General features: G+C 45.6%; 1 protein-coding gene across 1 annotated transcript; it reads right to left on the minus strand.

Annotated features, from left to right (window-relative positions):
• Positions 1 to 608: 608 nt before the first annotated feature.
• MYT1 (myelin transcription factor 1) lies at positions 609 to 124,743 on the minus strand. The gene is made up of 23 exons (XM_054980464.1): positions 124,710 to 124,743; positions 123,455 to 123,555; positions 100,568 to 100,622; positions 94,474 to 94,504; positions 82,635 to 82,697; positions 79,831 to 80,081; positions 76,214 to 76,942; positions 71,007 to 71,141; positions 66,054 to 66,144; positions 62,745 to 62,858; positions 61,369 to 61,583; positions 56,092 to 56,297; positions 51,338 to 51,607; positions 48,361 to 48,515; positions 40,435 to 40,497; positions 40,189 to 40,257; positions 34,705 to 34,767; positions 28,515 to 28,598; positions 14,630 to 14,851; positions 10,123 to 10,214; positions 9,418 to 9,521; positions 6,412 to 6,555; positions 609 to 749 (listed from the first exon to the last, which is right to left on the minus strand). Exons 1-23 carry the CDS (start codon positions 124,741 to 124,743, stop codon positions 609 to 611), a joined length of 3,432 nt encoding a protein of 1,143 aa, XP_054836439.1.
• Positions 124,744 to 288,358: the final 163,615 nt, after the last annotated feature.

Consider the following 288,358-nt stretch of genomic DNA (forward strand, 5'->3'; position numbering starts at 1 on the left):
TCCAGAGCTGCTCTTTCGGGAAAATAAAAAATAATGCTACTTGATAATACTTGTGAGAGTTCTCATGTCCGGCAGCTGTGGGAATCCTTGCTGGGGTCAGAATGCCAACCCAGATTCAGATAGACGGGGAACCTGGAAGCACCAGCTTCTCACGAAGATAATTCACACGTGATCTGGGGACATGGCCGTAGGCGACGCCAGGTTTAATGTCGAGCCCGTGGTGGCACAGACACACAAGCCCTCTTTTAATGCTCTAGACCTTGCACTAACTCTACTATGGAGCCTTCTGTGTCAGCCAAGGAGCCTAGCAGTTTGTGAAGATCCTTTATCTCCACCTGTTACCAAGCCCATTTTTGACCCCCATCGCTTTGGGGTATTAAAAAAAACCCAAAACATAACAAAGCTCTCACTGAGTGAACAAAAACACCGAGTTCAGTTCTGCTTCTTGTGAACGGCCTCCTGGGTTACGTTTTGGTCCTTTTATTCATTCGTTCAATGAGTTTCTCAACTTCTAAACCTGAATATGCAGAGCGAAGGTCCTCTATAATCTTCCAGTTACTTTAACATATTTTTAATGGTTTTTTTTAAAAAAAGTTGTCCTATTGTAATTAGACCTGAATTCCTTTAATAGCCTGTTTGATGCTTTCCAAAAGGTCCTTGTTTTCAGGATTCTGGTAGCACTCTTGATTGGTGTACATGTCAGTAAGGGTGTTGACGTAGGCGTCAAAGTTCTGCTCACTGATTGGTTCCTAGATCCAAGAAGAAACAAAACGATTAAGCACAAACATGAAATCCTAACTTTAAGTAGAGAGAAAAGCCTCTGGGAATGGCTTATCAAAGAGGAGAACAGTTAGGGATGCCAGTCCCCCACCTGGGGTGGGGGATCCCCTGCTCCCACCCTCCACCCCTGCGTACCTGGCTGGTGGGGGGGGACGCGCATCCCGGGGCATGCCCCTGGGTGGTGTGGCGCGCTCCCAGGTGTTGGGGCGTGTGCCTGAGCATCGCAGCAGCTTGATTCTGGCCGGATTCAGCTGGATTCAGCCCAAATCAGGCTCCTGCGGGGTGCAGGAGCACTCCTGCACTCCGCAGCAGCTGGATTCGGGCCAAATCAGGCCCGAAGCGGGCTGCTACGGAGTGCAGCAGCTCTCCTGTGCTCTGCAGTGACCTGATTCAGGCCTGAATTGGGCTGAATTGGCCCCCTGGGGAGCGCGGGAGTTCTCCCCGGGCGACCCAATACCCATGCAATGACGTTACTTCCCGGAAGTGACGTCATCACACAAGCCAGGCGCTCATGTGCAAAAAGGAAAAGGAGAAGGTAGGAGCCAGGCCCAGATCTCCTGCCAGGGGTGGGGGTTGGGAGACCTGGCAACCCTAAGAACAGTTCAGGGAAAAGGGTAATTTAACCTTTTCCTTCCCTGTCATTTTCATGCTGGGAAAAGTCATTTCTGATCTAATTTTATTCCTGATGGGGCAACTGTACAGGCACCCATACTTCTTTCCCATTGGGGGTAAAAACAGCACAGAGGTCGATTTTCCAGTGAAAAACAGCAGACGAGGAAAGGGTTAAACACCCCCCTCCGAGTTTGCCAAGCATCCTGCTATGGCAGGAGGATTCCCACCAGCAAGTTCCTTTGCCTGCCACCACTCAGAGCAGTGGTAGGAGAAAAAAATTAAATAAACCAGCAACATCACCAATGTGGCTACATCACTTCCGGGTATAACCTGGAACTAGCAAAGGGTAGTTATAGGAATCGCTGGAAAAACCATAGTTTCTAGGGATTCCTAGAGCTAACCATTTGTCATTTCCAGGTTGTTCTCGGATGTAATGTAGCAACATCAGAAATGTCCCCCCCTCCATGTTCCCACCCTCAGCCCTCCCACCGGTTGCTAGAACAGCCCAGCAACCCCAATTTTCCTTTCTCTTTCTCCTCATGCCATTCTCCTACTTGATAAAGCAATCACAGAAGCTGTCCTAGTTGGACCATAAGTTTCATGTATGAAAACACTCCCAAGCCACAGCCCTCCTAAGCATGCTTACTAGCAAGTAAGCATCTTTGGGACTTACTTCCGTGTAAGCATGTTTTGGATTAAGCTGTAAGGCTCTTCAACCCAGTCACTGTGTCATGCAACACATGAAAATGCATTTAACCAACGTTAACATGTCACACAGCACAATGAACTTCCTGAAAACAGAGAAAAGGTAATTAGTGCTTCCTTTCAGCTATTCCACTTGACTGCAGCCTTTATTATTATTATTATTATTATTTCACTGCAACGCTGAGGCAACATGCTGGTTACTGTCAGGCCTTGTTATGTTAAAAATAATACCCTCCCCTTACGGCTGTGATTGTTTTGCTGAGAGCGATTTGGAACGGAATCGAAGCTACCTGCTTTTTAACGGGAGCGGTAACATCTTCCCGATGTTGAAATCCAACCTTATCCTAATGCTGCCTTTGGATAAAAAGGTAACTTAAAATGCAACCTGTCCCCTTGATAAAGCTCCCCCGTGCTTGGTCTATGAGGTGTAACAGGAGAGAAAGGGAAGCGCCAAATGAGAGTTCAATGGGAAAAGGCAAATAAATAAAAGAGAAAGAGTAAAGATGCGGGGGAAGGAACGATGAGAATATCTGCAGAGGCAAGGCAAGGGGTGTCGCTACCACTGAACAATTAGTGCTAGGCAGAAAACTTGGCTGCATCAAGAAACTTCTATTTTTCTAAGAAACCAGTGGGAGAACACTTCAATCTATCAGGACATTCCATCAAGGACTTAAAAGTCACTGTAGTTCAACAGAAACCTTTCAAAAACAGAATCCAACGGGAAGCTGCTGAATTGGAATTCATATGCAAATTTGACTCAGTCAGGCTTGGATTGAATAGGGACTATGAAAGGTTATCTCATTATCAGAAGTAACTGATTTCATTATCAGAAGCAAACTGATCCCATTATCAGTAGCTACTGATTGCATCTACTCCCTCCTCCCCTCTCCACCTATATATCTGACCAGTTTCTTCTTACTCTCCATGCATCTGACGAAGAGACCTGTGGTTCTCGAAAGCTTATGCTACAGTAAAGTTGGTTAGTCTTAAAGGTGCTACTGGACTCTTTTCGATTTTGCTATTTTTCTAACATTTTCTTTAGATTATCCAACAGCTTAAAAATTACATAAAGGTAAAGGTAAAGGGAGTCCCCTCTGCAAGCACTGAGTCATTACTGACCCATGGAGGAATGTCGCATCACGACGTTTTCTTGGCAGACTTTTGTTACAGGGTGGTTTGCCATGGCCTTCCCCAGTCATCTACACTTTACCCCCAGGAAACGGGGTACTCATTTTACCGACCTGGGAAGGATGGAAGGCTGAGTCAACCTTGAGCTGGGTATCTGAACCCAGCTTCCGCCAGGATTGGACTCAGGTCATGAGCAGAGCTTGGGTTGCAGTACTGCGGCTTACCACTCTGCGCCACGGGGCTCTTAAACATTACACAGACAGCTAGAAATAGGACGGTGAGTTTCATTAGGCTTCCTTGTTACATACAACAGCCAATTTAAAGCGGGACGTCTTTACTCCTCTGTATTAAAATGTATTTTTTTTTAAATTTTTATTGGAATTAGAAATATTTTGTCATTTATAACAATCAAATTACTTTAATATTCCAGTTCTAACCCCCTCCCCCCCCGTTTGTTGACTTCCAACAGTTTTCCAACCCTTTGTCTATTCTTCCCCTACTCATTTCAACTTATTTTGTCAATTAAACATATACTTTCACACTCTTCTAAGCTAGTCTATTATAACACAGTACTAAGTCAATTTCCCTTCACTTATCAACTAACTAATACATTCCTGGCATGTTATTCAATAGTAATAATACTGGTAATATTCTCAATATCCTGTACTCTAACTTATTCATTCTAATGTCATCAATATGGGACAAACAATTTATCCCTCCCTATACATAACTTGAGTACTCATAAGTGATGAATACATTTATAAGTCAACCGATTTAACTTATACTCTATATGTTACTCTTTACTTCCTCTTATATCTCTTATATCTCTTATCTTTATAACATAAAGTCAATCAATTTGACTCATATTCTACACATTTCTAAATATACCTATAAACACAATATACATTCGACATAAGTCAATCAATTTGACCCATGTTCTGCACATTTCTAAATATCGCTATAACCAAAAATACCTTCAGCATAAGTCAATCAATTTAACCTATATTCTATATGCTACTTCTCATTCCCCCCCTTCTTGTATTCATGAATTTTAATTCTGTTAATTCTCAATTACACCCCTATCTGCCAGCAACATAATTAATTAATTAATTTCTATTCTTATATATCACATAATAACTATTACTTAATACTGTATAGAATAATCAAATAGAATAATTGCTTAGTAATTCTTCTTTAACTCTCCTCCCCCCCGGTATAGTCACTTCTCTCCTCTTTTGTTTTTCTTCAATAATTTTCAAACTGCCACAGTTCTCTGTATTAAAATGTATGACGGGTGTTAATACCTCTAGGCTTGCCAACTGGACAGGGGGAGAAATGTGTGGAAATGGGCAGTTGAAGCTTTTCATGGCCTGCAGGTAAAGAACATTGCTTGATCCTTGCTGCAGGTCAAATTGATATTAAAGGGACAGCTAAAAGGACCCGTTTAAAAACTGAAAATCCTAACATCAGCCCTTTTTAAATGATACATTCCTGAAGGAGTCCATTACAGCACACAGACCCGGAGATTTTGCACATCCTACTAAATAAGGAAGGCAGTCTTAAGCAAAGCTCCCTATGAAATGAATTTGTAGGCAGGCAAAGGAAAGAGGAAAGGGGCCTCTTTGTGAAAAGATGGAAGGGAAGGATCTAGTGAAGTTTCACATAATACTTTTCATTTCAAAACAGGCATTTGGAAAGGACCATTCGTGTATGTATAATACAGGACATTTGGTAGTGAAAAAGAACAGCCATAGCAGAGTTAAGGCTTAATGTATTTTAAATGCCAAAGGAAATACAAAACCATGCCGACCCTGCCTTCTCTGGCAAAGATGGTAGCTTTAATTCAACAGTGCTATATATGAGGAAGGAAAAGCAACCAGGAAATAAAGGGGAGTGACTTCTCTGCAACCATGAAAAGTACAGAGGGGTAGAAAAGAAGGTGCACACAGTTTGTTTTTTTTACTTAAGACCAGGGCTTTTTTTCAGCTGGAACTCGGTGGAATGGAGTTCCGGCTCCTCTTGAAAATGGTCACATGGCTGGTGGCCCCGCCCCCTGATCTCCAGACAGAGGGGAGTTTAGATTGCCTTCCGCGCCGGAGCGGAGGGCAATCTAAACTCCCCTCTGTCTGGAGATCAGGGGGTGGGGCCACCAGCCATGTGACCGTTTTCTCCAAGGGCAACCCACTGAGTTCCACCACCGCTTTTCCCAGAAAAAAAGCCCTGCTTAAGACCATGCAGTTAATATGTAGGAACTGAAATTAACATGTAGGCTTTCATGCTGGAGTTTTGTTTAGCCTTTTGAGAATCTTAATGTGGCGTCTAGTTAATGTCTCTTTTAGGACTATACATTGCAGGGCAGAGTTAAGACTATTTTACTAGCCAATGAACACAGGCCTTGTTTGATTTTGCACTTCCTTGCTTTCAAGCGTCTAACTTGTCCAAATTTTAGGCACTTACGTATAAAAGTGGGTGTTTTTTTTCTATTGAGATGTGATGAAAGGTAGAAAGAATTAATGGGGTAGGATCCATTCTGCTGATAGTGGCACTTTTCTCCAGTGTAAGGAGTCATCTGTGGATGCAAGAGGCTCAAAAATCTTTTGTGTCAATGTCCGGATTGCTTGAAAAACATTGGAAAGGGAACTGCAAAAGGCAAAGAGAAATACCCTTGCGCAGGACTCTTTTTCTGGGAAAAGAGCTGGTGGAACTCAGTGGGTTGCCAGCACAGGGGGCAACTCTTGGCGGGAGGTGGTGCCCCTGGTACCATGTGGTACCACGCTCCCAGGACCAATGACGTCACTTTGGGTCAGCTGGAAGGGGGGAGTTTTTAAAAGTATAAATTGCCCTCGGCGAAAATGGTCACATGGCTGGTGGCCTCACCTCCTGATCTCCAGACAGAGGGGAGTTTAGATTGCCCTCCGTGCCACTCAGCGGCGCAGAAGGCAATCTAAACTCCCCTCTGGCTAGAGATCAGGGGGCGGGGCCACCAGCCACGCAACCATTTTCAAGAGGTTCCGGAACTCCGTTCCACCGCATCCCCGCTGAAAAAAAGCCCTGCCATTGCACCAGAAAAAGACTCCTTGCATCAGTGGTGGAACAGACCTTCAGAATCCAACCCAGAGCCTTTCGGCTCTTTCTCTTCCATTCTTTAGTTATGTGCAAAACCGCTCACGCACGCGAGCTCCTCACCATGTGTGGAAGGCGGATATTGGCGAGACTTTGGATGAGAGTCTGGCTCAGCCCTGAGAGCTCAAGGAAGAGGGCTTCGTTCTGCTCCTCTATAATCTTGTTCTCCTCCTCAATGTTCTTGAGGTTCTTCTCCATGCTTGAGATCTGTAGGGGGGAAGCAACGTTGATCAGAAGGGAAAGGGCTGGTGCCCAAAGTATTCCAAATCAAAACAGAACTCTTAAGGTGGAGGGGTGTGGCTCAGCGGCAGAGCATCTGCTTGGCAAACAGAAAGTCCCGGGTTCAATCTCCAGTGAAAAGGACCAGGCAGCAGGTGATGAGAAAGACCTCGGCCTGCTTCATGTTTTCATGTATCAACAAAGGTTAATGATATAAGCAGGGGTCATTTCGTAGAAAAAGAGCTGGAGGAACTCATTAGCACAACTCATTAGCATATGCCATGCCCCTTGCCATCACCGGAAGTGTGTCATTAGCATAACTGATTTGCATATGCCACACCCCCTGACATCACCTATCCTGGCTGTTTTGGACCCAATCCTGGCCATTCAGGGCCGAAAGTGGGCCCAAAATGGCAAAAAGGGGCTGAAAATGGCCGCAAAGGGGCCCACTTACTTTTACTCCCACCCTCTACTCCCCCACCGCCACTCATCTGGCCAGTGGGAGGAAAGGTAGGGGAACAGGCCCACCAGGCATGCTCCCACGGTGGTGCAATGATGTCACTTACTGGAAGTGACACCATCATGCCACCTTGGGAGGGCTCCTGCTCTTTGCAGCAGGCTGATTTGGGTCCCAAACGGGCTGAACTGGGCCAATTCGGGGCCCCGACTGGCTCGCTGTGATGTGCAGGAGAGCTCCTGAGCCCTGTGTGATGACATCACTCCCCGGCAATGACATCACTATGCCGCCCAGGAGCGCTCTCATACTTTGTGTGCACATGAACACACCAAGAAAGGTGAGTGTCAGCCTACCCGCCCCGCCCCCCCCCCCCCCCCGCTGAGAGGATAAGGAGACCTGGCAACCCTATCAGGATAGGCTAACCTCTGCAGTGGGCGGGCTGCAAAAAAAACATTACATCAAATGTTGCCTTTTGTTCCTAGGGGGAAAAGTAAGCCAGTACACTAGGGGGACACTGATGTGGTATTGGCGGAATCTGATCTCAACCCTCACGGTTATTGGCTTGGTCCTCATGGACATGAGTTCCCTTCCCTCTGGTGTGCAGATGCACAGAGATATATCACACTCAGGGGTCCTTGCAATATCCTTCCTTCCATGCACACGCTAGAATGTTAAGTACTGCTTCTCATTCCTACACCAGCGCTTTGCATGTTTTACTGCAAATTGGGCCTCTAAGGATCTAACTAGATAAGATGTCAGGAGATATATGATCGGATCTTCCCAACATTTTTTAAAAGGTATTTTAATAACTGCTGCCTGAGGTCCCAATTTGAGATGTGCTACATGGTAGCAGTAGTGCGGAAGAGGGTTTAATTCTTCCTTCCCTACAGTTTTCCTGATCAAAACTGATCCCCTTGTGGTGTTATTAGACCTACAAGGGACAAAAAGACAGAAACAGAGGACGTTAAACTTCTGTACAAGGGGTAGGTGGGGCAGGAAGGTTGTCATTGGTGAAACTCCTTCAGCCCTCTGCATCGTGGCTCCAAAACAAACTGAGAGCCAAGCTACAAGTGACGCCTGACACAGGTTGGACACTTGTCAGCTTCCCTCAAGTTTTGATGGGAAATGTAGGCATCCTGGTCTTGCAGCTGTAATGGAGAGCCAAGCTGTAAAACCAGGACGCCTGCATTTCCCATCAAAACTTGAGGGAAGCTGACAAGTGTCCAACCTGTGTCAGGCATCACTTGTAGCTTGGCTCTGAGGCCCCGAGTGGCTAGCATTTCCATTCAAATATGCCAGGAAGATCTGTTCCTACAGCTCCCAGATCACTAAGCTGAAATCCGAAGTTCACTTACTTCACCATTATGTTGCCGTACGTACTATCTATTGCTTTAAGTATGTGCTCCTATGTACTACCTGTTGCTCTAAGTATGACCTTACTGGGTTGTTCTATGTTGTCTAATGCCAGTCCAAGAATTGCTTATGCTCTATTCCAACATTTCTTCAACGCCATATTGGTTTTTTTCTAATGTTTTGTCTTTGTAAACTTGCATTTATTTACCCTATGGCACTGTTTATTGAAATGTCCTTGTTACTGACTGTACTAATCTCACACTATGTAATCCGCCTTGAGTCTCAGTGAGAAGGTGGACTATAAATGACATAAGTGAAATAAAATAAATAAATAAGATGGGGGCTTGTTTGTGCCTGCTTGCAGAGAGCAGAGGAACTGGGTTTCTGGCGCCTGTGGCTACCCGTGCGCACGCACATCGCACCCGCGCCCGGGGACTGTGTGATGACATCATCACGTGATGACATCATCACGCAGTAAAGGCGGGGCCATTGGCTGGCGGGTGGCTGGGGTGGCGCGAGGAGGCTGCCCGCGCTCCACACGCTGCCCCGGCTGCCTGCTGTCCCTGGCCCGCAGTTGCTGCGCCTGCCCAGGGGCGTGTGGCGGCGGCAGCAGCAGCGGTGGTGTGGGGCTGGCTGGCGGTGGCGGTGGCGTGAGGCAGGCACGCCAGCTCCGTGGTGCGCCTCCACCCCCAGCACCCCCTCTGGCACCCCCTCCAGCCCCGCGGCGCCCATGGCCCCCGCCTCACCGCCTCAATGGTGGTGCCGGCCCTGAGGAGACCCAGCCACATTTTGTCCAACTAAGGCAGCGTACCAGTCTATTTCAATGACTTTATTTATTTATACCCTACTGTTTTCCCCAGTGGGGATCTAAGGAAGCTCGTAACTTAGCTTATAGAGTAGGCTGAGAGAGAGAGCAGATGGTCCAAGGTCATCCATCAGTCTTTCAATCTGATTCAAGCTTGGGTCTTCCAGATCCTAGTCTGACCCTCTAACCACTAGATTGCTCTAGAGGAGTAGTTCAAATGACCAAAAGCACGTACCTGCGACTGTAGCTTTACCATGGCCGCTTCCATCTCAGTGTTGGACTCATTAAGCTCACTAATTTCTTTGTTTAACTGCTTAATTTCTTCATCGTTCTCTAGAACTGCAAGAGTGAAAGGGAGCAGTGTTTCAGACACTTTCCTCCTCTGACACACAGAAAGAATCAGAACAGATGGAACTGTGTATCAGATTGGACCTAGCAGCTGGTTTTAAACGTTGCAGGCTTTCACGCTTCGACAATGTCATGTGCAGACGACTAAGGTGAAAGACAGCACATTTTAAACTGATCTTGCTACAAGTCTAGGCTGATGAATTTACAAACAGATCACCTATTAGAGCAAGGGACGCTGGGAAGAAGATGGAGTTAATCGAATCACAGAAAAATCAAGATCAACCACTTAATTTTATGCTTCGGTGAATAGAAACATTTTTGCCTGGCACCTAAAAGAGAGCAACGTAGGTGCCGTGTAAGCCTCGAGGGGAAAAGGCATTCCACAAATAAGGTGCCACTACTGAAAAGGCCCTGTCTCTGGTTGCTGCCTGCCACGTTCTGAAGGCCAGGGCCCGGAGAGCAGGGCTTGTGAGGCAGATCTTAGCTGGGAGGCAGGATCTTTACTGGAATATAGTCTTGGGCCAATGGTAAAGTTAACAGTATAATAGATACACACACTAAATATGCACAGCTACGAATCTAATTCTCTTACCATCGCTGGTCTTGAATTTAGTGTTGAGAATTTCATCCCCTGAGATTTTCCCCTTTTTTCCAGCAAAAGTAGCTCTGGGACACCCAGATAGGCTAAAAAATCAAGAAATGTAAGTTTCATTACACATTCTAGAATTAACTTAAACCAGACTGTAATTAAGGCTTAGCAGAAATCGGCCACCATTTTCCACAACTTCTTGTGTAACTTCTTCTTTTATAGAGCGTGTCTGTGAGAAAGGTGAACTACAAACGAAATTTTAAAAATAGTCTTCATTTTCCTTCCCTCTCAATAACCTTTATTTGCTCCTAGTGACATCATCACATAGCCAAATCTTATTAGTTGTGTTGATCCACATGGTTTTATATTGTGAGATGTTATCACATCACCTGTAGGATTGTGTGACACCAGCTGGTGTAGCATAGTGGTTAAGTGGTTGGGCTGCGAATCAGCACTTTGGTAGTTTTAATCCTGCTATTGCCAAAATTCAGCAGGTGGACTCAGGTAAGTCACTCCTCTCAATCCCACCTCCCCCTCTGTATTGGGGGAATAATGATAACAATGACTCTGTTCACTGCTCTGAGTGGGGCACCAATCTGTCTAGAAGAGCTGCTGTAGCATAGTAGTTAAGTGGTTGGGTTGCAAGTCAGCGCTCTGCTGGTTTGACTCCCACTCCTGCCATGAGCTCAGCAGGTGGCTTGGATAAGCCACTCTTCTCAGCCCCAACACTGACATTGTTCATTGCTTTGAGTGGGACGCTAATCTGCCAGAAGGGCAGTATATAAGTACAGTTGTTGTTGTTGTTGTGTGATTCCTGACTGAGTGGAATAATCCATATGACCAATTCAGGATGAAGCGGGAAGCATAATTTTGGAGGAAATAGCAACAAACAGAAGAAACGATAGTGCCAAACAAGATAAATGAATATGTGCACAATCTGAAGAAGTATCTGAAGAAGGGAGCTTTGTCTCTTGAGCTTAGACCCTGAAAATCTTGTTGGCTCTAAGATGCCACTGGACTCAAATCCTGCTGTTCTACAGCAGACCAGCACAGCTACCTGTGATGACCAATGTGATGGCTAAAACTGATAGAATCGAGACCACGGATCACCATTCGTCTGCAGACGGTAAATTGCATGCAGGCAGCCAGGGCCATTCTCACACTGCTTACCTTCCCTCGGAAAGACCTCGGAAGATTGCGTTTTCTTGTGCAAGATTTGAGTGACATTGTGCAAATTTCACACGAGAAAACATGAACTTCTGCGTTTTTTGCACAGTATTTCGGGTCGTTCCGAGGGAAGGTAAGCAGTGTGGAAACAGCCCATGTTTCAGATCCCTAACTCTACTCGTAATCTTTATCAGGGCTGTGTGTATGTACAATTTACTTTTCACAACTTGATAGAGATCTGTGATCTTCTATCACATCTGTTTTTAACTAAAGTTTTTGTTCTGGAGTTCAACTTTGCTGAAGACACACATTTCAACCCAAACAATTGAAACTAGGAGATATTTGGAGTTTTTCCCCCCTTTAAAATGTTTAATATTTCTTCCCCTCTCCATTTTAGTATTTAAAAGCATTTATGAAAGTTTACAAAACTATGCCTGACAATGCTTTGGGAAATGTTTGTCTGGGAGAAGGAAGAACTGTTTCTCTCTATTTTATTTCCCCTTTCTTTTTCAGTGGGGGGAAATTACCAAAAGAAAACAGCTATTTTATTTTCATCGTAAACTCATTTCCCAGAGACAATGGGTTTTTTCTTCTTCCAAGCTGACTCTATAAGCAGTATATTTTTATGCACCCATCAGGAATTCACCATCATTTGGACAAGCTTGTGTTTGAATAGTTCTTTAAAAAAATGATAGTTGTATATGAGAGAAGAAATTCCCTTGCAGGTTGCCCCATAAAAGATTCAGCTATAAAATGAGGATTTTAATCAAAGAGCACATTTTATGTCCCATAAACCTGAAGAGATCTTGATCCTAAAACCTGCATTTCTGGCAGATAACCCATTGTATTCTTCTGGACTAAATCAAAGCATTATATGTGATCCCCCTTTCTTGCTGTTCATTGTATCTAGTCTGTCACATCTTCTGAAATTTGATGCTTTGGCAGGTTTTATATTTGGCTTATATGACAAGATAATTTCTCCAAATTGTAGTTTAAACCAGGTGTCTGCAACCTACGGCTTTAGAGGTGGCTCAGTACAGAACTCACCATGACTCTTTAAAAAAAGATAATCTGGTCTTTAAGTTAAGGTATATTGTAAGAGTAGGTAGGATGCTAGAATAACCAGCAAGTGAACGGAACAGCAGGCGGAGATTTTATCGGGCTAAAGGGCTTCTCAGGGATGCTTCATGGAAAGACAAAGGACAAAAGTAAACAGCTGACAATAATCCAAATGCAGATCATGGACACATTTATGCCGGAGCACTAAAACAATCGAGCAGGGGTGCGCCTGTGTATATTTATGACTTACTGTGAATCCTCCCATGCCACTTCTTAATAAAAGACTTGTAACATCCAGTGTATGTGTTGTGAAAATAATACCAATCAACAAGTCATTTATCAGTAATGTAATTGTGTAGTCTCAGCTATGCAAGCAGACTTTCTTATATTGGTTCTTTGTTGATCTCTTGCTCTGACTTTACAAGTAGTTTGGGTAGTTAATGATAAAGTAGTTAATGACAAAAGGATGCTAACCCCTGGTTTAAAGATGGAGTAGAGCAGAGGTCTGGGTGGGGTTGGGGGGGACAGATACTTAGAGACAAGCTACAAGTGACAAATGACACTTGCCTGGAAAGCGAACAGACTCACGTGTATTCCTCCGTTCACTTGCTGTTCACTTGCGCTCCATTTGAGTCTGTTCACTTGCCAGGCAAGTGTCATTCGTCACTTGTAGCTTGGCTCCTAGACTGTACACACAGACGTATACAGGAACAAGCTAGCACATGTAGGGGGAAGCCAGCCTTGACTCCTAAACTTGCAACTGAGTGTACAAGGCCATACCTGTGTTTATAGGTTTTATTTGTTCTAAATATCTTTAAATGTTTTATATTTGTATTTTAAATGCTTTTTCAAGACCTGAAATGTTTTTATGCTTTAACGTTTTAACAGTTTAATGTTCACTGACTTGGGGACCATGAACTGGGTGGAAAGGTGGCAAAGAAATGTTTTAAATAAGTAAATAAATAAACACCTCCCGCCTGTGCACTTTTGCTGACATGTGGGTACTGCACTCCAGAAGCATACAAACTGTACATACATAGCCTTGGAACTAGAGATGGGCACGAACCGAAATACGAACCAAAGTTCGGCATGAACTAGGCCGGTTTGTGGTTCGCGAACTGGTGGTTTGTCAGAGCCCATTTCTGACGAACTGCTACGAATTTTAGGCTGGTTTGTTTGGATCATTTTTTGGCTCATCACTGCAGACAGCCTGGCGCCAATCAATCAGTTTCCTAGACAACAGGGAATGGACTTCCTGCAGACCTTCTACTGATCCGGAAGTGATGATTTGCTGACCTGGATGTGACGTTTTCATAAGCCAAATGAACCGGTTCGCAAACTAGGGCAGGTTCGTGAAAGTTCATGGTTCATGAAATGCAACGAACCACGAACCGCACAGTTCGGGTTTTTTCCGGTTCATGCCCATCTCTGCTTGGAACCTATGATCTAGATAGCCTCTGCTGCTGAGCATGTTTACTTTGGCATTAACACCTCCATTAGTGCAAAGACCCACTAAAACTATTGAGCTTGCACAAATGGAACCGCTAGCACAACCGGAAACATGCTATGTGGTAGAGGCTATCTAGTGCTCATGGAATATGTTCATAGGATCCAAGACAAGGGCTATCCCTATGTCTGAGAATATTAAACTGTGGACATTCCCGGCCTCTGAAACTGAACCCACAAACTGTACAAGTGTAGGAGGTGTGTGTGTGTGTGTGTGTGAAAAGCACGATTTGAATCCAGTAGCACCTTAAAGACCAACATGATTTCCTTGGTGTAAGCTTTCAAGAGTCAATGCTCCCTTTGTCAGATGTCTGACGAAGTATCTGATGAAGGCAGTTTTGACTCTTGAAGATTCATAGCTTGGAGATGTTGTTGAGCTTTATGGTGCTACTGGATTTGTATCTTGCTTTTCTACAGCAGGCCAACATGGCTACTCCCCTTTGTGTGTGATGTAAGCATGCTCTCTTGAGGTACTCTAGACCCGGTGATTTTTGCAGAAGCACATCATTTAGATGTGGCCTTTCTCTGTACTTCACAAGGGGCAGGTCATGGATGAAAAGTGCATAACTGGATCCAGCTATTTGGGACGGACCGACTCAGGATGGGTTCCTGCCCCCCTTCTGTCATCCCTTTACGCAAACTGGAGGACTGCACAGAAGGCCAAGAATGTTTTAGCATGGTCCAATGTGCTTCAGGTTGTTGCATAAACAGCAAGATAGTTTTGTGACACTGATCTCGCCACTACCTCTTGCCTGTGCTGGTGATGCTGCATGCATACCTTCTGTGGGTGAGGAAGCTTCCATTTGCATGACCTGAGCCATCACAACCTGGGGTTGGGCAGGTGGGTCCCTCATTCTTTAGTGACTTCCATGAAAAGGACGAGCCATTGAGAGACCCTTCTTTCTGCCTTCGGGCTGCAAGGGGACATCCCGAGGCACTGCGATGAGAGGCATATTTACCACTGATGTGTCCCAGCCCAACACAGCCAGGGACAGGACACCTAGAAAAACACAAAGAAATACAAAGAAGTGATTGGGAATGCGAGAATTACCGAATTCTGAGCAGAGTCTCACAATCATGGTGGAACACGGTTAACGTTGCCGTGTGATGAAATGGTCTGTCTCAAATATTCCATGAAGTCTTCAGATTAAACGCTTAGTCCACGTCCGCAGCCAAAAGATACCTAAAGACACACACAGTGTTTCCATTCCTCCCTGGATATCTTTTCCCTCTCCTTCACCTCCTTCTGTCCCTCATTTACAATGGTCAAACTTTAGTGTGTAAGTGTCTTGGGAAAGGGATCCGTCTTTGATTTTTGCTCTTCTGGCAAAATGGCATGCACACTGATGATGCTATATGTACGTAAAGGAATAATATGATGAGTCCATTGTGATTTTTTGAGAAAAAAAGCTAACATTACCTTTCTATGCAATATCTCACATCAGTCTTCCATCCATCCATCCACCCATCCATCCACCCATCCATCCAATACCGAGGTCCTTTCCTTCCCTAAAACCTGCTATCTCCAGGCTTCAACTTGGAGCTGGCAACCCTAATGGAAGTCCTGCTTTGCTGTATTTTCAACATTAAATTCTCCAAAAATGAAGTGCATTTTGGAGTGTTCGCTATGATTTTTTAAGCAACCCTATCAAGAGAGGTTAGACAATCACCCCAGCGATCCCACCTTGGCCTTTAGAAGCAAAGGGATTAATGACTCCGACATGTGAACCTATTTCATTGCTTATAACAAGAGGATTTCCTGTGTGCCAAATAAATGGGTTGTTCAGAAATGCAGATATTCCTGAAGAATAACCAAATACAGCATGACATGTGGGGTGGGAAATAGAAAGAAGCCTCCCTTCTTACTTGTGTCTGAAGAAAGTAGCTCTGACTCTCAAAAGCTCATACCCTGAAAATCTTGTTGGTCTCTAAGGTGCCACTGGACTCAAATCCTGCTCTTTGACTGCAGACCCACCTAAAACCAAACTAACCCAGGGCTTTTTTTAAGCGGGAATGCGGTGGAACGGAGTTCTGGAACCTCTTGAAAATGGTCACATGGCTGGTGGCCCCGCCCCCTGATCTCCAGACAGAGGGGAGTTTAGATTGCCCTCCGAGCAGCACGGAGGGCAATCTAAACTCTCCTCTGTCTGGAGATCAGGAGGCGGGGCCACCAGCCATGTGACCATTTTCTCTTAGGGCAACCCACTGAGTTTCACCACCTCTTTTCCCAGAAAAAAAGCCCTGAACTAACCTATGTTACAGGTCTGTCATTGGAAGCCAAATTTTATTAGGTTGATCGATGTTTTTCTGCTACTGTTTGCATTTGTTTGACTATGTGTCAATTATAAATGCATGCAGAAGTTTGTTACTAGTCATAGCTCAAAAAAGAGAGAGAAAGAGAGAGAGAGAAAAGAGTAGATAGCAAACAGCAGAGCGAGTCTTTTATGAAAGGCAGCAATTAGGAATGTCAAACACAACTGGCAAATCACCACCCGCCTGAAATCCACATCCTATGTTTCATTGTTATCATCATTATTTTTATTTTATTCCATAAAAAAAACAACAGAGGAGTTGACAGTTGAGAGCCGGGCTGCCATTATTTTGTCCCCCCTCCGAGATAATTTGAAAAACGCTGATTCTGTTTTTAATCATCTGAAAATGCGGCACAATTCACTTATTATATCGCTGCCAGCAGGATGGTTGCTAAATTCATAACGGCATCGCTGTTTATATGATCGCAAGCAAATTACTGAAACCTCAGGAGGAAAAGAGGGAGACCGGGGGAGCAAAGGAAAGGGAAAGGCAGCGATTAGTATGCAGCGTTTACGGCCCAGCCGTTACATATTTTACACTGTTAATTTAACTTTCATTACACTTTTATTGTCAAAAATAAACCAGAGCCTTATTGTGGCAAACAGCTGGCTTGGGATGTGCAGTGTGTATCCATATGTATGTATTTTTTAAAATTTAGTATTGCAATTTAATTGATGTGGTAGCAACGGTCTGTCAATTGAAGAGCTGCCCTCCCGGTCTGCCTTATTTTAAAGAGGAAAGGTAGAAAGTTGTGGAGCTACCAGGAAGGGGGTGATAATTTATTATCCAGGTGAACCAGCATGGCTGAGGCAGAAAGCACGGCCCTCGATCTAAACGGTGAGAGAAAAGAGCAACAAGGCACCAGGGACGATATTAGTTTCTTCTCGGTAGCGGCGGCGTGCAAATCTCGGACTGCAGCCAAGTGGCTTTCTGGCACACACAGATGGAGCAGCGGAATTACTGTCGAGCCTCTTTAAAGCAAACCTGCAGGGACCTTCCTGGGAGTGTACCTTGTTACAGAAGACAAAATGGACTGGAGAAATTTGGCAACAGAAGGGGAAGCTGGCTTCCTTGCTGACTCTTCTGCCGTCTGCTGCAAAGCGTTTCTCCCTCCCACCGTGAGTGTGGCCTATATGAAAGGTGGTGGGGTTTTGTTGGAGGGTGAGCATTGCTCAGCTAATTTATAATTACCCGCCACTCACATCGCTAGAAAGGGGCAACACAGTGCTGGTTATACTTTGTCTGTTTGTTTAGCTTACGTTTACTAAAATATTTCTTTTCCACCTTCCCATCTTATATGGGATGCCCAGGGTGGCTTAAACAGGGGCAGTCTTAGTAATTCTGAGTGGTGGTGGTGGTGGTGGAGTGCCCTTAAGTCATAGCTGACTTATGGCGACCCCTGGTGGAGATTTTTATGGCAAGAGACTAACAGAGGAGGTTTGCCATTGCCTGCCTCTGCAACCCTGGTCTTACTTGGAGGTCTCCCATCCAGTTACTAACCAAGGCCGACCTTATTATTTATTACTTTCGATTTTTATTCTGCCCTCCCCGCACAAGCAGGCTCAGGGCGGATTACATCAATAAAAATATTTTTTTAATAAAACTTACACCTTAAAACAGTTTAAACCATTTAACAAACTAGATGGTGAATGCCTCTAGTAGGGAGCGATCTGATTTTCCCTTCCCTTCCCTATTCAGGTCGGTGGAGGTCTAGCCTATCCCCAACCATATGCCTGGCGGAACATCTCTGTCTTACAGGCCTGGTGGAAGGATAGTAAATCCAGCTGGGCCCTGGTCTCACTAGACAGAAAGTTCCACCAGGTTGGAGCCAGGACCGAAAAGGCCCTGGCTCTGGTCGAGGCCAGGTGGGCCCCCCTGGGGCCAGGGACCACCAATAGTTGTTTATCACCTGATCGGAGCATCCTCTGGGGTACATATAGGGAGAGGCGGTCCCACAGATATGCTGGTCCCAGTCCTCATAGGGCTTTATAGGTTAGTACCAAAACCTTGATTTGGGTACTAATCTTAGCTTTTGAGATCTGATGAGTCCAGGATGGGGCTCTAGAATCGCTGCCAGCCCAGCACAGCTGGGACCAAGAGAAGGCCCTTGTCCTGTGTTCGGCAGGAGGTAGCCAGCACCATGGAGCTGGGTGCCTGAGGTCCAGATGGGGTGAGTGTGAGTGATGGCAGCAGTGGGAACCTGCTCTTCTTCTTCTCCTCCCCTTCCATTGAGTGGTCAAGCCATGGATTGTTTAAGCCCCCCAGCAGGGGACCCAGGGCAGCTGCTGCCCCAGTTTTCCACTGGGCTTAAATCATGGGCTTAAATCAAATCAAAGTTGGTTTTAATCAAAGCCCAAGGTGATCTTGAGTTGGAGAATGAAGTCAGGAAGGCATCTAAAAGAGAGGGCGTTGTAGTAATGGGTGGCTTTAACTAGCCTCATATTGACTGGATGAAGCAGTTTTCCAGTCATGCTAAAGAGGTAAAAATTCTAGATATCTTAAATGACTGTGCCCTAAAACAGCTGGTCACAAAGCTGACCAGAGGGGCAGTGACCCTTGACTTAATCTCTAGACTAGATGGGCCAGCATGGCTCTTCTTATGTTCTTAAAGTTATAGTAATATAACATTTATTGCAATGACGATGGAAACCAGAGAAAAGTAAAGCAATATGTACGAAACGCTGTCAACTCTCTGAGGATGCAAACTAAGCATAACCCAACCTCTTTCAGTACAAGGTAATCTTTTAGCTAAAAATCGAATGGCAGAAGGACTAAGGCTATTTTAGAGACAGGCATCAAAAATGAAACATAAAAGCTAAATATAAGTGGCATGTATTTTAAAGTTATTTAGGATGCAGTCTGCCAGCTGTTTAGGATAGGAATGACGCACCATACTTACGCAATGCAGCAATACACTAATGAGTGTATGGAGCAATGCTAGCATATTGTGTCACTGAGGTATAAACCCAGTGCTGGCATGAATGTGCCCCAGCCTACGTGCCAGGAAAGTATGCCACCAGGGATGTGCCAAGGGTAGATTTGCCAGCACTACCTTGGCAAATGCCAAGAGATTTTGAGGGTGGTGCCTGGGGAAAGTGGAGTTTGGGAGGGATGTGACATCACTTCTGGGCGACACTCTAGCAATTTCCCCTAATCTCTACAGTATAGACCATAGAGACACAGGGAAATTCCTAGAGTGTCACCATGGAGGCTATTTTCAGGCCATTTTTCTCCATTTCTCAAGGGTGAGAGATTGGTGCCAAGGGTGGGTGTTTACCTGTTGTGGGTGAACAAATGGCAAGTGTAGGTAGAGGAGGGGCAGGAATCAGCTTGTATCTTAAGCCCAGCCAGACCACATGTTGCTCTCACTGTGCTGGCTCCAGTCTGAACACTCCCACTGAATCCCATGGGAATAAAAACAAAGCCCCCCCCCCCACTTCCCTTCCACCAGCACACACAGCCTAAGCAAACTTTAAATGACCAATTAACTGTGTAGTGAATCACAGCACATCTTATACAAACCCCAGCCAGGCCATCCATGTATCCAATGAGACGATGCACACCACAAGGGTAATACCTCTTGGGCTTCATGTGAAGCAGCCATCAGGAGACTTTAGTGATGGGAACTACAGAGGATACGCATTTGCAGAGAAAAGAGAGCCTTTCGCACGAATAGCCAAGGAGCAGAACAAGTGTTGTGAGCGCATCTTGTAAATGGCAGGATTTGGGTCCAGCGGCACCTTAGAGACCAGGGGATAATCTTAAAGAGTCAGAGCTCCCTTCTTCAGATCTCTGGATCTTGAAAGCTTCTGCCTTGAAAATCTCATTGGTCTCTAAGGTGCCGCTGGACCCAAATCCTGCTGTTCTACTGCAGACCGACACGGCTACCTAGTTGAAACTATCTCATAAATACAGTTCTGCTCAGCCGGTGCTCAGCTTCAGGATATATTGACCTGAATAACTGGATAATTTCAGGTGAGTGGCTGTGGCGGTCTGCAGGAGAAGAGCAGATTCCGCACACATGGGATAATGCACTTCCAATCCTATTTAGAGATCATTTGGAACTAAATTTTTCTTGTGTGAAACAAAAAATCCACTTCCAAATGATTGCTAAAGTGCATTGAAAGTGCATTATCCACCGTGTGTGGAATCAGCTCAAGTTTCAAATCCAGTGGCATCTTAAAGACCCACAAGAGTTCTAGAGTATAAGCTTTCGAGAGTCAAAGTTGCCTACGGCTGATTCCGCACACGTTGGATAATGCACTTCCAATCCTCTTTATAGATCATTTGGAACGGATTTTTTTTGTGTGCGGAACAAAAAATCCACCTCAAATGATTGATAAAGTGCATTGAAAGTGCATTATCCAACATGTGCGGAATCAGCCTTCTTTGACTCTCGAAAGCTTATACTCAGAAAATTTTGTTGGTCTTTAAGATGCCGTTGGTCCTGAATCTTGCTCTGGGGATGCAAAGAGTAAGCAAGGAAAGGAGATTTCCTGCCTCTGAAGCAGACTGTTGCAAATGCAAACCTCTCTCCCTCTGCCCTCACCCTCCCAACATGTACCACCTGTATATTGGCTCAACAACTGTCCCTCCCTCAGCCGTTGCCAGCGGCATTTCTCACACGAAGGGGCATGTGAGAAGCACATGCAGTGTGCAAAGGGGAGACATCCCAACAGAAGAACATCATAATATCAGAAGAATATCACATCAGTGAAACCCTATGTGCAAGTGGAGGAGTCAGGGAGCACAATTGATGAGTGACTGTCAGTCAGTCAAACTGTTCTTATTGCTGGCCAGGCCATTGTGATGGCTTTTGACTTGCAAGATCAATGACCATTAGAGCATCCCAAAGAGAAACTGCAGAGAGCATTACCAATGCAGGTCCCTACGAGGGAGGAGTAAGTACTGGCCCAGTGACTATGCAATCTCCCCCAACACCTGAATCCTAAAAAGTTGGGTTCCCCAAAGGGGGAAGGTGTAGTTATAGGAGCTAGTAGAGCCCCTGGTGAGTACCACTGTCTTAAATCTATAGCTGACACCCTATCAGTATTTATAGATCCAGAGGAGTTAGCCGTGTTAGTCTGTACTTGCAAAATAGAAAAGAGTCCAGTAGCACCTTTAAGACTAACCGACTTTATTGTAGCATAAGCTTTCGAGAACCACAGCTCCATGCATCTGGCGAAGAGGGTTGTGGTTCTCGAAAGCTTATGCTACAATAAAGTTGGTTAGTCTTAAAGGTGCTACTGGACCCTCTACATATCAGTATTCATTACTGTCCCTCTGTGTCGTTTGGCTCTTTGCAGGCAGCCCTCTGACAGGGGCAGAGGCCAGGAGGTAGAGCATCCATCACCTGCTGAACTTACAACCCGATTGCTGTCTGCAGAGGGCATCTAGTGGCTGAGGTTGCTTCCTTTCTGGTTCCAGCTTGGCTCCTCCCCCATTACAGGCAGTGCTTTGACCGGCACAGCTTACCTGTCCTGGGCATGTAGTGACAGTGGTAGCTTTGCCTACGAATCTGCTGTCTGGCGTTGCAGCTTTCAAAGACACAGGAGCCTTACCACACCGAGAGAGTTGGCAACCTGATGCATGGCTTGCTTTCAGAACTCCATTCCTGATGTTGGTCAATACGTGTTTAGATTGTTCTACAGCCTGCTTCTTTGTTTTAATGGGATTGCCATATGCTCACTGTTGCCTATTATTATTCTCAGTAAGGAATTCAGATGGGAGGGGCAAACAGGGGTCCTCGAATGTCCACAAGGTTTTGCTCTTGCAGGAGGGAGGGGCTGCTGCCTCTGTCCACAGTCCCCCCCCCCCCGATCACTGTTGGTGTGTTATATACCAGCAAGCTACACGGTAGATATGGTTGGCAACTCCAGATTGGGAGATTAGGGGTGGGGCTGAGGGAGGGCGGAGTCTGAGGCAGGAGCTCAGCAGGGACGGGATGCTATAGAGTACACCCTCTGAAGTTGCCACTTCCTTCAGGAGAACAGATCTCTGTAGTCTGGAGATGAGTCGTAATTCCAGAACTCTGGGACACACCTCGAGGTTGGCAGCCCTAACAGAACAAGCGTGAGCGGAGTGAGCAGAAGCAAGCAGCAAGAACAACCACTTGTAATTTTGCTCAGATGCTACCCTGATGACAATGGAAAGATTTGGTACATAAGAGATGCCAATCAGCCAGTACTTTTACCGGTTCAGCCAGAATGCACAAGAGCCACTAAATGTAAGATTCTGCCATGATCCACCAACGATGCAACAGGCTTTGATAGGATATTTACGTAGTTCATTTTTATCTGGCCCTTTCAGTTGCTTCTGCTATTTTATCCTCACAACAACCCTGCAAGGTAGGGGACCTCAAGGTCACTGAGCAAGCTTCAGTAGAGTGGGAATTGGAACCTGTTTTCCCCCCTAGATCCTAGTTCTTTACCCTAACCACTTTAACCACTACACCATGCTGGTTACAACAACCCATACTCACCAGATTCCACCCTAGCTCTACACCAACCCACCAGATTCTCTCCTCCTCCTGTCCCTGACCAACTAGATCCCCCCTTACCCACCAAGTTCTGCGTTGGTTCTGCTCCCAGCCTCCCCTGGAATTTTCTGAAAATCAAAAGTTAGCAAACATGCAAAGACATCTACAAGCTGCATCGATCTTGCTGTAATTCCCCTGAAATGAAACAGAGAAAGCCAGCATGGAGGAGGGAACAGCTCATCCCTGCCAGTTGTGCTAATGGGCCATAAACTGCACATCACAGCACTTCACTTTGGCAGTGTGACCAGTTTCCATTCCCACTTCATGCTCAGCGCCACTGGACAGCAGAAGAATGATATTACGGAGGACGTGATCCAACTCTCCTCACCCCGCCAACCAATTTAGAACATTAAAAGTCAAAAAGTGAAGATCTTTTCTCTTTTTTTCCCCCTGCAGATTTTCTAATCTTGGGTTGCTCAATTTTTAATAAACTCTGCTTACTCTTGCTAATTGTGATATGGCTCATTTAACACAAATGCTCTCCTTCCTGTGGATAGAAGACAAAAATACAGAGCAGATGGCTCCAAATGTCATCTGGTTCTTACAAAGACCTTTGGATCGCTTACGGCATCGCTGCTCACAACAGACGCCTGTGTGTGCGGAATTTCTGCACCCTCGCCTGGCTGTTTTCATTGCTTGTAAGACAGGGTTGCAAAATCCGGTGGAAAGCAAAATGGGAGGAGGAAAGCGGGGCGGGGGGGGGGGGAGATAAACCAGAGTGGGAAGAACATGAATCGGAAGGAGCGAGGCCAGCGTTAGCATACCTGGAGGTGGGGCAGCTGCCAGGGCCTATGGCTTCGGGGGGGGGGCACTGTTGCTGACTCCTTACTCACACATTTTCTCCGATGCCTGCATTCATACCCTTCCACTGCCTGCTTGTGAGTGAATGCTTTGTCACCTCTGCTCCCAGCTGCCTAGTGCTGCTACAGAAGGGCATGTGGGCAGTGCACAACGCATCAGCATTCCTGGTGGCCATGGCGTGGCACTCCTAGCGGCACCCACCACCCAGCACCAAAGGGCATGCAGGCCGTGTCGGCAGCTGTGACTGCAGGTGGTGAGAGAGCATGCAAAGGGGCAAAGGAAAGATGCACAGGTAGGTGGGGGCACTTGGGGGGGAGGGCAAGAAGGGGAATCGCTGCCCAGCCCCCCCCCTCCCAAAACCTGGAATGGAACTTGCAACACTAAGGAGAAGTGTTGTGTCCATCTGGCCTATTCTCTTTCATCATGGCTGGTTCAAGGTTTGATCCAAATGAGGGACATCCAGTGCCACCTCCTGTGATGTCACCAGCCGGGGCCAAGCTGATCCCTTGCGGTAGTGATCAGGCGTGGCTGCTGCTGCTGCGGCTCCAGGAGGCGATGCCCCTTGCCTATGGTGCCCCTTATGACTAGGGGCTAGCTAAGCTCCTGCCACACACCGACACCCTACTCACTTTGCTGGTCCAAGCAGTGCCTTGGCCAGAAAGCCAATCCTTCTGAAATGCCTCTTCACCCTAGTGCACAGGGGTCCAAACTGCAGCAATGAACATCCGGGAGAGGAGAAGGAGGATCCACGCTGCCCTCTTGACTTGCAAGTATCGAAAGCAAGGAGCCAGAGTGGCGTAATGGTTAAAGTGTTGATCTAGGATCCAGGAGTCCCAGGTTCAAATCCTCACTCTGCCATGGAAGCTCGCTGGCTGACCATGGTCCAGTCATACTCTCAGCCTAACCTACCTTGCAAGGTTGTTGTGAGGATAAAATGGAGGAGGACAAAATGTTGCAAGCTACTTTGGGTCCCCGTTGCAGAGAAAGACAGGATATAAAAGAAGTATATAAATAATTGTGGTGGACATGTAAAAAGGCAAGAAAATATTGGATAAAAATACAGGAAGAGAAGCAAAAGATATTAAAGTTTCGCTTTGAGCTGAACTCTAAAAATATATTATTAAATATTTTACCTAGTAATATTATAAAAGCACACAATGGACTTTTTAAATATATGGTGATGGCAGCGAGAGCAGTATATGCAGCAAAATGGAAGACAGAATCTTGTCCAGATGTGACTGCGTGGATGAACAAATGATATGAATATGTGTCTATGGCCAAATTAACCTCTTCTATACATAGAAGACCGATCTTAGAATTTCAGAAAAAATGGAAAGGCTTACATAATTGAAAATTAAGAAGAACTAAGAATAGCTATTACTAAAGTTGATCAACCATAAAACTAACATTTTAAAATTTTGAATATAAAATGTTTCGTGTATGTAAGCAAGGGGATGGAGAAGAGAAATAGTTTGTAGTAGAATATGCTGCTATGTAGTCTGTTTCTACTGTCTTTATGGACTGTTATATATTTTGCTTATGCTATTTTATGCATTGTTTACTGTCTTTACTGTTTAGTGTTTGTTCTCTTTCAAATACAATTTAAAACTTATTTAAAATAAAGAAAGAAAGAAATGTCCAGCTCTTCCCTACAACTTATTACCTGTATCAGACCAGAAGGAAAGCCTCATATAAACTACAACAGGTGCTAGAGTGCTACCACCATATCTCACTGGGGGTTTGATTTATTGCATACTTTGTAATCAATTCAGGAACCCTCCTTTCTCTTTCGCACATTCTAACTGCCTTACTATGCATTCTACTAGTTGGGAATCCTCCATCTCCCCCCCCCCCCCGGAGGGCTGTTAAAAGAGGGGATCTGGCTACTCTCTGGCCGTGCAAAATTCTGGCCCAAAACTGAGATGATGTCAAAAGTGAGGCTCTTTACTGCCAGGCCTCCAGGGTAGAAGAAAGGTAGCGCCCCAGGAATGTTGTTATTTACCAAAAAGTATCCATGGAAATTAAGGCTGTCAATCAAATAAAGATGTTTTAATCAGTTTACTGTCTGACATTTGGCTGATTAATTAGTCAATTAAATTTAAACGCATCTGCTTATTGCAGAGCCTCAACAAAGGGACCCCCTTCGACGATCCTTAAGGAGAGGGGCAGGTTCTTTTGACCATTTTAAATGTAACACGCAAAAGATATGGATCTTTATTAGAAGGAAAAAGCCATCTTGTTATTTTTATTTTTCACTCAGTTTGGCAGGGGGAGGATGGAGCTACACAGGTTTGTAGTCAGCATACCAAACAACTTAAAAAATCCTTCACCCTGGAATTTTCTTTTTGAGAACCATACTGAGTAAACCAGGAAAGATTTAAATCTGAGGTTAAATGTTTCATCAAATAAAGCACACTGATAATGGGAAATGGGTTGTTGTAAGGAGTACTGTCTGAGCTTTTGCCAATTAAATGCATTGGTGGTTAGATATAGATTGAGGGAGGGGTATCTATCAGGTTGCCTGTCAGCCATCACACATACTGATGGCCAAAACACAATGCCTGCAACTGATTAACCAATTTCCAGTAAGAATGTAAGACTAATTTTTCTCCAAAGCCCAATAGGTGTGCGGTTGGTAGTAATGCTAAGGTGTTGTCCCAGTGGAAGGGTGCACATTGAGCAGGTAAAATAATATCACCTTTATGTGAGAATTCTATGCCAGGAATTTGTGGAAGAAATTGTATTTATTTTTTCTTTCCTTCATTTATACCCTGCCTTTCTCCTCAAAGAGGCTTACATCATTCTCCTCTCCTTCATTTTCACAACAACACTATGAGGCAGGTTAAGCTGAGAATGTCTTAAAGCCTGAGTTCCTTCAGCAAGCTTCCCTGGCAGAGTCGAAATTTCAACCTGGGTCTCCCAGATCCTGGTCACTCTAACCATTGCACCACACAAGCTCAGAGGGAAACTACACGAGACGTCTGGATGTATGTTGGGTCCTGCAAGGTTCCCTGGGTAGTGTAGTCTTACAAAGAACAGCCACTGGGGAATCTCTCTCTCTCTCTCTCTCTCTCTCTCTCTCTCTCTCTCTCTCTCTCTCTCTCTCTCCAAAAGTCTTAGGTTTTCCTTCGGGGGCAGGGGATGTAACAGGAGGCAGGAAATTCAGGGCAGTTTTTTACAAGAGAGAGAGAATCTGTGATGCATGGGAGTGGGAGGAATTCTCTCTTGAAAAAGCCGCTCAGAATTTCCTGCCTCATGTTATGCCCCCCCCCCCGGACTCCCAGAGGAAAACCCAAGCCGAGGCTTTTGGAGAGAGAGAGAGAGAGAGAGAGAGAGAGAGGAGAGAGAGAGAGAGAGAGAGAGAGAGAGAGAGAGAATCACATCAAGTGGCAGTTCTTTGTAAAACTACACTACCCAGGGTACCTTGTGGGACCTGACACGTGGAGAACACGTATTTGGCATCTTGTGTAGTTTAGCTCTCAGTGGGCCAACATGGGTAGCTAGGATTTCATTGAATGACATCAGCTCCTTTCAGTCTTAGCATGGTTTTTGTCTTCTATGTGTATCATAGAAACATAGGGTTAATAGACCCCTATGGCTCAGCTACTATTGGGTGCTAAGCAGAATCAGCATATCAACCTCACCCTGCTCCATTGGTAACAATCAGGCACTGGGCCCAATTCAAGGTTGTAACCAACCCTTACAAAGCCTTTCATGGCACAGGACTCACGTAACTGAAGGACTGCCTCTCCTGCTACACTCCACCATGACAGCTTCACTCATTGGAGCCAAGCCTTCTGAAGGTGCCACCCAGCAAACACGTAAAATTGATAACTGCCAACTCGTGGGCATTCTTCGTGGTGGCTCCCACATTATGGGACAGCCTGCCTGAGGCTATAAAGAAGCCCCCAATGCTTCTATCATTTCACAAAATGTGCAGAGGCCATTTAATTCAATTCCTATATCAGTGTAGGAAACCCAAAGCTAGAGCACCCCTCAACAGATGGCTCAAAGCCCTCCAGTGCTGAACAGCCCCCCCCCCCCAGATAATTGGTTTGATTGTCAAACAACTCTCAGCATTAGGAAGTTTCTGCTATTGAGCAGCTGAAATCTCTCTTCCTGTCACTTACACCTGTCAGATCATCTTACCACCCAGAGCAACAGAGACCAAGTCTTTCCCCTCTTTTATGTGACTTATGGGGATTGGCAGGGTTAGACCTTTGTAGGTAAACCGAAAATGATTTTTGTGTCTGCAACTAGCTGTGATGTATCTGCATGCTCTCAGTTTGCATAGGAAACATAAGTTAATCAAGGTGGTTACATTATGCATTGTACCTTTGCATCTTGACTAGAGATGGGCACGAACCAAAATACGAACCAAAATTTGTGACGAACCAGGCTGGTTTGTGGTTCGGGAACCAGCGGTTCGTCAGATCCCATTTCTGATGAACCGCCACAAACTTTAGGCTGGTTCGTTTGGTTCATTTTTTGGTTCATCACTGCAGACAGCTTGGTGTTGATCAATCAGTTTCCTAGGCAACAGGGGATGGACTTCCTGCAGACCTTCTGCTGACCCGGAAGTGACGATTTTCTGGCCTGGATGTGATGTTTTCACGAATCAAACGAACCGGTTTGCGAACTGGGGGGCGGGGGGCGGTTCATGAAAGTTTGTGGTTCATGAAATTTAACAAACCATGAACCACATGGTTCATTTTTTTCCTGATTCGTGCCCATCCAGCTGGCCCTTCTCTGTAATATCCCTCCCAACTTCTGACTCAGATAGAACTGATGAGCCTTCATTATCTTTTGTATTCAATGAAATGAGCTTTGACTCAGGGAAGCTTATACCATGGAAAATTTGTATTTTCCATGGTATAAGCTTCCCTGCTGTATTCACATTTCATTCTACAGCGACATACTAACATGGCTGCTCACCAAGAAGTATGCCACACATTAATTTAGAAGACACATTAATTTAGAAGACCTGATCAGAAATACTTGGTTTACTTACTTCATCAGCTCTGGGTCCTCTTTGTCATCCTTTGTGGGGGTGATCTTGATCCCACTTTTCTTGGCACGAGGGCACCCTGACAGACTGTGTGCAAAAGAAAAAAAGAAGGAGGAGTCATCTTATTTGCAGATCTGTCAGCTCTGACCTGCTTCTGGGTTCCATTTTCTTTCCTATGATTTGGCTGCATAGGCTGTCCTGTCTCAAAGACTCAAGGTAGGAAAGAGTCTGTCATGAAAGCATAAAAAGATAATATTCTTTTGTCCCAAACATATACCAGCTGTATTGGATGAACCATGCAGGGCAGGATAAAGTTTAAGGAGGATACTGGAAGAAAAGGTGAAATAAATAAAGACCTTGACAATAATTGACTCATTTAGTTCTCCTTCTCTTAGTTCACCAAAGCAATTCTCCTTTCCTGGGCCGTTTCCACATTACTTACCTTCATCTGGAACGATGTGGAACGTCATGAAAAAAATGTGGAAGATAGTGTCTTCTCGCGTGAGTTTTGCGAGACATCGCGCAAAACTCATGCGAGAAGACGCTATCTTCTGCGTTTTTTTCACAACATTCCGCAGCGTTCCGGATGAAGGTAAGTAGTGTGGAATCGGCCCTGGTGCTAGCACTGAGAAGCTGTATGTGTATGCACCGAAGTCTTAGGCTGTGATGAAGTAAAGAAATAAATTGAGGACGAGAAAGGAAACAATCGAAGATCACATCAACCATTTGTGTCCAGACGAGATAGAAGCAAGGAAGGAGAGCTTGGATGGAAAGACTATCCAAGCCCTCCTTCCTTGCCTTTATCCCCTCTGGACACAGATGGTTGATGTGATCTTCGATTGTTTCCTTTCTCTTCCTCAGTTTATTTCTGTACTTCACTTATACCTCCCCTTTCTTCCCAATGGGGACACAAAGTAACTTACATCATTCTCCCCTCTATTTTATTCAGACAACCCTGGGAGGTAGGTTAGGTTAAGAGGGGGTGACTGGCTCCAGCTCTCCTAGCAAGCTTCCATAGCAGAGCGGAGAATCAAACCTTCCAGGCCAGAGCAGGGGTTAGAACCTGGAGTCTATCTGCCATTTTCATTTTATCTTGCCATCCCTCTACAGTAATCAGGGTGGCATGCATGGTTCTTCCGTCCCTTGTTTTATCCTTACAACAATCCTGTGAGGTGGGTGAGGCTAAGAGAGTGACTGGCCCAAGATTACCTAGTGAGTTTCACGGCTGAGCGGGGATCGGAATCTAGGTTCCCCCAGATCCTAGTCTGGCACTGACAGCCATAACCACAATGGCTGTTATTTTCCCCCTTTTTGACATTGCAGAGCCCTGTTACTTCCACGGGCTGATTCTGCACACGTTGGATAATGCACTTTATCATTTGAGGTGGATTTTTTGTTCCGCACACAAAAAAATCCGTTCCAAATGATCTACAAAGAGGATTGGAATGTCCGTGGTCTGCTCATCTTTAATTTGGGCTACTGGGACTTTGCTAGCCTTTCCTCCTCCTATATGGCTGTTTTCACACATGTTGTGTGAGACTGGAAAATCCAGTAGCAAATGTTTGCTACAGTGCGCCGAAAGCGCACTGGGAGTGCATTATCCAATGTGTGTGAAAGCAGCTTACCTTTCCCTCTCCAAATAGTTCGGAATTCTTCTGCATTGCTGTGATCATATCTCCTCCCTCCTGATGCCCCTACACTGAAAACCCATTATTTTATGCATCCCCTTTAAGGTACTAGTCCACAGTTTCAAAGCTTTCCATTTCTCTATTCCAGATTATAGCTCTGTCAGGAAAGGAACTTGAGCCTGAAAGAATACATTGCCACGAGTTGACTTTAAGAGCTATTAAAAGTAGTGTTACAGGCTTGAGAGGGGTTTCAGCAGGCAAATTGCCTGCGCCTGCGTGAATTTGGCAGGACTTGTGTGCTATCATGCCTTATCTCCTCTCACAAGCTTCTCAGGGCAGTAATTTTTAAGTGGTGGTTTGCCCTGATTGGCTGGATTCACTTTAAGGCGGGACTGTTTCCAGCCATAGGGAGTGGTGCAGCTTTTCCTGCTATCGATGCTGCTGGACCACTACTTTGATCTGAACGGCACAAGACCTGTTATCATGCAATGGAGTCCGTGGGTGAGGCCGACCTGTGGGAGTATTAGTCAGCTAATCTAAGTGTTTCAGTTAAGGTACTTTAATTAGCCTTTCAGTAAGGCTTTGTTGTTTTATAGATGCTTGCAAAGTTTGAGTTTCTAAGAATAAAAAAAACATTTTTTTTGTTCTGTGCGCCTTGGTTCACTGTCTCTAAAGCTATAAACTGTGTTACACTGGGCGAACTCACCTCTAAGGATAAAAGGGGCCTTCCCCTGACAAGCTCCTCCCTGAGTTTTGCTCCTTGCGCAAGCTCATTTACTGTTGGTTATATTTAATCCCCCTCGCATGGCCTTCTCTGTACCTTTTGCCACACTTTTCCTCCTGTCTCTGCTGTAGCACAGTGGCTAAGTGGTTTGGCTGTGAATCAGCACTCTGTTGGTTCAAATCCTGCTACTGCCATGAGCTCAGGAGGTGGCTTTGGGCAAGCCACACCTCTCAACCCCAGCTCCCCAGCTGTATTGTGGGGATAATAACAACACTAACTTGTTCACTGCTCTGGGTGGGGCACTAACCTGTCTATAAGAGCGGTATATAAGCGCAGTTGTTATCATCACCATCATCATCCTGTTTTTTCCTCCTTTAGATCCTTTTTTAAGACCCCACCCTCACTTTACCGAAGCAGTCCTTGACCACCCACTTCCATTTTGCCATGTTTGCTCAGCCATCTTAGCAGGGTACAATTCCTTAGAAATCATCCTCCAAAGCACCCATTTTTTCCAGAGGAACCGATCTGGATATCAGTTGTAATTCTGGGAGAAATCCTAGAGTCTGACAACCCGATCTGTGCAGGAGTCATTTTGTAGAAAAAGAGCTGGAGGAACTCATTAGCATAACTCATTAGCATATGCCATGCCTCTTGCCATCACCGGAAGTGTGTCATTAGCATAGCTGATTTGCATATGCCACACCCCCTGACATCACCTGTTCTGACTGTTTAGGACCCAATCCTAGCCATTCAGGGCCAAAATTGGGTCCAAAATGGCAAAAAGGGGCTGAAAATGTCCCAAAATGGTCAGGATTGGGCTGCTGATGAACAGGAGAGTGATCCACCACCTAATCCTGGCCGAAACAGGCCCCAAATGGCCGAGAGTCAGGTGGGCTCCTATTTCCAAACAGTTAAAAGGAGCAATTTTGTCCCTTCATTTCCCTGTCTGTATTTTGATTCTAATCATTCTGTTTCCATTCCTTAACAAAAAGGGAAAGTGGTGGTGAAAACTAAGAAGAAAAAAGAGGGAGAAAAAAACGCCCGTTCGTTCTGAGGGGGGAGATGGAGAGCAATTAATAGCGTCTAGATAAGAAGATACTTGCAGAGCACAAAGCAGCTGTTAATGGACTCGTTCAAACGGGAGACTGTGAGTTCCCCATTAATGTTCGGGAAAGATAATAGGAGTCATAAATAGGTGATGTTATTAACAGGAATTTTGCGTCAGCTAGAATCTGAACCTTTTTGTCTTTTATTCTGCTGAGGAGAGAGCTTCTAATCTGATTCTGGGAACTTTTAAAAGAAAGAAATCAGATTAAAGAGATGAAAGGAGTGCATACTTGTTGCTAACATTTGTGAACACTTTGCAATTTGTCCATTGTACTGTGACAATTAAGTAGAAATCTCTGTGGAGTTGGAATGAAATTAAATTACATGTCTGCGAAACTTGTCTGTTTATCTATATTTTAGCAAATAGCCTCTCCAATCCCAAGGGCCCAAGGTAGGCAATGTGGAGAAAAGACAGTAAAAATATTATATGAGTCCATTTAGGAAATAGTCTGATTGGGTTGGAGAGGGAACCTGGGAAATTTCCTCTGCTAGGGTTAAAACTGAGTGTATACAATTGCATGTTATGGACACATGAACCCACTTTCTACATACCATTAGTCTCTCAAAGACAGTATTATCTATGCTGGCTGCAGAAGCTCTTCGAGGTCTCAGGTAGAGGCCTTTCTGTTAGTAAATTTTGGGGTAGCCCCGATTTCCAATTTAAAACTCATTGATCTGGGCTGCCCAAAGCCTGTGAGAAAATTCTTCTTACACCCTATGTTTTGCATTTCTGTTCCTGCCATGAAAATGAGCCCAGTGAGTTTGCTTCCACTATACACTGAAGGTTGACGTTCGTTTATATCTAAAGGCATTCAGCTCCGGCCTTGGGTATCTTTTTAAATTAATGGTGCCATCCAAGAGTGTTACTCTTACTGTGTTCCTTTTAATTCCTGGCTTTGACCTGTCAATCTATACTGTTCAGAAGATCATGGACCTTGACTTGATTGTTTATAAGAACTGGCTGTTTGGTTGTTGTGGGTTTTCCGGGCTGTATTGCCGTGGTCTTGGCATTGTAGTTCCTGATGTTTCGCCAGCAGCTGTGGCTGGCATCTTCAGAGGTGTAGCACCAAAAGACACACCTGGTGCTACACCTCTGAAGATGCCAGCCACAGCTGCTGGCGAAACATCAGGAACTACAATGCCAAGACCACGGCAATACAGCCCGGAAAACCCACAACAACCATCGTTCTCCGGCCGTGAAAGCCTTCGACAATACAACTGGCTGTTTGTTTACAGAACTGTACAGGAACTTATAAACTGAGAAAGGCAGAATATACATGACATAAATAAACAAATAAATAAATAAATTCAATAGTTTTCTGTGTTGAACGAAAGGTATAAAATACAGGTGCTGATGCTTTCAGTTATCTAATTGACTGCATCAGGTTTATTGCTAAATAAACCTTTTATTTCTATGATCACCAAGTTTGAAGCCTTGATTTATTATTTGACAAGGAGAGAAGGGGGACCTCAAACTGGCAAACAGAGGTGATAAAAGTTTCTCTCAAAGCTTTCACATCACAAGGTGCATAGAGCAGCAGAGCAGGGGAGAGGGCTACTTCGGGGGCATCCACCTGCTTTTGAGGGCTGCAAGGTGGATGCTGGCTAGAAATTGGGAGAGCTTTCCGTATCCATCCAATAGCAGAGGAAATATCCCAGGCTCCCTCTCTGACACTAGATGTCTTTCACATCACCTACAGGGATCAAATCTAGGACTAGAGGTGGGCATGGACTGGGAAAACCCCACAGACCGTCGGACTGTGGTCCTTCGCATTTCACAGACCACGGACCATGAACTTTTCACAGACTCACCCCATTCACAGACCAGTTCATCGGCCCATGGTCCATCACTTCCGGGGGCCCTAGAACCGTCCCCTTCATACTCAGAGATGTCAAACTTGCAGCGAGGCTTCAGAAGGCTCTCCTCCAGCCACCCTCCAAGTTTGGCCAAGATTGCATTTCAGAGGTCCGAGTTACAGACCCCCCAAAGCGGCCACTCCAGGAAACTTCCAGTAGATACTAGGAGTCGCAAATGCCAATTGACTTGCATAGGCTTGCAGCACCAAAAAGTTGCAATGAAGCAAAATCAAACAGAAAAGGGTGGGGGAAGAGCCCCCTCACTCACCACACAGACACCTTCCCAGCAGTTGCCTAGGGAATTAATTCTTGCTCCTTACTTGCATAGCGAAGAATAGGAGCTCTCTGGTTGGCTGCCAAAGCTGCTTATCAAGTTTTTAAGGGCTAGGATTGGTATGTTCCCAGGGCTGCAGAACGTCCATCCCCTCCATTGCCTAGGGAATTAATTCTTGCTCCTTGTGTGCATAGAGAAGAATGGGAGCTCTCTGGTTGGCAGGCAGAGCTGTCTATCAAGGTTTTGAGGACTACAATTGGTGTGTTCCAAGGGCTGCAGAAGGTCTGCAGACATCCCCTCTGTTGCCTAGGGAATTGATTGATTGACGCCAGGATGTCTGGACTCATGGACCATGGACCGATGGACCGGCCCAAATGAACCAAAGTTCATGAAAAATGTGGTCCCACATACAATGTGTTTGCAAACCACGAACTGGGCCGGTCCGTGTCAAATTTAGGTCCATTTTCCGGTCCATGCCCACTTCTGTCTAGGACCTTCTTTATGCAAAGCTTTTCATGTTCTCACTTCAACTTCTCTCCCAAGAAATTTCCATCTTTCTTACCTCTGTTTCCTCTTATTCCTCCACCCACCTGTCCAACTTACCTCCTATGTGATGCATAATTTCCTGTTATGTGGCCAGAGCCATCACAGCCGGGAGTTGGGCACCTGAGACAAAACAAGAGGGAGGAGAGGACAAAATGATTTTACCTTTCAGACAAATCTAACCTAAATGACATCAACTTGGCTTTGCTCCTCTTCTGACTTCAGATTCCATATTTTCCTCCTAGCAGCAGGAGGGCAAATCAGACTGCAATTTCACCCTCATTTGTTTGCTGCAGGTGTTCAGGGACCATTCTTCTTCCTTGAAGTGATATCATTGCAATTTGTCACTTAGAATGTTTCAGCCCTCACATGAATTTCCAAACAATACCCTGTTATACTCAGCTGATCAGTCAGGACTGTAGAAGCAAGCCCAAAGTGGGATGACATCACTATTGATTCCTCCTTGGTTGTGTGAGGTGTGTGACATTGGTTGAGGCAAAAGCACTTTCCCTTGGGACTTTTGGACTCACACAGTGTGCTGCTGCAACTGGGCTGTCACCCACACAGAGCAGTCCTGTCACGTAGCTGCTTTCCACACCTGAGTCCAAATCCAAGCAGGAATGCTCTTTTGCTTCAGTGAGTCACATTTAAACCAAGCCCCATAGAAGGGAAATGCGAGAAGGTGAATGAAAACAGGCGCTGGAATGCAAAAGTCGACAGTTTCCTACCGTTATCATGAATTGAATTCTAGCCGGAATGTGAGTGGACGGCTTTTACCGAACTGTACAAAACCCGCAAAAGGAAATGGTGATGGGATATTTCCCTCCTTTTTTGGGAAATGTAACGTGGCAACAACCGGAAGAGGTTCTTGCATTCAGCAAAGGTTATATTTTGTGATGAGAATTTTGAAATCTGTTTTCTTTCTAAATGCTTTCTTTCTAATTAGGAGGATTGCCTTTTCCCATTTTCTTCTCTGTTGCAATATATGTTTCTTAAAAAAAAAAAACGCCTTGCCACGAATGCTTAGTAGTTGCTAGAATATGTCAGCACTGCACAGATGCTAATAACACACTTCACAATGAAGTTCCATCTTCTCTCCCTTAAGAGTCATCACCAGCTATGTGGCAACATGACCTTGTCTCTCAAAGTAGCTGTGTGGGCACTTTCCCTGTTTAGGAAACATATCCAACCTGTACTGCACCAGCTGCACTGGCTCCCGGTTGAATTCTGGGTCAAGTTCAAGGTGTTGGTGTTAACCTTTAAGGCCCTTAACGGACTGGGACCTGCATATCTTTTGGACTATCTCTCCCTGTATGTTCCCTGGAGGGCATTACACTCTGCAGGTCAACATCTGCTGGTGGTCCCTGGCCCCAAGAACGTTTGCTTGGCCTCAACCAGGGCCAGAGCCTTTTCTGCTCTGGCTCTGGCCTGGTGGAATGCTCACCCAGTTAAGATCCGGGCCCTGTGGGACTTACTATTCCACTGGGCGTGTAAAACGGAGATGTTCCGCCAGGCCTATGAGAGTGGTTGAGGAACTGGAGAACTATCCTGCTGGTCCCTTGCCTGTTTTGCTTTGTTCCGCTCCACTTTTTAATGATATCAGTTGATATTATTTTATGATTTTGTTATTTATTGTATTTCAAATTCTGGTTTTTATAATGTGACTCACCCTGAGCCCACTTGTGGGGAGGGCAGGATATAAATCCAATTAAATAAATAAATAAATTTCCTCTACATCCCTCTCAGAAGTACAAATGCCTTATCACATCTTTTGCAGATGGATATGAACCCATTCTACAGTCTCATCACTGGTTACCCACCAGCCATCAGGTTCAATTCAAGGTTCTGGTTATTAACTACAAAGTCTTTAGTGGATATGGGCCCTCACACCTGTAGGACTGCCTCTTCTGCTATGCTCCACTGTGACAGCTTCGCTCATCTGAGCAAAGTCTCCTAAAGATGCCCAATATGCAAATGAGTAAGATTGGCAACTGCCTGCTCATGTTAGAGATGGGCATGAACTGAAATACGAACCAAAATTAAGCACGAACCAGGCTGGTTCATGGTTCGCGAACCAGCGGTTTGTCAGATTCCATTTCTGACAAACCGCCACAAACTTTCGACTGGTTCATTTGGTTCGTTTTTTGGTTTGTCACTGCAGACAGCCTGGTGCCAATCAATCAGTTTCCTAGGCAACAGGGGACGGACTTCCTGCAGACCTTCTGCTGACCCGGAAATGAAGTTCTGCTGGCCTGGAAGTGACCTTCTGCTGACCCGGAAGTGATGATTTTCTGACCTGAATGTGACGTTTTCATGAACCAAACAAACAGGTTCGCAAACCAGGGGCAGGTTCATGAAAGTTCGTGATTCGTGAAATTTGATGAACCACAAACCACATGGTTCGGGTTTTTTCCGGTTTGTGCCCATCTCTAGTTCATGTGTGTTCCCAGAGGTAGTTACCACTTTGGTGAATGGCCTATCTTGGAAAGTAAGGAAGGTCCCCACACTTCACAGACAAACGTGTTCAGGAGAGTATTTTTTAACAGAGAGAATAGAACTGATATATAACAGAACAGTTTAGGAGGTCACTTTTACAAGGGAATAGGATTGTAATCTATTGCAATGCTTATTGTATGTATCCTTTTGATTCTACTGCATTATCCTCTACCCTAGTAACACAGTTTCTGTATTATGGTATGCCGTACTTTAGACAGGCTTCTTTTTGTTTGTTTGCATTATTTTCCATTCTTTTATAAAGGGAATAGGATTGTATGATCTATTTAAAGGTAAAGGTAGTCCCCTGTGCAAGCACCAAGTCATTACTGACCCATGGGGGGGACGTCGCATCATGACGTTTTCCTGGCAGACTTTTTTTACAGGGTGGTTTGCCATTGCCTTCCCTAGTCATCTACACTTTACCCCCAGGAAACCGGGGTACTCATTTTACCGACCTCGGAAGGATGGAAGGCTGAATCAAACTTGAGTCAGCTACTTGAACCCGGCTTCCGCCAGGATCAAACTCAGGTCATGAACAGAGCTTGGGCTGCAGTACTGCAGTTTACCACTCTGCGCTACGGGGCTCTTATGATCAGTTTATTGTATGTATTATTCTGCTTTTACTGCATTGTTTTCTACTTTTTGTAATACCATTTTTCTGCATTGTTTGACATATCTAATACTTTTTTGCATCATTTCTAAGTTTTGTAATCCTAGCCCTATTGCTTTAGATGTCTCATGCTATTTGACTGTATTGACTTACACTGTGTAATCCACCTAGAACCTCAATAAGAAAGGCAAGCTATGATAGATAGATAGATAGATAGATAGATAGATAGATAGATAGATAGATAGATAGATAGATAGATAGATAGATAGATAGATAGATAGATAGATAGATAGATAGATAGATAGATAGATGCTCTGACCTAGATAGCCCAGGTGAGCAAGATCTCAGAAGCTAAGCAGGGTAGGCCTTGGTTAGAAATTGGATGGGAGATCTCCAATGAAGACCAGAGGCAGAGACAGAGGCAGGCAATGGTAAATCACCTCTGTTAGTCTCTTGTCATGAAACACCCGCCAGGGGGCACCGTAAGTCAGCTATGACTTGAGAGCACTCTTCACCACCAGATAGATATATAAATGATGATTGGATGTCTCGTGCAGTCTGATTGAACTATTTTTTTGTATTTTGTATTCAGCCTTGAGTCTCAGCAAGAAAGGCAGGCAATACATCAAGTAAATAAAAACAGTAAAAATAAATAGAAACCCGTCATTTACAAAATGGGTCTATTTACACAATCAGTTACTCTCACCATGAACCCCTGAATTCACCTTATGATCTCATCTCCGTACATCAAGCCTGTCACATGTAACCCTCTCAGGGGTTCAGCTGCACATTTGCTTTCTTTAAGTCTGTTTTAAACAAAAAAACTTTTCTTTTGCAAATGAAACATCATTAAAATCTTCCTTCTTCAAACCCAACTCCGCCTAAAAAGATGACACGTAGCTTGAATGCAATTAGCGTGATGCAGTCGGATAGCAACTTGCCATAATATTTAAAGGACAGTTTGAGGGTTCATTAATTTATCGTTAATGTGACAAGGAGAGGGAATCCCATGTAGATTGGACTACTTTTCGATGAGAGACGCAGGGCAAGTTTCACTCCTCAAAGCAATGGTTATTTATTATTTATTTAGGATATGTTCTCCTTTGAAAACGAGCTCTTCTCCTTTGGAAAATGAAAACGAACTTGAAAGCATGGATCCGATCTTCATCCCCGCCCGCCCACAGCTAGTCAGTTATCAAGCCATCGAACAAAAAACAAAGCTGTTTTGTTATGGAAGGGAAAAAGTATATTGGCAATGTTGTAATCGGAACTCCTGAAGATCAACCAAGAGATAAGTCAGAGGAGGTAGGAGTGGGTGGGGAAAGACAGCACGATTCCGTGACAGCCAATGAAAATCTGCCTGGGCGAAATGGAATCTATGAAGGTGCTCCAAGCCCGTGTTTCCTCCCCCCAAGATTACCCATTTGGAACAACAGTTATGCTGGGAATCTACATTCTCAGAGCTTGTGCAAGACATGCCTGGACAGGTGTGAAAACTCAGAGATAGTTGTTGTTAAGAACAATTGTCTTTATAACTACTCTGATGAAAACAACTTAAAATGGGCAGAACATTCTGGCTCTCCCGTCAAGTAGTTACTACAAGAAGAATTGTAAACAGTCACAAGCGGACTTGGACATTTACTTAGGAACTTTGATGAATTTGCACAGAATTTGTATTTACTTACGCACTCTTTACTCTGGCTGTTGGCAACACAGCACACACGACAAATGTACTAAGATATTTATTGGACTGATTGTATCAACTGTACGATTTTGCGCATATGTGCATACTCTGTTGAGAGTCCCTTTTTTGAAATCCTTTGAATAAGAGCATAACAAATTTACTCCTGGGCTGAATCCACATGTACCTGCATAGTGCTAAACTGTTGGAATGCTAGCATCTTCCTGGCACGATTTCTGACGTAATTGCGCCTCGAGAGCGGCATTGTGGTGCGATGACGTCAGAAATCGCGCTAGGAAGACGCTGGCGTTCCGACAGTTTAGAGCTATGCCGATACATGTGGATTCAGCCCTGTTTACATCCCATATTGTATATATAAGCATTTGCACATTGTTTATTTAGGATTCTTTCGTTAATCGTTATAAAATTAAGCCGTTCTCTGTCTTTTTCTGGGATTGATAGTTTGCCTTTATGTTTAACACAAGTATAGGAAATATGACTTGGTATTGTTATTACATTTGAAAATAAAATATGCTGAAGTTAGTTTGGAACTATTTCGGTTAGAATTGTATCACACCTTTTGCCTTAGTTTTCACGGCTTTTTCTGCTTGGTTGGGAATCTACAGTTGGCTTCCAGGCAGATTCCCAAATGGCTTTTCGAAAAGGAAAAGGGCAGAAGGGGGGGGGGAGGAAGGAGACTGAAGCCAGAGAGCAGTAGCGAAAAGGAGACAGAGATTCGAGTGTAGCGCAAACATACTTGAGGTCAGCGGAGTGAGCAGCCATAAGATTTCTGAGGCTCTTGTCAGCAAGAGGGCAACCAGAAAGGCTGAAAAAGAAGAGATGGAATATTTGGATAAGCTAAAAAAAAAAAAATAAGGTAAGGGAGGTCAAAGAAAAGGGAAGAGGGAATAGAACCAAAGTATCCACACCATTTAAAAAAAAAAAGATTTTTTTTAAAGAGATTGTCAGAGCCTGAAAGAGTAGGGTACGTAAGGTAACTAACCTGCGGTGAGAAGCATAGTTCCCAGTGATGTGTCCGCTGCCATCACAGCCTGGGGTAGGGCAACTGAACAAAAATAATTATGGGGGAAAAAAGTGAGTGGCAAAAAAGTAAAAGAAAGAACCCAGTAAGATTCATGCATATGTAAAAAAAGTTTTTTTTTTTGAAAATATATAAAAAAAAGGAGAAGAAAATCCTTCTTCTTTAAAACTGGGGGAAAAAATTACTAATGAGCTTGTCAGGGTTTTGAGAAGTACCGTCATGTTTGCTTATGTCATCAACAAACCCCTTTTATGAAGGTGGATAGTTTCCCCAAGATTAAGCATCTAGTTATATATTTTATAACTGTTTGTCAAGCAATATACACTTGCAGTTCTCAATACAGGCTCCGTTCAGACAGAATGGAAAATCTTTTGGCCCTTTCCAGACATCGCATTCTGTGTGCTGGGAGGTCAGCAACGGCTTGTGAGTCCTCCCAATATTTGTGGCTGCCATATGGTCCGAAAGGGGCAATGTGTGGATCCTCAGGTTCGGTACACGTGAACCACAAACCTGAAAAAACAGGGTTTCACGCAGCACATACCGCGGTTGTTTGTGCATGCAAAACTTGTGCATGCTCCTTTCAGTCAATATAGCAATCACATGCATTGGTAGGATTGCAGGTAGCACACACTCCCGATACGCATGGTTGTCAGGCTCGCGCACGATCGCAAACAAATCCTGGTTTGCCCTGAAAAACGCAGCTTTCGTTGCTTTTGCTTTGACCAGGAAATTCTGTAGCAAGGGAGCATCTCTAGAGAACAAGCCAGGATGAAGCTAGAATGCTTTCATTTTTACATCACATGAAACCATAGTTATTACTAACTATGGTTAATAAGCCAGCTTCAAGCCATGGTTTCCAATCCTGGTTTGACAGACCCCTAACTAGCCATGGTTAATGGAGTGGCCTGCATTCAGACAATCACACCAAGTTCAGTTTGTTTAATTCAACTGTGGTTTTGCAATTAGGCTTGAACCAATCCACTGTCATCTAAAGGTAATAATAAAAACAATAATAATAGTAATAATAATAATGCCCTGACCTGGATAGCCCAGGTGAGCCTGATCTCATCAGATCTCAGAAGATAAGTAGGGTCAACCTTGGTTAGTAATTGGATGGGAGACCTCCAACGAAGACCAGGGTTGCAGAGGCAGGCAATGGCAAACCACCTCTGATAGCGTCTTACCACGAACACCCCAGTGGGGTCGCCATATTGGTGGTGGGCACTCCCCACCACCAAGAGTAATAATAATCTGATAGGCATCTTAAAGGCATGCTCCCCAGTAAAATAAATATGCATTTATCTTACTTCTTTATCTGCAGACAGAAGGCAGAGGCTCTGAGCTGCCAGCAACGGGATGTGTCACTGCAGTTTACTGAGTTGGGACCCTGCCTGCTCCTACTGAAAATGCAGGAGTGTCCCCTGGATACTTGCATTACTGTGTCATCATCGGTCACGGGCACTGCAGAGGCAGGTTAGCCCACCCTACAGCTGACTAGAGAGGAGCTGCCATTTAAAAAAAATCATACCATTGTCCTCCTGCTTGTTTAAGCTGGAGGCGGGGCTAAGAGATCGGAAAAAGTTTGTTGCATTAGGCAAGGCCATGGGTTAAAAATGGGGAGATGGAATTGGATAAAGAGAAAAGGGGGGATTTTTGTTCTTTCAGGGAAGATTGGAGGGGAAAACGAGTTTGGGGAAGAATTCTGCGTGGGAAGAAAAGCAGAGAGGGAAATTAATCCCTGGGGAGGGAAATGCAGTTTAGGGATATGAACTTATTGGGTAGGGAATCTGGGAAGGAAACGGATCTGTAAAGAGAGAAAATATTTTCAATAGGCAGAGAAGCAGGAATGGGTTTGATGTGCGGGGCTCAGGTAGGGTTGCCAACTCTGGGTTAGGAAATATCTGGAGATTTGGCGGAGAGGGCAGGATTTGGGGAGGGCAGAGACCTCATCAGGGTATAGTGCCACAGAATCCACCCTCCAAAGCAGCTGTTTTCTCCAGGGGCACTGATCTCTGTAGTTTGGAGATCAGTTGTAGTTCTGAAGGATCTCCAGGCTCCACCTGGAAGCTGGCAACCCTAACTCAGAGTGAAGCTTTCAGAAGCTACTTAGTGCCATCTGGCCCAGCATCCTGTTTTCAAGAGTGGTCAGCCAAATCCCTCTGGAAAACTTGTAAGCCCAGCACAACCCGCTCAACAATGAGGCGAGGCGAGTTGGCATTGCTCTTGCCCCACAAGAGTTTATGAAGCTGCAGTGGCCATATGCTGCCTGCCGCACATGCCCAGTAGGACTTTTGAACTCTCGTGAGACATGTATGGCTTCCAGTGCTGTGCTCTATCAAGCAGGTTTGAAGGCAGAAATCTTAACAGAAATAGAGTGCCACTGAATATGAAGGCTCCATTCAACTAACATGGCTGCTAACAAGCACAGATGGGGCCTGGGAAGAGATGAGAGATGTTGTGGTGGGAATGAGTGGGCAGGATCGGAGTTGTATCCCCCTTCCTCACTTTGGTGGCAGCACCTGCTGCATTGTGCATGTATGCGGGTATATTTGTGTGAATGAAGTTATAAATGGCATGAGCTAACCCAGAAACATGGGCAAAATCGACTGCTTTAGGCCTGTAGTGGGATTTGGTACTTCGCGCTCATCTGATTGGATTTTGTCCCCTTCAAGCTGCCCCCCGATAGTAGTTTACACAAGTCAACCACCCTTCTGTTTCCAAATGCCACTTGGTGGTGGTGCCAGTTGGGCATTGCATTGTGTGCTACCACATGGGCTACTGAAATACTACATTTGGGCTCGCACAGCACTGGCACAAGATGGCAGAATATGACCAGCACTGGTGTTACGGCAAAAGGGTACTGCCAGGGTAGTGCAGAAATGTTGTTTGTCAATAACGGCATTGGAGGAACGTGTGTTTCTAATCCCCCCTGTACTTTTGCAATCTGTCAAAAGGGAGTTGCTCTTTTTCATTTTTGCATTTCCCAGCTGCTCCCAAATTTGTAATTTCAAATTTGTAAAATGTTGTTATCAGACTGTTTTCCAAACTTGCAAAAACTGTCTGGCACCATTGATTTTTAAAAACACAATGACCAATTCCAAGCAGCAGTAGCAACAGCTTGCTTTCATTTTTGCACACTAGAGTGTCCAGGTTCCATCACTGGGCATTGCCAGTTGCAGATTTCAGACAGCAGAGACTGGGAATCACCTCCCTGGCGGGGAGGGCACTGCCAGGCAGAGAAAACAGCCCTAAGCTAGAGGGCTGCATGGTCTGCCTCAGAAAATGGCAGTTTTGTGTGTTCATCCACAATGGAATGTGTCGCTTGGTTCAGTTTCAGGCTTCTGAAAGCATTTATTGAGGAAAGCAATAAATGTTACAAACTTCACAAAACAAGGGTTTGTGTAATTTTATATATAAAATTATATAAATTCAGGCTTCTGACATTATTTCTAAAGGTCAGTTAGTATGCCTGTCTGTCTCTATCTGTGTCTGTCTGTCTAATCTTAAATCCTTATACTACGACCCAGGAAGTGTCCGTTTCAAAGTCCATCCTAGTCTAGAGTTCATAAAATGGACTTGGCCACGTTGCTGTGTGTTTCAGAGGACCAGACAAGAATACAGGCAGAATAACAACAGAGGAAATCTTTGCTGTTCTTCCTTCTGCTGTTAGGGAACCTGGTGGACCACTGTGGAAAACAGGATGTTGGGTTGGATAGACTATTGGTCAGATGTCATGGACAATTGAGGGAGGGAATAAGGGAGGAAGGGGGGAACAATTGTCACACATGGGAGGAGGGAGTTTTAGGAGAGGGTAAAAAATGAGGTGTGATAGAATAAGCTACCTGCCCCTGGAGCCACAAGTCCCCCTCCCCCAAGTTAAAAAAAAAACAGCTATCAAGTCAAGACCAGAAAAATCAAAGAGCAATGGGAAGAAGCCGGCGGCCAGCAGGAGGAGCTAAGGTGAGACTGAGAAGCAAAGCAGACATGGGACCACGTCACAGCTGCTCCCCTCTCGATCCACTAGAGACTCGCACATAATTGGACATTGCTGCAGATTTCTTTGGATTCGGTAAGGTCAGGCTGCCCTTAGGCCTGCTGAGGAAGCCAATTTGGCAACTGAGACGGTCTTCCTTGGGGCCAGGCGCATTTTTGCAGCTCCTTTTTCCCCTCCTTCGACTGTGGCTATGCAGGAGGAGAGGCAATAGAGCGCGATTCTCTTGCACTCCTTTTAGTGCTGATAGGTCTTAAAGATGTGCAAAAAGTTTGGGGTTCGGATCCTGCCGGTACTAATTATGGGAGATTGCCCCAGATTATGGGGGACTATGGGGTTATGGGAGATTGCCCCAGAAGTCCCCATGATTCCTCACTGAGATCCTTTTGTGGCAATCTCTCACTTCTCAGCAGGAGGAGGTTGAATAGGACACAATTCTCTTAGCTCTGACCCCAGGCGCATCTTCCTTTGGGAAATGGGAGATCAGTCGAGCATCTCCGGGTGATTGCGAGTTCTGTGGTGGGCTGTGGGTTTTGGTGAGTGCTCAAACCTGCTGGCCCCCAATGCTTCCTGGCCCTGATCTCCCTAACAACCAGGTGAGCTTCCTTACGGAAAGAGAAGACCCTTTCCACTGCATGTGTCAAAAGGAAACACTTCTTTACTTAAAGAGCAATTTACAAGTGGAATTCAGAGGACGTAGTGTTGTCCACTGGTTGAGTTGACTTTTAAAGGGGACTAGATGAATTCAGCGGGCAGAGGTCCATCAATGGCCACTAGCTAGGAAGACTAAACGGAACCTCCATGTTCAGAGGCAGTACCTACGAACACGATTGCAACAGGAGAGGCCTTGACTTCCATGCTCTGCTTGAAGGCCTTTCGAGGGCATCTGCTTGGCCGTTGTGCAAAACAAGACGGACCAGTCGTCTGATCCAGCGTAAATGCCAAGTTCTTATGCATGGGATTGTGCACCAGTGCTCAAAATTAAAATCTCCTGTTCTCAAGGGTTACATTGAGAAAAGGGCAATCTTGAGGCAATGGCTCAGGGGTCGTGCATTTCTCTTCCAACCACTTCATCCTGAGGTTAAGTGCAATAACACAGAGCTAGTCCAACCACAGGACCTCCTGAGTGGGAAGGCCAGGAGACAACCCTAGGTCAGGGCAAATTCACATTACGCTTGAAATTAACTAAGCCCCAAATAACTCCCAAGCCAGCGTCCCCATTCAGCGGTTCACAGCCTCTTCGTGTCATTGAACGCAGAAGTATCAGTACCTTTTTCTTACTGAGTTTTAAAATGTGTTTATTTTGATATCATCATACATCACCTTGAGAATTTTTTCACTGCTGGCTTCTGTGTCCTCTATAACTTAAGGGGCAATCCAGATGTCATGGGGTGAAGTTTCACATTCATCTGTAAATTTGCGAGGCTTATTCTCAAATAGCGGGGGCAACTCTCCACGTTTATTACCTTTTGTTTACCTTCTGGGAATCTTAGAATTGGAGGCTCCAGGTGGTCTCCCATCTAGGCACTTGACCAGGTCCCAACCCCCTTAGCTTCACCAGTGCAACTGAATTAGGTTTTTCCAAATGATTTCATTAGGCCCTTTTCCCTCAACATACTAGGAGCTAAACTACAAGAGACGAATTACACGAGGACGTGTACGTGAAGGGAGTCGCAATGTTAGCCGGGAAGCCGAGTTTTCAAAGACAGATCAACTCTGTCAATTTCCCCTCTCTAAAGAGCCAGCAAAGATGCTGCTTAGAGGATGTGTTTGTTTCCTCTTTGCCTCCCAGAAGGGGAAGTAAAAACTAACAGAGCCTTCAGGGAGGTGAAGAGGAAATCAACAAAAACTCTGAGCAGCATTTTTGCTGGTGTGGGGCTCAGGCAGGCTGCATTCAGTACTTCTGCCACTGGGCTGGCCTGGCCCAGCTGGGGAGGAGTCCCTGGGACCACAGGAAAAGTCCAGGTGGTCATATGGCCAGCCTGCCCCTGTATCAGCATATATTTAAAGTTAAGGTTTTTTTTGTTCAAATGGGCATCATATTATACTTACCTAAACTGAACTTAATTTGCCCACCCACTCACCCCATGTAAAGAGACCCTCCTAGAGGTCTTTGCAATCAGCTTTGATTCTCACCATCCTGAATAATTGAATATCATCTGAAAACTCCCAATTCCACCTCATTTATAAACAAACTAGTAACAAAGCCTGTTGTGGGGAAAAAATACAACGGGGTCTAGAAGGAGGAGGGTGGGCAGACGGGAATTCCCTCCTCCTCTGTCGCTGATCCCGGCCGGATGAAGGCAGGTAGGGCAGGCATGGCCACCTCCTTGGCGCCTGATCCCGGCCAAGTGAAGGGGAGGGCGGGCATTGTCACCTGCTCCGTGCCTGATCGTGGCTGGGTGAAGCAAGGGTGGGTATTGCCAACTCCTTCAGATACGATCTGAAGAAATGAGCGGTGACTCACAAAAGCTCATACCCTACCACTAATTTTGTACGTCTTATAGGTGCTACTGGACTCTTGCTCTTTTCTACTGCTATGGGCAGACTAACACGGCTACTCGTCTCGATCTATCTCGGCTGAAGAAGGCATTTTATCTGCTCGATGGGCGAAGATCCTCCTAGGACTAGCTCACAATGACCCCAGAGTTATTCAAATAATTTGGATAGCATGTATTTGGACAAATTTGGACAAATAATTTGGACAGCTGGGGTTGTGGCTTTTGAGGACAAGTGAGAGGAGTTAAAATTAAAATTGGGAGAGGCAGGCTCGTGGATTTCATAAAGGGCCTTTCTACATGTGCCCCCTTCATTTGAGAACTGTTCCATTGTATCTCAGCGTTGAATCTTGTAGCAAGATTCCCTCCGATGAGGGCCCTGTAGTCAGTTGGGAGAGAGTTCATCGAGGCAGACTCCAGATTTTGAAACATCAGGTTGGATTTCAAGTTGAGTTTTAGATTCTGATTGAGCCCATCCATTTGGGAACGGCTTGCAGATTACAGAATGTGTGTGTGTGTGTGTGTGTGTGTGTGAGAGTGTGTGTGTGTGTGTATGAGTGTGAGTGTGTGTGAAAGAGTGAGCACATGTGTTGATGATCTCACTTGGAATTTCACATTTTAGTAACATTGGAGCAACTCCCCCAACCACATTTTAAAAATCCAACTCTCCAATTTCTCTATCGCCAAGCAGCCAATATTATCAGGAAACATTTTCAACATACGCCAATATTCTAACAAGAGCTACAATTAATTTGGGGGATGACATGCAGATTCCACGTGGAAAACCTACATCTTGAAATCTGAATTTGCTATTTTGCGTTGCTTACGCATGCAAAAAAGCTCCCTCAGACCCCACCCTATTATCCACTCCCATCAGCCACACAGTGCTCAGGGAAGAGTGATATTGCAGGTTATAGGATGTTTTGAACAAAGTGGAACATTTCCAAAATATAGCGCAGAGGAAAATAGCACGATACTTTGTAAACAAGGAAGCGATACATTTGGCAAAAGATCCTTCCATTTCAGCACAGCATTGGGAAGACTAGCCAGAGTTTGAAAATAAATAAACAGAAGCAAATTATGCTTTTTAAAGGAATCCTAAAATTCTGGGGAGCCCCACCCCCACCTTAATCACAGCACAGTTACAGGATACCATATGGAGCGGCATTTCCTCTCCGCAATCAGGAATAGCCAAAACGTGAGGTTTTTCTTTAAAGCATTCGATTGGAAGGGTTTGGATTAAATAAGACCTTTGCTGTTTGAAACATCATCGAACCACAATTCCATCCCCCCCTCCAAGAATCCCCTCTTCACCCACTGAGCAAATCCCCTCTCCATGTCCTGCCTCTTCCAAAACAGGTTGCTATCTGGTTTCCTCTCTTAAGCGGCCAGACTTACGTGAGCAGTTCTTTCTTGATCTCCTTGGAAAGAAACTTAAGCTTGAAGTTGGTTAAGGTGATCTCCCCAGGGTATTTCCTCTCTTCAAAATTCTCTTCGGGTGCTTCCTGGTCATCTGCTTCGGAAGAAGCAAAAGATCGGACTGCAGGCTCCGACTGCAAGAAAGCAGCAAAAGTTGTGTCTGGGTGACTCTCTTGTGGGTTCAGCTGGGCCCTGGAGCCTTTTCAAGGAGTCGCTATTAAACAGGAATTGAACCGGGCTCCCTACTATACACTGGCTCCCTAGTCTATGTATTCTCAGGACTCTCAGCTAGAGGAGAACTGAATCCAAGAGGCCCACTTGGCAATATGTGATCTTCCGGTCCCAAGAAATTGGGTGGTCTGCAAATGTCTAAAGAATACCAGAGGATGCCCCCTTGGTAAAAAAAAAATGCCACAACTTCACTCAATTGCAAAAATCAACAGCACTCCCTAAAAAAAGAACAAAAATCTTTCCCAGCTGTTGCCCTGCTGTTAGAACTGATGAGTTTCTCAATCAGAGCAACTAGTCCTCGACTAGAGCTAGAGCCTTCTTGGCCCTGGAGCCTTAAGACCAGGGGTCATTTCGTAGAAAAAGAGCTGAAGGAACTCATTAGCATAACTCATTAGCATATGCCACATCCCTCGACATCACCAGAAGTGTGTCATTAGCATAACTTATTTGCATATGCCACACCCCCTGGCGTCACCTATCCTGGCTGTTTTGGACCCGATCCTGGCCATTCAGGGCCGAAATTGGGCCCAAAATGGCAAAAAGGGGCTGAAAATGGCCGAAAAGGGGCCCAAAATGGTTAGGATTGGGCCACTTCTGAGCGAGAGAGTCATCCACCACCTGTCAGAGGCCCGATCTGAACGGTTCGGCCCCAATTCAGGCTGAAATGGGCCCCAAATGGCTGAGAGTCAGGTGGGCGGTGCCACCTGTCATGTGACCTCTTCAGGGAACTGCCGGAACTGTGTTCCGGCACATTCCCCCTCAAAATGGGCCCTGGTTAAGACAGAGCTGTTCTGCCGGGCTTATGGCTGAGGACAGCAACGCTTACCACCGTATCCATCCCCATTGTCCGTTCCCTGATAGAGGGAGAATGTACGTTGCTTTAATACCATCTATAGTGGCAGTTTGTATTATTTTAACGGTTTCTGCCTTGCTTAACTATTTTAATGGTAATTATTTCTATATCTAGTTATGTAATTTAACTATGCTGCTGGAATTGTTTTAGAATGTTGTACACCGCCTTGAGCCTCGTTACGGGAGAGGGCAGTTTAGAAATCTAATTAAATAAATAAATAAAATAGTTCTTGTAGGCAGGGGGAGATCATATGCCGGGGAGGGCAGGGGGAATACTGTATTATATGGTTTCCCTGATGGGCACCAGATTACTGATCTTTAGCCCATCACCCTTCTGCCAGAATAGAGCATTCTTCTGCCTTCAAGGTACCTGATCACCTAACAATGAATGAAAAGACCATAGGCTAGGTTGTTATTTTCTTTGACAAGGTGTGGAGAGTGATCCACCCTAAGCCGGTATCAGGCACTCCCAGCCACAGCTGCTACTCGACCCTCCAGAAGCCAGGTGAGTCCAAATAAAACCCAAAAGTACAAATCTGAGCTTTCGAGGGGCTATAGACTTACACGATACGCTTCCCTGCTGGATCAGAAGTATTCCAAATCAATGGTGTTTATTTATTTATTAAAACATTTCTATTTTGCCTTTTCACGAAGCTCAAGGTAGCTTACAATAATAGTTAAAAAGACATTTCCAATAATAACCAAAATAAAACAAAAAACCCAAAGTCTCTTCCTCCCTTTCCCCTCAAAAGATGCCTGCCAATCACACCTCCTCAATAGCCCTGGCAAACAAGCAAGGCTTGCAGGGCCTCCTGAATATCTCCAAGGATGGGCCCCCCCTCATGTCCTCAGGAGCCCATTCCACACAGCAGGAGCCATGATGGAGAAGGCCTGGGCTCTGGTCGATGCCCGGTAGGCCACCCCCTATGTGGTAGGGCAGCCAACAAATGGCTATTCGAGTAGCCAGGGCTTTTTTTCTGGGAAAAGAGGTGGTGGAACTCAGTGGGTTGCCAGCACAGGGGGCAACTCCTGGTGGGAGGTGGTGTGCCTGGTACCACGTGCGCATGCGCAAAGTGTGTGCGCACTTCTGGGACTGCGCAGTGATGTCACTTTAGGTCAGCTGGAACAAGGGGGGGGAGTTTTTTAAAGTTTAAATCGCCCTCTGAGAAAATGTTCACATGGCCAATGGCCCCGCCCCCTGATCTCCAGACAGAGGGGAGTTTAGATCGCCCTCCAACAGTGATCTAAACTCCCCTCTGTCTGGAGATCAGGGGCCGGGGTCACTGGCCATGTGAACATTTTCAAGAGGTGCCAGAACTCCATTCTACCGTGTTTTGGCTGAAAAAAAGCCCTGCGAGTAGCAGAGGTATCTCTCATGAACACGCCCCCAGTGACCCTTGCTTCATGCCCAGAAGATGGCAAAACACCTATAATACAAAGGGCTCTCAAGCCCCCAGCTGGGGTGGGAAATCCCCTGCCCCAAGCTCCCATCATCCATTAAAAAAAACTTGCTGGCGCTGTGAGCGTGATGACATCTTCTGATGAAAACCCCAGTAGTAGCTTTAGGAATTGTTGGCAACACTATGGTTTTACACTAGAGTTTCCAGCAATTCCTAGAGCTACTGCCATTGCTTCTCGGTTTCACCTGGAAGTGACATCATCACTCTCATGATGCCAGCCCCCTACCGTATCCCCACCCCCAACCCTCTCACTCATTGGTAGGCATCACCTAGCAACCCTAATAGTACTGCCATCTTGTCCTTTTGAGGAATGCCTTCCTGACAGATCTATGAGCTGCTGCTATAATTTAGGTAAATGAAACCGAACCTCAGATTTGCACTGGTCATCTTCCTCACCCCCCATAACAGGTTACCTCTTCTGGTTCCTCTTCCCGCTGCCGATTTGGTTTGGTGTAGTCAATGGGGCCGTCCCATTCATCCTGCCGGGACGTGTGGCTGGACTGGGGTGAGGTCATGGTGCTGCTTGTGGCACTGGTGCTGTTTTGGCGTTGGGAGACATCCGGGGATTTGATGCTGGGGCTACTGCTGCAGCTGCTGCTGCTGGGGAAGGCGCTCTCGCGTTTGCGGTGCTTGTTCATGCTTAAGTCCAAAGTCCCATTTTCATCCACTTCAATGTCCATTGACTGAAATGAATGAAGTTACAGCTTTGAGTACTTGTCTGACATCACTGTATTCAGTTTCCATGATGGAGTGACCGGATCTCTTGGCACAGCAATGTGGTACTCTTATCGCTCTCTGGCCATTTCCCCACATCCTTATAGGGATGTCCCACTCACGGAACGCTGGCGGCTTTCCCCCATGAATCCAGATGTCTCCTTTTGCGAAATGGTTGCAGTCTGTTAGTTTTATGTTTTTTCGGCACCTTTTCTGGGACCGCACTTTTTCCCGGTCCCAGAAAAGGCACCAAAACCCCAGAAACCTAGCAGCCTGCAACCGTTTAGCAAGCAGAGGTGGCGCAGCATTCTCTGAGTGGGACATCCTTATAAGGACGTGTGGAAATGGCCATTTTCCCTGTGGCATGCTGGACTGTGCAGATTTTCTTATTTTTACTGACTACTAAAGGGTGGCTGAGCAGACACACCAGCATGTTGCTCTTGCTTTTACTGTCTTTAAGGTAAGTGTCTGTGTTGAGCTTTGAACTTTGGTAAGTTACAGTTATTTTTACTTCATTTACAGTGTGCCTTTCTCCCCGAGACAGAAGGTGGATTTCAAAATGTAAAAATTCAATTCAAAGACCTCCAACAAACAATGCAGTAGGACTCGGATTACAGAACTGAAAGACAATGCAAACAAAAAAGAGTCTAAGCCAATAAAAACTGTCGAAGGCAGTGGTTCCCAGCCTTTTCGGTATAACGACCTACCAATCCAAATTTAGTTGTTCGGTGGTCCCACTTTTAAAAACAGAGCATGCACATATCAATAAAAACGCAGAAGCCTAGGACCCATGTTTGCAGACTTTGCAACCCATTTTTGGGTTGGGAGCCATAGGCTGGGGGATGCTGATTTAAGGACTGCAATGGCATAATGCAGAAGGCAGTCAGCAAAGGCAGAAGACAAGACAGTCAAAGGAAGGTGATACGTACTATAAACACTGCAATAGACTACCATCCTGCCCCTTATAAAAGCAACCACCTGAGCTATAGTTCAGTGTTGGGATGTACTCTCTCCTGCTTTGTGGTTGGAGACTTGATTCAGTGACTTTTTGGTATAGATATTTGCTGGACCCTTGCGTGATTGCCTGCAGGACTCTTCAGGGCCATTGGAGGCTCACAGACCTTGGAGGACGGAAGACACCAACTGTACAAACTAGGGCCACCATCCAAGACAGCGCACCGCATCAGATCCTCCCATATTTTCCTCCTCTGTGTTTCTCTGTTTGCGAAAACAGGCTAACCTGAAGGCCTTCCTCACATCCTCAGGGAAAGCATCCTAAAGGCCCAGAGCTGGTGCTAAGAAAGAATAAGTCCAAACAGTGGCCAACCAAATACTTTGAAAAAGGACTCCAACTAGGATTGCTAACCTCAGATTAAAGAGATCAGTTCCTGGGGCTGAAATGGCAGCTTTGGGGGGTGGACTCAATGGCATCCCATCTCTGCTGAGTTCCCTCCCCTCCATAAACTTCATCCTCTCCAGGCTCTGCCCCCAAGTCTCTAGGAATTTCCCAACCTGGAGTTGGTAACATGGTTATTATTTGCTTAAATGAGCCCTGGGAATCAACTAAGGTTCACAGAGGGCATTGGTGGCATGGGGAGTTCTTATTTATTTTATCATAGACTTCATTAATACTCTAGCTTTCTTGCAGTCTGAAGACAGATTCCACTTAAAAACAGGGCTTTTTTTCAGCTGGAATGCGGGGGAACGGAGTTCCGGAACCTCTTGAAAATGGTCACATGGCTGGTGGCCCCGCCCCCTGATCTCCAGACAGAGGGGAGTTTAGATTGACCTTTGCGCTGCTGAACAGCGCGGAGGGCAATCTAAACTCCCCTCTGTCTGGAGATCAGGGGGCGGGGGCAACAGCCATGTGACCATTTTCTCCGAGGGCAACCCACTGAGTTCCACCACCTCTTTCCCCAGAAAAAAAGCCCTGCCGAAAAACAATGCATAATGAATGTCAATGTATACTGAAAGATGGTATTGTTTGCAGAACTGGATGGCTTTGCTTTAATTATATTGTTCACCAGGTTGACCGGCTCTTGCAAACTGCTTTGAAATCACCAAGGGTGGTGGAGGAAAAATGGGCTATAAATATTTTAATAAATAAAATATATGTCCATATGGAGATACTGTAAAAAATGATGAAAGGATAAGACACAAATGCAGCAGAAGTATCCTTTAAAAAAATCCCCTAAGAGATGTTTTATCTTCTAGTCGAGGCTTGAATATGTTTATCTCCTAATTGGCTCTCCATAAACATGATTTTATTTTTAATTTTATAATAGTATCTGGCCAGGTCTGTTTGTCGCATACTTTTCTTGGCCAAAAGTCGATACCCACCTTTGCATGGAAACTTAAGTAAATATTAAAAATGTTTTGAACCCCCTTCCTCCACCAATACATCCTGTCACCCTATAATAACAGCAAATGACCTGGGGAATATTTGTTTTATTCTGCCTTCAAAATATCCAGTAATTTTAAGAATGATGATGATGGAGAGTGCCCTGAAGTCATAGCTGACGGCTGACCTGGTGGGGTTTTCATGGCAACAAACTAACCAAGGTGGTTTGCCATTGCCTGCAACCCTGGTCTTTGGTGGAGGTCTCCCATCCAGGGGTTTTTTTCTGGGAAAAGAGGTGGTGGACCTCAGTGGTGGAACTCAGGACCGCACAATGACGTCACTTTGGGTCAGCTGGAACAAGGAGGGAGTTTTTTAAAATTTAAATCACCCTTGGCAAAAATGGTCACATGGCCAGTGGCCCCGCCCCCTGATTTCCAGACAGAGAGGAGTTTAGATTGCCCTCTGCGCTGCACGGCGTGGAGGTCAATCTAAACTCCCCTCTGTCTGGAGATCAGGAGGCGGGGCCACTGGCCATGTGACCATTTTCAAGAGGTGCCGGAACTCCGTCCACCGTGTTCCTGCTGAAAAAAAGCCCTGCTCCCATCCAGTTACTAACCAAGGATGACCTTGATGTGATGAGATCAGGCTCACCTGGGCTATCCAGCCAGGGCAATTTTAAGGATAGGACCCTTAAAATTAGTGCTGGAGAAGTGCTTGAGGCATTTCCTAAAGGCCTGTGCATAACCAGTGGAATTGGTACCTTCTCCTTTTTGAATAGCAGTTAATCAAGTCATGTCACAAATTGCTTTTGACACGCTCCCCCTCCGCTAAAAAGCGCTTTGCCATGTAGAGTTGAGGCAGAGGTAGGGAGAAGGGGGGGGCACTCCTAAGCTGTCTTGGGTTAGCAGAAATAGTTGCCCAGTTTTTTGGATTTTGGTTCACTTTGCTGATCTTCACCAATAGATACTTTCTTGCTATGGCAATTCCAACCCAGCAACTTTCTGTGTGGAAGTCTCCTATTGTACATTAAAAAGGGTAGAGTTTTTCTCTCTCTTTAAATAAATGGTTGGCCTGGCCTGGATAGCCCAGGCAAGCTCAATATTGTCAGATCTCAGAAGCTAAGCAGGGTTGGCCTGGGTTAGTAATTGGATGCGAGATCTCCATCAGACATCAGAGTTGCAGAGGCAGGCCATGGCAAACCACCTGTTAGTTGCTTGCCCTGAAAACCCCAGTGTGTGTGTGTGGGGGGGGGGTCGCCATATGTCAGCTATGACCTGATGGCATTCTCCACCAAATGAATGGAAGGGAAGTCCTCTTGTTTGTGAAAGCACATACATTCCTATTGGAGGTGATGTTTGCGGGATAGCTGGAGGCAGGCAACAGTCCTTAAGAGATTTGAAAGTCCCTCATAAGATCTGAAAGTGCCTTGAAAGTTGCTCTGATTTTTATAGAGCACACACATTATCTTATGTCACAAGAGATTAATTAATGCTTGTTTTTTTTTTACAGTGCCACAAGACTCCTACTTTTTTGTCCCATTGTTAATACCAGTCAAATGGGTTTCGCTGGTTTATGAAACAATACAAAGAACCTGCCAAACCTGTTTACCTTATGCTATGATGCAAAGAACCTACCAAACTTGCTACAAGACATTAATTATTTTTTACAGTGCCACAAGACTCCTTTTGGTCCCACAGTTAGCACCCGTCAAATAGTTTTCACTGGTTTATGAAACAATGCAAAGAACCTCACAAATCTGTTTACCAGAAACAAAAATGAATGGAGCATACACACCACACAACCAATGATTTCAAACTGTCTTAAACACTCTGCGTAACGAGAGAGATAAATCAATTTCAGCCTTATAAAAACGGCAGAATTTTAACCTTCCATCGTCTGTCATGGTAGCAATCCAGTTCTGATACACACACCTGCTGTTGTCATATTTAGTGCGGCCCCAAGTGCTCCAATAGCAGTCAAAAGGATTGACAGAGATAGAAATGGCTATTTTCACCGCTGTGTTCTGTAATTTGTGTTTGGGGAGCATAGAAATCACGAAGCTGGTCACCTCCCCGCCCCAGTCTCAAATAAGATGACCCAGTTCATCCTGACCTTGCTGGGGAGATCTTGTTGCTTGGTGCTGAGATTTTCAGGCATTTCCCAGCAGCGAGTGGAGAGGTTCAAGATGGCAGTGGCCGCCATGTGCGCAGCCTCAGCATCGTGGGAGTAGTCGAAGCCTGTGGACGAAGACGAAGTGCTCTTCACGTAACTGCTCGAGGGACTGTGGCCGGGGGAAGAGGCCTTTGGAAAAGGTTTGGCTGCAAAAAGGGAGCAACACAGGCGGGTGACACATGGTGGTGGCACAAATGGACCATTTGCAAGTAACTCAAACCCCTTGAATTCGAACACAGAGCCAGGGGCATTGTTTCAGATTTCAATCTGAAGTGGGGGGTAGATAGGAAACAGGCCCAGCGAGGTCTAAAGGCCCCCTCTCACAGACATTCATGGTTAAATGGCAAAGAGAAGCCATAGGTTTGAGGAATGATTCCTATAGAATTGTAATTACATAGGACAAAGTTGCCACCACCCACACTCCTTTTCCTTTGAAGCAGGGCTCATTTCGAGGAAGAATGCACAGGAACGCAGTTCCGGCAGTTCCCCAAAGAGGTCACATGTCAGGTGGCCCCACCCACCTGACTCTCGGCCATTTTGGGCTCATTTCAGCCTGGATTGGGGCTGAAATGGCCCGGATCGGGCCTCTGACGGGTAGTGGATCACTCTCCCACTCAGCAGTGGCCCAATCCTGACCATTTTGGGCCCCTTTTCAGCCATTGGCAGCCCCTTTTTGCCATTTTGGGCCCAATTTTGGCCCTGAACGGCCAGGATTGGGTTAAAAACAGCCAGGATAGGTGATGTCAGGGGGTGTGGCATATGCAAATCAGTCATGACAATGAACCACTTCTGGTGATGGCAAGGAGCATGGCACATGCAAATGAGTTATGCTAATGAATTATGCTAATGAGTTCCTCCAGCTCTTTTTCTACAAAATGACCCCTGCTTTGAAGCAAACAGCTTTTGGGATGCAACCTGAACTAGATATTACATTTGGCCAAAGTCAGGTCAAGGTAGGGGCTGCCAGGTCTCCTGCATATGGGGAAGAGACTGATAAATGGCTATACATTCTAATGATTTGGGTTGAAATATATAAACCAAGAGTAAAGAGTGTAAGCAGTTAGATAGTTGCGGTGGTGTTTTTCTTTTCATCAGTCTCTCAATAGGCAGGCAAAGGGAAAATGTTATTACGACAGTGAGACCTCTCTCACTAGCCTTTCACACTCCTTGCCACAAAAGGCAGGTAAAGGCTGGGAGTCTACCTCCACCTGCCACCTGCCTAGCCTTCATTACAGCAGCAGAGGGCCCTGACCCAAATTCTTACAGGGTCCCCTTTCTCTTCTTCCAGAGGATCCATCAGACAGGCAGTTGGTTCCCTGTATGTACGTTCCCTTACCCAGCTACAGCCCAGGGAAAAGCAACTGAGAGGTACTTTCTTTATATGCTGCCACCCATTTAGCCCATTGAAAGTGACCAGAGAGTTTGTGTGTTGTGTTAGATATTTCCCTGCAGCTAACAAATAAATAAACTTTATTTAAAAGATGGAACATAGGAGGGGATGGATCTTAAACTAATAAACGAACAGAGAATCTTTCAAAGTTTGTAATCAGCTGTCTCTCTGCTACCTTCCCTCAGCAGCTCTTAAAAGTCTTCCCTCCTACAGACAACTCTGTTTGGCCCAGCATTTCACCCACTCCCATTGGCTATCTCTCAGGAGAGGTGGAGTTGGAGCCAGTCCTGTCTGCCACAAATGCCACCCTCCCACAAAAAAAATCACTGATATTAGAAGGCATGACATTTCTGGGACAAACCTGGATGTCACACCACTCTAGAATTCAGCGGAAATGCTATGGCAAAACCACAGAGTTTCTGCTGAATCCTAGAGCAGTGGGATGTCACTTCCAGGTTCAGACTCAAAATGATATCATGCCATTGAGCTCCTCTCATGTGTCCCCTGCTTCTCCCACCAGGTCCTAGCCGCTAGCTGACAACCCTAGGTCAGGGGAACCTGTGACATTTGCACAGCCAAATGTGACATCAGAGAACTGAAGTTCCCAAGTGTGCCAAGGCCCGATTTGGCTCAAGAATACAGTAGAGGGAGGGTCTTCAGCCTTCCTCCTTCTTCCTCCCCAAAAGGGCCCCAGGGGTCCTATTTGTCTAGCTACAGAGTTCTACAAGCATTGAATAGTTGTGGCCAGTGGGTTTTTTTCTAAAAGAGAAAGCTCGCTAGCGAAAAGAGGTGACAGTATTGTGGACAGAGGTGCCCGTACTGCATGATGGCATGAACTGCAGAAAAAAAGGCCCCGTGGGCCAGTTTGGGCTCAGTGAAAGTGAGGACTTCTCAGGAGGAGAGGAGCCTCATGTAGCCAGTCCCAACTCCTCAGGAGAATAGGAGCTCCACGTAGCCAGCCCAGCCGGTGATCAGGAAGAACAGCTGCAGCCTAATCAGAGTCCACAGTCAGCAGCTGGGGCAGAGCCACGGCACCTTTCAGCTCCAACACCACAGAGGAAACTCAGCCAGGGACTTACAGCACCACAGGTGAAGCCCAGCCAGGGGCTTCCACCCCCGCAGCTTCGCCCACACTCAAAGAGCACCGCAGATGAAGGCAGAGAGCGGAGCTGCAGGAGAGACGGCACAGTGCTCGCCTCCTGGGCCGACGCCAGCTGCTTGGGGATAGCGATGATGAGTAGCGTCAGGATAGAGCCCAAGCAGCTGAAAACCACATCTGGCTATAAAAGCCAGTCTAGAGGAACTGCCAGGCATGGAAGCACCGTGTTGGATTCCTGCTACTGCTGCGACTAGTCCCTTGAACTTTGCCTTGCTCCTGTAGCTTTCGGACCATGCCCTGTCTCTGCCTGCATCCAGACCTGACCTTACTGGCAACTTCCCTACGGACCTCCTGACTTGGCTTTTGAACTTTGGACTTACCCCTGGCTTTGGACTCATGCTGTGACTTTGGACCGGACTCTGACTACTCTGCTTGGGCTGGCCCAACCCATGGCGCCTGCTTATGTCCAAACATAATGTCTGGTTTCTTGCCCTCTCTAAACAATGCTTTGGATCAAAGCAACAACACTGTAAAGGTGCCACGATTTAGTGGCAGAACGTCTTGTTTGCATGCAGACGGTCCCAGGTTCAAACTCTGGCATCTCCAGTTAAACAACTTGAGTGGGAGGTGAGGTGAAAGACCTCTCTCTGCCCCAGACCTGGGAGAGTGGCCGCCAGTCAGAGGAGGCAACATTGATGCTTGACATCTGACGGCAGCTTGTGTGTAACACACAAGCCCAGCAAAAAGCCAACAGAGAACCATGTGAACTAACGAAATGCACCTAGAAAGGAGTGGGGAGACACTGGGCTGTCGAATGGGGAGAGGCGATGGGCTGTTTGAAAGAATTAGGAATGTTTGAGCTGGCATACTAAAATGAAAGGTTTGCCCACTAAATGAGTGCATCACCAGCGTCCCAGAAAACGGCAATCTTTTCCATTAAAATTGTCTTGCCGCACGCCACTAAGGGTCTGATTGCATGAGATGCTAAGCATGAGTCGAGTTGGGGGAAACACCACCACAGCTCCCATTTAATGTGTGACACTTACTTTCAAAATGAATGTGTCCTGGAGCACACAAGTGGAGGCAGGAGAAGGTTGGTTGGTCCCTGTTTTTCACCCAGCATGTGTTTGGGAAAGAAAACGAGTGTGCAGGGAGTACTGTCCATCTTACTGCTGGAGCTGTATGTCTTTGGCAGTAAGATGAGCAGTTAGCCTCCTGTGGCCCTCTTCCACCTGCAAAAGTGCACTGGGTGGACAGCAGGGACTGACCAATCTTCTCCTGCCAATGCGCACACACTCTGCCAACGCATGCGTACTCTGGGGCACATTCTCCTCCACACACCACTTTAAATGCAAATTGAGTTGGGATTTCTCCTAACTCAACTTGCGTCTAGTGTCTTGTGTAACCAGATTCTAAGGCATCCAGCAACGGTGGGGAAGAGAATGATACAACCATCCCCACTTGGTTCCACGTTATTTAAAGAAAGGGTTTAGCAGGATATTTCCCCAAGCAGCTGGAGGGAAACCAGGGTTGTTTCCACACGTCTTACCCTCACACACGACTCACGGAACGAGGGCGTCTTCAGGGTGCAATTTCTGATGTCATCGCACCACGAAACCGGGATCATGGTGCGATGACATCAGAAATTGGGCCATGAAGACGCCCTCATTCTTTGAGTCTTGCGCAACGGTAAGATGTCTGGAAACAACCCAGCATATTTCAAATAAATCTTGTAGTGGGAACAGAAAAGACCTCTCCCCACAAAAAGCTCCATTTCTTCCCCCAAGGGGAATACTATTCAGAAATACATATGAATCTTTCTCTAAAAAACCAAGTTCCCAACACTGGGTCACACTCCATTGTGACGAAGAAACGGAACAAAAGATAGCCTTGTGCAGAGGAAGGGATGGATCTATGCAGAAGGAAGCAAGTTTTAAGGTCACTGGATCACTACGAGCAAAGGGAATATGTGTCTTCACAGAGATGTTTTGGGGGGCAACAGTCTTTTGGGGGGGGGATCTGTAGTGGATAAACCATTCGCAGGGGAAAAGGTTAAGCATCCCTCGCCCTGCCAGCTATTGCCTGAACATTGCTTCCACTCATGAAAAAGGGGGTAAATGAAACAGATTTTATGTGATGTACATAGATCCAGAGGAGTTAGCTGTGTTAGTCTGTAGTAGCAAAATCAAAAAGAGTCCAGTAGCACCTTTAAGACTAACCAATTTTATTGTAGCATACGCTTTCGAGAATCACATGCATCTGACGAAGAGAACTGTGATTCTCGAAAGCTTATGCCACAGCATCTGACGAAGAGAACTGTGATTCTCGAAAGCTTATGCTACAGTAAAATTGGTTAGTCTTAAAGGTGCTACTGGACTCTTTTTGATTATGTGATGTACAGTTCAGCCGCCGTAATATTTGAGTTTGTGGTCACCCAATGAAATGGATTGGCAGAAAGTTTTGCACCGCACATAACTATCATATTGGATTCACCCGCCACAAGATGTGCCAGCGGACTAGACACATTCATGGAGGATCATGGAGGGGGCAGGGAAGCTGTTGCTCTTCTAAGGAACTTTTCATGGGCATTAGACCCACTGGCAAGCTAGGAAGCTGGGCCAGTGGGTCTAATCCAGCAAAGCAATCGCCATACAACAGCAGCAAGAACAAGAAGCAAAATGTGATTCAGGACATTCCAAAGCACTGTCCACAACCAGCCCCAACTTACATTTAAAGGCTTTAGGTGAGGTTTCGCTAGTCTGAATCTTTGGGGCAAGCATGCGTTTGCCAAAAACCTGAGCATCAAAACTTGCATAATCGAAGGTGACCTTGGAGTACTTCTCCAGTTCCTTGGCCAAGTTGGCCCTTGGCGTGGCGGGAACCATATTCGGCCGGTAGCTCCCGTACTGAGGCACCTCCAGTTGCTTCACAAAGCACATAGGCCTAAGGAAGAAGAGGAAATTTAAAAGAAAATCAGCAACGCTTTCCTAAAACGTTTCCATTCTAGATCAGTTGCAATTCTGGGAGAACTCCAAGGCCTACCCTGATGCTGGTAACTCTACTTGAACCTGGACGTCCCCAGTTCTACTCTTTTAACCATTACACCACCTTGGACCCTCTCCCTGAGACCCTCTCCTGGATCTCTGGGATTTAGTGCAAGGCTTCCTACTGGCAGGTCTCTTCTCTCACTGCTACTCTGTAGGCCGGTGGAAGGAAAAAGGGGGGCAGATTGCCTCTGTCAGGGTGACATCATTTCCGGCATGGCCTGGAAGTGTCACTGTATAGGAATGATGCTCTAGCATTCACCCAGAACTCTATGTCACTTTTGGGTCATCTCCCGGAAGTGATATCACAGCATTCTCGCTGTCACCACCCCCTACTTCCTCCCACTGGAAACTTGATCTAGCTCAGGCGAATGAGGGCAGGGGACAGGAGTCTGCCTGCCAGTAAGCCTAACTGGATTAATCCAATGCAAAATCTTTGTACTCCCAAGTGGCAGACCATACAAGGGTATTTGATGTCATGAATGCATCCCAAGAAAAATGCTAGAGGCGGTGTTCTAGTCTGGCGGACACAAACTGCAGGGGAGAGGGTCAGCAGCAGCACATTAAAACATCTGGTCTTTGCTAAGTTCATCGCAAAGCCTAATTTTCAGTTGCGCAGCACCAATGGCTGTAAGGATGTGTTAACATATTACAGGAAGTGAAAAACTGGATGGCAGCCTTCCCGTCACCTCCCCCGCATATAATGTTAACATAATGGCTGTAATTCACTGGCTGTTTGCATTGCAGCGTAATCAGTGCGGAAGCTGCTGGCTGCACTGTTAAAAACCCCTTTGGCTTGTTGGCTCAGCATTAATTGGTGCTACAAAAGCCATCCATTGTCCCGTGTGACCCGCCTGGGAGCATCAATTAAATTTCCACCATCGGAAAAGACATTTGACAGTAAAGGAAAGCATCAGCAGCAACAAGATATGCCCGATCTTGCAGCCGCGGTGGCAAGATGCTCTTCTCCCAGAGATATTACGATTATTACTGTGGGAGGGGGGGAGAGCGGGAGGGGAAACCATGCCATTTAGGACCTATTTTGTCAGATCTCCATTACCTGAGTATCCGATCAGAATTTGAGCTATTCTTTGAAGGGTCGCCCGTCGGCGGCTGCTGCTTCTCGTGAGATTTGGCTAGTTTTTCAGCAGCAGCAATGGGACACCCAGATAAACTGTTGGAGGGAAGGAGGGAAGGAACAGCAGACAAAGCAAGAGAGGAAGGAAGGGAAGATGGAGAAAAATGAGCACAATAATAATACATATTTATACCACACTTTTGAGAGTTTAAGGTACTGTACATGCATTGTTGCAACCTTAACCACAGCCCTCCAGAGTGGGTCAGTATTGTCTCAGTATTGCATTTGGGACCCCTGATCTGGTGGTTCAGGCTAGCTGATCTTGTCAGCTTTTGGATGCTAAGCAGGGTTGGCCATGGTTAGTACTTGGATGGGAGACCACCAAGGAAGGAAGCCCAGGGTTGCTAAGCAGGGGCAGACAGTGGCAAACCATCTCTGTTTGTCTCTTGCCTTGAAAACCTATTGCACTGCCAAAAGTTGCTGCAACTTGATGGCACTTTCCATCACCATTGCACTTGGGGGCGTTGAGTGGTTTGCCCAAGGCTGCTTAGAGTGTTCATGGCAGAGGTAAGATTCACCTGGACATATAATCCTTAAACATAAAAGGGGAGCCATGTTCCTGACAAATCACACTTTTATGCAGTGCAGGCGCAGTCTGCGGGCCTGCGGGAAGGATGGCCTGCCTCCCTTCCCTTTGTGGCCATGATAGGTGGGTGAAGGGAAGGGCCTGCCCACCTGTCAAGCTGCTGGTCCCAAATTGGTGGGGGCCTGACAGGCAGGTGAGCCTTCCTTCCCTTTGGCGCTGGCCGATCCTGGCAGCAGAAGGGAAGACCACCTCAAAGGGCTAGAAGGTGCACCCTCCTGCCCAGGGGTGGCGCAAGGGTTTTTGGTGCTCGCAGCCTGCCGGCCTGGCACCAGCCCCCGCGCATGCGCAAGTGCGCACGCACCGGCCTGCATGATGACGTCATTCATGACGTCATCACGGTAGTGCGTGCACCACTGCCGGCCTGATCGCTGCAGCGGTCAGCTGTGACGGTGTGTGGGTGGCCTCCGAGCTCTCCCGCTTGATTGCCTGCACCGCCGCAGATTCCTGCCTGTGGTGGCTGTGCCCGGCGGGGTGTGTGTGTGCTGGCAGTGGCGGTGGCGCAGGGCAGGAGGGATAGGAGGCTGCAGCTCTGTGGCACGCGCTCCCACCCCCCGCACCTCCTCCGGCACTCCCTCCGGCACCCCGTGCCTGAGGCCACCGCCTACCTGGCCTCAATGGACGTGCCGGCCCTGCTCCTGCCTTCCCAGCCTCCAGCCCCAGAGTGCAGGTGTCAAGATGGGTAGGCACACCTCCCAGCCCTTTGCCTCTGCAATTGCTCGGCCACCCTTCCCTTCCCCCACTGCGATCGGGGCGGTGAGGAGGGTGCAATGCCAGGTCCAACCACCCTGCTGTTTCTCGATCTCCCCCCCACAATGGTCTTTGTTGCTAATAACAATAATAACTGCACTTATATACCTCTCTTCTAGACAGATTTACAGAGCAGCAGAGAGGGAAGTGTGGGGGTCCTTGCAGCTTAAAGTCTCCCGGTGCAGCCAGGCGTCGCTCTGCAGGGCCAGGTCGGGTGAGGGGAAGGGAAAATGCTGTGATGCACCTTGAGAGTGGGAGGAAAGGCACCCCACACCTGCACTTCCCTCCCTGCTGCTCTGTACATGCTAAACTTTAAGCTGCAAGGACGCCTGCACTGTAAATGCTAAACTTTAAGCTGCAAGGACACCTGCACTTCTCTCCCTGCTGCTCTGTAAATGCTAAACTTTAAGCTGCAAGGATGCCTACAGTTCCCGACAAACCTTTAGGTAAGAGAACACGAGTTGAATCTAGGTATTTCGTTTCGTGTGTTTTGACTCTGTGATGCAGCCCAAGCGCACATCGGCAGCGGTAGGGAACTTAATTTTCCCTTTCCGTTGCTTGCTAGCTAGCATTTAAAGCCAAATTGGTCTTCTCAATTAACGGAGCAAATGTATCTGATTTTTCTTCCGGCTTCTAGTCTGAGTCTATGAAAAATGCCAGATCAATTTCTTTTCATGGGTTCTACACGAATAATGAATAAGAAATTAAGCAAATTTACTAATCGTGTACCAGTGAAAGGGTTTATAATACTTACAGCTCTCCCTACCAAGATCCAGTAAATTTACTTTGAAATTTGACTCTGTTAGCCTTAATATCTATTTTTTTAAAGCCACTGATATTTTGGGTTAGCAGCAGCAGCATCTTTTTTGCCTAAAAGCAAGTTCCTGCGTAGAAAATATGAGAAAATAGGACTTGCTCCAATTGGCTTTCAGGAAGGTTTGTAACCCACATACAAAACACAATGTTAAACCTCTGGGGTTTTTGCACTGTACTCAGGCATCTACATAAGATTTTTTGGTAGGTCAGCTTGCCAGCTGTGAAGTTTGCCACAGGCATGACCAGGCATGACTCTTTCTAGTCAAAAAGTTTTTTTTTATTTTCATATAATGGAAAGAACAGGAGAGGGGGCAGTTTGTAACCATTGGTTGCCTTTTAAGGTTAAGGAATTTGCTGTGCCGTGCCTTCAAGACCTTTGCGACGCTAGGCTTGCAGCCAATTTTAACTTTCATTTTCCACCCAGGTTTTTTCTGTGGTTCAAAAGCAGCTTCTCTAAACACTGCAGATGACTTTGACTATTTTTTCTGTTTTCCTTTCCCTCCTTCTACCTTCTCAGCAAGGGAGAGCGAGTGAGAGAGAGAGAGCATTTGGCACCTGTCCTTTAGCCACTAAGCTCTGTCCCTTGGGTGCACGCAGGCTTCTCTTCTGGGTCACCCTGGCCCCACAACTGGGTACATGGGCCCTGAGTCAGACTCCACCTCTTGCCAGATTTGAGCATTCCAAGAGCTGGCAAACAATGGTCACTTCCCCAGGTCCATTTAATTGAAAGAGAAATACGTGATCATCAAATATGAAGGTGACTATTGTTTGAAAATGCCTTTGGGGTATGATATTTTTAAATGTGTGAAACTTCCACGAAACTTGTAAATGTAAACTTTTTGTTGGATGGATGTGATGGATACCTAGTTTCATAGATCTGGATGCCTTTCTCTATGCCTTGCTTCTTGCGTCTAACCCTCACTTGTTGAGGGCAGCCCCCTAGACCATCACCACCCCCTAGACTTTTCCTGTTGATCTTAATTGCCAATCCGTCTCTGACTTGGAATAAGTGCCTACAAAGAAGCCACTATATCACTAGAATACAAGTAAGCCGTGTTTTGGACGGGATAAAAATCACATACCTTCGATGTGTATTACGGTTGCTGTTCACATGGCCCTGTCCGGTACATCCAGGTGTTGGGCATTTTAATACATTCTCGTGCATGGCCAAGACTTTATAACAAGGAGAAGAAGATGAAGGAGGATGGTGAGATTTTTTTTAAAAAATTAACTGGTTAAAAGAAACATCATATGAGAACAGACACGGTAGGGCCCCCATGGAATCGTGAAAGAAGATAATAATTTGGAAATCCATGCACCCCACATTCTCCCCTTAAGAATTCGATCAAATAAACAGAATCCTACTGGTGACTTAACAAGGTTTTATTCCAGCATAAATTTGTATGGACAAGAGTCCTCTTTGTCATAGGCTTTAGCCCATAGAAGCTTATGCTGAAATAAAATCTCAGTAGTCTTCAAGCAGTACCAGACTGTTTATTTTTGCTACCTCACCGGAATGCTTTAAACTCTATCTATGTATCTATCTGTCTGTCTGTCCGTCCGTCTACTCAAAAGTCATATTTTCCTGTATATCTGCAGAGTTCTCAAGGATGATGAACCTCTGCCTTATCTGTAGGTAGCATCATCTTGCTGTTGTTGTGACTGGTACCCCTCAGAGAGAGCTGTGACTGACCCAAGGTCACCCAGTTGGCTTCAAGCAGAGGAGTGGGAAATTAAGCCTGCTTCTCCAGATTAGAGTCCTGCTGCTCTTAACTATTACAACATTGACTGGAGATGCCATAATTTGAACTTGGGCCCTTCAGCTTAGAAAACTCATGCTATATCACCGAGCTAGAGTTCCCCACCCCATGAGGGAGTTTTAATGTCTAAAGCTCAGCAGGGCTGATTCCGCATGGCTTACCTGAAGCCGGGACGTTGCGGAACATGCTGGCAAAACCGTGGAAGATCGTGTTTTCTCGCGCAAGTTTTGCGTGACATCATGCAAAACTCGTGCAAGAAAACGCGAACTTTCACGTTTTTGCTGGCATGTTCTGCAACGTCCCGCAACGTTCCGGCTTCAGGTAAGCCGTGAGGAATTGGCCCAGATTTGTCCCTGAATATTATTTGGGTAGAGAAGTGGCTTTGTAAACCACTCAGAGCCCCTTGCAAGAAGAGAGTGATACAAAAGTTAATTTAAAGGAATGTATTTTTGTTCTTTGATATTTCATTACCATTCTCCTGTCTATCTCCTTCAGGTACTTTTAAGTGATTGGAATTTTATTTGCTTTTATCCACTGTCTCTGATTTTCTTTTCTTTAAAAAAAAATGATATTAATCTTCAGGATTACTGCCTCCTGCAGTGATGACCTTAAAATACAGGGAATAATTTGTTTTGCAGATCTCTGGAAATACATGGATCACTTTTTTATTTTAATTTTTAAAAAATTCATGCATACATGAAAATAACTGATGTTCTCTTAGCTCATTTCCCCCCTCCGTGTTTGCAACCTTTGAAATGACCGATAAGGTAGTTTTTCTTCCCTGATTATCATAAGCAGAGAGAGTGCTTCTTGTGATGCAGTTATAAAGGAACATTATATTTAAAGTGTCAAAAATAACAAATATTTACTCATTGGGAGGTGGAAAATATGTGAAACTTTTAGTATAATTTTATATACAGAAACGTGTTTTAAGCAGGGCTTTTTTTGAGGGGGAACACTCCAGAATGGCATTCTGGCAGCTCTAGAATCTGCCCACATGATTCCTTTGGCCCTGCGGGCTCTGCAGAGGAGGTTACTCTGCTTTGAGTTTATTCAGCTTCCTTGTGTGAGTGAGTGAGTGAGTGAGTGAGAGCACAAGCAGATGCTGTTCAGGCCTGGTGTGGGCTCTGCAGAGGAGGTTTAGCTGCTTTGAGTTCATTCTGCTTTTTTCATTTCTCAGTGAATGAGAGAGAGAGAGAGAGAGAGAGAGAGAGAAGCTGGGGCCCAACATGGGCTTTGCAGAGGAGGTTTAGCAGCTTTGAGTTTATTCTGTTCCCCCCCCCCCCACTCCTCTGTGAGTAAGAGAGAGAGAGAGAGAGTTGGGGCCCAGCACAGGCTCTTCAGAGGAGGTTTAGATGCTTTGAGTTCATTCTGCTTTTTTCATTCCTCAGTGAGTGAGAGAGAGGAAGAGAGAGAAAGAGAGAGAGAGTGCAAGCAGAGCTGCTGGGGCCAGCTCTCCAGAGGAGGCTAAGCTGCTTTGAGTTCATTCTGTTTTATTTTCATTTGGGGGTGGGTGGGTGGGGCTGTGTGTGTATGTGTGCTGCTTTGAGTTCATTCTGCTTTCTTTTCATGGGGGTGGGTGGGGCTGTGTGTGTGTGCTGCTTTGAGTTCATTCTGCTTTCTTTTCATGGGGGTGGGTGAGGCTGTGTGTGTGTGTGTGTGTGTTGCTTTCATTCTTTTGTTGACTGAAGTTGACATTGTTGTGGTTCTCACAGCTTTTGAATGCAGATTTCTTCTGTGTTAGTTAAATATATCAGTTATGGTTATTTGTATTAGTTAAAATATCAGTTATGTTTATTCCAATTTTATGCTAGGAATAGCTGTGTCCAAGTCACAGAAGGCTTTCATCAGTATATTCATCAGCATATAGGTGTTCTTATGTCTTAATAGCTGTAACTCAAATGGTTCTCCCCACCCTCAGCTGATTAACATCACTGAAATTGTAGTGGACATATGGGTGTTAAGGAAGTTTTTATGAATATTGTTTGTCTGGGACACTGGAATATTTATGAGCATTTCACAATGTCACAACAGCTTAGTCACTGGTAAGGTAGAGTTGGCAGGCAACAAAAAAAAGCCATTTTAAACTAAGTATAAATCTAATGCAGCTAAAGCTGAGTATCTAATTCTGAATTGCTCCAGTAAAGCAAAACCCTCCCTGAAAATTTGAAAATTCAATATTCATTAGAGGAGTTTCAGACTGTGGAATTTTGAGAAAGAATTTTGGAATTTTTTTTCCTACGCTGGCAGAGGGAATCTGTTAGAATTTAGATTTGTGAGATGGGTTTTGGATTTTTAGAGGCCCTCTCCTTCTTGCATATTTTAAAATATGATTCCAAAGAAATGAAATGTTTGGGAAAGGGAATGGAAGATTTCACTTTTTGTAGAGGATACAGGAAGGAAAAAACCCTTTCTCATAATAGTGTAATTTTCCAAGCTTACTAACATTTATCTCATTGTAATGCATTGTGCTGTGTTCTGGGAAGCGGCATCACTTCTGGGAGTGACATCACTTCCGGGAGTGCCATCATCATGCATTTCTGTGAGCACATGTGTGCTTCGCGCACATACATGTGATAATAGAGAGTTTCACCACCTCTTTTCCCAGAAAAAAAGCCCGGGTTTTAAGTATCAATAAAAGGAAGAAGAATTGGTGATTGATGACTCAAAATCCTTCCGGGGTTTGCTGCATCCCTTCCCCTCAGTCTCTGACTCTTAAGATGAACATCTCCCAATCTTTTTTCAATGAGATAATTCATGTTAGAAAAAATAATTTCATGGAAATCATTAAGTGATAGAGTCGTCGCTGGCGAGGTTGAATAACTGGCAAGTTAATATAGAAGTAAGTTCTTTTGTTCCTTTTACAAATAAAAAATTAACAAGGAGCTAGTCAAGTTGATCAAAAAGGCCTTTAAAGCCTATGAGCACAGTCTAGCAAAGTTTAGCATTCTGAAGTTCCATTGATTAGAATGTGAGACAGTAACAGAGCAATCCTAAAAGGAGTTACTCCAGTCAAAGCTCACTGATTTCAATGGGCTTAGACTAGAGTAACTCCTCTTGGGATTGCACTGTAAGGGTCAAACTAGACAGTACAGGTTTTTTTAGGTTCAGTTTTCTGAGTGCACATGTTACTGTAAAAAGGAGAAAGCAACTCCCCTCAGCTCAATTTCAGCTTGGGAAAACATGCTTCCCCCTGCTATGCCATAATCCTGAGCCAAAATGGGGTGTCCCTAATTTTTAAAGAGATGTTCCTCACAGCTGCATGCACGCACTTCTCATGGCATCGTGAAAACAGAAACAAAACTGCCTGCATCTGCTTTGGAAATGGAGATGTCAGAAATCCCGTGAAAAAACTGCCAGTGTTCGGTGATTGGGGTGCTATTTTTAGGATGTGTGGAAACAACCTGAGTTTGGTCTAGGTAACCTGGACCCAACTCTTTAAAAACTGTAATGTCTAGTTTGGCTTGAGGAAGCAATCGGGGTGACTGGGCCATCAGATGCATATCAGTTTTCTCAAAAGCAGCCAGAGAGCTAGGCATAACGGGGTTTTATCCCTTTCCCACACGCCATTGTCCATTTATATACCGCCCTTCAGGACAACTTAATGCCCACTCAGAGTGGTTTACAAAGTATGCCATTATTATCCCCACAACAACAATCACCCTGTGAAGTGGGTGGGGCTGAGCGAGCTCCAGAGAGCTGTGACTGACCCAAGGCCACCCAGCTGGCTTCAAGCGGAGGAGTGGGGAATCAAACCCAGCTCTCCTAGAGTCCTGCCGCTCTTAACCACTACACCAAACTGTGCATGGGGAGACAGGTTGCTGAAATGATTGCCATGGTCAGCAAGGCTAGAGAAGGCCTCAGCAGACGCTCTGCCAGTCAAAGTAGGCAACACTGGGCTGGTGGTCTGACTCACTGTAGAACAGCTGTGATGCAGTGGTGAGAGTGTTAGACCAGGATCTTTAAGACCTGGGTTCAAATCCCCCCTCTGCCATGAAGCTTACTAAACGACTTTCAGCCTAGCCTGTAGGGGCCTTAGGGAATCTCCCACTTCCACCCTCTGCCCCGCCCATGAAGCCCCTCTGCCCCATGGTTCCAAACTGAAATGGACCCCTGCGGTTCCCAAAAGTGTCGGATTCGACAAAAACCATATTGTGTAATTTGGCCCTAAGTCATCCATTTACAAAAGGAACAGCAGCCAGATTATTTGTAGGACCAGAGTACTTGTAGGACCAGTTACGTCGTGTTGTGTAAACAGCTGTACGGCATACTCACTCTCCGGAGGGATCCTGTCTTTGTGCGGACAGCCAGACAGACTACGGTGGTGAGGATACAGCCCTGTGACGTGGCCGGTGCCGTCGCAGCCAGGAGTCGGGCATTTGATCTCACGTTTCTCGGGTCTCGAAGGATCTGCAAAATATACGAGCGTGAAGCGGAAACATTACTAAAAACCTACACACAAAACCTCCCAAAGAAACATCACAGTTTGTCGTGCTTCCCTGGAAATTCCTTGCACGACACTATGGGAGTTGTTGAAAATCTCTGGGTTGTTCCACAGTAATGAAATGTGGCACAGTTACTGCTATAATGGAGGTCCCAGATGGTATTGCCAGCAGTCAGTGGTTCTCCCGTTCTTTACCCGTTCTGGTCTCATTTTTTTCTCAGAGTTGAATTTGTTTTTGTGCTTACTATGCTTTGTTCTTACTGTGTTTTGGTATGTGTTGAAGCTTGCTACAGCAAGACATTTTTTAAAAATTTTGAAATTGGAGTTATTACACCATCATATTGTTAGGCGCATTTCCGTTTCTATCCTGGTGTCATGATACAATAGCACTAATCAGATCAAACTGGGAAAAAAATACAGAGGTATATTTCTGCAGATGTCAGTAAACAGAAGGAGAAGATTTGTGAGCATTATACAACAGAACCCCACCATGTGAATGGGAAAATCCCACTATTTTAGAAGTGCAACAGCCACTGATGTGTGGATCCTACATTGTCATTTTGCATGGTGCTAATGCTAGAATAGAAACAACTTGATTACACAGACTAGCCCCGGTGTGGAAGCATCTCTACTGTGGTTTAGTGGTGAGGTGCTTTACTCCCATTCAGGAGAACCACGTCTATATCCCTACTTGGCTATGAAGCTTATTGGGTGACTCTTGGCCAGTCTCTCGGACTCTCTTGGTTCAACTTCCCTTAGAATTGTGGTGATGAAGTGGTGGAAGGAAGAATGATGTTTGTTACCCTGAGCCCCTTGGAGGGTAACCAATCGACTGACTGACCGACCGACCGACCGACCGACAGACAGACAAATAGTAATGACCAGGGCTCATTTCAAGGGGGAATGTGCAGGAACGCAGTTCCGGCAGTTCCCCAAAGAGGTCACATGTCAGGTGCCCCCCCACCTGAATCTCAGCCATTTTGGGCCCGTTTCAGCCAGGATTTGGGGCCGAAACAGCCCAGATCAGGCCTCTGACAGGTGGTGGATCACTCTGCCACGTAGCAGCGGCCCAATCCTGACCATTTTGAGCCCCCTTTCAGCCATTTTCAGCCCCTTTTTGCCATTTTGGGCCCAATTTCAGCCCTGAATAGCCAGGATTGGGTACAAAACTCCAGGATAGGTGATGTCAGGGTGTGTGGCATATGCAAATCAGTTTTGCTAATGACACCCTTCCAGTGATGTCAAGGGGCGTGGTATATAGTAATGAGTTATGCTAATGAGTTCCTCCAGCTCTTTTTCTAAGAAATGACCCCTGGTAATGACTACTGAGGATTGACACAATCTTAAAGTTGACAATGAGGAAATTGAAATGGTTCAAGATTTTCTGTTCGTTGGCTCAACCATCAACCAAAAGGGAGACTGCAACCAAGAAACCAGAAGAAGATTGAGACTTGGAAGAGTGGCTGTGAGGGAGCTAGAGAAGGTCCTTAAAGATAAGGATGTCGGTCTGGGGACCAACATTAAGATAACCCAAATGATAGCATTTCATCATTTGGATGTGAAAGTTGGACGGTGGAGAAAGCTGACGAGAAGAAAATGGATTCATTTGAAATGTGGTGCTGGAGGAGAGTTTTGTGGATACCATAGACAGCCAAAAAGACAAATAAGTGGGTACTAGACCAAATCAAGCCTGCATTGTCCCAAGAAGCTAAAATGACAAAACTCAGGCTATCGTACATTGGTCACATCATGAGAAGACAAGAAAAGTTAATAATTCTAGGAAAATGGAAGGCAGTCAGAAAAGAGGAAGACCTAAAACAAGATGGCATGACTCAATAATAGAAGCCCTGTCTTCCAGTTTGCAGGATCTGAGCAAGTCTGTTAATGATAGGATGTTTTGGAGGTCTTTCATTCATAGGGTCACCGTAGGTCAGAGGAGACTTGACGGCACATAACGCACACACAAATAAATAAACCTCATGGATATAAGAACCCAAAAATTCCACTGGAAAACCAGACCAGCCAACCGTCTAGAACGGTGCTCTGCAGGGAATAATACCGAACCTCCAGATTCCTCTGGAAAGCAAAGAAATCCATAAGTGTTTCTCAGTCCTGGACATTTGCTAATCTGCCTCTGGATATGGAAGTTCCACTTTTTAGCTGGCATGGCTTATAGCCATTATAGTAGATACAGCTTCCATTAATTAGTTTAAGTCCTTTCTTGATGCCACGGTAATTAACATTAATGCAATGCTAATATATTAAGGCAAGTGGCCATTATGCGGCTATGAATTCTATAGGCTCATTAGCATGGGAGGAAGAAATGTTTCCATTTGTTTGTCTATTACCAGACTATTTCCTGGAATGGTCCCACTGAAAGTTGAAGAGTCAGAAAAAGAAAAAGGAAGTCTCTGCTCATTTCATCCACATTACACCTGCATTGGGGTGGTGGCAGAAGGGAAAATTCAGGTTCTAACAGTTCTACGACTACTGTTGTCACTCCCAGGGTTCCTTGTGGAATCCTGCTGACACAAAGCAATAACATGTGGTTATGTACAGTCGCAGAATACAATCCCACTCAACACCGAAGCAGAAGCAGCCATCAACAGTGGCGTCAACTCTTATAGGACATGGTGGCGACCCAAGAGGGTGTTTTGGTAAAGAGGCATCGTTAAGAGTGATAAATAAATCGTTTGCTGGCCCCAGAAACCTAATTAAAGGATTCCATAGTTGGGCCTTTAGCAGAGTTATATCGTTCGCAGTGAAAGCGTGATCATAGGTGGTGTGAGCTGGTTCTGCTGGCTGGTGTGAGTATAGGAGAGAAAATAACAAAGCATACACTTGCTTGTATTTAGAAAGGAAGAGTTCTTTATTGTAGGAACTCCACATTCAGATAGGAAAGGAGGAGAGCTAGATTCCTATCTACCTATCTAATCTGATGGGCATGGATGTCAGGACAAGTCCTGCATCCATGGTGCAAGATGCAGAGAAGGTAGAGAAATGTAACAAAGCCAGGAAGAGAAAGATGTCATGTGGAGGAAGTCCTGAGAATAGCAATCTACACATCAAAGGATAATCAGAGCCAGTTTGATTTAGTGGTTATGAGTGCCGGGATGCTAATCTGGAGAACTGAGTTTGAGTTCTCACTCCTCTGCTGGAAGCCAGCTGGGTGACCTTGGGTTAGCCACAGCTCTCTCAGAGCTCTTAGCTTCACTCACCTCACAGGGTGTTTGTTATGGGGAAAATAATGACATACTTTGTAAATGGCTCTGAGTTGGTGTTAAGTTGCCCTGAAGAGCAGTATGTAAATCAAATGTTTTTGTTATTAATAATCAGTAAACAGATAACCTGACCTCTCTATCTTTCTAACTCTTTGGTTTGTCTCCCTCTGAAACCTGAGGAAAGGGACAACACTTAGTGCTCTTTTTCTAACAAAGAGGCGGCGTGCCCTTATTCCAGCAAGTTATGGATCATTTTGGTCTACTTGAACCACTCAGGCCAGTACAAATCTACACCAGCCACAGTGGAAATCACTGAGTAAGAGATGAGTCTGGAATTTCAACACATCAAGGGTGTCTGTGGGTGCCCCTGGAGTCCCTCAAGTATTTTTAGAAAGTGGATGGGGCCAGGTGAGGCTTTTGTCCTGCAACGCTTCTGACTGGCCACTGGAGATTTAATCGACTGCGCAGATTTTTAAAAACATGGCTTTGCCAGCAGCTGACAGCACAGCACAAGGATCTTCACTGTGTGACTGAAAGTAAGCTGTGGCAGCCATTTTGTGGCTGGATCCCCCTCATGTGGCAGCCATTTTGTTCCTGCGCCCACCACACAGCGTCAGAGCTCCAAATGTGCCCGCAGTCTCAAAATGGTTGGGGACCCTGGCATAGAATATAGTCCCTGTCCCTACCAAAACATCTGTTTGAGCTATTTCTTATGACACAGACTTATAATCTGAGCAGAAAGCCCTCTTGAATAATTCAGTTTTGCATAGTTTGTGGAAAGTGGGAGCTTTCCTGACGTCCTCAGGCAGGCTGTTCCTTGAGATGGGGGCCACCATAGAGAAGGCATGCAGGGTGGTGGTATCTGCAGAAGGCCCTGTCCAGATGAGCAAAGTTGCCATGGTGGAACATAGGGGGAGATGCGGTCGCACAGAAATGCCAACTCTGTGTCAGAATTCTGTGTCAGATTTCCTAAGGTGCCTGCAGGCTGAAAAAGGTTGGGGGCCCCTGCAACAGACCAATAGGCTGTTCCCAAGATCGCTTTCCTCCTAACAGGGAGGGAGACACAGCAAGGAAAGGCAAGTATCATGAAAACAAGCTATCCAAAGAAGAACTATGTCGTGAAACCTAACTAAGCAAAAGTACCAATAAATACTAAAGGCATTTGTATGTGTGATAATGTATACAAAGATATTTTTGTTCCATTAAATCCTACCACACAGCAGCTTGTCGTTTGCCTTATACAAATGATGCTACACTGCCCAGATACCATATATGTAAGCATGCCTGTAGATATTTAGGAAATCTGTCTGTGTTAAAGGAGAGACTATGTATATTTTATATGGTTTGTTAAAGGAAAACCTTGGAAAACTGCAAGGCATCGACAACCAAGCAACGTCTTTGAAAAAGCATTATGAAACGGGATTTTAAATGGAACCGGTCACCCCACAAGACAGTCACAGTCTACTGGGCTTCCCTTCAGAAGCTGGTTTCTTTATCCCTTCAGAACTTTGGTCTTATTAGAGAGTGAATGAATGCTTATGTTATGAATGAAAATTGTGAATATGATATAATGCTATGTATTCAGGATTGAGCCTTGATGTTAATTATCAACCTTTGATGTTGCGTTGAATTGGGCTAGTGCAATATTGATTAACAGCACTTTAAGATACATGTTTGCACATAGGACATAGGAATTAGAAATAGTCTCTATGGATTATTCATAATGCACTAGCGCTTTAACGTATGGCTCTGATGTGGATATATGTTAAATCAATCAATCGAGGGAGGGACACAAGTCAGCAATGAGACCTCCTCACCTTTGCTGTAGTAGCTTTTTCTGATGGAATCCAGGGCTTTGCCTTGCTTCTCCTCCACCTGGAAATGTTTGGCATGCTCCCCCATCAGCTGCCCAGGCTCCCTGACAACCTTAACTTGTTCAGCTTTCAGGGCAATGGCCTGTTCCAAGAGCCCCAGGTTCCCCCGGGTCATCATGTCATACATCTCAGACTCGTCCGTCACAGTGGATTTCTGGGAGTGGGAGTCGTCGTCCTTGTCATCGTCTGACCTCACCTCCACAATGACGGAATACTCAGGCTTGGGGCTGACCGTCTGTCCTTCCCGGTGGGTTTGGGGAGAGTCCTGAGATGAACGACGAGCTTCTTCGCAGATCACTTTGGCTATCGTTTCCTCCTCTTCCTCGTCATCGTCCTCTTCTTCCTCTTCCTCCTCCTCTTCTTCCTCCTCCTCCTCCTCGTTGTCCTCCTCCTCTTCCTCCTTCTCCAATTTGCAGGATTCTTCGCCGCTCACCTCATCGTCCCGATGTTCCAGGCACAAGTCACTGCTGGGTTCGCTGGTGACCTCGATGACTTCCTCCGCATCCTCTGTCTGGATGATGATCTCCTTCTCACATTCCTCCTCGATCGCCTCCTCCTCCTCCTTTGTCGCTGCTCCTTCGTGTACTAAGTGCATGAAGTTCTCACTGGCTTTGGAGACTTGCCCTTCGCTTTCAGGCCTCTTAACCGCCAGGGATCCTTCTGCTATTTGGCCTAGGTTTAAAAGAGAGTTGGCAATTATTTCTTGATAGCTGTTGTAGCTGGCCTTGAGCAGGCCGGGTGCAACCGATCCCATACTTTGCCCATGATGTGAAGTTTGGGGGTTCTGCCCTGTAAAGGGGAAAGAAAGAGAGAAAAGGGAGGAGATGACATAAACGTGCAAACAGCTGATTAGAAAGGTTTAATTGAAATCCTCGTCTTGCTGTTACGCTCCTGGTGGGGCCAAATTTATGGCATTCAGCAACGGTAAGTAAACAGGCAGTTTTCTATCTTAAAACGGCTCCTTCTGATGAGATGAATGTCAGTGGCTGACGTTTACTGCCCCCAAGGTGCCACCAGAAGTCATCAGCTCGACATTTGTGTGCTTTGTTTTGCGCCTTCCTAGACCAATATTTATGTGTAGAAACCATCTCACAGAAGGTTGATGCCAGCAAAGGCATACATCATTACCTACATTTGCACAGCACAGCGACGAGTCCGGGGTCCCCAAATCACATGCCCACCTTTGCAATGTAACTAGAGTTGGCTGAAAGAGAGGCCTGCCCAGACAGTGTAGACTAGGGTTGCCAGGTACCCTTACCCTCCCGCTGGGAGGTGGGAGACCTGGCACTTACCAGAAGAGGAGTCCTCACGCGCTCTCGAAGCACGCACTTCCAGCTTGTGCGATGATGTCACTTCTGGGAAGTGATATCATCACGCAGGCCATGTGCTACCCCTGGGAGAGCTCCCACATTCTGCAGGGGGCCGAATCAGGCTGGATTCGGCATGAATCTGGCTGCTGCGGAGTGCGGGAGTACTGCTGGGGTGGTGTGATGGGCCCTGGAGTACTCCTGTGCTCCGCAGCAGCCCAATTCAGCCCAAATCTGGCCCAGTTTGAGCCAAATTGAACTAATTCAGTGTGCAGGAGTGCACCGCGCAGCCCAGGACCGTGCCCTGGGAGGCATGTTACCCCTCCACTGGCCAGGTAAGCAGGGCCGGGGCGGTGGTGGAGGGTGGGACAGGTAAACGGGGGACGGGCAACCCTAGCATAGACACCCAAGTTTGTGCCACAGGATCTTCAGGGAAGAGCTGTGGCTCAGTGGTGAAACGCATGATTTGCACACAGGCAAATTAGGTTCAGTCCCTGGCTTCACATGAAGCTGTCTTCTACTGAGTGAGAACCTTGGCCAATCACGGTCCATATTGCCTACTCAGACTGGCAGCAGCTCGCCAGGGTCTCAGATGGAAGACTTTCAAATGGCTAAGCACCCAGTCATTTTCACTGGCGATGCTGAGAATTGAACTTGGGACTTCGGCACACAAGGCACAATTAGCCATGTCCTATCCCAATTAATGGATCTCAGGCCTGGTCTACATATACAGGGGGTAGAATGGGATATAGCACTGCATCAGAAGGGTTCTCATTCCCCCATGGGAAAAATACCCCTGTAAATAAAAAAAGATTCGCATATCAGGGGAAATGTCCCTATACAACCGACATTAAGAATCACAACACTTAAAAACCAGTGGGAGAGCTTTTTAATCTTCCAGGACATTCCACTGCTGACCTAAAAGTGGATGCCCTCAAACAAAGAAGCTTCAAGGGCAGATCGCAACACAAGATTGCTGAACCGGAGTTCATTCACAAGTTCAGAACAACGATATCCCTAAACAGAGACAAAGGATTCTAATCTCACTACAGATGCTAACTTCTGCTGTAATCAAGCTGCACTGTAACACTGTTCCTTTACATCCAGACTCCCTTCTCTGCTTCACTCCTCCCATATCCTGACTGGGATATAAAGGCTCAGGGATCTCCACCCCTCCTTGTATCTGAAGAAGGGAGCTTTGACTCTCAAAAGCTTATACTTGGAAAATCTTGTAGGTCTCTAAGGTGCCACTGGATGTATGAGGGGAAAAGGTGCTAGCTTATCTTTTTGCATCCTTGTTCAGTCTGCGCTGGGTACATTTGCTATTTTGAGAAAGGGTAGTACCTAGGCTCCATAGGGAAGGGGTCAAGACATGAAATTCAGAGGTACAGGTGAGGCTTGTGGCATAAGGGGAGTTGCTTTCCTAAAAAAGCAGCATTGGCTGTTTACCTTTTCAGAAGTACCTGTGATAGCAATAAATTTTATGTCAAGACCGTGAACAACACACAGTTGATCAAATTATCAGCAACCACAACTGCCTGCTGGCCATGCCAGTCTTAAAGCATAATGAGGGATGCTCAAAGCAGCTTAAATCATTCCACCATTTTATCCTCACAACAACCTTGTGAGGTAGGTTAGGTTGAGAATAGGTGACTGGTCCAAGGTCTCCCAGCAAGCTCCCATGGCAGAGTGGGGATTTGAACCTGGGTCTCCAAGATCCTAATATGACACACTAACCACTACACAACACTGGCTCTTTAACCACTACACCACACTGTCTTACATCAGTACATGACATTTCTTGCATTCTCGGATCCAATTGCTCCTTTTGTATATTAAATCTAGTTCCTTCTCCAAGGGACACGACCGCGTGTTCCTGAACATACTATAACTAGCACAGTTTGGATTGAAACTTTCCATATTTTCCAGTTAACGCTATTTTCCAGTTTACATTCAAGTTATCTTTACGGTGTTACACCTGCCCTTGAACTATTTTTCTGACCTGAAATTGCCCTGGAGAGTAGTTATTTGCTCTTTCGTGGCAAACATATAGAGAGCCGACCCCTTACTGACCACCACTTAGAATCATCTGTCTTGTTAAATAAAAACGTATTTCTCGTTCTTCTGTTGGACATAACCCTGAGGACCCATCAATATATTATCTAACGGTGCCCTAACTCTAAATGGCTAACATTCCTTGCCTTCTTTCCATCTACCAAATAAATCTTTGTAGTCAGTAATGAAATAAAACACCTTCTGTCGGCGGAGGGCTGCCACAGGGTTCCGCCTGCTCTACCGTCTCGGTGTCTTCTTCTTCCAAGGTGCACTCCGAATCGTCGGTCACCGACTCTTCTTTGGCCTCCACCTCTTCGCTCCCGTCACTGTCTACACTGTAGCCCTCATCAAGGGCTAGTTTAAGGGGATGGGATTTCCTCTTGGAAGCCAGGTGTTCGGCCTCTGCATCTTGAAGTTTCCTCTTCTTTGCTAGCGGACAACTTTGCAAGCTAGAACACAGACGACAGCGAAAGGGAGGGAAAAGACAGTGAAAAGGAGGGAAAAGACAGTGAAAGGGAGGGAAGGCAGGAAGGGCTACATCAGTGCTTAGTTCTCATGGCCCCTTCTTGCATGCTCAGCGTAAGGCTGATCACCACTTTAGGGTCAGGATTCAGGAAGCAATTTTCCCCAGGCCGGTTTGGCTAGGGATCCTGACGGTGTTTTGCCGTCTTCTGGGCATGGAGCAGGGGTCACTGGGGGTGTGGGAGGAGGTAGTTGTGAATTTCCTGCATTGTGCAGGGGGTTGGACTAGATGACCCTGGAGGTACCTTCCAACCCTATGATTCTATGATCCTATATCTGATGGGTCCTGGGCCGTTTCCACACTACTTACCTTCATCCAGAACACTGTGGAACGTCGCAAAAAAAAGGCGGAAGATAGCATCTTCTTGCACGAGTTTTGCGTGACGTCGCGCAAAACTCGTGCGAGAAGATGCTGTCTTCCGCGTTTTTTTCTGTGACGTTCCGGATGAAGGTAAGTAGTGTGGAAATGGCCCCGGACAGGGTCGTCACTTGGGATTGGAGATTTGGGAATAGAGCCCTGGGGAAAGCTCACAGGTATGTGATGCCACAGAGTTGGTCTTTCAAAGCTGTCATTTTCTCTAGGGGTCCCTGACCTCTGTAGTCTGGAGATAGCTTTATTTCTGGGAGAGAGCCAACCCCCACCTGGAGGTTGGCAATCTCTAGTCTAAGAGGTCACAATGTTTATTTCAGGTCCAAACTACCTGCTACATTGGGGGCCTGTGCAAAGCACTCACCATTTGGTGCTAGGGCCCAGGGAGGTAGTCCTTCCCCCCTTCCATTTCCCCAACAGAAATTCCTCCCCACAGAACTACTATTCGCTTCATCAGGTGGAAAAACCAAGTGTGCATTTCTTTAAAATTTTTGTACTCCATGCTTTCTCCCCCAAAAGCAGCACACCAAAATCAATGGTGTGTGTAAAGTGCCATCAAGTCACAGCCAGCTCAACATGAAGTAACGTGCCCTGCAGGGCCGGATCTACAGTTGCCGGCACCCAGGGCAACCGAAGTCCGGCCCCTTGCTCCTGGCACTGCGTGATGATGTCGTTCCATGACGTCATCTCGCAGGCGGTGTGTGCTGTCCTGGTGCGCCGCAGAGCTGGTGGCGGCAGCGTGAGTGGCTGGGAGGCCGCCCGCGTCATTCGCCTGCCCCACAGGACAAGGGGCTGGCGGCTTGCCACGCGCCCCTTGTCCTGCGGGGCAGGCGAATGGCACCGGCGGCCTCCCAGCCACCCGTGCTGCCTTTTGCCTGCCCAGCAGGACAAGGGGCGTGCGACAAGCCGGCTGCCCCTTGTCCTGCGGGGTAGGCGAATAGCACGGGCAGCCTTCCAGCCAACCGTGCTGCCAATGCCAGCTCCGCAGGACAGGGGGCACGCGACAAGCACACCCCCTGTCTTGCCGATCGTGCGTTCCCGGGGTGGCAGTGGCGCCAGGGGCAGACTACCCCCCCTTGCCCCCCCGTCGATCCGGCCCTGGCGCCCACCCCCCCTTAGGTTTTCAAGGTAAGAAACAAACAGAGCTGGCTTTGCCTCTGCATAGCAACCCTAGACTTTTTTTTCCTGGTCTCTCATCCAAGTACTAAACAGGGCTGACCCTACTTGGCAGCCGAGATCTGAGATGATGAGGACGGCCTGGGCCATCCAGATTTAGGCAATCATTTGTTTTATGGCCTAATACTGAGCACATTTAAATATGACCAAACATCATTTATGCAACATCATAAAGGTGTGATAAAATTGCCTGTTGACAACATAGAATGTTCTACTTTGTACGAACACTTGAATATTCAAAACGAGATGATTTGCAAGAGCTACCACCACTGTCCTTTCCTGTTACCTTTTCTCACTCTAAAGATGGACCTATGAAAAGCTGTCTGAGCAACTGGAACTGTACACAGCAGTCCAGTTACATCTGTGTACTAGGGTTGCCAGCTCCAAGTTGGGAAATTCCTGGAGATCTGGGGAGGTGAAACCTGGAGAAAGTGGGGTTTGGGAAGGGAAAGGACCTTGGCATGGCATAATTCCATAGAGCCCACCCCGCAAAGTAGCCATTTTCTCCAGGTGAACTGATCTCTGTGGCCTGGAGACCAGTTGTAATTCCGGGAGATCCCCAGCCACTACCTGGAGTCTGGCAACCCTACTGTGTACACATCTGCATACACAGTGAGTTCCAACATCTGCTTCCATGCATGGGCTTCCCTTGCTGACAAAAAGTCTTGTAGTATCTTACAGATGAAGATATTTATCATGGTAGACTTTGAGTCGGAGCCCACCTCTTCCTCAGACCGAGTAGTCCATCCTCAGCTCAGAAAAGCTTCTTCTGCAGTCAATATTTTCATTGCTGAATGTGGGTTTCAGCGGCCTAACCTGGCTGCCCTTCTGCCCCCAGCTAGATCAGGGGACCTACTTTCAATGACATTGATGGTAGAGCTAGTACTGTGACATTGATGGTAGAGCTAGTACTGTGGAAAGTAATCACGCTTACCTCCTGTGCCGTGCATACTTCCCACGTATGTGTCCCGAACCGTTACATCCCGGAGTGGGGCAGCTTAGGGGAAAGAAAATCGATAAGTTAATCACTGGTGTGATTTCAAGGAGCAAAAAACCCATCTTTTTGCAATAAAACTTGGGGGAAGTTTAAAAAAAAAAAAGCTGGCGTGCCTTTGAAACCAAAGCAACCATCAAGACACCCCTTCCAAGAAAAGATAATTTCCTTTAAACAGTTTTTCTCTTCCCTTTGAATTCCAACAGGGGAGGGCAGTGCAACGGCGCTGCGGTTTGCTAAAAATTAATGAAATGACTCACCCCATTTAATTAAACGAATGGTTCATTATAGTTTTATGAGTATGTTTAATTAAAGATTTGCATGTGTAAGAGCAAGCCTTTTAAAGCCAGACAACTCCCGCACTCACCTCCTACTGATGGGGTTTTTATTTATTTATTACGCCCCCCCCCCACAATTAAACGTGGATTTCCCCCCCCCATGCAACTCTATAGAAGCTTTCAGACAGAACTGAATCCAAATGAGCATTCATGTATTCCGCTAGCACTGATTTTCAACTGCTCTGCATGGATTCACGTGATCTTAATTGTTTTCTGGTTTCCTCTAATAGTAACCACCTGCATTCTTTCAAAACTTTCTTTGCAGCAATGAGGGCTAGAATCTTGATTCCAAACCAAAGCTTCATGTACTGATGGGTGGGGAATATGGAAGGAAAGTTGCTTATTGCAAGGATTCCTGGGGGGGAGGGGAACGGGCAGGGGTCATTTCATAGAAAAAGAGCTGGAGGAACTCATTAGCATAACTCATTAGCATATGCCACGTCCCTTGACATCACCGGAAGTGTGACATTAGCATAATGGACTTGCATAAGCCACACCCCCTGGCATCACCTGTCCTGGCTGTTTTGGACTCAATCCTGGCCATTCAGGGCTGAAATTGGGCCCAAAATGGCAAAAAGGGGCTGAAAATGGCCAAAAAGTGGCCCAGAATGGTCAGGATCAGGCCGCTGCTGAGCAGGAAAGTGATCCATCACCCATCAGTGGCCTGATCCGGGCCATTTCGGCTCCAATCCAGTCTGAAACGGGCCCAAAATGGCTGAGTCAGGTAGGTGGGGCCACCTGTCATGTGACCTCTTTGGGGAACTGCCGGAACTGCATTCCTGCGCGTTCCCCCTCAAAATGAGCCCTGGGAACGGGAATGCAGTGGGGCTTCTATATCCTCCCCCTCCAGCCAAATTCCAATGGAGTCTAGATCAAGCTGACTTTGGGGCTTTGCTGGGCAGAAAGGTGGGGGTATGAATCCAATATTTATTATCAGGGCTTTTTTTTCTGTACCTTTTCCTGTACCTTTTTGACAGCTCTTCCAAGTCCTGCGCCAGTGTGTGTGTGTGTTGGTGGAAATCTTTACAACCATGCAAATAAGTACCAACATCTTTTTAAAAACCAAAAATGCTACTTATTGTCATTTATTTCATAGAATCATAGAGTTGGAAGGGGTCTTAAAGGTCATCTAGTCCAACCCCCTGCCCAATGCAGGGACAGCCTAAAGCATCCCCAACAAGTATTCACCCCTTGAAGACTGCCAATGAGGGGGAACCCACCACATCTCAAGGCAGCTGATTCCACTGCTAGATTACTCTTAACGTGAAAAGGTTTTTCCTAATGTCCAGCTGGTACCTTTCCTCTTGTTTCGAGTCCTATCCTCTGTTACCAACAGAAACAGCTCTGTTCCCTCCCCTAAGTGACAGCCTTTTAAATACTTAAAGAGAGCAATCAGGTCTCCCCTCAACTTCCTCTTCTCCAAACTGAACATCCCCAGCTCCCTCAGTCTTGCCCCATAGGGCTTGATCTCCAAGACCTTGTTCATCCTGGTTGGTCTCCTCTGCACCCATTCTCATTTGTCTACAAAGTGAGGCCTCCAGAACTGCACACAATACTCCCAAGTGAGGACTGACCAACGCAGTATATAGTGTGACAATGACATCCTGTGATTTGGCTGTTATGCCTTTGCTGATACACTTGAAGATTGCATTTGCCTTTTTTGCTGCTGCATCACACTGACTGCTTATATTTAGCTTCCCATCCTCCCGTATCCCAAGTCCTTGTTCACGCACACTGCTGCTCAGAAGTGTATGCTCTATCCAGTATACATGATCTGCATTTTTGTTACCCAGGTGCAGAACCCAGCGCTTATCTTTGTTAAATCGCATCTTATTCAAATCTGCCCACTTTCCCAGCATGTTCAGATCTCATTGAATTCTGGCCGTCGTCACACGGGCTTTTATTTAGCGCTAAAATGGCGCTCTTTCCCTGCAAAAACCCACCTTATTCCGTCACTGTTGCGAGTGTCTGATTTCTATTTCTCACTCATTTTTCGCGCTGTAATCAGTATCCGTGCGATCACCCAGCAGCGATTCATACCGCCTCATAACGGGTTATCTCGCCACGCACGACATTTTGCCCCTCCCATACAGCGGTGTAATTTTTTTTTAAAAAAATTGACCTTATGTCGCTATTACGACGTGGTAAAATACAGATTCATTGGGGGATCACGTCAGACAGGGATTTTTCTCTGGACGATGGGATCTTTATGGAAGTCAAAATTCGCCAGATAAACATTTTCATCCAATGATGTGGCTGGTCAATGAGCGGGAAAACTTGGCCCGCCTATCAAGCTCGTTAGAGGTTGGGCTATCATCAAGGTTTTTCATTGTTATTTCGCTATAACGCTATAACGCAATTAAACGGAAAATTTTTTTTTAAAAAAAGGAGGAGTTTTATCTGTGCCTGCTCGATATGCCGGCACAGAGCGCCATGGTGTGAACAGCTGGAAGCGCAAGGAGGACGAAATCTGACAGAAAAATGCGTCATGTAACAACAGCGATTGTAACGCTACATGCTGCATATTTAACGGAATAAAAGCCCGTGTGACGACGGCCTCTATCTCTTTTGCTACTCCTCCCAGTTTGCGTCATCTGCAGATTTAATGAGGAATCCCTTCACACCCTTGTCCAGATCATTTTTAAAAAAAAAAACTGAAACGCGCTGGGCCCAGAAACGAGCCCTGGGGCACCTCACTGGGCACTTGATGGAAAATCATCTGTAATTAGTGCTTCCAAGCGCCCCGCTTAGCCCAACAACAAAAAACACTGGAGCCAAGACGTTGTGAGAAGTAGTGCAGATGGTGTATTTACAAGTCCATATTTACAAGTGCAAAAATGCGCTCAGCAACTAGCAGAGTCACAGCCTGACAGAATGAGAGAGCGAATCCAGAGTCCAGTCCTTAGGTCAAGTCCACAAGTAGCCAAGTTTTTCTCGTGTAGAGTGACAAAGGTTTGCACCAGGCACCAAGCTGAGCAGATCAGCAAAAAACAGACCTGTGGCTGGACCTTTAACTGTCTACCAGCCTATAGGGAGAGGTAGAGTCAGCCACTCAGCCCAAGGCTGATGCAATCTAGCTGCAACCCAGCTAAATGATCAGGTGTAAACCTGTCAGAAAAAACTGCGGACTCACCTCCTGTTAAAGGGCACAGCAGCCCGTACACATGTGCCAGTGAGTTTCCGGTTACTTTGAGTTTTTTTTATTTTGACAGCACTTCCCTCCAATCAGATGTGATGCCATTGACAACTACTACTCTTTGGGTGCCGTTATCCAGCCAGTTCCCTAGCTGTCTAACCATCCTAGAGTCCAGTCCACAGTCCACCAGTTTACCCATCAGAACATCATGATGAAACTTGTCAAAAGCTTTACTGAAATCCAGATAACCTCCATCGACAGCGTTCCTGCAACCCAGTATTCCTGTCACTCGGTCACAGGAGGAGATGAGGTCGGTCTGGCAGGACCTGTTGGGCACAAATCCTTGCTGACTTCCCCATATCACCATGTTGCCCATTAGATGCCTGCATTCATACCTTGCCTTTCTCCCCAGGGGAGACCCAAAGTGGCTTACAACATTCTCTTCTTTTCCATTTTACCTTCACAACAACCATGCAGGTGAGGCTCAGATGGAGTGGCTGGCCCAAGATCACCCAGCAAGCTTCCCTGGCAGAATTAGAGCATGGGTCCAACACTCTAACCACTACACCACACCGCCTCTCAATCAATGCCCCTGCTAATAGGAGGCCTATCTTCACCTAGCAGGCAGATCAAGTAGTGACTGACAGATTTCCAAAATCAAACTGAAAACCAGGGTGATACTCTGCTATTTCTGTCTCTGTCCTCCTTTCCACACTCCACACTCAAACCTTGTCCTCCTGACCCTCAAAGCTGTCTCTCATTAGTGGTAGCCAATCAGCAGACGCAGACTCTGGTGCCTTCTCCTATGGAACTACATGCTCCATGATTTTGTTGTTGTTTTTTGGTTTCAAGCTGAAATGAAATAAAACTTTCTGCTGTGCTACAAATCACTTTGCACCTGTGTAGAGAAACATCAACTATTGAGGGGATGAACTGGCTGGGGTCTGGTATACGGGTAGCTAAAAGCAAGCAAGCAGCCCAAGCATGCCAGGGGCAGGAATTGGGTTTGGAGGATGCCCAGTTTCCCTGGCTTCCTCTGTGAAGTTTCATGGAGATCATTGTAGACAGATATATTCTGCCCCTTTGATTAACACACCTCTTGCATCAAAGAGCCAAGCTACAAGTGACGCCTTACACAGGTTGGACACTTGTCAGCTTACCTCAAGTTCTGATGGGAAATGTAGGCATCCTGGTTTTACAGCTTGGCTCTCCATTACAGCTGCAAGACCAGGATGCCTACATTTCCCATCAGAACTTGAGGGAAGCTGAAAAGTGTCCAACCTGCGTCAGGCGTCACTTGTAGCTTGGCTCGAAGAGTAATTTGTTTTGCTCAGCATTCACTTAATGACCTCTCCTTCCTGCCCAACCTTTTTTTATGTCTTTGCATCTATTTTAGCTCTGGTTGAAATGGTTTCAATGATGTGTTCTACGGTTAGTTTTAACGCTTTTAAAACGAGATTTTATTGTACATATTTTAACCTGTTAGCCATCTTGGTGGCCTTTGGTGGCCTTTGTGAGGACAGTAAGGCAGGATATAACTTTTGTTAAATAAATAAATACTCCCCCCTTTTAGGAAAGAGGTTATGCCCATACTCAGTGGACTATTGCATCCACCATTTCAGCTTGATTGGTGGAGGGTGGTTACTGGCTGGGAACTGCAGCTCACTGGGAATGCACTAGGGATCCTATTTCCCCAGTGGAGGCGGAGGATGCCCCACTTTCGCCCCCTGCCCCCCGCCACCACTTACCTGGCTGGTGGGGGGAAAGGTGCGGGAATGGGCTTCCTGGGCTCATTGCCGGTGTGGTGTGATGGCATCACTCCTGAGAGTGGCAGCATTGCACCACACCAGGAGCGCTCCCACGCTTTGCAGGGGGCCGATTTGGGACCCAAATGTGCTGAACTGGGCCTGTTGGAGGCCCAAATGGGCTTGCTGTGATGCATGTGTGCCTGCGAGATGACATCACCAGAAGTGCCGTCACTGTAAGTGATGTCACCATGCAGCCATGGGGCAGTGCGTGCTGTGTGTGTGCGAGAAGAACATGAAGAGATCAAGAAGAAGGCAAGTGCCAGGTCTCCTACCAGGGGGGTAAGGGGACCTGGCAACCTTAGAATACACTGTGCACAGAGTGCCAAATTCAGTCTCTGACATTGTTAGCTGGGGGAAAAAAATCTCAAGCAGCAAACACAGATCTGCCATCCATCAAAGGATATTGGTAGCAGTCCAATGACCTGACTCAATCAAAGGTAGTCCATCCACCCACCCACCCACTTTTATCCTGTCCTCCCTTCAAGAAGCAGCAAAACACAACCCCTCTCCAAAAAACAACAAAAAGCAAAGGACAGAAGTTTTATAAATTCCCTGGTGGAGAACTCCTCCGTGGGAGTAGGGAATTCCATGCGCCAAGATCCTGTGGCTTGGAATGGTGGTGGGGAATTATTTTTTTTAAAAAAAAAACTGGCGTCACCAGAGGTACGACAACATCACTTCTAGGAAAAACCCAGAAGAGCTGGTGGGTAGCTCTAGGAATCACCAGAAACTCTATGATTTTACCATAGAATTTCCAGTGATTCCCAGGGCTACCCATCGTCACTTCCAGGTTTCTCCCAGAACTGATGTTCTCATGCTTACACTGCCACCCTGTTACAATGTCCCGAACCCCACGCCTCCTGCCAGTTGCCAGGCTCTTGGAATATAAGAGCCGTGCTTGGTTAAACCAAAGGTTTATCCAGTCCAGCATCTTGTTTTAAAACAGTGGTCAGTCAGAAGCCTCCAGGAAGCAGCTCTTGAAGAAGAAACATCGTGAATGGGTGGTAGCTCCCAGAACTCTTCCTTCAAGTCTAACTTCCAGGCTTGGTTTTCTTAACAAACTTTTTCCAGAACCACCCTGTCTTCACCTTACCTGTCCTTCCATTTACTGTCCCATTCCCTCTCCTCCTCCACCCACCCTTGCTCTCTCCCCCATTTCTTCCAGGTTATATATGGCAGAGAGAGCCAAAACAGACAAGACGCTTGTTTCGTGGAGGATGGTCATCAGTTTCCCGCAAGTTTCCATGGGAAATGTAGTGAGAAAGAACCCCTGCCAGGGAGAAGAGGGGGAGAATCCCTCTTCTCCCTGGCAGAGGTTCTTTCTCTAGGTATCTTGTCTAGTCCGCTCAGCTCCCTCTTGCTGCCGCCAGCTCCCTTTTCTATACTAAAAGCACTCCATAGCTAGAGGAAGCCTAGCATGCAGGCGGTGGTGATGAGCGGGAACCGATTGTGCTGGCGGGCGGTCAGAGGGATCTGGCAGTGGCAATAGGTTCCTTGTCCCTCTCGTCTGTGCCAGTGTGCTCGGCTCAGCTCCCCCTGGCTGCTGAGTGCATTTAGGGGAGCAAGAGGAGCGCGTTGGCAGGGGCAAGAGGGACCAGGAGCCTATCGCCGCTGCCAGCTCTCTCTGACTGCTGCTGGCACAATTGGCTCCCTCTCTCTGCACGCTCAGCCTCCTCTGGCTGTGAGTGCTTTTAGGGGAGCAAGGAGAGCTAGCAGCGGTGAGAGGGAGCCGAGCGGACTAGGCGAGATGCCTAGAGAAAGAATCTCTCCCTCTTCTTCTGGGCAGGGGTTATTTCTCACTACACTTCCCATGGAACCTTGCGGGAAACTGACGAGTGTCTTTCATGCGTCAGGCATCTCGTCTGTTTTGGCTCTAATAAATTGGTTTTGGTGTAAGAAAAAGTTCCTATAGTGTTGCTGGCTGCTGAGTGGCAAAAAACACCCTCGCTCCATCCATGCAGCAGAACAGGATGTGGTGGCAGTGGCAAAATGGACCCTATCACCTCAGAATGCAAGTGGGGAAATTATATTTTTCAGTGATTCCCGATGTTTAAAAAATTCCCTGCAAGGAGACCACTAGCACAGCAGGGAATGGATATCTGCCTGACCCATTAGCTTTTTATTTGCAGAAAGACTTCGTTTTGCAAAACACTGGGAAACATTTCAAAATGGCACTCCTCTCCTGCAGTCTGCGATAGTACAGTCCACACCACTTGTAGTGAATTCTACCAACTCATTCTGCTGCACCAGTAGCCCAGGTCCTCGTCCCGTTTCTTCCTAGCCCTTGCCACACCTTCGGCTGTCGTTCTGACTGTGTTCCTCCCTACTTTCCTTTCCCAAGGCCTCCTTTTTTTTTTTTGGATGCAGACACAGCCCAAGCTTCAATTAGTCGATTAATCGTCCAGTTAATCAGGCAATTAAAGGACAGCTGCGGCTGATGGCTGAGTTCAGCCCTCTGAGCCGCCCCCCCCCCCCCAAGATGTCACCGGCTTCAATTACCACCTCCGCTCATGTGTTCAGCGATAAAACGGAGACGAGCGGTATGCCTGCCGTTCTCTAAACCAGCATCTTGAGAGAAACAGCAGGCTGTAGGAGCAGAAACACCCCAGGAAGCTGGGTCACATCGGGTCCAATTACTCTTTGATGCAAGAGGTTTGCTAATCAAAGGGGAGAAGAAAAGCAGCCTCTGTCATTTGCACTGGGCTACAGCGCACTCCTCGCTGGAACCTCAGTGCTCTCGGCATGTTTCTAATAGCGCTCGCCGGCTTGGCAAGCCTATAATTTAGATGCTCTTGAGTTCAGAGCTGTGTTACGGCCTTCGAAGGTTTCCTCGATTTCTCTCTCGGCGCCTCGGTGGCAGGGAACGCATTAAAGAGCACGGCACGCCCACTGAACAATTCGGTGTCGAGGCTGTCGAAGGCCAAGAGACTGAGAGGAATAGGTGGTTGACCCACTTGTGGGGAGGGGGAGCTGGTGTGTCATGGCCCAAATCTACCATTGCCTTTTGTGGGTGACCTTGTGACTGTCTGGCTTCCTAAAGGACAGCTCCACGCATTTTTGGTTCCTGAGCTGTCCACTCTTCAAGCGTCTTGCACTTGGCCGGCCCGCCCATTGAGGCTGACCCAGCAGGTGCCTCGGACGTTAAGGCGCCAGAGGGGGCGCTGGCTTGGGGGCGGGGGCGTGCACCACGGAGCTCAATTGCCCTGTGCTGCTGCGCCCAGCCAGGAGTGCATGCTAGCGGTGGCAGCACGGGGCCACTGAGTGGGCAGCCTCCCAGCCCTCCCGCCCATTTGCTGTGTGCCACCGCCAGCACACAGCTGCGGGCCAGGTGCAGCAGGAGGCTGGGGCGGCACTTGGAGCATCTAGGAGGATGCACACAGCTGCATGCCACCCCGGCTGCCGGCCGCATCTGGCCCGCAGCTGCTGCGTCCAACCAGGAGCGAGTGCTGGCGGCGGCAGCGTGGGGCAGCTGAGCGGGCAGCCTCCTGTTCAGTTGCTCTGCGGGCCAAGCACAGCCGGCCACCAGGGCGGCTGGCTGCGTCTGGCCCGCAGAGCAACTGATCGGGAGGGCTGGAAGGCCCCCCGTGCACGCACCCAGCCCTGTGTGATGACATCACATGCAGTGACATCATCACGCAGTCTGGCGTGCATGCGCAGCGGCAGCCCTTAAGCTGCCTCAGGTGCCAGCGACGCTGGAGCTGGCCCTGCTCTTGCAGCATAGCAAAGCTCCTTGCACCAGAGGACGTTTGCCTCCGCTCCAGGAAGAGATCCATCAGATTCAAGCTCTGGTCTTTACTCTGATCTAATCAAGAGATCATATATATGTGCACGTGGAGCGCTAAAAGTGCCAGCCTTTAAAGTGGCAGATTTTAAAATGTCATCTGAGTGACTCGGATTCAAATCTCCACTCTTCTGCAAAACGCACACTGGGAGATACTGGGCCAGTCCCTGATTCTTAACCTACCTCCTGGGGTTGTTGTGAAGATAAAATGAAGAATGTATACACTACCCTGAGCTCCTTAGATGCAGAGTAGGATAAAAATATGCCTTTGTCATGGAATGGTGTGGGGCTCAGCAGCTTTGCCACACATGGGATATCCCTTCTCAGGATTTCTCCTTTCTCACACACATTCCTTCTTTTCACCTGCCCTCTTCAGACCTGGAACAGGCAAGGGCCTTAAACCAACTGCCACCACTCTGGTTCTTTGGCTTTACTAGAGAAGGCCCAGAGCAACCTCTCTGCCCCCAGGCAACCCCCACTTTAGTATGGCTGAATTTGAGGAATGATTCGCCAGGTCCCCTGGGACCAAACTGGGACATAGGGAGATTGTGGCAGGGTGCGTACATGGGGAACTTACCTTGTGGACTCATTCTTGATGCGACAAGGAAGTGAAGCCCCCCCCAAACAAATCAAATCAGCCCTGCACTGGGGCCTTCATTTCCTTGTTGCACTGGAAATGATATCATGACAAGGAAGCTCTCCCTAGTACTCCAGAGCTCTAAGGCTTGTTCTCTACACCTTTCCCGTCCCCACCGGCCATGTATGTGGTGGTGGGGAATGGAAACGAGAGATCCCCACCCCCATCAGAGGTGAAGAACCCAGAGACAGTGAACAAGAAACAGTTTATTCACCAAATGTTATAGCAAGTAAGCAAATAGGAGGAAAGTTATAACAATGGGGTAGAATGAATACAGGGTAAAATTCACAAAGAAAGAAGCTGGCAAGGAAGCAACGACAAAGCTTCCTGATGCGACTGCATTGCTTAGTTCCTACTCAGTTTCAATACCTGTTCCTGGGAGGCCAGACTCTAGAGGAGGTAAGCGCATGCAAGCTTCCAGCCTGCGCGATGACATCACTTTTGGGAGGTGACGTCATCATGCAGACCACGTGCAACCCTGGGAGCACTCTTGCTTCTTCAGGGGACTGAATTGGGCTGATCCTGCCTGCAGGGGGGCGATTTGGGCCTGATTCTGCTGCTGCACTCTGCCGTGGCCCCATTTGGGTCTGAATCAGGATGGATCAGGCTGCTGCGGTGCGTACAAGTGCTACTGTGCTCCACAGTGGCCTGATACAGGCCCAAAGTGGGCTGCTGTGGCACTCAAGAGTGCGCTGCGCTGCGCAGCCCAGGACCGCACCCAAGAGGCACATTCCTTCCACGAGCGAAGTAAGCGGGGGCTGGAGGGTGGACGGAGGCGGGGAATTCTCCCGCCTCCACCAGGGGATTGGCAACCCTACCTAGGGTTGCCAGCCTCCAGGTAGCAGCTGGAGATCTCCCGGAATTACAACTGGTCTCCAGGCCACAGAGAACAGTTCACCTGGAGAAAACGCCTACTTTGGGGGTGGACTCTATGGAATTACGCCATGCCAAGGTCTCATCCCTCCCCATAACCCACTTTCTCCAGGTTTCTCCCCCCAGGTCTCCAGGAATTTCCCAACTTGGAGCTGGCAACCCTAACCCTACCAGACTCAACCACACAAGGAGCAAGGGATCAACTCACCCCACAAGCCAACTTAGAACTGCTTGCCTCCAGGACGGGAACCCCCTACTTCTCTGTGCAAGGCCTTATATGCTCTCTGTCAAAGCGCCGCTTCTCCACCAGTGATTGGCTTCTGCTTTTCCCTCTGTTTTTCCTCAGCCCAATCATAAGGCTTGGAAGGTGGACTCTGTGGCATATACTCTATTAAGCCACTTCCCCTAACCCCACCCTCTCCAGGCTCCATCCCCCAAATCCCAGGAATTTCCCAACTCAAACCTGGCAACACTAGTCAAAGCCCCGCCTCCCCGCTAGTGATTGGCTTCTGCTCCCCCCCCCCCCGCTTTTTTCTCAGCCCAATTATAAGGCTTCGAGGGCGCTGTAGGCCTATTGGAAAATTTACACAAGGCCTCAGGCCTTTGCATAAGCTGTTTTGGGGCCCACAGGCTGCTCCTTCTTCAGCCTTAGGCCCAGGATCATGACAGCATAATTTAGATAGATGGCTGCTTCGGTGGGTGGGCTTTATGGCGCTATAGCCTGCTGAGGACCCAAATTTACCTTCTTCAGGCTCCGCCCCCCAAATCACCATAAGTTTCCCAACCCGAACCTGGCAACTGTCATCAAAGCCCCGCCTCCCACAAGTGATTGGCTTCTGCTCTTCCCTCTGTTTTTCCTCAGCCCAATCATAAGGCTTTGAGGGCGCTTGGGGAGCTGTAGGCCTATTGGAAAATTTACACAAGGCCTCAGGCCTTTGTGGAACTAGAGAGGCTTTTTTGAGGCCCACGGGCCAATCATTCCTCAGCCTTAGGCCCAGGATCATGACAGCGTTATTTAGATAGAGCCCTTGATAACTAACATCCAGGAATGATGATGATGTGTGAAAGAGTGTGCACCTTTCTTCAGATGCAGTTGCTCTAAATAGGAATTATTCCCTTGTTCAGCTGAGAGGCATAGATGTGTTGAGCAAAGAACACACATGTTTGAATCAGCCCTGAGAGGTTGAGAATAAAAAGTTTCCTTACCTCACCTCCTGGCCAATGAGTTCTGCAGGCACTGAGGGGAGCAATGAAAGAGAAAAGGAAACAGACGAGGCAATGAATAAAACGATAATCATTCAGGTCCCACCATTTCTCAGGAGGGAACGTGCACATTAGACAAGATGCGGAGCTGCCGATGAAAATGGCATCCCTGCAACAAATCCCCATACTGCTTATTTCTTCAGTAGGCTCCACATACTGATTGCCGCTGAGAGGTTTTGGGCAGGGGAGCAGGTGGGAATTGGGGCTGTCAAGCTATGGGAAGTTATATTCCACAGATACTGGGTAAACCATAAGCCAAGAGTCGTGAGGTGGCGATATGTGTTGCTCTCTCTGGTGGTAAAAAGCCCATAGCCTACCCTCAAGAAAGACTGCAAGTACCAAGCCACCTTGCAGTCACAAAGAACTATGCTGCCGGGGATTTCAGGACCAAAAAGCAAAGTAATGGCTTGGAAAACATAGATTGCCAGTGACAGGCAAACGCATTCCATATTATGAGATTTCAAAGTGTGCTGAGCAAGTCTGTTTTCCAGAGTTCCCTCCCCACAAGACCAGAATTTTAGCACTTTCTGATTATCAAGCTTATTTTCTTGAGCCGAGCAAGCTAAAATCTCTGGGTGTGATCCAGCTGTAGTTCAGCACATTTAAAATCCCACTGATTTTGATGAGAAGGATTTGGCCACCTGTTTTAACTCTTCTGCTGAAATTATTATGCTTCACTTTGACAGGATCAGGCCTCTGTAATTTGTTTGTAATTTTTCTCTTTTTGTTCTTCGAAAGTGGTGCTTTTTAAATTTTTTCCATAAATTACATATACAGACACGAAATTTCTAAACAGAAATAATTTGAAAATATAAAAGGATGAGCCAGCAGTCTGTAAATGGATTGCATTCTAACTTTCTAGCCCTAATATAAAATGTATGCAGCTTCAGAGAACAGTTCTAGGGTTGTCAACCTGTGGGTGGAGCTTGGAGTTCTCCTGGAATTACAACTGACCTCTAGATGGCAGAGACCAGTTCTCCTGGTAGAAATGGCAACTTTTTAGAGTCGAACCACAAGAGACAAGTTTCACACGGTGGGTCAGCGCAAGTTTACCTGGGAAGTGTAGAAAACTCCTTCCCCTCTCCTTCCCCTCTCTGTGAGAGCCGCATGCCAGCTTCAGGCTCCCCTTGCTTGCTGAAGAAATGGAGAAAGCCAGCAGCAGCATACTTCGTCCAGGCACAAACCCGCCGGACACGAAGGCCCCCAAAGACTGTTTGGGATGGGCAGCTGCTGCTCTCTCCTAGGGCGCCCTGTGTCTGGCAGGCTGCTTATCCGCCCCTGAGAAGCTGCTCCGGCGTGTCAGCGAAGCTCCAGCTGCTGCTGCTCTGACATGTCCTCGCCGATGCGGTGGCTATCTCCAGAGAAGCTCCTCAAGGGTAGGCAGGCAGCTTGCTGGATGCAGGGCACCCTGAAAAAGAGCAGCAGCTGCCCGCCCCGAACGGTCTTTGGAGGCCCTCACGTCTGGCAGGCTTGTGCCTGGACAAAGTATGCTGCTGCTGGCTTCTTCCGGATCTTCAGCAAGCAAGGGGAGCCTGAAGCTGGCATGTGGCTCTCACAGAGAAGGGAAGGAGAGAGGAAGGAGTCTCCTACACTTCCCAGGTAAACTTGCACTGACCCACTACGTGAAACTCGTCTCTTGTGGTTCGGCTCTCAGAGAGTGGATTCTATGGCATTATATGGCACTGAGCTCCCACTCCTTCTCAAATGCTATCCTCCCCAGACTCCATCCCCAAATCTCCAGGAAATTCCCAACCTGGAGTTGGCAACCCTAGAGAACCCAAAGAGGAGGTACGAACTAAAGGAGGCAGATCCTGCAGGTAGGGTTGCCAGGTCCCTACACCCTCCTTCTGGGAGAGGGAGGGACCTGGCAGCAATGTGGAGCTCCTTTGCGTGCGGATTGGTGGGCAAGGAGGCAACCCCCTCAGGAGTTTGCCCGCCACTGGCAAGCACCTGGCAGCCCTACCTGCAGGGTGGCAGCAACCGAGGTCCATCTAGGATGATTTCCTCCTAGTCCCTACCCTCTCATCAGAGGCCAGAAACAACACATCAGTTGTCTCTGAATTGGTTCTTGGCCTAGGCTCATAACCTGGGATCCGGAAAAATCATCTTGCCAGACCCGAAAATACTAAGATCTGGGTTTTTTAAAAAAGGTAACTGGAATCTTTTCCTCCTATAAGCTGCTTTGGGCCTCCCTGGGGTGGGATTCCCAGATGCCCGCCGGTAGCGAGCAAACTCCCGAGGTTTGCCCTCTTGCCAACTGATCTGCCAGCAATCAGTAGGAGGTAGTAAACTGCCAGAGGTTGCCTGCAACCCTACTCTGGGGAAACCAGTGGACTAAAAATATTGAAACAAACCAACAGTTATTATTATCACTGTAAATTATCCCTTCTTTAAATGCTCTAGTGATTATATATTATTGTGGGATATGGGGGACGTGAAGAGAGACCATGCTTTATTCCACTCTGATTCTTTAAATCCCCAGATTAGTATAAAGTTAGACTGTTGATTTTGAAAATATTATCTATTTTACTATTTTGCTACAATGGAATAGGGCAGGTCTACTCTTCTCCTACATGCCCAGAATTGTGTGCAGAGCAGGGATACTAGGTCTCCCACTTCAGCAGGACTCCTCCTGTCCTAGGCTTTAGAGTTGCCTGCTAATGGCGGGCAGTCTTCCAGAGGTTTGCCTCATTGGAAGGTGGCAGCCTTCTGGAGATCACTGAACGCTAGGGTTGCCAGGTCCAGGTTGGGAAATTTCTGGAGATTTGGGGAGCAGAGCCTGGAGAGGGCAGGGTTTGGAGAGGGGAGGGGCCTCCGAATGGAATAATGCCATAGAGTCCACCCTCCAAAGCAGCCATTTTTTTCCAGGGGAACTGATCTCTTTGGACCAGAGATCAGTTGTAATTCCAGGAGATCTCCAGCCAGGATGGCTCTGCCAGTGATAACAGTGTGCAACAGGGAAGGAAAACCTTACCAGGAGGAATGTAATTGCACTACTCAACCATATAAACAAAAAGAATCGTTTATCAAAGTTAAAGTGCCCAAGTGCTAATTTTCTAGAACCGTTCCTATACAATTTATCATAGTACAAGCATTCAATCTCAGTACATTCAACAAGGGATGAACAACACACAGTTCACCCCAATATGTGACAATTCCAAGAGTGTCCAAAAGTTATCCAGCGGGTAAGTCCTTTATAAATGTAGAGAATCTTGTATCCAGTTCTTAAATGCTGTCTCTTTAATTCTTTTCACAGATGTTCCAGTGGACGGTGGCAAAATCTTCCAAGCCCAAACTGGGGCCGGCTATTAGATCACACACTTTTCGTCCAACAATGGACTTCCTCAAGGGCATGGGTCTAGTCCACAGTATCAGTTGCCATTTCATTAAGAACTCATTCTTACAACCTGGAAAGTGGTGCTCGTATCTTCAGTCATGCGCTCGTATCTTCAGTCATGAACGGTTCTAGAAAATTAGCACTTAGGCACTTTAACTTTGATAAACGATTCTTTTTGTTTATATTGCTGAGTAGTGCAATTACATTCCTCCTAGTAAGGTTTTCCTTTCCTGTACCACCTGGAGGCTGGCAGCCCTACCAAACGCGTTCTCAGTGGGGCGTGACGATGTCACTTCCTGAACTGATGTCATTGCGCTGGCTATGGGCATGCTCTCACGCTTCACTGGGGCCAATTTTGGCCCCCAAAGGGTCGGAATTAGCCCTGCACAAAGCATAGGAGCACATCTGCAGCCAGCCCTGAAGTGACGTAATCACATAAGTGCTGGGAACGCGCATGCACGACAACACAGAGAGAAGGCACTAGGCAACCCTACCCCCCCCTCCTGGTTGCCTATTCCCACCACTGCTAGGCTTGGCAACAGGAGAAAGATGGCAGGGGGATGTGTTCATTGGCATCACAATGATGTCTTTTTGCGGCAATCAGAAGTGATGCAACCATGTCACCCCTGGGGTTGCCATCTCTGGTTTGGGAAATTCCTGGAGATTTGGGAGCCTGAAGAGGGTGGGGTTTGGGGAGGAGAGGGACCTCAGCAGGGTTCAATGCCATAGAGCCCACTATCAAAAGCAGCCATTTACTCCAGGGGAACTGATCTCTGTCATCTGGAAATCAGTTGTAATTCTGGGAGAACTCCAGGCCCACCTGCTTGCTTGCAAACCTTGATATCATTACAATGCCAGGAATACCTCCCCCTCCCCACACACACATACACACACTGGGTGAGTCTCCCACTGGTTGCTAGCTATGTGCTGGCAACTCCAGTGTGCAGAAATCCCCGCAGACCTGAATGGAGTTCTTTAGGTCCCCTGTGTTGTGATGAACACAGTCCTTGCTTAGAAATGGGAGGCCTGGCATAACTCCCATCGTGAGATTCAGTGGCCCCGCTCTTTCCTAGGGCTGGGAACAGAGGCTAATGGTGTTCTGCATATGGGAGTCTGCCTTGCGGTGAACAGGCCTCCTGTCGTAACTAATAGCCAGGTGCATCGCAGTGGGAAGCGAGTTAAAAATAAACTTCTTCATTAGGCCTCTGGGAAGTCCCTCCCCTGCACATGAGTCAGAGAGGGTATGATTTTGAGCATGGCAGGAGGAGCGGAGTTAGAAGCACAACTTCCTCATTAGGCCTATCGTGAGAAATTCCTTCTCATTCTCAGCACTCAGTGTGAATTATTAGGAGCGTGGTAGCTGGGACAGAATGTGCCAGGTCTTTATTAGCTTTGCCTTTTTAAAGATTCCCACCACCCCACTTTTAGGCTTTCGATCAACTTAGCAACCATTTAGAATCATAGAATCATAGGGTTGGAAGGGATCTCCAGGGTCATCTAGTCCAACCCCCTGCACAATGCAGGAAATTCACAGCTACCCAGTGACCCCTGCTCCATGCCCAGAAGATGGCAAAACACTGTCAGGATCCCTGGCCAAACTGGCCTGGGGAAAATTGCTACCTGACCCCTGGCGATCAGCCTTATCCAGGGCATGTAGGAAGGGGTCACGAGAACTAAGCCCTGATGGTTCACAGAATCAGCGTTGCTGTCAGATGGCCATCTAGCCTCTGCTTAAAAACCTCCAAAGAAGGAGAGCCCACTTCTCATTCTTTAACTATTTCCCAGGAAATCTGAATTTCATCTAGTTTTGAAATTTGAATATGTGCCCCCTCCGCAATACTGACCGTTTTCACATATCCTTATGTAACACAAAACTCATGGAATGAGGGCGTCTTCATGGCGCGATTTCTGACGTCATCGCGGCAAGGTGATGTGATGACGTCAGAAATCGCACAGTTAAGACACCCTTGTTCCATGAGTTTTGCGCTATGTAAAGACGTATGAAAACAGCCACTTTTCCTGGATGGCAGATCAAGGCAATTATATTGAGCAAACACACATCCATGAACCCTCTCCCACAAAATCTCCAAATGCACACCCAGCCATGAGCATTTTACTTGGAACTGAAAAAGCAAATATACACATCACAACAGGGATTTCGCAGGCTGAGAGCTGGAACGCAAGCTTTATGCATCAAGCTTTCTTCCTTCTAACAGGTTAAAGGCATGAAGGCATTTTGCTTTCAAACTTTACAAAAAATAGCAATCAGGCTTTGAATTAACAACTTGGTTGTCCTGAAATCCCATCACAGTACAGCAGGGTTTGCTTCAGCAACAAGCACAGCCTCTGTCTCTCTCTCAGATGTCTAACTTCAAAGCCTGCGGGCCGAGCACACATGTTAAAAGTGATCTGAAGCAATCAAGATTTCTATGAAGCTAAGTGTGCAAGCGTGCTTTATAGAGGCAGAAAACGGGGTGGGGATCAGAACGCGAGTTGAAAATGTCTGTTGCAGAGTTTGAGTGTTCGTGCACACCCCTCTACAGAGAGATCTCACGGGAAAAGCTAGTACCTGTGTATGTGACTACAGGATTTTTAAAAAAAATCTGAGAACAATCACAATTCTTGGCCACCCAGAGTGGCATCGCTCACTTTAGCTGCCTGCGCATATAATTCCACCCGGAGATATAACAAAGTGCTCACCTCTGATTGCCTTTGATCGCGTGCGTGCTCGCTTATCGTCATTCTCTAAACTCATCTGGAATCAGACAACAACACAATTAACATTTTATTTAATGAAAACAATTTGCAATCAAAGCTAATGTGCCCCTGGAAACCGTGAGCTGGATGGCACAAAGGGAAGCGAGAAGGATCGGGGACGCAAGCTGCCTGAAAAATTAGGAAGATGCTTGGCTCATAAACAAGACCACCGTTTGGGTTTCCAGGCACAAATTCAATAGATGGGTTAGATAGTGGGTTGTGCAAATAGGTCCTCCCGTGGCCAGCTCTATAAAAAGGGGAAGCGGTAGCCTCAGGTGGCAAATTTGGTCACGGGGGGCAACATACACCACTATCTCACCTCACCTCAATTCACCTCATCTCATCTCACCATGCTTCTCCATTGCTTACTTACCAGAAGCCACAAGGATTTGTGAATTCCTATAGGCCACGTGTGGCTTACAAGAGTTCAGGAAATCCTATAGGTTGTGCATCACTTGTGATAATTCAGGAAGCCCTATTGGGCCCGTGTGGTTTGTGAGAGGTCAGGAAGCCCTATATGGCTTGTGTGGCTTACAAGAGTTTGGGAAGCCCTATAAGGCCTATGTTGCTTGTGATAGTTCAGGAAACCCTATTGGATATGTGCGACTTGCGAGATTATGGGAAGCCCTGTAAGACCTGTGTTGCTTGTGATAGTTCAGGAAACCCTATTAGGTATGTGTGACTTGTGAGAGTTTGGAAAGCCCTATTGGGCAGGTGTGACTTGTGAGAAGTCGGGAAGCCCTATTGCACATGTGTAGCTTGCAAGAATTCTGAAAGTCCTTGTGTTGCTTGAGATAGTTCAGGAAGCCCTATTGGGCATATGCTTCTTGCAAGAGGCCAGGAAGCCCTATATGGATTGTCCTAGTGTGGCTTGTGAGAGTTCAGGAAGCCCTATTGCGCATGTGTAGCTTGCAAGAGGCCAGGAAGCCCTATATGGATTGTCCTAGTGTGGCTTGTGAGAGTTCAGGAAGCCCTATTGCGCATGTGTAGCTTGCAAGAGTTTGGGAAGCCCTATAAGACCTGTGTTGCTTGTGATAGGTCAGGAAACCCTATTAGGTATGTGTGACTTGCGAGAGTTTGGAAAGCCCTATTGGGCAGGTGTGACTTGTGAGAAGTCGGGAAGCCCTATTGCGCATGTGTAGCTTGCAAGAGTTTGGGAAGCCCGATAAGACCTATGTTGCTTAGGATAGTTCAAGAAACCCTATTGGGTATGTGTGGGTGAACCCAATAATGTAGTTCACTAGTATACATGTAACCTATTGATTTTGAAGTGCAGAAACAGTGACCTGCCAGGAACTATTTCAGGTTGGGAAAAAGATACGGGAAGTAGATGCTTAAGTTTCCTTTCTGTGTTCTGTGGTCCCAATCTGACTAGGGTCTCCCCATGCACTTGCAAATTTAGTTCCCAATACAGAACTTGCAGCGCACATCTAGTAAATGGTACCTGTGGTGGATGTGGGCATTTGGGACATGAATTGAGCCATACAAAACTGCCACATGGAAACAGACTATTGATCCATTTAGCTCAATACAGGCTACTGTCAATTGGCAACAGCTTTGCAAATTTTCAGACGGAAGCCTTTCCCAGACTTGCTACCGAGGAAGAGTCAGCCTTACGTGAGCAGAGTATGCGCTCTGCCCCTCCACCCTTGACGGTGACTTTAGATCAAGTGAAACGTTACTCAGGCAGGCAAAAGCATTCAACTCTCCCCTCTCATTTCTGGACATCAAACATGACACTCAGCAAGGAAGAGTATCATAAATAAATAATATTTGCAACTTCCAAGAGCTGGGAGTGCGTTTATTAATTAAGCAGCCACATCACAGCAGTGCGCACAGCGGGGGTGGGGTGGGGGAGTGGGACCTTGTTGAGCGGGATGTGGTGGTAGCTGCATTGCCCTTGGTCATCACCAACATGGATCTAAAATCATTGCCTTTCGGACACAGGAGCCAGTCTTCATCAACAACATAGACACTCCAGCCACAACTTATGTAGAAGCTGGTTTTAACATCAAGTGCAGCTTCTATGCCCATCAACCAACTAGCGTTGCCAACATCCAGGAGGAAAACACATGAGTAGGAAAAAACAGTCACAAACTGTATCAAAATTAATATAATAAGAGTACAAACTCTTCAGGTCCAATTAAGAGAATTGACAAGAATCAAGTGCAAATACAAAACCTGGTGCAGATGACCACTGAAACCATGTGCACCTATGCACGATACAAACAGTATGTAAAAGTTCAATAGGAAGACATCCAGAGGTAAGTCGAAGAAGTCCGTAGAGAAGAAGACCTCTAATAGGTAAGAATAGTCAATAGAGTCAATGACGCTGTTATATTAATTTTGATACAATTTGTGACTGTTTTTTCCTACTCGTGTGTTTTCACCTTGTTAGCTATCTTTTCGAGTAGGTTCCTCTCTCGTGTTTAACATCCAGGAGGAGCCTAGAGATCTTCTGGACTCCCAACTGAACTCCAGACTACAGAGATTATTTCCCTTGGAGGAAATGGCTTTTTTGTAGGGCATTATACCGCACTGAGGTCCCTCCCCTCCTCAAACCCTTCTCTCCCCAGTTTCTATCCCAACTCACCAGGAATTTCCTAATCTGGAGTTGGCAAACCCTGCAACCAGCATTTAACATATATTTATTTGCAGGGCTTTTTTTCAGCTGGAACACGGTGGAACGGAGTTCCGGAACCTCTTGAAAATGGTCACATGGCTGGTGGCCCCGCCCCCTGATCTCCAGACAGAGGGGAGTTTAGATTGCCCTCTGCGCCGGCACGGAGGGCAATCTAAACTCCTCTCTGCCTGGAGATCAGGGGGCGGGGCCACCAGCCATCTGACCATTTTCTCCAAGGGCAACCCACTGAGTTCCACCACCTCTTTTCCCAGAAAAAAAGCCCTGTTTATTTGTGTTTTAAATGTTTTGACTATATTTTTACTGACATTCAAATGTGATTCTAATTCAGGCTTTATATTAACACACTTAACATTTTTATTTAATAGTATTTATTGAATGTTTATTAGTGTTCCACCCACTCAATACATGCTGTCACCGTTTTGTGTGAATAGGGCAACGTGTGTATTTTCCAGCTTCAGCACACATGATCCATATTTTTTTGAGAATACAGATTTGTTCAGACCGAAACTGGAAAATAGGTTTGTTGCCCCAATTACACAAAATGCAACTGTGCACATTGAAAGGACTGTGGTTGATGTTTTATCCTGTTATGCAAGTTAAAGCACCAAAACTGTAAGCACTGGATAGGATTTAGATAGGCTGCGGCCAGTAATTAGGGCACATCCCCAATTCCATCACTTTGTATCTAAACAGGCCATGATGACCCGGATAGCTCAGGTGAGATTGATGTCATCAGATCTCAGAAGCTAAGCAGGGTTGGCCTTGGTTAGTAATTGGATGGGAGACCTCCAACGAAGGCCAGCATTTACTGTTCTAACTTGATGGCACACTCCACCTTATCTGAACAGGGCAGACTACCGATATGGCTATCCCATGCAATTGGTCCTTAGAAAACCCAGTGTCTAGGTTCATCCTAGGGATTGATTGGAACCAGTAAGTCATGGCTCCTGTTTGACGGCTCTTCAGCTGACTCGGCCATTAACCGTCCCATAGCGTCACTTCCGGCATGTCATTTGCCACATCTGGGGACAGCAGAAACGAAAGCCCAGTGAGATTTGCGACATTGCCAAGGCAGCAAGAGCAATTCTCTTCAGCACCCTGGTTCAACGTTCCATGCAAAGCATCGACTGACGATCGTGTGCTGACGGCATCCCTTGGGTGATGAGCTGGCGTGGAAAACGACGGCACGGAATTAAACGAAAGAGAAGGAGAGGGGGGAATTGCGGGGCCGAAGGCAGCATCTGGAACATGAGTCGCACGGCACGACACACGCAGCTTCCCCTTTTGGTCGCTCTGCTGGCAAAAAGTCGAATGAAAACAAAGCATGCCTCCATCCCATTGGCATCAAATCATGAGTAAGTGCCAGTTGCCAGCCGCGTGATCTGTTCTTCGGTGAAGGAGGGGAAAAGAAGGCTGTTCTACACTCTGAAGTTAAAGTAGTTGAGTCCCCTTCCTCAGGGAATGCTTGGGAGGGGGCTCCTCTAAGAGTTTCTCTGTACCTTCATCAAACAATTGCCGGGAGTCTTTGGAGGAAGCCATACTTGTTAACCTGGCATAAAGCCCCTATAAGACGGTAGCGTAACTCTGCACCTAAACTCTTCTTAACTACTCAGCCCACTCCCATCAGCCCCCACCCCTTTCCCTTCTCCCCCGAACTGCTTTGATCATTCCAAATATCATAACCAGGGAAGGTTGTTTCATGCCAGGAGTTTTTCCTGAGTTGTCGTCCCCAGGTTCTTTGTTGTTGTTTTTTAATGCCAACGGTTGACAAAGCACCCTGAAGTGCTGTCCGTGAACCAAATGTCTCAAATGAAATTTCTATGCATATTATTCTCCCTCCCAGTAATGCTGCCTTTACACACAGTGATTTATACTGTGAGATTTGCTGGTGGGGGGATTGGGGGGGGAGGAAATAAAAAAGAGGGGTAATTTATGCATCCTGTCAACCACTGGTCTTGCTGCACACTCTCCTTATGAGCCTGGCGTTTATTGCAACCTTCCCAATAACCCAAGAAGACAATTACTATAATTTCTATTTTTAAAGCCCTGATTCCCTCCGGACCAATGGCGCACATTTTAAGTGTAGAGAGGAGCAGGTGTCAAAGGGACTTCATTACATTTATGAGCCTTTCAAATATGCCAGGCCTGGCGTTCGCCAGAGTTAATGCCTTCCGATGCACGCTTCACAATAGAATTAATATTTTTGATTGCAGAATGGCTTCGGGTTTGTGCTGCAAGGAAATCTTTTCCCCCTTCTCTTGCTTAATTTTGTCAGGTTTCCCGGGGAAATTAGCAAACGTTCTGCTAGTTTCCGAGCACGCTTTGGCAATTTGGATTTCATGCAGATTTTTTTTAAAAAAGGAAGGGGGGGGGAGAAAAAAATGAGGAGTCTGCAGATAATGTAAAACGGCTGCATGTAGACTGCTAACACCATGGGATGGATATCAACAGCTGGGGCTTACTTTTTAAAATTTCCTACTTCACTTTTCTCCATTTGAAACATAGGAAGGAACGGCAATTAAAAAAACACTCGGAGTTCTGGCTCTCGAAAGTTCATACCCTGGAAATCTAGCTGGTGTTTAAGATGCTACTGGACCTCTTCTATCCCGACGAAGGGAACTTTGAGTCTCGAAAGCTTATACTCTGGAAATCTCATTTGTTTTAAGGTGCTGCTGGACTTGAATCTTGTTCTGAACCTCCCAATGAGCACTTTGGGCCTTCAAAGGAGGTTGTGGGGAGGAGTGGGAAATGTGGATTGGGAGGGTGGTGAGCAGTGGAGGGTGGTGAGCAGTGGGGTGCCACAGGGGTCGGTATTGGGTCCAATGCTTTTTAACTTGTTTATTAATGATTTGGAATTGGGATTAAGCAGTGAAGTGGCTAAATTTGCAGATGACACGAAATTGTTCAGGGTGGTGAAAGCCAGAGAAAGAGAAAGCCAGAGAAAGCCAGGGTGGTGAAAGCCAGAGAGGATTGTGAGGCACTCCAAAGGGATCTGTCAAGGCTAGAAGAGTGGGCATCCATGTGGCAAATGAGGTTCAATGTAGCCAAGTGCAAACTAATGCACATTGGAACCAAAAATCCAAAATATAAATACAAGTTGATGGGGTCTGAACTGGCGGAGAGAGAGATCTTGGAGTCATGATAGATAACTCACTAAAAACGTCAGCACAGTGTGCGACTGCCATAAAAAAAGCTAATGCTATGCTAGGGGTTATTAGGAAAGGGATTGAAAACAAATCAGCCGGTATCATAATGCCTCTGTATAAATCGATGGTGAGGCCTCATTTGGAGTACTGTGTACAGTTCTGGTCGCCACACCTTAAAAAAGATATCATAGCACTGGAAAAAGTACAGAGAAGGGCAACTAAAATGATTAAAGGGTTGGAACACTTTCCCTATGAGGAAAGATTGAGGCGCTTGGGGCTCTTTAGCCTGGAGAAAAGACGACTGAGGGGAGACATGATAGAGGTTTACAAGATAATGCACGGGTTAGAGAAGGTAGAGAAAGATGTGTTTTTCTCCCTTTCTCACAATACAAGAACTCGTGGGCACTCTATGAAATTATTGAGCAGTCGGGTTAGAACAGATAGAAGAAAATACTACTTTACACAAAGGGTGATAAACACATGGAATTCGTTGCCACAGGAGGTGGTGGCAGCTACAAGCATTGCCAGCTTCAAGAGGGGACTGGACAAATATATGGAGCAGAGGTCCATCAGTGGCTATTAGCCACAGGAGATAGATGGTATTCTCTTTGTGGGGAGGTGGTGCTCTGTTGTCTTGATGCTGGAAGGAAGGCAGTGGGAGGGCTACTGGTGTCCTGGCCTCACTGACAGTCCTTTAGATGGCACTGGATTTCTAGCCACTGTCTGTGACAGAATGTTGGACTGGATGGGCCACTGGCCTGATCCAACATGGCTTTGCTTATGTTCTTATGACTGAGGACCCCCCGCCATGTTTTCTTGATTGAAAATATCCGCCCCCCCCCCCCACTGCATTAGAATCTGCTACGGAAAAAGACAATCGTAGTATGAGTGCCTGGATATTTCTCCTCTACTGAGGTTTAAAGCTGATTGAGTGGGGGAGTTTTTGACCTAGGAAATGGTGCAGGGGAGAAAGTGCTAAACTCCAGTCCTCCAGACCTGATCCAGATTCCCCCACACCTCATCTGATTTTTTTAGGAACACATAATACATCTGAAGTTACTAGGGTCGTCACGTGACGTCTCCAGTCCTCCTGGTGGGAGGTGGGGGACCCAGCATTTACCTGCTGTACTGTCCTCCAGGAAGTGAGGTCATTGCGCAGGCCACGGCCACCCGGGGGGCACTCCCGTGCTCCATGGAGGCCGAATTGGGCCTGATCAGGCCTGAATCAGGCTGGGAGCGCAGGAGCACTCTTGTGCTCTGCAGAAGCCTGATCCGGCCCGATTTGGGCCCGAATCAGCTCAGAATGGGCTGCTGTGGAGTGCGGGAGCGCTCCTGCACTCTGCAGTGGCCCAATCTGGCCTGATCTGACCTGATTTGGGCCCACTTTGGGCTGATTTGGTCCCGAATGGGCCTGATTCGGCCCAGATCAGGCTGCTGCGGAGCACTGGAGCACTCCCCTGCTCCCCAGTGGCCCAATCCAGCCACACTGCCTGGGACAGTGCCCCTTGGAGGCCCATGCCTCCCCCACCGGCCAGGCAAGCAGGGGCAGGGGGTAGAGGGTGGGAACAGGGAACTGGTGGGGTTACAGAGCTCCAATGTCAAACATAGATGGATCCTGAGATCATTTCTGCCCCCCCCAAAGCATGTCTTCAAGTTGTCAACTTTTACAGAATCCAATGTGATGTCACTTCCGACTGATGATCTAGGAAGTTCCCCTCATCTCTATGATAAAGACTGTAGAGTCTAGGGGAAATTCCTAGAGTGCTGCCATCAATAACATTTCCTCCCCGATTTTAATTCCTACTCCTCAAATTACAGAGGATAGGGGTGGAAGATTGTGTGCTGCCAGTGTGCAAATGGCAAGCCTAAAACTGCACATCGTGCACACACACACACACAATCTCCAACAAAAAGGATCTGGGGGAGTTTGGCTGGAAATTTCAGAGAACTGAAGCTGGTCAGGGCGGGCAGCACTGAGCTAGAAGGACCGGTTGCCCGACAGCGACCGTAATCGGCATTTCTTCCACAAGGACTCATTGCAAAGTAGCCTGATGAGAGGCAGAGCGCATGCCTTGCATTCATAAGGTCTTGTGTCCCAGCTTCAAGGAGAGGAACTTCTTCTCACGCCACAGGCCTCCATCCTCAAGGACATCCCGTGGCTCAAGATGATCTGTCGCCTGGCTTTTCTGAGTCTGCAGCTCCTCCTCCGTTCGTAGGAACTTTTCCGCTTCAAGGAGGAGGGGCCGTGATCTGACACGACTCTTCTCCCCTGGCACTGCACTGCTCAAGCAAATAGGCCAGTCATGTGAAAGGTTATTTGCACAAGTAGGTCAGACGAGAGATCACCTGAGCTGGCTCCCTATCCCTGGCAAAGAGCAGATGCGGTTCGCATTTGGCACACACCACCCCCTTTCTGATATCCCGAAGCAGGAGACCGATCTTCCCTGGCTGTTGGCTCCCGCTATGCATCTTAAGTGGGCGCTCAGCAAACAGCACACCCTTACCCACTCCCATTTGCAATTGATACGGTATGCTTGTACCTGTACCTGATGTCAAACATTGCATGAGGATAACAGATCGGGGGGGGGGGGGGAAACTGCTTGAGATTTCGGGGAGTTGCTGATGGTCAGAGCATTAATTATTTACTTTGTTTATACACAGCCTTTCTCCCCATGGGGACCCCAATGGGGCTTACGATGCTCCCCTCTCCTCCATTTTATCCTCACAAGAACCCTGTGAGGTAGGGTTAGGCTGAAAGGGTACGATTGGTCCGAAGTCACCGAAGCAAGCTTCCGTGGCAGAGTAGGGATTTGAACCTGGGTCTCCTGGATCCAACAGCTACATATTACGCCGCACTGGCCCTCAATACCAGAGGCATCAATGGATTAATGGGGTGGCCCCTCAAAATCAACACCTGTATTTTTTAAACAGCTCACTGGAATCTACACGCCCATCCTGGAACCCAGCAGACCAATAGAAAGCTCACAATAGGTTCCCTCCATCCCTCGAATGTGTATTATTCCCACTCCTTTCGCCAAGGCGCCCAAAGTGACATACATGGCCCCCTTTATCCTCACACCAACCCTGTGATGAAGGCTAGACTAAAAAAGTGTAACTGGACCAAAGTCAAGCAGTAAGCTTCAGAGTAGGATGGTGCTGGCACGAGGCCAATTTTTCTTTGCCTTTATTTTTCCTCCACCTGCATTATCACGTGATGGCCACAGTCAGGGCTCATTTTGAGGGGGAATGCGCCGTAATGCAGTTCCGGAAGTTCTCCCAAAAGGTCACATGTCAGGTGGTCCCGCCCACCTGACTCTCAGCCATTTTTGGCCAATTTCAGCCTGGATTGGGGCCAAAACGGCCCGGATCGGGCCTCTGAGGGGTGGTGGATCACTCTCCCACTCAGCAGTGGCCCAATCCTAACCATTTTGGGCCCCTTTTCGGCCATTTTTAGCCCCCTTTTGCCATTTTGGGCCCAATTTCGGCCCTGAATGGCCAGGATTGGGTCCAAAGCAGCCAGGATAGGTGATGCCAGGGGTGTGGCATATGCAAATCAGTTATGCTAATGACACACTTCTGGTGATGTTAAGGGGCGTGAGATATGCTAATGAGTTATGCTAATGAGTTCCTCCAGCTCTTTTTCCAACGAAATGACCCCTGGCCACGGTCGTATTAACCCATGGTCGGGCCATTAGGAACCCCTTCGGCACTTCAATTTCTCACCCCACTACAGCTGACAGCATGACTCTGGTATGTAGGGTTCCCAGGTGCCTGCCAATGGCAGGCAAACTCCTGGGGATTTGCCCCCTCGTCCGGCAATCACTGGACGATCAACAGGAGGAGGCAAACTCCCGGAGCCTGCCCATCACCGGCAGGCACCTCAGGAGCACACACTGTGCAAGTGCTCCCACCTGCCGTGGCAACGTCACTTCTTTAAGTGACTTTGTCGCACTGGCTGTGGGAGAATTCCCGAGCTCTGTTTGAGGCCAATTTTGGCCCCAAACTGGCCAAATCTGAACAGTGTGGAGCACGGGACCACTCCCACGACTGGCACAACAATGTCACGGAAGTGATGGCACTGTGTCCCCGGTGTGTTGACATCACTTCTGGAAATGACGTCATCATGCCACCGCCAGAGCATGACGATTGAAACCAGCATTCTGATATACTCTAGCAGAAGGCTAGAGGGACCTGGCAACTCTACTGGTATGGTAGGTAGAGATGGGCATGATCGGCATTACGATAGAAAAATACCCACGATAATGGTGTTCGCGCGATCAGGACCCGGCGGATCGGTGCTGTCCACGGCGACCGATCCAGCGTTCGGGTGGGGGGGGGGGCTTCATTGGGGCTTGATCGGGGCGATCGGTATCTGATTGGAGATCCAGTCACTCTGGTGCCAGTAATCTATTCCCCTGGCAACGGAGCCAGGGGAATGCCTGAGCTAAGTTTGCCCTCCTTCTGTCACCCTGGAAACCCGAATGGAAGCCCAGCTTGCCTTGATCAGCAGGGCTTCCTTCCAACCATGGAGCAGCAACACACTCACCAGTTGGAAGACAGCCAGGGGAGGAAGGGGGAAGGGGGTGTTCTGTAGCCATGGGCACTCCAAACATTTTTTGCTTTTTTAAAAAACAGGGCTTTGTAGGAGGAATGGCTGTTTTTCTGTCTGTCACTCTCTGTTTTTAACCTGCTTTTAAAACACTGTATTTTGTGGGAAAACCTCATTCACGGCTCTGTGTGTGTGTTTAAAATATGCTTTTAAAATCGGGTGGGGAGGAATGGAGGATTCTGTCCCTGCTTTTTTTAAAAAGCTGGCTGAAACATGTTGACAGGGTGTCTCTCTCTCTCTATTTGGAGGGGCAGGGACGGGTTAAAAACTCCCCCCCTCTGTTCTAAGTGTGTGTGTGTGTATGTGTGTGTGTGTGAACATCCCCTCCCTGAGGGGAGTGGCTCGTTGCCGGGTTAAAAACTCCCCCCTGCTCTAAGTGTGTGTGTGTGTGTGTGTGTGAGCGTTCCCTCCATGAGGGGAGGCGGCTTGTCACCGCCTCCCCATGCCCGCCGGACCCGGTGGTCACCGCCACCACCCACCTTCCCACATAGCTGGGAACAGCGGGGCGCCCCTCCGCTTTGGCCTCCCCGATCCCCGGATTGGAAACAGGAGATGACTGGTGTGGATCGGTGATTTGGGGTTGTTGCCAGCGCCGATCCCCGATCAGCTTGATCGGTAATTTTTTTTGGATCATGCCCACCTCTAATGGTAGGTACTAGACTGCAGTACATAGCCCTGTATCCATTTTGAGGGTCTCCTGAAGAATTCTAGTCACCATTTTAAAAATATTTTTATTGTATGTGTAGAACTCTTCAGGAAAGCACATTTGGGGGTTATAATTGTTCAATACTGTAATATTTTGAAGTGAATAATTTTTTAATTAAAATATATATAATTTATGGATAATTATTTTAATATAAGAGACAATTTGTTTCACTTCAATGAGAAAATTGTTAATTGTCTTATGAATAGAGGTTATATAAGAGAATCAATTAATTATAATTTATGTGGGGGTATGCCTCAGCAAAAAAAAATCGATGGGCTCCTAGTCCTTGCGGGCCCCTTAGGCTTCGGCCTAGTCAGCCTTATGAATAATATGGCCCTAGTGATGGCAGGGGGTTGGAGGATGCCTGCAGAAGACCTGGCAACTCTAGGAACAACCTTCCTTCCGGGTGCCCCTCCATTCCCTCTCTCTCTTGACCTCCAAGAGGGCAACATGAGCTCTCTGAGCCAAGCTACAAGTGACGCCTTACACAGGTTGGACACTTGTCAGCTTACCTCAAGTTTTGATGGGAAATGTAGGCATCCTGGTTTTACAGCTTGGCTCTCCATTACAGCTGCAAGACCACGATGCCTACATTTCCCATCAAGAGGGAAGCTGACAAGTGTCCAACCTGTGTCAGGCATCACTTGTAGCTTGGCTCTCTGCCTCTCCTAGTTAGATGGCAAGTTAGCTATTAACTATAGATAGTTGGAAAACCTATTTCATTTTTCTATCACAACATGGATTTCTTTATCATTAAATAATATTCTTTTCTTTCTTAAATTAACAGGCCTCATGTGGACTTTATCTTAAGACAGCCTGCACTCCACCTGTGTATAAACCAGCTCAAGCTAACATGTAAGTGCCTGTCAGTCTCTTTAAACTTTATTTCCTTGGTTTCTACTTGGCAAATTAGTAAGGTCAGAGTTTAAGCATCTAGGGTGACTAAGGGGTGACATGCCTAGCAAATTATACATGGTACAGACCACAGGTGCCCTGTTGAGCTTGTGGATACCTTTGGAAGCTTGAGAATGAGGAATGGAAATGGACCCCAAATGGTCAACCACAGGGAGAAATCACAAAATGGCTGCCATGGGATACTGGTAGGACTTCCAGGCAGTGCCTTGTAACTGCTGGGAAAGCTATGGATAAGGATTAGGAAAGGAGCAACACTGGCTGTGGCATCACATCAGTTCTTGTGAAAAAAGTGATCTAGGTAGTTCTAGGAATCACCAGAAACTCTATGGTATAACTATAGAGGCTGAGGTGATTCCTAGAGTTATCTGATGACAACTTCTGGTTTCTACCAGGTGATGTGACATCATATGCAATGCTGCACAGTTTTAATGTTTTTCCCCACAACCACTTTGAGAGACAGCAGGCAATGGGAGCAGAGGGTGGTGGTGGTGGAATTCCCTGTTCCCACCAGAGGAATGAAACCCCTAGGTGCTGGGTCTGATAACATATTGTTGGGAGGTTGTAAGCCAAGCCTTGTCCTACAATGAAAGCATCTGTTTTCAGATGAGTGCTCTGTAAAGACACAAAGATCATACTTCCTGGGTTCTGCAAGGAGGTGGTGAAAAGCCACAACTGACATTTTGTTTGGATGAAGAGAAGATTTGTTGAAGAAGCAAATGGGTGCCAGGAACGCCATAGTCAAGTGCCATGGTGCCCCTGGGTGTCACGCTGGGCATCACTAATGTAGTCAGTGGATAAAAAGAAACTTCCAGACAGACAAAAGGAAGCACTACTTCCAAACAATAGATACAGTTGACTTGTGGAACTCACTGTCACAAGATGTGGAGATAGTCACGGGTTCAGATGGATTTAAAAGAGGGTTGTATAAGTTTATACAGGATGGGTTGATTGTTGCTCATTAGCTACGACAGCTGAACTGGACTTCCAGAGGCACAGTCCCTCTGATTGTCAGATATTGGGAAACAGTCAGCAGGAGACGGCCGCTGCCAGCAAGAACATTGTGCGGGCTATGGGCTTTCTTGTGGCACCTGATGGCCACGTTGGGAAGCAGGATGCTGGACTAGCTGGACCACTGGTCTGATCCAGCAGGGCTCCTCCGATATCCTTATACTTGGGAGTAAGTCTCATTGAAATTAGTGGGACTTTCTACTGAGTAAACTAGGGTTGCCCGGTCCCTGTACCTTCCTGGTGGGAGGCAGGGGACCTGGCACTTACCTTGTGTCCTAAGCAAGCTTCTCTTCATGCATGCACCCATGTTTACATGATGACATCACTTCCAGGAAGTGATGTTATCACACCGGCCATGGCATGCTCCAGCACTTTGCACTGGACTAATTCTGGCTGTTTGGGGCCAAGATCAGCCCCAACAAAGCACGGGAGCATGCCTGCGTTACGACATCACTTCAGGAAGTGACATCGTCGCACCCCCCGGGAGTGCACGTGCTGCACGTGTTCCCGAGTTGCCTCCTGGTGGCAGGCGATCTCTGCAGGCAGCCCAAAACTTCCTGCCAGTGGCCAGCAACCAATGGGCAAGAAGATAAACCACCAGGAGATTGCCTGCCACTGGGGGCACCTGGGATCCCTAGAGTAAACCTGTATATAGGTTTAAGGTAGAGGCTAAGAGAAGGGATGACTTTTTGAGCAGGGGTTGGCAAGAAGAACAAGATGTGACTGATGCTCTGTGGGTATTCTGGGATGGCATTCCCAGTATAGAGGGCAGGAAAAGGAAGGAGTCTTTTGGTGGCTTAGGGTGGTATGTTTGGGCCGGATGCATCAGAATATGAGAGCAGATAGATCAGTGTGACCCATGTAGGGACATTACTGAATAAACAGAACCTTCATATCTAGTGGTAGTAAACCTCTGAAACCTAGTGCTAGAAGGCAGTTTCAGGGGAAGGTCTTACCTCTGTGCCCTGTTGTAGGCGCTCAGGAGTCCAGTATTTGGTTACTGTGTGAAACAGTATGGTGGATTAACAGTGCAATCCTAAACAGAGTTATTCCAGCCTGAGCCCATTAATTTCACTGGTCTGATGTAGCAGAGCTCTCCTTACATTCCTATAGGATCAAAAATGTCATTAAGACCTATTTGATTGGGGCTGCGTTTGCCTGGCTTCATTACAGGCCAGCCTGATGGCCTTTGTCTGCCATTCAGATGCTCCGAGGGCGGGGCCTGTCTTGATTCCTGCAGATGCTATGCATATTTGCCAGTGAGGGCCAAGTTGTTATTCCCCCAAGGTCAGCATTAATCCAGAGATCTCAGAAAATGGAGACATCCTTTAGAAGGCAGAGGGCAAGGCCGGCTGGTTATTTATCTGGCATGTCAAATCCATCCCCCTCTCCTCCAAAAAGATTCCAATTAAGCATATTTAAATGGGTATCTTTTAAAAGAACTCCTGTTTTGACTTAGCTGCATGGAAAAAACAAGAATGACAAGTTCAGACTTTTTAAAATTATTTCCTTTTTGTTTTTGTTCTTATCGCCTAATTTTGCCAGAGGCAGCAAAACTGGAGGTTAAAAAAAAATCACATTTCAGCAGCCAAAGTGATTCAATAACACCTCTTTCATAGGTTTTGCATTTATTATTATGTATCCTGTCTGCACACCAGATTTAACTGGGTGCATAAGAAAACAGCAGTTGTGCACAATTATGCCCGTTTTTGCTTTCCAGTTTTGTCATTGTGAGTCTTTTAGCTTCACACATTTTTGTTGTGGGTATTCCTGATCACTATGCCGTTTTAGTGCCATTTTTGTGTCACATTTTTGTGTTACATTTATGAAATCAATGTAAAAAATTGCACTAGAATGTGCATTAATTTTATTGTGTGTGTGTATGTGAATGGGGAATGTCTGTATTTTTCATGCATGTACGCAGGTCTTTTTTTCTGGGAAAAGGGGTGGTGGAACTCTCAAGAGGAAAATGAGGGAGAAGCACACAGGCCCCCTTACAAAACAGCCATTTCCTCCAGGGGAAATTGTCTTTGTCTGGAGATCAGGGGGCGGAGCCACCAGACACAAGAGGTGCCGGAACGCCGTTCCACTGCGTTCCCGCTGAAAAAAAGCCCTGCATGTACAATTTCGTTATATGAACACAACTGATTCTGAGGAAACACATTCATGCACACCGAACCCATACACACAATGAAAATTTGTATATTGTGTCCCTTTCACACAAAATTGTGATCAGGCATATCAGGAGGATTTTGTTTAATGCATACTCTGGAGTACCAAAATTAAACATCTGAAAAAGAGAAATACTGGCAGACAAGGTATGTGGACAAGGGAGAAATGGAATTAAAAGAGGGATTCTTGGTCCAAACAAACCCTGCTAATTTTCGGTAGCATGAAGCCTTTTTCTGAGGAGAATATTACCTCTCTCCTACTTCCTCAGCTAAGGTATAGAGCAGTAACGTTTCTCACTATGAGGGCAGATTTTTTCGATGGTCAAATTCTTGGATGTTTGTATGCCCTCTGAGGTAAATTAGTGCTTCCCATAAGGGGTGCCTGTATTATTCCTAGCTCTAAGCAAAACACACATACACAAAAGAGTCCTTCAGGAAATAGGCCTCGAAGTCTGAATCTTGGTTGTGTAAAGAAGTGTGGAAATGGCAGTGAGGAGAAGTAGAAAAAATAAGAGGTTTTATGACTGAATGGGTGTGAAAGTTGGACAGTGAAGAAAGCTGACAGGAAGAAAATTGATTTATTTGAAATGTGGTACTGGAGAACAGTTTTACGGTTACCACAGATTGCCAAAAAGACAAATAAGTGGGCTGTAGATCAAATCAAGTTTGAATTCTCCCTAGAAGCTAAAATGACTAACTTGAGGCTAACATACCTTGGTCACATCATGAGAAGACAAGACTTTCTGGAAAAGTCGATAATGCTAGGAAAAGTGGAAGACAGTAAGAAAAGAGGAAGACCTAAAATGAGATGACTTGACTCAATAAAAGAAGCCACATCCTCCAGTTTGCCGGATCTGAACAAGTCTGTCAATGATAGGACATTTTGGAGATCTTTCATTCATAGGGTCACCATAAGCGGGAAGTGACTTGACAGCACACAACGCACTCAGATTCATGACCGACTTAAAAATGTGCTACATAAAACATGCATGAATGGTTGAAAAACCTGCATGCTGCACATAGTCCTGAAGTCTGTGTATCAGTTTCATATGGCCTTGCAGTGTCTGAATCTGGCCCCTCCCCATTTTCTTCCCTTTAGGGTCTTTCCAGCTCCTTGATTTAAGTTCTCTTGACATTCCTCCTATTATAAGTCCAACCAACAGCCTATTTAACAAGTATTTTGCCTTAAAAAAAATCCTTCATTACTGTTATGTTGAAAAAGCACCCAATGTGGCATGGATGTGATATTCACCGGCCTTGTACCTTGAGAAGATTTCTCCTTGGCACTTTTAATATACTAGATATTGCTGCTTGTTCTTCCCAAGGCCTCAAATTAAAAATTACTGCTGTGTAATAAACAGCCTAACGAAGCTGGGATGTCAGTTTTCATTTGCAGAAACGAAGGGCGCAAATGAAACATTTAACTATGTGAGACTGAGAGAGAGCGAGTGAAGCAGGCCAGAAAGCCTGCGTTGTGCCTGATGTTACAGCAGTCGCATCACCTCAGTTTGTGGGGCTGGAATCGAAGCATTCAGTCTGTCGCCTTAATAATATTCCATCGTCTGGTCTACACAGAACTCTCGAATGTTATTTTGAGGATGGAACAAAGAAGCTTATTTCTCATACTGGTAGATGAGAAGCCAGGTGTCAGTGAACTAGTGAGGGTAGTCAGTCACAGATGCCTTGTTAATGGAAGTGGTGTGATTTTATGGAGATACTAGCAACAGAGCACATCTTTAAAAAACGGGTCCTAGAAAACAGAGCACAGGATCACTGGGCTTGCCATGGCGGCAGCCTCCGGAGGGATGGGCTGGCTTGCCTGGCCGTCCCGCTGCACGGTGCTCTCTGGAGGGATGGGCCAGCTCACCTGGCATTCCCATGGCAGTGGTGCCCTCTGGAGGCCATATTGGTGACGACTCACATTTTATCCTGGTGCTCCTGAGCAGGTGTGTCATCACCAATACGGCTTGCCTTTTATATGGAAAGATTGTTTGACCTTAAATGGATTTTATTGTATGCTTTGTACAATGTGTGGAAACCACCTTCAGTCTCAAGGGGAGGGAGTCTACAAATAATTTTAATAAATAGACACAAATAATATTGTGGTATAGTGATTAGAGTGGCAGACTAGAATTCGGGAGATACAGGCTTAAGTCCCCACTCAACCACAATGTGCACTTATGTTAGTGACTGTCTCTTAGCCTAACCTACCTGATTCTGAAAAAAATGGAAGAGGAATCACGCATGCTTCCCCAAGGTTCTTGGAGGATAAAGCTGTACGTAGGGAGCATTTAGGGGAGACTGGGAAAACAATGGTATGTTACACCATGATGTCATTTATGGGTGAGTCCCCAGAAGTGATGTCACGGTGTCAGTGATGTTCTAGGAATCCCTGAAATCTCTGTGGTAAAAACTATAGAGATTATGGGAACTCCTAGAGTGTTGTGGAAACTGTGACATCACTTCAGATACTCACCTGGAAGTGCTGTCATGGGTTGCGCACCGTCATCTCCCCCAATTTTGCTCCTGCCGCTCCTCCATTAAGTGACGGCATGGGCTGGAGCATAGGGCAAGCTCTCTACATGAGAAAGCTCTTTTGTAGTCTCCTGCTTGCTACGCACTTTTGCTATTTAATGCTGCTGGCGCTGGAGAACACTGGAGTTTTGTGACATTGGACAACCCTAGTCAAAAAAACTGCGCTACCTTTCATGTGCAAGGTAGCTGAACAATGTTCAAAAAGAGGTCTTGAAAATATTCTAGCTTCCCGGTAAATTAAATTAGATAAACTTTGCCATGTGAGAGAGGCTAGATAAACTTAGACTGCAAGTCTTTCTAGCAGAACTCACAGAAATCTCCCAGCTCCAGCATTTTCAAAGTAATAGATGCAATTTAGCTGATGGGAACATGATGCGCCAAGACTAAGAGCTGAATAAATGCAAACTGCTAAATATTCACCCCAGATTTCTCCCTTTTTCTCAGATTGGGGGGAGGGGGCAAGAAAGGTAGATATAAATGGTTTATTGAGGGATCACCTACCAATGGATGTATACGCAATCACTTAGTTGCCTGGGGATCAATCTTAAGCAAGTCTACTCAAAAGTAAGTCCCATTTGATTCAACAGATCTTACTGCTGGGAAAGCGTAGTTAGGATTGCTGCCTGTTGGCAAGGAGAATGTGATCAGATGCCTGGGCAAGAAGGAGAGAGGGACCTTCTCATACAATTTTTATGCTTTTCTTTTAATTTTATTGTGATATATGATATGTGATGTTATACGCCCTGAGCCCGCTTGCAGGAAGAGTGGACTATAAATTTAATAATAAAATAAATAAATAAATGTATTAAAAGTTAATGTATGGAATTCATTGCTACAGAATGTGGTGATGATTATTAGCTCTGATGGCTTTAAAAAGGATTAAATAGGTACATGGACGATAGGCTTATCAAGCTGTGGTGTTAAATGGAACCTCCATGATCAGAGGCATTCTATCTGGCAGTATACCTCTGAATACCAGTTGCCAAGAAGGTAAAGAACAGGAAGCTTTGTCTCTTTGCTTATATACTTACCAGAGTAGGGTGCCAGCCCTGTGCCTACAACTCCCAGAAGCTTTTGAGGAGCAGGAGGGAGCATCACCCATAGTGTGATGTCACTTCCAGATATCAACAAGAAGTGATGTCACAGCATCCACAATGTTCTAAGAATTTCCCCAATGCCTATGGTAAAGACCATAAAGATGTGGAGAATTCCTAGAGTGTCATGGATGTTGTGCTGTCACTTCTGGGTGATAACCTGGAAATGATGTCATTCCCACCACCCATTTCCCTCCACTGCTTAAGAGATTAAGCATGGACAGACAGGTGTGGGAATGGAAGGATGCTGCCATGAATGGGCAACGGGCAAGCCTATCCTAGAGGCATCTGGTTGGTTGTTTTGAAAACAGAATGTTAGATACAGATGAACCATGGCTCACATCCATCAGAGCCAGTTTGGTGTAGTGGTTAAGAGCACGGAACTCTAATCTGGAGAGCTGGGTTTGATTCCCCACTCCTCCTACTTGAAGCCAGCTGGGTGGCCTTCGGTCAGTCACAGCTTCTAGGAGCTCTCTCAGCCTCACCCACCTCACAGGGTGATTATTGTTGTGGGGATAATAATAACATACTTTGTAAACCACTCTGAGTGGGCATTAAGTTGTCCTGAAGGGCGGTATATAAATTGAATGTTGTTGTTGTTGTTATTATTGTTGTTGTTATTGTTATCAATGGTTAAATTCTGCTCAGTTTTTGGCAGGATGATACGGATCTTTTCATAATCAGCAATCAAAGTCTTTCTTCTTTGGATTTTCAGCAGCACAGAAATGTAAACTCAGCTATGAGACGAGATGGTTTCCTCCAGCTATATTTAAAATGACTTCTATTTCTTTTGCAAATGCATCTTCAGGAATCACCTTATCAAGGAGGGAACCTCAACTCTTTCATCCCCTGCCATTTTTCACTGGTAAAAGCTAAACTTCTGTCGGAGAAAATGTACCTTTAAAGATTATTTGGAGGGGGGGAGGGGGAAGGGGTATTCATGCATCTCAAGATTGTTTTTTTCCAAAAAGAAAATGGCAGGGGAAGAAAAGAGTTTCCCTCTCTTCCCAAACTTTCCTCCTCGACCAGGCAATTCCTGAATCTGCATTGGAAAAATTAAAAGAATGTCACTTGTCTAATTGAGCACTTAAGTTGCTAAAGCCAAAACCTGCGAGGCCACCTTTAAGAGTTGCATAGAAGAGAAAATTCCACCAGGTGCAACCCCGCCCCCCCCCCTCTATGCAATCCTGGGAAGAGAAAAGCCACACCTGGTTCAAATTCTCCCTGCTAAGCAACTTGCAAAAGTTCAGGAGACTTTTCAGGGGTTTGGATCTGGCAAGCTGAACAGAAGGCCTGTTTGGTTACTGCCGTTTAACTGGCAGTGGGTATTCGGATCGAGGTTGGCTCAGCTGCTTTACACTGAACTGGTTTTTTGCCCTTACAAGATGAGGCCTTGTTACCAGGGGGACACAGACCTCCGTGTTTTAGCAGGACCGAGATAAGGCCGGAAGGTCCCTGCATAAAAGCCCCCCCAATCTTCTGGCAAGGGAACATAGGTTGAACTTTTAACAGTTCCGCCTCGCCTTCTTTCCCCTTTCAAAAAGTTGCAGCTGGATGGTTTTGCCTTAAATACCCCTCCTGTGTCAAGAAAACGACGACAATGCCACACTTTCTTTTTTTAAAACTTGCTCTCCTCTCACTGAGACTTCTAATTAGGGCTGCTGCGCTAACGAATGAATGGAGGGATTCATTTAGCTCATCCAAAGCCTTCGCTTTTTCACCTGGTCTCTCAGGAGCCTCTTCCGACAAGTTTGTGTCTTGGGGGTTTGTGTCCTTTGTTAGCTCTCAATTCAGAGCTTGTCTAGCTGATATTTATTGGGCCTCCTTTTACTGGGAAAGTCACTTGTCTGGGATGCAAAAGAACTCAGGGGATGACCCCAGGAAGGCTCCACGCAGTATCTCTGCGACCCAAAGTGAAGACCAAAGGTCAAAGACATCATTAGATGAGAGATGGGTGAATCAGCACACAGTCCTATGCATGTGTCCTAAGCGTTGCCAACTTTTCCTTGGGGACATCCTGGGGTGGCCAGGGTTTGAGCTGCCATTTTCTCCAGAAGGACAAAGAGAGCCAGTTTGGTATAGTGGTTAAGAGCAGCAGGACTTTAATCTGGAGAGCCAGATTTCATTCCCCACTCCTCCGCTTGAAGCCAGCTGGATGACCTTGGATTAGTCACAGCTCTCTCAGAGCTCTCTCAGCCCCACCCATCTCACAGGGTGATTATCATGAGGATAATAATATAGCCCTGATGAGCCTGATCTCTTCAGATCTCAGAAGCTAAGCAGGGTCAGCCTTGGTTAGTAATTGGATGGGAAGCCCTCCAAAAAAGATCAGGGTTGCAGAGGCAGGCCATGGCAAACCACCTTTGTTAATCTCTTGCCATGAAAACCCCACCAGGGGTCGCCATAAATCAGCTATGACTTGAGGGCACTCTCCATCACTCTACCAATAATAACATACTTTGTAAACCATTCTGAGTGAACATTCTGTTGTCCTAAAGGGCGGTATATTAATCGGATATTGTTGCTATCATCTCCGTAGTCTGGAGATCAGTTGTAATTCCGGGAGAACTCCACATAACTCGTAGTGGGACTAGCTTCGGAATAAATATGCATAAATTTGTGCTGTAGCTCCACAAAAGCCATTCAATATTATTTATTTATTTTAGAGCATTTTAGAACATAATTCATGCTTTCGTTAAGGCAAACCCAAATGACACAAGACAGGGAGCAAGATTTGGAGCTCTTCCTATAGCTGGACATTATTTTTAAAAGTGTGTGTGTGTGGGGGGGGAATAAGACATTTTAGACTTGATAAAAGGCCCTAGAGAACTCCAAAATTTGCACACCATTGTGCATACTTTGGGTTGGACTAAGGTTCCCAAAACACATGGCTTGTGTTTCTGGATTAGGGGTGCTGGCTGGTAACATTTGTGGAGTGGGAGCATTTCGGAGGTGGAGGCTGGGGAAAATGGCATTGTGTGATGCTGTGACATCACACCCAGGTGAGTACCTAGACATGTCACAGCATTGCACATCTTTTCCTCTCTCCATTTTGGCTTCTGCTGCTGCATTGAGTGAGGGTAGGGGCTGGAGTGTGCGGGTGGAAGGTTGTCTTTTGCAGCAGGCAACCTGGGAAGTCTGTTTTGGATATGGATATTTTCTCCAGGAAAATAATAGAGTCCAGTAGTACCTTTAAGACTAACCATCTTTATAGTAGCATAAGCTTTCGAGAACTACAGCTCTCTTCATCAGATGCAGCAGGCAACTGACGAAGAGAGCTGTAGTTCTTGAAAGCTTATGCTACTATAAAGTTGGTTAGTCTTAAAGGTGCTACTGGTAAAAAAAAGGTAAAGGTAGTCCCCTGTGCAAGCACCGAGTCATTATTGACTCATGGCGGGGACATCGTATCACGATGTTTTCTTGGCAGACTTTTTACGGGATGGTTTGCTATTGCCTTCCCCAGTCATCTACACTTTGCCCCCAGGAAACTGGGTACTCATTTTCCTGACCTCGGAAGGATGGAAGGCTGAGTCAACCTTGAGCCGGCTACTTGAACCCGGCTTCCGCTGGGATCGAACTCATGAGCAGAGCTTGGGCTGCTGTACTGCAGCTTACCACTCTGCGCCACGGGGCTGGACTCTTTACTATTTTGCTACTACCGACTAACTTGGCTAACTCCTCTGGATCTATTTCTCCAGGGAAACTGATCTCTGTGGCCTGTAAATAAGTTGCAATTCCAGGAGATATCCAGCCCCCAACTGGAGGTTGGCAACCCTATATTCATCAGTAAAAGCCAGCCTACTGCTGAGTAAGTGTCGACAGCAGGCCCAGCAGAACTTTCAACAGTGGGTTCTAATGGGGGGAGGGCACTGAGGACCTGATCCTGATTCTGAAAATGGCGGCTGGGGGGGGGGGGCGGGGGTTGCAATGCATTGCTTCTGCGTTTGTAGTTGTGAGCTGTCAGAGCTGCCCTATTTCCTCTTTGAGGATCTGCCTTCTCACCTTGATGTGTCCGCCGTGGAGGCTTTTTGCTGTCTCACAACTGCTGATCTTTTCTCCCCGGGTCCACCTTTGACTCAGCAGCTCTCCTCGGAACTCATTTTCTGGGGGGTTGAAGAGAAATATGTGGGGTCAGGCATCAAGACAACTCACGAAGGCTGCTGGCAACAGCCAGAAATGGCCCGGCGATGCTTCTTCGGTGGAGTTGGTGTAGAGGAGATACCTCAGGCTGGATTCCTTATCAGAATAATAACAACTGCGCTTATATACCGCTCTTCTAGAAAGATTAGTGTCTCACCCGGAGTGGTGAACAAGTTAGTGTATTATTATCCCCACAATACAGCTGGGGAGCTGGGGCTGAGAGGAGGGGCTTCCCCAAGGCCGCCTGCAGAGCTCATGGCAGCAGTGGAAGTCGAATCAGCAGAGTGCTGATTTACAACATGACTACTTAACCAATGTGCTACAGCAGCTCAAATAATTGCACTTATATACTGCTCTTCTAGACAGATTAGTGCCTCATTCAGAGTGGTGAACAAGTTATTATTATTATTGTTATCCCCTCAATACAGCTGGGGAGCTGGGGCTGAAAGGATGGGCTTACCCAAGGCCACCTACTGAGCTCACAGCAGGAGTGGGAGTCGAACCAGCAGAGTGCTGATTCGCATCCCAACCACTTAACCGTGATGCAACAGCAACTGAAGAGGATGAGGAGATAACTGGGGTCACCTAAGAATGGAGACCTTGAGGCCCTCATGGGGCTTTGAGATGCAGACCATGAACAAAAGGCCGAGTTTCAGTATTCCAGAAACAATCAGATTTCCTTACCTAATCACTTGCACATCCCAGAGAGTTTATTTTAGAGATCTCCCAGAATTACAACTGATCTTTAAACAATAGAGTTCAGTTCCCCTGGAGAAAATGACTGCATTGGAGAGTGGACTTCATGGCATTGTGCCCTGCTGAGATCCCCTTTCCCCAAACCCTACCTTCTCCAGGCTCCACCCTTCAAATCTCTCAAAGTTCCCAACCCAGAGCTCGCAACCCTAGTTTATTAGGGGAGGAAAGTTCTTTGGCATTGCTAAACAACGGCAACGAGTTTCCTTTCAGTTCTGGCTCAAGCAATGTTGCTGCTTCGTGGGACATTCACACGCGCCACGAAAAGAACTCTTGGGATCCTGTGATATACTCTTTCCATTCACATGGTCAACTGGGCATACAGAAGTAGGACGAGACCCTGAACCAGGGCTATTTCTCTGACCAAGCTGCTCAAGCAACTGTGTGGGTGGCACCATTTTTGGAGCAGGGTTGCCAGATGTCCGGTTTTGAACTGCACAGTCCGGTATTGGTGCTTGCTGTCCAGTAAACAGGTTGAGAAAAAGTAGGCAGTTCCAAAAGGATGGGGCGGGGGGAACTCAAGGGTTAAAATAGAAAGGAAGTGAGAAAATAAAGGAGCAAAATGAGAAATCGGACCCTAGGGCTTAGCTGTGGGGGCGGTTAGCTGGTGGTAGGCAAACTGTAGCTGCTGCTAGCATTTCCATAGGAGGAGGAGAAGCTGAAGGCCCTCTCCTCAAGCAGCAGAGTGGTTTCTACCCCTCTATGAAAAGAATGATACAGTTTTATTGTCCATGTAGTAAGACTCAAACCTCCCAATGCAAGGCATGTGATTCTACTCTGCGCTGAAAGGTTGGCAGTTCACTTCTGCTCATTCCTGTTGGTTCCTCCCCTTTCCCTTTCTCACTTGAGGAGCTGCTTTGCCTGCCTAGCCCCACCCATCCCCTCAAAGTAGGCTGCATTTTTTGGCTGGGGAAAAGTATACAGTTTCCTTCTTTCTTTCTCTCTCTCTCTCTCTCTCTCTCTCTCTCTCTCTCTCTCTCTCATGTCTTAATGGTTTAACTATTTATTTACTTCATTTATACGCCAGTTTTCTCCCTGATCCATTTTACCCTCAGGATAACCCTATAAGGTAGGTTAAAGCCAGTGAGTTGGGTGGAAATAAAGGAGGTGGGGAAGGATCCTTGACTTTTGCCCAGGGTCCCACAATCGCTAAACCAACGCTGTCTGGTAGAGGATATACCTGCCAGCATTTGTGTGGAGTGAAACACAGGCAGCCACAGTAACACTTTGTGTCCTGCCTCTATCTCTGCCTCCACTGCTTTGCCAAGGCATGTGGTCCTTGCAAGGTTGACACATTTTTATCAGGTATGTCCAGTATTTTTGTTGAACCCATCCGGCAACCCTATTTTGGAGGGCATTGGCACATCATTGGTCCTGGTGTGGGATCCAATGGGCATGGGCCCATATTTGGTTCTGGCTGGGTCTGAGCCCCTGTAACAAAAGCAGGAGGGGTGTCTGTTTTTATCCTACCTCTTCGAAGGTGGCTGATGGCAGAAGTCAAACAATGCAATTGACTTAAAGCTATTTAAAATGATTAATGATATCCCAGAGATAAAATTCTCTGCCGTCAAAAAATAATCAGTAAAATCAGCAGTGTAAAAATGTTGAAACAGAGGACTCGGGGGAGAGACTAAAATACCCATAGCAGTTTTAAAAAATTAGCTAAAAGCCTGCATGGAAAGAAATCTTTTCACCTAGAGCCTAAAAGCCAAGAAGGTAGGCACCACGTGAGCTGCATAGGAGAGGACAATGTAGAACTGGGGGGCCACCACTAAGAAAGCCCTGTCCCTAGTTGCTACTCTCCTCATTTCTTAATGTGTTTCCGATTTATTGTCGAAGGCTTTCACGGCCGGAGAACAATGGTTGTTGTGGGTTTTCCGGGCTGTATTGCCGTGGTCTTGGCATTGTAGTTCCTGACGTTTCGCCAGCAGCTGTGGCTGGCATCTTCAGAGGTATAGCACCAAAAGACAGAGATCTCTCAGTGTCATCTCTGTCTTTTGGTGCTACACCTCTGAAGATGCCAGCCACAGCTGCTGGCGAAACGTCAGGAACTACAATGCCAAGACCACGGCAATACAGCCCGGAAAACCCACAACAACAAATATTTCCGATTTGTCAGTGATTGCTGTAACCACTTGTTGATGATTCTTAATGGTCCCTGGCTGTAAATGAAATAAATGAACACTAGCAGGTGAGGAGACTGAGCCCTGAGCCCATCTGTGGGGAGGGCACAGTATAAATCAAATCAAATAAATAATAAATAAATAATCTTGATTGGCAGGACAGACCATACCTTGCTTGGTGAAGGAAAGTCCTACAATCAGCCCTCTCCTGAACTTGGATACTACTACTTTTAATTTTTTTAAAATTTCAATCAATAAACACCAAACAACACAAAACATGAATTACAATCATATAATCATCTAAATCACACCTCTTCAATTATCTACTGTTAAAATTATCAGCACTCTTCTAATTCAGGCATAAAACCTAAACAATAATCTAAACCATACCAAAAAATAAAAAACATATCGACTAAACTACTGTCATTTAAATCATATAATCATGTAATCTTCTATTAGATCATAGATCTAGTTAGAGCTTTCTTATATATATTCTTAATTTTCCACTTCTGTTTAAATATCTTCTTATCTATTTTCATATATAATAATAGTTGTTCTGAACTTGGATACTACTTCTGTTATGATGAGTACACTTGGAACTCTGCTGTATCAACAGCTCTCTGTCCTGCTGGTATACTGGAGCTAGAATTGCCAACTTCGGTTTGGGAAATTCCTGGAGATTTGGGGGTGGAGCTTAAGGTGGGCAGGGTTTAGGGAGGGGAGGCACCTCGGTGGGTACAATGCCACAGAGTACACGCTCCAGAGCAGTTATTTTCTCCAGGGGAACAGATCTCTACAGTCTAAAGATCAGATGTAATTCCGGGATATCACCAGGCCCTACCTGGAGGCTGGCAACCCTAGATGGAGCCCACTTTCTTCTTATTTCCTCCCCATTCTCCCAGGACTTACAATGACAGTGGGTTGGTGGTTAAATAAAGTGTTATCTTCTATTCCAAGGGCACAAGGGGGACAGAAACTCGAATTGTAATACCCCCCCCCTTTTACTTATAAGACTTTTAAAAAGTATATATAGCAAATCAACAAGGATTCTGTTGTCATTACATTGTTGTGTGATGTCGTTTCCCCCCATCCCCAGCCCCCAAATGCTCATAGCCTCCCAAAGGCTCTCGGTTGGCAACTCCAATCGGGTCACAGCCATGTCGGGGGAGTTCTATACTTGCCAGCCATACGAGGGCCAAATGCAGATTGGGACTTCAGCGTAAGGGAAGAAAAGGCTTCAAACTTCGTCCCACAACATTTTCCTGAGCCAAGATAGCTCAAAAGAGCGGCTGTGTTCTGTTGGGAAAACTGACATGTAGCTACAGTTGCCAGCTCCAGGTTGGGAAATTCCTGGAGATTTGGGGGGTGATGCCTGGAGAAGGCTGGGTTTGGGGAGGGGAAGGACCTCAGCAGGGCACCATGCCATAGACCCCATCCTCTAAATCAGCCATTTTCTCCAGCTGAGATGAGGTCTATGGACTGAAGATCAGTTGTAATGTCAAGGGATCTCCAGCTACCACCTGGAGGTTGGTAATCCCACATGCAGCCATATCAGTGCATATGCAACTCCCACCAAGGTAAATAGCTTCTCCCTGGGACTGTTTCTGGTCAGGAAAATGACTCCGATGGAGGTCTAAGCCCTTTCTCCCCTCACTCGTCTCAATATAAATTGTGCCCCCATATATAGTGTTCCAAGAAGAGACCTATGATCTCTCCCAGGGACGTAGCAAGCAAAAGCATACATGCGTAGTTAGAAGCACAGAATTCTGCCCTTTGGTCCCCTTTCTTACTTCATCCCACGGTGCAAATTTGTATGACCGTTTCAACAGCCTATTAGGTGAGCACCTAAAACAATGATGATTCTACAAAATAAATCGTTTTGGGGGAAAAAAGAAGCCTGAAGAAATTGGGTATAATTAGAAATGTGTGCATCTGTGTGGAGGAAGATGACGAGTACTTTAAACATCTTTGAAAGGACCTTTTGAAAAAAAGACGTGTGCATGTGTGGGAAGGAGGAATTATTCACCCTTGTGAGTAAGGGTGAGAAGGACAGTGGGAAAGAGCCCATGTGGCATAGCCATGGCATGCCCACACGGGCGTAAGTTGTGTACTGATGGAGCTAAATTGACTGCACAAAGTTCACAAAGACATCTGCAATCAAAGCAGCAGATGGGGTCTCCTAGAATGTCCTTTTTTCATCATCAGTTGCGAGTTGGAGGAACGGAACCTGATGTGGAGGTGTTCACATCCTACCAAGATGAGTAAGCTGGGTTCCATTCTTGCTAGGATGTTCTGAAATGATTATGAAAATGAAATCCAGCCCTCAAGTCAGAGTTGATTTATGGTGACCCCTGGTGGGGATTTCATGGCAAGAGACTAACTGAGGTGGTTTGCCATGGCCTGCCTCTGCAACCCTGGTCTTCGTTGGAGGCCTCCCATCCAATTACTAACCAAGGCCAACCCTGCTTAGCTTCTGAGATCTGACAAGATCAGGCTCACCTGGGCTATCCAGGTCAGGGCAAATGACTCTATTACGGCTATGTTACGACAGAGTATCTCTATATATTATGGTTTTCTGTTAGAGGAGCCATGCCCCATGTCAAGGGACCTTGCGTTTCACTGGTCTCAGATTACCAGGCACCAACTTCTGCAGTGCCTTTAAAGCTCGGAGACGGGTTTCTGGTTTCTGAAGCTTTTAAAAAAGGTTAAACATTGATATCCTGTCTTTACTCCTAAAGCAGTCAACAGCATATTATAAAACATTTCCTATTAAAATTTATCAGTCTATTAAACACACTGCCATGTTCATACACATTTCTGTCCTATTTTTACCCTGCTCTTCATATAAGGGAGCTCAAGGTAGTGAATATAGTTCTCCTCCATTTTATCTTCACAACAACCCTATGGGGTTGACTAAGAAGAGAGGAATACTGGCTCAAGGCCACTCAATTTTCATCATGATTGAGTGGAAATCTGAACCAAATTCTTCCAAGTCCTAATTTGATGTGTGCATGTTATGTGCTGCGAAGTTGCTTTGGATTTATGACTACCCTGTGAATTAACATCCTAGGATTCAAAACATCCTATTATTAACAGCCTTGCTCAGATCTTACAAACTGAAGGCTGTGGCTTCCTTTATTGAGTCCAGCCATCTCATTTGGGGTCTTCCTCTTTTCCTATTGCCTTCCACTTTTCCTAGCATTATTGTCTTTCCAGTGAGTTTTGTCTTCTTGTGATGCGATCAACATTTTAGCTTTTATGGAGAATTCAGGCCTGATTTGATCAACTGATAGCCAACTGCTACCAAATCTGATGGTTTCAAGTGGATAGCCGTGTTGGTCTGTAGTAGAAGAGCAAGATTCGGGTCCAGTAGCACCTTGAAGACCAACTAGATTTCCAGGGTGTGAGCATTTGAGAGCCGCGCTAAGGAAGTGAGTTCTACAAGAGCAAAGCCATTACGGGGAAAGCACACGCCACTCTCAAAGGAGGCATAGCCAGAAAGTTTTAATGTGAAGAACACAATTGGCAAACCGGTTTATACGGTGACTGTGGTACCATAATGGCAGAGTCCTGACCCAATTACTGCAAGTAACGCAGTTTCAGGTGGGTAGTTGTGTTAGACTGCAGTCAAAGAGGAAGATCTGCGTCCAATAACACCTTAAAGATCAAACATTTCCAAGGTATGAGCTTTCAAGAGTGAAAGCTCTCTTTGTCAGATACAAAGAGTGGATAAAGGAAGGAGTCTTTATAATCCAAGCAGAGGGTGACAGGGTGGTAGGGTAGGGGTATTATAAATTAGAGCTTCTTGACACTCTAATTTACAATACCCCTCCCATCCTCTGCTTGGATGATGACGACGATGATGATGATGATAACAACAACAACAACATTCGATTTATATACTGCCCTTCAGGACAACTTAATGACCACTCAGAGTGGTTTACAAAGTATGCTATTATTATCCCCACAACAAAACACCCTGTGAGGTGGGTGGGGCTGAGAGAGCCCTGAGAGAGCTGTGACTCCCAAGGTCACCCAGCTGGCTTCAAGTGGAGGAGTGGGGAATCAAACCCGGTTCTCCAGATTAGAGTCCCGCACTCTTAACCACTACACCAAACTGACGAGGATGATAATAAAACTGCACTTACATACCTCTCTTCTAGACAGATTAGTGCCCCACCCATATTGGTGAACATGTTATTATTATCCCCACAATACAGCTGGGGAGCTGGGGCTGAGGGTAGTGGCTTACCCAAGGCCGCCTATTGGGTTCATGGCAGTAGTGGGATTCAAACCGGTAGAGTGCTGATTCTCAGCCAAACCACTTAACCACTATGTTACAGCAGCTCTTCATAAAAACTCCTTCCATTATCCACTCTTTGTATCTGATGAACACAGCTTTGACTTTCAAAAGCTCATGCCTTGGAGATCTAGTTGGTGCTATTGGACTTGAATTTACTCTTCACAAGTAAAGCAGACAACAGGATAACACACACACCTCCTTAAGGTATTCCGATGAGCACACACTGTTGTTTGTATCCAGAGAAATCGCCCCCTCCATCTATTTATGTCCATATGTGTGACTTTATACATTTAGTGGTTCATTATTCACAGCCAAGTCATGTGATCGCATTGCCCTGATTGTGACAACCTTTTAAATACCCTCCAGGCATTCATTTGTCTTCCCTGTGTTTGGAATTACAGCAAGGCATATTCAATGTTAAGGAAGAGGTCATAAACAAAGGAAGGCAAGAGGATTCTCTTTGCTGCCCTTCACTGCTGCGTTCTCAGCAGGGAAGAACCAGAGGTATCTTGAGAACGCAGTCAGAAAAATTCAGTGTTCTTGTTGAGTCAAAGTTACAAAAGATCAGACTTTTGCCTACTAGTATTGCTCTACACTTGTCTATGCTTTGCTTGACATCTCATTTGCCCAATGGGCTGGTTCACACATGCATGGACATTTGATGCCTGTTTAGAAAAAAGGCAACTAAGGAAGAGGACATAATACAGGTTTGTAGAATTATTAGTGGAGACAGTAAAATGAGAAACTTTTTCTCCATCTCCCATGATAATAGGGGAAGAGTTGCCAACTCTGGATGGGAAATTCCTGGAGATTGGGGGGCAGAGCCAGGAAAAAGTAGAGTTTGGTTGGCTGGCTGGCAATCTTAATCATGCATTAAGCTCATGTTTGCAGCTTTTTGTTCCAAGCGCATTGGCAATATGGAGTGGTTTATGGCTTATCTGTCTACTTCCTGCTGTGTCGTCTTCTGGGACTAGTTTAGAACTGGACTGTAGTTGGATGTCTTATTTATTAAATATATATATATATATATAAAACTGGACCTTCATAAACTAGTAGGAGGGTAGTAGAATAGTGCCAATTGCAGAGAAAACATGATGAGTGTTTGGAGCTTGCTGGCTGGTGTGAGAGAGAAAATAACAAACGTACACCTAGCTTAGGTTTAGAAAAGAAATAAGAGTTCTTTATTATAGGAACTCCTATAATAGCAAAGAGGAGAGAGCGATTCCTATCTAGTCTAAGGACGTGCATGGATTGTAGGACAAGTCCTGCATCCATGGTGCAAAATGGATAGAAGAGATAGTTGAGTGACAAAGAAAGGGCGAGAAGGATGTTATGAGGAGGAAGTCCTGAGATTAACAATCTCTACCTCAAAGGATAGTTCAGGGCAGTAAGAAGCAAACATGACCTGATCTCTCCATCTTTCTAACTTTTTGGTTTGTCCCCCTCTAAAATCTAAGAGACAGCATTAAATCCTTCTCTTCTAACATTATTTGCTTATAGAGCCCACATTTAGGGTTCCCAACACTGCCTAGGCAAATGCTGAGAGATTTAGGGGTGGTGGTGCTTGGGGAGATAAAGTTTGGGAGGATGTGACATCACTTCTGGGTGGAGACCGGGGGAATTCCTAGAGAGTTGGTATGGAGGCCATTTTCCTCCTGCTCTTCAATTTCTTGGTGGCAGGAGATTGGGTTTGGGGGTGAGGAATTCCCTGCTGGTCCCCAAGAACCGGGAAACCTACACATATTTGTTGTTGAAGCCATACACATGGTGTCTCTGGGCTGAGTCTGGACAAAATTTTCCAAGTCACACGAGCCACTTCTTTCAGTGGAATAGAACATTCCTGTTTCTCCTCGTGCCGCACCTCACTAATTTCCTGAAATTCTGCTCTTGGGGGAATGAGGGACTCTCAGGAACTGCATGAGAGGAAAATTGGGAGCAGGAAGGGGGAACTGGTAGAGGTTATGCCACCCCTTCGATTGGCAGAAAATTGAGTCTGGATCCAACCTTCTATGCCTTTTACCATTCATGCGTGTATTCATGTCACTTGCTTCCGTAGTGCATTGTGCAATAATGCCTTCCAATAAACCATCTCATTTGTAACAGTAACACTGTGGAGTCTGCCTATGGACAGTGTATCTACTCGTGTAATATGTGTAATATTACCAGTCCCTCCTAGAAGGGAAGGTGAAACTGACAGAGCCTTTTGGGAGGCTAAGAGGAAATTAACAAACTCTCTGAGGATCTCATTTAAAACTCAGCTTCCTGGCTAAAATGGCGACTCCCTTCACGTGTGTGTCCTCGTGTAATTTGTCTCTTGTAGCTTAGCTCTGAGTCTCCTTCAATGTGCCTGACCACCAACTAGAAGGAGAGGACCGCACATACCTCCCACAGAGATCTATGTGTATTCTTGCCAGGTGCACTTCAGTGCTCTCAGCACCCAATTGAAGGACAGGTGGAGGAGGGGGTGTTAAAGGACTCCCATGGGATCCTCTCTGATATGCACATCCATGAGTGTGGGAAAGGGCAGATTGTGGCAAGGATAAGGATAGCGACAATCTGTTTAAATTGTTTTTATAGAGCTTTCTATACACAGTGCTTTAGAGAGCAAAAGACTAAGTAGATGGGCCACTGCTCCAAGGTAATGACAATCTAAACTCCGACACAGAGAAAGGCGACCGAATGATATATATTTGCTGAAAAGTACCTGCTTTGAGTCTGATCAAAGTGCAGGAGGAGGGAGGAAGTTTAACCCTATTGAATGAAATTGGGTCTCTTACCAGAGGCAACTTCCAGAGATTCCTAGAGCTACTGCCGTCACCTTCAGACTTTCCCTAGAAGTGATATCATCATACTCATAAAGCAGTCCCCCCCCATTTTCTCACCCCCCCAATCCTCCCACTGGTTGTTAGGCTTGGCCTGGCAACCTAAAAAGACCTTTCTTTCCTCCCTGGATGGGAAACCAAGTGAAAGTTCAATTGGCCAAGATGGTGTAGGAGTTCGAGATCCAGACAAAAATCTGGGAGATATGAGTTCAAATCTCCATTCCTTTATGAAGCCTGATGGCTGACCTTGGTCCCATCACTCTTTTTGTCATTTTGGAACTGCTGTGAGAATAAAAGCAGGGGAGGAAGAGCCATACATCCTGCCCCCACCAGCTGCTAGCAATAAGGAGGTGAAAATACACTCAAGAGCGAAAGGGTTACGTCAAAGGCTTTGTGGCTAAGAGAGGCTTTGAAGGAATGGCGACTGTGCAATCCTGGAAGCCAGTTCCAGGCTCAAGGGGAGCAAAGGTAGAGGAGCTTCTTGGACTGTGAGGATGAGAGGGAGCTGAAGCTCTGATGGGGCTTCCAAATCTGGCTTGGGAATTCCTGGGGTGGAGCCTGGGGAGGGAGGAGCTTGGCAAGAGGAGGGACCTCAGCGGGGTGTAGTAGAGACCGCCCTCTAAAGCTGCCATTTTCTCCAGAGGTGCTGATCTCTGTCATCTGGAGATCAGTTGTAATTGATCTCCAGCCCAACCTGGAGGTTGGCAATCCTAAGTCATAGACTGGGATGAATGGAGATGGAAGGAGACAAAGATGAAGTGGGCTTAGTCCTGGAGGTCTTTGAGGGTGAGAAGTTTGTGCCAGGGGAGACAGGAAGCCAGGCCAAGGCATATCACTCGGAGGACGCATGGCCGTGAATTGTTTACGACACCAACTCATGATAATACTGATGACTTTTCTTTGGATTCTGTGGTTGTGTGAGCAGATGGCACTTGCAGTGACAGATCTTTGTCCACCTTTGTCTTATCCCAGCAGGCCTCTGTTCCCACCTCCCACCCTCCACTCCCAAGGCACCGTTGGCAATCACCGGATGGAAACCACCAGCACGACAAATGGGAATTGGGTAAAAGTGCCTCTAACTAATTTTGGTATTAATGGAAATCTGAGCAATTCTGCCCTATTCCCTTTCCTCACTGCATGTGTGTTTTTGTGTCTCTGCAATTTTGGGTCACAGACAGATCTATTCCTGCTTCCCCTTCTATGCATACAACCACAGAGCCCAACCCGCAATGTCTTAATGATGATGTTTTTCACAAAGTGATAAAAATCCTATAAGATGTTTAAAATATATATACAAGGAAAGAAAGGGAGGGGTAGTGGAAAAGAAAGCAACAATTTCACAGATGGTTTATTTGCAACGAGTAAGGAATGACGGGTTTGTTTGCTTGTTTGAACGGCTTCTTCCTGAGCAAGGGGGCGTGATTTTTCTCCTTTATAAGCCGAGGCCAATGGCCTCATCCACGCCTTTTAGATATTACATCATATTTACTGACAGTGTGTGCATCGTGTATCTCTATTACACAGCTGTTAAGCCTCAATTAATAGGTTTTAATGATTAGCCATTAGCGGTGCAGTATACAGTTTAACATTCTGTATTAGGGTTTAAATTAAATGCACGCTTCAAGAGCTAAATTTTCCAGGCATCGCTCACTGCTTTCCTTAAGTAAATAATATTCACATGGGATAGAAACCATACATGTGGGCCTTTTTTTTCCTGGAGGAGAGGAGAGGGGAAGAAAATTAAACAAAGGGCAATTAAGCATGGTGGCAATTGGTGCTAGAAAAATCACAAAACGGACAAACGGAGATGAAAAAAATCTCTGTTGAAGGTTATGAATGTCATAGAATAATGATAACTTAGCTTCGTGAATATTAGTAGTGGTAATGCTAAAGATACAAAACTCAAGCTGTCATCCATTATCTCACTCCAGAGATCTGGTATATTGCAAGTTTTTACATGGCGTTTGGTGAATCTTTCCACCATGTTTTTGCTTTTAAACTTAAATTGGCGGGTACAGGTTGTCAGGCAGAGGAAGGCAGGTAAATGGGAAAAGGTTGTTTAAGGAGTCTCTCTACACAAGACAACTTACACAGGGATGCTCAAGTGTAAGAAGATACAATGTTAGCCGGGAAGCGTAGTTTAAAACAAACAGAACGGGTGGAGATCACTCCTCAGAGGGTTTGTTAACTTCATCTTTGCCTCCCAGAAGGGAAGGTGAAATTGACAGAACCTTGGGGGAGGTGAAGATGAAATTAAAAAACCCTCTGAGGAGCGATCTCCGCTGGCTCTGTCTTTTTAAACTACGCTTCTTGGATAACATTGCGTCTCCCTACACTTGAGCGTCCCTATATAAGATGTCTCGTGCAGAGGGTCTCTCAGTTCTGATTTCATCTCAAAGTCTCCCCCTTCCAAGCAGCTTGGGGAGGTGAAGAAGAAGCTGGAAAACAACTCATGGGAACACCAGTTTTTCTCTACCTGCACTTTTTCAGACATAGCCCAAGTATCGTATATAGTTTGGAGCCTGAGTGCTTATCTGTGACGTGCTCTGTTCAAGTCCCATCTCAGACACTCACTCACTAGGTTGCCTTAGAAGACCAAGTCCACAATCTAGCAAAGGGTTATGCGTCTCCAGCTCAGAGGAAGCTTGGAGAAAACCTGTTCCAGTTCAGCACCCAAACCGTGTGAAAACTTCCATGTGAAAAGACCACCAGGCACTGACAGCTTGTGCCTGTATTAGGCTCAGACTAGACATTACAACTTTGAACAACTGTGATCCAGTTCCCCAGCCCCAACTCATGTTCTCAACAGCCACAAAGTTGCTTCGGGGGACTGTCTTTTAAAGAGCTGCAGGGCCCTGATTCTTTTTGGGATTGTGGCATGGGGGAACTCCTACCCCCCCTGCACTGGTTCCCCAAGCTAAAATACCCCCGGGGGCTTTATTTATCCCATTGTGCAGTGCATTACTCCAGTTTAAACCCGTTGTTTTCAATGGTGTCTATGCTGGAATAGTAAAGAGTTCAGTAGCACCTTTAAAACCAACCAACCAACTTTATAGTAGCATAAGCTTTCCAGAACCACCTCTAGGCCACAAAAATGGGAAGCACAAATACTGGATGGGGGATACAGTTCTGGGCAGTAGTATATGTGAAAGAGATCTTGGGGTAAGAGTGGACTATAAACTAAATATGAGCAGTCAGTGTGATGCAGTAGCAAAAAAGGCCAATTCAATCCTGGGTTGTATCAAAGGGGCCATAGCCTCAAAATCGCAGGAGGTTATAGCCCCTCTCTATACTGCCTTGGTCAGGCCACACCTGGAGTACTGTGTGCAGTTCTGGAGGCCTCACTTCAAAAAGGATGTGGCCAAAATCGAGAGGGTGCAGAGGAGAGCGATGAGGATGATCAGGGGTCTGGAGACTGAGCCCTACGAGGAAAGTCTGAGGGCCTTGGGAATGTTTAGTTTGGAGAAGAGGAGATCGAGCGGGGGACATGATTGCTCTCTTTAAGTATTTGAAAGGCTGTCATTTGGAGGAGGGCAGGGAGCTGTTCCAGTTGGCAGCAGAGGGGTAGGACCCAAAGCAATGGGCTTAAATTACGTGCACAAAGGTACCAGCTGGATATTAGGAAAAACCTTTTCACGGTCAGAGTAGTTCAAAAGTGGAATCAGCTGCCTAGGGAGGTGGTGAGCTCCCTGTCACTGGCAGTTTTCAAGAAGAGGCTGGATGAATACTTGTCAGAGATGCTTTAGGCTGATCCTGCACTGGGCAGGGGGTTGGACTAGATGGTCTGTATGGCCCCTTCCAACTCTATGATTCTATGATTCTCTTCGTCAGAAGCATATGCTGGAATGATTCTGTTTAGGACTGCATTAAAAAAAGTTCACAGTTTAAGCAACGTGAGACAGGCTGTGCACTGAATTATGCTTTAGTGTTCATACACATGCATATATATGCATGTACCCTACAGACAAGAAAGACCCATCCCCACCCAATTTGAAGATTTAACTTCTAAAAATACTGGGCAAGGAACAGGAAATTGAAGAATGGCTATACTCTAGCATCTCATAGCAAAAGTTTGAAAACCCTTTCCCAACGATGGGGTTGAAATGATGACAGTGTTTTTCCAGGGATGTACAAAAATGTGGTCATTAGAGGGGGAGATGGAGCGTGCGCTTCCGGACAAGGGCCACACCATTTGCCTTGGCCCTTGGAGTCATCTGGGCCAGCGCTTTTGGCAGTGTGTTTCTCTTTCCTAAGCAGGGGAAGAAAGCGAGCACAAAAAGCCGCTGAGTCAGTTGGGTCAGTTCTTGCGCCTGCTTCACTAGGACGGACCATTCCCGTCTCAGCAGAAACATGCCTCCGAGCTGTTTTCTGCTGACAGCTGAGCATAATATGGTTCAAATCTGCTGGCACCAGGGTGAGGAGGAGAAGAGTGCGAATGTCAAAAGAAGACAACTGCAAGGTCTTCTATCAGGGCACGTTAAGGGGGGGGGGAGAACAGCTCCCATTGGTCTCGCTCTCCGCTGTTCTCTTCCCATCAGCAATGGCTTCTCTCAGACTGTCCCATGAAAACTAATCAGGGGAATGTACTTATTCAACAGCTTCCAGCCACTTCTTATCTTCAATTCGTTCTACATCAGTCCCACTTTTCCTCCAAGGAGCTGTGGGCAGCATACATGGTTCTCCCACTGCAGGTTGTCCTCACAACAAGTCTGCGAGGTAGGTTATGCTGAGAGACAGCAAATGGGCCAAGGTCAAGTAGGGTCCAAGTAGGGTTGCCAATTCCGGGATGGGAAATACCTGGAGATTTGGGGGGGGGGGATCCTGAGGAGGGTGGGGTTTGGGAAGGGAAGGGTATTATCCCACCACTCTCCAAAGCAGCCATCTTCTCCAGGGGAACCGATCTCTGTAGTCTGGAGATCAATGGTAATTTTGATCCCACCTGGAGGCTGGCAACCTTAGACCCGACGTGGGTCACATGTATCATGTAAGGACCTTTATGTACCCCAAGAGCTGCTTGTTTCCTCAGGTAAGGTAGCCAGGGCCTTGACCTAGTCACAGGTGGAGGCAGGTCTGCCCAAGTACAGAACGACTGTTTTAAGAAGACAGTTGTAGCTACTGTGGAGAACGGGTCAGTGTGGGACAGCAGGAGCAATTTCTCCTTTCTGCTCTTTTGAGAAGAGACATAGAGGAAGAGAAGGATGAAGACTTTGCTACCACTGCCAGATTCTTTGGTACCGACTGAATGTTCTGATATCTCTTGAATGGAAACTGCTTCCTCACCTCAGAATTCCGACAAACCAAAGAGAGGTCCTTCCCATTTAGGGATGACCGCCTTCTTTCTATCCCGCTTGCCCGTGAGGATCCTGATCTCAAGCCCTGCTTTTTGTACCCTCGCTAGAGGCGGACATGAACCAAAATATGAACCGAAGTTTGGCTTGAACCGGGCCGGTTCATGGCTCAAAAAGTGGCGGTTCATGGGAGTTCATTTCTCACAAATTGTGACGAATTTTAGCCCAGTTCATTTGGAGGTATTTTGGTTTGTCACTGCAGACAGCCTGGCACCGATCAATCAGTTTCCTAGGTAACGAGGGGGACGGGCTCTCTGCAGACCTTCTGCTGACCTGGAAGTGATGTTTTCACGAACTGGTTTGCAAACCGGGGCAGGTTTGTGTAAGTTTGTGGTTTGTGAAACGTGATGAACCATGAACTGCCACAAACCACCATTTTCCTGGTTTGTGCCCATCTCTAGCCCTCACCCATAAAGGATAAGGCTAGTGGTAACTAGGGACTAGGCTTTCTTAGTGGTAGCACTTCATCTGGGGAATGCAAACTCCCTGAAGGTTCATCTACTGCCTACTTTGTTGGCATCTAGGCAACAATTCAGAACAGTTTTGTTTGCCGGATCCTTTTATTAAAGTCTGCCTACTTTGTCATGGATTATCTTTTTATGTCCTACCTTCTGTCTTGTTTTGTGAAGGTTCCAGATTGTTTTTATGTTGTTTTTATACTGCTGTGATGTTGGTTTTCAGGCTGCCAGATTGAGTGGTTTTATTACTGACCATGTTTGCTTTATATGACTTTATTGTTTTAACATTTATTTAACGTTTTTACTTTCTGTTTATGCTATGAGTTTTCTGGGGAGAGTTTTCAGTCCTCTCAATGAATGTTTTTTAGCTTTCCACAGCTGGGGCCAACTTTAATGCCCAGTTGGCACCATGAGATTCACTGAGCTGCAAAACACATGCTAGGAAGTCCTATGATATCAGAGTCATGTGACAGGAAGAGATAGAGCCAGAGGTGTGACCTCACCAGCATGGAATAGGCTATCATACTATAAGCACACAAGGAATTAGAGTAGCCAATAGGTTACTGGTTACTGGCAGGAGCTGGGGGTGTGCATGGGTGTGCATAGTGCCATGTGTATTGTATCATCACTTCTGGGAAAAACCCAGAAGTGCTAGCAGATAGCTCTAGGAATCACTGGAAATGTTATGGTTTTACCATAGAGTTTCCTGAGATTACTAGAGCTACTTGCAATCACTTCCAGGCTTTTCCTGAAGCAATGCCATGGCACATGTATAGCTGATGGGTTTTAAAAAATTTTCTCCCATAGCTTACCAGTGGGAGGCCTCATTCCATTGTGGGAGGCCTGGCAACCCTTATTGCCAACTTCCAGGTGGGGGCTGGAGATCTAGAATTACAACTGATCTCCAGACAACAGAGATCTGTTTTCCTGGAGAAAATGGTTGCTTTGGAGGGTAGACTGTATAGCATTATTGATGAGGTCCCTCCCTTCCCTAAACTCTGCCCTCCTCAGGCTCCACCGCAAAATTTCCAGGAATTTCCAAGCTGGGGCTGGCAACCCTTTGAGGGGTGTTGGGAGCTTAAGTGATGGGCTGGCTTGGTTAGCATAGGACAGACTGTGGGAGGGAGGGAGAAAGAAAATAAAGGAGAACTTTTGTGGGGAGGAGGTTCTCAGGTCCTGCCTGTGCTCGAAAGAATCCTCAAGACTTCTGCTGGATCTCACTGTCTCTCCAAAATAGTAAAGAGTCCAGTAGCACCTTTAAGACTAACCAACTTTGTTGTAGCATAAGCTTTCGAGAGCCACAGCTCTGTTCGTCAGATGCATGGAAGGTATGAAGAAACTGGCCAGAGATATATATCTTCTGAATAGAAGACTAACATGGCTAACTCTTCTGGAACTGTCTCTCCAGGAACTCCTCTCCATGTGCTTGCAAAGAGAAGCAGTAGGCACAGTACCCTTCCTGACTACATATGTACAGTAGCAGCAGATCCCTTCCCAAGGAACCAAAAAGACAAGAGCAGCTCTATAGGAGCACAGGGCCCAACAGGCATGGCTCAAGGGTAACCCACTTGAGAGTCTTGTCCCATGTGCTCAAGACCACTTTCTAAATAACTAAATACATTTCAGGAAATATGTGAATTAAGCATTCCCTTTCCAGCTTTTCATTGAACCAGGCAGCATGGTACAGTGGTTAGAGTGTCAGACTAGGATACAGGAGACCCAAGTTTGAATTCCCATGGCTATGGAAGCTTGATGGGTGACCTTGGGTCAGTCATTCACACTCAGCCGAACCATTTCAAGATTCGAGCCCAGTAGCAAAGGGAGCTTCACTTTCAAAAGTGTAGACCCTGGAAACAGATCCAGAGGGGTTAGCCGTGTCAGTCTGAAGTTGCAAAACAGTAAAGATTCCAGTAGCACCTTTAAGATTAACCAACTTTATTGTAGTATAAACTTTTGAGAACCACCACTCTCTTTGTCAGATGGATCTGATGAAGAGAGCAGCGGTTCTCGAAAACTTATGCAACTAAAAAGTTCTTGAAAACTTATGCTACTAAAAAGTTGGTTAGTCTTAAAGGTGCTACTGGACTCTTTACTACCCTGGAAACAGCATTTCTTCAACTCTGTATTTGATTCTCGCCAATGCTGTGTCTTTGTAAACTTGTCTTTATTTACCCTATCAAATTGTTTATGGAAATGTCCTTGATATTATTTCATTTATTTATTTATTTTATTACACTTATATTCCACTCTCCATGTAAAAGAGGCTCAGAGCGGATCACATCACTGTACTAATCTCACACTAAGTAACCCGTCTTGAGTCTCAGTGAGAGAGGTGGACTATAAATGACATCAATAAAATAAAATAATAGTTGCTCTTTAAGGTTCTAGTGGCCTTGAACCTTCTTCGTCTACTGCAGACCAACACGTCTCCCCACCTGAAAAAACCTCTAGGGTCGTTGTCAGGATAAAACAGGGAACTATGTAAGCTCGTTTGGGTCCTAATAAGGAAGAAAGGCTGGATATAAATGAAGTAAATAAAATAAATAAATATTGTATGGCAGCCCATCAGCAAGATGCCTTTGATACCCAGCAATGGTTCGACATAGGCTACTTAATAAATGTGTTTTGTGTTATGTGCCGTTGAGTTGCCTCTGACCTATGGTGACTCTATGAAGGAAAGACCTCCAAAGCATCCGAACATTAACAGACTTGCTCAGATGTTACGAAGTAGAGGACATGGCTCAGTTTATTGAGTTCAGCCATCTCATTTTAAGTTTTCCTCTTTTCCTACAGCCTTCCACTTTTCCTAGCGTTATTGACTTTTCCAGAGAATCTTGTCTTCTCGTGATGTGACCAAAGTACAATAGCCTCAGTTTTGCCATTTTAGCTTCTAGGGAGAATTCGGGCTTGAGTTGATCTAGTACCCCACTTATTTGTCTTTTTGGCTGTCCATGGTATTTGCAAAACTCTCCTCCAGCACCACATTTCAAATGAATCCATTTTCTTCCTGTCAGCTCTCTTCACTGTCCAACTTCACATCCATACATAGCAATGGGGAATATCATAGTTTTGGATTATCTTGATCTTGGTTCCCCGAGAGACATCGTTATCCTTAAGGATCTTCTCTAGCTCCCTTATTATGGCTTAATAAATAAAGGAATAAAAATGACGACTGTCTCAAACTAGAATGCCTGCACACATGTTCCAATGGCAGGCAGAGGGCATTTCCTACAGCAAGGGCAGGACTCTCTGCTTCTGTCCAGGGCATTTTAGCTGAGTCGTACAACCTTCTAGTCACCTCCCCCCCTTCCAAGTTCAACCCGTCCTGTATCACCTCTGTGGCTGCCGCTGCACCTAATTGGTCCACTTTGAGTTTGGGATGGGAGAGTAATTACTACCACAGTGCAGTTTAAGGGTTGTTTTTCCAGCGCCGGCGAGGTTAAAAGAAATAATAATAGTAATAACAGCAGAAGAGCGCCTCAGCCGGAGTGAAGGCTTGCAATGTGCCATTTGCATTTTTAAGGAAATACTTCTTTGAGACAGCCTGGGTGAAAGGTCAGCATTTGCATATAAATGGAAAAGAAAGTGTATGATGTTGGAAGTTACATCTATATCATTTTCTCAGCGGTGAGCTGCTGTTGTGGAGATTAAGGGACACGCTTTGCATCTTGGCTTTTATTGAAGACAGAAGGAGGCAGGAGAGTCAAATTGGGACGAAATAACAAGGAGAGAGAAGCAACAGCTTTGCGTCTCCTCCCTCCTCCTCCCCGCCATGCACATAAATGCATCAGAGGGCCAATTCACACTTGACTTCTTAAAAACTTGGGGACAAAAAGTGTTCAACTTTAAGTGGCAAAAGATAGGTACGGCAGCATTGCGTGTGAACTGGCGCATGCATGTTTCACTGGCTCGCCTTCCTTGCATTTAACACAGAAGCAGCGATTCAGAAAAGATCAGTCCCTCTCCCTCCCGTTAAGAACATAAGAGAGGCCATGTTGGGTCAGCCCAAATGGTCCCTCCTTTGAGCTAAGCTACACTTGACGCCTGACACAGGTTGGGCACTTGTCAGCTTCCCTCAAGTTTTGATGGGAAATGTAGGCATCCTGGTCTTGCAGCTGTAATGGAGAGCAAAGCTGTAAAACCAGGACGCCTACGTTTCCCATCAAAACTTGAAGGAAGCTGACAAGTGTCCAACCTGTGTCAGGTGTCACTTGTAGCTTGGCTCTTTCACACAGTGGCCAACCAAATCCCTCCAGAAGACCTATAAACCGGGCATGGAGGACAAAGCCTCCCTCGTAGCCAGAGATTTCATTTCATCATTGTAGCTGATAGCTACTGATAGACCTCTTCTTCATGAATTTGTTTAACCTGACTTTAAAGCTAACTAAACTAGCGGATGATGGCTGAATCCACACGTCCTGACGTCACAGTAAATGTTCGCGAAACTTCTGGAAGTATAGCATCGTGCAATGAGTCAGAAATTGTGCTAGAAAGACGATATACTTCCGGAAGTTTAGCAAATGTTTACCGCAACACCAGGATGCGCGGGGATGTGTGGATTTGCCCATCGTTGGATCCAACAAGAGAGAAATCAAAAAGAGTCCAGTAGCACCTTTAAGACTAACTAACTTTATTGTAGCATAAGCTTTCGAGAATCACAGTTCTTTTAGTCAGATGTGATTCTCAAAAACTTATGCTACAATAAAGTTGGTTAGTCTTAAAGGTGCTACTGGACTCTTTTTGATTTTGCTACTACAGACTAACATGGCTAACTCCTCTGGATCTATGAACAAGAGAGAATTCCATGTTAACGTCATTTTGATTGGCAAATTAAAGTCTCTTTACAGAAGACATCTTCATCTCCATCTTCTTTCTTATTTCCATTGTGCCAAATTAATTCTGTCAGATAATGGTCTGCCAAAGTCTTTGGAAGAATCTCTGCTTTTCCAACTTTTGTAATTAAGCTTTTAGATATCCAACACATGTCTGTTCTGGAGTATGATTGATGTCTGTCTGAGAAAAACATATAGTCTCTTTCTTTTGGATGCAGCCATCTCCATACATCTTCAAGTTCCAAGATGCACATATAACTAAATACACATTTGGAGATGTCCCCTACCCATTTTTTTAGTACACAAGACATCTTACCCAGGGATGCTCAAGTGAATGACCCAACATTTGTTCTCTCATTGTGGACACACGTGCACTGCTAGGGAGACAGAGCACACTTGAATATGAGACCACAGGGAAAGTAAATCACTTGAGCGTCCCTGTGTAACATGTCTTGTGTAGAGAGACTCTAAGTTCCCTTTATTTCAGTGTTCTTTCAATTTTTTTTCAAGAAAATCCTGGCCATTACAAAAAGGTAAATAAGTTTTATAGGTTATTTTAAGCATTTCTTATCCTGCAATGTAGGTAACTAAGCTTGGTTTACACAAACAATGCAATCCTACACAAAGTTATGCTGTTCTAAGTCCTTTGACTTCTATGGACTTAGAAGGCTGTAACCCTGGTGCCAAAAAACTGACAAGACTTCATGGCAGGAAAATGGTTTGTAATGGGCTGTATTTATTTATTAACTAAATAACAACAACAACAACATTAGATTTATATACTGCCCTTCAGGATGACTTAACACCCACTCAGAGTGGTTTACAAAGTATGTCATTATTATCCCCACAACAAAACACCCTGTGAGGTGGGTGGGGCTGAGAGCGCTTCAAGAGAGCTGTGACTGACCCAAGGTCACTCAGCTGGCCTCAAGTGGAGGAGTGGGGAATCAAACCCGGTTCTCCAGGTTAGAGTCCTGTGCTCTTAACCACTACACCACACTGCCTATAGCCAATCCCCCCTCCAAAGGGACCCAAGATGGTTTATGTAAAAATTTACCATTCCCTCCTCCCCTCTGTATATCAACCCTATGATATCACACAATTATAACGAATAACAAGTGATACCAACTGGAAAGCAAAAATCACCATTAAATCAGATTGTAGCTGCCTTATCAACAATAAAAGTCCTCTTAAATAAAGTAGCCTTGCAAGCATCCTGAAAACCTGGCTGGGTCACAGCGTTACCAACTTCCAGATGGGGCCTGGAGTTCTCCTAGAATTACAACAGAAAATGGCAGCTTCAAAGAGTGGACTCTATAGTATCATGTCCCTGCCGAGCTCCCTCCCTCTGAATGCACAGTTGACAACCCGACGCTTGGAGGATCTGCTCCTTATCTCTTCCAGAGGTCTTTTTTTCAGAGTTGCCAACGTCCATGTGGTTGGCAACTCTAAAAAAGACCTTCACTAACAACCATGAATTGGCTAGTAGAGTCACCAACACAGGGACCAGACCCTGCAACAGACCCAGATGCCAGCTCTGCCCTCATATCTACCCAGGAAATATGATTACTGGACCCAATGGCATCAACTACACTGTCTCTGGCTCTTACAGCTGCTCATCCTCCAACGTGATATATGCCCTTGTGCTAACAATGTCCATCTTCTCTGTACATTGGACAAACCAGCCAACCTCTGTGCAAAAGAATAAATGGACACAAATCTGACATTAAAAATGGCAACATCCAGAAACCAGTGGGAGAACACTTCAATCTACCAGGACATTCCATAAAGGACTTAAAGGTCACCGTAGTTCAAGAGAAACTTTTCAAAAACAGAATCCAACCAGAAGCTGCTGAATTGGAATTCATATGTAAATTTGACTCAGTCAGACTTGGATTGAATAGAGACTATGAATGGTTATTATCAGAAGCAAACGGATCCCATTATCAGAAGCTACTGATTGCAGCTACTCTCCCCTTCCCTCTCCACCTATATATATCTGGCCAGTTTCTTCATACCCTCCATGCATCTGACGAAGAGACCTGTGGTTCTCGAAAGCTTATGCTAAAGTAAAGTTGGTTAGTCTTAAAGGTGCTACTGGACTATTTTCTATCAACCTCCATATGGTGGCTGGAGATCCCCTGGAATTTCAACTGCTGCCCGGATGACAGAGATCAGTTCCCCTGGAGAAAATGGCTGCTTTGGACAGTGGACTTTATGAGATTATAACCTGATGAGCACCAGCCTTTCCCTAAACCCTGCCCTTTCCAAGCTCCCCCCCCCCCAAATCTCTAGGTATTTCCCCGCCCCGGAGCTGGCAACCCTAGTTTGTTCCCAAGGGTTAGGGCTACAGCTGAGCAGCTCTGTGATTGTGCTTAATACAGAGCTAATAGCTTGAGTCAGGGTTGCTAACCTTGAGATGGGACATATCCAAAAGATCTCCGTGTAAAAATTTAAAGGGCTAATAAATCTATTGTAGATTTTTATGCTCTACCTTAAATAAATGTTATTAGGATGTCTGCTAAGATATGTAGGATGAAATCTTTAGTGTTCGTGTGCAGTTATATTTAATTCGAAGAGAAACCACACCTCAGAAAATCACCTAAAGTCAAGAACAATTACATTCCACTATAAAACATATATACATGAAAAAATGACAACATGTCTCCATAACACTCAAGTATAGAGTACCATTCTTATTTGCAGGGCTTTTTTTCAGCTGGAATGCGATGAAACGGAGTTCCGGCACCTCTTGAAAATGGTCACATGGCCGGTGGCCCCGCCCCCTGATCTCCAGACAGAGGGGAGTTTAGATTGATTTCAGCGCCGCTGGGCAATCTAAACTCCCCTCTCTCTGGAGATCAGGGGGCAGGGCCATTGGCTATGTGACCATTTTCTCTGAGGGTGATTTAAACTTTTAAAAAACTCCCCCCTTGTTCCAGTTGACCCAAAGTGACCTCATTGCATGGTCCCAGAAGCATGGGTGCACTTTGAGCATGTACATGTGGTGCCAGGGGCACCACTTCCTGCCAGGAGTTGCCCCCTGTGCTGGCAACCCACTGAGTTCCACCACCTCTTTTCCCAGGAAAGAAGCCCTGCTTATTTGCAAACAATACCTAAGAGAAAGGTCCAACTTCTCAATATCGTTCAAATGTTGATTAGAATATACAACAACTTATCAACACCATTGAGATATTGATTAGAATACACAACTCAACACCATTGAAATGTGGGTTAGACTACACCCACCTGGAGGTTGGCAGCTCTGCTCACGCAACATCTTAAATTTATTTCCTAAGTTAATACAGTGACTGCCAAATGTTTTCAGTGCTCTCTTCTGAAAAAGAATGTTGTATCATGCTGGTTTAGAAAGAAATGAGAGATATTTATGGGACTTTGTTAATGAGTATGGAGTTGAAGCTCTGCATCTCACACATGAGGCAGGCTTGACCTGGACCCACTATCGCATTTTGAGGAAATTTTCTTTCCCTTTTAATCCCCCCCACCCAACATTTGTTGTAGTACCGTGATTAAGTGGCTGGGTTGTGAATCAGAACTCTGCTGGTTCAAATCCCACCGCTGACACAAGCTCAGCAGGGAGTCTTGGGTCAGCCACTTCTCTCACCCCAGCTCCAAGACTGTTTTGTGGGGATAGTAATGATACTGTTCACTGTTCTGAGTGGACACTAATCTGTCTAGAATAGCTGCTGTAGCATAGTGGTTAAGTGGTTGGGTTGCAAATCAGCACTTTGCTGGTTTGACTCCCACTCCTGCCATGAGCTCAGCAGGCGGCTTTGGGGAAGCCGCTCCTCTCCTCTCAGCTCCCCAGCTGTATTGTGGGGAAGATGATGCTGACTTTGTCCACCACTCTGAGTGAGCACTAATCTGTCTAGAAAAGCTGCTGTAGCTTAGTGGTTAAGTGGTTGGGTTGCAAATCAGCACTCTGCTGGTTCAACTTCCACTCCTGCCATGAGCTCAGTGAGCAGTATTTGGCGAAAATTAAATAGTCTTGAAAGGGAGAGGGGACTGAGCCAGGTTTTGAACTGTTGGCCAAGGGGAGTCAGTGTAGTGCCCACCTGGCTAACAGAACCAGAGATTTATGCCCATAGAGCTAAGCAATGTGTACAAATCTGTATCATCTGAAGTAGGGGTGGCTAAATGCTCCTTTCTTGGGCATGCCTCCGTTCTCAAGACAGCAAGTCATTGGCTGGGTTGTATGTGTATCTTGATGTTAGGGTTGTCAAATATCAGAGCTTGAACTGAAGTTCCAGGAAGAACATGCAAGCGGAAAACCAACTCAGCAAGGAGATTCTTTTTGCTCCCTTTTCTACTTGCAGGGAGTTTTGAGCATTCCAAATCAGAATCCTCATCTTGCCATCTGAAGCAGTGCAGTCTTCTCTACCACCTCTACACTCTGCCACCTCGTGCCTATTTCGTTCTCTTCTACATATGAACCAGGCTTATACCTTATTAAACTCGGCAAGCCCATGTGCCAGAGAAATGGAAAAGGTCTGCTTCCACCGTGAAGGGAGTGCCATCTGTAGTGAGGGTTTCAGAGTTATGGAGCACATTTGTGCTCCAGCATAGGATTTCATGGAAACAAGTGCCCATTGACAGGTCATACAAATTATACACACAATCCAAAGGGGGATGGAAAATTAAAGTAAGGCACATGGATGGCAAAGTGGCATGTGCTGTGCTTGCTGAAGAACAACAACACGCACACGTGCCTTTATTGTATCCCTACCAGCTCTAAAGAGCTCCAAGAGTCGCTACGGGGCGAGTCTTGAAAGAATAATAGTAAAGAGTCCAGTAGCACCTTTAAGACTAACCAACTTTATTGTGGCATAAACTTTCGAGAACTGCAGCTCTCTTCATCAGCATCTGACGAAAGGAGCTGTGGTTCTTGAAAGCTTATGTTACAATAAAGTTGGTTAGTCTTAAAGGTACTACTGGACTCTTTACTATTTTGCACTACAGACTAACACAGCTAACTCCTCTGGATCTTGAAAGAATGACAGCCCCCTCCCCCCTCCAAAGTAGAAGATGAAAATATTGACTATCAACACCTCTTTATATTGTATTTTTTCTATTTTCCTTTGTGCATGTGGAGGTCTCCCCAGAGCCCCCTGTATAAAAGAAAACTTTCATGGCAGTGCATACCTGTGAAAGATATGAAATGATTGTGAGAGAAATATAACCTATGTGGTAGCCTGAACTGTGTGTTTGTGAAAGAACATTCAGTCAGGAGAAAGCAGGCAAACTGTGTGCGCGCGCCTGAGAAAAGGTCTTACTCGTAATTGAGAGAGAAATTAATATCAAAAGCAGGCAAACTGTGTGTGAAGCCTGAAAGAAGATCTGTGTGACTGGGTTGAAGTAAAGTAACTTTAAGAACTGAGAACTACTCCTTTGAAACCATCAAATTTTAGAAATAATATAAAACTGATACGCTTATAAAAATAAAAGTTTACTTTGTTTGTTTTATATATCCCAGAGTATGCCATTCCTATATCCCATTCCTCTCCTCAGGGCCACATAGTACCACAAAAAGCCTGACCCTTGGGCACATTACTAAAAGGAGAAATTTAAGTGATTCTGGAATTTAATTCCTGGTGGCAGCAATCTACAAAAAGGGGGCAAGAATAAAAAGGTTTAAAGACCAAATTGACCCAAGAGAGAAGGAAAGGGGTCATAACAATAGTGTTCTTAGGATTTCATCCGAAGCTGAACTAGACTGAATGCACATTCTTCCCCTGTCCCCAGCCTCCACAGTTTTCCTCCATTTTCCTATTGCTCCCTTGCGCTCACTCTTAGATTGCTAGCTCCTTCAGGGCAAATGCCTTTGTTACTCGACAAAGTACCATGCACAAAACAACTGTCCCTCACAAAGGATCTTCCCGTTTTTATCTTCTGAAAGATACCATTTTGGCAGGTCCTAGAAGACTGTGAAAAAGAAAGTCCATCTGAAGTCATGCCACGAAGACTCTTTAAGCACTAAAATGCAGGTAATAATACAGAGAATTAAATAATAAGCTAATGACAGGATGCTTGTGGAAAGTGGCAGAGGAAAATGTCTTACATGGATTGAAGCTGCCGCAGGCATTCTGCTAGCAAAGTTAGAAAGCATCCAGGATGCCTTCAGCTTGCTGTAGGGAACTTCTCAGAAGGAGCTTGAAAAATTCCATTTGGGGCTGAGACTGAAGAGCTCAAATGACAGATGAGCTTCACATCTCAAAGAAGCCAATAGCAGAACTCCCCTGTCTTTTAAAGTGCACCCCCCTCCCTTTTATGGTAAGGCACTCAGAAAGGCACAAAAATGTTAGCAGGTAGATTTCTGCATTTTAAAAAAAATCCAGATGTTTATGCACATCAAAGTGTACTAATGGAAGTTACAAGACAATCTTTTAACATACATTAATGCATGCACTGATATCCACCAAAGGGTTTAAAAAGTCTTTTTAAAGTCAGCAATTGTTTTAATGGTCCACCTCTATGTGCATAAATGTATAGCAAAGGGTCTTATAATATGCATAAGCTCACTGCAATTGGGTCGGAAAGGAGCAGGAACTAACTGCCTTTTAGATCTGAAGAAGTGAGCTGTGACTCACAAAAGCTCATACCTACCACAAATTTTATTAGGAGCTACTGAACTCTTGCTCTTTTCTACTGCTACTGGCAGACTAACAGAGCTACCCATATTGATCTTGCCGTCAGAAGCTATTGGGGGACAGGAAAAGATATGAAAAGGTGTAAAAAAAAAAGGTGGAAGGTAAGGTTTTCTCAGGGACCTTCCAGATGGCAATTTTTGCATCAAAAATCAAACAACTCGAGCCAAAGGCCCACAGGGGAGTAATTTGGAAATCCTCATGCCACCCTCAAAAACTGCTCCTTAAACATTCTATGAGTTCTCAGGCAACTTTTGGATCAGGGCAATTCCTTCCCCTTCCTTTTAACTGACTCTTGTCCACTCTCAACATTCTCTATATACCACAAAATGTGGTCCTGGCTAGAAATACGAACCGAAATGTGAACCAAAGTTCGTCACGAACCAGCCTGCTTTTTGGTTCACGAACTGTCGGTTCGTCAGAGGGTATTTCTGACGACCTGTGACAAACTGCTGTGATTTTTAGACTGGTTCGTTTGGTTCATTTTTTTGGTTTGTCGCTGCAGACAGCCTGGTACCAATCAGTAGGCAATGGGGGGTGGGTGGGCTTTCTGCAGACCTTCTACAGCCCCGGAAGTGACATATTCATGAACCAAATGAACTCTTCACAAACCGGATAATTTCATGCCGGTTCACGGTTCGTGGTTTCTTGAAACGCAACGAACCATGAACTGCAACAAACCGCCGTTTTCCTGGTTCATGCCCATTTCTAGTCCTGGCTACAAGAAGGGGATTGAACATTCATGGAGGATAGATAGGCTTATTGTCAACATTTAGTCATAACAGCTAAATAGAACCTCCATATTCAGGGGCAGTGTACTCTGACTACCAGATGCCAGGAGGACAAACAACAGGTGGATGTCTTTTGCATGCAAGCTTAGCTTGTGACTTCACAGAGACATCTCAGACTGGTTCCTGTAGGTAAGGAGATGTTGGTTGATCCAACAAAATTTTTTTGTGTGTTTTATGGGATGATGACATAGCACAGAGGCTGGGGGCCAAGGAAGTCACAAAACTTTCTTTAGTTTGACTGAGGAAAACATTTTGAGGATCCATCAGCAGAAACTTCCCTGGGTACTCAAATTTCTCATTTGTTTCTTGAGGAAGATGCCCCTCTCCTCCATTGTTTATGCTGCTTTCCTACCCTCTATGTTCCCCATCACTTAAATGTATGGAAGTGCCCTCGGGATAAAAGAGAACTGCTATAGCATAGTAGTTAAGTGGCTGGGCTGTGAATCAGCACTCTGCTGGTTCGACTCCCACTACTGCCATAAGCTCAGTAGGCGACCTTGGGTAAGCCACTCCTCTCAGCCCCAGCAGTATTGTGGGGATAACGATAATAACACTGAATTTGTTCACTGCTCTGAATGGGGTAGTATTCTGTCTAGAAGAGTGGTATATAACTGCAGTTATTTGAGCTGCTCTGGCATAGTGGTTAAGTGCTGTGAGTCAGCACTCTGCTAGTTCGACTTCCACTCCTGCCATGAGCTCTGCAGGTGGCCTTGGGTAAGTAAGCCCCTCCTCTCAGCTCCAGCTCCCCAGCTGTATTGTGGGGATAATAATAACACTAACTTTGTTCAGTGCTCTGACTGGGGCACTAATCTTTCCAGAAGGGTAGTAGATAAGCACATTGTTGTTGTTGTTGTTGTTGAGTCGCAACTGACTTATGGCAGCCCTAGCAAAGGACTTTCAAGGCAAGTGAGAAACAGAGGTGACTTGCCATTGCTTTCCTCTGCAGAGTCTTCCTTTGTCTCCCATCCAAACAGTGACCCTGCTTAGCTTCTGAGATATGTTGAGATCAGGCTATACCATATCATTCCACAGCCCCCCTTAAGGATGAGCTGAAAAGGAAGAGGGGAGGAATTTCACAAATATATTTGCCAGATGGAGTCTGTTGAATGGGGGTGGGTATTCGCAGCATGAACCCTCACCCTGTATAGTCAATTATTCAACGCATTACCTTTTATAAAGGAAAACAACCAATTGTGCCATCCTACACTGTCTCTTGGCAAAGCACATGCACATTTGGTAGAGGGGGGGCAGCCCATTGAGCCCAGCAGTCTGGATTGCCTCCAGTTTACACGGGCAAATTCTTTCCCAGCATGCAGTTGCATGTATGATGCACAGCGTGATTCATCCCCTTCTTTTGCAAGTTTGCAAGCTCAGTATGCCTCCTTAGGCATGTGCTCCCTGACAGGTGAAGAACATACATGTTAGGAACATCCAGGATTGCCCTCACTCTCACTTGACTTCACTTGCCCTCAGTGATGGCATCTCACTCACAACATGGTTCCTGATTGGCTGGGTTTGCTCTAGAAAAGTAAGATAAGGCAGGCAGCAGGCTAAGGAAATGACGGTCATGAATAACTGTTAGCACCCAAAATGTGGCAGAGAAATATTAGAGGGTGCTGCCATGCTACCACAGTCTCAATTTTTTGAAAAAAGGGAGCCCAGTCTTTAACCAAACTGGTCCACATGGAATACTGATCTGGAAAGACTTTGATGTCCTAATGGAACTGAGCACAGTGCATAGCCCTGCTATCTCCATTTGTTTAACACTGGGTTCACTGTTTTAATCAGGGCCAGAAATGACGACGAAGTCTTTTCTGGGAAAGACGAAGCGTCTCTTGGAGCTTCTTCTTCACCCATTAGCACGGGTTGACTTCTGCAGTCACAGCTGGCCACTTGTGGTGGCAGCAGAAGGCCACTCAGGGGGAACCTGGTCCACAAATGCCTGATTCTTCCTCGGGGCAGTTCTCCTTTAAGAATTGTTTATTATTTCCCATTTTCACCTTAATCTGCATAATATGAGCCTGCTGCAGCTAAGACTCAGAGGCTGGAGTAGATCCCTCCCTCCTCAAACTCACGGTCGTTGCTTGCTTGCCAGCCTCTCCTTGCATTGTGCATAAAAGTTCACAGTTCTTTCTTTTTTTGGGAACCCTACTGAATCCCTTGATATTTGCTGGTGAACTTTTGGTTACAGCCTTGGAGTGGAGAGTGCCTTCAAGTCATAGCTGACTCATGGCGACCCCTGGTGGGGATTTCATGGCAAGAGACTAACAGAGGTGGTTTGCCATTGCCTGCCTCTGCAACCCTAATCTTCATTGGAGGTCTCCCATCCAATTACTAACCAAGGCTAACCCTGCTTAGCTTCTGAGATCGGACGAGATCAGGCTCACCTGGGCTATCCAGGTCACGCCTTACTCCATCATATTTCTTTTTTGACCTGGGGTGACCAGAACAGTATTCAGTTCCATACATTTCATGGCATTATAATCTTTGTGATTTTGTATTGAACTCCTTTCCCAATAATTCAGAATACTGAGTTGGCCCCAATGAATAAGTTTGCAAAAAGTCATGTAGGTGGAACACAGAAGGAAAAAAAAATAACCACCCTTGTATTGTGACAAGAAAACGTTGCAGGCTGCGTGTGGGAATGTCAGAAAGGATCAGCAAACCGAGCTTAGTTGTTCAGTATCAAAATATTGCTTTTGAGGGATTTCTTTGCTTCTCTTGCCTCCTGAAATCAAAAAGCCCCTCCTGGGGTCACCTGCAGATTAAGCCAATGGTACTTTAAGATTTAAGTGCCGTACATAAGCAGCCACCTCCAGAGATACCTCATGTACCTTGTAATAACATTCTCGGTGGGAGCCTTGTAATGCCGCCTCGGAAATATGTGGCTGAAGAATACACCTGACTTTCTCCTTAAGCCTCCTTAAGGCTATAACAGAAGGAGATGTTTCCCTCTCATCCCATCTTGCCGCTGGGCTTGGCCTCAAAGAGGTTCGATAAAGTCTGTGATAAGAGAGCCAGTTTGATGTAGTGGTTAAGAGCGGCAGGACTCTAATCTGGAGAACCAGGTTTGATTTCCCACTCCTCTACTTGGACCCAGCTGGGTGACCTTGGGTCAGTCACAGCTCTCTCGGAGCTCTCTCAGCCCCACCCACTTCACAGGGTGATTGCTGTTGTGGGGATAATAATGACATGCTTTGTAAACCGCTCTGAGTGGGTGTTAAGTCATCCTGAAGGGCGGTATATAAATCAAATGTTATTACTATTATTCAGAGGAGTTAGCCATGTTATTCTGTAGTCGCAAAATAGCAATACCACCTTTAAGACTAACCAACTTTATTGTAGCATAAGCTTTCGAGAACCACAGCTCTCTTCGTGAGAACTGTGGTTCTCAAAAGCTTATGCCACAATAAAGTTGGTTAATCTTAAAGGTGCTATTGGACATCATCATCATCATCATCATCATCATCATTATAGAAGGGCTTTTGCTGAAGAATTAGGAACCATTTCTTATTATGTTTTTCTCTCCTGTATTGTAGCTAAGGAAGCAGGACAGCACCAAACCTCTAACTCATACAATCCTTTTATTTGGAACCTGCAGAGACACAGGGGTAGGGTGGGAGAGAGAGACCAGCAGGACAAAAACTCAGTGGTCTGGGGTGGAGGTTGGGAAGAGAGCCGAACGAGGGATCTCTGGTTTGTTGAGATGGAGGGACAGGTGAAGTGTGACCTTAGGCCTGTCACTGTCTGTCAATATAACCTACCCTGCAGGGTTGTTGTTAGGATAAAAGCAGAGGGACACTATGTACCCTATCTCAAGCTACTTAAACAAGAGAAGGGATAGGTAAAGAATAAAATGGGGGGGGGGTCTGGTGCACATTGAACAGTTAGTCTATATCTGCTAACAGCAAATCATTTGATTTGTTTTCCTAGGAGATCTTTTCACATGTAAAATTAACACACATGCATGCCACATGTATGTGTGAGCATCTGTTTGTAAGAAAGAGCCAGCACACATTGAGTCTCTCTACACGAGACACCTTGGCATGTATTCGTCAAGTGTAGGGAGGTGGAATGTTAGCTGGGGAGCGTAGTTTAAAAAGACAACTGCGGAGATCACTCCTCAGATGAAGCCATCTATAACCGTTTATTAAACGATGGAGGAATGACGGTTACACAAAGAGTAAAAGGTCCCCTCATGCCCAACGCTCATCAAAGCTACAATAGCAGTACAAAGCAAATAATACCTTTTGGTTAATTATAATATTTGTTATTCTATTGGCTCAGAAAATACAGTGGCCCCCATTGGCTCAAGTGGGCGACCATACAAGTGTCTAAGGGTATTCTTATTGGAAGAAACAACTTAGGTCAACAGCACAATTACAATATTACCCTATTGCCATTTCTTATTTTATCTGTCCTTGGTTCTGTCTCTAAAAGGAACATCTTCCTTCCTTTCCCACACATCTCTTTCATAGGCTTCTCATTCATGCCCATTCCTCTGGTCTATATAACATTTAGTAAAGGCGCCCCGCTGTTGCTTTTGGCAACCTTGTGGGTTTCAAGAGGAGAATATTTCTCTGGGTTCCGTGGGAGAGAAGCGCTCTCTCTTCCCTAGGAATGTGCTTAAAGTTACATTCAGCACCCCTTCACTGCTTTGTGGTTTTCTCTCAGCCTTGAAAGGTTCTGCTAATCTAGCTAGCTTTCAGCTTTCATTGCAACATTTTGCATAGGCAGTTCCACAAAGGGGTTTCTGTATCAAGTAAGGAACAGGTGGCAAGAAACAAGCAGGTGCTTATTAAGCGCGATCTACCTGGTAGCAAGCTTCACAGTACTTTGATCTTACTTCTCACAGTGATTCAAATGTGTAGCATACATTCTGCTTTGGTCTTTTGTTTCGAGTCTCATTTTCTTGCAAGTTGCGTTACAAATACTACATTAGCTCCTGAGAATAGTAAAAGTGCATAACAGTGATAGAAGGCACATAGAGGTACATAAAATCTCTTTCATTAAATCCATCTCTGGAACGGCGGCTTAGAAATATTTGTAATAAACAAGTAGTAAAACAAAAGTAGGGATAGAAACCAAATGAATTCTTTAAATTGGCTACTCCACAAAGCACAGACGTAATTTAGGAAGCTAAAGAGAAGATGAAAGGAGGCAAAGTGAATGCACTTCTCACACATGAGTGAGAAGGGGAAAATGATTTAATCAATCAATCGATTGCGTTTTATGTCTTCAAATCAAGCTGAGCTCCTAGCGGCTAAAGACATGGGTCGCTAGTAGGGCTGCCAACCAGCGGTGAGAGTTGGGCTGGGAAGATGGGGAGGGGAGCCCTTTTAGCCCAATGGTGTTACATCACTTCTGGGGAAAACTGGAAGTAACATTATGCCTTTAGGAATTGCAGGGTACAGATATTTAAATAAATACCACCCTCCATATTACAGTTTATTATAGCCACTCTTGAGTGCGATAGACCACATTTTGCAAGACAAATTTATGCCTTTATATTCTGGGCCCCTAGAGAAAATACAAACAAGCTTGTGGGTTGCATATAGCTCCCAAATAAATAATTTCCTCACCATAATTTAAGAAAAGAGCATTGTCAATGATTTCCTTCAGAAATCTTCCCCTAAGGGAGAAATAGACAGAAGAACAGGCTTCATAGTATGCAGTTTTTATTGAAGCTTTTCTTTACATTCGTTCCTGACCGTAAGCAAGTTTAAATCCAATCATATTGGCTCACGGCCCTCCCTCTCTTCCTCCTCCCCCTCCCGATTGTCATTTTTTAAAGCTATGTTCTATTTTCGATTGTGATTTGTTAGGAGTAGGGAGCTTTCTAGGTTTTAGTTTTTGTTTATAGAGCTCCATAAGATGCATTGTAAGTGGGCCAGAGCTGTCTCTCATAGGTAGAAAATCAGATTCATGGAGAAGAGGATCTGTAGAGTTGCCAAGTCCAGCTTCGGAAATTCCTGGAGATTTTGGGTTAGAGCTTGGAGAGGGTGGGGTTTGGGGAAGGGAGGGGCCTCAGTAGGGCTGCCAATTCCCTGCCTGGGGCGGGGGATCCCCTGTTCCCACTTCCTCCCCCTGACCCCATTTACCTGGCCAGTGGGGGGGGGTGCCCATGGGGTGCTCCCCTGGCAGCACTGCACACCCCCACACCCCACAACGGGCTCATTTCAGGCCAAATCAGGCCAGCGGGGGGGGGGGGAATTCAGCCCTTCAGTGAGCACAGGAGCGTATGCTGGGCCACCCTTTGACCCATGTGATATCACTTCCTGGAAGTGACATGATCATGCACGCCGGGAGCGTGTGTGCTACGTGCATGCGCAAGAAGGAGCACCAGATGCTGCAGATGGTGAGTGCCATGTTCCCAATCCCCCCACTGGGGGACTAAAGGGACATGGCAACCCTAGGCCTCAGTGGGGTATAATGCCATAGAGTCCACCCTCCAAAGCAGCCATTTTCTCCAGGTCTCTGCTGCCTAGAGAGAAGTTGTAATTCCGGAAGATCTCCAGCTACTACCTGGAGGCTGGCAACCCCAGTGCAGCTGCCTCTTCTGAGTTGCTCAGGGCCCCATGCATAGTTCAGCCCCCTATTCTATCCTCACAATAACCCTACGAGGTAGGTTAGGCTGAGAGTGAGTAACTGGCTAAAGGTTTCTTAAGGCTTCATGGCTAAGGCATGTCCTGAACCCTTCTTAATTTAAGCCGTTGCAAGAAGTTACAATGTACAGACTTAACCTAAACGTGCTAGAACAACACACACAGTCCCAAAACACAGCACCGACATTATTACCTGTCCCCAGCAGAGCAGAATTTGAAATTTAAAATCTGATATCAAAAGTCTGAAATTTAAAATACAGTGGAAAAAAGTTTTTAAACTTTGCAACGAAAACTCGACAGAGATGTTCAATGTCAGCCCTTTTTCTTGGCCTTGCTGAAAATTCGCTCCTGACATTCGGCCACAGAATGCCAGAGGTGTTTTCAATTTTTATTCCTCTGCAAGAGAGAGGGGGGGGGGGGAAGAAGATCCGGCACGTTTGGTGTTTTGCCAGCATGCTGCCACCATCTGGCTCTCCCCTGCTGCTTTTCTTTCACACCACAACTTTGTCCTCCGAGGCTTTCGTTAATATTTTACCCAGCAAGCCGAAACAAGATGCAAAGAATTTGCTTGATAGCAACCTTTCCCCTCTTTAAAATAATATAGCCTTGTTCAGAATGAATTGTGGGGTTTTTTTCCACCCCACAAAGAATATGTTGAGCACGTGTCTCTTTCCTAGGGGGGTATGAGCTGTGCTGGATGTTTCTGCTGTGTTATTATCTCCACAAAGCAAATGTACAAATCAAGGTCATTTTACAGTTCCCTTTTTTTTGCTTGTCAACAGCTACGGTGCAACCCTTCTATTATGCATGGTGGGTGAATCACATCTACCACCTTGGTCAACTAGAGACTGAATTAGACAAACACGCTGTTGAGGTCTATCTGGCAGGTACCCAGACCTACAGCTAGAGGCCAGGATTGACCCCACGAGGAAATAAAGTGCAAAAAAACCCCCAAACCAGAGTTCATCCAAGGTCTAATCTTTGAGAGTGCAGCTGACATAGAACTAGAAGCTAAAATAGATATGGCAACAGAGGGACATGAGGTTAGCCCTAGTGATGATTCCAGATTTGCAAAAAAACAAAGGTTCCAAAGTCAAACATACATGGTTTGCAATGTCTGTTTGCTAAATGGGCAGCTCCTATGATTTCCTCTATGATGTGTTCACAGTTCAAAAGGAGCAACATTCTGCCACCTACCGCTTCCACCCCAGCTGAATAGAGCCAATCCGGGAAATAACTTCTTTTTTAAATTACTTTTTTTTCTATCATGTGCCTTGGGTGGAGGGGACAGGGAGGAGGAGGGGAAGCGACGGTGGAAGCGATGTGAAAACGTGTGTGCCCAAGGTGTTGGCAATGGCACCCTTTGAAACACTCCCATAAATGCATATTAAGCCAGTCTCGCAAAATGGGTTGAGGAGAAACAAGCTGTGCGGATCCCCCACCCCATACCAGCGGGATCGTAACATCACTTTTCCTTTTATCGACTACCCAACATGTAGCTAAGATGGTGGGTAAAGAAGGGAAATGGGGGAGGCAGTGTGAGAATAGGCACGCACAGAGCATTTGCAGTCCAGCTTTCATTTCACGGCCTTGGTACGGCATACCTACGGGACTTCCTCCCTCCCTATGTTCCTCCATGGCAACTTCACTCATTTGAATGTGTTCTCTGCACATGGGTGAAATCAACAGCAGCCTGTACACGGGCTTTCTTTGTGGTGGCCCCTACCCTATGCAACAGCCTGCCTGAGGCAGTCAGGAGCGCCCCCAGTCTCCTGGCTTTCCACAACCGATGCAAAACCAAATTGTTCAAAAAGGCTTTTTACGCAGATAGGAGGGATGTATGGTAGGGAGGGGGTCTCAGATGCTTTGCTAACAAATTAGAGGCCTTAGACTTCACCACTATGTTGCCTTACATACTACCTGTTGGTTTAAACATGTGCTGCTATGAGCTACCTGAGTTTCATGTTGTCAAATGTCAGCCCTAGAATTGCTTATGTTCTGTTTCAGCATTTCTTCAACTCTGTATTACTTGTCTTTGTAAACTTGTATTTATTTACCCTATGGCATGGCTGGGGAAGGCAATGGCAAACCACCCTGTAACAAAAAGTCTGCCAAGAAAACGTTGTGATGTGACATCCCCCTGTGGGTCAGTAATGACTCGGTGCTTGCACAGGGAACAACGTTTACCTTTATTGTTTATGGAAATGTCCTTAATATTGACTGTACTAATCTCACACTGTGTAATATGCCTTGAGTCTCAGTGAGAAAGGCAGACTCTAAATGACACAAGTTAATAAATAATAAATAAATGATAAGAAAACCAACTTTTGTAAGTGTACGTGTGTCTGCGTGTGTTCGAAGATGCTGCTTGCAGTTTGCAAATGAATTGCAAGCTGGAGATTTGACTGAGCACCCTTACTTAGCACCAAAACCAGCAACTCTGTATTAAATTATATACCTTTTATGATTCCACAGATAGAAACACACTGATCTTTGTTTCAAAGTTCACTGCTCTCTCTTGCTATCACCCATAGCTAAAGATTCTATGATGCGCTGCATTCATCTAACTTGCAAAAAATCCAAAGGGAGTTTTGTTCTTCGAAAAGGTGTGCTAGAAAATACATCTGACGAAGAGAGCTGTGGTTCTCGAAAGCTTATGCTACAGTAAAGTTGGTTAGTCTTAAAGGTGCCACTGGACTCTTTTCAATTTTGCTAGAAAACACAATGGTCCTAAAACGTCAGCAGTTCAAAATGATCTCAATGGTGCGTGACAGGGGCAAACTGTGCACTGAACAGTCCGCAAAGCACACCCCTGTAGATGTATGTGCATGAACAAGCCGCGTCCATTGTTGACTCAGAGATTTGAGTCCGAGAGCCAAACGAGCCTGGTAACTCAGGCTAACGTATTAACTCTTTATTAAATATTAATAAAGTGGCAGATGTCTTTGCCATGTTTACACTGGTGTAAACGGAGATGCGCCTCTCCAAACAGTGAGGTGTGGGGGTGGGGATTGGTCCCATGCCAGGGAGCTGTGGTTGGTTATGGGTATATCTACAGGGAATACCAGTGTGAATGTGTCGAACACCTGGCCTTTGCCATAAAGTATGAATCAGCTCTTAAGATTCACAACAACACACAACCTTTTGCTCAAAGATCCAAAGCCAGAGAGAAAGACTTTGATGCATCCCTTTCAAAATGGGTTGGGATGAAAAAGAGATCATCCCAATAAATAAGAACATTTAAAAATTATGCGCTCCTGCGATCTAGAACAAAAATACATTTTTAAAAAATAATGTATGTCTCACCTTTCCCTCCCTCCAATGGGGATCGAAAGCTGCTTACATCATTCTCTTTGCCTCTATTTTATCCTCACAACATCCCTGTGAGGTAGGTCAGGCTGAGAGTGTGTGACTGGTTGGAGTACACGGATTTCAGATCTGATCCAGTGAAACAGTTCTTCAAGACACATTCATGTGTACCCAGTCATTTGTGTATACAAAATTTGTCCTCCTGCTGAAGCATACCTGCCCATTTTTTTGGAGTCAGAAAACTTTAGAACTTTGGTGGGCAATTCAGAGGTATGTTTGCAGCAGCGGAGCAGTTAGAGCATCAGACTAGTATCTGGGAGGCCCAGGTTCGAATCCTCACATTGCTGGCATTGGGAAATAACAGACACAAGCTGTAAAAGTGCGGGTGAAGTGGGTGTTTTCTAGCAGCACCAGAAAATGGTGTCGTTTCTGGCATGGCGCAGAAGCGCCAGGTTTCCCTGGGGGGCAATTCTCTAAAAATCAGCCTCAAACACTACGTTCTGGCCCAATTTTTAGAGATTCAGGCCCATTGTGATCCTTTTGTGTCACACTGGAAATGATGTCATTTTCAGGTGATGTGGGAACCATCCCCACCCACTCAATGCCCCCACCCCCAGTTTGGCTCCCAAAGGACCTGGCAATTCTAATATATATTTTATTTATTTATTTTACTTTATTTATTTGTTTCAAATTTTTATTCCACCCTCCCCGTGAGCGGGCTCAGGGCGGATAACAACATATTGAAATACAATTAAAAATGCATCTACATTAAAACAACAGTGTATTAATACACATTTAAAACAGGATGGTGGACAGCCTTCACAGGGAGGGTTAAGAGTTTATACACCCCTTTTTTCAGGCCGGCGGAGGCCCAGCCTCAGCCATATGCCTGGCGGAACAACTCTGTCTTGCAAGCCCTGCCGGGCCCTGATTTCAGCAGACAGAGCATTCCACCAGGTGGGAGCCAGGACCAAAAAGGCCCTGGCTCTAGTCGAGGCTAGGCGGGCCTCCTTGGGGCCAAGGACCACCAACAGCCGTTTGTCCCCTGACTGGAGTGTCCTCTGGGGAATATATGGGGAGAGACGGTCCCGTAGATAAACACTGTCATTTTATTTTCCAAAAAAGGAGGGCATACACAAATTAATGGGTCTAAGCAATGAACTGAATGACATTAAAATGACTTCAGATTTTGAGAATGATGTAGGGTTGTCAAGCAGATAGGGATTTAAAGATGGGGAGGGAGCATGATCGTGATCCCCAATGTGATGATGCAAGTTCCAATGTGACTGGGAAGTGACATCATTGCACCAGGTCCCCAGTGTGATGATGTCACTTCCGAGTCATTCCAATGTGACTGGGAAGTGACATCATTGCACCAGGACCCCAGTGTGATGATGTCACTTCTGGGTCATTCCAATGTGACTGGGAAGTGACATCATTGCACCAGGACCCCAGTGTGATGATGTCACTTCTGGGTCATTCCAATGTGACTGGGAAGTGATATCATTGCACCAGGACCCCAGTATGATGATGTCAGTTCTGGATCATGCCAGAAGTTACATCATCGCATTGGGAGTGACGATCATGCCCTCCCCATTTCACCAATATTCGCCTGCTGCCTGCCATAAGTTGGAATATGGTAAACCTGAAATGGTGCAAGAAGCCAGATGAAAATGGGCATACCTCTAAATACGAAGCCTTACTTCTGATTTACACCTGAAACAGTCTCTCCAAAACTAGTTGGCAACAAATTTTTTTTTCTCCACAAAAGAGTATAATCACATCTCTGTGGCATGTATAAAAACAGCAAGACCAATGGTAATAACACACACATGTTCCAATAAATCTGAGCAATAAATGTTAACTAAACAGATGTTGGGTTGAGGAGTACAACCAAGTTCAGCTGTGGCTCACACAACTTTCCAGCCTGCAGCAAGTAAAGAGAGAATCCAAAAGCGAGTGCCTGCATTCATATATCTTTATCCGAGCCCTCAAGAACTCGTTTCTGTTTCCCCCTCAAGACCTGTATACGAGGGGCCTCACTTCAGTCTTGCGCTGTGCTGTTGAGACTGTAGTCTCTTGATGTATATCGATGTTCCTTTTTTATAAATGTTCTTTCCTACCTAGAAGCAATCAAGAGATCTGTCATTAGTTCTTAGTTCTCATGCTTAGTGCTTAGTTCTTGGGGTCCTTTCTTACATGACATGGGTAATGCCAATCACCACCATGGGCTCAGATAGCAATTTTCCCCAGGCCAGTTTGGCTAGGGACCCGGGCGGTGTTTTGCCATCTTCTGGGCATGGAGCAGGGGGCACTGGGGGTGTGGTGGGGAGGTAGTTGTGAATTTCCTGCGTTGTGCAGGGGGTTGGACTAGATGACCCTGGAGGTCCCTTCCAGCCCTATGATTCTATTATTAGAATCTCCTGTGTCTCGGCTACAGCGCAAGACTGAGGGGTGAACAGGAAGCAGGATAGCTATTTTATTTTATTTATTTATTTACTCTGTTTATACCCTGCCTTTCTCCTCAATGGGGACCTGAAGCAACTTCTAGCATCCTCCTTTCCTCCATTTTATCTTCACACCAACCCTGTAGGGTAGGTTAGGCTGAGAGTGTGAGACTGGCCCAAGATCACCCGGCGACTGTTAACCCATACACCACACTGGCTGTCTGGCGGCAGTTGTGATCATCAGGTGAAATTTATTGGCTATTTGTTCACTCGATTAGTTATTTAGTTAGGGTATTTTTTATCCCACCGTTTCTTCCAAAGAGCTCAAGTAGGGTTGTCAACTGAGCTCCAGACTACAGAGACCAGTTCCCCTGGGAAGAAGAAAGGCTGCTTCTGAAAGGGGACTCCATGGCATTATACAGTGCTATGGTTCCCCCTCCCCCCTCTCCAACCCCTGATCTCTCCAGGTTCTGTCCCTTCTCCAGGAATCTCCCAATCCAGTGTTGGTAACCCTAAGCTCAGGGCAGTTCTTGCCTACCTACCACGTCTCAGAGCATATTTCTCCCTGCAATGGAAGGAGAAGTGAAATCAAGAAAGGGAGAAGCTCCTATCTTGACTGTCTAGTGTGACGCTAGGGTGGCCTGCTGGGAAATTCATGGTGATTTGGGTGTGGTGGTTGTGGGGGAATCGGGGGCGGGATTTCATCTAGAATCTATGGTATACCATAGAGTGTGCCATCTGAAGCTGCCATGTTCTTCAGGGAAACTAATCTCTGGAGATTGGTTGTAATTCTGGGAGAACTCCAGGCCTCCCCTTCCACGAGCTTGAAAGTGCTACAGTTCCGCCAGGCCTGTAAGACAGAGATGTTCCGCCAGGCCTATGGTTGTGGTTTAGGGTTGCCAGCTCCAAGTTGGGAAATTCCTGGAGATTTGCAGAGTGAAAACTGGAGAAAGTAGGGTTTGGGGAGGGAAAGGTCCACAGCAGGGTATAATGCCATACAGTCCACCCTCCAAAGCAGCCATTTTCTCCAGGTGAACTGATCTCTGTGGCCTGGAGATCAGTTGTAATCCCGGGAGATCTCCAGCTACCACCTGGAGGCTGGTAACCCTATTGTGGTTGGTTGTTGTGGATTTTCCGGGCTGTATAGCCATGGTCTTGACACTGTAGTTCCTGACGTTTCGCCAGCAGCTGTGACTGGCATCTTCAGAGGTGTAGCACCAAAAGACAGAGCTCTCTCAGTGTCACAGTGTGGAAAAGATGTTGGCAGGTAATTTATATCTACTCAGGAAGGTGGGGTTGGGCTGAGTCATCTTGTAAGAGTTTCCCAGGGTGTGGAATACTAATGGAGGGAGGCTTCACTGTATCCTGAGGAGGTTGTTTTGCATATGGATTGGTGCTTGATCCAAATCCAAATCCATATGCAAAAGAACCTCCTCTGTTTGTTTATTGCACACTGTTTGTTTATGTGATTTGATATGCCTATAACAGTATTGTTATTTATTCATTGCACTGCGACACTTTAATACACTAAAATTTCAGAACCTGACTGACTGTATCCCTTAGTTGTGGGTTTCCACTTTGATTACTCAGGCATATGGTGGAGGCTAATTTTAGTCCATCATTGCCCAGCCTTCCACCAGTCTCCCTCTATGAGGGGTTATGGAGAGTCCACTGCTGGCTGCCCCAAAAAGGGGTACAGTAATCTATCTGTCTGCTACTACCTCCCGTTTTTGTATGCTGACGGGCAGGAGTGCAGGACTGCCCCGTCTTGGAATGGTTTTACTGATTGCTGTTTTTATGCTGTGATTATTGTTTTTACGTTGTATTTTAATCCATATTGTACCTTGCCCTGAGCCCGCTTGTGGGGAGGGCGGGTTAAAAATATAATTAACGAATAATAAATAAATAAATACTGTAACATTATTCAGAAGCCTCTCTGTCTCGGGATGCACAGACTTCTACACATCCCATAGGCATTTTTTCTGTGCATTTAGAAGATTTTGGTGGTTGTTTTCATTATTGATAAAGACTACATAATATTCTTTGAAAAAACAAAGCCAACAGATGTCTTGGGCCCTTCCAGTTTTATTAATAAGAATATCGTACAAATGGAAACGAGGTCACAAATGTTCAATACTTTGTTTCCAAAGTCTTCAGCTCCTTAAAAGGGTCTCTCTAATCCCCAACATGACAGATGCATGAGGCTGTTTTTTGCTTTGGGGGAGATTAAAATCCCCTTTTTCTGATTTGTTCTTTCATTCAGCCTGATTAAAATAACACTGATTTTTTTTTTATCATCTGCTTACTTCAAAATTCACAGAAAAAAAGAACGCAGGAACTTTTACAACATGGTCGGGAAGGGCCGAGACGATCGCAATCGAAGCAAAAACCAATTTCCAGCGACATAAAAAGGGAAGACAAAAGGGAGAAAGTGGATACACAGGTTAGATACAAAGGCAGCTGCTTAAAAAGATAAAAATGAAGGCCCTTTCCCCTCAACAATATTTTTCCATTTGAAAGTGTTTATTAATCTATTCTCTCTGAAGGCAAAAAAAAAAGTTCAATGAAATGCACAGATCAAAGATACTTTAATTCAGGTGAAAATGATTATATTTTTTTTTTCTTCTGGGTTTGATTTTGAGGAAAAAGATAAAGCGGTAAAAAGAGCGCAGCCGTTTCATTATTCTCTTTTAAAAAGGAACCTGTCAGCTGCTATGATCAGGCGACAGGCTGTGCTGATTCCCCCCCCCCTCAAATGTAGCATTTATTAATGGAAAAACCCAGGAGAGGCTGAGTCAATAGTTTGACTTTCTGCTAATTTTGTGCCGCTCCCGTTAATTTCAGTTGGGTTTGCATAAGAGATTGTTCGGGTGGGTTTTGTTCATTTGTGGTGGCATCAGAGGGTTCTGAAAGTGCACCGGAAGGTATGCAAAAGCAGCATCTATGTAGCCTCAAGGCCCAACCTCTAATTCTGAGAACGAAAGATACTAGGCCTTATGTTTTCCCAGAGTGTGTATAATGTTGCCCTGTCACGTATTCACCATGCGCCATGCATCAAGTCCAGTGCCGCTGGTAGGGCTGCCAGCCCGCCAGTGGGGGCCGGGGATCTCTCGCTCCCAGCCTTGCCCCCTGTCACCACTCGGGTTCCCAGGTCCAGGTTGGGAAATTCCTGGAGATTTGGGGGGTGGAGCCTGAAGAGGGTGGGGTTTAGGGAGGGGAGGGGCCTCAGTGGGGTATAATGTCATAGAGTTCACCCTTCAAAGCAGCCATTTTCTCTGGGGGAACTGATCTCTGTTGCTTGGAGATCAGCCATAATTCCGGGAGATCTCCAGCTATCACCTGGAGGCTGGAAAGCCTAGTCACCACTGGTGGGCATGCTCCCATGCTTCGCAGGGGCCAATGGCTGATCTGGTTCTGTGCCATGTGCAGCAGTAAGCCCACTACTGGTGCAATGATGTCATTTCTGGGAAATGACATCATAGCATCAGCACTGGGAGCACACACACACTTTGTGCACAGGAATTTGTCCTCCAGGAAAGTGCCAGGACACACCCGCCACTCCCACAGAGAGGGTATAGGAATCTGGCAACCGTGCCCTATGGACCCTACACCAAACTGGGAGAGCCAGTTTGGTGTAGGGGTTAAGAGTGCGGGACTCTAATCTGGAGAACCGGGTTCGATTTCTCACTCCTCCGCTTGAAGCGAGCTGGGTGACCTTGGGTCAGTCACAGCTCTCTCGGAGCTTTCTCAGCCCCACCTACCTCACAGGGTGTTTTGTTGTGGGGATAATAATAACATACTTTGTAAACTGCTCTGAGTGGGTGTTAAGTCACCCTGTAGGGCAGTATATACATTGAATGTTGTTGTTGTTGTTGTTGTTGTTGTTGTTGTTGTTGTTATATTCAGCTAGCATTTCCCAAATCAAGCTGGAAACCAACCCGCATACACAGTAGTTAAGGGTGCCAGATTAGGACCTGGAAAATCCAGGTTAAGTGCCCCACACTGCCATAAAGCTCAGTTTACAGGGTTGCCAACGTCAGGGGATTCCTGGAGATTTGGGGGGGGAGTTTGGAGAAGGTGGGTTTTAGGGAGGGGAGGGACCTCAGAGGGGTTTAATGCCATAAAATTCACCCTCCAAAGCTACCGTTTCCTCCAGGAGAACAAATCTCTGTATTCTGAAGATCTCCAGGCCCCACCAAGAGATTGGCAACCTGAGTGACACTCAGTGATCTTGGCCCAGTTACTCACTCTCAGCCTAATGCACCTTAGAGTATTGTTGAGATGATAAAATAGGGAAGGGGGAACCATGTATACCTGCCCTGAATTTCTTGGAAGGCTGGAATAAAAATGTGATAGAAAATTAGAGATATGCAAGACATTATAGCTAATTCTAGTCTCATTTCCACCCTCCGGATCCAAACTTTGTCCCGTGCCACAAAGATGGTTTCAGATAGGCAGCTGCATTGGTCTGCAGTTAGGGTTGCCAGGTCCAGGTTGGGAAATTCCTGGAGATTTAGGGGGTGGAGCCTAGAGAGGCTGGGGTTTGGGGAGGGGAGGGGCCTCAGTGGGATATAATGCCATAGAGTCCACCCCCCCCCCCAAGCAGCCATTTTCCCCAGGGGAACTGATCTCTTTGGCCTGGAGATCAGTTGTGATTGTGGGAGATCTCCAGCTATCACCTGGAGGCTGGCAAACCTATCTGCAGTAGAACTGCAGGATTTGAGTCCAGTGGCACTTTAGAGACCAGCAAGATTTTCAGACTATAACCGCCCCCCCCCGCCCCCGCCACTGGAAATCTTGTTGGTTTCTAAGGCGGAGACTTGCCAGGTCCCCTTACCCTCTTGGCGGAAGAGGGGGGGGGGGGCCCTGGCACTCATCTTTTGAATTTTCTCTGGCATGTGCAAAGTGCACACACACTCCCGATGTGGTGGGATGTCATCATGTTTGGCAGCAGGCATGGTCCCTCCCTTCGCATGTGAAGGGCAGGAGCATGCCCACCGCCGGGTGCAATGACATCACTCCCGAAAGCGATGTCATCACACTGGGGCAGTTGAAGCTTTTTATGACACAGAGGTAAATAAGATCACCTGTCACACAGCCTCCCATTCAGCCTCTGTTAAAGGGACAGGATATTTTGTTCTCCAAGCTGTTGGCTACCTTAAATGCTGCTGAATCCACCAGGTAGTCTTTTAGGCAACCTGGACGGGTGCTCCTTACTGCAATCCAGCTGTTTTAAATGAATACAACCTTTGTTTAATCTAGTTTTTGGTGTCTTCCTTTTGGGTTGAGACCAAGTAAGGCCAGGAACGTTGCCAGGACTTACTGATCGATTGATCTCGGGCAGAGGTTCTCAGACTGCGGTTCTGGGCTCAGAAGTGCCCCATGACGACTCTTTTGAAGGTGGTGAAGCCAGGAAGATGGAAGAAGATTGAGGGGGAGTCTGGAAAACTGGGTTTGCCTCTACATAATTTGCAAAGAGTGGTGTAATACAGCCCATTACTCAGTAATACTGAAAATGAAAAAAAATATATGTGTGTGTGTGTGTTTGGTGTTCGCTAATGTCAGATTCCTGTGTACTATGCTGGGAAGAGATGCGTAGTGTGGAATTACTGTATAAGTGGATTCTGAACAGTGTAGTACGTTCGGCTCCCTTTCAGCCACGAAAGTACTCAGAGCAGCATGAAAAACAATCTATGTAACGAAGACAGTTAAAAACAAAGTCGAGACATAAAAAATACGTGATTAAAAACAGGACAGACTTCATCTTGCCCCTGAAAGATATTGATGCACATGCCAAGCTAAGGTGGGGCACCACATCGGATAGTGCTCTAGTTACAGTTACAGTGAACACACAGACAATCCATGTACAGTGTGCACCAGTTTTTTTTTATACATGTGCTCATTCACATGTTACATTCAGCACATGCTAGGCCAACTCCACATTTATCCAAATATTTCCCCTTCTTTTGGAGTCTAACTGCTTATCAATATGAAAATAGACCCTCTATGCCATTACTGTAGCTAAAAGAGCCAGTTTGGTGTAGTGGTTAAGAGTGCGGGACTCTAATCTGGAGAACCAGGTTTGATTCCCCACTCCTCCACTTGAAGCCAGCTGGGTGCCCTTGGGTCAGTTACTTAAGAGTGGCAGGACTCTAATCTGGAGAGCCAGGTTTGATTCCCCACTCCTCCGCTTGAAGCCAGCTGGTTGACCTGGGGTCAGTCACTTAAGAGTGGCAGGACTCCAATCTGGAGAGCCAGATTTGATTCCCCACTCCTCCGCTTGAAGCCAGCTGGGTGACCTTGGGTCAGTCACAGCTTCTAGGAGCTCTCTCAGCCCCACCCACCTCACAGGGTGTTTTGTTGTGGGGATAATAATGACATCCTTTGTAAACTGCTCTGAGTGGGTGTTACATTGTTCTGAAGGGTGGTATATTATCATTATATTATTATTATAAAAGACTCATATTACAGTATCAGATAGACAAATGCCCACCTCCTGTAATGGCCTGGGGACATATGATGTATAGACAGCAATTGCATACAGACTTCTTTTCAGATAACTGGAAAGGTTTTTTTAGATGCTTACTTGTAGACCTGCCACCATTGTTGTCATATTTGTACTTCTGTTTTGTATGAGGTTTGTTTTAATTTGAAACCTCCCCCTCCCCCACACATTTATGCCGTTTAATCTGACCTGGATAGCCCAGGTGAGCCTGATCTCGTCAGATCTTAGAAGCTAAGCAGGGTCAGCCTTGGTTAGCAACTGGATGGGAGACCTCCAACGAAGACCAGGGTTGCAGACGCAGGCAATGGCAAACCACCTCTGTTAGTCTCTTGCCATGGGGTCACCAGGGGTCGCCACAAGTTAGCTATGACTTGAGGGCACTCTCTAACATGCCGTTTCTTACAAACAGATGCATGTTCACTGTAATATGTGAACAGTGTCCCTATGTCTTGTAATCACATGCCTGAGCGTGGGTTAGACGGAGAAGGGCTGAATTGGACTTATAAAGTTGCTTTCTGCTGACTCAGCTCCTTGAGCAGGGAAGGTTTGTATTCTCTCCTCTGGCGAGCAGTGGCTTTCCAGGGTTTTTCACACCGCCTGCTACCTGGTTTTCTGTGCTGGACATGCCAGGGATTGAACCTGGGACCTTCTACATGCCAAGCAGATGCTCTGCCACTGAGCTATGGCCCCATCCTCCCCCCTCTGATGGATTTGTTAGTTGATTAATAGGTTTATTCAGGAGCAAATCCTGTGGGTTTGACTTAAAGTGAAAGTCAAACCCTTGGATCTTAGGGTTTAAAAATGCAGAGCTTTAGCCTCCTCGGGATCTTCAGAAGACCCAACTCTTTTAATTTTTTTGCCCATTTGTTCCACAATTTTTTTTGTTTTGGACCCCGATGGCAGGAGATAGCATGGGAAAGAAGTGATCGAAAGGGTTGCCAACTACCCAGAGGGGGAAAAAAATCCTGTCTCTCTAACAGAGGATTAATGGAAGGTAGAGAAAGAAATACTTTTCTCCCTTTCTCACAATACAAGAACTCGTGGGTACTCAATGAAATTGCTGAGCAGTTGGGGTAGAACAGATAAAAGGAAGTACTTCTTCACACAAAGAGTGATTAACACATGGAATTCACTGCCTCAGGAGGTGGTGGCAGCTTCAAGCATAGATGGCTTCAAGAGGGGACTGGAGAAACATATGGAGCAGAGGTCCATCAGTGGCTATTGGCCACAAGGTATAGATGGAAAACTCTGTCTAGGGCTGTGATGCTCTGTATTCTTGGTGTTTGGGGGGCAATCAGTGGGAGGGCTTCTAATGTCCCTTCCCCACTGGCAGACATCCTGAGGACACCTGGTTTTTTGGCCATTGTGTGACCCAGAGTGTTGGACTGCATGGGCCATTGGCCTGATCCAACATGGCTTCTCTTATGTTCTTATCTTTTTTACCAGGTGATTGAAAGAAATGCTGACTGATGGAAATGGGAAAACAATCTTTCCCAGCGCCGAGTCTCCCTCCCCCCAAATTTCCAGAGTCACACATTGTCAGAGGCTATGGGATTTGAGAACGCTCTTCATCACTGAAGAAGTAGAAGGAAGCATGAAATCACAGCCAAGGATTCAGCTACAGCCAGGGGAATTATCCCGTCAAAACAAGAGGTTTGCATTCTTAACAGAGCTGAGCCAACAGAGCTAAGTTTAACAGCCTTTATATTTAGTGTGCTGAGAGTGTTCAAAGCAAGTTACAGACAGTGCGTGAAATGATCCTACGTAAAGTTTTGGCTGCTTGTCACGTTTAAAGAAAACAAACCACGCTTTGCAGAAGAGGTGTTGCGCAAGCGGAGAGAGACTTTTCAGAAGTAAGCAATGCATGTTTTGAAAAGACGCAGCCATGCTGCAGAATTAAACTGATCTGTCATTTCATATCCTGTAAAGCACCATAAACAGTGCATGATGCATATCATCAATTTTAAAAAAATCTGGACATTTATTTACATTCTTTTATTCCACGTTTCTCACTGAGACTCAAGGTGGATTACACAGCAATTTAAAGGACATTTCAATAAACAATGTAATAGGGGATATAAATGCAAATTTGCAAAGATTTAAAACCAGCAGAAATCCAATACAGAGTTGAAGAAATGCAGAAAAGAACATTAGCACTTCTAAGACTGACATACTAAACAACATAGAACTACCCAGTAGGATCATACTTAAAGCAACAGATACTTCATAGTAGCACATAGCAGTAAAGTCTATGGTACCTGTCACTTTGCCCTGACCTGGATAGCCCAGGTGAGCCTGATCTTGTCAGATCTCAGAAGCTAAGCAGGGTCGGCCCTGGTTAGTAACTGGATGAGAGACCTCCAACCAAGACCAGGGTTGTAGAAGTAGACAATTGCTAACCACCTCTGTTAGTCTCCTGCCATGAAAACCCCACCAAGTCAACTATAACCTGAGGGCAGGATTTCATTTCAGCTTGTAAATGTTCTGCTCCATCTTTGCCCTACAACAGTAAATAATCTGGTAATGGTTGTTAGGCAGGTCAGCGTCCTTCATGAAATGGGAGGTGTGTATCCATGTTCTTTTACTGATACTTATAAAGTACCAAGTCAATTGTCCTGATCTGGGTAGCCCAGGCAAGCCCGATTTCATCAGATCTCAAGAGGTTTAGCAGGGTTGGCCTTGGTTAGTAATTGGATGGGAGATTTCCAAGGAAGACCAGGTTGAATATAATACTTGAAAGCCCAGGTGAGCCTGATCTCATCTGATCTCAGAAGCCAAGCAGGGTCAACCTCGGTTAGTAATTGGATAGGAGACCTCCAACGAAGACCAGGATTGCAGAGGCAGGCAGTGGCAAACCACCTCTGTTAGTCTCTTGCCCTGAAAACCCCTGCAGGGGTCGCCATAAGTCATCTATGACTTGAGGGCACTCTCCACCACCTCCTCTCTCTTTATTGATGCATCTCTTTGAAACCTGGTTTCACTGCAGCTCAAGTCTTGATCCAAGAATCAGGGACGTTGAAGCTCATCCCTCACCCCACAATGTGATGCCCCTTTCTTAAATCCCTTTAATGCCTTCTTATTTGCTCTGAGGTCCAGCATAGCTTCCTAGTTCTTGCCCCCAGCCCTTCGCCCCTCTAGATCCACCAAATATCTCCAGCCGTGCAGTTCTTTATGCTCTGAATTATCTCAGAGCATGATGGCACCTCTTTCGATTCTTTCAAAGCCTATTCAAAACCAGCCTTTTCCATAGAGTTGCTAACTGCCTGGAGGGGGGAAAATGTCCTGTCCCTTTAATAGAGTCTTAATAGGATGTGATTGACCAGGTGATATTATTTACCTCCATGCCATAAAAAGCGTCAGCTCTCCGGTCTTACACACTGATCCTTTATTAAAGGGATAGGACTTTTTTTTCCTCCCTGTCTCCTGACAATCCTACTTTAACGTGAGGCCCTTAGCATGCTCTACCTCCTCGCTTAAACAAAGCCCAAATACATATAGCTGAAATTAATGCATTTTATTCCTCTCTTTATCAATGATTTAATAATAAAGCTGCCGTGTTTGTTTCTGGAGGATGCAGGGTGGAATAGGTATCATTCTCAGTAGTTCACTAAACTACATCTCCCAGGGTGCTATGGGAAGAAGCCATAAGAGCTAAACTGTCATAAAACTCAAACGAGTTTTACATAACAGCAGAGATTCCATGCTCAGAAAAATAAATTTAACCTGTAGACAGAACAGGCCTGGCCCTGCTTATATGTTCATCAGACGAAAGTGGTAAAGTTTTTCATGTGCTATTTACCTTCAAGCTGCATGTGGTTTGCGGGGTGTTTGAATTCTCCCTGCTGAAAAATTCCCTTCATGCAGAAAACTAGAGCATAAGGGAGAAAGGTGTGGCATAGCCTTTTCCCTGAGCTGCTATTAATTTCCAGGAGGAAGCAGGAAATGAGTCAAGCGGTAACCTTTTTTCAAGCCGAAGTAGTACAATATAGAGGAAAGAAAACTTTTCCGTTTGATTCTGACATAATTTAGAGGAATGGCCCCAAAGAAACTTTTTTCCTGGCACTTTTCTAGAATTTGCTGCCTCTGTTACACAATCAAGGAATCAGAAGTTATCACAAGACTGTTATCCTGAGATGACAAGACTCTTCAAATCTTTCAGCTGCATCCCCCATTCCTGGCTTCCTTAATTCATTCACAGCAGGATTTGAGTCCAGTGGCACCTTAGAGTAGGGTTGCCAGCTTCCAGGTAGTGGCTGGAGATCTCCTGGAATTACAACTGGTCTCCAGGCCACAGAGATCAGTTCACCTGGAGAAAATGGCTACTTTGGGGGGTGGACTCTATGGAATTATGCCATGCCAAGGTCTTTTCCCTCCTCAAACCCTACTTTCTCCAGGTTTCTCCGGGTTTCACCCCCTAGATCTCCAGGAATTTCCCAACTTGGAGCTGGCAACCCTACCTTAGAGACCAACAAGATTTTCAGGGTAGAAGCTTTCTAGAGTCAGAGCTCGCTTCTTCAGACACCTTGGACACTTGAAAACTTACACTCTGAAAATCTTGTTGGTCTCTAAGGTGCCACTGGACTCAAAACCTGCTGTTCTACTGCAGACCAACATGGCTACCCACCTAAACAAATCCTCTTGATTTATTTATAAGCCCTTTTATGGAATCCATCAGGGATAATAACCCAGCAACCTTTGGAGAGATTATTTATCATCTTGGGATCATGGACAGCTCAGCCAAGAACTGCTCTTGATCTTTCCAGGGGCCTTAGCAAGGAGACAGTCTGGCTGGCAAACAATATTGTATGACTCAAAGATGGGCATGTTTTAATGAAGTTAGTCCAATAAATGGTACAACTATTCAGGAGGAGGAGGTGGCTCAATGGTAGAGCATGCAGAAAGCCCCAGGTTCAATCCCTACTTTTTCCAGCGAAAAGGATAACAAAATAAGTGATGCGAAAGACCTGAGACTCCGGAGAACGGCAGCCAGCCTGAGTAGACAATACTGAATGTGATGGACTGATGGTTTCATTCATTATAAGGCAGCTTCGAGTTTGTTTGGCTTCTTTCACAACACGCTCCCCTTTTCTCTGAGAAGGGGGAAGTTCCAGAACTAGTTTTTTACTGGGGCAGTTTCTTCACACAAAGAGACAACTGGAGTGTTGTGGTGCCTTTCTGAACATGCTGTTTATTTATGAACGTACAGGTTGAGCAGGTGGGACGCAGACAGGCATTCATAGAATCATAGAGTGGGAACGGACCTCCAGGGTCATCCAGTCCAACCCCCTGCACAATGCAGGACATTCACAACTTACCCTCCCCCCCCAACCCCAGTAACCCAGTTTGAGAGCTAGTTTGGTGTAGTGGTTAAGAGTGCCAGGACTCTAATCTGGAGAACCGGGTTTGATTCCCCACTCCTCCAGTTGAAGCCAGCGGGTCAGTCACAGCTTCTAGGAGCTCTCTCAGCCCCGCCCACCTCACAGGGTGTTTGTTGTTGTGAGGATAATAATGACATATTTTGTAAACTGCTCTGAGTGGGTGTTAAGTCATCCTGAGGGGCGGTATATAAATCAAATGTTGTAGTTGTTAGTAACCCCTGCTCCATGCCCAGAAGATGGCAAAAAACCTCCATGATCCTTGGCCAAACCAGCCTGGGGAAAATTGTTTCCTGACCCCAGGGTGGTGCTTTGCATTCCCCTGGGCATGTAAGAAGGGGCCATGAGAACTAAGCCCTGATGTAACCCTTCCTGCCCTCCCTCTCATGATCTGCCCAAGTTCACAGAATCAGCATTGCTGTCAGGTGGCCATCTAGCCTCTGCTTAAAAACCTCCAAAGAAGAAAAGAGCCCATCACCTCCCGAGGAAGCCTGTTCCACTGAGGGACCCGCTCTAAATGTTGCTTAGTTCCTAAGCAACATCATCCCTGGAACTTCATGATCCCAGCAAGGTGAATCTGTCCACCAAAACCCACCTTCTATTTTCTGATCTTTTGCTCTATCTGAAAGGAAAGAACAAAAGCGCTTGCCACTATCCAAGCAGGTGGGGAAGAGTCAGAAATTTCCATTACTTGGAGCGGCATAAGGACTCCGGCACCCACGCGTTATACAAAAACTAAGTTGCACATTTTTATTCCATGCTTGAACATTTTTATCCCGTGCTTTTCCCAAGAAACTCAGGACAGGGTACATGGTTTTGCATTTTATTGTCAGGGAAGGCTGAGAGAGAATGACTGGGAATGTGAGCTTGGATCGTGCCAGTCTTAATCTGACACTGGAACTGCACCACCACCATCCTAGTTGGATTTTGCATTCAGGGGCAGAGCTCATTTTGAGGAGGAATGCGTAGGAACAAAGTTCCGGCAGTTCCCCAAAGAGGTCACATGTCAGGTGGCCCCACTCACCTGACTCTCGGCCATTTAGGCGTTTCAGCCTGGATTGGGGCGGAAACAGCCCAGATTGGGCCTCTGATGGGTGGTGGATCACTCTCCCGCTCATCAGTGGCCTGACCCTGACCATTCTGGGGCTCTTTTTGGCCATTTTCAGCCCTTTTTTGCCATTTTGGGCCCAATTTCAGCCCTAAAAGGCCAGGATTGGGTCCAAAACAGCCAGGATAGGTGATGTCAGGGGGTGTGGTGTATGCAAATCAGTTATGCTAATGACACACTTCTGGTGATGTCAAGGGGCATGGCATATGCTAATGAGTTATGCTAATGAGTTATGCTAATGACTTCCTCCAGCTTTTTCTACAAAATGACCCCTGTTCAAGGGTATGTTGCTGACTATACTTTGCATTTCACTACAGAAGCAAGAACTTTTCAAAAGTCCGAGAAGTTTCCTCTTCCCATTCCATCTTCTGCAAACTAAGATTCTCCTCACCTCTATGTCCAGCCCCCTCCACCTGCAAATTTCACTTTACATCGTCGAGTAATACTTTACATCACCGACTAATAGGAAGTCACTTACTCCTCCGCTGATTTCACAGTTTCTGGGAAACGGTTCTGTTTATCAGAATGAGTTCATCTGTTTCCCACATTTACAAGGCTGCAGAGGGGTTTTTTTTCTCGTTCAGTTACTGTAATTTGCTAGTGCAAAGCGCCAGTGAATCCGCTTGCTGGTTTATGATTCTGGATCATTGTGACCCAAGAGAGAACTACAGTGACCAGCAACTGGGTAAAGATGTCTTCTAAGGGATCAGGAAAAAGTCACCTCTTCCCTTTAGTAATACTTATCTTCAAACCAGTTCAGTAGAACCATTTCTTCAGAAATTACTTACTGGCAACACACCTTTAATTAAGTTAATTGGCGGGGATGCTGAGAGGGAAGACTTGTATATTGCCTGGACGTAGGTCCAGCCCATTCCAGTATCAGCCCCATACTTCAATTTACCCCATAAGAGTGGCTGATCACTTATATGAGAGAAACGAAAGAAAGGCATTTGAAGTCACCATTGCATCAGAGATTAAATTGACCCCAGCCATTAAGAACCATACACATATAACCTTGCTTTTTTCCCTGTAGGCCGTTCCATCCTGTCTCGTGGTCGTGCAAAGGAGTGACGGAGAGGCGAGACAGAGACTGAAATAGGTCGTCATGAAAGTACATGGTGCTCTGATTTTTTAAAAAAAATTTAAAAAGGCCCCTGCCTCTGAGGAATACCAATATACAATACTAGTGTTGGAAATAACGACATTGTCTGGGCTGCCTGGAAGAGGAAACATTTTTATTATGCAATATGGAGTCAGACCCTGTGGCTGTAACAATAGCAATATATGGACTGGGCCCAACAGCATGGGCATATGATATACTCAGAAGTAAGCCCTACTGGCATCATTTGGACTTATTCTTGAGAGAGAGGAGTTAGCCGTGTTAGTCTGTAGCTGCAAAATAGTAAATAGTCCAGTGGCGCCTTTAAGACTAACCAACTTTATTGGAGCATAAACTCTTGAGAACCACAGCTCTCTTCGTCAGATGCATGAAGAGATGCTGCTTCTGACTAAGAGAGATGTGGTTCTCGAAAGCTTACGCTCCAATAAAGTTGGTTAGTCTTAAAGATGCTACTGGACTCTTTACTATTCTTGAGAGATGCGTTTCAGAGTTTCTTGGCCTCACTTATAGAGACAAATAAAGCTGTTGTTATTGATGCTTATATTGCTGCTCTGTTTTATTGTACATTTTAAAATGCTGTGATCGTAAGAACATAAGAGAAGCCATGTTGGATCAGGCCAATGGCCCATGCAGTCCAACACTCTGTGTCACACAGTGGCCAAAAAAACCCAGGTGTCCTCAGGAGGTCTGCCAGTGGGGAAGGGACACTAGAAGCCCTCCCACTGATTGCCCCCTTAGACACCAAGAATACAGAGCATCACTGCCCTAGACAGAGAGTTCCATCTATACCTTGTGACTAACAGCCACAGATAGACCTCTGCTCCACTATGAGCCCACGTGCGGAGAGAGCAGAATAAAAATTAATTATATAAATAGTTACCTGTTATTCTCATGTAAGTGAAAGCAAGATTGTAACATCACGTTCGAGTTCATCCCCCTTGCATGGGAGGCAGTTTGGTGTAATGGTTAGGCAATTGTAATGCTGTTTTTGAGAACAGGTCCTGGCCCCAAGGAGTACCAATGGACAATACTACCAGGCAGGGCTTTTTTCTGGGAAAAGAGGTGGTGGAACTCAGTGGGTTGCCCTCGGAGAAAATGGTCACATGGCTGGTGGCCCCGCCCCCTGATCTCCAGGCAGAGGGGAGTTTAGATTGCCCTCTGCGCCGCCGAGCGGCGCAGAGGGCAATCTAAACTCCCCTCTGTCTGGAGATCAGGGGGTGGGGCCACAGGCCATGTGACCATTTTCAAGCGGTTCCGGAACTCTGTTCCACATTCCTGCTGAAAAAAAGCCCTGCTACCACGGACATAATGCACTGTCCTTGAAAGAAAAGTAGGATAAAAGTCCCAAGGCCCAAACCTCCAGTATTAAATGAAGCTTGCCTGGTAACCACAGCTCAGTCACTCTCTTGGCCTCACCTCCCCCACAGGGTTGTTGTGAGCAAGGGTCATTTCGTAGAAAAAGAGCTGGAGAAACTCATTAGCACAACTCATTAGCATATGCCACGCCTCTTGCCATCACTGGAAGTGTGTCATTGGTATAACTGATTTGCATATGCCACACCCCCTGACATCACCTATCCTGGCTGCTTTGGACCCAATCCTGGCCATTCAGGGCCAAAATTGAGCCCAAAATGGCAAAAAGCGGCTGAAAATGGCTGAAAAGGGGCCCCAAATGGTCAGGATCGGGCCGCTGATGAGTGGGAGAGTGATCCACTACCTGTCAGAGGCCTGATCCGGGCCGTTTCGGCCCCAATCCAGGCCTAAATGGGCCCAAAATGGCTGAGAGGCGAGTGGGCGAGGCCACCTGACGTGACCTCTTTGAGGAACTGCCGGAACTGCGTTCCAGCGCGTTCCCCCTCGAAATGAGCCCTTGTTGTGAGATAAAAAAGAGGAAGTGAGAGCTAGTTAGGCTCTGTCCTTGCATTAAGAGGCAGGATAAATGAATTAAGAAAATGCTATTGCAGGTCCCCCGTTTCAATAAGCAAAACCATGTCTCACCCTCTCGTGGGCCCTGTTGGGTTAGTGAGCAGAGCATAGGACAGACTTATGAGCTTTTTGTAAAATCTGTTTAGTAGAAATGGAGGAACAGGCAAGCATGCAGAGAGCAGCCACTCGGGTCTTTAAGGCCCCATCGGCTCTTCCCAAAGCGACTGGCACGCTTTAGTACCACCACTTCCCCAAAGACTGCTTCTTCCAGCTGGCAGCCAAAGCCAGACTTCTGTCTCCTTCGCTGGCTGCATTACAACTACCAAAGTATTTCTTTTTTTGCTTCCCCCATCCCCCTGCAGAAGAACTTGAATAGCTAGAAGTCCCCAGTCATCAAAAAGCCATTGAGCAAACACGGTCGAGCTCTTAATGCCAAGGGAGGAAGTATCTTTAGATACTACATTAAGCCCAAGAGTCAAGATGCTTTGCTTGCCCCAACGTATAATGTTAATTAATGTTCAAATGATTCGATGCTTTCATGCTCACCATCTTTATATGGGTGAAAAAGTGGTATAAATTGCTTTAAATAATAAATAAGTAAAATAACAACATGCTCTCCCGTCCCTTGCCTACCTATTGTTTTACATGCAACTTTGCGTATAATATACATAGCAACAAGATAGAGTTGCCGGGCCCCCTCAATCTCCCAGAGGGGGATCGGGGCCTGGCTCCTACCTCTCTTCCAAGGGGGGTGCTGGGAAGTGATGTCATCATGCAGCGGGCCCCGCCTGAGCACCCACGCTCCACAGGGGCTCGCACTGGGGGCTGCTATGGAGTGCAGGAATGCTCCTGCACAGCAGCCCAAAATGCACCCGTGGATTGGGCCCGTTTTGAGGTGCTGCGGTGCGCAGGAGCATTCCTGCGCACCGCAGCACTTCAAAATGGGCCCATTTTGGCCCAGATTGGGCCTGTCTTGAGCCGCTGTGGAGCGCGGGAGTGCTCCAAAATGGGCCCGATCCATACCCAAACGGGCCAGATCTGCGGGCGCGTGCAGCTCTGCAGGGGAGTGCACACAGAGGGTGCGCCCCCCCACTGGCCGGATAAGTGGGGCATGGTGTGGGGGGCGAGGGTGGAGGATCCCCCACCCCCTCCAGGGGTCTGGCACCCCTACAAGAAGATGGTTGCCACCAGATCTGGAAAAAAAAATGTCTTCGGTGTGTGGAAACAGGAAGTTGAAGCTTTTTCGGGGTATGGAGGTAAATAATCCAAGTAGGTAAATCTTGCCCCTATTAAAGGGGCAGGACAGGTTCTGCCAGTCCGTTTAAGTCCTGTCCCTTTAACAGAAGCTTAATAGGATGCTATTTACCTCCAGGCCATGAAAAGCTTCAGTTGCTAGTTTCTATTCACTCTGTTAAAGGGGCGGGGGCATTTTTCTCCAAACCTGTTGGCAACTTTATCTGCTTGACAGTATTTCTGGAAGGAAAGGGTCATGAAGTTCAGACCTGGAGGGCCCAGCCTAGCCCGATCTCAGAAGCTAAGCAGGGTCAACTCTGTTTAGGACTTGGATGGGAGGTACCAAGGAAGTCCAGAGGCAGCCAATGGCAAACCGCTTCTGTTCTCTTTTGTATTGAAAAGTCTACTGGGTCTCCGTAAGTATCATACTGTGATGTGGGAGACCCAGGTTCGAATCCCCACCCTGCCATGGAGGCTTGCTGGGTGGCCTTGGGGTATTCACACCCTCTTAGCCTAATGTAAGCCAGCTTGGGTGCTCATTGGAAGGAAGGAAGGAAGATAGATCGGCTGTGACTTCACAGCCGTTTATGCACCCACACAAGCAAGGGGAACATGTGGGACTTTGGCTTTTTATTAAAAGGATTCTTTTTTTAGAGGTGGTGGGTCTTTATTTTATTTTTTATTTTATCGTATTTATATTCTGCCCTCCCCTTTCTTATAGAAAGGGCAGCAGCAGCCCCCCCCCCTCGATTTTTTAATTAACGAGACTCAGAAAGGCTAATAAAGCTTTCAGTGGGTTCGATCTCAGACGGATGCTATTGATGACTGCAGTCCATAAGGTTGCCAACAGGCCTGGAGAAAAATATCCTGTCCCTTTAATAGGGACAGGACACTGTGCGGAAACAGGAAGTTGAAGCTTTTCATGGCGGGGAGGTAAATAACACTACCAGGTTACAAGAAGGCAATTAAACTTCTCTTAAAGGGATAGGACGATTTGTTTCCCATGCAACTGACGTCACTAGTGGGCTAGCCTGCTGGTTTTTTGGGGGGGGGGGAAGGGGCGCTGGGAAAACCCAGATGAAATAGTTATGAACAGGGCTTTTTTTCTGGGAAAAGAGATGGTGGAACTCAGTGGGTTGCCCTCAGAGAAAATGGTCACATGGCTGGTGGCCCCGCCCCCTGATCTCCAGACAGAGGGGAGTTGAGATTGCCCTGCTGCCAAGTGGTGCAGAGGGCAATCTAAACTCCCCTCTGTCTGGAGATCAGGGGGCGGGGCCACCAGCCATGTGACCATTTTCAAGAGGTTCCCCCTTCCCCCTGAAAAAAAGCCCTGGCTATGAAGGATTTCAAAATGTCTGAATGAAGGTGGCATCTGCAGCGACGGGCAGCGACGTGGCCGGTCTTTGCCTGGCCAGGAGAGATCAGCGTGCAGCTGCCCTCTTGGCTGCCCTCCCCTTCGCTTGCGCACACGTGTGAAAGCTGAGTTCGGTTCGAGCCTCTCTTCTCTCCCCCCCCCCCCGTCTTTGTCATAGAATTTACTCCTGAAATTACTAACTTGAACAATTTTTTTTTAAAAAAAGGCTGAACACTTTTTAATTCTAAGTTTGCTATTGTTGGGGAAGAGGAAAAAAATCCCTAAACCAAAGTCGCGGATCGGGTGCGGAAAAGAGGCACAGAAGCTGCGCTTCTGAATTTCAGCGGGGCAAGCCATGCCGTCCAATTTGTTCGGTATCAGATGAGCACCAGGGAGGCGGGGAGAGAAACTTGGCCAAGAGAACCGGCCTGAGCTCGCCAGTAGGCTCCAGAGACCCTTTGCAACCGGGGCGGCTCTTGACCCCGAACTAGGTCGTTGTGAATTTCCTGCACTGTGCAGGGGGTTGGCTAGATGACTCTGGAGGTCCCTTCCAACTCTATGAGCCTAGAGGAGCTCTGGCCGGTGGTAACCCTCCCATTTCCGTGCCCGGGGGTGAGCGAGGGGAGGGAAAGCAACGCCTTGAGGCAGACGGAGCAGCAGCCGAGACCGAAACGGCCTTTGTGCGAACAAGCAGTGTTTCCTAGCGGTTAGAGCCCACAAGCTGGGGCGAGCCCGGCTTAAGCTCCCGCTCTGGAGTCGAGCTCGGTTGGAGATCCCGGCCGTCCCCCCATTACATGGGGCAGGAAGATCGGGATGCGAGCGATGCATTAAAGTAGTCGAGCCCGGAGCCTCAATCCTCTCCTAGCAGCTCCATTCAGACTGCCCTCTGGCGCTGTTTGTAGGCGGGGAAGGAAACGGAGGCGGGACGAGCCGAGGGAAGTCCCAGGAGAGCGAGGAAGATCAAGCCCGGGTCAATGGCACGCCAGGCCTTCCTCCTTGGAGGTTTCCTCTTCCTCCGCCCACTCCCAGGATCGCCCCCAGGAGACTGTCCTGGCGGCCCCTTTCGCAATTCCTCTCTTTTCCCAGATTCATTAGGATTATTTTGCTCTTGCAAGCGGGCGATCCCCGCCGACGCAGCCGGGCGCCCTTTCCTCCTGCTGGGCTTCGACAGGCCACCGCACGCATGCGCAGACGCTCCCGCTGCCGTCTGAATCCCCCACCCCCAAGATATAGTCGACTACTCTCTGAGCATCACATGTTTATGGAGGCTGCTAGCACGCACGTTGGATAATGCGCTTTCGGCGCACTTTAGCAATTGTTTGCTAAACAGTTGCGAACAATTGCTAAAGTGCATTGAAAATCCAACATGTGTGGAAGCCGTCGGAGACCCCGAGGAGGACGCAGCTAGATCTCGCTGGTTCGTTCTCCAGGATAACCACTTTTCCTTCTCTCCCCTCGCATCCCAATTGGAAGTCGCCTCGTCTGGTCCATCTTAAGGTTGCCAGACTTCCAGTAGAGATTCCTAGCGTTTTCCCAGAATTGTAACTCCATACTACTGAGCTCAGTTCCTCTGGAGAAAAGGACACCATAGGAGGGCGGAGTCTATGGCATCACAGCCCCAACCCTAACCCTTTCCAAACTCAGGCTTTACCCCCAAATTTCCAGGAATTCCCCAACACAGATTTGGCAACCCTTGGCTTTTCCCCATCTGCCTTAACTACCTGGCTATAGCATTCTAATGATGCCCCCCACCCCGCCACTGTCCCCAGAACACAAAAGCATATACCAGAAGAGGGGGTGGCAGGGATGTTTCATTTATGTGCCTCTCTTCTCTGTACCCCAAAGCAATTTGCCTTGAAATAACGACCAAATGCTTGCAGCCTAGGGTTACAATTCCAGGTTGAAAGTGTTATTCCCGGTTGAAAATGTTATTTTCCATAGTTCCATCATTCAGCACTGCCTTTGATCCCCTTGGGATTTCCTTGGGAGAGATTCCTCTCATTTCGTCTTGCATATGAATGACAGGTAAAAAAGGAGAGTATCACGGTAAGTGAACCAAAATGCAAAAAACAACCGTTGCCATGATATGCTTACTATACAGAATATTTTATGCCACAATAAAAGTAATTCTATACAATTTATAAAAAATCTCTTATTATGTAATGTTTAAAAGCATATATTCCGTTATGGTTACATGTGTGAAAGGCAATACATCAAAAACATTTTTGCAATAGGCAAAAATGCCCCGTCTCTTTAACGGAAGGATGTGTGGCAATGAGCAGCCAAAGCTTTTCACGGCATGGAGGTCAATTGCATAGTGTTGCCAACAGGCCTGGAGGTAGGGTTGCCAACTCTGGATTGGGACATTTCTGGAGATTTGGGGGTGGATCCTGGAGAGGACAGGATTTGGGGAGAGGTGGGACTTACGTAGGGTAAAATGCTATACAGTCCACCCCACTATTTTCTCCAGTGAAATTGATCTGATCGCTTCGGAGCCAGGAAGCAACTTTCCCCTGGCCAGTTTGGCTAGGGATCCTGATGGTGTTTTGCCATCTTCTGGGCATGCAGTAAGGGTCACTGTGTATGGGGGGGGACGTAACTGTGTATTTCCTGTATTGTTCAGGGGGTTGGACTAGATGACCCTGGAGGTACCTTCCAGTCCTATGATTCTATGATATCTGTTGTCAGGATATCAGTTGTAATTCCGGAAGATTTCCTGGGGGTTGGCAACTTTGTTTCTACCAGGTTAGCGCATTGGTCTGACCGCTAGGATTTTAGTTCAGTGGCATCTTAGAGATCAACAAGACTTTCTGATTGTAAGATTTTGCAAGTCAGATCTCTGTTCTTCAGACACCTTTCTGACTATGAGATCAATATCACCGACACTAACTAGCAATAGCAATGTATAGTTTCTGGCAAAGAACAGTCTTTCTCCACATTTGTTCCAGCCAGCCAGCATGATATAGTGATTAGAATATTGGACCAGAACTTCAGAGGCCCACGTTTAAAACTCCACTCATGAAGCTTTCTGGATGATCAGGAGCCCATCTCTCTCTGTCTCTCAATGTAACCTACCTCACAGGGCTGTTGTGAAGGTATGCCACCCTGAGCACCTTGGAAGAAGGGCAGGATTTTAAAATATCCTAAATGAATTACAGCCTCAGGGTTTATCTACGTATTGCACAACAAGGTGGTTGACTGATGTGGTAGGATGCTGCGATGTAGCGATTCAGATTGCCGGGTTGTGAGCAGAAGGTCTCTTTGAATGCTCTGCTCCCTCCCCATTCAAAACTTCCTCCAAGTAGAATAAAGAACAGCCAGTCTGGTGTAGTGGTTAGAGTGTCAGACTAGAGGCCATTGCCGCATGTCCTTAAAGGGACGTCCCACTCATTGAACACTGCTGGCTTTTCTCCTTCACTCCACACATCTCCGATTTCAAAATGGTAGCAGGCTGTTTGGCTTCCATTTTTTGGGCACCTTTTCTGAGAATGCACTTTCCCGCAGTCCCTGGAAAGGCGCCAACAAAACAGAAGCCAAAGAGCCTGCTACTGTTTTGAAATCGGAGATGTGTGGAGTGAAGGGGAAAAGCTGGCAACATTCGGTAAGTGGACCGTCCCTTTAAGGACGTGTGGAAACGGCCTAGAGTCTGGGATACCCAGGTTCGAATCTCCACTCTGCCATGGAATCTTACAGGGTGACTTTGGGCCAGTCACACACTCTCATCCTAACCTACCTCACAGGGCTATTGTGAGGGGAGCAATGTAAGCTGCTCTGGGTCACCACTGAAGATAAATAAGCAAACGCCTTCAGTACATCCCAAAGAAAATTAGCTGACTTCTTGCTGTATTAACTGTATTTTTCCAAAACTTTTTTTTAAATACGAAGTGCATTAGGAATGATTCCTCACTCCTATTCTCTGAAATGATGTCGCCCCTCCCTCCCCAGTTCTCCCACCACAATTTTCCTCCTCATTCTGCCTATGGTGTATGTTGGTTCTTCGTTTTCTCCATAGAAAAGGTAGTGGTAAGTTTCCACCCTTCTGTGATCATCCTGATCATAATAGCATATTAGCCATAATGAGTTTGGGTTGAATCTTGGTTCTGAATATCATTATGTGCCAAGCTGTCTTATTGTGCCAAACTAAGAGAGTCCCCCACCTCTTCCTAGTTTCGGGGGGCCGAGGCTAGTTTGAGACTTGCTTACCGCCTGCTCTCCCTATATGTTTACCAATAATCATCTTACCAAAGGGCACCATGACTTTCCCCATAAGGATATGGATCCTGCAAAGCTGCCTGGGAGCTTATTACTTGGGAGAAACCAGGAGCACAAAGCAAGGTGTTAATAAATGAGTGCGCATCTTCACGGCAAGTGGTGGCTTGGCGCATTTGGGCAGCTGTGCACAGCAGGGTGACAGCATGCGGACAGCTTTAAATGGCTCCCCATGGGTGGCGGTTACCTACACGCAGTGAGTTTTTTTCAAGAGGGTTTCTCCAAGCACTGATGGGCAGAAAATGCCACAGTCCCTGCTGCACATGAATGGCTCACCTTGTGGAGGCAGACACCGCAGGGAACTTGTTTGAAGCAGCTCTTTTGTAGTGCCCATTTTCTGTGTTCTGGCTCCAAGTGTCTTTCTGGAAGTGCATAATAGCTCACAAAGAAAGTACATCTTGGACCTATTAAGCTCCTTCAAACCACACGAAGGTCTTGCTCGATACCATCTGTTCTGTCCCAGCCACAGTTCTGCTAGATCTCAGGCAGAGAGGGGTATTTTTTTTTTAACTCTCAGAAGTTTCTAACCTGGAATTCACATTGGTGCTACTGGGCTCAAACCTTGCTCTTTTACTGTAGACCAACACAACTATTCACCCTGACCTGAGTAGCCTAAGTGAGCCTGGTCTTGTCAAATTTCAGAAGCTAAGCAAGGCTGGCCTTGGTTGGTAATTGGATGGGAGACCTCCAGTGAGGACCAGGGTTGCAGAGGCAGGCAACGGTAAACCACCTCTGTTAGTCTCTTGCCCTGAAAACCCCGCCAGGGGTTGCTGTAAGTCAGCTATGACTTGAGGGCACTCTCCACCACTAACTCAACTACTCACCTGAAATCTTAGACCCTTTAAGCAGCAGGTACCAGAGACTGAATTTAGGATCTCCTGCTTTTCAAACATGGGATCTCCCTTTAACAACAACAACAACATTTGATTTATATACCACCCTTCAGGACAACTTAATGCCCACTCAGAGCGGTTTACAAAGTAAGTTATTATTATCCCCACAACAAAACACCCTGTGAGGTGTGTAGGGCTGAGAGAGCTCCAGAGAGCTGTGACTGACCCAAGGTCACCCAGCTGGCTTCAAGGGGAGGAGTGGGGAATCAAACCTGGCTCTCCAGATTAGAGTCCTGCCACTCTTAATTGACTGACTCAAGGTCACCCAGCTGGCTTCAAGGGGAGGAGTGGGGAATGAAATCTGGCTCTCCAAATTAGAGTCCTGCCGCTCTTAACCTCTACACCAAACTGCAGACACTTTCCATAATAATCTATGCATCTTCTGCAACATTGGCTTTTCCACCCTACGTGCTACTTGGTCTCTCATTAGTCTCTAAGAGAGTTCTTTAGATCATGAAACTTGTAGACATCAGATCAGAACATCTGAGACTCCCCCTCCCCCCATACAAAAGTCCTAGGGTTGCCAAGTCCAGCCTGGGAAATTCTTGGAGATTTGGGGACAGAGCCTGGTGAGGGAGCTCATAGAGTCCAACCTCCCAAACACTCAGATCCTATTTCCCCCTTAGCTGCATAGCTTGCTTTGGAAGAAGTGGCCTGAGTCCCTTGGTAGGAATTTAAAAGAAGTGGCCTGAGTCCCTTGGTAGGAATGCGAGGATGCAGATAAAAGCAAGTCCAAGCAACCTTTCGAAGGCAGCCGTGAGCCCTTCCCAGTTCCCACTTTTAAATACCATTCTTTAACTGCATTATTAAAATTAATGTAGATTAAGATTTTACTGCTAGCAGTATGGGTTGTACAGTCAGAAAAAGCTCTTTGGAGGTTTTCTTTGCGTAACAGCGTACGACAACTTACAAAGAAAATACACTTCTGCGAACAGGGAGGCTTTTAGGCTAGTCAAAGCGGACTGCAGGACGTACGTCACTCACTATGGCTGCTCCCATTCAGAATTTTTATGCAAGCAGCCTGCATGTGAACTTCAGCATTTCTGGAGAGGCAGAGAAAGACCATTTTTTTTGCACAGGCAAGCATCCAGTGGCTGGGGATAAATAAGTCTTTATTGTGGCAGTAGGTTTTTCAAATGTGCGCTCATATATTTTAAATGTATTGTTTCATGCTTTCTATTTTTATGTAGCAATCTCGTTTTTATATACCTGCTACCCACTCAGGCTTTATGTGGATGAAGTGAATTATCAATGCAATGAATAAAGATAAATTCTGAGTTGTGTTGTTTCTCCTTTTACGGAGTTTCACAGTTCTGCAGACTTACCCCTGATAGCAAAGCAGGAAGCCTTTAGCCGTTTCTTGTGATGTGCCAAGACAAATCTGGATTTGCCATGAAATGCGTGCTCGGCAGAGAGGTGCAGCCCACTGCATTTCCCCATTTGGGGTATTTGTATGGGGTATTTCCCATTTGGGGTATTTGTACACATTTGTATGGGGTATGGGGTATTTGTACACATTTGTATGGGGTATTCCCCATTTGGGGTATTTGTACACATTTGTATGGGGTATTCCCCATTTGGGGTATTTGTACACATTTGTATGGGGTATGGGGTATTTGTACACATTTGTATGGGGTATTCCCCATTTGGGGTATTTGTACACATTTGTATGGGGTATTCCCCATTTGGGGTATTTGTACACATTTGTATGGGGTATGGGGTATTTGTACACATTTGTATGGGGTATTCCCCATTTGGGGTATTTGTACACATTTGTATGGGGTATTCCCCATTTGGGGTCTTTGTACACATTTGTATGGGGTATGGGGTATTTGTACACATTTGTATGGGGTATTCCCCATTTGGGGTATTTGTACACATTTGTATGGGGTATTCCCCATTTGGGGTATTTGTACACATTTGTATGGGGTATGGGGTATTTGTACACATTTGTATGGGGTATTCCCCATTTGGGGTATTTGCACACATTTGTATGGGGTATTCCCCATTTGGGGTATTTGTACACATTTGTATGGGGTATGGGGTATTTGTACACATTTGTATGGGGTATTCCCCATTTGGGGTATTTGTACACATTTGTATGGGGTATGGGGTATTTGTACACATTTGTATGGGGTATTCCCCATTTGGGGTATTTGCACACATTTGTATGGGGTATTCCCCATTTGGGGTATTTGTACACATTTGTATGGCGTATGGGGTATTTGTACACATTTGTATGGGGTATTCCCCATTTGGGGTATTTGTACACATTTGTATGGGGTATGGGGTATTTGTACACATTTGTATGGGGTATTCCCCATTTGGGGTATTTGTACACATTTGTATGGGGTATGTGGTATTTGTATGGGGCATGGGGTATTTGTACACATTTGTATGGGGTATTCCCCATTTGGGGTATTTGCATACACATACCATTCCTAGGCTGTTTCTGCATGTCCTTAAAGGGATGGCCCACTCACCTAACGCTGGCAGCTTTTCCACTTCACTCCGAACGTCTCCGTTGCAGGCTGTTTGGCTTCTGTTTTTTTAGTGCCTTTTCTGGGACCGTGGGAAAGCGTGGTTCCAGAAAAAGTACTGAAAACATGGAATCCAAACAGCCTGCGACTGTTTTGAAAATGGAGACATCTGGAGTGAAGGGGGAAAGCCGTTAGCATTCCGTGAGTGGGATGTCCCTTAAGGACGTGCGGAAACAACCCTAGTCACACTTTTAGGTGTACATTGAAAACATTGAAGGTGTACTTAGTAATCTGTAAAATGGGCTTATCATCCTGCTTCCAGTTTGTACAGGGTGGAGAGACGCAAGATTCTGTCCATTTCACAGGACCACAACTGGTTGCATAAATTGCAGTGGCCCGAGTTGACCCCAAACTGGAATAGGAGCCATGCATATGCATACGTAAGGGCTTCCAGTTTCATAGAAGGATATATGTGGAGCTCTGGATGAGTGGAGGTAAGATCTGGAATGAGCTTAATGCTACAGAGCCTCCTGTCTGCCTCTGGGCAGATTGATAAGGCCTGTTTTGCTTTCATTCATTCGGGTGGAATAAAAGCTGAAACAAATTCTTTGCAGAGAATCATCTCCAAGGAAATTCTCCAGATTCAGGACAGTTCATACCCTATGTTTTGTGGATGTACAACTAAGATTTTTGAAGTCTATGCTTACACATGCCCTGACCTGGATAGCCCAGATGAGCCTTATCTCGTCAGATCTCAAAAGCTAAGCAGGGACGGCCTTGGTTAGTAATTGGATGGGAGACCTCCAACAAAGGCCCCGGGCTGCAGAGGCAGGCAATGGCAAACCACCTCTGTTAGTCTCTTGCCATGAAAACCCCACTAGGGGTTGCCATAAGTCTACTATGACTTGAGGGCACTCTCTATCATCATGCTTACACATGTAAAATGTGCAAATCAAAATAAAATGAAATACTTTTGCAATGGAGCTTCTTCTCCTGTGCCTTTAACAACAGACTTGATAAGGTTCATCTTCATCTGTTGAATTCTGGAGATCCAGCTGCTATTATAGTCACAGGCTCCAATTCTACGAAAGCCCGTTCCTCAGCACCACTGCTCTCTGGACAGCTCACCCTGGTTTTTTTTTTGCTGGACAGCTCCTCACGTCCTGAGACTTCTGTTTCCTGTGTGAAGCCTTCCCAATATTCCTAGCTTGGTAGGAATTGCCTCTGTCGTCTCAACCTATCCTCATAACTATGGTTGTTGTGGATTTTCCAGGCTTCAGAGGTGTAGCACCAAAAGACAGAGATCTCTCAGTGTCACAGTGTGGAAAAGATGTTGGCAGGTAATTTATATCTACTCAAGAAGGTGGGTTTGGGCTGAGTTATCCTGTGACATTGAGAGATCACTGTCTTTTGGTGCTACACCTCTGAAGATGCCAGTCACAGCTGCTGGCGAAACGTCAGGAACTACAATGCCAAGACCACGGCTATACAGCCCGGAAAATCCACAACAACCATCGTTCTCCGGCCGTGAAAGCCTTCGACAATATATACTCATAACTGACTCAGGCTTGGCTAGTGTCCCTCACTTACAGGTCTCAGAAAGCAAAACAGGAAAGTTTTCAAAAATTAAGGAGGTATCGCTGGATTTTAAATGTTTGTGAAATTCAGCTTTCTGTGTGTCGCTCAGCTGAACGGTGGAGATGGTGAAATGAGATCAGGGCAATTACTTTGGCGTTTTGACATTTTTCTTTGCATGAGCTACGAGGCAGTCAGTGGCAACCGTACTCCTTTGCCGAGCTTCAAAGCGGTGAGCTGTGATGGAGCAGAACATTCCAACAAGCGGTGCGCGTACATCCCTAGAGCATCCCCAGGTAGCTGCTATTCACCTGAACTAATGAAAGGAAAGCTGGTGTTTTATCATAGCAAAGAGTCTGGTGGCATCATAAAGAGGAACAAATGTATTGTGGCACTCTCAAGAGTCTACTGCGCCAACATCGTGCTTACAAAAGTTGATGCCAAGATAAATTTGTTAATCTTTAAGGTGTCACACAAGTCTCTTTACCGGAGCAGCTAGCAGCAAAGCTTACCTCTTTATTATATTTTTATCCTCTTTTTCCTCTAAGGAACTTTGGGTAGCACACATGGTTCTCCTGCACTCCATTTCAAGCCCGACTACACAATGTATACCCACTCCTTTCAGACTACTGAAAAGGAAGGCAAAGCACCTCTTCTAGCATTACCTTGAGAGGAACTTGATGTACGTTGCCAGGATCTGGTACCTTCAATTAGACTTTGATGCCTGCTGTTAAATAGCAGTTGCCGACTCTAAAATGAAAGGACGTTTGAGTGGGAACTGGCGGAAGACCGTCAAGTGCTTTTGCACATTACCACTGTAGCTCCAAAGCACCACTTTTGAGGAAAGAAAACACTTTTAAGTGTGCCCATTTAGGGCTGGGGGCAGGAATGTGCTGAGTTTATAGTAAAAGAAAGAGAACCAGCCTTATGACTCACCTCAGGTACAACTCCTTCCCTCAAAGGAATATCCACTACCTGGGGAAGCCCTGGAGACCAGATGGGACTCCAGACCCTTTAGGATGAAGGTTTTTCAAATTGTGTTCAGAGATTCCTTGATAGTTTGTTGGGGTTTTCCCAGTTAGAAGATCAGTCAAGAAGAACCAGCTTGGTCCACCACTGATGTTCTCCAAAAATATGCAGTCAAGCAGGGGAATGTTTGTGTTTTTTTTTGGGGGGGGGGGAGGCAGCACCTTGAGTCCGTTCATGGTGACAATGAGGCTCTTTTGATTCTAGGTCTCTAACCAGAAATTGCTGAAGCTTGCAGACGTTTTTTGTCAGATATACATCAAGCTCCTCCTTACTAGACATGTCCGCATAACAACAACAGCAACATTCAATTTATATACCACCCTTCAGGACAACTTAATGCCACACTCAGAGTGGTTTGCAAAGTGTGTTATTATCCTCACAACAATGGGTGGTGCTGAGAGAGCTTGGAAAGAGCTGTGACTGACCCAGCATCACCCAGCTGGCTTCAACCTGAGGAGTGGGGAATCAAACCTGGCTCTCCAGATTAGAGTCCTGCCGTTCTTACCCATTGCACCAAACAGGTTCATGAAAGGAGTCCCTCCAACATAGAAAGCTGGAAAGCCACCTTGGTGCATATTTGGGGGTGGGGGGAATGATTTTTAGGGTCTTGCTGGCATTGTAGTGATCTAGGTTCCACCTCCTTTCCCAATAATGTGTCTCTTGTCTCGCAAACTTGAGGAATCTAAGGCTATTTGTTCTGCACCTTGTGTAGTCTCTGCTAGTAATCATAGAATCATAGAATCACAGGATTAAAAGGGGCTCTAGGGTCATATAGTCCAACCCCCAGCACAATGCAGGAAATTCACAAATCCCTTGGCTAAATACCCTGAGCCCTGGCTAAAAGTGGACCAGAAAACCCTCAGTTTGGAACTTTCCCCATCTAATTGCTCAATAGAGGGACAAACTAGACATTACACCGAACACACAGCTGCCGTTAAAAATGGCAGCCACATATTGAGCTCCTCCCTTCATAATATCTACTTAGCAGATGTCCTGATGTTCTATGTTTTATGGTTGCTGCAGGTGTAGAATATGTGGAATACTGTGCCATTGGAACAAAGGTAATTTCTACTGATGGTTATGGAGGAAGGCTAAACTCACAGCTACTGTTTTTTTAGCAGTCACGTATTTTCTGCAAATTGTACTTTGGCTCGAAGCCACACATGAAACACACAGTTGCTTTATATTGAATCAGACCATCGGTCCATCAAGGTCTCTGTTGTCTACTCAGACTGTCAGCAGCTCTCCAGAGGCGCAGGTAGAATTTTTTTCACATCCTCTATTAATTGATGCTTTAACTGCAGGTGCCAAAGACTGAACCTGGGACCTTCTGCATGGAAAGCAAGAGGGTCTTCCATTGAGCCATAGCTCCTAGCCAAACTAGTATCTTCTCAGCCTTATTAACACAGAGGTACCATGGACAACCAAAAAGACAAATAAGTGGGTACTAGATCAAATCAAGCCTGAATTCTCCCTAGAAGCTAACATGACAAAACTAAGGCTATCATACTTTGGTCACATCATGAAAAGACAAGATTCTCTGGAAAAGTCAATAATGCTAGGAAAAGTGGAAGGCAGCAGGGAAAGGGGAAGACCTAAAATGAGATAGCTTGACTCAATTAAAGAAGCCATGTCCCCCAGTTTGCAGGATCTGAGCAAGTCTGTTAATGATAGGATGTTTTGGAGGTCTTTCATTCATAGGGCTGCCATGGGTCGAAGGCGACTTGATGACACAACACACATCTTACAAGATCGCTATCAGGATGGTGAGATAATGTACGTGAAGCACAGTGAAAAATTGGAAGACCTATTTGAATGCGAAGCATTACTAGATCCACTGTAGTAAATACTAATACTATGCTGTAGCATAATGGTTAAGTGGTTGGGTTGCAAATCAACACTCTGCCAGTTTGACCCCTACTACTGCCATAAGTTTTGCAGGTGGCCTTGAGGAAGTCACTCTTCTCAGTCTCAGCTCCCCAGCTGTATTGTGGGGACAATAACAACATTGACTGCTGCAGCATAGCAGTTGTGGTAGGACTGTGAATCTGCACTCTGCTGGTTCGACTCCCACTCCTGCCATGGGCTCAGCAGGTGGCCTTGGGTAAGCCACTCCTCTCAGCTGAGCTCCACAGCTGCATTGTGGGGATAATGATAACACTGACTTTGTTCACAGCTCTGAGTGGGGCCCTAATCTTAGAAGAGTGGTATATAAGCACAGTTACTACTTTGACTACGTCTACGACAACAATGATGTATCTGTACCACACATTTAGCGTTCATGACACGCCATGCACATTATCACAATAGCTGATTGCTGCTATCTTGTACATTTTCCAAACTTATATTGTATTGCTGCACTGTTGTTGTTTTTAAATTGCTTAAGGTGTAAGTTTCATATGAATGTTTTTTACTTGATGTAAACCGCCCTGAGCCTGCCTGTGCGGGGAGGGCAGAATAAAAGTCGAAAGTAACCGACCAACCGACCAACTAACCGACCAACCAACCAACAAAACCAAACAATAAACCTTACAGTCGTTCTTTAAGGCCGGCCAGCTTTATCGTCCCCGTATTGCAGATGGGCTAAAACAGGGTGGCTTGTTTATGGCAACATAGTCAGAATGTGATAAAGGCAAGGCTTGAACCTTGGTCTGTAAGGATTACGGCTCCTTTGCTCAGCCACTGTGTCATATCAGCAGAAAGCTGGTTAAGGAAGACTTGGGCTTCAACACTCGGGCCAGAATTTTAGCTCTGAAGCAGACCTTAGAAGGAAAAAAGCTTTCGAAAGAGAAACTGTTTCTGGGTTCTGCTCAGCCAGTAAGAGAAGGGGAAGTAAAAAGCAGCCACTTCCCAGGGGAATAAAAGATATTTCTTCTGCATGGCAGGAATTACATGAGTGCTGCGTTGGCAATAGCTGCATTTGTGATTACTCTACAGAATGTTTTGGTCTGGTTTCCCCGGAAGGGCTGCTGAACAGATAAAAGGTTACTGAAGAACCTCCACGGGAGATTAGATTATGGTTAGCAGCGACAGAAATTGTCAAATGAACCTGGATGCACAGCTACGTTGGGAATATCCTACACTCAGGCTCTTGTGTCTTTGGAAACAGGCTAAAGCCCAAGCCTCGTTGCTTTCCCCAAAGAGCTGATCAGAAAAGGATGCAGGCTTCTCCACCCGATCCATGACCCAGTTAAGCAGAAGTCCTCGCCTTTCAGCTGACCTCATCTCTCTTTTATCACATCGTGTGCTATTATTCATAATTAATCACGCTAAGGGATGATGCATGGCTGTGTGTTCATCACTTGCTGTCTCTGCTCTTGTTTACCATAAACTCCACTCACAGAGGCAGGCTAATACTTGGTGTGGTCACCTGCATGTGTGAATGGCCCATCACCCACCAAACACTGCAAACGGAACTTCCATATCGCTTGGACTTGCAAGACAGAACGCCCTCCCTGCTCGATTCTGACCCGAATAAAACTAAGTCCTTAAGATGTCAAGATGACAGCGCATGCTCTCATTGTTAAAAGATAGGGATGTCATGAATAGCTGTTTACTTTTTTTTAGTTGGGGGATGCAAGCAAAAAGCCCCCTCTAGTTTTTACACAAGCCAACAAAAATGCTGTTATATCGTGCCCACTTTCAAACTCTCCCAATGCAAGTTCTCTTTATTCCCCTCCACCTCCATTTTTAAGCATCTTACCGCCAATCACATGGGAGTGTTAAAAAAGTTGATTCTGTGGTTTCTGTGATGTTCCTGTTTTCACCTTGAAGGGATCTCTCACTAAGAATGAGATCAGCCCGGATCCATGCATCTTGGCTTAATCTACCAGTGGATCCAGCACTTTTAAGATTTCCTGCACTCACATCCATTAGTAATAGCTCCAGCTTAAAGGAGTCTTCCATTAGGGGGTGAAATCAGCTTACGCTTGTGTGCTTTGGGCTTAAACTGGACTTGCAGATCAGGTTGTCATCGCACTTATAGTTATGAATAAGAAGCTCAAGGACTGTGATCTGTGATAGGCAAAAGAAGAGGAATAGACTGCCAGCCCTTTCCACAACCCTTCCTTTTCTTTCCCCATTCCACAACAAAATCAGAACTTAGCCTGCTCTCTTTTCCCACCCCCTCCCCAAGCAATCACCCCACAGGCCTTACAGAGGAGGCAGGGAAAACTAGAGTAATAAATCTAAAGTAATAAATAAATAACTTTCAGATTCCCACCCAGAAGAATATTTAAGATGGAAGGCGAGAACCTGACACTAGTTCTGCCTTCCTTCCCACCGTCCCTCCTTCCTGCCTACTCTCCGTCCTCAACTTTTTCCCAAGGAGAGAGGATGTCAGAAACATATTGACCCTTCCTTCTATTTTTTTAAATTACGTCGTTTATATTCCACCTTTCTCACTGAGACCCAAGGCGGATTACACAGTATGAGGTTAATACAATTAGTATCAAGTACGTACATTTCAATACAATACCATAAGGTAAACATATACAAGTTTAAAGACATAGCACCAGCAAGGATCCAAGACATAGTAGAAAATACTGAAGCAACACATAATCAGTTCTAGGACTAACATTAGACAGCATGGAGCGCTGGTTGTACACAGGAGTACATATTTAAAGCAGCAGATAATATATAAGGCAAAAATGGTGATGAAGTCTATGATCTCCAACTCGTTAGTGAAGCACCTGAGACCCCCTCCCTACAATGCATTCCTCTATTTCTTGAGCTTTCCTTTTCTGGGTTCTGTCGCTTCATCATGTGGAAGTGTACTGTGGCTCAGTGGTAGAACAGCTGCTTGGCATGCAGAGGGTCCTAGGTTCAATCCCTGGCATCTCCAGTTAAAAAGGACCAGGGAGGTGATGTGAAAGACCTCCACCTGAGATCCCGGAGAGCTGCTGCCAGTCAGAGTAGACAATATGAACCTTGATGGACCAAGGGTCTGATTCAGTATAAGGCAGCTTTGTGTGTGCGTTCAAGGTCATGTGATGAAATGTTGGGAGATGGATGTAGCATGGCTCTGCACCAAAAGGATCTCCTATTAAGTGCCTTCCTTGGGGGACTCAAGACCAAAATTATGGGGCTGGAATATAAGAGCATAAGAGTCTTACAGGATCAGGCCAATTTTGCATGATGCTCACCATCTTGGATTCCACAGTGGTTGATTAAATGCCAGGAATACTCCCAAAACAAATGTCCCAGGACAAATGTCCGGGAATGCTCCTAATTGCAGCACCATAGAGGCTAAATCCTGGCATTCAGAGGTATATATATCTCCAGATGTGGAAGTCCCATTCAGCCAATCATTGCAAATAGCCATGTAATAACTTCCACAGCTGGCAGCAATTGAATAACTTAGCAACCTTTGTGAATGTCTTTAATCCCCTTTTGAGGCCATCTAAGCTGGTGGCCACCCCTGTATCGGCAGTAGTGAGTCCCACAAGTTAATTACACGTAGTATGAAGAGACATCTTCTTTTCCTGCCCTGAATCTATCACCCATCAAGGTTCTCAATCTATCAACAACAAAAAAATTCTCAATCCTAAATCTACCAAAACCCACATTCCCCCAAATCTCTTTGAAAGTCAAACATAAGAACCTGGTGTCTAACTTTTCCTTAAGTTTTCTACAAGTTGAATCTTATTGCACTGCTGGGAAGTGGGGTGGGAGGGCATACGATTCTGCCTTGGAACGCAACATCAAATGTTAACAACACAGCAAGGAACAGGAGAGGAAACAATAAACCCTTCTTAGTTTCTCCCAAGATGATGCAGCCAGGCTCCGTATGTAGCGTGCTATTTATACTGGTCTAAATATAGTTCTAGAGTTGATTAGCGAATCTTCAGCAAAAATAGAAAAGCTTCCTCAGGTTCTCCTGGGGTGAAGAAGCTGGCCTGCACTCCAAACTTGATTCTTTTCTTCTCTGGCCAGGGGCTACTTTTCAGAAGTTTATTTTTTTTTCTCTTGGTCTCCTGCACACACATTAAAATAGCTACATGCCTAGTAAGTTACCAGCAGTGTAGAGAAGCTTGCACAGCCTATAAAAGGGAATGAAGGATGTGCTTCAAATGGCCAGAAGAGGAGTCTATTTTGTGAGCTGAACTGCGGTCCTTGGAGTCTGCGTATATATATATATGCGTGTATACAAGAGAACTTTCACATGCAACTGCCTTGTCTTCTTTGCCAAATCTCTTGCAAAGCTTAGATTAACAAAGCTTCAATGAACCATCTATCTAGCACTGGGCAATATGTACACTATTATCCCCTCCCCCCCATCAAATGCATTCAGCAAGGGCCCCCATCAAACATGCACTCCACAATCTTTGCCCTTAGTTTCTCTTGCAGCCCAAGCAAGACTGAAACTTTAATTCTCTCTTCTTCTTTTGTCTGCCATTAATTAAAGTGGACATATGGAAGCGGTTGATAATGAGAACAGATGAGCCGATGAGAGGGGAGAGGAAGAGAACTTCACATGAACCGGCTCTCCAAGAAGCCACAAACAAATGGGAGGGAGAGCATGCAATAATACAACGCTAAATGTGTTGACATAATGGAGTCATAAAGATGCCCTTTCCGCTTTCCCCTTCAAAAGTGGGAAATGGCTGACCTGAAAAACATGATGTGAGGTCCTAACTAACTGCTCCAGCCTCCAGGTCAAACAACACAAACTTGATCAAATACAAAAAAGAATAGAAATTGGCCGTCCTTTCCAATTCAACAATAGAGCTTTCCTAGGCAAACCAACGGATGGCTTTGAAGCCAGACAAAGGCCTTTCTTGCTAGTTTTAGGGCAACAATCTCCTCTTTTGTTTGTCATTAAAAAGCCAGGAGTTACTCTTCCCCCCTCTTCCAAATGCTTCAGTTAAATCACAGCACCCTTCATACTCTTTGAGATTTAGATAGACACGTGTAGCAAAGTCACTGAGCAGAAAAAGAAGTGCTGTCTACTAAAACACTTTCTTCTAATTCAAATCTACTGAAGGAAGGAAGGAAGGAAAGGCAGTGTCTGATCAAACAATCCCATGTAATCAAAATAATAAAATGCAGAATTGACTTAAAATAGAAAAAGGATGGAGGGTAGCAACTTCCCTTTTGTTTGTGGTAATGATATATGTCATAGAGAACCTAAATTATGTGGGAAATGAACACAAACTAGCAAAAACCAGCAAGCACATGTCTAAGATTTTTTTTTTAAATGGCAAAGTAACTTATGTTTGCTACCTGGCAAGCGTCGTACCTTTGGAGCATTACAACTCCTGAGCTGACTTTTCTTATTTTTATATGCACAGAATAATGAATCCAGGTAAGAACTCTGAATCATTTCATCCATACTTTACGGAGAAAAGAGGGGAAAAGAAGGAAGGCGTGAGAAATAAAGTCTGTTTGAAAACAGCGGCTTTCCCTTACTTGCTGTCTTCCTTTTCGAGTCTCACAAGCTTCCCAGAGCCCAGAGGAATGGCTCTTCAACTTGCTCCCAGTTTCAGCACCCTGGACGGCGACCTCCCAGCCCCAGCGAGTCCCAGGGCCGCTGGAATGAGACATTCCGGGCTATTGTCCACCTCCAACTCTTTTCCCCTTTGGAAAACCTCAAGCTAAGGAAAGATCCAGCCCCGGATATCCGAGTGGCCCGAGATTCGTCTTCAAAAAAAAAAAAGAGGAAAAAAATGCCGAGAAACTTTCTCAGTCGAATCCAGCTATGGGAAAAGCAAAAGGTCTTGCAATTTCTCTCCCCCCACGTTTTCCTTCCTGTCATCTTTCTACTATTCCAGCCCGAAGCATCTCTCTCTTGCTGGGAAAGAAAAGGAGGAAAAAAATCCCCAGCCATCCAGATGACCCCAGAGCAGAAACGACGATAAACAAACAAATAACCCGCCCCCCCCCCCACTGCCCCCCCGGCACGCAATCGCTCCAGCTCAACACAACCTCTTGCGAACATAAAGATCACTACGGATCTACGGCTCTCTTTCTCTCTTTTGCAAACACTCTTTTTTTTTTCCCGGATCGACCCAACGGTTATACTTTTTTTTGCAAAAAAAAAAAAAAACACCAGAAATAAATTGCAATGGAACCCCATCTGCCTTTTGTCAGCAAAAAAAGAGGGGGAAAAAATCATCATAATGGAGCTAATCATAATAATCGAAAAGGAAACGCAACAAAACGTAGACTTACCTTTGCCCGCAGCCTATTGTCTGTCCCTTTTCAAAATGACATCACGGAAGGCGATCATGAAATTTACATGGAGGGGGGTTGAGTTGGAAGGTGGAGAGGAGAGGTTGGAAGCGGACCTGGGTTTGGGGGGGGGGAGAGAAAGCACTTGCTGAAAGCAGCCCCCCACTTCCTTACCCCTGGAACATGCGTGGAGGAAGGTTGGAGCTTTCAATTAAATCGCTAAGTCTTTAGTGGGTGAACTCTTTCAGCCGGCTAAGACAGCGTCTCACTTAATGATCGCTTTCATTAATGGGAATGGCTGGGGGGGGGAGGAGGTGGAGGGGGGGCGCTCGCTTCTTTTCCCCTTTGTAAATACACTACCCATCAACCCTTTGGGCTTGCAATATATCTGTTTACTCTCGGAGGTGAAATAAATCTACAGTACAGGGGGGGAAAAAAACCATGGAGGTGCTGACTTTTTTTTTGGAGAGGGATGTTTATGGGAGGGATGCCCCCTCAAGCCTTTTTCTTTCCTCTCCACCTCCCCAGCCAATAGAAGAGGGGAGATCCCTCCCCTCCCAAAAAACAACCTGATCCATAATTAATACGCAGGATAGACTGAGGGTTCTTTTATGCAAAGGAGACAAAAGGACCGGGGAAGGTTACAGCTTAATTCCCCCCTCCGCATTTCCTGCCTATGGTACAGTCCCATAATTTCTAATAGCAACAAGCAGGGAGTGACAGATGCCCTGACTTAGCCGAGCTGCGGCGAAAGTACTTTACAATGTTTATGGGTGGTTAGGAAAGATGACCCATCTTCATCAAGAGCAGACTGGGGGATTCATTGCCGGCAGGAAGGTGGGAATAGAGAAGACCATCACTCCCTGATCTAAATATTCAGAGTTCAAGCACAGGCGCCGGATATATTATTGCCTATGCTTGCATCCACAAACACCCCAAGACCCCTGGCAGACCTCATGTCAAATTCAAGAGAGGCTGGATGCAGCCTCATGAAGTTGCACACACACCAAAAGTTCGTGTTAAAAGTCTTCCGCAAACTTTAGCAAAGTTGGAGAAGAAACTTCACTTTTTCCTGCGTGCCTTCCGAGAAGCAGAATCCAGCTTTCCCTAACAATTCCTCTGCCCCCCTCCCCATGCACAGAAAAGAGCTTTTCAATGAAGTGTGGTGGATTTTGGTTGTCGTTTGACATGTTGGAGCGGGAGAGAAACAGATCTGGCCTCAGGGCTGTTCCCTTGTGCTTGCCCTACTAAACCTTGGCACATGCAGAAGTCCTGAAAACTGGGTTTCATATCCATTTGCAGTAGAAAAGAGTCCAGTAGCACCTATAAAACTACCAAAATTTGTGGTAAGGTATGAACTTTTGTGAGTCATGGCTCACTTCTTCAGATCATATCCCTTTGTTTATGATGGTTAGAGGGTATGTTCCAGAAACTGACATTTTTTGGGCTGCCCCAAACTGAAGACATTTGTTTCCTAGAAATCTAACAGCAGATGCATGTGTGTATGTGTATATATGTGTGTGTGAATTTGATGCAATCTTGGGTGGCCAGCCTCTATCCTTGATCTCACCAGTGTGTGCAAGAAAAAGGCAATTCCGTCTCTGTTTTGATTAGAGCATTAAAAGACAAAGCACAATAGGAATGTAGCCTTGAGCTTATTGTGTGGTTTAAACTAGTTTAAGAATGTGTTTGTGCAGTGGATGCGTTTTATCTTGCAAAAGAAGGAAAGAGAATGGTTTGCTTGATTGGATGTGAACTTTTAGAGACTTCAGTTCAAGTTCCTTCTCTGCCACAGACTAATTCAAATGGCCTTTGATAACTCCTGCCTCTTGGCCTCTGCCCCTAAGTGTGGAAAAAGAATTGTGGTGGGTGTTGTGAGGAAAAGCAGGTTAAATACTGCAGGACTGAACTACTATGCTCGAAAGCTGGTGTCATGAAATGGCTAAGCATATGAGACGAAAGGTCTCGCCTCGTCTACCTTTGGTGACCTTAGTCATATCTACGAAGCTGCCAAACCAAGCCACGTCCTTGATTCACCTAGCAAAGTATTTTCTTTCTGTTCACTGGAAACAACCCTCTAAGTTCTCAGGGAAGAAAGCTCTTTCACAAACACCTGCTACTTGCTATCCTTTATTGGAGATTCTAAGAGGTTGAATCTGGGGTGCAGTCTACCACAGTCTTTCCACACCACAACTTTGCCATACCATTCTCCTCATCCAAAACATGGCAATAATAAGAATACTACCTGTTTGGGCTGTCGTAGAACTAAACATGTCTTTTACTGAAGCAGATCACTGCTAGTTGAAGCCCAATTACTCAAACAGGCAGGCTGCTCCAGACCCTCCAATAGAGACGGGTCTTCCCTGAAACCATGGCCTGAGATTCATTTCCTTGGAGATGTCAAGGACTGAACCAGGCACCTTCTTCAAGGGCAACATGGATTCTGCCACGGAGCCATGGCCTTTCCTGTGCTGCAATTGCTTTATGTATGTGAAGTGCTGTGAACACTTAAAAAGCACTCAACAGAAGTTATGAATTGTGGCTTTGAGGTCCCTTTGCATTAGAAAAGCAAATGCACATAGAAAATGAGTCGGAGTTAAGTTCGCCGATGGGAAACCGAGGCTCAAGACGAAGTGAATTGTCCAAAGTGAGCCATTCATTTCGTTGCTGTATTACGGCTGTATCGTGCAATGAATCAGGAATGAAATGCTGAACGAGAAGGGCCAAGTCTCCCATCTGCCAGGAACTCGCTCGGTCAGCTTTAGGATAGCCTTTATCCGCCAGCTCCAAATCAGCAACAGGGACATGTGAGTACTGAGCCACCTGGACCAAACTGAGAGCCAGTTTGGTGTAGTGGTTAAGAGCGGCAGGACTCTAATCTGGAGAGCCGGGTTTGATTCCCCACTCCTCCACTTGAAGCCAGCTGGGTGACCTTGGGCTAGTCACAGCTCTCTGGAGCTCTCTCAGCCCCACCCACCTCACGGGGTGATTGTTGTTGTGGGGATAATAATAACATACTTTGTAGGCTGCTCTGAGCGGGCATTAAGTTGTCCTAAAGGGTGGTATATAAATCAAAGGGTGGTATATAAATCAAATGTTATTGTTATTATTATTACTACTACTACTGCTGCTGCTGCAAAGATTATTATTGTTTAGGTTATTGTGGGAAAGTATGATGAACATGTTGGCTGCTCTGTCTATGTTCTCCTGGTGATGTGATGTCTATCCAAGTATCACGTACAACACTCTGGTACACCTTGATTCTCTATGTTCATTGTGTTTCCCCACTTCTTTACCATTATTCTTCACCAATGTCACATTTAAAAGACAGAAAATCTTTTCATTTTACAAAGAAGTATGCTCTAGTGGCTGGTTCATGCGTGCATGTACATTGTTTGATTAGTTAATAGGATTGGCTTTTCAGCCAGATGTGTGAACCTTCTTCATTGAAAAGTATAGCACTTAAGCTGAGATATGAGAGTTCTTTCTAGAGTGTTTCATCTGCAATAGCTCATTGGCACATGAAAGCCATTGCTTGGAGGCTACAAGTATTAATGCACAAGACTCTCCAGGTATGATCTAGACAGTCCTTTTCTACAACTGGACATGCGCAAGGGGGGTAGTGCTTATTGTCAATATGAAACTGCCATGACCAGACTGAATGATCAACCCTGGAAGATTATCATAACATTTTTCCATAGAAAAGGAAGGAAACACTGACCCAACAATATCTGATCACACATCTGACACAGGGAATGTTGACTCTTGAAAGGTACCACCTTGAGAAGCTTACTCGTCTTTAAGATTCTCTCTCTTTGTGTGTGTGTCATGCCCTCAAGTCATGGCTGACTTATGGCGACCCCTGGTGGAGTTTTCATGGCAAGAGACTATCAGAGTTGGTTTGCTATTGCCTGCCTCTGCAACCTTGGTCTTCGTTGGAGGTCTCCCACCCAATTACTAACCAAGGCCGACCCTGCTTAGCTTCTGAGATCTGATGAGATCAGGCTCACCTGGGCTATCTAGGTCAGGGCCTTCAAGGTTCTACTGGGTTTGAATCTTGCTCTTGAACCAATAATATTGCCTGACAAATATTCCTTTATAGTCTGGAATGGAGGTTTTGGTTATTGTCCGTTTGGTTATAAAGCCATACACATCCGAAATGAGATGGTTGTTCTCAAGTTGGTTTCCCATCTTGATACAATGCTACCTAGATACTAGCACTGTACAAACAATGTGTACATATTTGTGTATATGGTCAATGCATGCAGAGGCAGAGCAGGAGCGAGTGTGCTGGCTTGTCCCCACTTAATAACTTTGTGCATTCACACAAATATGAGTACAGCACTCTATGCATCAATTGTTCCCTATCATAGCAACAGAATCTATCAACATGGAGTTTGTACATGTGCAACGGACATGCCTAGGAGGAAGATGGGGGCAGCATGCTCCTGTTCTGTGCAAAACCCCTGTATGTCATGCATATAAAGCAATTCCATTAATTCTTTCCAAAAGCTCTTTGCTGTTACCAAATCCATATTCTTTATTCTATCTATAGCCTCTGAGATGGTTAGCCTCTCACTCATTTTTTATGGTAACACACTGAAGTAAACCATTGACGTCCCACTTTTATAGACAGTGAAATGAAGCCGAGAGTTGATGCCTTCCCCCAGGCCATTAAATGAACCCATGTTGGAATGGTGGCTTGATCCGAGGCATAAGTAAAATAGCCCGGGGTCAATTCCAGTACGTTTCTACTGCAGTGTTAAGCATGTCAGAAGAAAGTCTAGCAGATGTCAATAAAGCCCACAAGTGAGCATAGCTCCATAAAAGTTCCGTGTTGCCATCTAGTCATAGATTAATAGACCATGATGCCTCCCTGTTCATTTTGTTTACAAAGAGGAGCAAAATTTGAGTGCAGTGATGCCTTAGAGACACAGCTCGCTATTTCAGAAAGCTCATGCCCTGAAAATCTTGTTGGTCTTTAAGGAGCCACTGGACTCATATCTTGCTGTTCTACTGCAGTCCAAACAGGATGCCCACCTGCAACTTTACCAAGAGTGTCCTCAGTTTTCCCCAGCTATTTCTATCAAAAGCTCATTGTGACAAGTAGTGTTACAACAATGGTGGCAAAAAAAGCAAACTCAGTCTTGGGTTGTATCAAAAGGGCCATTGCATTGAAATCGCAGGAGGTCATAGCCCCTCTCTATACTGCCTTGGTCAGGCCGCACCTGGAGTATTGTTTGCAGTTCTGGAAGCCTCACTTCAAAAAGGATGTGGACAAAATCGAGAGGGTGCAGAGGAGAGCGATGAGGATGATCAGGGGTCTGGAGACTGAGCCTTATGAGGAAAGGCTGAGGGCCTTGGGAATGTTTAGTTTGGAGAAGAGGAGGTTGAGGGGGGACATGATTGCTCTCTTTAAATATTTGAAAGGCTGTCATTTGGAGGAGGGCAGGGAGCTGTTCCAGTTGGCAGCAGAGGGTAGGACCCAAAGCAATGGGCTTAAATTACATGCACAAAGGTACCGGCTGGATGTATTGTCGAAGGCTTTCATGGCCGGAGAACGATGGTTGTTGTGGGTTTTCTGGGCTGTATTGCCGTGCCAAGACCACGGCAATACAGCCGGGAAAACCCACAACAACCATCATACCGGCTGGACATTAGGAAGAACTTTTTCATGGTCACAGTAGTTCAAAGGTGGAATCAGCTGCCTAGGGAGGTGGTGAGCTCCCTCTCACTGGCAGTTTTCAAGAAGAGGCTGGATGAATATTTGTCAGGGATGCTTTAGGCTCATCCTGCATTGGGCAGGGGGTTGGACTAGAAGGTCTGTATGGCCTCTTCCAACTCTGTGATTCTGTGTTTCTGTGATTCTGAGTTAATTAATGTTATATTAATAGAATAAGAACCATTGGTCAGCAAAAAATGTGCCCCTGGTTAATTCCTTGATGGTCAGTGTGGTGCAATAATTTGTTATTTAATTAATTGGTTTATTCTGGATTAAAATCCAGGTGGCCTGGGTGTAGTGGTTAAGAGTGGTGGAACTCTACTCTGGAGAGCCAGGTTTGATTCCCCACTCCTCCAGCTGAAGCCAGCTGGGTGACCTGGGGTCAGTTGCAGCTCTCTCAGAGCTCTCTTAGCACCGTCCACCTCAAAGGGTGACTGTTGTGGGGATAATAATAACATACTTTGTAAACCTCTCTGAGTGGGTGTTAAGTTGTCCTGAAGGGTGGTATATAAATCGAATGTTGTTTGTTGTTGTTGTTATGAACATTGCTGGCTTACTTGTTGTGAGGGTAAAATGCGGAAGGGAGACCTACGTTGTTGCTTTGAGTTCCTTGGAGTAAAGGTGGAATTAAATGTGTGTGAGAGAAGGATCAAGCCACAAAATTATTTTTGATGTAAATACATATAAAACTGGCAGGTGCCATCTCAGAAGAGGTAATTCTCCTCTTTCTTGTCTCAGAGATGATGCCTGCTGTGAAACGTGCATCCATCGTCTAAAACAAAGTATGTTTGTTTCTTTAGTTCATATGCATTTTTTAAAAAAAAGATTGAATCAATGTATTGTCGAAGGCTTTCACGGCCGGAGAACGATGGTTGTTGGGGGTTTTCCGGGCTGTATTGCCGTGGTCTTGGCATTGTAGTTCCTGACGTTTCGCCAGCAGCTGTGGCTGGCATCTTCAGAGGTGTAGCACCAAAAGACAGAGATCTCTCAGTGTCACAGTGTGGAAAAGATGTAGGTCATTTGTATCTACTCAGGAGGGGTGGGGTTGAGCTGAGTCATTCTGTAAGAGTTTCCCAGGGTGTGGAATGCTAATGGCGGGAGGCTTCACTGTAACCTGAGGAGGTTCTTTTGCATATGGATTGGTGCTTGATGTGCTAATCTTCTCTGCAGGGCTATTGTCGGGTGTGGAGTGTTTTGTTGGCCTGGTGTTTTTCAGAACTGGAGCCCATGCTCTGTTCATTCTTAAGGTTTCTTCTTTCCTGTTGAAGTTTTGCTTATGCTTGTGAATTTCAATGGCTTCCCTGTGCAGTCTGACAAAGTAGTTGGAAGTGTTGTCCAGTATTTTGGTGTCCTGGAATAAGATACTGTGCCCTGTTTGAGTTAGGCTATGTTCAGCCACTGCTGATTTTTCAGGCTGTCCAAGTCTGCAGTGTCTTTCATGTTCTTTTATTCTTGTCTGGATGCTACGCTTTGTGGTCCCGATGTAAACTTGTCCACAGCTGCAGGGTATACGGTATACTCCTGCAGAGGTGAGGGGGTCTCTGCTGTCTTTTGCTGATCGTAGCATCTGTTGTATTTTTCGGGTGGGTCTGAATACTGCTTGAAGGTTATGCTTTTCCATAAGCTTTCCCATCTGATCAGTAATTCCTTTGATATATGGCAAAAACACTTTTCCTGTAGGTGACTGTTTTTCCTTGGTTGTTTGATTCATCCTGGGTTTGATTGCTCTTCGGATTTCGTTTCTGGAGTAGCCATTTGCCTGAAGTGCGTGGTTTAGATGATTAATTTCCTCATTGAGAAAGCGCGGCTCACATATCCGTCTTGCACGATCCACTAATGTTTTCATTATGCCTCTTTTCTGTCGGGGGTGGTGATTGGAGTTTTTGTGTAAGTACCGATCAGTGTGAGTTGGTTTCCTGTAGACCTTGTGACCTAACTGAAAGTTTGCTTTGCGGATGACCAAGGTATCCAGGAATGAGAGTTTTCCCTCACTTTCTTTCTCCATTGTGAATTGTATGTTCAGGTGGATGTTGTTGAGATGATTCAAAAACTCCCTCAATTCTTCCTCCCCATGGCTCCAAATGATGAATGTATCATCCACAAACCGGAACCATACACTGGGTTTGTGGGGTGCTGATTCTAGAGCTGTTTTTTCAAAATGTTCCATGTAGAAGTTTGCTATAACTGGGCTGAGTGGGCTCCCCATGGCCACCCCATCCGTCTGTTCATAGAATTCGTTGTCCCATTGGAAGTAACTGGTTGTCAGACAATGATGGAATAAGGCTGTTACATCCTCTGGGAAAATCTGATTAATCAGTGCAATAGTGTCTTTTACTGGAACCTTGGTAAACAGGGATACAACATCAAAACTGACAAGTATGTCTCGTGGATTGAGTTTCAGAGAACTGATTTTGTTGATGAAATCTGCTGAATCTTTGATGTAAGACGAGGTTTTCCCGATGTGGTCCTGCAGGAGATCTGCCAGATGTCTAGCTAATTCATATGTCGGTGAACCAATGGCACTCACAATGGGTCGGAGTGGGACTGAATCTTTATGTATTTTGGGGAGTCCATATAGTCTAGGTGGCTGTGCTTCAGTCTTGCATAGTTTTCTGTGCGTGTCGGGATGTAGTGAGGAATTCTTGATCAGCGCATTTGTTAGCCTGGTGATTTTGCAAGTGGGATCTCGTTTTAGTTTTTTGTAGGTGGAGGGGTCCAGGAGTTCCTTAATCTTCTTTTTGTATTCCTCCGTTTTCATGATCACTGTAGCATTGCCTTTATCAGCTGGTAGAATGATGATGTCTGGATCTGCATTGAGGGTCTTGATGGCATTTCTCTCCTTGCGTGTTATATTGCTGGTGGGAAGCTTTGCCTTTCGTAGAATCCTGGCTGTCTCTCCTCTTATTTCCTCAGCTTCCTCTTCAGGTAGATGACGGATGGCAGCTTCTACATTTGCAATGATGTCTTCCACAGGAATTCTGGTGGGGGTGACTGCAAAGTTTCCTCCCTTTGCCAAGATGGAGGTTTCTTCTGGTGAGAGTTGACGGTCTGTCAGATTGATGACAATGCGTGCATTGTCGAGCATTGGGCTTGTCTGTCTTTTTTCCTGTAGTTTGTTAAACTTCTGCTTCTGTCTGGATGTGTGGTTGGTAAACACTTGTTCCATCTTCCTGTAGGTGAGATTATCGACCTTGTCCCAATCCTGACTTCTCATTTTATGGCTGGTGTTGATATGCAAGCAAAATAGCTCCTTGTCTGTGGCAGCAAGTTCTCTGCGGGTAGTGTGGATTCTCTCACGTAAGAGGGCCTGTTCTAGACGGTCATAAATGCGGTTCGCCTGTGTGGTTTTGAAGATTCTTTTAGTTGTGAGAAAAGATGGAATGGTTCTTGTGTCCCTGCAGCGTAGAAGAAAGGTCAAAGAACAGAGTAGATGTGCTCCATCTTGGCAAAGGGAGGAAACTTTGCAGTCACCCCCACCAGAATTCCTGTGGAAGACATCATTGCAAATGTAGAAGCTGCCATCCGTCATCTACCTGAAGAGGAAGCTGAGGAAATAAGAGGAGAGACAGCCAGGATTCTACGAAAGGCAAAGCTTCCCACCAGCAATATAACACGCAAGGAGAGAAATGCCATCAAGACCCTCAATGCAGATCCAGACATCATCATTCTACCAGCTGATAAAGGCAATGCTACAGTGATCATGAAAACGGAGGAATACAAAAAGAAGATTAAGGAACTCCTGGACCCCTCCACCTACAAAAAACTAAAACGAGATCCCACTTGCAAAATCACCAGGCTAACAAATGCGCTGATCAAGAATTCCTCACTACATCCCGACACGCACAGAAAACTATGCAAGACTGAAGCACAGCCACCTAGACTATATGGACTCCCCAAAATACATAAAGATTCAGTCCCACTCCGACCCATTGTGAGTGCCATTGGTTCACCGACATATGAATTAGCTAGACATCTGGCAGATCTCCTGCAGGACCACATCGGGAAAACCTCGTCTTACATCAAAGATTCAGCAGATTTCATCAACAAAATCAGTTCTCTGAAACTCAATCCACGAGACATACTTGTCAGTTTTGATGTTGTATCCCTGTTTACCAAGGTTCCAGTAAAAGACACTATTGCACTGATTAATCAGATTTTCCCAGAGGATGTAACAGCCTTATTCCATCATTGTCTGACAACCAGTTACTTCCAATGGGACAACGAATTCTATGAACAGACGGATGGGGTGGCCATGGGGAGCCCACTCAGCCCAGTTATAGCAAACTTCTACATGGAACATTTTGAAAAAAACAGCTCTAGAATCAGCACCCCACAAACCCAGTGTATGGTTCCGGTTTGTGGATGATACATTCATCATTTGGAGCCATGGGGAGGAAGAATTGAGGGAGTTTTTGAATCATCTCAACAACATCCACCTGAACATACAATTCACAATGGAGAAAGAAAGTGAGGGAAAACTCTCATTCCTGGATACCTTGGTCATCCGCAAAGCAAACTTTCAGTTAGGTCACAAGGTCTACAGGAAACCAACTCACACTGATCGGTACTTACACAAAAACTCCAATCACCACCCCCGACAGAAAAGAGGCATAATGAAAACATTAGTGGATCGTGCAAGACGGATATGTGAGCCGCGCTTTCTCAATGAGGAAATTAATCATCTAAACCACGCACTTCAGGCAAATGGCTACTCCAGAAACGAAATCCGAAGAGCAATCAAACCCAGGATGAATCAAACAACCAAGGAAAAACAGTCACCTACAGGAAAAGTGTTTTTGCCATATATCAAAGGAATTACTGATCAGATGGGAAAGCTTATGGAAAAGCATAACCTTCAAGCAGTATTCAGACCCACCCGAAAAATACAACAGATGCTACGATCAGCAAAAGACAGCAGAGACCCCCTCACCTCTGCAGGAGTATACCGTATACCCTGCAGCTGTGGACAAGTTTACATCGGGACCACAAAGCGTAGCATCCAGACAAGAATAAAAGAACATGAAAGACACTGCAGACTTGGACAGCCTGAAAAATCAGCAGTGGCTGAACATAGCCTAACTCAAACAGGGCACAGTATCTTATTCCAGGACACCAAAATACTGGACAACACTTCCAACTACTTTGTCAGACTGCACAGGGAAGCCATTGAAATTCACAAGCATAAGCAAAACTTCAACAGGAAAGAAGAAACCTTAAGAATGAACAGAGCATGGGCTCCAGTTCTGAAAAACACCAGGCCAACAAAACACTCCACACCCGACAATAGCCCTGCAGAGAAGATTAGCACATCAAGCACCAATCCATATGCAAAAGAACCTCCTCAGGTTACAGTGAAGCCTCCCGCCATTAGCATTCCACACCCTGGGAAACTCTTACAGAATGACTCAGCTCAACCCCACCCCTCCTGAGTAGATACAAATGACCTACATCTTTTCCACACTGTGACACTGAGAGATCTCTGTCTTTTGGTGCTACACCTCTGAAGATGCCAGCCACAGCTGCTGGCGAAACGTCAGGAACTACAATGCCAAGACCACGGCAATACAGCCCGGAAAACCCCCAACAACCATCGTTCTCCGGCCGTGAAAGCCTTCGACAATACATCGAACACCTCTACGGGGAGGAAACATTCCAACAGACCCGAAGATTGGAAACACTTCGGAACAAGAAAGCACATCTACTCTGTTCTTTGACCTTTCTTCTACGCTGCAGGGACACAAGAACCATTCCATCTTTTCTCACAACTAAAAGAATCTTCAAAACCACACAGGCGAACCGCATTTATGACCGTCTAGAACAGGCCCTCTTACGTGAGAGAATCCACACTACCCGCAGAGAACTTGCTGCCACAGACAAGGAGCTATTTTGCTTGCATATCAACACCAGCCATAAAATGAGAAGTCAGGATTGGGACAAGGTCGATAATCTCACCTACAGGAAGATGGAACAAGTGTTTACCAACCACACATCCAGACAGAAGCAGAAGTTTAACAAACTACAGGAAAAAAGACAGACAAGCCCAATGCTCGACAATGCACGCATTGTCATCAATCTGACAGACCGTCAACTCTCACCAGAAGAAACCTCCATCTTGGCAAAGGGAGGAAACTTTGCAGTCACCCCCACCAGAATTCCTGTGGAAGACATCATTGCAAATGTAGAAGCTGCCATCCGTCATCTACCTGAAGAGGAAGCTGAGGAAATAAGAGGAGAGACAGCCAGGATTCTACGAAAGGCAAAGCTTCCCACCAGCAATATAACACGCAAGGAGAGAAATGCCATCAAGACCCTCAATGCAGATCCAGACATCATCATTCTACCAGCTGATAAAGGCAATGCTACAGTGATCATGAAAACGGAGGAATACAAAAAGAAGATTAAGGAACTCCTGGACCCCTCCACCTACAAAAAACTAAAACGAGATCCCACTTGCAAAATCACCAGGCTAACAAATGCGCTGATCAAGAATTCCTCACTACATCCCGACACGCACAGAAAACTATGCAAGACTGAAGCACAGCCACCTAGACTATATGGACTCCCCAAAATACATAAAGATTCAGTCCCACTCCGACCCATTGTGAGTGCCATTGGTTCACCGACATATGAATTAGCTAGACATCTGGCAGATCTCCTGCAGGACCACATCGGGAAAACCTCGTCTTACATCAAAGATTCAGCAGATTTCATCAACAAAATCAGTTCTCTGAAACTCAATCCACGAGACATACTTGTCAGTTTTGATGTTGTATCCCTGTTTACCAAGGTTCCAGTAAAAGACACTATTGCACTGATTAATCAGATTTTCCCAGAGGATGTAACAGCCTTATTCCATCATTGTCTGACAACCAGTTACTTCCAATGGGACAACGAATTCTATGAACAGACGGATGGGGTGGCCATGGGGAGCCCACTCAGCCCAGTTATAGCAAACTTCTACATGGAACATTTTGAAAAAACAGCTCTAGAATCAGCACCCCACAAACCCAGTGTATGGTTCCGGTTTGTGGATGATACATTCATCATTTGGAGCCATGGGGAGGAAGAATTGAGGGAGTTTTTGAATCATCTCAACAACATCCACCTGAACATACAATTCACAATGGAGAAAGAAAGTGAGGGAAAACTCTCATTCCTGGATACCTTGGTCATCCGCAAAGCAAACTTTCAGTTAGGTCACAAGGTCTACAGGAAACCAACTCACACTGATCGGTACTTACACAAAAACTCCAATCACCACCCCCGACAGAAAAGAGGCATAATGAAAACATTAGTGGATCGTGCAAGACGGATATGTGAGCCGCGCTTTCTCAATGAGGAAATTAATCATCTAAACCACGCACTTCAGGCAAATGGCTACTCCAGAAACGAAATCCGAAGAGCAATCAAACCCAGGATGAATCAAACAACCAAGGAAAAACAGTCACCTACAGGAAAAGTGTTTTTGCCATATATCAAAGGAATTACTGATCAGATGGGAAAGCTTATGGAAAAGCATAACCTTCAAGCAGTATTCAGACCCACCCGAAAAATACAACAGATGCTACGATCAGCAAAAGACAGCAGAGACCCCCTCACCTCTGCAGGAGTATACCGTATACCCTGCAGCTGTGGACAAGTTTACATCGGGACCACAAAGCGTAGCATCCAGACAAGAATAAAAGAACATGAAAGACACTGCAGACTTGGACAGCCTGAAAAATCAGCAGTGGCTGAACATAGCCTAACTCAAACAGGGCACAGTATCTTATTCCAGGACACCAAAATACTGGACAACACTTCCAACTACTTTGTCAGACTGCACAGGGAAGCCATTGAAATTCACAAGCATAAGCAAAACTTCAACAGGAAAGAAGAAACCTTAAGAATGAACAGAGCATGGGCTCCAGTTCTGAAAAACACCAGGCCAACAAAACACTCCACACCCGACAATAGCCCTGCAGAGAAGATTAGCACATCAAGCACCAATCCATATGCAAAAGAACCTCCTCAGGTTACAGTGAAGCCTCCCGCCATTAGCATTCCACACCCTGGGAAACTCTTACAGAATGACTCAGCTCAACCCCACCCCTCCTGAGTAGATACAAATGACCTACATCTTTTCCACACTGTGACACTGAGAGATCTCTGTCTTTTGGTGCTACACCTCTGAAGATGCCAGCCACAGCTGCTGGCGAAACGTCAGGAACTACAATGCCAAGACCACGGCAATACAGCCCGGAAAACCCCCAACAACCAAGATTGAATCAGTCAAGAAATCTATGACAACCCATAGGAGTAGTCAACTATGATTTTTTAAAACTGACTGCCCAAGTTCTCCAAATATCCTTTGAGAAGATCTTTTATTGTCCAAGAATATTTGCATGTACTATTGAACCCATAAGACCCATCCATTACACCAGATTCTAAATTAGTCACTCATCTGATTACCTGGGGTAAGTATGAGTCATCTATTTGTGATCGAAAGGGCTTAGTTTTTCAGATCATAAGGCTACTAGATGGGCGTTTCTTCTTTTAGTTTGTTGATACGCAACAAACTAAAAATATGTTCATTTACACCCACCTTTCTCACTAATGGGGGCCCAAAGTGATCTACATCATTCTCCTCTCTTGTGGTTAAGTGGTTGGGTTGTGAATCAGCACTCTGCTGGTTCGACTCCCACTCCTGCCATGAGCTCAGCAGGTGGCCTTGGGGAAGCCACTTCTCTCAGCCCCAGCTCCCCAGCTGTATTGTGGGCTTAATAACAACACTGACTTTATCCACCGTTCTGGATGGGGCGCTAATCTGTCTAGAAAAGCAGTATATAAATGCAGTTATTATTATTGTTGCATTTTATTTATTTGTTTGTTTGTTTATATCATTTACAGTCCGCCTTTCTCACTGAGACTCAAGGCAGATTACACAGTGTGAGCTGAGTACAGTCAATATAGGGTAAATAAATACAAGTTTACAAAGACGTAGCATTAGCAAGAATCCAAAACAGAGTTGAAGAAATGCTGAGAGTATAAGCTAAGCAATTCTAGGGACTGACATTAGACCACTCGAAACACAGGCAGCTGATGCAAGCACATATTTAAGACAAGACATAGTATGTAAGGCAACTTAGGGCCAAGCTACAAGTGATGAATGACACTTGCCTGGCAAGTGAACAGACTCACGTGTATTCCTCCCTGTTCACTTGCCATTCCCTTGCGCTCCTTGCACTCCACACGTGAGCCTGTTCACTTGCCAGGCAAGTGTCATTCGTCACTTGTAGTTTGGCCCATATTGATGAAGTCTATGGTCCTTAACGCATTGGCAAAGCATCTGAGACCCTCTCCCTACAATACAAAAGCTCTTTTGAATAATTTGGTTTTGCATCGTTTGCGGAAAACTAGGAAAGCAGGGGCTCTCCTGACCTCTTTAGGCAGGCTGTTCCACAGGGTAGGGGCCACCACAGAGAAAGCCCGTGTACGGGCTGCTGTTGATTTTGAGTGTTACTGGTTCCAGATGAGCTTCCATGGCAGAGAGGAGATTCCAACTTGGGCCTCCAACATCCTAGTCCCAAACTCTAACCACTACCCTGCACTGACCTCTAGGCAGATAGGCTAGTAAAACCTTTTCCAGGCTAGTAAAGTCTGTAGATTTATTTTCAAGGCTCCAGGTGTTGTTTCCTTCCTTTGAGGGTAATGGAAGGTGACTGATTTGGATACTGTTTCATTGTTTCAAGTTGTCTTTAAACCTTGCATCTAATGTAGGCATATATTATAAAGGGACTGGCTTGCTTGGGAAAGTCGCCCAACCACCCATTTCAATAGCGGCGCCCCCTTTTCTTGCAAGCTCAGCCATTAACATAAAAGGATGTGTTCAGCTGAGAGTACTCCTTAAAAAAATTCTATCTCCCTTGACCATGCTGTGAAGACAGGGATATTTTACATTCTAAACCTCTGGCATTCAGAAATTCTATTAAAGTCTTATCATCAGCTACCAGGCTCTGTGCTTTAACTGCACGCCATTGTTCTGCATTCAAGATACAATCAAAGGGAGGAGAAAAGCAGAATCAAGTTTATCCCGTGAACAATACTGGATGGTCCCCAGGACCGCTCTTTAATTCAGATCTGTAATGCTGGGAGTTGCAAAACAAAAGCAAAATATTGTGGGAAATAAGAGGGGTAAGTGTGCATGCATGTGTGTGTATGCTAATTTAAGCACATCTGCACGCAAAAGCACAGAGCTTTGCCACACAGAAACACATTCCACTTGTTTTCTCAAGGCAAAACTTCGGGACGTACGATTAATGTTATATTATTGTCCCCTCCAGCTATAATCAGCAGACAATTAGATTTGGCGAAGCAAGAGCTGAACAAAACCAAATGCATAAAACTCAACTTCTCAGGACTTTCTTGATGATATAACTCAGTCCAAGAGCAAATGCTCTTTTGGACCTAGGTTACAAAATATCACCCCTCAGTCTTATGCTAAGATTCTTTACATCAATGATTTGTGGATGTGACTACGGGGAAAAACATATTTTTGTTCAACTTTAACAGTTGGAGATACATTAGTTTTACACACTTTGAAAACTTCTGCTGTCAAAACTGGTATGATCCAGCTAAAGTTAAGCATATTCTCTTTGTGCCAAAAGCAATAGAACTTAAAAGCACTTTGCTGGATACTAACATACACGATCTTCTAAAGTCTCTGGTGTGACAGTGATATTTGCAATTTAGTTCGACACAAAATATACGGCTTAGCATAATGATCAACAGTTTTCTCAGCAATGATACTTCCGTCCAAATTAGAGCCGACTGTTAATCAGTTTTCATTTTCAGATTAAAATGAATGTTTTGGTGGGGTGGGTGTCTTTTTGGAAAACCACTTCAATGGTGTGAATATTCACCTTCTCTCTCAAACATTTTGACCATCTTTGTTTCTTCTGGTCACTACTTAGTAGTTGTCATTTTCTTCCTGGCTTTTATTTCATTTCTAGATTAGTCACACGGCAGGCCCTCCCAGTTAACAATCTCGCAGTGAACAAGACGACTTCCCAATACTGCACAACCAATCAAATTTTGTTTTGTGATGACGGAGATGAACTGAGAATCAGGGCAATTAAGGGAATCCTACAACAAATAAAGGAACATTTTCACGAGGCATTTCTCCCAAATTACTAAAGAGGAAGATTGTTTCTGCAACAATCAGGGAGGAATTTTAACACATCCTTTAATACATTTTCTACTTTTTGTCCTCTAGAACTGTTCCCAGTTCACATTTACAGAAGGACGTTGTCATTGTTGAGTCTTCTGTTATGTTTTTGTCCGTCTCTCTAAATGCTTTATAATTTGTAATGCTTTTTGTGAAACAATGCTGAGGGACCAGAGATAAGTATTCCCCTATGACAGAGGAGAAGAAGCGGAGAGAGGGGGCTTTGTCCTCCGAGACCTAAAGCCTGGAGGCCTGCACTGGGATTTGAGCAGAGGTCCCAGACCTTTTATATATAACTACTGCAGAAAGCACCGTTTACAACATAATTCATTTTTATGACAAATCATCTGACTGAAAAAAATATAGATGTAGCACCAGAGAACACCCAGACTTTATATTTCTCATGAAAAAGTGGCAAATGAGCAATGGAGCAATACAATAAACGATATCCCTCCTTCATTAAATGTAAGAGAGAAAATTCCTTATGGGCAAGAAAAAAATCAAGCCTCTTAAGTCCCCTTGATTTCAATGGGGAGATAGTTAAATATGTGCTGGATTTGCCAGGCGAAATCAGTGGGACTTTGAACCTACTTAGTTTTAACTAGATCTTATTGAACAAGTAAGCCACAAAAGGTATCAAGAAAGATGAAGGAGGAGAAAGGAGGGTGAAAAGTGATCAACAAGATGCCAGTGCGTGGCATTCTCCTTTGGGTCAAGGCACACATTACAGAGATTATTTCAAACTGCTGTTGCTGTTATGTGAAGCCATTCATGGTTTGTGGCTCATAAACGCCATTGCTGGGCATTTGGTATCATTCTGCACATGAGAGTGGCCATCAAACAGTCTCTATGAGAGCCAGGGGATACGTTCAGAAGAATCACGCACTAAAGTTCTTCCTGGACGGTGCTACTACATACTGGAGGTGGGCATTTGCTCACTCATTCACACCAAAACTTCCCTGCACACAAAATGCCAAGAAGAAGGCCTCAGCCTAACCTTCTTCTTCATATTGTCAATTGGGTAGCCATACTGGCCTATAGGAGAGCAGCAAGATTTGGGCCCGGTAGCACTTTAAAGACCAACTATATTTCCAGGGGATGAGCTCTGAAGGGAGCTTTGACTCTCAAAAGCTCATAACTTGTATCCATTTCCCCTAGGGCATTGTTTATGGAAGTGTCCTTGATACTGACTGTACTAAACTCACACTGTGTAATCCACCTTGAGTCTCAGTGAAAAAGGCGGACTATAAATAAATAAATAAATAAATAAATAAATAAATAAATAAATAAATAAATAAATAAATATCCCAGAAATCTAGTTGGTCTTTAAGGCACTACTGGACCCAAATCTTGCTGTTCCTCATATTTATTACTCTAGACAGAGGGAGTGTATTTGAGAGGTGCATGTGTGGGAGTGACCAACCAGAGATGAACCTTCTTCATTCTCAGCCAGAAACGGTACCGTCTAGGAAAGGTTTTGCTTCTGGAGTCATGTGATCCCTGTGGCACCTGCTTTATGGGCACTTGAATACAAGAAGCTGCCTGAATTAGACCATTGGGCCATCAAGGTCAGTACTGACTACTAAGACCGGCCGTAGCTCTCTGAGGTGTCAGGCTAATGTCTTTTCAATCATCCTTTACCTGATCTTTTAAACTGGGGATCGAACCTGGGACCTTTTGCATGGCAAGCCAATGCTCTACCACTGAGCCACTGTCCATCTCCAGTTGTACAGCAGCTTGTGATGTGGACTACCTCTTACAGCATGGTAGGTTTCTGTGCCATATTGTATGCTGCCAACTCCATCTCCATGTTCAGAGCAGCCACAATGCAGAGATTATTTCAAATGGCATCAGTTCAGTGGATGTAATGAGAGTGGACGGGTCTGTTTCAGTTGGTCCAGAGAAAGTTGCCAAACATGTAAATCGAATCTCTGCATGTGAATATTTTACTGAAGTATGATTTAGAGACTATTTAAATTGGCCACACGATGTATACAACATATCCTCCGGATCTCATAAAATTTCAAACCTGGAGTAACAGCAATATGTTGGAAGTTCAAGGGAAGGATACCATTTCAGCACTGTGGTGTGGACAGCTCCCTCGCTGAACCACGTGGAAGCTTCCCCATCATGATTTCCCAAAATTTGGATTTGAAAACGAACGAACGAACGAACGAACGAACGAACGAACGAACGAACGAACGAACAGCCAGCCAGCCAGCCAACCAACCAACCAACCAACCAACAGACAGATGGCTGGGCGGCCGGACAGACAGACAGACATAACAGCAAGCTGATATCTGTTCGGTTGATCTTGATGGGTTTGCTTGGATTGAATTTTCGTTTTCAGTGCTAAAAGTTTTTATTCAAGGATTTCAGAAAGCACAGCCTTTCTATTATTTGACGGAATGGGGTAGAGTTAAAAAAAAGATTTTTTCTGGGGCTGTGGGTGTTGATATGTTAATAATCCCATGGTTCTTACTTTGAATATGATGTTTATTAAAACAGGTGATGCAGAATGTCTGGTGTGCGTCTGTTTATTTGCAGGGATTAAAAATGAAGTATACACATTTAAAGACAACTTCTAAGGTGAATCTTTTTTTTTAAATCAATGTTATATATTAGCAAGGTTTAGATTCACAGCTAGACCTGAAATAAGAACAAAGGAGTGGAAAAGTCATTTCAAAAACCGAAATAAATGTTTCGGACTCGGTGAAGATCACTGTAATTAAAAGAACAATTACTTTCGGCAAAAGCCAGACGTACAACTGCGAAGCTGTTGTGATGCTTTTTAGAATCTCTTTTGTCATTTAGGACTCAAACTTAATGGATTTGAAATTAGGGACCAACTTCTCTGGCTACCAGCTGGAAGAGTGGAGAAGGGGGAGGGGAGAGAGTGTAGGTGAAAATGGGGAAAGGCTAGAGAGGGGGAAAGATTGCCCTTATTTCTTTGTGGAAAAGAAAAACTCCCTGTGCAGATGGGAAGGCTCGTCTTAATGCCTCAGACTACAATTAAGGATGCTAGACCAAGAAGAAATAGCCCCGCATTAATATTGTATATTGAACAGCTGAAGAGCTGGAGTGTATTCTGTCCAGCGCAGGCCCCTAGCAGATGGGACAAGAGGAGCGAGCGGGGGGGGGGGTGGAGAAGGGGGGAACCATTTAATAACTCTCCCTTCTCTCTGAGATTTATACAATCAGCCCCTCAGGAGTAAAAAGCTCTTTGTGTGCAAGAAATTTACAGTTGGAAGTGCATCTTTTAAATCTGACATTTTAAAAAAAAGTTATGAAATTCTTTCAAATTATCCTCTGTTAATCTCACAACTTCTACGGTGCCGTCACTGAATCTGCAATCCCTCCCCATGTAACTTGACACACTTTATTTAATAAGATTGGATATTTTAAAAAACCGTCTCCTGGAATTTCATCAAGTTTACTTGCTGGGGTTTCATAGAAAGAGGAAGAAAGACGGGAAGACTAAAAATGAGTATGAGTATTCCACCCCCCCCTTCTGATTTTACAAAAATAACATTTGCACACAGAACATAATAACCAGAGAGAGTTCAGTCATTGGAAGCTAACATGAGAAACACAATTCACTTCCTGTTTCCAGTCCCTTAAAAAATTCTTGACAGGTTAATCATCCCAATATTACGTGTAATATACATTGTTTGAAAACACGCCCCCCCCCTCCCCTTCATTCCAACAAGTAAAAAAAATTAACAGGCACTTCTGAGTTTTTAGATGGCATTTAAAAATCACTTTTCTTGTCACCTCCCCCCAACACACAAACATAGGATCTGATTTTCAGTTTTAATTTTGATCTCCCTGACTGACATCTTCTTGATTTCGATGTACAAACAGGTTAACCCACCACGCATGGCTCCCTTGTTTTGGGCAACGTATTGCTGACAGGCAACAGATCCACCAGAGACTGGCAGTGGACCTTCGAGGGAAACATGCAACCCTCCCCTCCCCATTCAAGAAAAAAGAAGAGAGAGAGAGAGAGAGAGAGAGAGAGAGAGAGAGAGAGAGAGAGAGAGAGAGAGAGAGAGAGAGATTCTTTTTGTTTTTTTTTTTTTAAACACGCACCTAGGAACGTTCCACACAGCTTCATTCTGGCTTTTTGTTTCCCCCTCGAATGCTATCTCCTTTGGAACAAATCAAACACAACAGTTCAAGACACACACACACACGTTACTTCACGTCAAGGAAAAGTTACAGTTGGGAGCAAAAACTTATGCATCTCGGAGGCCCACAGAGGAAGGCTGCCTGGCCAATGGGAGCTTTGCAAGCTGGCCATTGCAAATCAAGGCATCTAAAAGAGCCAATGAGGAAGCAAGCAGTTCCTGGATGCACACTGCCCGATTGAAGAGGGAGACAATAGGGCTGAGCTGAATGGAACTGAATAGGAAACATAAGCCTGCCTTTTGGTGGCCCTGGGCTCACTACAAACTCCCCCAGGATGTGCGGCAGAAAGGCTGGTATTTATGTAGCCATGGCAGCAATCTCTATATCCACAGAAGGCAACATTTGGCTCTGCAGGATACAAACTCTTTAAACCAGTATATTGATATTTAAACACTGCGTAAACAACATCAAATGGTGATCAGAGCGGCCGCCGTTCAAAGTGCAGCTCTTGCTCCGCCACAAAACAACCAAACAAAAACAAGCGTGGGAGGAATTCTTTGGGGAAAGTAGAATTTGAATCCAGTGGCACCTTCGAGACCAACAAGATTTTTAGTCTTCAGATACGGAAGAAGGAAACTTTGGCTCTGGAAAGCTTATACACTAAAAATCTTTTTAGGTGGATAGCTGTGTTGGTCTGTAGTAAAATAGCAAGATTTGGGTCCAGTAGCGCCTTAAAGACCAATGAGATTTCCAGAGAATGAACTTTCGAGAGTCAAAGCTTTCTTCGTCAGATACATGGAATGGAAAAAGGTTGGAATCTTTATAATCCAGGCAGAGGGCGTGAGGATCATTGTAAACTAGTGTGCTAGGAAGCTAGCTATAATCCATGTTGTAATTAGCTTGATATAGCCTGGGTGTAAAGTGAAGAAAATTAGCATCTGTAGTGTGAGAAAAAATCTTGCTGGTATTTGAGGTGACATTGGACTCAACTCCTGCTGTTCTATGGGAGACCAACACAACTACCTACCTGAAGTTATTCTTAGGGAAATTCAAAGATGTTTGAGATGAGCCAAATCTCTTGGGATCCCCCCGCCCCATGTTTTTAAGTCACCATCAAATTTCACTGAATGCAAAATTCAAGGAAAATCTGGAGGAACATCCTGCTCAAGTAGCAGATTGGTAAAGAATTGTGAGAAGACTTGCCACATTTCCCAAGGAAGGTTCACAACGGCTACCAGAGCTGTCCCACCCAAGACAATCCGGTTCTGAGGATCAAATCCTAGTTCCAATAACTAATCTTTCTAATACATTCTTCTCTCACCCTTCCACCAAGGAACCCAAGATGGCATAAAATGGTTCTCCCTTCCTCATTTTATCCTCACAACAAACTTGTAAGGTAGATACGACTGACTTAATATTACCCATGAGCTTCATGGCTGATCTGAGGGCACTTGTGATAGCATCCAGAAACATGCATCTATGCTAGCAGGATACAAGTTTCAATGATTTGTACATTTATAAACAAAGCATTAAGAAAAAAACATTATTCTTTCCAAGTTTTTCTAAAGTAGGCTGTAGGGGGAAAGGATTACAATAAATCATTCCTTTATTCCTTTAGAAGTGATTTATTATAAAGAGTTTACCTGAACTCGTAGATTGCAATAAACACACTTGTAGTATTCTGCATGTGGCTGTGAAGTTTCTGACATTGATTGGCTGAGGCGGTTGACGGTTCAATTCTGTTTTACTGGGAACAAAGCAGTTTGCAGTCCAACTTCAATGAGGGAAGAAAAACTGGTTGGTTTGGCTGGGATTCACCTAATACAGAGGTTGGTTGAAAACTGGGATTTAATGGAATGTCAAGGCTTTGGGGTATAAGGAGGTCAGAGAAGGGAGCTCAGAGACAAAAACTCAGAAGGGATCAGAATAGGACACAGACAAGGGATTTTCAGCCCTGGTTTTGCAGCACCCCAGTCTGCCATTAATTATCTCAAGGGACGTTGTGAACTTCTTAAAAAAAATTCAAAACAAAGTGAATTTTAATTCACTTTTGATTTAAAAGAAACAAGTATGTGCCACACAGCATTTTTGTTCTGGGCAAATTGTGACTGACATGGATCTTTTCTGATATGCAAGTGATCACTAAACCCAAGGAGCTGAATGGCGAGAGTCGGCGGGGGGCGGGGGGCACAGTAGGCTGTGGCAGGTCAGAACAGAATAGTTTGGGGCACAGTAGAGGAAAAATTGACAGTTTAGAACAGTTAAAGGCTGGAAATATTATAACATTATGTATCAAAGTAAAAAATCCTGTTGGGCTCAAAAGAAGTGATTGGTATGTCCGCATAAGATAACCTTTTCACTGGTGGCACTGAGATGAGATGGGGCAATACTCCTTTCTTGTGAAGTACCTTATGGCATTCATGACAGATGCGAAAACCAACCTTGTTAGGGTTACCAGGTCCCTTAGGTCCCCTGGCAGGAGACTGGGACACTGGCACTTGCCCTGTGCTGGCTTTGGAGTACTCCGTCATGTGCATACACAGCTCATACGCTCCCGGCATACATGATGACATCACTTCCGGGAAGTGGCATCATCACGTAGGTCAAAGGGTGGCATGTGTGTGCTCCCCAAAGGGCTGAATTGCCCCTCGTGGGCCTGATTCGGCCCGAAACGGGCCCATTGCAGGGCACAGGACCACACTGCGGTGGGGCACGAAGGTGTACCGCTCCGCTTGGGGGTGCCTGCCCCCTGCTGGTCAGGTAAGTGGGGGCGAGGGGAGGAGGGGGGAGCAGGGGATCCCCTCCCCCTGGTGGCAGAATGGCAAGCCTAACCCTGGTCCACCAAACTTTGGGCTTATCCTGTCCTATCTTTTTGATCCTGATGGCTGAATTGTTTCGTTACTTTTTACATGTGTGTTCTATTGGCGTTTGCGTGCATAGATTTTGAAAAAAAAATGTTTGATAAGCTGCTTTGAGGGCACTAGGTGCCAAAAGATAATCAGTGAATGACTAAATAAATGTAGGCATGTAGTATGGTATATTTAATGTCTAAACACCAAAGTAATGTTTTCTGAACCAGTATGGGTCTTGAACATAAATCATGACAATATTATGCTAGGGTGGGCCGGTAGTGATGCCCTCTCAGCAGCTGCTTCCCTTTTCAGTAGGAAATTCCTGGACTGTATAATTACTGTATAATATCATAAGCTGCCATTTTCTCTGGGGAACTGAACGATGTTGTCTGCAGATCAACTGTAATTTTAGGAGCAGAAATGAGCAAGAGTCCAGTAGCACCAATAAGACTAACAAAATTTGTGGTAGGGTATGAGCTTTCGTGAATTACAGCTCACTTCTTCAGATATTTTAGGAAGTTAGCAACCTTACTGTTCAGCAAGTTCCGTCCTCCCAAGATCTCACCAAGTGTTTTGAAGATATATGTATAATCACAGACTTCAATTGGTTGAGCAGATACTCCCTCTCCCCAGGGAACTCTGGGAAGTTCTCTCCCAGTTTAATTGACATGAGCGAGCTGCTGTTACGAGGATGGAGAAAAGGTCTTTCCCTGCCTCTTCAATTATTGGAATTGCCCCTCTGAAGTTAGCTCAGCAGGAGAGAAAAGACAGGTACAGCCCTCATGTCACATCTGGTTTGGCTTAAGAGGAAGGTGCACTAGGGATCTCCCATGAGCAATTCTCAGCACCAGTTCCCAGATGTCTTCAGAGGCTCCATGACAATGAAAATAATATATACTGAGTATATGAGGAAGGGCCTGAGGAGGTCAGGAGAACCCCCCACTCCCTTGGCTTTCTGCAAATGATGCAAAACTGAATTAGCCCAAAGGGCTTTTTTACTCCGGAGGGCTCTGTTGTAGGGAAGGAGTCTCAAAGAGATGCTCCACTAACGAGTTAGGGACCGTAGACTTCACCACTATGTTGCCTTACACACTATCTGTTGTTTTAAGTATGTGCTCCTATGTACTACCTGTTGCTTTAGGTATGACCCTACTGGGTAGTTCTGTGTTGTCTAATGTCCATCCTAAAATTGCTTATGTTCCGTTTCAGCATTTCTTCAGCTCTGTATTGGATTTGTGCTAAAGTTACGTCTTTGTAAACCTGCATGTATTTACCCTGTGGCATTGTTTATGGAAACGTCCTTGATATGGGCTGTACTAATCTCACCCTATCTAATCCGCCTTGAGCCTCAGTGAGAAAGGCGGACTATAAATGGCGTAAACAAAGAAAGAAACAAACAAGCATCTAACAATGCCTTAAAATAGTGACTAATGCTGCTTTTGTTGCACCTGCGTCATAACTGCGGTAGCAACAAATGGGCATTTCTGCACTTAATGGGACTGACTTCCAAGCAAATGTGCCTAGGCTGGGGTTGCCAACTCTGGGTTATGAAATTCCTGGAGATTTGGGGGTGGAGCCTGCGGAGGATAGGGTTCGGGAGTGGAGGGAGCTCTGTAGGGATGTGATGACCACCCTAGCTCAAGATGTCCATCTTGGCTCTGTATCTCTGGGTCCAAGGCCACCATCTTTCTTTGTTTCCTGTTTGCTGGATAGGCTGTCGGCAGAGGTTTCACACTCAGCCTGTTCCTGCAGCCACTTGGCTGTTTCCCCTCTGAGTCAGAGCAAAGAAGGTTTTCAAGGGGAAAGCCCCAGGAATTCCATGAGTCGTGCTCATCAGAGCTCCCCAATGATGCACCTTCTGCATCAAAAAGGTGGAGGAAAGCAGGGATCGGCCCCTTGTTTTAGAGAAGAGCAGTGCCGTAGCGAGGATCGCCGGCACCCGAGGGCAGCTACAGGGCTGTTGGCGCCTCTGTGACCACTCTTGTGCATGTGCAAGGTACGTGCAAGAGCACACCCAGACTGTGCGATGATGTCACTTCCTGAAAGTGATGTCATTGTGCAGGGCACACCGCCCTCGGGAACGTACCCATGATTCCATGCGCTCCTGGCCAGCAGCTGGGAGCTGGCTGCCCCATCAGCATGGCAGGTGGCCGGGGCAGCATGTGTGCAGCCTTTCAGCCCTCCCTCTCAGTTGCCCTGTTCTGCCGTCGCCAGTGCGCACTCCCAGCTGGGCGCAGCAGCTGCGGGCTAGACGCAGCCATCGGCATGGCAGGCGCCTGGGGCGGTGCACGGGCGGTCTTCCAGCCCTCCTGCTCAGCTACCAGCACCCCCCTTCCCCCCTAGATCCGGCCCTGGGGAAGAGCGGTTACGGGTTAATAGTTTGCAAAGAAAGAAAAAAGGTTTCTTCCCATATGGTTTGCAAAACTGAGACTCTGTCTCTGTCTATGGCCTACCTGAGAGTGCATAGCTGTGGTCTACCTTCACTGCAGAACTCAGCTCTTTGCTGGTCAGACAGCTGGCAAGAATAATAGCATCCTAGGGTTGGAAGGGACCTCTAGGCTCATCTAGTCCAACCCCCTGCACAATGCAGGAAATTCACAACTACCCCCCTTCCCCCACACATGCCCAGTGACCCTTGCTCCATGCCCAGAAGATGGCAAAACACTGTCAGGATCCACCTTGACAGGAGGCATGGTACTCAAGTGCACCACTAGGGTTGCCAGCCTCCAGGTGGGGGCTAGAGTTGTTCCCGAATTACGACTAATCTCCAGACTGCACCGATAAATTCCCATGGAGAAAATGGCAGCTTTGATGGGTGGATCCTACAGCATCTCATTCTTGTGCTCCACCCCCTCTCTAGGCTCCGCCCCCAGATCTCTCTAAATTGAGTGAATTGGCAACCATGGGGGCAAATAAAGTTCATTGTTGGTAACTAGAGAGTCAGCATGGTTGGAGTGTCAGACTAGGACCTAGGAGATCCAGGTTCAAATCCATACTCTGCCATGCAAGCTTCTTGGGTGACCCTGGGCCAGTCCTATACTTTCCGCCTAACCCACCTCACAGGGTTGTTGTGAGGATAAAAGGGAGGATGGGAGAAGGGTGTAAGCCATTTTGGGTCCCCTCTGGGGAAAAACGTGGGATAGAAATGAGGTGTTAAAAAAAATGAGATGATGCATATTGAAAAAAAATAATCCAAATTTTAAACATATACTGATGAGGTGACTAATAGACTCATGCATTTCTTCCATTATTAATTGCAGCAATTATGAAAATGGGGTGTTTTGTAATTATAGTAATTAATATGAAAATGGAACAAATTCCCTATCCAAAATGCCTGTACCAAAGAACCCCCTCTCCCATGATTTTCTTTCTTTTTGTTTTAGGAGCTTTCCTTTCTCTCTGACTTCTGCTGTGTTTTCCGGCTGTGTTCCTTGGTGGGGGGAGACAGCCTCTGGGTTTTCTTGACTGATGGCAGACTGTAGCCACTGAGATCACATATATATGTGAGGCATCCCAATCCTGTTGGACTTTGAAATGGATAAGAGCTGGTTTATTGTTGTTATTGTTGTTGTTATACTGCAGCTTGCCTGTTTTTAGGGAACCAACTCAGAGGGAGAGAGGTCGTTTGCAAGTTTTCTTGTGCCAAAATACAATGTAGTATTTTATACTATATTATTCCTTTCTTAGCCTTCTTTTTGAATATAGTTTCTGTTTTGTGTATGCTGTGTTCTCTAATTCTTTCTGAAGCATTTTACTGTTTTCACTTGGATTTGCTCCACCTTCTCTGCTTTATTGTTTGGTTTTCATTTTGTCTTGCTTTCTTCCACCACTTCTGGCTCCTCAGAGCCCAATATTTTATTTAACCCCCCCTGCAGTTTTATTTGCATCGTTAGTTCTTTATCAGCATGGGACAAGCAGTGTTGTCTGAGTATGCCCTGAATCCTTTTGATTTTTAATTGTGCCCCCCCTCACTGAAGCTGCTGTGGTTCTTTGAGAATTAAATTAATTTGGGATTTGTCTGTCTTGCTTAACTCTGTCTGTGTTGTATGTCCGAGTGCCCGAAGTGTAACCCAGCCACAAAAATTTGATCATTTTCTCACACTCAACCCAGTAATAAAATTATATACATTTCATATACATACTACAGTATCTTTTTTATTTTATTTTATTTATGTATTAATTCGATATTTTGCTGTGCTCCCTGCAAGTGGGCTCAGGGCGTGTTATAATAGTATAAATCAGGGCTTTTTTTCTGGGAAAAGAGGTGGTGGAACTCAGTGGGTTGCCCTTGTTGAAAATGGTCATATGGCTGGTGGCCGAGCGGCGCAGAAGGCAATCTCAACTCCCCTCTGTCTGGAGATCAGGGGGCGGGGCCACCAGCCATGTGACCATTTTCAAGAGGTTCTGGAACTCCACGGAGGGCAATCTCAACTCCCCTCTGTCCGGAGATCAGGGGGCGGGGCCACCAGCCATGTGACCATTTTCAAGAAGTTCCGGAACTCCACGGAGGGCAATCTCAACTCCCCTCTGTCTGGAGATCAGGGGGCGGGGCCACCAGCCATGTGACCATTTTCAAGAGGTTCCGGAACTCCGTTCCCCCGCGTTCCCCCTGAAAAAAAGCCCTGCTATAAATAATACAATAAAACATTTAAATACATTTAAAATCCGTGGAGGCAGTTCCCATCAGAATGAGCCAATTGGGTTGTTGAATTAGGAGAGCAGGAAGAGCGCAAGTTGATAATTCATTGCCCTTGAGAAAGCACAAACAGTGTGAAACAGATGTGGCCAAACAGTCTGTAGGGTGTTGTATGAGGCAGAGCAATATCTGAAGTTGTTTGAAGAAACATCTATGGTTTGAAGAAGGGTTTTGCCTTTTCAAATAGATGGAAAGACTGGTGGATTGAATCACATGTATGCATAGTGAATTACCTTCAGTACACTCTACCTCATTGATTCTACAGCATTTTTGCACTTCATTGGACCATCGTATAGATCGGACTTTATTTTCTCTTTAAAGAATGAACTGTTTCCTTGATTGAACGCCCATTAATTTGTTCCATCTACTTGTATGTATTGGCTTTATGTACATATTTATGTATATACTAGTAACAAAGCCAGTTGTTGGGAAAAAATACAACGGGCTCTAGAAAGGGCGGGGCAGGGGGGCCAGGCATTGCTGCTTCCACTGTACCATGATCTGGTCCAGGGGAGGACAGGGTGGCTGGGCCTGGCATTGCCCCCTCTGCTGCACCCCAATATGTATGAGGGGAGGGCAGGGCGGCTGGGCCTGGCATTGCCCCCTCTGCTGCACCCCAATATGTATGAGGGGAGGGGAGGGCAGCTGGGCCTGGCATTGCCCCCTCTGCTGCACCCCAATATGTATGAGGGGAGGGCAGGGCGGCTGGGCCTGGCATTGCCCCCTCTGCTGCACCCCAGTATGTATGAGGGGAGGGCAGGGCGGCTGGGCCTGGCATTGCCCCCTCTGCTGCACCCCAGTATGTATGAGGGGAGGGCAGGGTGGCTGGGCCTGGCATTGCCCCCTCCTCAGTGCTGGTTGATTGTGGTGGGAAAGGGCTGGGAGGCAGGCCCATCTCTCCTACCAGCTCCTCAACCCAATTGGGCTGCAGAGGGCTTGGCAGGCGGGCCCTTCTCTCTGCCAGCCAATGCCAGGCCTGATTTGGGCACTGCAAAGCCCAGGATTACAGCTGGGGGGAAAGAGCCTTGGAGTGCTCCTGCACCCTGCAGCTTCCTGATTCAGCCCCAGTTTGGGCCAAATTGGGCGGCTGTGGAGCACTGGAGCATTGCTGGGGGGGGGCAGAAAGGGCCCTGGAGTGCTCCTGTGCTGAAGTCGCCCTACTGTGGTGCACAGGAGTGTGCTGCACCACCAGAGAGTGTGCCCAGGGAGCATTCTATCTATGGTAGATAGACCTGGGCAGATCGAGGCTTGGGGGTGGAAAGCAGGGGAAGGGATAGCAGGCAAGCTGCATTCCCCCCCACGCCCCCTCCCTCACACCAGATCGAGGCTTGAGGGGAAGCCTTGGGAGATGGAGTGCAGGCCCAGAGGGTCGGCTCCACTGCGCCTGCGCCAGTGAGTCGTCTGAAACACGCTTAGAGAATTATGTTATAGAGGATATGTATTTATTGAACACTGTTGATTGATTGTAAATGTTTGTTGAACACCCTTGACATACATGTACTTTGATTAATATTGAAATATTGTCTGACTGTGTGGTGATAGAACCTTTACTGGGAGCTCAGCGCTTCCAGTTCTGATCGAAAACCAGAAAGTTAAAGCTGTAAGAATGGGGAGAGAGGTTACTTTCATTTAAACCAATGAGAAATAATAACAAAATAGAATTATGAAAATGGAACAACAACAATGAAAGTCACGATAACAAAACAAAACCATACAAAACAAGTCAATAATCAAATAGTCCCTTTGGAAATTAATAATAAAAATGAAAGGTACGAAACAAACTTCCATGCACAAGTCTAGTGGCTAAGAATGAGATCTTGGAGATGTTGTAGATAGTTGTTGTGGGTTTTCCGGGCTGTATTGCCGTGGTCTTGGCATTGTAGTTCCTGACGTTTCGCCAGCAGCTGTGGCTGGCATCTTCAGAGGTGTAGCACCAAAAGACAGAGATCTCTCAGTGTCACAGTGTGGAAAAGATGTTGGCAGGTCATTTATATCTACTCAGGAGGCGTGGGTTTGGGCTGAAGCCTCCCGCCATTAGCATTCCACACCCTGGGAAACTCTTACAGGATGACTCAGCTCAACCCCACAACTACAATGCCAAGACCACGGCAATACAGCCCGGAAAACCCACAACAACCATTGTTCTCCGGCCGTGAAAGCCTTCGACAATACATGTTGTAGATAGTTCAATGAAATTGTTGACTCAGTATACAGCAGTGCTGAAAAAGACAGATTTCATATATGGAATTAATAGGAAAGAAATTATTAGGAAAGTGAAACAGCCAATATAACAACAACAACAACAACAACAACAACAACAACAACAACAACAACAACAACAAGAACAACATTTGATTTATATACCGCCCTTCAAGACAACTTAATGCCCACTCAGAGCAGTTTACAAAGTATGTTATTATTATCCCCACAACAACAATCACCCTGTGAGGTGGGAGTGGCTGAGAGAGCTCTGAAAGAGCTGTGACTGATCCAAGGTCACCCAGCTGGCTTCAAGCGGAGAAGTGGGGAATCAAACCTGGCTCTGTATAAAGCTGTGGTGTGGCCTCATTTGGAATCATGTGTGCAGTTCTGATTGCTGCATCTAAAAAAGGTTTCCGTTGGATAGCCATGCCAATCTGCAGTAGAACAACACAATTTGAGTCCAGTGGCACCTTAGAGATAAACAAGATTTTCAGTGTGTACGCTTTCGAGAGTCAGAGCTTGGGAGCTTTGACTCTCAAAAGCTCATACCTTGAAAATCTTGTTGGCTTCTAAGGTGCCACTGGACTCAAATCCTGCTGCTCTAAAAAAGAAAGTTGCAGAACTGGAAAAAGTAAAAAGAAGAATAATCAAGATGTTTAGGGAGTTGGAGCACCTTTCCTATGAAGAAAGGATGACGAGTCTGGAACTTTTCAGCCTACAAAAAAGAAAGCAAAGGGAAGATACGATCAAAGTTTTGGATCATAAAATATTGGTGATTTTTTCTTCCTTCCCCATAATCCTAGAACTTTGAGGCATTCGTTGAAATTGTTGGGAAATAGTCCTGGGAAGCCTACCCCATCCCCCAACCTGGATCCAAAACTGGCTCTGCTTTTTATGTAGGAAAAACACACTGGAGATCCAGCGTTGTATCCCCCAGCATGCTATTTCACTTGACAAGACCCGCACTGATTTTATGATCCGTGGTTTTATTGTATTTTATTACGATCTGTGATTTTATTGTAAAAGATGCAAGGCATTATTGTGTTTTTAACAGTTGTAGTAATCCGCCCTGAGCCCGTTCGCGGGGAAGGCGGACTATAAATGTAATGAATAAATAAAAAGAACGATGTCCTCAGAGATTGCTGCGCGCCATCCCAGGCCGGATGGACTAACGTCATCATGACATAAAACATGGCAGCTTTGCCGTACCCTGTGATGTCGCTTGGACAATAGTTCTCTAAGCTCTGCAGCTGCATGGTCTTTTTTGCAGAATTTAAGCGCACTCATATTTTGTGGCTCGGCGAGTGGTGAAAGGGGCACCCATTGTGGTTGGAATCCCAAAAGACAGATGGCAACACTCGACTCCAGCAGGGGGAGGGGATTGGCCGGGGGCCAGCGGCCGACTGACGTACTTCTGCTAGGGCAGTGGCAACAGATTTCACTGTCCTGTTTCTTCAGGCCTCACTGTGTGGCCAGGAGTGGACTGGTGGCATCAGGGGCTATGAGGTTCACGTTTACAGCAGTGAGCCAGACCCTTACTGACCTTGCAAAAGAGAGATTTCCACTTTCTTTAGTGCCACGTTGGCTTATCTGACCAGCTTGTCTGGGGAGAGGGGATCCAATTACACAAAGCCTGATTGTAGGCTCTGAAAAGTTGACTCTCATGTGTGAGTCCGTGAATTTTTTCAGATGGGGGGCAGGGGAAAAAAAGGGGAGATGCCGTCCCACACACACCCTACACACACCCTGGGTAATTTGGGAGGGGGGGGGGTTAGTGGGGAATAAGCAGACAAATATCTGCAATTTGAGGGACAGGTGGCATGTGTAATAACCACCAGGCACAAAGCTGATATTAACTAAAGAGGAGTTTAAAGCAATTTATCCCAGCGGGGCTTGGCTGCGGGTTTTCTTTGGTTGGGGTCTGGAAAACAAAAAACAAAAGCAAGGGAAAAGAGGCCAATTCACTCTTATTGTGTAGAGATCTATATTGGGCTTCTTTGTTTAAAGCATCCCAACGTCTGGAATCAAATGTCTTTGCAAGAAGTTGTTTTAAAAATTAAACCATGTTTTTGATTTTATTTTTTAAAACTTGAAACAAATGTTTCAAAAAAAATTCCTGTGCTTATAAAATAAGTACTAGCAGAGATGGGCAAATTCAACAACATTTCCAAAAGACTGTATCTTACAAAACATCAGTAGAAGAAGAGCATTGCTTTATACTTTTCTACAGAAGCTTGCACAACAATAGTGTAAGAATTTGTGCAAGAGCTTAGGCAGAGACAGGGTTTGTTCAACATGCTTTGTGCACATGGAAGAACTAGTCTGCATGCAATTAACTTTTCTTAGTGCTATACTCTTCCGCTAAGTAATGTCAGCCCTTCTGATAACAGAAGAACCCTTTGATCAGTAGAAAAGCTCCGTATGATCCAAATCATAGCTTCTTGAATGAGGAATATTATATTTAATATCAGGCCAGATGCTTTAAGACTGCAGCTCAGCTTTATTCAAATGTATGCAGGCCTCTTAAAAGATGCTGTGATAGATATTGTGTTAACTCTGCTCATCTATAAAACAACCAATGATATTCTCAGAGCTAGTAAATTCATGGCCGAAAAAGGGAAGTCCTTCACACAATGCAGAATTAATTTTCAGAATTCATTGCCACAAGATACAGGGATAGCCACCAGAAACGATAGGTTTAAAGGTGGATGAGACAAAGTCATAGAGAAGAGGTCCACCAATGGCTATCCCCCATTCTGTCTCAATGGAACTTCCGCGTTAGAAGCGGTTAACATACGGTAGAAACGTTTCATTCCTTTTCTAGGAAAGGTAAACCCATGTCCTTAAGGATCCTCCTTTTCAAAACATTCATTGTTCTCCACTTCTGAAGATGAGAGGTGACATTGGGTACGGCACCATGCTTGGAAAATGACTTGAACAATTATATTGTGGGCAATTGGGAATTTTTTGTTCATCTGCTGTCTTGAGCTTCCTGGGGCTTTAATGGAAGGCAGCTAAGTAGCTCTCCTTTCCTCCTTCTTGCAGCCGCAGTGGCCAACTGTTCCACAAGGTCACTTAGCATCTCTGTTTAGTCCATGTCTTTCATGCATGGGGAAGATTTCAAATTGATGGGCATCAAGAGAAATGCATAGAGTTGAGCCTCCTTTTATTTCATGTCCACTGAGGAAAAAGGAGGGTAGTGGGGATAAATACTGAATAACAGAAGCCGTGGCAGCTTTGGCCTTCCTCGGATGGAAATTAGATAGACAAACAATGCAATCCTAAGAGGAGTTACTGCTAAGACCATTAATTTCAATGGGCTTAGACTGGAGTAACTCTGCTCAGGATTACACTGAAAGAAACAGACAGGCTGACATAACCATGGCCAGCACGGGGATGGACTGAGAATAACTGTGAAGTCAGAAAAAACATGAGCTTGGAGAAGGCATGGGGAAAACATTGGCACCCATCTCCACCCATGGGTAACCTTGGCAAACTCACTCCCTGCCAGTCTAGTTTTATTCTTTATGGGATAGATCGAGATGGCTAGCCTGTAAGCAGTCGGCCCAGCCTCCGCCATCTTTAATAGCCATTTTAACATGGCTGCTTGTGATATAAAATCAGCAGACCTCTGGATTTAAAATGGCTGCTTGTATTGCAGCCAGAGGACTGCCAGCTAACAGTTGCTGAGTCCCGCCTGGGAGACCCAGGCAAGAATGGAATGCCACATAGGAATGTGGAGTGATTCGTGGTGATTGGATTTGCAGGCTCCCCAGACCCTAAGAAATCCAGTGCAACAAAGGTCTCACAGAGTCATCCTCACTTAGCACATTCCTTTCCCTCCTCCCGTGATGAGATATCCTCTCCTTGATTGAGGAGCTAATCAAATGACATTCATAAGTATTTACAGTTCGTTCCTGGGAAGGTGCATTCTCCAACTAAATTAATCAACTTAGCTCTGGTGGACTTTTTAAACTAACTGCTCCTTTGTGTAGTGCTAGAACAAATTTTTCATTCTCTTTCTCACACCCCGGCAGCTATCAATCAAGGTAATCAAGCCTTTTGTTAACCCCAAGAACTGACCGTTGGAGTCTTTGTTCTAACAGCTGGGGGGGGGCATCCCACCTCAGGGCACATTTTACTCTAAGAGTAATGCCTTGGCCCATTCAGATTGTGCACACTTCCTGGCTGCTCCCTTAGGGTCGCTTTCCTAAGCCCCCCTCTCTCTGTACATGCTTATCGGATCCAAGCACTGTTCCCTTGACGTTCGCCCTAAGCCTCTTGCTCTCTTGGCCATTTGAAGCTCTCTCTCCGCGGACTTCCCTGCTCTCCGGATAGGTAATTATCACCTTGCAATCCCCTCAAATCTATTCCACCTCCACCACTGCTTTTCCTAGGCCTCTTGTGTGTTTGCATGCAATCTTATGTGTATGCATTTGCCCCTTGAATAAAACAATTATCCTTTATTTAAGAACACCGGCTTTGTGTGTATGTATCCTTGGGAAAAGACTCCGTAAATTATTGGTGAGAAAGATACCGTGGTTACTGGCCTCATGTGTAGCTGTCTTCCTTGTTTGCTAATTCCCCTACTCTATTTACTCGCAAGGAGACCGTTCCAGGTAACAAGCCATGGTAGTCCGTCTGTGGCAGTAGAAAAGAGCAAGAGTCCAGTAGCACCTATAAGACTAACAACATTTGTGGTAGGGTATGACGTTTTGTGAGTCACAGCTTACTTCTTTAGATACAGCTAGGATGTGAGTCCATTTGTCCTTATATCTTGGAGTTATGCTTGAGATAATGGGATGTCCAAGGTTGTCAGATTTGTGTATCTTTGGCAGGAGGTAAAAGGTGCCCGGTCAAGGTTCCCAGGGTTTATCTGTATAAATTTGTTCCTGTATGTATGTTGGGACTTCCTTCATGATTTTGTTGAGTTCCTGTTGGTATTCATGTGCGGGGTCTGAGGATAGCAGCCTGTAGAAACAGGTGTTTGAGAGTTGTCATTCAGCTTATTGTGCGGGCTCTGAGGATAGCAGCCTGTAGAAACTGGTATTTGAGAGCTGTTGTTCAGCTTATTGTGCGAGGTCTGAGTATAGCAGCTTGTAGAAACTGGTGTTTGAGAGTTGTTGTTCAGCTTATTGTGCAGGGTCTGAGGATAGCAGCCTGTAGAAACTGGTATTTGAGAGTTGTTGTTCAGCTTATTGTGCGAAGTCTGAGTATAGCAGCCTGTAGAAACTGGTGTTTGAGAGTTGTCATTCAGCTTATTGTGCGGGCTCTGAGGATAGCAGCCTGTAGAAACTGGTGTTTGAGAGTTGTCATTCAGCTTATTGTGCAGGGTCTGAGGATAGCAGCCTGTAGAAACTGGTGTTTGAGAGTTGTCATTCAGCTTATTGTGCGGGCTCTGAGGATAGCAGCCTGTAGAAACTGGTGTTTCAGAGTTGTCATTCAGCTTATTGTGCGGGCTCTGAGGATAGCAGCCTGTAGAAACTGGTGTTTGAGAGTTGTCATTCAGCTTATTGTGCGGGCTCTGAGGATAGCAGCCTGTAGAAACTGGTGTTTGAGAGTTGTCGTTCAGCTTATTGTGAGGCGTCTGAGGATAGCAGCCTGTAGAAACTGGTGTTTAAGAGTTGTCATTTAGTTTATTCTGTGTAGTTTGCTTTGTCCATTATAACACACTCCTACCCTACCACAATTTTTGGTAGTCTTATAGGTGCTACTGGACTCTTGTTCTTTTCTTTATGAGATGTTTGAGAGAATCACATTGGGGGACATCTCATGAACTCTGCCCTGGGTTCTCTGGCAGAACGGCAGATTACTTTTACAAAAATTCATAATCACTAGACACATGGTTTGGCTGTAGTACATGGGGAAAGGATCTCAGGTTCGCAGCCGATCACGTTGGCCATGAGTCAGCACTCAGCAGTGTAATGTGCCTGCAAATAAAATGAGAACACAATATCTAGGCTGGATTAATAGACCCATAGGATGCAAGGCATGAAAAGTAATGGATCAGCTTTACTCTGTGCTAGCCAGAACTCCACTGGAGTGCAGTGTCCAGTTATGAGCACCCCGCTTTAAGAAAGAGGTAGACAAAATGGAACAGGCTTACAAGAGGGCAACGACAAGGTCTGGGAAAAAAGTCCTACAAGAAAAAGTGGGAGAAACTGCAGACATTTAACCGGGAGAAGAGAAAACGAAGAAGAGGCATGATCACCCCATTCCAATATCTGAAGGGATGTCACATGGAAGAGGGCAAGGATTTGTCTGCTCCTCCAGAATGCAAGACTAGTTTTAATAGGTTTAATAGTGCCATCCCAAGCAGAGCTGTAAACTTCTTAGTCTATTGAAGTCAATGGGTCCAGAAGAGTGTAACTCTGCTTAGGATGGCATGGTTAATCTCTGAGGGAGCTAGGGCTCGATGACACCCCCAACTCTTTTGGAGCAATACGATAGTTATTCTTTTACCCCAATAAACTTGCTTTTTACAGCTAATGCAATTCTCTCTGCAGCATCCAGAGTGATGGCATCGATGCATCCTGCATCCTGCCCCCTTGTAGGATGCAAGGAAAAAGTCTTGAGAATCATGAATTAATTGCACTGCTTTGATCAGCAATCATAAAAAAACCATCCCCCAGGGCCTGTGATTTCAATCCTGGACATCTTTTTAAAGTAGGGTTGCCCCCTGTTCATTGGATGTCCTGACCTGGATGGCTCTGGTGAGCCTCTCGTCACATCTCAGAAGCTAAGCAGGGTTGGCCTTGGTTAGTAATTGGATGGGAGACCTCTAACGAAGACAAGGGTTGCAGAAGCAGGCAATGGCAAACCACCACTGTTAGTCTCTTGCCAGGAAAACCCCACCAGGGGTCACCATAAGTCAGCTATGACTTGAGGGTACTCTCTACTATTATGTTCCTTGGATAGGCCTAATGCCAACTATTAGCTACAGTAAACAAAATAAAGTGGAGGTCTGTAACCAGAGTAGATACTAGGGCTAAAACAATAGGAGAGGCATTCGTGAAATTGACTGGCAATTGATGCAAGACAGACAAAGGGATGCCCTACTTCACACAATATGCAGTTGGCTTGTGGAACTCACTGCCACAAGACAAGGGTGATAACCAGCAGCACAGATGGATTTTAAAGGGGAGGGGGGTTCGAACAAATTTAAGGATGATAGATCTGTTGTTGGCTGTTAAACAAATAGGATCTTCAGGTACGGAAGTCTCCGATGGTCAGATGTTGGGCAGAAGTCAGCTGGGATTGCCTTGTAGGCCTCCAAGTGAATGTATGAACCCATGAAGCTGCCTTATACTGAATCAGACCACTGGTCCCTCAAGGTCAGAACTGTCTACACAGACCGACAGAGACTCTTCAGGGACTTCGATGGAGTTCTTTCACATCACCTACCACTACATCTGTTGAATCGGAGAAGCTGGGGATTGAACCTGGGCCCTTCTGCATGCCAAGCAGATGCTCTTCCACTGCACCACGGCATCTGTATAGCCACTGCTGGAAGTAGAATGCAGCTGGACTAGATGGACTGATGTGGCAGGGCCACTTTTATGTTCTTATGCCCTGTTTTGGACTACTTTGAGGCATCTTTGTGGCCAGTTGCGGAAACAGAAGTCTGGACTAGATGACTTTGTAGTTGCATACAGGTCTTACTTTTAGTTCTGTCCCTCATTATTAGAAATCTCATTATGGTGTTTTTACTGCCTTGAGTTATTTCTCTTAAGGAAAAAAAAAAGCCCAATATAAAACAGTGCATTTCACATGAATCACAGGCGACGTATTTGCCACGATGATTGAGTTAATCAATATGGCTTCCATTGATCTAGTGCCATATTAATGACTTGGTTTTTCCAGCTCCATATTTAATAACTAAAGTAACTGAGACAATGAGCATACCTCTGATTATGCTGTGGCCGCAATCAACCCTTTGATAGATTGCGCATGTTGCACCACGGACTGAGACAGCCTTCAAGAAGGCTCTCAAAGACGGTTACAACAGCAAGGAAGAAGTCTTGAATGCCTGTCATAGGAAGGAAGGTTTTTTTAAAAAAATAATTTTTATTGGAGATTTTAAAAATGTATTTTTAGAAAAAAATAGCAGAACAACTCTAAAAGACAGCTGAATCGTCCTTTTTTTTAAAAAATGGAATTTTATTTCACAAAAATGGTATGTCCATTTAAAAGGGAAACATTTCAATATAAGCCAGCAAAGTTCAAAAGCTATACAAACCACTTACAATTCCCTAAAGCTCCCGTATATAGAATTCTAAGACCAAATTTATCTATGTCAAGTTAATGTCGATACATGAGAAATAATTTATTGCATTTATTAAAACTAGGGGCCAATCAGTACTAGAAACAGGCAGATTTTTAATCTCTCTCTGTTTTCTTTTTGTTCGTAATCCCTACATTTTAAAGACTCGTTCTTTCTCTGACAAACTTCTAAACATCAAGTTAGATGATCAGTTGATTATATGTCAGATGACAGGCTTAGCATTGTCTACTCTGATTGGCTGTCTCTCTCCAGAAGAGCAAGGGCTTGAGATCCGTTATCTGAAGATCTCAGGAACTGAACCTAGAAGCAGTGTGATAGGAGTGTTGGACTAGGATCTGAGAGTCTCAGGTTCGAATCCTCACTCTGCCATGGAAAGTCATTGGGTGACCGTGGAGCAGTCACTTTCTCTCAGCCCAACCAACCTCACAGGGGCCGTTTTCACACTACTAACCTGCTTCTGTAACGTTGTGAAACGTGCAAAAAATGTGGAAGATAGCGTCTTCTCGCCAGAGTTTTGCGCAACATTGCGCAAAACTCTCTCGAGAAGATGCTTTTTTGCGCAACATTGCACAAAACTCTCTCGAGAAGATGCTATCTTCCACGTTTTTCACGTGATGTTTCGCAACGTTACAGAAGCAGGTTAGTAGTGTGAAAACGGACAGGGTTGTTGTTGTGAGGACAAAATGGAGGAAGGAATTTGCTGCTTTGGGGATCTGCTGCCAGATAAATAGTATAAGAAATAACCAGGGCTTTTTTTTCTGGGAAAAGAGGTGGTGGAACTCAGTGGGTTGCCCTCGGAGAAAATGCTCACATGGCTGGTGGTCCTGCCCCCTGATCTCCAGACAGAGGGGAGTTTAGATTGCCCTCCATGCCACTGAGTGGCACGGAGGGCAATCTCAACTCCCCTCTGTCTGGAGATCAGGGGGCGGGGCCACCGGCCATGTGACCATTTTCAAGAGGTTCCGGAACTCCGTTCCACCACATTCCATCTGAAAAAAAGCCCTGGAAATAACAAAAAAACAAATGTACATTCAAAGGAGGTGTTATACCACTGAATCACTCTATATTCCAATCTCATGGTGAACACATGGATGCATAAAGCTATCTTTTGCTGAACTAGAACATTTGATCTGTTAAAGTCACTATTGTCTACTCAGACTAGCAGGGTCTTGGGGGGGGGGGCGTTCCACATCACCTATTACCTGCTCCTTTTAAGTGGAAATACCAGGAATTGAACCTGGAACCTTCTACATGCTGAGCAGATGCTCTGCCAGTGAGTCATAGTCCCCTTCCAGGGCAGCTTGGTTCCAATGTCATACAAATGTACTTGGATTAGTGCAAACATTAAAATTCAGACCATTCCACTGTGGTTAAGATACATTAACTGAAACTATGCTTTGAAGCCAGTGGCAGGCTACTTTTATGTTCTTATGCCCTGAAACCATGCTTTGAGACTGGTTTATTTGTATGTGTGCTACGTGCCATCAAGTCGCCTCTAACTTATGGTGACCCTATGAATGAAAGACCTCCAAAACGTCCTGTCGATAACAGACTTGCTCAGATCTGGCAAACTGGTGGACATGGCTTCCCTTATTTAGTCTAGCCATCTCATTTTAGGTCTTCCTCTTTTCCTACAGCCCTCCACTTCTCCTAGAACTACTAACTTTTCCAGAGGATCTTGTCTTCTCATGATGTGACCAAAGTACGATAGCCTCAGTTTTTTCATTTTAGCTTCTAGGGAGAATTCAGGTTTCATATGATCTAGAATCCACTTATTTATCTTTTTGGCCATCCATGGTATCTGCAAAGCTCTCCTCCAGCACCACATTTCAAATGAATCAATTTGCTTCCTGTCAGCTTTTTTCACTGTCCAACGTTGACATCCCTACATGGCAATGGGGAATACCATAGTGTGGATGATCTTGATCTTGTTTTATTAATTACAGTTACTCTTAACTATGGTTTCACCTGTTGTATGAATGAAGCATCCTGACTTAATCCTGACTTATTCCCCCTGACCACTCTTGCTGCAATGTATGCTGGGATACCAGTTAGGCAGTGCTCTAAATGGCATCAGGCCACATTGGGGGTATATAAATTAATTTGAGTTTTGAACGTTGTTGCATCAACTCCTGCTACCCCTTGGATCACTGATGCTGTAGGCAAGTTTGATTGCCTATCTGGTACCAGCAGTCTGATTTCCAAGTCCTGCCCCTTGGGAGTGGAAAATCCCTTCTGTTTCTCGTCAGTTTCCTTAGACCTTCCCTAGAACCATGGCTCTTCTCCCAGTTGGAGCTGGGCATGGAAAATGGTTAGATCTTCTTCCTCCCTCCCTCCCTCCCTTCCTATTTCTACCCCACCTCTCTCCTCAAAGTGGCTTACATCATTCTTCTGTCATCCATTTTATCCTCACAATAATTCTATGAGGTAGATTAGACTGTGTGTGTGTGTGTGTGTGTGTGTGTGGCTGACCCAAGGACTCCCAGTGGACTTCCATGGCAGAGCAGGGATTCGAACCTGGGTCTTCCAGATCCTACTTTGAGATTTCCAGACACAAGATGAGTGGGAATCCATCGTGGAGAGCTGGGCTGTGCTAGACTCACGAGACCTCATGGACACCTACCGTTCCCTTTCTTGGCTTGTTGGACATATTTTGAGATGCTTCGAGTCCTTCATCAACGAAATACCTTGATTCATTCCTCCACCCCATTTTCTGATCTTGTCAGAACTTGGAAGCTATGCAGGGTCAGCCCTGGTTACTACATGGATGGGAGACCCCCCCCCCCCAAGGAAGTCCAGGGTTGCTATGCTGAGTCAGGCAATGGCAAACCACCTCTGAATGCCTCTTGCCTTGATAACCCTATGGGGTTTGCCGTAAGTTGGATGTGACTTGATAGCACTTTACACCTTCCTCTTCAAGAGACCCACTCCGTTCTCCAGACAGGAGCACACCTCCACTTTAGCACAACGGATTCCGTCCTACCCACACAGCATTGCCAAAGCCATATAAGCACAATCTCACACTGGCAGAATAAGGGCACAGCCTCTAACGGCAAAATGATATTTCTGTTTTCTTTTTTATCCTGGTTGACAATTAGCTTCTCTGTCTAACTGCCTCCCCTTCTCACATTTCCCCCCATTACTTTACGTTAAAAATATAGAATCATAACAAGTCCAGGCTGCCGAGTTCCACTGTCAAAACTGTCAGAGGGGGGTGACAATAAACATTTCAGCTGCCTATCAGTTTGGCTGCAATAAAAAAAGTCTTGACCCTGAAAAAATCAGGTTCTGCCATAATGAATGCTTTGGCTCCAAATATTTGCATTTTAGCTGACAAGGTTCACTTTTCAGGGTTTTTTTTTTTAAAAATAGCCATAAACAGTCTGCCTTCAAAATCAGATGGCGAAGAACTCACAGGAGAGATAAGGTTTTCTCAGCCACTTCTCCTCTAGCTCGGAAACCCGTGAGAGCAGGAACCTCAGGGGGTCTTTTTTTTCTTTTTTTTGTATTATACAATCAAACAGGTGCAGCATGATCCAGCCCCTCTACTTAAGCAGTGTTGCTTGCATGGTATGGATACTCATGGGCACGCTATTACGTCCAGGGCTTTTTTTCTGGGGAAAGAGGTGGTGGAACTCAGTGGGTTGCCCTTGGAGAAAATGGTCACATGGCTGGTGGCCCCGCCCCCTGATCTCCAGACAGAGGGGAGTTTAGATTGCCCTCCGCACTGCAGCTTCAGATCTCTGTCTGGAGATCAGGGGGCGGGGCCACCAGCCATGTGACCATTTTCAAGAGGTTCCGGAACTCTGTTCCACCGCGTTCCAGCTGAAAAAAAGCCCTGTTCATAACCAGCATATAGATGAGGATGTCGTTCTGGGAACAAAAATCAAGATAATCCAAACTATGGTATTCCCCAGTGCTTTTTTTCTAAAAAAAATGTTTAGGGGTACTCTCAGTTTGACTCAAGAAAATCACCATTTTATAGTTCAAATCGGAAAACATAAATGCAGTCAATGGACAAAATTACCAAGAACATTCATTATCTCATATTACACAGCTCACTGTTTCACTCAATGAAGTTATAGGCCAAACTTTCATCAGTAAAACACCACACTACTTCACAGATTAAACTCTTGTTTCCATCTGAGACTCAGGAAACACCATGAAAGGAAATGACGTCAGAAGACTGTCAGTGATGAGAATTGTGGGTATCAATATTGCCAACCAAGCCCCTCTATAGTGACTCGTGTGCACAACCAAAGAGTTTCGGTATAGACAAACTCTTTCCACTCTTTGCGCAGAACGTACACAAATACAGAAATTGGTCGCTGCCATCGGGGGTTGCGTCAAGAGTGACCAATCACCGTGCTAGATTCCAACTACCAGAGCTCCAAGTGGCTTAGAGAAGACTTGTTTGTATTTGTCTGCACCCTAACGATCACTGATTATGCCAGCGATCTCAGTGGCGTGTTCGATGCTCGAAGATGTTCCATTTTTTGTAAGACGAACAGCACTTCTAGTGAGTTTAAATATAACTAAACATCTTTGTTGCCAACATATGCTACATAAAACTTAACAAATCACATAAATATCCACAATACATTTGGAGTTGATTTAGCGGGAATGCCAACATTTTAAAATTTTTACTTTCTCCCGTTAGATTCACAAAATGTTTAGAAGAATGCCTACCCCTGAGTACCCCCAGAAAAAAAGCATTGGTATTCCCCATTACTATATATGGATGTGAAAGTTGGACAGTGAAGAAAGCTGGCTGAAAATGCTCCTAGAAGCTCCTAGAAGCTGTGACTGACCCAAGGTCACCCAGCTGGCTTCAAGTGGAAGAGTGGGGAATCAAACCTGGCTCTCCAGATTAGAGTCTCACGCTCTTAACCACTAAACCAAACTAGATCAAATCAAGCTTGAATTCTTCCTAGAAGCTAAAATGACAAAACTGAGGCTATCGTACTTTGGTCACATCATGAGAAGACAAGATTCTCTGGAAAAGTCAGTAATGCTAGGAAAAGTAGAAGGCAGTAGGAAAAGAGGAAGACCCAAAACGAGAAGGCTTGACTCAATCAAAGAAGCCCCGTCCTCCAGTTTTCAAGATCTGAGAAAGTCTGTCAATGATACGATGTTTTGGAGGTCTTTCATTCATAGGGTTGCTATAGGTTGGAGGTGACTTGACGGCACATAACACATACATACACACAGAGTGAAAAACTCCCTGAAATTAGAAAAGTAGCACAGCAGGGAGAAAGTTTCTACCCAGTTTGCTTGCTTTGCTGCTTTTCTGTTTTCAGGGAGATTTTTTTTTAAATAGAGGGACTATTCCTTGTAGAAGCAAAATCCATTTCTACATGTCTTTAAAAGCATGGCCTATTCACTGAACACTGCCGGCTTTTCTCCTTCACTCCTTCATGTCTCCAGTTTCAAAACGGTAGCTGGCCATTTAGCTACTGTTTTTTTGGTGCATTTTCTGAGAACAAATTTCCCAAGTTCTGAGACGTGGAACAAAGGAGAAAAACTGGCGGCCTTCGATGAGTAGGCCGTCCTTTTAAAAATGTGTGGAAACAGCTAAAGTTTGGCCATCAAGGGTGCTATGCATGAGGTGGGACTGAGCCAGCAGAAAGCTGGTGGCATGTACAAGCCCAGAATGCAGGTGGAAAGACCAGCTCCTCCCATATTGTCCAGCCCACCAGTTAAGATCTGCCTCAGAAGCCCTGATCTCTGTGTCCCTGAATTGAGAGATGAGGTGGGTGGCAACCAGAGACAGGGCCTTTTCAGTAGTGGCACCTCTGTAAGCAGAAAACCACTGTAGTAAGCAAAGAATCAAGAGTAGAGTAGAGTTGCCATGCTGGCAAATAGTAGGAGAGCTGGAGGGGGGAGGAGACATGGGTGGGTGAACGCAACATTGCTGACGTCACTACATCACTTCCAGATGAAACCCAGAAGTGACAAAAGATAGCTTTAGGAATTGCTGGAAACTCTGTGGTAAAGACCGAGTTTCCAGCAATTCCTAGAGATACCCTATGCTACTTTCAGGTAAAACACAGAAGTGAAGTACTGATGTCACCAGTGTTGCTGGGCTTTTTTTTAAAAAAGTCCCACTGCCACTCTAAGCAGTGGTGGGTGATGGTGCTTGCTGGTGGGAGATCTCCTGCCATAGCAGGACACCTGGAAAGCCTAGAGTTGAGTCTGTCTTTCTGTTATGCCACTTTTCTATTTGCAGGGAATTTATTTATCTGAAGAAGCATTCAAAACTGGGACCCGCCACATACACTCTGTAGTTTATTCTGCCACCTCAGCTTTCTACCACTTCATTTTCCTACATCTGTAAACCAAGCTTGGGCTTGTGTCTTTAGTGGCAAGAAAGCACAGAAGTTGGCAGGGTTGCCAACTTCCAGGCAGGGCATGGGGATCTCTCGGAATTACAACTGATCTCCAGATGACAGCGATCGGTTCCCCTAGAGAAAACGGCTGCTTTGGAGGGTGGACTCTATGGCATTATACCCTGCTGAAGTCCCTCCCTTCCCTAAACCCCTCCCAAGGCTCCACCCCCAAATCTCCAGGAATTTCTCAACCTGGAGTTGGCAACCCTTGACATAGAGGCCAAGGCCTTGCCCTGATGTTTCCTTCTGAGAGGTTTACTACCCCTGAATATGGAGGTTCCCTTTAGTCACCGTGGCTAGCAGCCACTGACAGACCTGTCCTCCGTGAATCCTCATTTAAAGCCATCTGTGCCTGTAGGTGAAGCTAAAGGGTAAAGCAGAGGGCTGAAGGGAGGGTTTGTGCCTTGACGAGCTCAGTTCACAACTATCATTCATGGCCCAAACACCACACTCTACCAGCCAGCTGCTCTTTTGTTTGAGCAAGCCCTCCTTTTGGCTTGAGTCAACGGGCATGAATACAGAATCTCATTACTGGAGAAACCTGAAGGTGGACAGGCAGGGAACCATATTTCCAGAAGCGGGTTTTAATCATACTTTTCACAGTTTCTGTCCCCTTCTTCTACTCCCTCCCACAAAGGGCAGCTTCGACGGCAGAAAATTGTCATTATGCCTAGAAGAAATACACAATGTTGGCCAGTGGGTGGATTTCACAGTTTTATCTCCAAAAGCTGTGCTTGCTGGCAGGACTGGGTAAAAAAATATCCCTCCTTGGCACACGTCCACAAATACTTGGGAAAATATCATGCTTTGTTCGGGTGCCAGAAGAGGATGTTGTGTGATTGAAGTCACAAAGATCTGCTTGCTCACTCCTATTTGAATTAGGATTAAAAGGTAATCGAAATAGCTGGGGAAGAACAACCAAACCTAGCTGGGACAGCGGGGAAGCAGGGTGACGAAGAAGGATCTCTTTAAAAGCGCAGGAAGAAAAACAATGATATTGGTTTAGTATAAGTCAGAATGACATTTTCTCAAGAAAGTCTGTATGTTTTATTTATCTAGGGCAGTTTCATCTCACCCTTCCTCCAAGCAACTCAGGATATTCCCTTACCCGATCTTTCCCCACAATGACCCTGCGAGGTAGGCTATTAATATTGTTGTTGTTGTTGTTATTATTATATTTCTAGTCTGCTGTTTCCATAGGAGGGCTCAGAGCGCAGTACAACAAATATAAAACAGCATAACAATTTAGTTTAAAACAACTAAAAACATCAATAAAAACACCAATTTCTAAAAGATAGCAGCAGCAGCAGCACACATATTGCAACCAGGCAATAACAATAAACCATGAGAAGCTAGGCTGAGAATACGTGACTGGTCCGAGGTCACCCAGTAATCTTCCATGGCAGAGTGGGGATTTGAACTCCAATCACCAGGAGAGCCTGATCTCGTCAGATCTCAGAGGCTAAGCAGGGTGGGCCTTGGTTAGTAATTGGATGGGAGACCCTCCAATGAAAACCAGGGTTGCAGAGGTAGGCAATGGCAAACCACCTCTGACAGTCTCTTGCCATGAAAACCCCACCAGGGGTCTTCATAAGTCAACTCTGACTTGAGGGCCGGGATTCATTTTTTACCCCTGATCCTAGGCTGACACTCTAACCACTATGCCACGCTATTTTTCCTTAGGCAGAATTCCAGAAGATGAGGTAGTGCAGTGGTAAGTGGTAATTTGGTAAGTGGGTCCGAATGTAGCAAGTCAAGATCAATGTCAAGATTAAAGTGAATGTCACTGGAACAAAAAAATCCCAACTTCAAGTATATGCTGATGGGGTCTGAACTTGGTGAGATCAAGAGGGAGAGAAACCTTGGAGACATGGTTCGTGGATAGCGCAATTAAAGTGTCTACTCTGTGAAACACCAATGAAAAAGTCAAACTCTATTCTGGGGATTATTAGGAAAGGGATAGAATAACAACAACAACAACAACATTCAATTTATATACTGCCCTTCCCGATAACTTAATGCCCACTCAGAGCGGTTTACAAAGTATGTTATTATTATCCCCACAACAAAACACCCTGTGAGGTGGGTGGGGCTGAGAGAGCTCTGAGGGAGCTGCGACTGAGCCAAGGTCACCCAGCTGGCTTCAAGTGGAGGAGTGGGGAATCAAACCCGGCTCTCCAGATTAGAGTCCCGCGCTCTTAACCACTACACCAAACTGGCTCTCAGGAGCGAGCAGGGGGCTGTGGGGGGAATAGTATTATTTCTCCCCCGTGAATCATCACAGGTCCCCTTCTTATCTATGATACTAGGCTAAGCAGAGCCATACATGGGATTTTACTGCTCTGAGTGGGTGTTAAGTCATCCTGAAGGGCGGTATATAAATCGAATGTTATTATTATTATAAAAGCCTGGAGGGATATTTTAAAAATGAAGCAGGTTTTTGAACTGTATGGAATTCCTCCTAAATGCCACAGAAGGTTGCCTACTGGATTTTCCAGCCCACTGCCCGCTCCCCTTGCCTGATACTGCTTCCCCCTTCATAAATTAAGGAACACATTCATTACTTGAGGGCTTTCCCATCCCTTCTGCTGCTTGCCTGGCATCCCCTGACATACTACAAGCACTTCTTACCAGAGTATTAATTATCAGCTCACCCCAGAGACTGGTAATTATCTCTCCCTGGTACTCTTTGGGTTTCCCTGCAGGGCTTGCAGCATGCCCCAGCATGGCTCAGATGACATCTCAAGGAAACACATCTTTGTTTTGTTGGGAAGGGGAGCGATTGCCCTACTCCACAGAGCTGCATTGGCGAGGAAGGCCTCTTTGACTGTGGGTCTCCACACTCCCTGGCATACTCTGCTTGGCTCCTAACCTGGCCACGGGACTGGCTGAGAGTCTTGTATTCAGTTCTTGCCTGTGAGAATCACCATCTTAAACCTCGGCACGCTAGATAGCCTCTGCCGCACAGCATTTTCCTCTTGCGCTTTCACTTCCATTTGCACAAAGTCTCTGGTACGAACAAGATTTCTGTCTACTATCTGATGTGATACAAGCCAGATACAAGCTGACACCTCGGCAAGAACTAAAGTTGCCGACTGCCTGGAGGGAAAATGTCCTGTACCGTTAACAGAGGCTTAATGGTATTTATTTATTTATAGTTCATTCTCACTGAAACTAAAGGTGGATTACACAATATAAGTCAATATGCTCAACATCTGGGACATTCAATAAACAAAACAATGGGTGGCAGAAATTTAAAATCAGGCAGCAATCTGGTACAGAACTGAAACTATGCTGAAACGAAACATAAGCAATTTGACATGACATATTAAACAACGTGGAAACTACCCAGTAGGAGCAATCTTACAACCGACTGTATGCAGTAGTATAGCGTACAGTCCCTGTCTCTCTGAACCATTTCCTTACAGTTGTTGTCCAAGTTAAAAAGCCCTCCTGAATAATTCAGTTTTGCACAGTTTACAGAAGGCCAGGAGAGTAGGAGCTTTCCTGACTTCTTCAGGCATTCCATTCCCTAATGTATGAATTGCAAAAAAATGAGAACAAGCATGAATCCAAATAGAGTTGAAAGAATGTTGAAATAAACATAAGCAATCTGATACGACACGACATATTAACAGTGCAATCCTAAAAAGAGTTACTCCAGTTTAAGTCCATTGAAATCAGTAGGCTTAGACTGGAGTAACTCTTCCTAGGATTGCACTGTAAATGACACACACATGTGTGCGTATATTTACCATCTGCCCATTTCCACACATGAAACTTCTATTAAAGCAACAGGATAATTGGGATATTTCTCTCCAGGCCTGTAGGCAATGCTAGGAGTGGAAGCAAACCAGAGTTAGGAATTAATATAGGATTGCCTAGACTATCCGATGTCTGGCTAACCTAGAGGCCAAGCAAAGCTGGAGGAACTGTTGCTCAGCGAAAACGTTCTGTAGTCTGTTGGGACTGTACATCGCAAAAACTCACAGACCCAAGGGTTCCAGCCCTCTTTTAACCCGTTTTTCTGTTCCCCAGACTAGTTTGGAGAATCTGGAGAACCCCGTTTGATTCCCCACTCCTCCGCTTGAAGCCAGCTGGGTGACCTTGGGTCAGTCACAGCTTCTAGGAGCTCTCTCAGCCCCTCCCACCTCACAGGGTGTTTTGTTGTAGGGATAATAATAACATATTTTGTAAACTGCTCTGAGTGGGTGTTACATTGTCCTGAAGGGCGGTATATAAATCGAATGTTATTATTATTATTATTTCCACACCCTCCTATGTGCATTAATATAAATCCTCATATTTTAAAGTATAAACAATAGATTGAGAATAGTAACACTTCTGGAACACTTTACATATATTCAGAATAACTTTTATATCGGGTTATCAGGCCAGGCCTGGCAACCAGCGGTACACTGGGGGGGGGGGGGGCAGTGGGGACATGGAAGGACAGTTGTCAGCAACAGTGTGACATCACCTCTGGAAAAAATGCAAGCGCCATCAGTTCTCTCCAGGAATCACCAAAAACTCGATGGTTTTACCATAGATATGCTGGTGATTCCTAGAGAGGTGTGACATCACTTCTGGGTTTTCCCCAATAGCCTTTTAAAGTCTCAACAGCCTTAATTTTTTTCCCTCCCACTTCAAGCGCTAGTAGGAAATGAGAGGCGGGTTGAACGATTCCTTGCTTGGGGACTGACAATCCTATTTGACAGCATCCCTTTCTTGCTGACTTATGGCAACCCCTGGCAGGGTTTTCATGGCAAGAAACTAACAGAGGTGGTTTGCCATTGCCTGCCTCTGTAACCCTAAACTTCATTGGAGGCCTCCCATCCAATTACTAACCAACACCGACCCTGCTTAGCTTCCAAGATCTGATGAGATCAGGCTCACCTGGGCTATCCAGGTCAGGGCTTCCTTTTATTGTAGGTCAATATTATTATTCCTGTATGCCAGATGGAGGACTAAGGTTGAGAGAGGCTTATGTTAAAGCCACCTAATAAATTTTTGGCAGAGATGAGATTTAAACCAGTAACCTTCTCTTAGCAAAGGCTGGAAGTTACGGACACATCTGTTCATTTTTTGAAGCTATAGTGGTTAATACAGTAATAATTTTTATTATTTCAGAAGCTCATTCAAAAGGCATTGGGCCACATAACATTAAAAAGCACATCAGATGAAAACAAAAGCGGAATCGTGCCCGGTAGCTTGCAGCCTAAATAAAGAGATGCGGGAGGCAACGAACAGTCAAAAGGGGTGTGGGAAAGCCACCAAAGGAAGAGGCCTGGTGTGTTACTGCAACAGGAAATGAAAAAGAAAATATTAAAGATGACCTTTCCTTCTAATAGTGGAAAAGAGCAAGAGTCCAGTAGCACCTATAAGACTAACAAAATTAGCGGTAGGGTATGAGCTTTCGTGAGCTACAGCTCACTCCTTCGGATGCATGAGCTATGGCTCACGAAAGTTCATACCCTACCACAATTTTTGTTAGTCTTATATAGACATGGGTACGAACCGCATTACGAACCAAAAAAAAACACCAACTGCCTGATCGGCGGTTCGCGAACCGGCGGTTCATGAGGGTCCATGGCAAATGAACCAGAGTTCATTGGAAGCCCGGTTCGTTGCGTTCTTCCGTGGTTCATGAAGCCAGACAGTCAGGCGCCATCAATCAATTCCCTTGGAAACAGAGCTGGGGAAATGCCTGAACTCTGTCTGCACTCCTTCTGTTGCTCTAGAAACCCGAATCAAAGCCCAGCTTACCTTGATCAGCAGGTCTTCCTTCCAACCATGGAGCTGGAAATTGATTACAGTTGGTTACATGGGAGAAGACACCCGAGGGAGGGAGGGGGAAGGGGGGTGTTCTGTAGCCATGGGCACTCCAATTTCATCTCTGCAAACCCTGATAGGCAGTTCTGACAGCCAACCCCTTGTACAATGGGCCAGTGCCAACTGGTGGCTCTAATTGTATTGAATGGGAGTTTCCTAGGGACCTCGGATTGGAGAGGGTATAACTCCAAGATCCCTATTGCAATCTTGACCAAACTTGGGTACTGGCTGGAGGAGAGCCTGCTAAACACTCCAAGGGAATATGGGCTCTCTAAGTCCAATAGGGGCCATTCTGATGCCCACGAACCACAAACCTCGAACCAGTTCGTCAGCGGGAAAAGTTCGTTTTGGTTTGTTGGTTCGGGTTCGTCAGTGGCACTGAACCACGAACCACTGGTTCATTAAATTTTTTTGGTTCGTGCCCATGGACTCTTGCTCTTTTCCACTGCTGCAGACAGACTAACAGGGCTACCCGTCTTGATCCTTTCCTTCTAAGAATGAGTGATCACTTTTGGTTGTTGTGGGTTTTCCGGGCTGTATTGCTGTGGAATACAGCCCGGAAAACCCACAACAACCATCGTTCTCCGGCCATGAAAGCCTTCGACAATACAGTGATCACTTTTGCTTCTTTTACTGAAATGTGTTCATGGCTAGATCTGAGGGCACTGCTGTGCCCGCCCCCTTGATTTCAAATGTAGCACGAGACACTATTGGCTGGCCTGGCTGGACTCCAGCCAATGGGAAGGTGAGGTGAAAAGGCTTTATAACCCTAAATTACCTTTCCCATGCAAGCATTTTCCATGTGCTGTGTTGCCAAGTAGGCCCCCTCCCCTGCTTTAAAGCCTGCTATGAACTGTGTTAAAGTTTCCTGCATTACTGTTTCACTGCTGCACAAAGATTGCTTTGCACGTGTGTGCTCTGATACACGTGTCAGTTTCCTGCCTGCGTGTCAATTACCCTGCTGCTGTAATAGACTGTGTAGTTTACTGACTCCATGTTTGGATAACTGCACAAAGGACTCTATTTCTGGGCAGCCCTGCCCTGACCTGTATCTGGACTTCCCAGTGTGTGTTTGGACTATGTTACAAGTGTGCCCCGTGCCTGCATTGCCATCTGCCACGGACCGTGCCTGTTCCCTGCCTTGGACTGTGTTTTAAAGTGTTGTTCCCCCTGCCTCCATGGAAGCCTGCCTCATATGGGCCCAAGCCTCTGCTAGCAGCTGGGCGCCTGCCGGGGAAACCTCCAGCGAGCCTGGCTAGGCGCTCCCTGGTCAGTTCCCGTCTGGAGCCTCCCGCGGGTCGGTCCCCGAGCTTGCCCTCGCTACCAGGCAGCCTGCTATCCAGCCCCAGCTATGCCCAGCCGGCATCCATGTTCTTAGGCAGCCAGAAGACCCTGGGAAGAAGACTGCTTTGGGAAGCCATTTCGGCGAAGCGGGCACACCACGTCCGCAGCGAGAGCCCCTCGCCCCGCTCTGCATATCTTAGGAGCCGCCCCGGAGAAGAACTAAGTGCTGACCATCCCAAGCACTTAGAGAATGCATCTCAAAGAAACCTCCGCATTCCAGAAGCTGATGACATCAGGACAAGCCCTGTCCGCTGGAACATCCTTTCAGCCCACTTGGATTTCCCCCTCCCTCTTTTGTCCCCTCTTCCTGAGGTGTCACTTATCACAATCTGATTACTAAAGTGGCCCATCCAAGCCATTCAGTAGCCCATTAGACCCTTTGTTTTAATCTGTGAGAACCACCAAGTACAGCACCAGCCCCAGGGTACGTTTTGGGGTATTTAAGCCGGCCTCTCAGACCGCATGGTGCGCGTGCCATCCTATCCAGACTTCCTTGCTGTCCGTCTGTGGTTCCAGTGCTGGCATTGGACCACCACCTTCACTGCTGTGTCTCTGCTTCACTCCAGGATAAGTGAGTATTCCCCCTATCATCGTTGGGAACCAGCTAATGCGAACGTCTCTGTATTTCCTACTCTGTATTTTCCTAGATCTTGTGTGTTCCTTGTATGATTGTGCAAGTTAGGCTTACGCCACACTAAATACACGTGTTTGGAACTTATTTGTTGTCTGCCTCTTTTTCACTAGAGTGTCTGGGATCGGGACCTCCGTATACATAGGTTATGATCCGCGCTTAATTTTAAGTTACAGACTGCTATAGCTAATTCCCCATTATAATAAAGAGCAGTTCTGGTAACAGCTGCCAACATCCACCCCCTTGCAAGCAATTAGGGTTTAACCAGCTACCTTAAAGGACCAAGAAGACATTTCTTTGTTTGTCCTTCCAACTGGCTACGAAACAGGTATGTCTGAACATGATTGTGGTTCGGCACATATTTGATGATGATCCCTAGTTCAACATCCCAAAACATTCTTTGTTAGGAATAAAGTCTAGTTCTCAGTACCTAGAATATATAGACGGCCCCATTCCCCCCTTCTATCTAGCTACAGTAGATTTCTACAGGAATGCAAGCAAAGAGAATGTTTTTATAAAGTCGAGGTTATATATCTATGGCAATGGCTCTTTTCTTGCTAAAAGTTCAGCATAGTCAGATAACATAGTCTCTGCCATATCAGCTAACAGGATCCTTTACACTCAAGATTTTATACGGCATGTCAACGAATATCAAGCCCCAGCATAACAGTTAACATTAAGTCCCTAAAGTATGGCAGGGGCTGCTAGACCATGAAGCTTGTAAAGTATAGCTTATGGCAGCGGCCATGACCCTGACATATACACATAATATATACAACCTGGAAGTGACATTGCTATGTTGGTGGGTATAACCTGGAAGGGACATAGTGATGTTGCTGATATCACCAACTTCACACCAACTCAGCAACATCACAATGTCCCTTCCAGGTAAGAGGGCCTGGCAAACCTAATCCCTGGACCTTCCATTGTCACGCCTGGGTTATATCCCAAAAATGGCATGTCGGCAACTAGAGATTATTTTAATTTATTTTTCTCCTGTCAGTGCTCAGAGCAGCAATGGGCAACAGAGGAAATTACCTGGAGATTGCCCAACATAAACAGCTTAACTAAACTCCACATTTGTTATAAAAACAACAACAACATTCAATTTATATCTTGCCCTTCAGGATGACTTCCCACTCAGAGAGGTTTACAAAGTATGTTATTATTATCCCCACAACAACAATCACCCTGTGAGGTGGGTAGGGCTGAGAGAACTCTGAGAGAGCTGTGGCTGACCCCAGATCACCCAGCTGGCTTCAAGTGGAGGAGTGGGGAATCAAACCTGGCTCTTCTGATTAGAGTCCTGCCGCTCTTAACCACTACACTAAACCACTACACGCAGGAGGACCCTCCTTTTAATAATTTCAGTGGACTGTTCTTAACTTGTTGTATCATGCCATAACTCTTTCCTGAATTTGGTCCATTTTCTCATGTTTCAAACTGCCTCTTTTTAAAAACGAGTTTGTTATTTACCCTGCTTTATAGCACTTTATCTTCACTTTGTGTGAAAGAGGCCAGAATCTTTAACCTCTCCCATCATCCATTAAACTATCCAAGTTATTCAAGTCCTCACATAGAGAATCTCACTTGATTTATTATACTAGGCCTCCCTCTGCTCAGCGCCTTCCTCTTTCCCTCTCTCCTGCTGCAATTCACTGTAAAACTGAGGTAAAGTCGTTTCTTTCTCCTTTTGCATCTGAAGAAGTGACCACTGACTCATGAAAACTCATACTGGAATAAATGTTGAGAGTCATTAAGGTGCCATTGGATTTCTGTTTTGTTATAAAAGCTGAATTGCACCATCTGCCACAGCCAGGCAGGGGCTTCTGTTGACCATCCAGACCTGGAATCCAGGTTTTCTAACTTTTGCTGGAGATGGGGGGTTGGGCTGACATCTGAACTGCAGAAAATAATTACATTTGAGTTTTCTAGGAATTACAACTGATCTTCAGACTACAGAGATCTGTTCCCTTTGAGGAAATAGCAGAGACTCTGTGGCATTGCTTTTCTGGGGCGCTCCTTCCCCTCTGCAAAACCCCACCGCCCCTAAGCTCCTTCCAGATCTCCAGAAATTTCCAAAGGCAGAGTTGGCAACCCTACCCCCAATTTATGCTCCTTCCAGTTGGTGACCTGAACGACTAGTATGTGGTGGTGTGGGGGGCGAGAGGAGGGAATCAGCAAAAATCATCTTTCTCTCCTTTATTAACAGAAGATGCTGTTCCTTCAGTGGAGTGGCTGCTGAAACAACCAGCAAAGGCTCCAAGCTTCAGTCAGGGCCACCAAGAGAGGGGAAAGTAGGGGGACTACCCCCACCCCCAAACCTGGTCACTCTGGGGTAGGGTTGCCCACCTCGAGGTTGGGCCTAGAGATCTCCCAGAATTACAGCTGGTCTCCAATCTACAGAGAAAGGTTCCCTCAGAGAAAATGGCTGCTGGCAGTGTGTGTGTGGTCATTCCCCTCCTCAAACGTCATCCTCCCATGCTCCAAATTTCCAGAAATTTCCAAAGCTGGAGTCGTCAACCTTATGCTGGGGGCCCATGAAAGTGGGAAAGCAATACATGATATGTTTTCAAATTATGTTTGAGGTGGGTCAGGAGGGGACAGGAGACTTTTGTGTAGAGGCCTGTGTATCGAGGCCTGTGGTGGCTCTCCCTAGCCAGAAAGTCAGGTCCATCACTGGAGATGAGTTTACCAGTCCCTGTCCCCATCTGGTTTGAGGGAACACCTCCTAGCAAGCCCAAGTTACTCACTAGGGTGAGCTAAATCAAGCCTGACACTGCCTCTCCTTGTCAGAAAGTGGCTTTCAAAAAGAGTGCAGGTATCAGGGAAGGCTGCAAAGTAGGGTTGCCAGCCTCCAGGTAGTGGCTGGAGATCTTCCGGAATTACAACTGGTCTCCAGGCCACAGAGATCAGTTCACCTGGAGAAAATGGCTACTTTGGGGGGTGGACTCTATGGAATTATGCCATGCCAAGGTCCTTTCCCTCCCCCAAACCCACTTTCTCCAGGTTTCTCAAGGTTTCACCCCCCAGATCTCCAGGAATTTCCCAACTTGGAGCTGGCGACCCCGCAAGCAAGTGTGGCTTCGTCAGCTGCCACTTTCGCTGGGCTTTGCATTTACAGCTCGTCTGCCCCTCTGCAATATGCCTTCGCTGCTGCTCTCTGAGGCAAAGAAATTTGTATTTTTGTGCTTTATTTCCCACCCCCTTCCCTCACAGCACCTGCTGTGTCTCCTCATGGTAATTTGACACTTTCCTTGTGCAGTTTTTGTGCTGGACTCTGCACCCATCAATGTATTCATGCCGCAACGACAGAAAATATCTTCAGCTTCCCTGTTGTTCACCTTAATTTACAAACCCATTGCTCACAAAAAGCAGCTCTATTTCCCAATCGGCTTTTCTTTTTTTAAAAAAATCTCTATTATTTCACAAATAACATGATTTCTAAGTGGCTTGACCACATTCCTTGGCAAAATGCCCATTGGAGTTAGAGAGAATACTGATTTTGCAGAGGCAGTGCCATAAATTTGCCTGCAATTCCTTACATAAAGAGAATTTCATTTTGATTAGGCCAATTGGCCTCTCTACCCTTTTATTTGGGAACACTGTGGTCATGGAACAAAAATGCCCTATGTTTTGATGATTTTCACCGATGGGTTGGATCCAGTGGAGTAGCTTTGGAAAGAATGAAAGTGCAATGCTCTGACCTGTGGTAAATTTGTCAATCTCTCTAAATCTTCAAAGAGGATTTTGGGGAGAAATAGCAGCCATCTTGGAGAAGGGAAGATGGCAAAAGATATACTGTGCCACGTCCTTCCACAAGTTTATCCACCAGATGCATTCCAATGTTTGTTTTTAAAAAAAGCCGATTAATTTAGGATGCCGTCTTTTGTCCCCTCTCTCCCCAGATGTTATTATTACATAGCTCCACAGAGCCAAGATTTAATCCCATTCTCTATATGATCCCTGATTGGCTGGGATCATCAGAGTGACTGATCCAAGGTGAGATCATTACACAGTCAACATACTCACTATGTGATCCCTGACTGGCTTGAATAGTTAACTAATATAGGAGCTCGAAAGAAGCATAACCATGAGATAAATAATGGTGCCAAAGCAACAATACCTAAAAAAACAAAGGCAATGACAACACACTCACTATGTGATCCCTGACTGGCTTGAATAGTTAACTAATATAGGAGCTCGAAAGAAGTGTAACCATGAGATAAATAATGGCGCCAAAGCAACAATACCTAAAAGAAACAAAGGCAATGAACAACAAGGAAAAAGTGGATATTTGTACATTCAAAGTGATTTTCTAGGAAACATTTCTATATCCCCTGAAATCTCAATTTTCACCTTAACTGTTGAAAGGAAGAGCATTCGGTGCACCTTAATTTTTTTTCTTTATTTGACAAAGCTTGAGTAAAGCTAGTCACTGGAGCTAAAGCTAACAGTTTTCACTTAGGGAGCTTAAAGCGGCTTTCCCTGAAACCACTCAAATAGGAACTTAAGGCCCGTGTGAGTAAAAAGGTGGCTTCAGCTTCTCTTCTGTATTCTATCCACTATTAACAACATTCATACTTGTCACGGACAGAAGCTTACGGGCCGTTTTTAATATCTTTGGTAAATAACTGAATATTTACCACAATCAAAATGGATTAAAGACCCTACACTCAAAACCACCAGATACAATTGTGACCTCCTCCTGCCACAAATCCAGATTTCATATGCAGCCTCTTTTGTGAGCATAAAATATTTAGGACACAACTTAAGTCGGGAATAGGAGAATGACCTCTTCTTGTAAAGGCTAAAAAGGACTTGGCAAGCGGGGCCCAAAAAATGTATCGGGTACAAGCACATCAGCAGAAAGAACAGCGATGTGGGAGTTTGAAGAGGACTGCGCATTCAAGAACTAATGGCTGCAAATATAGATTCTGAGTTTGGAGGTCAGAAGAGGATCGTTTAAAATGATTAAATTATATAAGAGCATGGGGAGCATAATGTCGATCAGGGTCTCCAACATGGTGCCCGTGTTTGCCATGTAGGGATCCCGATTCTCCCAATGGGGTTGGGGGATCCCCCACTTCCACCCTCTGCCCCCATCTCCACACACCTGGCTGGGAGGGGGAAGGCACAGGAAGACGCGTCCTGGGAGTGACATTATTGCACTGCCACAAGAGCACTCCTGTGCTTTGAAGTGGACCGAATCAGGCCCGTGTGGGGCCCAAATCGGCTCGCTGCAAAGCGTGTGTGAGCTCTCACTCCTGTGTGATGATGTCACTGGGAAGTGACTTAATCGCACAAGCGCAGAAGCGAGGAGAAGGTGAGTGCCAGGTCTCCCCCTTCCACCAGAAGGGTAAGGGGACCTGGCAACCCTAGTGCCATGATACTTCTTGACACCTTTCCTGGCTTTCGTCAAGTGTATTTAGAAAGTGATAGGGGCCAGATGGGGATTTTACCCAGATAGGCTTCTGACTGGCCATTGGAGATTTGATTGGCTGTGCAGATTTTTTTTTTAAAGTTCCTTTGGCAGCAACTGCCACCACAGCACAAGGATCTTCACTGTGTGACTAAAAATAAGCCACAGCAGCCATTTTGGGGCCGGGTTTGCCTCATGTGGCAGCCATTTTGTGAGTGTGTCCACCGTGCTATGACAGAATTCCAAAGGGACCCACAGACTCAAAAAAGTTAGGGACTCCTAGTGTAGATAGTAGATGGTCTTTTCAGCCAATTCTTGTGAAGGTAAAATAACAGTGTCTTCTGACAGCTCAAGAAAAAACAATTCTAAGCAAGACTTCTTAGAAGTAAGTTCCATGTTATTTGATGGGGCTTACTCCCAGGAAAGTATCCCCCCCCCTTCAAAAAATGTACTATGACAAATGGCCTCTGCCATTTGTCAGATGAACGAAGCACTTCATTCTGTTAGAGAGAGAGATATCCTGAGTAGGGTTGCCGGTCCCCTGCTGGGGGTGAGGGATCCCCCACTCCCACCCTCCATTTACCTGATTGGGGGGGAACATGGCTCCTGGGACATGTTCCTGGGTGGTGCAGTGTACTCCCGCACTCCGCAGTGGCCCAATCCAGGTCAATTTGGGATTAAATTGGGCTGAATTGGGCCTGAATTGGCCCCTTGTGGAGTGTGGGTGTACAGTTGCCAGTTTCCTCTTACCTCCTGCCGGGAGGTAGAGAGAGTTGGCACTTACCTCTTGCCACTCATGAGGATCCTCTTTGCATGTGCTCTTTGCACGCATGCCCCAGGGCAGACCCGATGACATCACTTCCGGTAGTGACATCATCACGCTGGCCAAATGAGCACTCCCGTTCTCCACATGGAGCTGGTATGATGATGTCACTTCCGGAAGTGATGCCACCACGCCGGTTGAGATTGCACGAGTGGTGTGCATTCCTGAGGCGCCTCCCAGTGGCGGGCAACCTCTAGGAGCTTGGCCCCTCCCACCAATCGCTGGGCGATCAACAGACAAGGGGGCAAATCCCTGGGAGTTTTCCCGCCACTGGCAGGCACCTGGGAACCCTATGTAGGAACCAGAAGTGACATTATTGTGCAGGCTGGGAGCATGTGCGCACAAAGTGCACACAAGAGAGGGACATCTAAAAGTAGGTGCTGGGTCTCCAACCTCCTGTTTAGTGGGTAGGGGGAACTGGCAACTGTAATTCCTAAGCCACAAACAGACCAAGTGGAGAGGGTCTATTATTACAGCCCAAATGCATAGTTTCTCACCGCATACGCCTGTGAGATTCCATTGCAGGGCACAGATGAAAACAAGATCCAGTCAAAAAGGTAAATGGGCCACTCAGAGTCAGTGTGGATAGGGTTGCCAATACTGGGTTGGGAAATTCCTGGAGATTTAGGGGTGGAGCCTGGAGAGGACAGAATTGGGGAGGGGGTGAGAATTTGATGCTATAAAGGCCATGCTCCAAAGCAGCCAATTTCTCCAGGGGAAATAATCTCAATCTCTGTAGTCTGGAGATCAGTGATAATTCTGGGAGAACTCCAGGCACCAGCTGGAGGTTGGCAACCCTAAGTGTGGACACTCCCAACTGTTGATGAATTAGTGTACATAAACCTGTAATAAGGAACAATTAACATTCATAATGAATTCACCATCCTATGCTTCTATTGAGTCTAAGTTTGATAGTAGCACATCCCCATATAATTTCAAACTCAGCAGTTTCTGGCTGAAGCATCCCACCCCTCGTTAAAGGCCCTAGACACAAAGGTGCTGCAAGAGTCTTTGTTACTTAGGCTATGGCAGATTAATGTAGATACCCTTTCGAAACTTGCCTTGTAGTTCATCCCATTTCCCATTCTGCTCTTCTCCAAGCATTATTTATCATTTACTTTACAGACCATCTTTCTTGCTGAGATGTGAGACTAGGGTTGGCATTCCCCCACTGGAGGCGAAGGATCCCCTGCTCCCATCCTCCACCCCCCCACACCTTCGCTTACCTGGCCAGTGGGGGAGTCACGGGCCTCCTGGGGGAGTGTTCCCCTGAGGCACAGCGTGCTCCTGGGAGGCATGGCACACTCCCACTGGCCTAATCCGGCTTGATTTGGGCCTGAATCGCTCTGCAGTGGCCCATTCCAAACCGATCGGGGTCCAATTTAAGCTTGATCTGGCCCAATTTCGGCTGAATCGAGCACAATTCCCCTACCCCTGTGGAGCACAGGATCGCTCCCGGGGGTGGCTGCGGCCCACGTGATGACATCATTTCCCAAAAGTTTTGGGAACCAGTTTGGTGTAGTGGTTAAGAGCACGGGACTCTAATCTGGAGAGCTGGGTTTGATTCCCCATTCCTCCACTTGAAGCCAGCTGGGTGACCTTGGATCAGTCACAGCTCTCTCAGAGCTCTCTCAGCCCCACTCACCTCACAGGGTGTTTTGTTGTGGGGATAATAATGGCATACTTTGTAAACTGCTCTGAGTGGGCATTAAGTTGTCCTGAAGGGCGGTATATAAATCAAATGTTGTTGTTGTTATTATTATTATGTCATTGTGCAGGCCCGGGAGTGTGTGTGTGACTCCCAATATACATGGGAGTCAGGGGGACCTGGCAACCCTCCTTGAGATGGATTGCACAATATCAAAAATGAAACTAAAAGGTGAGAATGCTGGGGTATAAATTAATTAAGTAAGGAGGCGAATAACCAGACCTCATAAATCAGCAGATAAACAACGCAAAAGGACTAGGACTACAAAAGGTAGAAAAACAATGCTGGGTGACCTTGGGCCAGTCACCATTTCTCTGCTTGAGCCTATCTACCTCGCAGGGTTGTTGCTGTGTGGATAAAGCAGAGGAGGGAAAAAAGCGTATGAACAAATAAATACAATAAATGTATACATATAAGAATGAACCATATTCTAAGGAAGGACAGAGGCGAGAACAGAGCTGAGAGATATAGTTCTTATGAGGAAGGGCCATAACTCAGTGGTAGAGCATCTGCTTGGGAGGTAGAAGGTCCCAGGTTCGATCCCCAGCTAAAAGGTTCAGTAGGTGGTGTGAAAGATCTCTGCCTGAGACCCCAGAGAGCTGCTAGCAGTCTGAGTAGGCAGTACTGCCTGGATCACCAGCGCTCTGGTTCAGTATTAAGGAAGCTTCATGTACCCATATGAGGAGTAATTTTTTGACAAGTGGCAGAGTTGGATGGGTTAGATTCATTTTTTTCAGGACATGTGTTGACATTTACCAGTGATTCTTAAGTGGCTCCATAAGAAATGTCAGAAATGTCTGTATCATGAGACATATTTTTGACATTTGCACCAATCTCATTGCAGGGCATTTGCTCCTTAGGCCGAGTTACAGCCTTTGAAGTCCATTGAAGTCAAGAGTATAACTCTGCTTAGGATGGCATTGTTAGGTTGACACTAGAGATGGGCACGAACCTAAATACGAACCAAAATTAAGCACGAACCACGCCGGTTTGGGGTTTGCCAGATCTCATTTCTGATGAACCACCACGAACTTTAGGCTGGTTCGTTTGGTTCGGGTTTTTTGGTTCGTCACTGCAAACAGCCTGGTGCCAATCAATCAGTTTCCTAGGCAACAGGGGATGGACTTCCTGCAGATCTTCTTCTGACCCGGAAGTGAACTTCTGCTGACCTGAAAATGATGCTTTTCTGACCTGGATGTGACATTTTCATGAACCAAATGAACCGGTTTGCGAACCATGGGCAGGTTTGTGAAAGTTTGAGGTTCGTGGTTTGTGAAGTTTGACGAACCACGAACCACATGGTTTGTATTTTTTCTAGTTCGTGCCCATCTCTAGTTGACACTGTTACAGCCATATTAATATGGCTTTATGTGCCCCCTGTATATTAAAAAGAATGTCTAATTCTGCTTTACCCAGGTCCAGATGTTATTATAATACTCACCTCCTTGCTAGCACGAGGGGCAGTCAATGATTCAGGCCAGGGAAATTAACACTGCAATAATTTAAGAACACAGAATACATTGTACAATATGTTGGATAGTGTATATGTCCGGGGGGAATTCAGAAGTAGCCAAGCATTCTCTATAATGTGGAGCTCCTTTGAAATGTATTAGCACTGGTCAGAATTATCTGACATTTCCCCCTCACCCTCTTCAGGTATTAAGAATTACTGGTAAATGTCAAGATTCAATAAAATCTGACAATGCAACACACAGTCATGAAAGCAGATTATGCAGAGTGTGGAGTAGTAGTCAGAGTGTCGTATTAGGATCTGGAAGACCCAGGTTCGAAACCCTGCTCCACCATATAAAGTTGCTGGGTGACCTTAGGTCAGCCACACACACCTTCAGCCTAGCCTACCACACAGCCTTGTTGCAGTGTGGATATAAGGGAGGAGGGGAGAACATGTTGTAAGCTGCTTTAGGTTTCCATTGGAATAAAAGTAGGTTATAAATATCTCAGTAAATAAGTAGGAGCCTGGATGGCCCAGGTGAGCCTGATCTCGTCAGATCTCAGAAGCTAAGCAGGGTTGACCTTGGTTAGTAATTTGGATGGGAGGCCTCCAATGAAGACCAGGGTTGCAGAGGCACGCAATGGCAAACCACCTCAGTCTCTTGTCATGAAAACCCACCAGGGGTCACCATAAGTTAGCTATGACTTGACAGCACTCTACCACTACCATTATCTATCTATCCCTGACCTGGATAGCCCAGAAGAGCCTGATCTTGTCAGATCTCAGAAGCTAAGCAGGATCAGCCTTGGTTCATAATTGGATGGGAGACCTCCAGAGAAGACCAGAGTTGCAGAGTCAGGCAATGGCAAACCACCTCTATTAGTCTCTTGCCATGAAAACCCCAGCTGGGGCTGCCATAAGTCAGCTATGACTTGAGGGCACTCTCCACCACACAAATAAATAGGAACGGAGGTTTCAAAAGGTACTTGTTGATGGATGGGGAGATGATTTGTGAGAATTGGTTTGAAAAGACAATGTGATGATGGAAACACCCTGCTCAATCCAGACCATTCAAGGTGTTCTGCGCATGAACAAAATTACGGCCCCAACATTGACACCCGACCATAGCAACACCGGCAAGAGCGTAAAAACAACAGCTGCTCGAGAAATGAAACATTAGAAAAACCCATTCTTTAAAAAATGCACTTACAAGTCCCATTTCAATGTTCTTTATAAACATACTCTGCCAAGGATACGATGCTGCAAAATAATACTGAAGATGACATGGCGCTTGTAAATGTAGGGAGTCACAGCAACGCGCCAGGGAAAAGGCATGGCAGTGCTGTGATCTAGTCAAATGCTAGAAAATGAACAAGAGAGGGGCATTGTTGAGGCAAAATAAAACGGTTGCATGGACGCAATGGATATTTTAAATTCCCTGCTTCCTTTAAGGAGTATATGGAAGTGTACATGGTTCCATCTCCCCTATTTATTCTCACAACGATCCTGCACAGCAGGCAGGGCTGAGAGATAGCAAGGTTACCCAATACATTTGGTAGCTGAGTATGGATTTGAACCTTTATCTCCCATGTGCAGGAAAATGTACTCACGCACACACCACATTGGCTCTGTAGATGTTTTAAACATTATATTGTTGTTGCTCATTTTATATTTTGTATTTTATGCTGTCAAGTAGTTTTATTGGTGTGTCTGTATACTGTTGTGATCTGCTCTGAGCCCGCTTGCGGGGAGAGTGGAATATACAACTAATTAATTAAATAAATAAATAAATAAATAGATGCTGCCAGGTGTTGCAGAAGCACAGTTGCGCAACTAAAAACAACAGCGCCAGATCTCTGCCTCCTCTGCTCCTCAGTTCATGGGACAATACACAACACAGGATGTGATGTCATCGTAATCTAGCATTTCCCACCCTGATTAAATAGCTGCCACTGGGGGCAATGAAAATGGAAGCATGATGACATGGCATCATGTGTTTTGCAAGATCCCCATGTGATCATTTCTCCAAAGAAATGTGCACAGAACTGCAGGTTTCAAGGGATCTCCGGTTTCCGGCCAGCACCTCTGCTCGGTATCCCAGCCGAAGTGGCTCTCGTTCCTAGAGGAGAAACTTGAGTGTGTTAATAGTCATATCCTATGACAATGAGGAAGGTGGGCTGTTTAAGTCACCGTATGAGTAAACAAATAAATGGATGAGGCTTGTCTTCTTTACAGCCTAATTGTTCCAGTAAGGTACCGTCGCTGAAAGGGAATAATGATGAATCACTCACTGTTTATGAGACGACCCTTCCAGAAACATGTTTGAAAAATGCTTTGTATCATTTAGAGTAACCCGAGTTGCCAGCATGCTCAGCCGTATTCTGTGGGGCTGAGTAAATTATGCAGATTGAGATAATTTGCATCATTGTTCTTAATTTTGCAATGCTTTATTCTGCTATTTCACTTGTTTGAATAATTTATTCTGGGGTGGAGCAAAGAGCTAATTTGAAATCTATTTCAACCGCCTCCCTAGTTTCTAACATTTTATGAGACGAGATGATGTACAAACATCTAAATATATATTTGTCATCACCAGGGCTAGAAACTTGTTTTTCTTTTTAAAAATGAAATCTGAGATGTAGGCTTCTTCTTCTTCTTCTTCTTCAGTTAAATTACTACTGAGCTCATTAGGAATCTGTATTCTTTGCCTAATCACATTCTATTCATTTCCTGCAATCCTGTGAAATCACAGCATACCGTACAGGAACTACAAGGTCTTTATGATGTGCCTAATGGGCATTTCGCACATGATGCAACAGCAAACTTGTGTTTTGTTACTGAGTGAATGCTTAGGAGAGAGCTGCAACTGATGTCACCCTCTGACGAGTGGCCGTATGTTAATTATTTCTGTACTTTCTAACACCTGTTCACACTCGACCTGACAGGGATTCAACTTCAAGTCTCCCATATTGTAGTCCGACAGTCTAACCGTTACAACACCCTGGCTCTCACCTTTGGGTGTTAAACCGGTCTTGTGCCAGATCTGTGTAGGGTTACCAGAATCCCCCGCTCCCTCCTTCCACCCCCCCCCCACTCACCTGGCTGGCAAGGGGAGGGGGAAGCATGAGGAATGGGCCCGTGTTGACTCCCATGTGGTCCGGAGCTCTTCTTGTTGCGCTGGGAATTACGTCACTTCTGGCATGACAAGGAAGAGCTCTGGAGTGTTCATGTGCTTTGTGCACACACAAGGTAAGTTCTCTCGTGTGTGACCCTCCACGCCTCCTCATCCCCTGGGTTGGGCTCCGGGGGATCTGGCAACCGTAGATGTGTGGTGTGGTGGTTAGTGGGTATAGTGGTTGGTCAATGTGGTGTAGTGGTTAGAGTGTAAGAGACCAGATTTGAATCCTCGCTTTGCAATGGAAGGTTGCTGGGTGACCTTTGGCCAGGCAGTCATATACGCTCAGCTTAACCTACCTCACAGGGTTGTTGTGAGGTTAAAATGGAGGAGAGGAGAATGACAGAAGTCGATTTGGGTCTCCGTTGGTGAGAAAGGCAGAGTATAAATCAGGTAAATGAATTCAATCAATCAATCTCAGGAAAAAAAATAACGAGGTGAGCTAAACATGCTCAAAATAAGTAAATAAATCCAAAACATGCCGCTATCGTTATTGCAAGAAAACATATTTTAATTGTCACCTTCTTTCCCATCTCTTTCCCCGGTCCTAAAATCTCATTTCCTCATCTCCCTTGAAATATAAGTCATGACATATAAATTATGTGTGTGTGTGAGAGAGAGAGAGAGAGAGCGCGGACAACCATCTCGCGTCGAGCGATTGTCATATTTCAGAGCAGCTCTATTTAAATGAGTTTGGAATTGTATTTCTCCACAGCAGATGGCTCTGGAAATAATGAAGGCTAAGCAACGCAAGCCCCCCCCCCCACTCCATGCATCACCGTCCCCCCCCCCCCAGCAGTGCTCTCTGTTGCCATGGTAGACTACGAGGCTGAAATGGATTCTGCTTATTAAATTTGCCAGCTCTTGTATACTCAGAATGAATGGTGCTCAGTCATAAAGAGGCCCAGCCTCCTCACGACACTGGGGTAGTTTTTATCTTAGAAAACCAGGCACTCAAACAAAAGCAGACGAAGGTCTCATTAACCTATTAACAGCGACCTCAGAGAGTTCAACCGCGGGGGCTTTTCAGCGCTGAGTGCAAGGTGTTTTCCAGGAACGCTAATAAAAAGCCAACCTGCCTGATCAGAGTTACTAATAAATGGTTGTTTATTGGCTCAAGTAGGAAGGAGTGGGGGGGGGGAAGTAGTGCTGTTTGGAGGTGATCTGAGAAAGCTGCTCTCCCCGCCGTGCACTTTTATGTGTAAAAAATACAGACGACTCTAATGGAAACCAATGCAGTGGCTTTGTAGTGATTGCGAAGATGGTCCACAACATGATAGGGTCACCGTCAGAGGCAGAAGAGCTGAATCGTGTCCGCGTCATGGCAAAACACAACCATGAAGAATTAACAATTGGAAGATTCCTGATGTCACCCCCAAACTGGCCATAGTTCATGCCACCTTCCCTATGTTCAGCTAGGTTGTCAATTCTGCCTTGGGAAATTCCCAGAGGTTTGGAGGCGGAGCTTGGGGAGGGCAGGGTTTGGGGAGAGGGGAACTCAGTGGATATGTGATTCCTTAAAGTATACCCTCTGAAGCAGCCGTTTCTTCCAGGGAAACTGATCTCTGTAGGCTGGAGACAGGTTGCAATTCTAGAACTCCTGGACTAACTTGGAGGATGGCGAACCTTCTGCCAATCCTGATGGGTGGGAAGGAAGTTCTTCAAGACAATGTTGGAGATGACCAAGGACATTTCTTCTCTCTTCTCTCTCATTGATTCTCCAAACTCTTCATATCTATATGTCATCCATCCTGCAAGCAGTTGAGTGTCATCAAGTCACTTCTGACTTATGGCAACCCTATGAATGAAAGACCTCCAAAACGTCCTATCCTTACCCAGCCTTGTTCAGACCTTGCAAACTGGAGGATGTGGCTTCCTTTACTAAGACCAGCCATCTCATTTTGGGTCTTCCTCTTTTCCTACGGCTTTTCACTTTCCCCAGCATTATTGTCTTCTCCAGTGAATGTTGTCTTCTCATGGTGTGACCAAAGTATGGTAGCCTTGTAAATGAGATTATTCTAATTATTCTGTCACAACAGCCCTGGGAGGTAGGTTATTCTGAGAGCATGCCACTGTCAGATCAGTTGCCTGAACACAATTTACCCCAGATCAATTCTGACTGCTAATTTTATGAACCACAGAACTAAAGAAATCCAAAGCATCTATTAACCTGGGAATCCTATGAAGTATTATAGATCCATTCACACAACCATTGAGGCTTTCAGTAGTCATGTTCTTCTAGTTAGTGAACATCCTGCAGCATTCCAAGTGGTCATGTGACTGCAGATTGCTACAAGCTAGACCCAGGCTGGCTTTTGGGGTTGGACACTCCTGGAGATATACAAGACTAAGTCTGCAATCCTAAGAATTCTTTTCTGGGAATAAACCCCAGAGAGCTCGTTTGGTGTAGTGGTTAAGAGCGGTGGGACTCTAATCTGGAGAGCCAGGTTTGATTCCCCACTCCTCCGCTTGAAGCCAGCTGGGTGACCTTGGGCTAGTCACAGTTCTCTGGGGCTCTCTCAGCCCCACCCACCTCACAGGGTGTTTTGTTGTGGGGATAATAATGACATACTTTGTAAACCACTCTGAGTGGCCATTAAGTTGTCCTGAAGGGCGGTATATAAATCTGTTGTTGTTGTTGTTGTTATTATTATTATTATTATTACTTCTGAGTATCCAGGAGAGCCTGATCTCATCAGATCTCAGAAGCTAAGCATGGTCAGCCTTAGTTAGTCACTGGATGGGAGACCTCCAATGAAGACCAAGGTTGCAGAGGTAAGCAATGGCAAACCACCTCTGTTAGTCTCTTGCTGTGAAAACTCTGCCAGATGTTGCCATAAGACAGCTGTGACTTGAGGGCACTCTCTGCCAGGTCTGCTTAGGTTGCTTGTTAAATTTTCTTTTTAAAAGTACTGAAAAGAGAGAGTTTCAAGGGACTTTGTAGCATGACCCCAGATGGAGAAGATGATGCACCTCTTGAATTCAGAGGATGCAAGGAAGAAATACATTGGCCTCGATATGCCCATAGACAAATGAGCCTCCATGACTTTTAACCTCTCTCGTATTTCCTTGAACACAACGGTCTCAGGTAAACAGTCTGTTGGTAGCTATGGAGGATTCTCCTAATCTAACCTGGCCTCTGTGTTCTGTGATTCTCTTGAGGCTGTGAGAGCAAGCTGGGAATAGGTAGGCTGCATAGATATCTCCCCAAGACCCCAAGCATCATTTCTCCAGGTCTGATTTGAACAACATTCCCTTTCCATGCACAACCAGGAGAATGCTTTTTACTAGGGAACAGGATTGCAGCCATTGCAATGTTTATTGCTTTTACTGCATTGACTTTTATGCTTTTATCCATATTATGCATTGTTTACAGTTAGAGGTAGGCATGAACTGAAAAAAATGAACCGTGCGGTTCGTGGTTCATGCGTTTTCATAAACCACGAACTTCCACGAACTGGGGAAAGTTCATGAACTGGTTCATGGTTCGTAGTTTGTGGGGTTTAAATGCCCCTTTCTGTGCCACTTTGCAGCGGCTTGGAAAGGGGCCCACCTGTAGCATAAATGACCATTTCTCTGACGCTCCGAGCAGTGGGGAAATGGCCATTTAAACTGTAGGTGGGGCTTGGCTGGCTGGCCAGGAACTCCTGGCCGGGCAGCCAAGTCCCACTGTTTAAATGATCAGCTGCTTGTTGGGGATCTCCCCGACATGCAACTGATTCACAGGTTTAAATGCCCCTTTTTGTGCCACTTTGCAGCAGCACAGAAAGGGGCATTGCTTTTTTAAATGAACCAAATGAACCAGCAGACAGTTCGGAAGTTCGTGGAAATGAGCTTCCATGAACAGCTATTTCACGAAACACGAACTGGGCTGGTTCGTGGTTCTTTTTGGTTCATGTTCTGTTTCGTGCCCATCTCTATTTACAGTATATCAGGTCTTAAACAGTGTTTTGTTTGCAACATTTTCTAATCCTGTAATCTTTGATCTGTTGTCCTGTTTCTTGGGTGTCTTATGCTGTCTGACTGAATTTTAAAAAATTGTAATTCACCTTTAGCCTCAGTGGGAAAGGTGGGTACATATGAATAAAGTAAATAAACAAGAAGCGAGCAAAGACTTCTTTGCTGTTCCAGAAGCCAAGGCAAGATTTAATTGGCTTCAGTTACAGAAAGGTGGATTACAGATAAAACAGTAACTTCCTAATAGTGAGAGTGGTTTGACAATGGAACCTATTTTCTCTCTCCCTGGTGTTTTTTGGGCTAAGGATGGGTGATGGTCATGACACTCCATCCTTCCCATCCAATCCACATAACCTCATGACTCAAGAGTGAAACATTTCCAATTTCTTTTGAGATTGGAAGTAGACCATTTCATGGCCGTGAGGTTATAGAACCTCTTGGATCTCTAGGTCCGGAGTACCTGTCCCGATCAATGCTGGAGTTCCCCCTTTCTCTTCAGTGCAGACCAAGCCCTTCTGCCAAAGATCTTGAAGATTCAGGTTTGGTCTTCTTGCCTCTCTAAAGGTGCTTCCATTTTGATAGAGAGGACAGTGATGTCTGCCAATTCCCCTTCCTAGACCCCCACTTTGTCCTTTAGCTTTTCCTATCAGTCCACTGACCCCGAGAAATAAAATTTCATTAAGCTACAGTGGCTGCTGAAGTCCCACTCCACATCTGCTTGCATAGTAGATCTCATTGGATACAAGCCATTGTTGGTTTTCTTATTGTGTTGTGTGATTTTAGTCAGAAACCATTTTGGACATTGTGACAGAATGGGCTTTCCAGTGAAAGGTTTACTAGCTGCAGCACCCAAGGAGTGGAAGAGAAAGGGCTTAACAACTGTCTGAAAGGGAAATGATTGACAGACTACTCCCCCCCCCCTCTGTAATTGGCCAGTGAGAAGGTAACATTTGGTGCTGACAGAATTGTTGGAGGAGTTGAAGTTTGGAGTCTGACAAGGAGGGTCAGACTAGTAACCCTCTGTGTGAGGAAAAAGGAAAAGTTTGCCGTAACTGGGACAGCTTTAGGTTTAAAGAACGCTTTTAGTTAAACTAAAACTAACTACTTTAATGTGACAGCCTGCACTGATTTATGCAGACAAGATAGAACTGGGGGTATGTTGTTGGCAGAGGAAGCAGGTAGTGAAAGGAGACTCCCTTCAGCCAAGCGAACATGGTTATATCTTTTGGAGAAGAATGATTCCTGCCCAGTGTCTAAAAATGGGGTTTTGGCTCTTAGGAGGACCCTGAGTCTGGTGTAAAGGGAAAAGAGTGCTGTATTGAACTCAGAACACCTAAACTGTAAAGTGAAATATATGATGAAACCTTGTTAAAGTAACCTAAGTCTGAAACTACCAACCTCTCACTTTTAAGATCTGTAACTACAGAAACTAAATTTTAAGAAGATTACTGTGCCTAATGCTTGTGAAATATTCTGTTCTACAATCAACAATTACCTCAGATTTTCTTTCCCTGCCTACCTGTATACCAACCCTACCTGTTTAGTAAACCACTGTTTCCTTTTGAACTTTACTCAGCTTCTAGTGCCATTTCATTTAAAGAAGACGTGGGCTCTTGCTTCTCCTCTACCAGATATTTGGGCTGGGATATGAGCCATAAATATATGTGTTAAAGTGTAGCACAAAAAGATCTTTAAATTATACCCAGACACATGCTATCAGAGGCTGCTCAGCCACTGCAAGCAATCTTCACCGTTTTGGAGGGAAAATCTGCTTCACAGTGGGAGAGTGAGAGAGGCTTATATCATAGTCATATTTTTTGAGAGAGCAGTATATATATTTATTTTATTTACTTCAGTTATACCCCACTGTTCTCCCCCAGCGGGCCTACAATATTTCCCCCTCCTCCATGTTATTGTCACAACAACTCTGTGAGGTAGGTTTGGCTAAGAGAGTGTGTGATTGGTCCAGGGTTACCCAATAAGCTTCCATGACAGACAGGAGATTTGAACTTGGGTCTCTCAGATCCTAGTCTAACACTCTAAGCAATGCTCCATGCTGCCTATCTAAATGAATACACGAACAGTTCAATCCTAAGAAGAGTTACTCCAGTCTAAGCCCATTGAAATCAATGGGCTTAGACTGGAGTAACTTCATTTAGGATTGCACTGTAAACAAAAAACAGAGTGACCCAGCTTCTTTCCCCTACACTATAATGACAAGCACTTTGCTATTTCTCTAAAAGCTAACATTTAAAGATTGCTATTGCTTTCGTATTAGCTTTACTTGTTTATTTTGTTTTGCCTCTGGGATACTTTGGCCACAATCCGATACAGAGTTTAGCATTCTTCAGCCCCTTGAAATCAATAAGTTCAGTTATATATTGGATGGTGGCCTTTACCTCCTGCCCTAAAGGACTGTGTTTTTAACAGGGTAATTAGAATATCATTCTCAAAATGTCTTTCTGTGTACAGTATACACATTTTTTACTATATAATTGGGTTTCAGCTCTCTAGATGGTCGGGTTTTGCAAAGTTGATCTTAGTTTGCAAAACAGCCTTGTCTGGTTGTAAGATCTGAGCCAACTAGAAACCAATGATTAACAAGAGTAATTATAATTGGTTTGAAATCAGCTGAGGTCTTATATTTAAGGGGACCTAGCAATTCAGCAAATTTGGTCCTGAAATGTGCGTTTTCTTTCTTTCTAATTGGATTGCAGAGAAATTGAGCTGCCTTCCAAAGTACTTTGTTTTAAACTAGCAAATTCAGCTTATTTTCCAAATGTTACTTAGGAATAGTCAAGGAAGGTGAAAATGCCAAAACAAAGACGGTGTTAGGCAATCAGATTTTAACACAGGAGGGCCATAGAGTATTAGAGACAGAAGGGACCTTGGAAGCCAATCTACTCCAACCCCCTCTCAGTGTAGGACTATGCAACTCTTCTCTCTGACAGACGGCCATCTGGCCTCTGCTTAAAGACCTCCAAGTCCACTTTCTGAGCCAGTCTGTTCCACTGGTGAACATTTGGAAGCTTCTTTTTAATATTTAGCTGAAATTGGCAGTATAATTTCCACCCATTGGTTCTAGTCTTGCCCACTGGAGAGAGAAGAAAAAAGTCTGCTCCGTCTTATCCATGATAGATATTTAAAGACCAGGCTCATGCTCCCCTTTCGTCTTTTCTTTGGATAAACATGCCCAGGTCTTCCAACATTTCCTTCTAGGATAGGTCATGGTTCAGGATTAATCCTTAAATGGTGTGTATGTGAAAATGAAATACTCCTTCCCCCATTTTCCTCGGCGAATTTTGATTGTTAATATTTTCTGAATATTCTCTGGATTCGTTGAGTATTTTCTCTCCTGCATCAGAACTTGACATCTGAAGATTTTGTCCTCTGTATGAACTAGGTCTATATTTTATATTACCATCATCCATTCACAAAACTAATCTAAGAAGTTGAATTTTCATGTCAAAGTTTGACTTTGAAATCCAAATATTACATTTTTAAGGTCACACTTTACATTAAAAAAGCGAACTGAAAAAAATGACACACCTGACACATTTTGAATTTTTGTAAAACCCAATCAGTTCTAGAGTATGCTCAGATTTCAAGACTTGGCAAAGTTGCTTTTAAAACTTTACGTTCAGATTTCAACTCATACTTCCAGATTTACTCCTGGGACTTGGTCAAGATTGTTTTGGCCTGGTTGTTTTGTCTGTCATTCAACCTAGAGACACTTTTGTTCTGTTCTATTAAAACCTGTCTGTGGTCCCACAGAGCACTGAACCTGGGGAAAGGGGCTTTCTGTTGGAACCTCTCAAAAGGAGATAAACAATGCCATGCACAAAGCAAGAATACGGATTTCGTATTCTTGCTTTGTATTCTTGGTTTCGTATTCTTGGTTTCGTATTCTTGGTTTCGTATTCTTGGTTTCCTGTTCAGCACCAAGGAAAGCTTTGAAGGAATTCAGATTTTGCTCCCACTAAAAATCCAGGATTTCACCTGAATTTCACCTGGAACTTAAGTGTCAAGCAGGGCTTCATGCGTCCTGTCTCTCACATAAAGTTGTAGAATTTATTTTAAAAAAGAAGTGACATGTGGGAATCAAATTTTTGCACTGTGACACTGCCAAACAGCAGTCAATTGTGACCTTTGCCATGTCTGTGGGGGATTCCTTAAGAATATGAACTGCCTTGGATGGTGGCTCTTCTGTTTCAGACCTTGCATGTAGTGGTTGAGTAACTGAGCTGTGGCACAGCCCTTCTCTGGTTCGAATCTCACTATTGCCATGAACTTGCCAGGTGGCTTGGGAAAGCCGTTCCTCTCAGCCTCAGCTGTATTGTGGGGATAATAACACTGACTTTGTTCACTGCTCAAGGGGGCACTAATCTGTCCAGAAGAGCGGTGTACAAATGAACTGTTACTATACTCCACCTTCCCCAGGTTTGGAATCTGGCGTCTTATCTTTCTCCTCAGAGATCTTTTCAGGATTTGTACTTCAGCTTCGAGTTTGCTTCCAGAGGGCGTATAGATGGCCACAGGTGTAGACAGCTTTAAAAGGGGATTAGACAGGGGGTTGGACTAGATGGTTCTAGAGGTCCCTTCCAACTCTATGATTCTGTATCTGGAGGCAACATCAAGGGAAGGCTTCTGCTATGCGCTGTTGTGGGCCCTCTAGCGTGACTGGTTGGCTCCTGCGTGAGACAGAAAGCTGGACTAGATAGACCTCTGGTCTGATCTAGCAGGGCTCTTCTTATGTTATGTTCAGTTCATGCGTAGTCTTCCTGGACAGACGGTCATGGCTCTGGACCAGATTATGACGACACCCCGAAAGAGATCTGTGAGGTGTGTGTGTGGAGAGGTGTCATAGTATCTATTGATTGTTGTGGCTGTCACCAACTCTTCCCCCCTACGTGTCTCCTGTGGCTTGGTGCTTAGTTGGCTGTCAGGAGGATCTAATGCCATGTGGTCTCAGCAACCGGTGGTTATGCCCCAGGCACCTGCCAATCTTGTGGGTTCAGGGCACCCAATGCCTTATGCAAATCTGCGGCATGCCGGCGTATCTGTGTGGCTGCTGATTGTTTAGATGTATTTTTGTTATCTCCTTCCTTGGCATTGGCTCAGCCCTGCTTTTGTCCTCTGCTTAAAAAGCGGGGCCTAGCTGTCAGGGTTGGAAAGAGGCAATGGAGCCATTCCATAAACTCAAGCTTGATTAGAATGACAAAGGGCCTTGCCACACTTCTGGGAGGAGATTTCCTCCCCCACCTTGCAGGCTGCAGGCGTCATTAAATTAGTGGGCACAGCTAATGGGCTTTAGACACTCAAAAGCCCAGCTTTTCTAAGCCCAGCTGTCATGGACGGGAGTGTTAAAAATAAATAAATAAAGAGGGGCTCCGGCCCCAATGGTTCTACTTTGTCTCTTTCTCTCCCCCTCTTTTTAAGAAATTTATTTCAAAAGGAGGGGCGGAGCCAGTCTGTGCAAAGTAGTGAGCAATTAACATGAAACAAAAGGAAATGAATCCTCAAGGCTAATTGTATGGGGTATAAATCCAAATAAGAGGAGTTGAAGAGAGGGAGCAGCGGGAGGGGGGAGAATAAGAGTGGTGTTGGAGAAAGCGATCGGTTGGTGCGCCGAATATGCATAAATTTCTTTGAGCCACATAAAGAAGCCAAGAAATTGTGGGAGTTTTGGGATTGTCCCCAAGTGAGTCATTCTTTGGACGTCTGTCGGCTTGGAGCAGCCCGTGGCGTCTTCCTTTTCTTCACGAGGCCTCGTGCACAAACGGCGAGTGGAGAAGGGAGGAAAAAGGGAGAAGGAACTGTACTGTTCCCTGGCATTGTTTTGAGGGATGAGGGGAACAATATGCTCTCGAGTTTAATCCCTGTGCACAAATTGGAACGTAAAGCCTTCCCTCCTCCTAAAAACTCCATTTGACTTAATTTTTATGACAACCAAGGTTGTGTAGTGGTTAGAGAGCTGGATACAGTGTGGGGAGATTTGGCTCTCAATCCTCATTTGGTCGTAAGTCTCACCGTTTTCTTTCAACATAACACAAATAAAATGTTAAATGATATAATAGTAGCTAAGCAAGCAGGGCTCACACTTTAAAATAACAAGGTAGGCCTAAACCATCCTGAATTCCCCCCTAAATACGGTGGTGACTTGATGACTATGTTTAAGCCAACTAACTGGTTATACGTCTCACTGAATAAGCTTAGGATAATCTTACTCTTTCAGCCTGAACCTGCCCTACAGAGTTATTGTGAATTGGATAAAAAAGGAATCGCTTCATCCATATATATCACTTTGAGTTCCTTGGAAGAGGGCTGGATATAAATCTGAGGGGGAAACGTTGTGGGATCAGTTCACTAATCCTTTTAATTTACTCTGAAGCACTGATAGAACAATAAATGGCATCGTTAATCTGTTTATTGATTGGTTGAAAAGTGTTTTTTTAATCATACTTGTACTATGTCTTGGCTCTGACCTGGAAAGCCTAGACTCGTCAGATCTCGGAAAATAAGCAGGGTCGGCCTTGGTTAGTAATTGAATGGGAGACCTCCAGTGAAGACCAGGGTTGCAGAGGCAGGCAATGGCAAACCACCTCTTTTAGTCGCTTGCCATGAAAACCCCACCAGGGGTCGCTGTAAGTCAGCTATGACTTGATGGCACTCTCCACCACCACTCATAGGAAACTCTATCTATCTATCTATCTATCTATCTATCTATCTATCTATCTATCTATCTATCTATCTATCTATCTATCTATCTATCTATCTATCTATCTATCTATCTATCTATCTATCTATCTATCTATCTATCTATCTATCTATCTATCTATCTATCTATCTATCTATCTATCTATCTATCTATCTATCTATCTATCTATCTATACAGTCCCTAAAATACACAGGGTGGAGAAAGAAGTAGCGGAATAAAGAAAGAAGGGAGGGATGCCATTGCAAGAATACTCTGTCCTCTTGGTTGCCTCCACAGTGTGAAGAAACCAAAAGAGCACGAATCTCATCATATAGTTACCAACCTTCCGGTAGGCCCTGGAGATCACCTGGAATTACAACTGATTTCCAGGCCACAAAGATCTGTGTCCCTGAAGAAAATGGATGTTTGGTGGGTGAATTCTATGGCCTTATATTCCACTGAGGTCCTTCCCCTCTCCAAACCAGAATTTCCCAACCCAGAGTTGGCAACTCCACCTCATCAGCATCTCTCAAATTAGTCAGGTCTCACGATGATGGTAAGAGGGAAGAGACCATTATGTCCAGTTTATAAAATTTATAGCATTGCCTTTCAAGTATCTGACTTGGCTTCTGATAAAGAATTGCTCTCACACCACCCACAGATCTGCTTCAGACTGTAGAGAAGGTCATTTACTAAGGCTTCACCCATATTAAAGCTCCATGTCTCACTTTGCCTAATGCATAATGGCAAAGAGGGAATGCAGAATGGTATGGTATAGTCTGATCTCGGCAGATCTTGGAAACTAAATAGGGTTGGTACCTCGATGGGAGACCATCAAGGTAGATTTTGTAGAGGAAGGCAATGGCAAACCACCTCTGCTTCTCACTTGCTTCGAACGCCCCTTGTAGGGGTCACCATATGTTGTTTGTAACTTGATGGTACATACTACAGGATGGGAGGTGAAACTGACAGAGCCTTTGGGGAGGCAAAGTTGAAATAAACAAACCCTCTGAGAAGTGCGGGCTCTGTAGAGAAGGGAAATTGACAGAGCCTTCTGATCTGTCTTTGAATACTCAGCTTCCTGGCTAACATCATGTCTCCCTTCACTTGCGCGTCCTTACATAAGAGGTCTATAAGAGCGTTCTGTTTCCATTATTAACCAGTCATTGCAAAGAATTAAGACAACTGACCTCATAGAGGAAGACAGGCCATTTATTAACTTAACTTAAACGTAGGGTGGGACACTGTCCTGGAAGACCACTGGTGGCCCGGAGACTTAGAAATATGCAAGTCCCCAGCTGGATTCTTGTTCCTGCCACAAATCACCAGGGTGTCCTTATGGAAATAATATCGCAGCCTTACATTAGAGGGTTGTTGTACTATTTATTTATTTGCTTCATTTCTCTCCTGCCTTCATACAGCGTACTCAATTTAAAATGTTGGATGATGAAATGACGATGCATCTCAAAGTACTGATAAGAGCCAACTAAAAAGTGTAGGATTTCAATCTCCATAGATTAGGTGCCAAGAAAAGCAGCAAGGAGCAACCTCTGTCCCCCCACCTCCAAACAACCACATAAGCCAACTGAGTAGCTTTGTTTGTGGTCGCCAAACAAAATTTGACCCAGTAAGGACGAAAATAAGGACCAAGATCAATCAGGTCAGAAGGCGGGAGGGTGTTACAAGGAAAGGCCAGTGGGAGTCAGGATACACGCACAATGCAAAACGTAATTTGCTTGATTGGAGTAAAGAGATATCCATACAGGTGCAACATGCAGAAAACTAGCATATGTAATGAGATAAGAACCCTGTGTCCCTATTCAGTTCTTGGTGGGAGGGCTCCATTGTCCTGAATTTGTGAATGAATTTTGGTGCAGCCGTCCTGCCCTTTGAAACATAAGCCAATAAACCCACAGATGATCTTGGATCCAATGGAAAATCTCCAGAGATGGGGCGGATTTTCAACAGCCGGGTGAGTTTCCTCATTCCCCCTCTTCTGTTGCAGCTCCAAATGCCGCTTCTGGGCAGAATTAACCCTAGGGACGAGGGTTGCCAATTCTGGCTTGGGAATTTCCTGGAGATTTGGGGTGGTGCCTGGGGATGGTGGAGTTTGGGGAGGGAAGAGAACTTAATCGGGAAGTGATGCTAATAGGCCTCCCTACTGGTCTCCCATCAGGGAAGGGGCTATAGAGCCCCCCCCCCCATGTGTGGTCACAGTATGACAATCACAGTTGATGGTTGGTAGGGAAGAATGAAATGGACTCCCACCTTGGGATCTGGAACTTAATGTTTGTTGATAATTCTGATTTTATTGTGTTTTAAATATTTTTTTAATTCTCTGTATTTATATATATTGCTGTAACCCACCCTGAACCCACTTGTGGGGAGGGCAGGCTAGACATTAAATAAATAATTATAATAATGATAACGACAATGATAATAAGAACAAGAACAACAATGACAACAACAATGAGAACAACAACAACAACAACAACAACAACAACAACAACAACAACAACAAAACAATAGAGTCTGTCTTCCCAAGCTGCAAATGCTTCCAGGGGAACTGATCTTCGTAGTCTGGCTACAATTCAGGGAGAACCCATTTCACGCCATTTCTCTCACGTTGCCAAATCTGCACTCTTCCAGCCCGTCTTGTGTCCATATTCTGCTCCCCCCTCCAACTTGCAGGGAGCCAGCTCTTATAAAATATTCTGGTATTTCTAGTTGGATCTATCGACTTTTGCGACGGCTTGGAAATATCAAAGCTAAATTACTCCTTGGAGTGGAGCTCAACTTGTGGGGAAAAGATGAAAGCACGTAAGTATCTGCCTGAGATTCGTCTCCTCAAAGGCAAGAAGTGCCACACTTGCTAAGGGATGTTAGTAAACATCTCTTGAAGGGGGTCACCTTACTTATTCAGCAGTTGTATGCCAAGGCTATGTATATGCCAAGCGCTTTTTAAGCATCCCCGTGACAAAGAGATGCAATCTACCATTTCCCAAGGCTAAGCTTTTGAGAAGAACACAGAACTTCTGAAAAACGGCTAGAGGGAAAAACAACAGCAACCAACCACCCACAGCTACATTGTCTTTCTCCAAAGCAAATGAATCGGGAATTATCCATTTTGTTCAGTTCATCATTAAACAGGCATTTTTCGGATTCCTCTCTCCATCGTGATTTCTTGCCATGTCCAACAGTAACAATCGAACAAATTTATTTGCTTCATTTATACACCGCCATTTTCTCCCCCAGTCCTCCTCCTATCTGATTTATCCTCACAGTGACCCTGTGAGGTAGGTTCGGTCGAGTGTATGACTGGCACAAGGTCACCCAGCAAGCTTGTGTGACTCTGGGGCAGAAGCTGTTTCTTCTAGAACCTAGTCTGACATTCTAACCACTCCACGACGGTGGTTCAAAGGAAACAGTTGTGTGCCTAGAATGGGGAGATCCTGCACATATGAAGAGTAATTGAGTCTCTCTCTCCTTCTTTCTTTTTTCACAGCAAAGGGGAAATGCAAAGATGAATCTGTACATTAGAGGTATATTCCTGCTCCCAACTACATGTGCGTAAGCTGACAGGAAGAAAATTGATTCATTTGAAATGTGGTGCTGGAGGACAGTTTTGTGGATACTGCGGACAGCAGAAAAGTCAAATGAGGGGGTACTAGATCAAATCAAGCCTGAATTCTCCCTAGAAGCAAAAATGACAAAACTGGGTGCCAAGCTACAAGTGACGAATGACACTTGAATGGCAAGTGTATTTCTCCCTGTTCATTTGCCGTCCACTTGCACTCCACTCGATCCACTTGCCGTTCAAGCATCATTTGTCGCTTGTAGCTTGGCCCTGAGTGATTAGTTTACAGCTTACATGAGACAGCAAACAAAAATGGGGAAGGCTGTGGCATTGCCAGCTTGCCTTGCTCCTGGCTACCAGCTGCCCGCCATAGTAGCAACCAAACTGGTAATTTAAAGGGCCAGTCCACCTTCAAGATCTTTGCCAATTCACTTTGCTTTCCACAGTGGACCTTAGAAGCATTTCTAGGAAATGTTTGTGCCCTTTTCCTCTCTATTCTTACTGCCTTCCACTTTCTTAGCAAGGTTTTCCTTCCCAAAGAATCTTGTCTTCTCATGATGTGACCAAAGTACGATAGCCTCAGTTTTGTCATTTTAGATTCTAGGGAGAATTCAGGCTTGATTTGATCTAGTACCCACTTATTGGTCTTTTTGGCTGTCCACGGTATCCACAAAACTCCTCCAGCACCACATTTCAAATGAATCAATTTTCTTCCTGTCAGCTTCCTTCAGCATCCAACTTTCATATCCACACATACTAATGGAAATATCATAGTTTGGATTATCTTGATCTTGGTCCCCGGAGAGATATCTTTATCTTTAAGGATCTTTTCTAGTTCCCTCACAGCCGCTCTTCCAAGTCTCAATTTTCCTCTGATTTCTTCATTGCAGTCTTCTTTTTGGTTGATGATTAAGCCAAGGAATAGAAAATCTTGAACAATTTCAATTTCCTCATTGTCCCCTTTAAAATTGTGTGATTCCTCAGTAGTCATTACTTTTGTCTTCTTGATGTTCGGCTGTAATCCTGCTTTGGCTCTTTCTCCTTTGACCTTCACCAGTAGTTGTTTCAAGTCTTCACTATTTTCTGCCATTAATGTGGTGTCATCTGCATATCTCAAATTGTTAATGTTCCTTCCATTAATTTTCACTCTACCTTCTTCCAGATCTAATCCAGATTTCCTTATGATATACTCTGCACAGAGGTTGAATAGGTAGGGAGATAATATGCATCCTTGTCTGACACCATTGCTAATTGGAAAACATTCTGTTTCACCATATTCTGTCCTGAGAGTAGCCTGTTGTCCAGTGTACAGATTGGGCATCAAAACACTCAGATGTTGCGGCACCGCATCCTCCCTTAATGTTCAAATATACTCTTAAGAGTTGAAATGTGGTGTCAAACACCCCGGACAGATTGCAGGGTTATAGCAGAAAGCCCCCCAAACTCTTTTGCTCAGATTCTGTGGCAGTGGAGCAGTCCAATTCAATGCCAGCAGTTATTAGAACAGGGATTTTCAAAAGCAAATATCACAGTGCCGCATATAAACCTGCAGAGCACCCATATTTAGAGTTCTGGCTGCAGTCCATTTTGAAAAAGGGGATTTTGGAAAGCCAGGTCTAGCAGTCCGTGCAAGACACTTCTTCAGCGCTCCCTGTATTTGTTCAGTTTTGAATATATTTTTTAAAAATTATCACACCTGCAGCTTTGATGCACAATTTGTATGCATGATTTGTAGGGTAGGATTGGCTAGTAAAACAGCAAAAACAAAAGCCAGTTGCGGACTTGGTCTTGGCACATTATTACTGCTAGTCTACTAACACATTGTTTACTAACCTTACAACGCGCAGTCACTTTTATAACATCAATGACATAACAACCATGTGTTTACCCCCTGTGGAACAAGCACGGACGTTCCACAGTTTCCTGAGAATAAAAGACAACGCATGTGAATGCTAACCGACAGAATGTGAAGATGATGTGACTGTGTTATTTACTTCTGCTGTATAGTGGATAGCCAAGGTGGGAGCTCCAGTAGCCCATTATCCCCTTCTGATTTTCTCCAAGAAGTGGAAAGTGGCTTACACAGCCCTTTCCTCCTCTGTTTTATTCTCACAGCAACCCTGTGATGTACATCAAAGTGAGAACGTGTCTTCTCCAAGATCACCCACAGACCTTGTTGGCAGAGTTGGGAATGGAACTTAGGTCTCTCTGGTCAAATCACGTTATCATCTACAACCACATTGGATCTCAGCTATCATCCATGTAGTACATTTTTATCCCAGCATTCTTCCAATGAGCTCATATGTGATTCTTCTCCCCTTGAGGTTTACCGGCCCAAGGTCACTCTCTGAGTTTCATGGCTACAGGGGGATTTGGACCTTGATCTGTCGGATCCTAGCCTGTCACTGAAATCACTGGCTTTCCTCGGTCACCAGCCCCTAAATCCAGTCCAGCGAGGAGTTGGCAGAAAAAACCAAGAAAGAGTAACTGAAATGATGAGACAGGTAGTTAATTTTTAGAATCATAGAATCACAGAGTTGGAAGGGGCCATACAGACCATCTAGTCCAACCCCCCTGCCCAGTGCAGGATCAGCCTAAAGCATCCCTGACAAATATTCATCCAGCCTCTTCTTGAAAACTGCCAGTGAGGGGGAGCTCACCACCTCCCTAGGCAGCTGATTCCACTTTTGAACTACTCTGACTGTGAAAAAGTTCTTCCTAATATCCAGCCGGTACCTTTGTGCATGTAATTTAAGCCCGTTGCTTCGGGTCCTACCCTCTGCTGCCAACTGGAACAGCTCCTTGCCTTCCTCCAAATGATGGCCTTTCAAATATTTAAAGAGAGCAATCATGTCCCCCCTCAATCTCCTCTTCTCCAAACTAAACATTCCCAAGGCCCTCAGCCTTTCCTTGTAGGGCTCAATCTCCAGACCCCTGATCATCCTCGTCACTTTTCCATGTAAGGAGAAGCTTATGATACCGGGGCCTTTTCATTTAGAAAAAAGGGTTTGCCAGAGAAATGATTAAACAAGAAAATCATTTCCTTCCCTCTCAAAGCACCGTATATCACATGTCTTTGCATGGTAATGATTGGCAGTATGTTTAGGAGGTCAAAGTAAAGCAAGGATTTCCAGGCTGCAGGTAATGCACCCAAAAATCTTTGCCACAGGACATACATATGACTACTAGCCAAAGAAATATTGTGAAGAAATGGATAAAATTGGCACGAGCTCTATCAATAGGCTTTAGATGTGATTTTCATGCCTTTTATTTAAAAGGTAGGTAAAGGTGCAAGCACCTAAGTCATTACTGACCCATGGGGGGACGTCGCATCACAACGTTTTCTTGGCAGACTTTTTATGGGGTGGTTTGGCATTGCCTTCCTCAGTCATCTACACTTTACCCCCAGGAAACTGGGTACTCATTTTACCGACTTTGGAAGGATGGAAGGCTGAGTCAACCTTGAACTGGCTACCTGGACCCAGCCTTTTGACCGAAAGAAACAGACGAGCTGAGAATGAAATATGAAAATTTTCCTGTGAGAAAGTGGTGACAAAACAGGAAAGTAGCTAGCATCCTGTTGGGAATTTGGGACTCTTTGGAGGGGACTCCCATGTTGAAACTGCACAGTGGGGTCCCCCTTACGACTAGAATACACGTTCATTCAGGAGGTGACCAACTTTAGAGAGCTATGTCCTGCTGTACCTGTGAAAGAGAAGAAACTAGAATGAAATAACTGACCATTTATATGCCGGAGAAGAAGAGTATTATTCACCTCCACCGGAGCTGTATATGAACTGTATATGAACTGTGGGTATTTTGTATGTACCATTGTGTACTTATTGAATTTTGTATACCCTATATCATTGTTTATTTAGGACTGAGCTATAGCCGTCAGTATTAAGTGTACTATCTCTTTAAATGAGCTCCGGTTACGATGAGATGTGAAAAATATTTATGAATCTGTACTTACCTACTTATTTCCTGTAAAGATGAAGTGGTGAAATGTATTTCTGTACTTGCACATACTTGTTCGCACTTGCACTTTAGTAGAATCGTTAACATTTGTTAAGAGGAAGTTAATGTGTATTGTGTTAATTACGGGGATTAAGATCTTTGTTGGCGGCTACCTGAACCCAGCTTCCGCCGGGATCAAACTCAGGTCATGAGCAGAGCTTGGGCTGCAGTACTGCAGCTTACCCCTCTGCGCCACGGGGCTCCTCCCTTTTATTTATTTACTTCTATTCTAGTCTGCCTGTCTACAGAAAGACATTTCTAATTTGAACTAATGGCTTAAATTCAAATGATAATTTCAGTGGATGGGGAAGGAAGGGGAAAAAAAAGAGCAACGGGATGCCTCTCTCTCTCTCTGTGCCATGATGTAGTTACAAGGTTTCCGCAGTCATTTTGGCTATTTATTTTGGAGAGAGAGTGCCAAACTAGACAGGGTTCTGGTCTGCCCAACCTTAATGATTGCTACATTCTTGTGTCCAAGGTTCTGCTACCTTTCTATTGTTCCTGATAAAAAGTTCTCTGGAACATGAATGCTTCATCCAGAAAGTGACCACAAGTTTTTATCTGAGTCCTGGTAAATATTTGCATCCCCAGTTATTAGGTGGTGATGTGAACCAGGAAGCAAAATAATGAATATCACATAGCACTGGTACCCGTTGTTACAGGTGTTGGGGTGACCAGCAATGATTTTACAGGACAGTGAATTTGAGGGCAAGAAGGGTTACATCAGTGCTTAGTTCTCGTGGCCCCTTCTTACATGCGCGAGGTAATGCCGATCGCCACTTTGGGGTCAGGAAGCAATTTTCCCGAGGCCAATTTGGCTAGGGATCCTGGTGTTTTGCCATCTTCTGGACATGGAGCAGGGAGCACTGGGGGTGGGGGGGAGCTAATGCTGAATTTCCTGCATTGTGCAGAGGGTTGGACTAGATGACCCTGGAGGACCCTTCCAACCCTATGATTCTATGTTCTATAAACTGACAGCATTCATGGTCAGGCTTGTTGGTACCTTGATTGAAGGCATCTGGCATGGAGATGCTTTGGCACGTGTTCATCAAGTGTGGGGAGACGCAATGTTAGCCAGGAAGCATAGTTTAAAAAGAGCCGGTGGAGATTGCTGCTCAGAAGGTGTGTTAATTTCATCTTCGCCTCTGTCAGCTTCACTTCTCCAGTCTAAAACTGTGTGGAATGGCAACCAGAGGGCAGCAAAGAATGGAAATAGGCTGGAGCTGCCTTCCAGAGCTGGGCTTGGACCTGGAGAGGTTCTAATGGGCTGAAGTTTCCCTTCTGGCATTTCACAGCCCTTTCACACAGTTCCAGCATATAGCAAAGCCTTTGCCTTGCCACTGGCTCTGTCTTTTTAAACTACCTTTCCCAGCTAAAAATTGCTTCTCCTGACACATGTTCTTCACATGTCAGATGTCTCGTGTAGAGAGACTGATGCTGACATGGCATTATGGATTTTAGCAAGAGTTGGGGAAAATGACATTTCAACGTGCCCTCTGTGACCACAAGGGCTTGAAACTTGTTCCTTTAAAAAACCGAATGCTCAGATTCTGCAGCAATAACGTATTTTGCGTACAGATTGTGTTTCAGGTCCTGTTCTTACAACGATGCAGATTTCCCCATGCTGACATTCATTTGCTTCTGCTGATCTGTCACAGGGGGTGGAGGGGTGGTGCGGACTAGCCTGAAGGCCGGTGACACTACGGAGTTCAACAAAGAAAGGCCACTGCTTTGGAAAGGAGGACTTTCCAGGGAATTGCGCTGCGTGGGCCAAAGTCAGAACAGACCCACAACTCTGAAGCTGACCTTGATGTAGAGAGGAAAAGGCACACATTTGCAGCGAAGAGGGGGAGGCATTTGAGCACAGGCTGCTGGATAAAAGAGGCAACTGCCCTTGCCAGCGCAGCCGGCACAAAACACAGGCACGTGCTCTCAAGGACGGCAAAGTGAATGGAAGAATGCCATGTGCTCCTCCAAGAGCTTGGCAGTAGCTCTGCTCGCCCAGCAAAGGGGAAGATGTGGGACTCGGGGGAGCATAATAGCCCTTCTGAATAATCATTGTTTGGCCACCTGGACTCTGGGACCCAGCAGATTTCTCTCGGCAGATGATGGAGCTGGCTAGCTGGGCTCCCTTTGCCTCCCTCCCTCCTCCTAGGCCCAGTTTCGGGGGCAGTGATGATGGTGGTAGGATCTGCGTATGCATCTGTATGCAAATCACATGTTAGCAGGGAGGAAGGGAGAGGCGCAAACGGAGCAGCGAGGCTTCATGGGGATATTAACCAGGAACTCGCAGGACGGCTGCATTGAACCATCCATCTTGGTTCTTCTTAGCTGCAAAAATGGTGGTGGGTGGTTAGAAACCATCCAGGTCTTTATTTATTTCTTTACTTTATTCACACCCTGCCATTCTCCCCCATGGAAAACCCAAATGGCTTACCTTGTTCTCCTCGCCTCCGCTTTATTCTCACAGCACCCCTGCGAGGCGGGTTAGTCTGGGAGTTTGTGAGTGGCCCAACATCACCTAGCGAGCTTCCATGGCAGTGTGGGGTTTTAAAACTAGGTCTCCGACTATACCGTGCTGAATCTTACAGATGGGCACAGGAAGGGATCCAAGGTAGCCAAATAATGCCTTTTGGCTACCCCAGATGAAGTAGATTGGCCTCATAAGCTGCCTGGATGAGTTATATCCTGGGAAACAGTTAGGGTGGCCAGGCTGCCAATTCCTGGAGATTTGGGAACAGTAATTTAGGATGGTGGAGTGGGGATATGATGCCACATAGTCTACCCTAAGAACATAAGAACATAAGAGAAGCCATGTTGGATCAGGCCAATGGCCCATCCAATCCAACACTCTGTGTCACACAGTGGCCAAAAACCAGGTGTCCTCAGGAGGTCTGCCAGTGGGGAAGGGACACTAGAAGCCCTCCCACTGATTGTTCCCCCTCCCAGACACCAAGAATACAGAGCATCACTGCTGTAGACAGAGAGTTCCATCTATACCTTGTGGCTAATAGCTACTGATGGACCTCTGCTCTGTATGTTTATCCAATTCCCTCTTGAAGCTGTCTATGCTTGAAGCTGCCAGCATGTCCTGAGGCAGTGAATTCCATGTGTTAATCACCCTTTGGGTGAAGAAGTACTTCCTTTTATCCA

This window comes from Eublepharis macularius, chromosome 5 (genome assembly GCF_028583425.1).
Source record: "Eublepharis macularius isolate TG4126 chromosome 5, MPM_Emac_v1.0, whole genome shotgun sequence".
Lineage (NCBI taxonomy): Eukaryota > Metazoa > Chordata > Lepidosauria > Squamata > Eublepharidae > Eublepharis > Eublepharis macularius.

Coding starts and splice junctions, on each gene's coding strand:
- MYT1 (XM_054980464.1), bottom strand. CDS start 124,743: ATGGTGCCACCCACACAGTTGCTTGAGCAGCTTG. Junction 56,298..61,368: donor CTCACCTAAAGCCTTTAAAT/GTAAGTTGGGGC, acceptor CCCTTTTTGCAG/CCAAACCTTTTCCAAAGGCC. Junction 51,608..56,091: donor AACAAGATCTCCCCAGCAAG/GTCAGGATGAAC, acceptor CATTCATTTCAG/TCAATGGACATTGAAGTGGA.